We start from the raw sequence: 286,161 nt of genomic DNA, 5'->3' as shown, positions 1-286,161 counted from the left end.
GCGCAGGAGACCATGTCCAACGATGTGGCCAAGAAATTTGACAGATGCGAAGCTAGTTTCGCTCTTTGTGGGACGGATCGTTAAACCCGCCTGCTTCACGCGCTGGAAGAACAACTCAAGAGTCGTTAAATGCTCGTCCCAGCACTCCGTGGCGATGAGGATATGATCAAAGTAGTGGTAGATGTTCGAGAACCCCTCGACCACTTTTTCATAAGCCGGGTGAATAGAGCTGGTGCTGTTTTGATGCCAAAGGACATATATCGGAACTGATAAAATCCAGACGTGGAAGAAAAAGCTGTCATGTGCTTTGAATCTTCGTGCATCGGAACCGGCCAGTATCCTTTAGAGAAGTCAAACTTTGAGAAGTACCGGCTTTTTCCCAACTTTGCAAACATCAGGTCCACTCTTGGGATGGGTTCACTGTCGGGAATCAGGACCTTGTTCAGTTGTCTGAAGTCAATGCAGAGTCGCATTGTCCCGTCCTTTTTCTTTACCATCACGATGGGTGCTTGATAGGGGGACTCGGAGGGCTCAATCATGCCCCGTTGTAGCATTTCTTTTACTTCCCCCTGTACCGTTTCTTGGATGGAGAATGGTATGGGGTACTGATGGACTTGAATAGGAGTGTCGGTCGTGACTTTAAACTTGCACTCTACCAGGTGAGTCCTTCCTGGGACATCTGACAGACTTTCTTGGTATGTTTTCAGGAGTCTGGAAACTTGTGCTCCTTGATCAGCAGTCAGCTCCCTCGATATTTTCACGTCTCGATAAGTTTCGTTTGGTTGCAGCGTTGCACGCGGGAGGTCTTCTTCCTCAACATTCCCATCATGGAATGCGACTGAAGCTCGTTGAGGTGTCTGATCAACGATCGTCCTCTCTTCGTACTTTTTCAGCATGTTGGTATGGAAAAAGATGGTTCTTGTTCCAAGGTCGATAACGTAGTCAACGTTATTTCGTCTCTCTAAGACAGTGAAGGGGCCTTTCCAGGTCAGAATCAGCTTGTTGGTGTCAGATGGCAAAAGGAGCAGGACCCTGTCTCCAACAGTAAGCTGGCGCCTCCGTGTCTTCTTGTTATAATAGGTTTTCTGTGTCATCTTCGCTTTCTTGAGCTGCTCTTGGGCTATTCGGCAAGTTTCGTCTAAGCGCTTGCGAAGCTTGACCATGTAGCCGTACAAAGTCTTTGTCTCGTCGTCGATACTCTCTCCTGACCAGAGCTCTTTCAATATGGCCATGGATCCTCTGACGTATCTACCGTACAGTAGGTCAAAAGGTGCGAACCCGAGGGAGGTCTGTGGCACTTCACGATATGCAAATAACAGTGGTGCCAAGTATCTGACTCAGCTCTTGGGGCTTTCCTGACACATTCGTCGGATCATTTGTTTCAGCGTGCCGTTAAAACGTTCCACAAGGCCGTTTGCCATAGGATGATAAGGTGTGGTTGGCATATGTTTAAGCGAAAGCAACCGGCTGAACTCCCTCATGAGCCCAGACATGAACGATCTGCCGGGATCGCTAATGATTTCTCTGTTAAACCCCACACGTGAGAACATCTCTAGTAAAGCCTCGGCGACTTTCTCCGTTTCAATGCTTGGTAATCTAACCGCATCAGGGTAGCGCATCGCGAGGTCAACCATGGTGAGAACATAGCGGTTTCCCTTCTCAGATGTTGGAGATAGGGGTCCGACAATGTCGATGGCGACCCGCTGGAATGGTGTTTCGATGACTGGCATGTTGCCCAAAGGTACGCGGCCTACTAGGAGCTTTGGGACAGTTCTCTGGCAGATGTCGCACGATTTTACAAATCGAGTAACGTCTCCTTGAAATCATGGCCAGTAGAACTCCTCGAGGATTCTATCTGTCGTGCGTTTAATTCCCTGATGTCCAGTGAGAATTCTTTCGTGTTCCATTTTTAGCACAAAGTTTCGGAGATCGCTTGGAACAACGAGCTGTTCCATCTAATTTTTTTATGGCAATTTGTACCGTCGAAACAAAATTCCGTTGGTCAGTGTGAACTCAATGTCAGCTGATCTTGTAGCAACTTTGTTCCCAACCGCTTCAAAACATCTTTGGAGAGTACTGTCTTCTCTCTGCTTGGCGCTCAGCTCCGTCGAGCTGATGGCCAATGGATTCACTACCGCCACAGGGAATTGACCAGACTTTCGCAAGGCCAGCTTAGCTGCGGCCCCGGCCTGTGACTCGTTTGGCTCTAAGGCAGCCGATGAAAGGCCCGTTTCAATGAGAACTGGTTGAGTTACTGAACTGCTACCAGTGGCATACCACCTTGTTTTGTTTTTTTTGGCGGCGGGGGGGGGGGGGGGGGGTGGGGGGGGGGGAAACCAGATCCCTTCCCCCCCGGTCGCATATTTTTACTAATGATGGGCCCAACTTTTGCCGAACGTTTTTAAAGATTCGGCAATGATTCGGCAAAAATGCACTGTTACCAGACTTAACGTTAATATTTAGTTTTTTCTGACGAAGAAAGGTTAATATTTCTTTTCTTAACTTTAATACAACATGTAGTGCCTATTGACACAGTTATGACTAAATGAGCTAGGTGATATTCTACAAGATAGTATCAATGTCGCTTTTGTGTGTTTACTGGCAATTTTAGTGTTTGCTTGCAGGAAGTGGAGTGACAGGAAGGTTGGGTAGTAGCCGGCGCTGTCACGAATCACGCTGCGAGAGTTTTGATTTTGAGGCTTCATCAGCACACTCCTGCAAGCTTGATTGCATTGTTAAAATAAAAGCAATCCCTGCGTTTTTACCTTCTCAGGGAGTCACCGTTTCGTGCGCGAAAATGAATGCAATGGTTGCTTTGCCTTCACCAGAAGAGATAACAATATTGTAAATATGCCTGCTTTTCGATTTGAGTCACTTGACGTCAACCTAGCATGAGAGTATGCGTTCCATATTCACAACGTTACGTTCTTAATCTTTAAACTCTAGTTTCTGGTGTTAGGACACAAGCGGACGTTTAGGATGTTGGGGCGAGTTAGGAATGTCGGACGGCAACGTCCAGAGCATGATAGTTTTGTGTTCAGTTTTATGCAGATACATGGAAATCGCGAAATAACGCGAACTCAAAAAGAAATATTTTTTTGTTTTGGTACAAACTACTTGCGAGCTGAAAACAAGATTGTTATAATAATAATAATAATAATAATAATAATAATAGTAATAATAATAATAATGATTTTATTTGCACATACTGGAAGGGGCCCATGTGGTGGTGTGCGGGGCTAGGCAGATAGGTGAAAACTTCTACGTAGTTCAGCTACTTTACTCAAGTTACTGTAGTTTAACTACTTCTCTGGGTAGTTTAGTAACTTTGAATTACATTTCTATTTTGGTTATTAGTACTTTAACTACTTTTCCGAGTGACTGCTACTCAAATTACAAATTACGTTCGAATCTTAGTGGTTGTTTTGCCTATCAACAGAGATAAGATGTTGGAAGGTCAGCTGATATTTGCAGAGGGGGAAGCATGTGGCGCAGAAAAGGGGGGAGGAAGAGAGTAACTTGGATAGTTCAAAACCCCCCAAAATTTTAGCGAGCCCCCAGTGCAACAACACTGCTACGAAGCGCGGGGAGCGAACAGACACGACGCGAGAGGCCGAGTAACTTTGGGATTAGCGCCGAAGACTGGCGCTTCTCTGTGTCCCGAAGCTCAAGGAGACTTGAAGCATTTGAATAAGGGGCTTGTCCCCGCGTCTCCCCAATGTAGGAATTCTGGCCCACTACAGGAGGTATACACACTACATCCTCACTCAAAGGCGGTAACAAAGTGCAGCGCCCGCTCTGAAGTTCATCTGGTGCTTCTGTATAGCTTGTGCTGTCTTTCGAGACGTCATCTGGTCATTTCTCTGAGTGGAGTAATGGCGGCTATAAAATCGATACAAATAAGTACTCTATAAGTTGATTGTGTTAAATGGTTCGGCAGCGAGAATAAAGCTATTACGCTATAACGTATTAAATGCCGCCATTTCCAAAAAAAAAAAAAAAACTGATTCCTTTTTGAATTTGCTGTTCTTTCCGAAAAAAACCAATGCACCTCCGATTACCCCTAAAACAATGCATACCAGCCAATTAAAAAAACAAAACAACGTTGTATAGGAAATGAAAGGGCATTCTGAAAGAGTGTGTTAAAAATTGCTTCAACTTTACTTTGGAAGTACATTGTATTTACAGTACTTTATTCAAGTACATTGCATTCGGTCTACTTACTACTTTACTTGAAGTACATAACCTCTCATTTATCTTGCACTTCCCGGTGGTTTTTAGAAGTACTTTACGCAACACTGTAAGCAATCAAACACTGTCTGCAAAATCAAGCTCAGGCAGGGCTAAACCTCAAAGGTGAAATTATACATCCGCAGTACATCCTTGACTAAAAAAAAAGTGCACAACAATTAGGCATACAGAAGCAGAACCAGCTATTAAAGCATTTATGTGAAAACACAAGCCGCTTTATATTCGGCTAGCAAAATTTCGCTAACGCATCAAAACCTTTGTAAGTGCTTCCTTTTTATCATAGAAAAAATAAAAATAACTTCAAAAGTAATTTGCTACTTTTTTACAGTAATTAGTAATTTACTCAGTTACTTTCTATTTGAGTAATTTCTACTCTACTCAAATTACTTTTGAGGCTAATACTCAGTAACTTAATTACTTTCTTTGAGTAGTTTGTACATGTCTGCTGCCAGCTCGCTATCACACATGAAAAAACGAAACAGATAAATAAATGTACAGAATATGAAAAGGAACGACAATAAGCGAGAAAACATGTACCACATTATGACGAGGATGCCAGCAGCATCCCATACATTCTGGCAAGCTCTCGTGACTCGGCCCCATTTGACGGTTGTGGGCTGCGCACACTGATCGTAATTGTCAGTTGTCAGTCAATGTCTCAACGACCTCGTTGCATCAATGGAAAGGTCAAATGAAAATCACACTATCCACAATGCACTGCATCATTTGTCACTTGCGCAGTGGACTGCGTAAATTAATGGTCGATCTTTTGTAGTTGAGGCTGAAAATATTCAAGAGAACCACAGTCACAAAAGCTCACAAACGCAAAGTTACCGTATCGCCTACTCCACAGCTCGCCATAATTGCTGGTTGTACCAAACTGTGCGATGGTAACCGCGCGACTGCGCGGCGTCCATTTGCGATCTATGGCCCCGTCGCGTTCGTGCGCGTGCGCAGACGTTTGACAAATGTTTGCCGAATCTTTGCCGAACTTTCTTTCACAATTTCGGCATGTGCGGAACTTTGCCGAAATTGAAGTTCGTCAGATTCGGTCCATCACTAACGTTTACGGCGTGTGTGCGCGTAGGCGTTGTAAAAAGAGGGGGGGGGGGGGAGAGGATTAATTGTGTATGCACACCGGGCGCTTTGGTCACTCCTTTTACGGTGCAGGCGATAAACCCCCTAGCAACGACGCTCACGCCGGATTGGCTGCTCAGCTACGCGCGGGAACTTAAATTTCGGAATCGGAAGGCGCGTGTATCACTCGAAGCTCGTTAACCCGCGCGTTAACCCACCCCCGCTCCCGCGTTCTCGCCGCTTGGCGGCGACAGTGTGCGGCTGCTAATTACAAAAAGATTAACCCACTCCCCGTCCCCCGTACACACCGCTTTGCGCCGTCCAGCCGGCAACCCAAGCCCCGCTGTCCCCCATGCACCTCCGTAAATAGAATCCCATACGATTCAGTTCAGCGATGTTTCGTCAACAAAATTCGTTTTCTTTCAGTGTTAATCGTAAAAAAGAAATGTCGTAAATATCGCCAAATGCCTCGACAAAACAAAATGTTCAAGGAAAGAAACATAAAAGAAGTAAGCCCACACCATGGATAGAACCCGGGTCTGATACGTATGAGGCAGACATCTTACCACTAAGTTATGCTTTCACTTCTGAAATTGTAACCGCTGCCTATGTTGACGGTGGCAGCGCCTATCTCCACCAACGAGTCAATTCGGCGTGAGCACCGTTGATAGGGTTTGTATCGCCTGCGTTTTAAAAATATGCCCGCGCGGGGGTGGGGGGCGGTGTCCTTGGTATTCCTTGGGCGCCGCCGGCCAGTGTTTGCCCTGCCCAGTGGCGGCCGTTTCAGGGGGGGGGGGGTGCAAAACACATGTCTTGCCCCCCACTCTGAGAACTGGGGGGGGGGGGGGGCAAGCGCCCCCCTTGCCCCCCCCCCCCCCGGATGGTACTCCCATGACTGCCACAGTCGCTTGCCTCAGTAACTGAAGCTGTCCTCTCTCCTTGAAGAGGCGTGTCTTGCTGTCTACTTCATATAACGCTAGGATCGGAGGTATCCCGCACACCATCCACGTTTCCTCAAACGACATCATAGAGAGGATTTTCCATACAGTTCGCTGTCACCTTGCCTTGAAAATAGTGGGAATCAATGTCAACCACCACTTCTGGCAGATACAATTTTGTCCGGTCAAGCAGGAAGATAACGCGGTTTCGTCCTGTGAATTTTACGTCAGGAACCAGGGACTGCTTGACTATGACCGAGTTACACCCAGAATCTCGCAGGACGGTGACCTGATGACCCTCGAGTAGTCCTGTAGCCGTGGGCATGCCGTCTGCTTGAACGTCAGTTCCCGTTTTGTCCTCTTCAGCTTTCCCCGTAAGGCGCTCGGATGGACGACTTCCAGATCCGTAGACGTTACGATCCTTCCGACGTGTCAGAGAACCTGACGCCTGTCCACCACCGTCTGTCTTCTTCGGACAAGCCTCAGCTTTATACCCGTTCTTGCGACATTTCCAGCAGAGATTCGTCTTCTGATTGGGTCCTCTTGATTTGGCCCAACAGTCTGCTGCCCGATGGCCTTGTTTATTGCAAAGGAAGCACTGCAGTTTTCGCTTTGCACCTTGAGGATCAGACATCATAACTTGCCCTGTCGGCTTGTCAGTCTCTTCTTTCTTTTTGCCGAGGTTGACGAACCCCTGGGCCTCGAGCTAGTGGTCTGCTGCTTCTGCTAGTTTGTCGAGCCCTTGGCAGCCCCTCTCCTTCATAAAAATTGCGAGTTTCTCGTATAGTATTTGTTCAGAAATTCTTCGGAGACAATTTTGTCCCGAAGTGCGTCATAAGTGCGCTCCGTTCTTGCCCTCTCCTGCCAGTGGTCAAAATAACCTAATTGACGACCAGAAAATTGTCTCCCCGTTTCGGAGTTCTCTGGTTTCGCCTCTCTGAACTTGACACGATATCCTTCCTCAGCATATCGAAATCGTTGGAGAAGAAGAGTCTGCTTCAGTTTAGCATAGTCCATGGCATCGTCGGCAGCCATACGTCCTACTACACTTAAAGCTTCCCCTTTCAATCATAGGCTCAAGGACAAGGCCCATTTTTCCCGAGGCCATTTTTCACTTGTTGCCACTCGCTCAAAACGTTAAATGTATGCATCCAATTCATCGCTTCCTTCGTTAAAGGGGGGTATAAGTTTATGTGGACTCCGATACCCCTGCGCGACACTAGGAGTCGTACCGTCATCAGATGCATCTGGAACCCGAGTGATCGATCCTCCTTGCTGCTCTTGTAACCGCAACTTCAGTTCTAGTACAGTGCATTCTGCTTCTAAACGAGCACTCGTTTTAACTTCTACTTCTCGAGCCCTTTCTCGTTCTGTTAGACGCTCCTCTCTTTCGCGTGCGCGTTCTTCATCTATTCATTGTTTTAGCGAAACCATTGAGAAACCCAATTCTTTACCAATTACCGTTAACTTCTCAAGATCCATTCTCAACCGACACGGACACTAGTGAGGTGGAGCTCTTTAAGGTGGAAATCAAGAGTCGTCCTGTCGCGGACGCCAGAAATGTAGTGGACTATTTCACTCTCGCAGGTATGCGACGCGAAGAGAAAGGATATCGAGACCAGTTTGATAGATAGAAAGACAAATAAACTTTAGATTTCGACAGATGATACAATGATTAAAACAAAAAGTACAAGATTGAAGCGCGAATAACATAAGTACAGAAAAAAAGGAAAAAAAAGGAAACGATACTAATGGAAGTCTTACAATTCACGGATGCGGCGAGCTTCATCAGAGTTCATTTTCTCGTTGGTGGTGCAGCGGCGGAGTCCGGGTTTGGTTGTGCCATCTTGGCGGGACGAGGTCTTGTGTAAAGCTGCAAGACTTCGACGTGAGGTGGGGACCTTGCGTATAGCTGCAAGCCTTAGCCCCCGTGAGCTTGATGATCGCCCTGTCGGTCCCGAGAACGTATTTTGCTTCCTCTTCGTCTCTCGTCTCAGTCACTTTTTCCGTGAAAACTGCTCGCTCTTGTCTCTTTCTCTTCTTCATTTTCTTGCTCCCACCTTGTTGACCCCCGAAATCACCACAATCAGCTTAACCGTGTGCGACGCACCGATTATATTTACAAGGAAAGACAGAAGTTAACAACCACAAGGACATTTTCTCTCGGAACTCAGACCGGATATTCGGAGCCGGGAGAGAGGAATTAAGAACCTCTCGAATAGGCGTTTGCGAGGACGTTTCAAGCTGTGCTGCGTCAGATCGAACAGCCATGGCCCTACGATTCAGCACTGTGCGATTGTTCTTTGTGGACTATCCACGGAGGCACAAGAAGAAAGTGTATAGCGACAAGCACCTCGTACCGGTAGGGAGACTCAGCTAAGTGCGGTTGGAAAAGCTACTGGTTCCACGGAGAGTGAACGAATCAAACCTTTTATGCCAGCATTGCTACAAATACCTCCAGATTGAAACTGCTTCTCCTCACAACTTGAGTACACCAAACTCTTCTTTCTGGGACTCTAATGAAATCGTGGCTGAAGTCAGTCAAGACTTGTGTGCTGCTAGTCCGACTGTAACTCCATTGAAACCACCTAAAGCGGGAAAGCCTGCGCGGGGTTCTTTTTAGAGGTCGCTTTACTAATAATCGCCGCCTGGTCGGTATGCGTTTCGCTCGTCACCCAGGGAGTGACATAGCACAACGAGAAGACAGCGAATGGGTTTACTCTACCTCCCGGTTGCCCGTCGTCGAGAGCCGGCAGCCCGGGCCCGTCGACCCTTGTTGTCGCCCGTCGGTCAGAGCTTGCAGTCGGAGTCCGTGTCCAGGTCCGCGGATCGCCCTTCCCACGCCAGCGCTGCGTAGGCTAGCTATCCAGAGCTATCACAGCCCGAGTCTCGCAGCGGAACCACCTCGGGATCGTCATAGCCCAGGTCGGTGTGGCCAGGGCTCGCCGTTTCCACCGGTCGGTCTCCAAACCCCGCTGGTGGACCGCTCCGGGGTTCGCCATGGGCCAGGCCAGGCAACCCGGCTCCATCGTTCCTGCCCAGCTCCAGCCTCGCTCAGCACGCGCTGTCTCGCGCCAGCTCGTGACTTCTCCGCCGACCGGCTGTCACGTGCCCTCCGCCTCGTCTTGCACCCTCGGCTCCCACAAACCTTAAAAAAAGGCGCGAAGCGTATTTGAAGAAAAAATTAGCTCAAGTGAGTTCTTCGATGAGTAGAAAGCTGTCAAGTGTTTATGGCGTGTTGTGAGCACTGCGCGGAGTGGTTTGACGCATTCCGCGAAGCGCTGAAGGCATGAAGTTTCCACCAGGAACTCAAGCGATTGCACAAGCTTCTGCCAGCAAGCATCTCAATAAATAAATATTGCGTCTGGTGCTGGAAGCGACTGCCTACATTACTGATCAAACAAGAGAACCTAGGCGCAAAGTTGGTGTATGGGCAACCCCTGATTCTTACATGGGGACAAAGGCGAACGCCGAAGGCGTGAGGGTTGCACTTGAGTACGACACACCCTACGACCTCACAGTCTCTGTTCAACGCCCCAACAAAAATGACCGCATGTCCACGTGGTGAATCATGTCGATTGGGGCGAAGCTCTGGTGGTGCTGATGATACTGATTTTGTTCATAGGTAGCGCTGATGGTGCTGACTTTTTTACCCCCTCCGGAGCAGCTTGCTGAATGCGTAGACGCTGAGCCGCAGCATGCCGAGCTTATCGTTCGTTTTCATCCATGTGAGAAAGAGAATGTGTGGTATGGAACGTGGTTATATACGCATTTGAGCATTTGACCGCAGCGCCCTTTCGTCTATAAACGTTGAGCCAATGCATGCAAAGTTTAACGCGATTATGTACGCATTTGACCGCAGCGCCCTGTCCTGTATAGACGTTGAGAGGCGACATGCTAAGTTTCATCCATGACATACCCAGCTCTTGAGTTATTACCAGATCTCAGAATTGTAAACTAAGTAATGGTATTCCAGCTAAAAGTTCCTTTTCGCGTCAATTATACTTACCCCTTTTGCAAAAAAAAAATATAAAAATTTAAAAATAAAAATACATATCATAACTAACGCTCAAAATGCTTGATGGTGTGCGGCAAAGCCGCTATGACGAAGGGGTACTCGCTCCGAGTGAAGGTTTGTCATACATGATGATTGAAAACCTGAGACTGTGGTTTGAAAAACGGAACATTGTGAAGTAGAAAGAAAGAGGGACAGACAACGTCTCAAACTCAGCTAAAAACTTCATTGGCTCTACGCCTTATATACACCTCCCCCGGACTTTCTACTTCACGATTTTCCGTCTTTCAAACCACAGTCTCAGGTTTTCAATCATCATGTATAACTTACACCACCTCGCCTGCACTTTAACCGTTTCTTCAAAATTTGTCGTAGCTTTTCTCTTTTGGAGCTCATCATATGTAACTCAATGTTTTGACATCACAAGTTAGTTCGTCACTGCAAAGTGCCAAGGGGAGTTTAGAAAAATAAAAGATCGAGTTTTTTTCCCCTTTTTTTTTAATATCGACGCCCAATCTTGCCACATTATGAGAAATGAGCTGCATTTCCGCGTTAATAACAAGGAGGCAATTAAAGGTCGGCATGTTATCTTTATATATTCGTAAAGATTATTTAAAGATGCGCATTGTGATATGTTTCGTGAAGTATTATAAAAAATAGTTTATTTCCCCCCAAAATTGTGAATGTCTCTAAAACGCGTTTTTATGCCTTGTTTGACTTTTTTGTTTGCATAGAAATATTTTATTGATATTTTAATTTTTAGCGTCTGTGTAGTACATCTTTTGTAAAATGTATTAAAAATCTATGGTGTCGTGACAGCTTCGATGAGGAAATGACGATTGTGCAAAGTAGCATCCTGGAATCTTCTCAATTTCCGCGCCTCGAGCTTCTCTATTTCATATCTCAGCGAAACAAATTGTTACGGCGTTCATATATAGCCGAATGTTCCTCCAAATAACATGGGTTTCATATATATTTTTAATAAAAATATATAAATTATGACCCGGACCATCTTTGCACGAACTGACGTGGAATCATCCAGGGAAATCTTTTCATTGACATGCATGTGAAGGCCGGTGCCATTGTTCTTTCTGGTGAGAGGCTGAGTCCGCGTAAATTGAGGAAGTTACTAATTATTCGAAGTTTATGTTGAAGCTTTCTCTGAGAAATGAAGCGATTTTGATTAGTGGTCCATATGCAGACGTCATCTGCATAAAATGTAATTTTTACTCTCTCAGGGATGTTCCGTACAAGAGAAATTAGAGGCAAGTTGAAAAGTGTCAGGCTGAGGACACCACCTTGCGGGACGCAAGGTGGTGTCCTCAGGGCGTTAATCAATCAGGATTTTTTTTTGTCACGCCCACGCTGGCTTTTCAGCGACACGAGCTGCTTGAAGCTATCGCTCTACAAATTATTGTAAGTTTTCCTTCCTATAAAACACGCAGACAACCAACCACAGCGAACAATAGAAGGAATCCATCGAATGACCAAAGTACAATTAGACAAAAGAAAACAAAAAAGCAGCGATGTGCGCGATGCTAATATTTTTTTTCTTATATCTATTTTACCCAAATGATAGATACGAGCGGCATCGTGGTCCAATCACAAAAGAGGAGCTGAATATCGTTTTGACGCTAAGAACTGACTATTGGAGGATGGTACCGATCGCTCTTCTCATTGGTTCCACTAAATGAAGAAAGAGTACCAATTGCTGTTCTGAGTACACCGTATAACTAAGTCGAAGTTGAACTAGCTTCCTTTCTAGGTTCACATTCTTATATCAACTAGCAATAATGCATATCTCAGTTACCAATAGAGTCCAGGGCTGGGCAGTATCCCGATACAAATGCATCGCGATAGTATCTTTGAGATACCTTTGGGTATCTGTATCTCTGTAGCGAGATATATCTAAAAAGTGTACTTGTATCTTAGTAGAGAAGCACATTTATGATGTATGGATTGTATCGGAATACTCTGCCAGGCTTAGGCATCTCGTTACATATATCGGCTGTTTGCTATAAGCTGGAAACAACCTTCTGGAGCGAGTGACCTCAGAATATGTAACATAAACGCGACGCATTCAGGAGGGCGTTTTCCCAAATTTTAGGGAAATTAATGAAAACAAACAAAACAACAAAGAGGGTTCGAGAAGAGGTATTTTGCAACAATATCTGGATAAAGCTTGTGATGACGCGCGCACCAACACACAGCGGCTCCTGAGAGATCATTTCTCCGCTCGACTAGATCGACTCCTGAGAGCATCCGATTAGGATACCCGATTGTAATACCGTGTTATTGGCAGAACATTGCTGCACGCTTGCATCAGTTCTGCACAGTATCCATATTGGGTAACACTGGATAATAACCTGATGGCTCACCGTCGCACCGCGGATACTGCTTTATCGCCTGGTAGCCATATTCCCTCGGAATTCAATTAGATCGCGCCACCCCGAGGTAACCCTATGCACGAAGGTACGAAACGATACGGCGCAAGAGTGCACAGGGACACAACACAGAGGGACTTCACAACAGAACGGCACCAGACTACACTTCGTCTCATCCTACGATGGACTAAAGCGCGAGACACATGCGCGAAAAAGCCATGCGATCCGACGTGCGAACCGCCGGAACGACGTCCGAGGGCGAGGGTTTTCGTCGCACCGGAGCGTCGGACGGGAGCTCCGTCCGGCGCCCGCGTGCGTCCAACTTGCCAGATATCGCCGCACGCACGGTCCGATTTTCGGAAGGCCGCAGTGGCCGCAGCCAATGAGCACGGATGGCGAAGGTCATGTTGTCAAGTGACTTTCGGACCGATCGGGCGAGGAGGCGCCATGTGGTTCGGGGAAGCGGATGTGGCGGTGCGCTGTGCGTCACGCGCGGCGGGTCGTGGTTGTGAAGGAAACGGACGCCATCAAGTTTTCCCGCGCGCACAAAACGAGCTGCTGATTTCGAGCGCCAAAGCAAGCCTGCCTTCTGGGACCGATCAAGCCCGTCGAAACCCGAATATACTCCGTTTCACCTTAGGATGGACAGCAGCGGACGCTACGAGCCATTCCAATGTCATGTGTCATGTGAGCTTCGGGAGAGACGCAGCAATGCGCGCGGTACGTAGTCACGTGATTTGTACGCAGTGCTCCTTTCGCTGGGATGGCTCTAAGGTCCGCTGCGGTCCTTCGCGATTAAGTGATGTTGAGCACAAAGATAGCCTCACGGAAAATCTTCACACACGCACACTTTGATAGAATGTAATAAAAATATTACGTTTGTTTTAAAGTCAGAAAAACGAAGAAGGGCGAGGGAAGTAATTTGGTTTTCTGGGCTAGGTGGCGCGAGTTACCGCCCGTTATAAATATAGCCATTTGCATCCATCCATCCATTTGGTAGAGGGACACCCGAAACTGGGCGGAGCTGAACGGAGCGACGCAACGACGCGTCGGAAACCATGTGTCGCGAACCGTCCGGTGCGGCGATTCGGAGCAGCCATCTTCCCGACAGTTCGCACGCCGGATCGGACAGTTTTGACGCGCATGTGTCTCGCGCTTAAAGGCCAAAGCAACAGGCCGCCAGGTCCAATCACGTTCCACGCTAAACTATGACACGCGTAGCATTGATTAGGTTTGGACGAATAATGCTCCGCGTCCCAAATTGCTGCGTCATTTTTGTAGCCTCGACACTGCAAACAACAAGTACGTCGTGGCTTTCTGTGCAGTGTAAAATCGCTGAGTCACTCATTGCTTGATCCAAACCATTATCGACTCGTCCCCTCATCAGTGATCCAAGACGCGAGCACCAACACGTGCATCGAAAAGAAATACCACGCACTGTCTAAGTGGCTCGTGATTGGATCTGGCGGTTCGTAGCTTCTGCATTTAGTCCATCGAAGGGCCAGACGAAGTATACGAGGATTGCTCCTTGTCTTCGGACCTATTTTAACGAATGAAAAAGTTAGTGTTTCATCGAACCGTTCTAGATTATTTGAACTTCGAGCCTAGAACAACCCAAGACGCTACAAGCTCCCCCAGTAAAGCCATCCACTATTTTCAGTTTACCAGAGTGAACTCTGGAAATTTGGCGAATGAAAGAGTACGAAACTGCCGATCGTGAATATTAAGATAGCTTGTATGGCTTGTATGAGGAATTAATTTTTATCTTATTTTGCAGCAGGTTTTGTGCAGATAGTGCAGACGGGTCCGGATCCTTGGTCCGCACCTTGGATCACTCAGAAGCATTCAAGACAGCAGATTAGTTTTTTTTCGGAATTCGGGGTACTATTTGCGATTAGATAAAGGGTTCCAGCGAAGGGAAGGCACATGAACCCGCACCAAAGAGATAAACCCTCTCGATTGCAATCCTCCCAAACTGACTCATCGCACGTCACACCGTTCGGGGAAAATATTTATCTCGGCACGTATCCGTATCTGTATTTCGGGATACTATCTTGCCGTTTTTGAAAAAGAATATCAGGAATATCCTGTTACCTAGAACACATTTTTTTTTATAAACTGCATTTTGGTTTTAAAATACACCTGTCGCAGTATTTGCATTCTCGAATACTTTTTTTTTCTCAACTATCTCTTCCCAGCCATGCACTAGACGAATCCCGGAGAAAAGCTCACCGGAGAAAAGCTCACCGCAAAACCGGCGGATGCTGAGAAAAGCTCACCGGCCATTGAGTGTCTGCGGAGAAAAGCTCACCGATATTTTTTCTTCTTTTTATATGGAGGCTGTTGGATAATGTGTAACATATATCAATTTATAAATTCGTCAGCTTTGTAAAAAAGAAAATGTCCTTTTTGTAATAGTTGTTAAGCTTATTGGGTATATTGCTCCCAAATTAATAATTGCGGGCGAGTGGTTTTTGTGGCTTACTCTCGAGGCAACGAAAGCCTAACTAAAAACTTTATGAATAGAACAGGAAAAAGTTAAAGAAATTTAATGATGTCTGCCTTAAACCTAAAAAATCAAAGCTGTAACTGCCGAAAATTTAAAAATGCATGCGCAACAACGCGGTGCCTGAAATTCTCTTTGAAGCTTTTGTTAACCTTTGAAAACAGGATAAAACAGTCAATAGGATATCGAGGCTGCTTTCTTCCACGGACATGCACGCTTTCTAGCCGTTCGTGTTGGTGTTTTCACACGTTCCCTTTGTGTCATACTGAGTGCCCTTCTACGGTGAGCCAGCCATGACCTTCGGAACTGCGCAATGTCACCGTTGGTCTTCTGTTATGCAGCGAATAGGGCGAATTGGTAAACGTTATACATGATGAAAACCGCTCAAACGACGACGACGGTGTGAGGAAAACAAACACGACAAGCGAAGCTGTTCTCGCAACTAAAGTTTTGTTAGTGAAATTAACAGAAAGAAAACAGCATAGCCGACACTGATTACATCAACAAACACCTTCTTATCTATTAGGCACTACACAATATTTAAAGCTGAACCGGTTCACACACCGAACAAACCTCTTTATCTGACAGAGCTAGCGACGGCGCACTGTCAGCTGTCAATAAATTGTTGCCTTTTTTTATCGGTGTACGATTTTTTTATTTTATACGCTTGCGGCTTCATTAATTTATAGAATGGGTGACTACTAATTTTTGAGGAATTAGCAGATATGCCCAATGAACTTCAAGAATATTACAATAAATGAATTACGAATGCGAATTGTTTTAAAATTCCACGTTTGACGCAGAATCAAGCTAAGCTAAAAAAATATCGGTGAGCTTTTCTCCGCATCCGCTCAAAGGCCGGTGAGCTTTTCTCCGCATCTGCCGGTTTTGCAGTGAGCTTTTCTCCGGTGAGCCTATCTCCGGTGAGCTTTTCTCCGGTGAGCTTTTCTCCGTTAAGCTTTTCTCCGCCGCCCGCACTAGACATATCTCATTATGTATATCTTAACTTATAACATATATTAGGCTATTCCAACATCTGTTATAAACTAACGGTGATGAGTTATGCGGTCGAACGTTATTTTAGATATGAACTAAAAGAGTGTTAAACGATGATCCGGTAAACATCTGCACATGCCTGAAATGTGCATGCAATTCAGTGAATCATTCCAAGCATCTATTTTGTTGGGACTCAATTTTACGCCATCCTGTTCACACACACAAAAAAGAAGACTTAAGTAGTTATAAACAGTCAATACGGAAGTCATTCAATGTCCGTACGTACGCATGAAAAATGTGTTTTTGAGTCGTTTTCACGCTTAGCTCGTGAAGGGGAGTGAGCGCTGTGAAAATAGTTTCCCCAAGCGGGAGCAATGAGTGCAACTCTTTTGCTCCCGCTTGGGGAAACTATTTTGACAGCATTTTTATAGAAACTCTATAGCTCGTAAGGGGGGGGGGGGGGGGGGTGGGGGGGGGAGGGGAGGGGAGGGTGCTGAAAAATTGCTCGTACGGGACTCTGAGCCACGGGCATTCACTTGTTACCAACATGACTAAAACCACTCAGTGGAAATTAGAGCTTGTTCTATCAGTTTGCGTGTGAGCAGATGGGACAGTATGTACAGGGTCTGTCCCAAAACTTTCCGGAATGATTTTTTGTAGTCGGCAACGCCGCCTGGCAGGGCGAGGCTTCGGGCGTAGACGTTACTGGGGGATCTAAGCTTCGACGAAACTGGTCTTAGTTGACTGCGGGCAGTTGTTGAGGCAGGTCACGCTCCGCGCAGAGGTATCTACTGCACCCTCGTCGAGAAAAGAAATGGCCCAGTTTTTGGAGCGACGTTATGCAATCAAGTTTTGTGTGAAACTGGGTAAAAACGGGGCGGAGACGTTCGAAGTACTCCGGAAAGCCTACGGTGACGACGCGATGAAACAAAGCCAAACTTTTATGTGGCACAAGAGGTTCCCTGAAGGTCGGGAGCCCGTCAACGACGACCACCTCTCGGGACGCCCGTCGACATCACAAACAGACGACTCGGTGCAAAAAGTGCGTCAAGTTTTGGACAAGGACCGCCGATTAAGTGTTAGGTAATCGAAGAGGAGTGTGGAATACCCAAAACAATCGTTCGTTGGAGGATCTCCAAATAAGGAAAGTCTGCGCGAAAATGGTGCCAAAGGTCCTGACTAGTGAGATAAAGAAAGAGCGCTTGTTGAAGTGCCAGGAATTGCATGTACGCTACGAAACGAACCCAGAATTTCGGACAGAGTAATCACAGAGGACAAGACGTGGGTTTTTGAGTATGATCCCGAATCAAAGCGTCAGAGCAGCGAGTAACACACCACGGAGTCTCCTCGCCCGAAAAAAGCAGGGATAAGCAAATCGCGAATCAAGGCAATGCTCATCGTGTTTCTTTGACAGAAGAGGTATGGTTCACAGTGAATTCGTGCGACAGGGACAAACAGTCACCAAGGAGGTTTACTGTGAAGTTCTCAAACGGTTGCGCAATAAGGTTCGACGAGTTTGATAAGAAATTCGCGACAATTGGATCTTGCACCATGACAACCCGTCAAGCCACACCGCTCTCATTGTCTTCAAGTTGCTGGCCAAAATGTGTGTGGCAACGCTGCCCCAGCCGTCGTACAGCTCTGATCTGGCACCATCGGACTTTTTTTTGTTGCCAAGGATCGAAAGGACCCTGAAAGGAACTCGGCATGGGACACTGGAGACGGTAAAGGTAGCTGCGACGATCTCACTGAGGGAGGTTCCCGTTAACGGCTTCCAGGGCGCCTTCAGTGTTTGGGTGTAGTGTTGGCAACGGTGCATCGAAGCAGAGGGAGAATTCTTCGAAAAGTTGTGAAAATATTGTAAACTGATATTGAATAAATGATTTATATATAAAAAAAAAATTCCGGGAACTTTTGGGACAGACTTTGTACTCCGCCGATGGGACGGTGTGCATTGGCGTTAAGGAATGCATCACTGCTTTTTCTGCTCGAAGACTGATTGGCTCCTCTTGGGCTTCTGTCAGCGTCGGAACGTTTCTACGACTATGCCCGGAAAGTCCCAGGCATAATCGTAAAGTGACACGGTGAAAACGTTCTAGTGCGTCTATTTGAGGTTTTCGAACGTTGACGAAGGGAATATCATACAGTAGCTTGGACTGAACGAGGCCCGTGTAAAGCGTTAGTAAACCATCTGGTGGAATGCCCTGCTGGCTGTGCGCCCAAAAAGTGCGGAGTACGCCAAGTAGTTCACGGCACTGCCCCAGCAGTCTTTTCACCGCTGGCCTCCATGTCACGAGATCGTCAATAAGAAGTCCGAGATAGAGCTGGGAACCCTTTCAAGCACGCGCTTGGTGCCCGAGAAATGGCGGCCGCCAACGTTTTCTGATAGACTTTCGAAAAGGGTCTCTTGCGGATACCCAGAAATATAGATGCCGTACATTCCGAATCAACCCCGCTCTCGGGCCAGACGCCAGCCAGCTTTAGCAAACCAGAGAACACTCTCGTAACACCCGTAAAACTAGCGTTCTCCACCCGAGGAAAACAGAAAGTGCGTTGTGCAAACGCTTCCTCTCCTCCCAGTACGCCTCCGAACGCTGCTCAAGGTCACTGCCACGGTTACGACTCTGTACCTCGGCTCTTGCGCAAGCCCCGTGGCCTTCCTTTTATTTCAAAGCCCTTCCTCCGTGCTCACTTCCGGCACCCCACTTCCGAAGGTCGAATCCTGGACGGATGATGACGGCGGAGTTATAGAGAGCGTAGATTTAACAAAAGGAGCAACTCAATCCATTGAAAGAGCATTCGAAATTTAATAGCAGACGCCTTCCGCGCAGGTTATTTCCGCATGCTGGCGTTCTCGGATGGAGAGTGAGCGTCAAGTGACGAAGCTTGCAGGCGACCGACAGACGCGTTTGCCTCCTGCTCGCAGTTCGTGTTGCAAACGCGCCCCCATAAACCACGTGACCATGAGCAAGCAGTTTCAGGCACTCTCAAATCAAGGCACAATAGCCTTGGGCGGTAACCGGTAGCCGAGTGCGTTTGAGAAGAAGGACGTACTGGTTTTCAAAGCTCTGCCACTATATGTGCCGCGCGCAGGCGGAACCTGTGACATGTGCTCGCTCGCTCTTATCGGCACGCAACGTGGAGTGATTCCATGTGCGGGATATTTGGCCCGTATCGTGCTTATCGGGGACTATAGAAACGTAGAGGAGCGACGACGGAGGCCCAGATATTACTTCGTGCCGTAAGGGAGGGGTCGAAATAACGACGACGACTCAAAAAATGCTCCATCTAACCTCGTCCCGGGCGACGGCGATTGTTCTTCTCTTCGTGCTCTTGGTCGAGCCAGGTAAGTTTTGATTGGTCATCGTAAACCATGCGGCAACGAGTTCTAATTCATATCGCTAAATGTCACTCGCATGTGGTAAGAATCTGAAAAGTTATTGAACAAAAAAAAAAAAAATTAAGCTTTTTATTACTAGAACAAGAAAAAAGAAAGAATGCACTTTTTTGAGTGGGCGTCGTGAAGGTCACAGCCGTAGTCACCTGAGAGTTTAAGGGAACCGTTTGTGCGCATGCGACGCGGTGCGATGGGCCCTCCGGTATGCACTGCGCTTGTGCGAGTCTTGTGCGCTAGCGCATGCGCAGTTCGTAGCGGAGGGCTCATCGTTCCGTATCGGATGTGCAGAAACGGTTTCCTTAAACTCTATAGTGACAACTGGAGGGTGTGTGGCCCATTCCCCGAGCATTTCTTTTAACAATGATGGCGAGGAAGCAGCTCGAACATAGACGATTAACGGAGATAGGACAGACGCACACAGCCTTGTGCGTGTTACCCGTCCCTGCGTAATCGTTGCGTGTTCAAGCTGTTTCCTCAACATCAATGGCAATGTGCCAACTAGCTCAACTGAAGCCGGTAATTTCTTTGTCCCTCCTATTTCGGTGAGATTCCGTCATTTGACAGTAAAAACGTTAGGAAGAGACTTCAAAACAAAAAGCGTCAAGATAAAAAAAAAAGCCACATTTTGGGTTTTTATCGGATACTGTCTCCACGTTTGCTGCGTGATGCGTCGTTTACGCTCGGCAACTTTTGGCTCGAGTTTTACGATAAACCTTCGTGCTTGCAAAGGGTTCATACGAAGAGATCTGTGGCGCCCAATCAGCGGGCTTCCCTTAATCGCGCGAGCCAAGGAGAAAAGCTGTTGGGTGCCCTGCTTCTACCGGGTGAAACAAGGAGACGGTAGGCACTTTAAACCGACCGGAAATATCGGTTTCTTAACCTATCGCGCTACGACTTTGCGCAGCGTTGCCCACAGATGGTGCATTTTTTTCGTAAAATTTGCAAAAAGCGAACTTACCCGAGGAAAAAGTAAAGAAAGAAAAAGGCTTAGCTCCTATGGAAACGCAGCGACGCCACCGGTCTGCAATCAACACGGCGCCGTTTCGCACGGTAGACAAGAGATGGCGCAAGTGGTCGCGACGCCAACTGCCGCCAACGAACGAGCAGACGACGCCGAGAACCGGCGTTTTTAGCAGACAAGGAACTGCCGTTGCTTGTTGTTACCGCGCCTGTTTTTGTTTCTGCAACTGTCGCCGTTTGCGGAACGCGCGCCGCTTTTGATTCGAAAAGATCGTCTGCTAAAAACGCTGGCTCTCGGCGCCGTATGCTCATTCGTTGGCGGCGTTCGTTGCGCCATCTCTTGTCTAGCGTGCAAAACGGCGCCGTGTTGATTGCAGACCGGTGGCGTCGCTGCGTTTCCATAGGAGCTAAGCCTTTTTCTTTCTTTACTTTTTCCTCAGGTAAGTTCGCTCTTTGCAAATTTTACAAAAAAAAATGCACCATCTGTGGGCGACGCTGCACAAAGTCGTAGCGCGATAGGTTAAGAAACCGAATTTTCCGGTCGATTTAAAGAGCCTACCGTCTCCTTGTTTCACCCGGTATTTAGAAAATGCTTGGGTGGTAGAACGGGTGGACGGATTGTCGCCAGAGTGTAATTCCGTGCGTGATCGTGGGTGTGAGAGGTTGCTTGCCGCACTCTTTATTGGCTACACAGTTTAAAATAAAGACCAGTGATTGGCGCTTCGGGTGCGTCACTCAGCAGCATTTATACATACTCCATGGACCTCTGAGAGTGTATGTAGACCGCTGTTTAGAAAATGAGAATCGCGTTTGCCCACTCAAAACGTGGATATTGCGCATACGCAGAGAAGCAATTCGCTCTAGTGCAGCGTCTCTGGGTGTCGTGCTGACAGCGGTGCCACCGGAGCGGCGTGACGTCACAGCCGAGTGTTGGTCTATACAACTTCCAGAGGTTATCACTCTAGGGTCCCCTATTTTTGGTATGTGCCGATAAACAGCCAGAAATCAACTCCCGAGGTGATTTCCTCTGAATCGGTAAAAATCGAATAACCCCAAAATTAAGCTGTCCTCAAAAAAAAAAAAAAAAAAAAAAAAAACCGCCAGTTAAAAGTTGGGGTTACACACTGCTCACGCATCATACCAGAGACAGTCTGCAAATACGAGTCACAGCAATATCCCTGGTTCGAATGCCGCTTGCCAAGTTTTCTCCTCGAACGCATTGCCACGCGGCATTCGAAGCACGTTTGAATTTGTATGCAGAGGTATGATACGTGACCCCGGATTTAGATGCAGTGCACCGAGAATATTTTTTTGGCGTTTCGTGCGGAACCGGTCTGCACCAGCTCGAGAGACAGCCAGATTCAGTCATTTACTATTGATGAACAACATTTAACAATAATTAATGTTGTAGAGTGTTTGGTCTATGTTCAACAAAGTCATGTCATGTCAGGTGCGTTATAAATCATAATGTAATTTATGAATTATGCGGTCGCTTTAAAGTAAAAGCCCGATAAACACCGATTCCTCTCCAGCATCTAAATTAGACGCCGAATAGCAACGATTCAAAGGAGAGGAAAAAATTAACTCCGATAAATAAGCCCCGAATTCGAAGAAAAATAAATGCGGAGTACACGGAACCCCACTTGTCACTCGGGGGGAAAAGAGAGCGCCCAGTCACTGTACTGTGGTGGACACACGCCTAGCGCATGATTTTGTTTTAACACGTTTCACAGTCAAGTGGACAAAGATGGCGGCATGCACTTGGCATGCACCCCCCCCCCCCCCTTCCCCAAACCCCCGAAGCCTGTCCCGCGTTTGCTCAGCAGTCTGTAACCATAGCTGCTATTCTTGCTCGTACGTTACGTTTAAAGAATACTGTGAACTACGTGCGTGCAAAGCCTCGCAAGAAACGATTGCTTCTAGAAAGGCAACTTCGGCTCGCTGGCAATGACGTTCATTCAACTGCTTACAAGTGCCGCGTCCGTCAGCTTGTAGGATATCTATGCGAATGCCGTATACAAGATTCATGTCGGAAACATCAAGTTTTTGAAATAGAAAAAATGCTGTATTCTGCCTTTTTTTTTTTCTAGATACGGGGCGCATAAAATCTCTTTCTATAATGAGACCTGGGACAGAAATGAACTCGCCGACAAAGCGAAGAAAAAATATACACACTAAGATAATAATTTGTTTTTATTGGAAATGATACGTAAACGATGGAAAGAGAAAAGGCCTGAGAATTCACCTTTACACAGGACCCGAGACAACGCATCACGGTGAACTGGAAGCATCCCAGCAAATGACGAAACTCAGAATTCGACCACACTTCGTCTCATCCTACGATGGACGGCCAAAGCCACGGGCTGCCAGGTCCAATCACGTTCCACGCTAAACTATGACACGCGTAGCATTGATTAGGTTTGGACCAATATTGCTCCGCATCCCAAAATGCTGCGTCATTTTTATAGCGTCGACACTGCAAACAGCTGGCTTTCTTTGCAATGTAAAATCGTTGAGTCACTCATGGCTTGATCCAAACCATTATCCACCTATTCCCGTCAGTGATCCGAGACGCGAGCACCGATACGTGTATCGAAGAGAAATACCACGCATTGTCTAAGTGGCTCGTGATTGGGTCTGGCGGTTCGTAGCTTCTGCATTTAGTCCATCGTGGGGTGAGACGAAGTATAAGCAACAAGAAAATAAAATTAAAATAAAGAACCGATAAGCACGAGCATAATGAGCGTGACTTTTAACCCGCTCCATTATACGTATGCACATATAATTTTTTTCAGAACTAATCGTGTTATCAACTCTGTCATTGGCTGGCATCCTTCCATTGTTCTCCGCGATTCGCTGTTTTTGTGTTCTGAGAAAAGGTGAAATCGCGAACGTTTCGTAGAGAGCAATTCCCCCGATGTAGCCAATCGGCAACAGCCAGGCGGCGCCAGCAGCGCGAGGGCGCACGGTTATACCCTGTCTCGTTGTAACTTGGCAAAGGGTGAACGATAAGCCCCACATTTCGTGCCGAGGGCTTCGAAATGCGCGACGTATACGAGCGCAACCCTCACATATTGGAGCATGACGAAGCGAAAAGCAAGCTTCTTCGGAGTTGAGGTGCGCTCCGGTGATACGCAGTCACGTTCCGATTGGCCCGCCAGGGCCGTAGCTTCCGCTCTACTGGCACGTTACGCGATCACGGCTTCCTGGGATACCCAGTATTTCTTGCTTCAGACACTAGGCTCAGCGGCGCCACCTGAGTAAAAGCTCACGTTTGAACAATGCAGCCGCCACTCCCACTGGTACCCAATATTTCTTGCTTCTGTCGCTAGATGGCGCCAAACCAAACAGCATTGCAGGTTGCCTATTGTTTAAATTGCCACTAAATAAAGAAAAAAAAAAGTTTTCTTTTTAAACAGTCTGGTTTGGACACGCGTGTCCAGAAATGAAATTTACGCGAAAAAGAGAATTTTAGAACGATATCGACGGCAAAAGACGACATTTTGTCGGTAGTCACCTCCTTTCCACTTGTTTTCTCTCTTGGCGTTTCGGGCGCGTGGAGAAGAGGTGGATCGGCTCGGGCATCACGTTAAGGTGGAGAGAGTGTACTACCTTCTCGTTGGGGTGGAATGAGTGTATGATTATTATTCCGTGACGTCATGGACTTTGCGCGCAGGATTTAAAATAAATCTCGCGCTGTCAATATTGCTCTAAAAAATTTGTTTGTTCGGGTAAACTTTATTTCTCGGCACGCAAGTCCCAACCAAACTGTTTAACAAAAACTTTTTTTTTTTTTTTTCGTTTCAGTGATTTTTTAAAAAACGGTGCCTTCAAGTGCTCTTCTTTTTCCGGAGGAATAATAGAATGGAACGCTCTCATGTAAAAGAGCCGTTAGCTAAACTTATGTGAAGTTGTTTGACCGACATAAGATTACACAATTGGTAGCCAAGTTGATTAATTCATGCTAGTAGAATGTGTTGCATATTTTGCAGGGGTGACTACCCTGCCTGTATGCAAGTCTTACGATGTGCAAGAGTTTCTGAATGTGTTTTTGTTTTGTACCTTGTGCAAATGCTTATTCCCCCCTTCGTTGACCGAAAGGTTCGCGGTATTGTAAATAAATAAGCAATTAAAACATATGCTTTGAATGGCTACTTTAATATATCGTTCATCACTCTCCACTATTATAGGTGCTCGCGCTCAGCCAGAGTGCAGCTTTGCAACATTCAACAGGCTTTACTTGCCCGTCGTTTTGAAACTAAACTTCAAGGTGACAGGACAATCGAACACCCCTGACATACGGAAATTGGACTGCGAGTAAGTACACAGTTTTCGTGTGTGTTTTCCTATCATGTGAAACGAATTAGAGAACTCACTGAAATATATATACGCGGGTACTATTTTCACTTGGGGGAGGGGGGAGTCATCCTCGGGTCTTTACTATTTTCAAAAGATATTGACCAATTAAGATAATTGATTGCATGGAGATTCCGAACGTTACAATTATTGCTCTTTTTAGGCGCGTTGAGCATTATTTTTTGACAAAAACGTGGAATCGTTGGGTGAGGCATAATACAGAAATTCCCGGGTATCCGCTTCAAGGCCCGGAAAGAGGGCCGTGTCACGATCTTTGATTAGATTCTTTAATAGGTGAACCGACAGCTCATCAGTGTAATTTTGGGTTTTTAAAATGTTCATAGAGCCCTTATACTGAGCTATCACCATAAATAAATGATCTCAATATCCACCCGAGTGCCCCTTTGAGGGGTCGTCAGTACATCTCAGTCGAAGTAGTTCACCGTATCTGAAAATCAGTTCTACGCAAATAAAGCGAGTCGCTTAAAGACCATCGCCCGGTTGCGTTCGCAGCAACCTGAAAGAAATCACCCCGGCGGTGGAAACGTTCCTCGAAAAATGTTCTGCTGACAACAACGAATATGTGAAGGAAAAATTAACAAGCTTGCTGTTAACCAAGGAATCTTTGTGCGGCAGCGAACTGGAGGAAGGTAAGAATTTTTTGTTTGTTTTGTTTTTGTTTTCTTAAAGGGCTAGAACACTTCAGAAATAAAGTATGAAAGAGCTATTCTGCTAGGACCCTAATGTATGTGCCTGTATATCTGCTAAATTGATCTTAAAAATGGCACGATAGTTCCGTAGACAGATTGATGGATGCTCGGACACACGTCCGTGTATCCGAAAATCCAGCATGTCTGTAGTGCGGCTTCGCGAAAACTTGAATTTTTTAGACGGGCACTCAACAATACAGTTATATCATCTGTGTATAAGACATCTGGTTCGATCCTTCCTTGAATACGCGTACGTCATCTGGGACCTATACGTCCGGTATCATATAGATCAACCTGAGTGTATCCAGCGGCGTGAAGAAGATTCGTTTATCCAGAGTATCGTCACACGGAATCGGTAACAGAACTATTAAAAAATGCAGGGCTGCCAACCTTGGGTCAGCAAGAAAAATTGGAAGGTTAAAGTCTTTCTATGAACTCTAGAACGAGTATTTTAACATTACTTCGAGTAACTATATAAAGCTTTTGTGAAATAAGATCACCTAGAGTTAATAACCAGTTCGGAGTCAAGTCGTATTTTCGAAATCTTGATTAATTTTTTATTAACCCTTCCTCGTAAAAACCATCGAGGAGTGGAGTAGTTTAGAATGGCGACCTTTTTTTGGGGATTGACAATGCCGAGCAGCTTGAAAGTGTAATATTTGATATGTATGCGGAGACGTGTAGTACTCTTTTATGGTGACGACTTGAAGTGTTCTTGTTTAACCCAAATCGTACTCAAATGGTTGTATTGTGAAGTTTGTTTGTTCTATTGCTGTACACTCTTGAGACAGCCTGAAAGAGTTTTTAATGTTGTAAATAAATAAATAAACACGTCATTCGGGAGGGCTTACATGCTTGTTGTGTCGGTGGCGTCATTCACCCAACGCGCGGCGTCCGCTCGCACGCAGACTTGCCTCTCTCGGCATCTCGTGCTTCAGCTCCCTCGTCTACGTTCCGCGTTTCGAGCATGCAGTTTGCGAAGATTACGTCTACGGCATCGCTCCTTTTAATGCGAAAGCATTAACTGCCTCATGGAGCGAATCGACGTCATCAGTTTGAAGCGCGAAAACGGCACCTTAAATCATTTCTACGAGTGTAGCCTCCTCCCAGTTATGAAACCACGCGAAAAACCCACACGGCACCACATAGTCTCCCCGATCCAAAAGGAGCGAAGTAAAGCTGACGAATTTTTGACTTCGGCCCCGTAGGCTGGCGCGAGTCGATGAAGCTTCAATTGGATGGCGCGCGTCAGCTTCAACGATCGCTCACCCGATGGCTCTGCGTGTCCGCGAGGCAGCGGCTCTACCATTCCATGCCTAAGGTCAGCGCGCCGTACGCCGCAGACGAAAGAAGGGAACGAAGAGCGGCGTGCGTGCTTTCGCTATCACAACTCATAAGAAGTGCTTAGGCCTACCTCGAGCCTTTTTTTTTTTTTGTCGAAGCCTTTGACACTGCTTGTAGCTGCGATGAGAGAGAGAGAAAAACGTTATCATAGCCGCCCCAGTCCGAGCGGTGGTTTCTAGAGGGTGAGGGCTTCCGGAAAGGCTTGGCGGGTCAGGTCAGAGCTTGGGAGGGTGTTGTTAAAGCCAAGGGGTCTCGCAGATTGGAGATATGCTGCGCTAGGCGAGGCCAGAGTGCAGGGCGGAGGCCCGATGGGGGAGTGGCCCAGCTCTCCCAGGTAAAGGGCGTCTGGGTAGGGAGGACATGTGAAATGAGAAAGTGGGGAGATTGTTGGGCGCGTGGACAAGACCAGTAGGTGTGTCTCACGTCGGGATAGGCGCTGCAGACCTGACAATGTGGGTTTCCGGGGCGGTTCATAATGTGGTGGGTTATGAGGTTGCAGGGAAGTGAGAATGTCTGTGCCTGGCGAACGTAGCTACCCTCGCGCCTTGTGAGGTTAAGGGTGGGGGGGGGGGGGGGGGGAGGGTGCGGCAGGAAAGGCGGAGGGCTTTCAGGCGCTGTCGTTGAGCCTTGCGATGAGCTACACGTTCCTCTTTTGGATTGGGGTCCCGGGGCTAGGATTCACGGTTGCTCGGAGTCTCGTCTGCGCGAGCAAGGGCGTGGGCACTTTCGGTCCCTGCGATCCCTTCGTGTCCGGGGACACACTCAAGAAAGACCTGGATATAAGGGTGGACAGCCATGTAGGATGTCAGGTCGTGTTTGATGTGTGCCGGTATGGAGTTTGTTGAGAAGTCTCTGAGGGCTCCTTTACTATCGAAGCGGATAGTAACAGATTGGGTAGAGTGGGAGGGGGGCTGTAGGGGGATGGCTTCTGCTATGGACTGTGTCTCTGTCACTGTAGCTGAAGGTACATGTGCGTGGTGTCGGACTGACTCTCTTTTGGGGCCCACTGTGACGGTGGTAGAGATGCCGTCGGTGAAGGCGGCTTTCGTCTAGTAGATATCGTGCGGTGGTGTGGAAAGATGAAGTGCTCTACCTTGGAGTTTTCCGAGATCCACTGTCGGATTTATGTGTCGGGGGATGGGCTTTACTACAATGCGAGGAATCGTGTCCCACGGTGGTGGTTCTTCGGGAAGCGGAGAGAGGTGGGCAGTTGGATATCCGAGGGTGGACAGAATGGCGCGGCCTTGCTTGGACGTGGTGAGTCGGCGGTACTGCGCTCCAACGTGGGCTTCCGTTTTCTGCTCGAGGCTGTTGTGAAGAGCAGTGGCCATGATGAGGTAGTTTGGGGTATACGTGGACACGCCGAGTTCCGTGCGGAGGCATTTTCGGAAGGCGGTTTCCAGTTTTATGTATTGGGTTTTTCTGAGAGTTAAACAAAGGAGGGCATAGAAAACACGGGAATAGACTGCCGCTTTCACAATCTTGCGGAGCTCGTGTTCTTTCAGGCCGTGAGTGTGGCGGGTGATTCGGCGGAGCATGTTATAGATGAGGTGGATTTGTTTGGTGGTTGCTATTGTCCACACTGTGCTCTTCCCATCTTGCTGCCATATGAAGCCCAAAATACGGATGTGAGGCCGACGGGGGATTCGGCGGACATAGGCGTTGAGGCGGATAAGGGATCGATAGAGGTCTGTTTCTTTTTCGATTTTGATCCACAACGACGACATATTCCGATTTTTCTGGAGAGCATTCAAGAGAGATGGATCGGGCGTGGGTTGGGAAAATATCCAAGCCGTCCTGAAGGGTACGTAATTTGTCCCGGGGTTGCCGCGGGAGCACCAGATAGTAACGTCATCGGCGTAAATGGCGTGGCACCGATCAGGAGCAGATGAAAGCTTAGAGAGAAGGTTTTTCATAGTGAGGTTGAATAAAGTTGGGGATAAGATGGAGCCTTGTGGCGTGTCGCGTGAGATGGGGAAGGGGGAGATGGTTGGCCGTCGGCTCCGATGATTTGGGCGGTACGTTCGGAGAGGAAATCTTTGATATAGTTGAAGAGGCGGTTTCTGGGTTGAGTTTCTTGGAGGTTGTAGAGGATGGCGGCATGATTAACGTTATCGAAGGTCTTCTTAAGGTTGACTTCGACGATAGTGCGGAGTTGGGCAGTGCTCGGGTGTGTAGTGACATCTTCTTGAATGCGGAGGGCTACGTCTTGCGTGCAGACGTGTCTTCTAAACCCAATCAGGCTGTGCGAAAGATCGTTCCCTGTTTCGAGGTGCCAATCAAGACGGTTGAGTACCAATTTTTTCATTAATTTTCCAATACATGAGGTTGTTGAAATGGGGCGGAGGTTTGTTGGAACAGTCGTGGGTTCTCAGGGTTTAGGAAGCAGGATGACATGAGCCGTTTTCCATTCCTCTGGGAGCCGTCCAGTTACCCATACGCGGTTGATGTGTGTCAGCAATTCGTCGAGTTTAGATTCGGGAAGGTTACGGAGTATGGTATATGATATGTGATACACCCGGGTCTAGGGGCGGTGCGACGTTTCAGTTGAAGCGTGGTGAACCAGAGTTCACTGATAGAAAACTTTGATTTGATTCCAGTGTCTAAGTCTTCAGGCAGGGCGAAATGTAGTGAACGCTGGGTTTGGGGTGTGAGGAAGGGGGGTATAACGTATTGCAAATTACCTCAATGAGGGCGGAAGGTTCCAGGTGTGGGGCCAGGAGCAGTTTTTGGAGGGTGTGCCGAGGTTTGGCCTGCCCAAGGAGGGAGCGGAAAAGGTTCCAGACCATGGGGTTGTGAAGTTCGCCGTTGACATTGTTGCAAAGGTCAGGCCAATGCTGTATGGCAAGGTGGTCAGCATATTCTTCTTATTAGTAGTTGGGATCTTGTATTCGCGCTTGGAGGGTGGTGTTGTGCCTGTGGTGGCGCCAGCACTTGACCAAGGCGCGACGTTTGTCCCATAAGGAGAGGAGGTGGCTGTCGACGTGAGGCTGGTCCTCGGTGCGCGCAATCTCCTTGGTGTGTTGTTGGATCGTGGCGAGTATCGCGGTGCTCCAGGATTCTGGGGACAGGGTGTTGGTGTCGACGGTGTCGAAATCCGCTCGGGCTTTCGGCCAGTCTGTAAGCTTGGCCCGGGGATAGGTGGCGGTGGTACGACGAAGACGGGAGCTGATTTGGATGCGCAGTTCCAGGATTTGATAGTCGCTGCCAATAGAGTCCTCTGTTTTCTACCAAATCGTTCGTAGTGGTCCGCGAATCCTTGTGAGATCCGAGGTTGTGTCCGACTCTTGAGCCGTGCCTAGGCATGGGGGGCTAGACGGTTCAGTAAGGAGAGTGAAGTGATGATTGCTGGTGAAAGAGGTCAATTTTCGACCTAGCGGCACCGCGCGGTCATAGCCCCAGACAGGATGAGGGCAGTTAAAATCTCCAAGAAGAAGAACAGTGTTGCGAGCAGTTGACATGGGGAGGAGGGTTTGCAGCGGGGGGAAGGACGTTAAGGGTTGATTAGGAGTCCAGTTCGTATTGATAATGGTAACGCGATGGTCACCTATGAGAGTGGTGATGGTTACGTGTTTTGGCGGGGGGGGGGGGGGGGGTGTTGACAGTCGTAGTATCTTCTTGGGTGGTGGGGATGTTTTTTTGCGTACGCGGACGAACGTCATGGGAGGGGGGGGGGGGGTGCTTTTATCTGCAGTGCCCCGACGACGGTGGGTTATGCTCGGCTGGGCAAACATGTCGTAGCCCCGTAGGTTGAGCGCTCCACCAGTTCCTTAAATTACGAGGATGTCCGGTTGGGTGTCCGTGAGTCATATGGTTAAGGAGGAGGTCCTTTTTCTTGCGGAGTTCGCGGCAGTTCCACTGCCGGATGATTAGAGGCTGCTGCGAGCGGGGAACGTTCAGAGCCATGGAAGTATTATTAACGATGTGCAGGATTGCGGTCTTGGATCGCGAATTCACAGGTCGATTTTTTCTTGTAAAATTACAAAGCGTAGCTCTCTTTCTGTAAAAAATAAGGCCAAGAAACTTGCCAGGGTCTACGGCAGGCAGCAACGCAGACGACAGGGGTCCGGTCGCGGGGTGTGTTTGGCGTTCGTATTGATAGATGGCGCTACCTTCTTATCGCGACGGCTCGTGACCACCGTGGTTTATTAAATTGAATATAATATTTTTGAAATGTAACTTCGGTTAAAAAATAAATGCGAAAAATAAAAGCAACACCTAAAGTAAAAAAACGCGTCTGCATAACGGTGGCGCTTTTGCTGCCAACGGATTTCGTCTACTTCTCGTCTGCTATCTTTCGCTGGTCGGCTCCACCTTCAGACGCTGCTCCCGACGCCATCTATGAATACGAACGCCAAACACACCCCGTTACTGGACTTGGTTGTCGCGGTCGCTTCCCGCCGTAGGCCATGGCAAGTTTCTTGGCCCTATTTTTTACTAAAAGGGAACTACGCTTTGTAAGTTTACAAGAAAAAACCGACCTGTAAAATACACCTTTGACGAAAAGTTGAGATGGCTACGTGCAAGCGTCGATTTTTACGGTTCATTTTGGATCGAGCCTGGTGACTTGAACCACCCTCTATATTCGTAATAACGTGACGCCGTGATTCTGTCTTGCCTGGAGTTCGTAAGCCGTGGCCTTCCAGCGATGTCTACACGTAAACCTTTCTCCTTTGCCTTTCCAGCCCGCCTTTGTGCCTCTGTCTAGTTCTTCGTACGAGGCCTTGCACTCAAGCACCCGTTGTTTATTTTCTGTGATGTCTCTTTCACAACATTTTACCATGCAAATAATTTTGTTTTAGAGCGCAGGTCTTAGGCGCCTGTTTCCGGCTTGAGCGGCGTCACCGTCACCGTCGGCGTAACAGTAAGATCACGCGACCCCCCAAGTCACGTGACCCCCCCCCCCCCCGAGGTCACGTGACCCCCATGAGGGGAGGGGGAGGGAGGAGGGGTATACCCTTCCCTCCTCCTCCTCAAGAGCTGCGCTCCAATTCGGCGTTACAGAGAGTTGTAAACGAGTTTTACTTTTTTTTTCTTCTTTTTAAAGCTTTCAAGCGAACATTTTAATTTGAGACAAAAGTAATTTAAGAAGTATAGAGTAATTTTTGTCGAAATTGCTGCCTGAAAAGAATTTATTGCATTACTAAATTACCGCCCTAAAGAAGTAATTCATTACATTACTCATTACCACAAAAAGTAATTTAATTACTGTAATTTTATTACAGTATTCTCATTACTGCCATCTCTAATGTGAAACCAAACATTTCGATCGCCCTCGCTGCGTCGGCTGTCGCACCGATTGGTTTCGCACAATCGCTGCCTGTGAAACAGGCTTTACGCGCAGCTGAAACGTTTGTTCTTGCGCACGGGCACTGTTCACGGCAGGCAGCTGCAAAGAAACGCGCTCGTTTTTAAAACAACTCTTTTTTCTGCCTGTTTGTGCGTGTGGATCGTAGACCTGAACCTCTGGAGAGACTGTTTCAGTCCGAGTGTCTTCGCGGAATGCAAGAAGAACGTCGAGGAGCGGCTGGGCAAGCTCGAACAAGACGGTGCACTGCAAGACGGAGATAAATGGTGCAGGTACTCATCTTAAATGTATCTCTAAGAAAAAACGTTTTTTTTTATTAATTGTTTTATTTTTATTTTTCGACACGCATATGAAAGAGTAGCTTACACGGCGAGCAAACTTCTGACGCATTTAAACGCAAAAAAAAAAAAAAAAACTCATATCAACTGGCAAAAAAAAAATGCGCACCGAACGCACGACGACGAGGAAGCCAGACGCGAGTCGCTAATTCTTCAAAAGCACATGGGCGCATTTGGGGGCAAACGAGCGCTCGATGTGCTCAAGGAGAAGACGAAATTACCCGCCATACGTGAAATATTCGCTGGACACCACATTTGAGTGCGCTGTTCACTGCGCATTGGTCCTGCCACTAAAAGGCTGCCACGACCCGACAGTTGTGACGATGTGAAATGCACGTTGCTAAAGTACCTGAGCAACTCCACGGCAGCACCGCGCTCAGCAACCACCTCCTCAGATACGAGCGGTGAATAACATCAGCACCGACAGCTTAAAGGGCAACTCCGATCAAAACTCAAAATGAAATAAATTACTGGTATCGCTGTAGTGACAAAAAATACCACCCCAGGCAAAATATTACGTCCGGGGGAGGACACATTCTCAACTAATGCCGACAATAAAAATGCGACCCGCCGCGAGCCGCTGCTCCTTAGCGGGCGGCCAGCGGGTTGCCGATCGCTAAAGCAACATTGGGCCGTGACGTCAGTATCGTTCTCTCTTTTTCCTCCGGTCCGGACGTTCCGCGGAGTGCAACGCCCGGACCGGAGGAAAAAAAAAAAAAAAAAAAGCAATCTGAGTTGTGACATTAAGCAATGCAAGCGTGACGTTTTGTATTGCTTAATGTCACAACTCGGACTGCGTGTTTTGGTCTAAACATATGTTTCGGCATCGTCATTCGCTGAGCTGCATTCGTAAGTTGTAAGTTGCTGTAATTGGCTCTCCGAGTGTTGTGCGGGAAAGTGGACGCACGGGCTTTTTTTAGAGTGTATACTGTCATACTGTTTAGTTGTTTCTCGGGTTGCCTACCTACCGTTCTCGCAATAGACGCATACTCAGGTTAGAATTAAAACGAGGCTGTTTAAACATTGTACACATTACTCCTTAAGAGTAACTAAATACCGTTACTGGTTTCTTGGCCTTAAAAGTTACCGAAAATAAAAACTAGGTAGAGGCAACCCGTTACTTGTAACGCGTTACGTTCATGTCTGCTTCGTGCTATCTACAAGCGTGGTCTTCTAGAATGACGGCTTGCACAAACAGCTCATACAGTGCACCGCCGAATGCCCTCCGACCGTGGCTCTCAGCAAATAGTTGTGCTCCCTGAGTCTATCATTTAAACACCTCCACGTCTGTCCGTTATAGACTTTACCACGCGAGAGGGGGACCTCGTATACCACTCCGGAAACACAGCTCACAAACGGCTTTGCGTGTTTTCTGTACACTTGCTCTTTGACAACCCTTCTGCCTTGGCCCATACTCTCGAACATGTTTACTTTTTATAGTTTCGGTAATAAAACCATCAGTTGCGAGTCAGCGCCTGTCCCGTCCCCTTTGTTCCTTCCTTCGAGTCCTTGTCGTTCTGCGCTGTTTTACCTACATTATGTTTAGCTTGGGAAAGTCGTTCGCTGCAATCTACGATGGTTCGGAACCAACAAGTGTCATCTGCCGTAAGAGTTTGAAAGAGAGTGAATACTCGCAGCTTTATTGAGTACGCGCCGTCAGAGCCAACGGTACGAGCCATGTATACTACACCAACCGCCCGGTTGCTTATCAAAAGGCTTTCGGAACATAAGTGTTCTCTTTCCCGTAGAAACGAGTCGCTGAGCTACCAGTGCGCACTGAAGGCGGGTGCAGACTGTCCCACCAAAGCGGACAGGGCCAGGAGGGCCATGGAAAACTACATCAACACTCTCATGGATGTGCAGGGGTGTTTCAGGCCTACCGGTAAGCCAGGCGTCGTAGCGCGTGATATGCCGCATTGTCTTTAAGCCTGCAACCACCTTTGCGTTTGAAGGCGTTTGAGAGCGGCACGGTGTCCTTAGGGACCGAAGGGGCTGCTTGCGATAGGAAGGGCGCGATTCCGCAGCGCTTCGGTAGCGTGATACAAGACGGTATAGAACCTGGCTCCACTTTCTAAAGCGCTCCGTAAACATAAAGGAGGGTCACGTACGGTCCCGCACTTGTCAACGAGAGCGACGTTGTCAGGCGCGGAAAATTGCTTGCTGGAGAGCCGTGGGGACACAGAGAAGCAGTTTTTTCCAAGCGTGCGCCGGTTCAGGTCGGACGGATGTCGCGGAAGCCAGCGGGGTCGTCCGAGGATTCGCCATCTCGATGAACCTCGACGCTGTCGGCGGGCGCCGCCATGTTTCAGTGGCTTTCGCTTACTTCAGACCATATAAAAAAAGAAGCGCCTTCTAGTGTATTTATTATCAAGTATCCGCCATATTGGTGTTCCCGTACCGACAGTTTCGTCCGATATTTAATGGCCCCAGCAAAGTGGGAATCCCAGATCTAAGGTGTGATCACTTTCGGGCAGTCCAGTCGGAACCATACACACAGTCTTCGATAAAGACCGTTCAGTCCACTTACCTAAATGGTCCAATTCATTCCTCCCTTGAAAACTATTTCTTTTTTTGACAATTCCTTTACCAGAATCTTTCAGCCTGTCTTTCTTTTCTTTTCTTTTCCTTGCACCCAAAGTAAATAACCCTTTGAATGTACGAATACATCGTCCTCATGCCATTAAAACTGAGTTTAATGCATATTAACCTCGTTCGCATATGAAAGGTGGCAAAACCCCACCCAACGGCGGCTCCGAATGGCATGATGATAGCTAGAAGTGGTGAGCCTCAAGCGACGATAGCGCGTTCCTATTGGCTGTTTTAAAAAGTCGACAGCGTCGCAAACTCAGCTCTAGAGCTGAGTTTGAGACGCTGTCTATCCCATTTTCTTTCTACTTCACGAGTTTCCGTTTTTCAAACCACAGTCTCAGGTTTTCAATCATCATATATAGTATTAGTGGCGTGTCACATCCTGCTGGAGTGCAAATTTTCAATCTTGGATTGTATGTGGAATGTACTTGTTTCAACTGAAACTCAATCTGTTTTTGTTATGAGTTCCTATTGAAGCGTCACAGGATATTGGCCATCGAGTTTTAATTAAATTTTTAACAAATTGCATCTCGATTTTATTTTGCGATAGTGTTTCAATAGAAGTTTTGCTATTGAGTTTCAATGAAATTTGTACGGTCGAGATTAAAACAAATTTTTGCATTGGTGTACCAATAAAAAAATTTTGCAACTCCGTTAAAATAATCCTGCAGCTTGTTGGAAATTTTTACCTTTTATTTCCTTAAAGCATTTAACATAGAGGAAACAAAGTGCATGAAGGAAACCAGCACAAATATCATAAATGATTTACAACACACTAATCACACTGTTCTTGAATATTCCACCGCCTTATAAACCCCACAAAAAAATTCATAGGAACGGTGACCAATTCAGCATTTATTAAAGTTCCCAGTATACTATCTCCTCCCAGGAAGCCATTTAAATGATAAAGAGGTGTTCAGACGTTTTGGACCCCATCCTTTAATAAAAAAACAACATTGGCAATATTAATAGTCGTTCGGTGCAGCCGCAAAATCCACAAAAGCGACTCTTAGCCGGTATGTTATCGCTTCTCTGCATAGTACCATTCAGTACGAGAGGAGGCACGGTAGATGCTCGCTTGAAAAATATTTTATTGCTCCTTTTTTTTACGAAGTGACTAGTATAATAGGCTCAATGATGGGACTATTGGCGTCGCGAGCGATCAAAAGCGCCGCTGTGATCGGCTTTCCACAATCAGCCGAATGCTGACTATGACGTCAGCAAAGAACGTCTCATCGACGGAAATAAGAGTAATATAAGAACTTCAATTTTGATGCTGTTGCCAGTGTTGCTTTCAGAGCGCAGTCATTTCAAGCTTCCACCATGGTCTTTACAAACACCATCGAATTCGTTGTTCGCAAGGTAATGAGGTCACAAAAGGAAACCACAAAAGGTCGCCACCGCAACGTGCGCGATCAAAAGCGTCGCTGTGGTCGGCCTTCTACGATTGGCCGAATGGTGACTATGACGTCAGCAAAGGTTTTCTCATCGACGGAAATAAGAGGAATGTAAGAACTTCAATTTTGACGGTGTTGGCAGTGTTGCTTTGAGAGCGCTATGATTTCAGGCTTCCACCATGCTCATTACAAACACCATCGAACTTGTCGTTCACAAGGCAATGACGTCACGAAAGGTAACCAAACGAGGGCGCCACCGAAACATCTCGCCGCTAATAGTCACTGACAGAGTGAAAAAGGCATGACGTGTCTTTCAAACACCCGGCCTTCAGCACGTGCTCTATGCATTCCACCATGTTTTGACAGTGCGTGCCCGCTTGATGTGCACGAGACGTTGGATCGTTTTGGAGGGGGAGACTCAAGCTTGAGGGGAGACAAGTGAAGCTCCTCCCTGTTGTTCTCACCTTGTCAGTGACCTTAGAGTTATTATACTGAACGCTATGCTCTCAAAGGTGTCAAAACTTTTGGATTCCATTTTTTGCACAAATGATTCTGAGTAAATATGTTTATTTTGAGAGATATAACTGTACTCATGGTTATTTACAACTGTGCCATCGCTGGGTTCCTCAACAGCAAAGGGCGCAAACCAGCTGATGTCTAAATGACAAAAACTCGTTTTAATATCCAATGAGGAGACAAAGTAATGTCCGTCAATGAATGAACCTAAAGTGCATGTCCATTGACTAAGTTCAAAATAATGAATGACAAAACTCATTACACGAGGTGTGATCAAAATGTTCCGGGACTGATTTTGTAGCGTAAAAAGAGAGGGCAGCACAGTGATGCGCGCGCTGCAATCGAAGGCAGGGACCCTTTTGCGTCATATGCCAAAGGACGTCGCTTTGTGAACATTTAAAACTGTTCTCCACGAGTTTGACCACATGCACGAGTATAATGGCGATTTCTTCATAGAGAGCAAACCAAAGCGAGAGCGAACATCAATTTTACGTCAAACTCGGCAAATCTAAAACAGAAACCTCTGAAATGATTTAGAAGGGTTATGTCAAAACACGTAGAGGTGTGCGAGGTGCTTTGAGTGGTACTCGTGACTCAAGATTGGCAGAACGTCACTGAAGTCAAGGAGAGGTCGGATAAGGTCACTGTACCGCTCTTTGTCTTCCAGCGATGTTCTGTCGTTCCTGAAGCGCGAGTGCCACTTAAAACGCTTTTCTAAATTCACTGCTTTTCGACACAATTTTTCTGTATCTTTTCAGAGGTCTCTGTTTTATATTCGCCGAGTTTGACACGGAACTGATGTTCACTCTCGCTCTGGTTTCAAGTCTATGGTGAAATCGCCATTGTGCCCGTGCACGTGGTCTCAAACACTTGTGTAGCGCAGCTCTTAATGTTCACACAGCAATTGATATAAGGAGACATGAAGGTCCCTTCCCTCGACAGCTGCGCGCGATATCTAATGAGTAAACTTAAAATAATCAATCTTGATGTCTTAACAACAAAAATAATTTGCAAATGCAATGAGTGAATTCAAAATAATTGCTATGGAGTTCTTGATGATAAAAGTCGTTTGCTTATCTAATGAGTAAATTCAAATGAATAGATATTGAGCTCATAATGAGCAAACTCAATTGCATTCTTAATAACTGAAATCAGATGAATGGATATTGAGTTCAAAATGAGCAAACTCAATTGCATTCTTAATGAGCACATCCACAAGAATATATATTGAGTTCATAATGTGCAAACGCAATTGCATTTTAATAGGTAAATTCAAAATAATAGATTTTGCATTTTTAATAAAAACAACAAATTTTAATCCTAATAAGTAAATTATAAGTAATTTATATTGAGTTCTTAATGACCAAACTCAATTGCACTTCTAATGATTACATTACATATTATAGATATTGAGTTTCTCAAGAGCAAACTCAATTTCATTCCTAATAAGTAAATCCGATAGAATCGATGGTGAATTTCTTAAGATGAAACGCATTAGACGTTCAGTTTATATTGAGTATCAATTTACTTTATAGGAATGCATCAGAAGGTCAATTGAAACTCATTGATCATTTTCGTAAAGACAATGATAAAGTTACTGCATTGCGTTAAAACAGACAGAAGAACTAGCGGGGACACAAAGGGGGGCGGTGTTGGAAGCTGATATAGAAAAATCCGCCGAGGAATTGAGTTCACTTAGACGTCAGCAGCCGTCTTCGGTCCCCTCTTGTTCTTCTGTCTGGAATGTTTTACAAATTTTGCTAAACGGCATAAAAAATATCAAAACGCGTAATAAAAGAAGCGGCTTAAAAAAAAAAAAAAATTATTTTTAAGAACAGGAATTATTTTGTTTTTCACAAACTTCCAAAACAAAATCCCGCTTTTTTTTTTTTTTACAAACTTTATTATTTCTAAAAGTAGAAACTACTTTCAGTCATTTTACAGAATGAAAAAGAACCCGAAAGGTTATTTTTTAATAAACATTAGGGAAGGAGAGAAACAAACGAAAACAGAAAATTTGTGACGAGAGAGCTTCCAAGCTTTTATTGTTTTTTTACACAGTTGTTTTTTTACAGTGTACGCTTGCGAGGATAAACTGTTCCACGATTGCCACTGGGTGGTCGTGCACGAAAGAGCTAAGGAATTGCCACTTCTCCAGAGCGGTGAAGGTACGCTCGCGAAATATTGCAAGTAAGTGCACTTTTTCCCTTGTGCAACGCATCACGCTGAGCCCGAGTCCCCCTCAGCAGAATTTAAGATTGCACAATGTGTTACCTCGTCCCAATGTCGTCCATGGGAAAACACCAGATCATGGTCTTTTATAGCTACTGACGGGATCAGTAAGGAAGGGTGTGACTTCCCGGCGTTTTGCCTCCAACACAATTTCGATGCCTTCCGTGGTGCTTTGGCAGCGTGTGGACGCTCGAGGCTCAGGAAACGCCGGAGAGGGCGGGAAGCTCGAACTGGAGGATGGGGGGGGGGGGGGGGGGGGGAATAGAGGGGGGGGGGGTCGAGTTGGTTGTCTGTAATGCCCCTGAATAAAAAAGGTAGCAACGTCTTCTCCCTCGTCCTCTGACGCGCACACCTTTTGTCTTTATATTTTTCTTTTTTACACCCGCGCGTCGACTGTAGCGCCGCCTGGTTTGGTCCAAGAGAGCAGACGACCTTCCTATGCTTGAGTCAAAGGCTGAAAGACATGCAAATACATGCACACAGGCTAAAAACGCGCTGTCACAGTCTACCAGCCTCGAAGTATGTGCTCAAAGAAAGAGGATGAAAGCCGTGACGTTGCACAGTCGGCGTTATTCGATTGGCGACCTGAGCTCATAGCAGGCACTGCGCTCCGACAGCATAGGCATTCCTCTTCCTCCTCCTCCTCTGACGCGCACACCTTTCATCTTTATGTTTTGCTTTCTTACACCCGCACGTCGGCTGTAGCGCCGCCTGGTTTGGCCCAGGATAGCAGGCGGCAATCTTCAAAGGATGTCGATACTTTTCCGTATAAAGGGGCTTTAGTTGTCTGCTCTACCGGCCGCGTAGTAATGGACGGCGAGAGGGAGAAAGAGCCCGTTTCGTAAAATCGTTGAGTAATTTCGAGGGGGAGAAATGAACGGAAGCCACCAAGAGGCGATAACCGTCCTCCTCTCCCACGCTCATGACAAGATTTTCCTGGAGGACGAGGAGGGTGAACTGCTTTTCCCTGATTGGCTGATCCAAACGCGGACGCGTCCGGGCCCCGAAAGGTTTAGCAGATTCAGTTTTAAATCGTCCCCCCCCTCCGCCCCCCCCCCCCAAAAAAAAAAAAATAACAGAAAAGTGTTAACGTTGACGTCACTTCCGGGTCTCGGAAGTTCCTGCAGGACCGGATTCTGGGCTGCATTGCACCACCTTTTAAAGGGTGCTCCAAACCACGTCGCAAAACGGGTGGTTATCATTTGAGCCCGTTCTCGTTTCGACCTTCTCACTTGGCCCTTCTCAAAACAACCACTCCCAGAAAGATCTTCTCTCTTGGACCTGTCGCATTTGGTCCTTTCCCGTTTCGTCTTTCGCGTTCCAACCTTCCTCATTTGGGCCCGTTCTCGTTTCGCCCTTTTTGACCTGGCCCTTTTCAAAACAGCCATTCTCAAAAATATCTCGCTTTGAGCCGTCACACATGACCCTTTCTATACCAAAATCGTTTTTTTTAAGGTAATATTAATACATTGATATTATTTGTGTGTGTGTTTGTGTGTGTGTGCGACACTACAGGCATACTCCCTCTGCTAAGGATATTAGCAGTGCGTCGAGCTCGTCGTGAAAAGCTACTAGCTGACCATAAAACAGACCAACTATTTATCGCAGCCAGATCATATTCCGAAATGTCACGTTGTTTGAGGTCTCTATCTAGACTTGGGACGATGCCACCACTTCTATAATGCGGTGATTCTCAAACGGGGGTCCGCTAAGACGTTCTAGGGGTCCGCGAGGCCCTGTCTCATCAGTCAGGCACGGCAATATTAGTTGTCTTTCTTTACGTTGAGAAGAAACGCTCCAATTTTCGGGAGAGTACTCTCGTGTGTATGTCAATGAGATAAGTCTACTTTACACTAGCAATTAGTTATATTCATTTATTAAATCATTATTATGATAACCTATACCTTTCTATTCCCCTCACCCCAAACGGGTTCCTTCATGATCTCCGCCTTTCTACGAGGCGTCCGCGAAACATCAATGGTTGAGAACCACTGCTATTATGTATGCTATTTCTGTTCAAACAAAGTTTCCAAATTAAATGTTCATCGCTTTTTTTTTCTCGTTTGCTTAGGGGAAGGGAAGCAGACGTCAAGGTACGATTCTCAGTGCATACCTCCACACATAACATATATCTCATGGTATGTTGGGGGCCTAAGCAATAACATATATCTGGTGGTATGTTGGGGGCCCAAACAAGGTAAGGCTTATCAACAAAGCCGCGAAGGCATAACGACGTCAGAAGCATGCCGAACTAGTGCCATTCGGTCATAGCGCGAACGGGCGAAATGAGAATGGGTCCAGTTGCGAAAAACACGATTCGGATCGTATGAGAAGGTGCAAACGAGAAGGACCAAATGAGAATGGGTCGAAATGTGCAAGGTTCAAATGCGAATGGGACGTTTTGAGATACACCCCGCAAAACGGACTCGCAAAAATTAGAGAGACGGAACCCGTTTTTTTTTTTTATATATAACTTCTGCCTGCCGTTTTAACTCAGAAGCCTGCGGGAGTGCATGGACCTGGATGCCGGCAATGGAAGCGGGGGAAATTACACCCTTTGTGGGATTTTTTAGTGGCTTCGAGGAGAAGGATACAACAAAAGACAAGTGCACCCTCCCCCCCCCCCCCCCCAACCCGCTCAAGGTTTGATAGGAGGGCGACGAAGGTGGAACTAGAGTTCCTTCATGTGCGCTTCGCATAGAGTGATGCCAACTGCCCGTTTCCCTTTCTCACACCCTCTTCCACCGCCATTTTGTTCCTCTTATTGTTTCCCCGTGCGCCGGAAAGTGGCCTTTGTGTCCATCGGTAATCCCAACCGAGGGGGAAAATTCTAATCCTCCCTCCGTGGGCTTCACAACACTGCTCCGAACTAGTGAGATAATGTGTTTGTTTCCGGGAGGGTTATAAGCCCCACGGATTATCACCGAGGACCAAAATGGCTGCTGGTTTGTCGGCGAGTGGTATTACAAAGGGTGGCATCACCCTAGCAAAGCGCACATGAAGGCTCCCTAGGTGGAACCGCCTTCCCGATTGGCCGAAGGGGCTCTCCAGGGCCTTCTCCGGGTTCGGAAAACGTTCAATACTTTCAACTTTGGATCCGCAAAGCGGGAGCCGCAAAACGTCACGTTCACATGACCTTTGACGTCACTCCTCTCTCCCGGATTTCTTTGGGACCTCTTTTTCGCTCGCTTCGCGGGTTGGTCTGAACCGCTCGAAACGGGCGAAAACGGGTCCCGTAGAAATCCGGGAGAAAGAAGTGACGTTAACGGACACGGGGACGTGACGTTGTGAGGCTCCGGCTTTGCTGGTTCAAAGTTGAATATAGTGAACTTTTTCCGGCCCCGGAGAGCCCCTCGGCCAATCAGATCTACCTTCTCGCCCACCTCGCAAACATTGAAAGGGGGGGGGGGGGGGGGGCTGCGCGCTTGTGCCTTTTCAAGATCCTACAAAAGGTCAAAGACAGGCTAAAGAAGCAGTTGCGTTCCTTGTATTCTCCTCTCGAAATCACTCAGACATCCCACAAAGGGTGCCTTTTTTCCCTCTCCCGCCCGAGATGTGCGCTTTTTTTCTTTCCCGCTCAATCTTTCCGTCTCTGGCGTCCCGGTGTGCTGTCTTTTCACTCCTCAACCATACTCCCGCAGGCTTCTGGAACAAAACGGCAAACAAAAGTGAAAAAAAAACAGTGCTTTATTTATATTATATCCTGTTAAAAATTATACGTGGTTTGTTCCCCGACAAACGGCGGTCCTGTTATATTTTCATAGTGTGTACTATTTATATAATTTGTATTCTTTAAAAAGGGTTGAGCGTGAATACCATTTATTTCAAGTTGTTCCAGAAGCACAGTTCGTGGTTCTGGAAAAACTCCGTACATCCTATGGTTTACGAGCGTCGTTAACCAGAGTTAAATGTGATTGAGGGTCAGATTTCAGTGCGGTTCAGGGTGCCCATGTAAATAGAGTACACGTCACGTATTTACCTGTAGTGCTAGTTCTATAACAGTTTGCAGTGCGTGCATGTGCCATCACGATCAAGTTTCATCCGCTCATGTCCATAGGTGAACTGGGCGACAGCTGCACCGATAGCGAGCGATTTAGAGAAAAAAAAATCTTTGTATAGTCTTAGGTTTTCGATAGCCCGCATGGAGTAGAATATCAATTGTCTACCTTAAAAACCCAAACAAAACACCAAGTCCCAAAAGGTCGCACACACCATATTCTGTTTTACTTTTATCCCTTTACCATGGGAGGGCTTCCGTTCAAAACGGCAATGTTGGGTAAGTACATCTAAAAAGTACTTGAAGTAGAATACACAGTAAATGAGAGGTTATGCACTTTAAGTAAAGCAGTAAGTACATCGGGACTCGGGAGCCATGTGCTTTTAAAGTAAATTACTATAAATACAATGCACTTTTAAAGTAAAGTACAAGTACCTTTCAACACAATCTTTCATCATGCCTCTTTATTCCCCTGTACAGATTTTTTTACTGCTATGCTTTGCTTCATGGGTAATCGGGGTTGCATTTTATATTTTCGGAAATGGTGGCGAATATTGGATCAAGTAAAGTAGCCATGAGTAGTTATTTTCGGAAATGGCACCGAATTCAGAAGTTCCTCCAAGCTTTGAATTTGAAGCCGCTTGCACCCAAGGGTGTTAAACGCATTAGGAGAGAGCATGACGTCCACTCCGTAGCTTCCGCAAGCAATCCTCTCGTGGAGGAGTGTCATCTCTGAGTATGTTTATCCTCCTCGCTTGCGCTGACTTAGCAAAGGTTGGAAATGCTGCGGTAACACCACATCCAGTACAAACGGGCCGATGGGTCGTTTGGTCGCCTTTTTGGTGATAGTGGGTTATCCTCCCAGCATCACTTTAGAGTTGACAAAGCATAATTTTGTGATACAAATTTAACAGTACTAAATTTGGGGAATGTACTTTGAAGTCGGGAGTTGTATTTTCCTGAGAAAGTACGAAAAATAACACTTCCATTACGGTACAATAACATAGTTCAAGAATGTACTTCAAGTACAAGTTTTCTAATCCCTCTTGAAGTAGTACTTTAATTAAGTACAATGTAGTTAAGGGGGAAGGGTGGTAGGGTAAATGGTTCATCTTGGTTTAATTTCTGTATCTAAAGAAATACTGTCTGTTTCATTGTGAAATTTTATTTATAGAAAGAATACACCATTGGGATTAACTTTCTGTTGCTTTTCTACTTCATAAATTTTCTTTATGTTTTTAGTAACGGAGTGTCCAATCGTAAGCTGAGTTTAAGTATTTACTGTACCTTTCCTCAACAACGAAAAGTGGGATGTTCATTTAATTTGGCACATATCTTACACATGTTACTGGTTTTGAACTGAACCCAAGAAAAGTAAGTTTGAACATGCCGCATGCAAAAAGAAAAAAAAAATTGCTCTTTCTAATCATTACCATTAAAGGGGAACTTTTTTATTTAAATTTTTTTAACATTATAATAAAGTGTATTTTTAAAACATTTTAGTTCGAACTGGTGGCAAGATATTGTACTATAAGCTGTAAAAGTTTTAGTGTAATCGGATAAGTAGTTGCTTAGTAAAGGTACGACAAATTAAAAAAAAAAGACTGCAAAAATGTGATTTTGAGAAAAACGTAATTTTGTCTCCGCACAAAGGCAAATGGTCAGGGTGCGCGAAGTTCGGCTACATGTTTAAGTGGCTTGGAGTGCTCGTTCGCTCTTGCCGCTTTCTGGTTTTGTTCCTCGGACTGCACATACCTTTTTTAACCCTAAAACTTCAGAATCGATTGTTTGGTTGGTTTACCCTACCATCCCCCCTTAAAGTACTCCAACACTGTAAAATGTGGTAATTCTATTTATGCCATAATGTTTACGCTCCGATTATAACGTCTTGGGTTGCCAAAGGCATTTTAGCGCTTTTTAGACGAAGTCAAAAGAAAGAGTAACAAGACATACACGAGCGCTGACTGCAACTATTTAGTCAACATGGAAATAAGGCATATATACACGCTTCGATCCTATCAATCAGCCAACCCCAGGCCTTGCCGCCGCTCGCATGAACTGCAGCTCCTTATCGAAAAGGTCGATGGATACAATGCTGACACCCCACCCCTGCCCTTTTTATCTCGTCCGCTTCGATAATTTCCCCTAACAGTTCTATTTTTATTTTTAGCCAGTACTGAGCATGAGTAGTGTTGGTCGTTGTTCGACTCATGCTCAGTACTGGCTAAACATAAAACTAGAACTGTTAGGGAAATTATCGAAGCAGACGAGATGAAAAGGGCAGTGGTGGTGTGTGTCAGCGTTGCATCCATGGACCTTTTCGATAAGGAGGTGCAGTTCATGCGAGCGGCGGCAAGGCCTGGGGTTGGCTGATTGATAGGATCGAAGCGTGTATATATGCCTCATTTTCATGTTGATTAAAAAGTTGCAGCCAGCGCTCGTGTCTGTCTTGTCGTTCTTTCTTTTGTCCTCGTCTAAAAAGTGCTACCATGCCTTTGGTAACCAAAGACCAATACCAACTAGCCCAGCATTCAGCTTTGACAATTCTGACGCTTTGTATCTTCTTAAAAAGCATTGCGGCTTGAGGAAACTAACAAAGGAACTGCCAACAACAAATTCGAGACGTGTAAGTTCCTTACAGAGCCGGTCTCGTGTTCTTTGTATAACGTTTGCAGAGCCGCGAAGTCCGTGTCTACTTGCACGAGGAACGTGCAGATCGACCAATGCTCCGAACAGGAAAAAACATATCTACGTACCGTCGAGGATGGCTTCCGACGGAGCCTTGGTTCTCTTTGCGACGAACAGCTCCCAGCAAGTAAGTGCATGGTTTCTTTTATTTTTTTTTATTGAACAAATTTCTCGTGATCTGTTGTTCGGTCTCGATGTGGCAACCTCACTGGCTCTGGATGGATCATAAAATGCTCGAGACTGCCCTGTGTCTATCTCTTCAGATGCCACTAGGTATACCTTGGTACGACTAAAGTGCACTGGGTCCTGGTAAATTTACGCCGTTGCCTTCCATGCCTGCTATCAGGACACAATCAGATACTAACATAAGACGACCAAAACCGCGAAAGGCCAGTGTCTGTTGCCATGTCAATCACCGTTTCGGTCCTTTCAAATCTACGAGGCTTGAAAAGGGCCATTCTAAACCAGTCGTGCCAAGATCGCGATGGAGAATCACACGAATTCAAGCAAGAGAGACATGACGGAAGTCTTATTGGCACCGACATCAAAATGGCCGCACTCGCCGCCGCACTCGCCGAGCTTTAGCTTCGGCGACGTGTCGTGATCGTTCTAGCGGTAGCTCTGGTCCCGAACCATACCTCTTCCGTAAACATTTGCTGCTATAATGATTTCTAAATAACACCCCCAATCTTACGCAATAGTAAGTGCTTCGCTGGCGCTGGCCATGGGCGACGATGCGGCGGATGCCGCCATCTTTAACTCTATTAGGGCCACCGTGATTAGGGCGAACCGTGGGGAAAACCCCCATCAGTTAACTGAGATCGGCCAGCTCAGTCGAATTCAATGATAATTAGCAGCTCAATAACAGTTCGCACCGCCGTATAACTCCGGCCGATCGCGATTGAGTCAAATATCGTTGGCTTAATGACAGTTAAGAGCGCTAGTGTAACTCTTTGAGCCTTTTTGAGCTGCTTCATCCAGTTTTTGCGATACGCTATCTGGCCTCGACTGCGCCGTGTGTATCCGCTGCGCGCGTATACGCCGCGCGTATGCAGACGTCGTCCTCAACATCGCCCCAGGGGTTGGCCTTGAGGTCGTCCTAAACATCCTCTCTGACGTCGTCGAAACGTCGTCTTAACGACGTCCTTGAGTATGTCGTCGAGACTTCCTTTAGGATGATCTCAAGAACGACCTCTAGAACGACCTCCACAACAACGTCTAAGGCGACGTCGAGAACGACGTTGTCGAAGACGACGTCTGCTAGGACGTCGTCCTAGACGTTTTTTTTTTATGTCGTCTTAGAGGTCGTCCTTGAAATTGCCCTAGAAGTCGTACTACAGGTCGTTCAAGAAGTCGTCTTAACGTCGTCATCTAGGACGTCGTCCTTAAGGTCGTCATAGAAGCCGTCCTAGATGTCCTTGAGATCGGCCCTAAATGTCGTCCTAGAGGTCGTCTTTGACGTCGTCCTTTAGGACGTCGTCCCAGCAAACAGATAAACCCGCGCCGCGCATAGACGGAGTGGCAGTACGCACACATTCACATCTGCGCCCAAGCTACGAAGAAATTACCGCTTCGAGTTGAGCAAGTTGGTACATGATATATGAAGGTGATGAAATAGCATGAGTAATGAACGATTACACAGACAGTAGATTAAAGTACTACACATAGACCAAGGAATCCCTGAATTTGAAACTGGCGAGCTGCAGTCGCGCTGAGGTCAATAATTGCGCCGTAAACCACTCATAAAATAAAGTGTTTACTGAAAATTTGCGTCGTCATATTCACAGTAACCTGCGTCCTTAGTCTCGTCACGAATACTATCGCAATTAATCAACAAGCAACAATAGGGGTTTCTGCAATCAATTTTCAATGCCGCCAAGCACCGATGCCACATGTGGAGGCGGGTCGAAGATGTGCACTTGTTTCGCCGGTGTGGGTATAAAAAAATCTCGGTTCACATTTAATGGCTTTGTAAAAATCTAAATCAATCGGTCACCGCGAATTCACACCGGCTTACCCAGACTGGAGAGGTCAAGGAAAAACTGCTTATTCCAGACCAAAATAACGGCCTGGCGTTACTTTCCCAAGATTGAGTGACTTTTGGCGGCCATAGCTGAGCCCGCGGCTGCTGAGCGCATATTGACGGCGACCTTCCACAGTTATTTTCGAACATGCATTCCACACCATCAAGAATGCCGGTTTGGAAACCTATGCAATGCGCAAGTTCGCCAGCTTCTTGCACAGGAGTTGCGATGATGTCAAAATGTCGAGGTCTTATTGACTCATTGAAAATATAGTGGTTAGACCTCAAGGCTTTTATCATTGAGGCCTACCCACTATCCTTCCAATCAAAGCCAATCAGAGCCCGACGTCGTTCTGACGTCACCGCAACTCCTGCGCACGAAGCAGGCGACTTTCTCTCCGCATAAGTCTGATCTGGTCCTGAGCATGCGCTGTGAACAGCGTACACATATGTGGCGTCCGCTGGGCCTTCCTTACTTCATGAAATCGGTACCTTGGCAAGATCGACTGCATGCCGTACCGCGTACCCCAGAACCGACTTGATGCCGTCGTCGCAATGTGGGCATCCCTCTCCAGCCTATTTTCGGTTTCGCCCCCCCCCCCCCCCCCCCCGTACTTCCTCATTTGGTGTCTTTCCATGTGCTCCCAGTGTCAATCTGCCTAAACTTCTTTGTCGAATTTCTAATCCTGGTTGAACCTCTGATTTCTTGCACAGCACCCATTGCCAAAAGACAGTCCTGGTATTCTTCTGACCACTTCATATCTATTATAGTTCCATAGTGCCTTGAGTTTTATAATAGATTAATTTCTTTTCCAATTTTCATTTATATTCTCCTCGTATTCCTCTAGATATTTCCTTCCCTCATTGAGCCAGACTCACAGATATTTTTATTTTCCTACATAATCTACTACAATGTCTTATATCCTCAGGGGCTTCCTCTTTTCGTCGCTAAACATCATTACTCCAGACTTGACAGTCTAAAATTCATACCTAAGGTGTCCCCTTTTTCTCCACATATTCCAGATAGTTTCTGTAATGTATCTTGGTTATCTGCCTTGAGTACTATGTCGTCCGCCTAGATAAGTCCTGGTATTATGTGTACTACATTTCTCCCTCCTTGCACATAACACACATCAAAACCTGAGTTGCTGGCTCTAATTTTTTTTCTATATCACTGAGATATATTATGAAGAGCAGAGCTGAAAGTGGACAGCCCTGCCTGAGCCCTCCTTTTATTGCTGCAGGTTGTGTAGTTTCTGCTTTCCAAGTTATACCTATCTTATTCTCTGTGTACGCCTGCTGAAGAAACCTAACCAAACTTGCATCTAAATTATACTACTTCAGCTGACCCGAAAGTTTTTCCCGGCTCACATTATGGTACGCTCCCTTAATGTCCAAATAAGCTAACCATAAAGGAGTTTGGTTCTTCGTTGCTATTTGCGTACATTAAACGGTGACGAATAAGTTATCTTACAGTTTTCCATTTCTTCGGAATCCATTCTGGAGTTCACCCAATATTTGCATATCTGCTGCCCATTCCTCTATTCTCCGCTTTACTATCTGCATAGCTAATCTGTATAGATCTTTTTCATTTGTTTCCTCTGCTTTTTCATGTTCTTAATTTTTTTACTTAGTTTTCAATCATTGGGTACTTCTCCTCCCATAATTACATGACTAATCACACGCCGTAACTTCAATTTGCTTGTTTTTCCTAGTGTCTTAATAAGTTTCATGGGTATCTCGTCTGGGCCTCTCGCTGTTCTCGCTGGAACCTTACATTCTACCTTGTCCCACCCTTTTGTGGTCGTCTCCATTTTAACAAAATTCCGCTCCTCCTCGACGCTTCTGCTGTCAGTGCTATCCAATGTCCCCCTCTGCTCAAGCTGGAAGAAAGCCTCTTCGATTGTCGACCTAATATATTCCGGTGCTTTCTCCCCCTCTACTCTTCTCCCTTCCTGTGTGGTCAGTATGTGTTGGAAACCCCCTGTCTTTTTCCCCAGCGCTTTAATGTGCTCCCCAAACCTTTTTGCCGCATTCCTATATTTTTTTTTATCATCCACTGCACTCCTGCACTCCCAATTTCTGCCCGTATTAAAGCTGATGCCTCTCTTTTCCACTCTTGGAAGTTCTCCCACTTTGATGCTACTTCAGCTGGTAAGGCTCCCCTTTTCTTTGCCCGCCAATGCCCCCTACACTCTTAGAAATACACTCTCAAGGAAAATGGTTGTCAGAAGGTGTATTCCCTTTGTCTCGTATAATACACCCCCAAATTTCAATTCGACATACAGCACCCTACAGTCGAACAGGCGGCCCGAAATTTTAGGAGGGGCTTGATAACCGTGTGGTACAACTTATTAAAATAGCTAATGTACGTTTTACTGAACACGAAAAAAATAATCCGGGTTTTCTTGGCCTTACTGTAAAAACTCTGTGTATTCTCTATGTGGTCTTTGATACGTACTTAAGCTATTTAAAATGTTGTACAACACGGCTATCGAGCCCCTCGTAAACTTTCGGGCCCTCTGTTCGACTGTAGGGCACTGTAAGTCGAATTGAAATTCTGGGGTGTATTATATGAGACAAAGGGTGTCAGAATGCACCTTTTGACACCCTTTTTTCTTGAGAGTGTAGGAAGTTTAGGGGGTACACCCCTTGTCTTATATGTAACACCCCAAAACAACAATTCGACATTCAGTCCACCGATGTCGAATCGACAATACCAACTCTCACGAGCGGCTTGATAATCGAGCGATACAACTTATTAAAATATCTAATGTACGCATTAAAGGCCACAGTGAGACAATCAAGGTTTTTCTGACTCAGCTGCAAAACCTCAGTGTTCTTTTTAATAGTCTTTGACACACACATTAGCTATTTAGTACGTTATATCCAACAGCTATCAAGCCGCATGTGAAAGTTGGTATTGTCAGCTCGACGTCAGTGGACTGAACGTCGAAATATAGCTTTGGGGTGTTACATAAGGGGAAAAGGGGTGTACCCCCTACACCCCCAATTTCTGAGAGTGTAATTTCCTCTTGGCGCCGTAATATGGATTCTTTGACCTCCTTATCCCACCGGCATTCTGGTTTGTGTCTTCGTTTTTGCTTTCCTTTGTGTTGAATGCGATGCTTCTCTAATTCTCTTGTAAAGATTCATATTAGATCCGCATACGTCCATTCTCTTTCTCGTTGTTTCGATGCTATGTTTTCAATACTTTTAGATAATTTTTGTACTTAAGCATTACTTAGTTTCGACTTACCCACTCGTCCCTGAGCTAGTTGTTCTGGTTCGGATGTGCCAAATTTAATCTTAATTTTTTTGTGGTCATTCCTTAAGCTTTTTGTGCCTTCCTCATCTATTTCCATATTTCCTAACCTGTCATACAGTTTGAGGAGCATTTGGCAGTAGTCTATTGATGAGTGTGAGTTGTTTCGTTCCTTCATTTTTGTTGTGTTGCTGCCGACGCAGCCGAAGTGACACTCTCCAGTACCGGTGCAGAACAACCTTATCTTTATTCGTGCTTGCTCTTTTATAACCCTCGCGATAGTGGCGCCTCCACAATAGTTCCCCCCTTCAAGAAAAGAAAAATGACAGGAAAACAAATATTTCAAGATAACACAACAACGAACACTTAATATAACACAAAATCGTCCAGTCTTCAAGGCCTCGATGTCTGCCTGGCAGATCTCTGTAATCCTGATGGGGCGACAGATGACTCCGATGACGGTACCGCTCTCTCCTGTTGTTGTGCGAAGTGACTGTCGTGCAACTGGGAACGGTGTCTCGGGAACGTCTTGTGATGTCGCGTGCGGTGGCTGTGGGAGCGACCCTGGGTGCCGGTGGTGCCCTTAGTGATGATGAGGTCGCTAATGGTGCTTCAAACCATGGGGTATGGTTCAGGGCAACCTGCGGAGATGACTGGTCGTTGGACCTCACGAGCCTCCGCCGGTTCCATACCCTGCCGTCCTCGAGAAGGTTCGCGTCTTTTCCCTGGTGCTTCACCACCTTCTTGGGCGCCGAGTAGCTGATGCTACCTCTTGAAACGTGACCCGGCAGTTTGATCCGAACACTTTCCCCCGGCGTGAACCGGCTGGCCTTGGCTCCACGGCGGTTGTCCGTGTACGCCTTGGACTTTCGTTGGTATTGGGCCACCCGTTCTCGTAGCACTGCAAGACTTCTTGTCGGGTTGCTAAAGAAGTCTCCGGATGGTCCACCTACGATGTCCAACTTCGTCCTGGGGTGACGGCCGTGCAGTAGGAAGACTGGCTTCTCGCCTGTTGCTGCGTGAGGAGTACAACGATAGACGCCAAGATATTCTAGCACGGCGTCCTTCAGAGGACGCTGCTCTTGTGTACTGAGTTGCACAAAGTCTTTGAAGACACGGTTAAAACGCTCGATCTGGCCATTGCTCTGTGGATGATACACTGAGGAAAAGGTGTGCTTCACTCCACGCTCCTGCAGGAATGCTTCGAACTCGGCCGAGACGAACTGAGGCCCGTGATAACTGACCAGTTCGGTGGGGTAGCCCTCGCGGCTGAACACCGACCGTAGAAAGGCAATTATTTTCCCCGACGTCACCAGACTCGTCAGGCACACCTCCGGCCACTTGCTGAAATAGTCAATTAAAGTGACAGCATACCGACAATCGCTTGGCCCTCTGGAAAACGGTCCCACGATATCCACACCAAGTTTCTCCCACGGAGCAGACGGGAACTCGACCGGATGTAAATGAGGCACGACAGGTTTTGCTGATTTGTCGACTGCTTGACAAACACTGGAATACTTGACGGCCGGCTCAATGTGCCTGTCCATGCCAGGCCACCAATACGTGTTGCGGACACGTGTTGCGCACACGCTGTTTGGTTTTTGTAATCCCAAGACGAGCCTCGTGCGCAAGCTACACTCTCTTCGCCGTAAGAGCGGTCGGAACCACAACACGATCTCCCCTAAACAACAGGTCTTCACTCACGGAAATTTCTTCTTTCACTTGGAAGAATGGTGCCATATCTGGAGGCAACTCCTTGTTCGGTGGCCACGTGCTAGTTGTCCACGCCACCACCTGCTGCAGACGGCTGTCCTCCAGAGTCTCTTTGGCAAATTCCTGCTGCGATATACACAGCGAAATAGCGCACACAACCTCATCATCCCACAGTGTTTAGTTAGGTCCTTCCAGAGGCATCCGTGAAAGGGCGTCTGCCACAAAGTTGTCCTCTCCTTTCTTGAAAACCATGGCGGAACTGTATGCCAGCAACCGAGCGTACCACCTTGCGATCCTAAAAGGGCGCTGGCCAGTTTCCTGAGAGTTCAACAGTGTCAGCAGTGACTGATGATCTGTCTGGAGCGTAAAATGGCGACCCCACAAGAAAACACGCCAATGTTCGCACGCCCACATGCAGGCCAACGCCTCCCGTTCTCCCGCGGAGTACTTCCGCTCTTGCAATGTCAAAGTTCGGGATGCAAAAGAAATGGTCACCAGCTCTTCTCATTTCTTTTGTTGCAGAACAGCTCCAAGGCCGTACGCTGAGGCGTCGGTCGTCACGACCACGGGTAGCTGGGGGTCGAACATCTGAAGTGGCCTGCAGGAAAGCAGAGACTTCAGCCGCTGAAAACTTTCTTCCCAAACTGCTGTCCAGCAGAAGGGTTCCCCCTTGCGTAGAAGTTCTCGCAATGGTTCCGCCAACTCCGCATACCGTGGAATGAACTTCGCATAATAGCCGACCATACCCAAGAATGAACGTAGCATGGTGACATCTGTCGGTGCCGGAGCTCTCACTATAGCATCAACATGGCTTTGCATGGGCAACACCCCCCATTCACTGACGACGTGTCCTAGGAACGAGAGTTCGCGAACGTTGAAGATGCGTTTGTCGTTCAACCTCAAGCCCGCTTCGTCGATGCGGTGGAGGACTTCGTGCACATTCCTGAGGTGCTCTTCCTCCGTTTCACCAAAAACAACGATGTCGTCCAGGTAGCAGAGAACTTTCTTGCACCCCTTCAGGATTGTAGTCATTATCTTTTGGAATGTAGCAGGAGCAGAGGCCAATCCGAAGCAAACACTGGTGAAACGAAAAAGACCCTCGTGTGTGAGGAACGCCGTTAGGTCTCGGCTTTCTGGACTCAGGACGACCTGGTGGTACGCGCTGGATAAATTCATCTTCGAAAAGTACCTTGCCCCGACGAGTGCTTGAAGCAGTTCCTCCGTGTGTGGCAATGGGAAACTGTCCACCACAACAGCCTTGTTCACTTCCCTCAAATCAGCGCAAAGTCGTACCTTTCCATCCTTCTTTTTCACTGCAACGATCGGCGATACCCATTCCGAAGCGTCAATTTTCTCGATAATGCCCGCCTGTAAAAGTCGTTGGAGCTCTCTCGAGACCTGGTCTCTGACAGCAAAAGGAAGACTTCGCAACTTGGCAGACACTGGTTCAACTCCCTGACGCGTCTTCACTGTGTGAGTGAATCCCTTCGCAGTACCGAGCGTTCCGTCGAAAAGATGAGCAAATTTCCCAACCAGCTCCGGAGGCAGGCCCGAATTCACGCATGTAGTGTTGAAACACCTCAATCCCTGACCACTGATTTGGAGGGACATGCAAGCGACGGCGTCGATTCCAAGTATATTCGTGCCCCTTGGTACGACGTAGAAGCGTACGTCAGCCTTCCGCTCCCTGCAAGCGACGGCGGCCACAAAACATCCCTTCACCGCAATCTTCCGTTGCGAAAAATCAAACCACTTAGCAGCCGAGTCTTGAGTCGAAGCGAAGAAACAAAATTCTTCTGATACGCATCTTCGGAGATTATCGAAACTGCTGACCCGGTGTCGACCAAAAAGGATAACAGCGTTCTCTCGACACGGACAGAGATATAGATACCGCTTTTCGGTTTTCCTTGCACGTGAAGAATACTGAGGACGTCATCCTCGCAGCTATATGAACAAGCAACTTCTCTGACAGCGCTGCCTTCTTTACCGCGTCCGGCGATACTCTTGCAAACAGCACTGAAATGTCCGACTTTTCAGCACGCAGCGCACGCTTTGCCTCTCGCTTTACACATAGCAGAATTCGCTAGATGTCCCGACGTCCCGCAACGGTAGCACTTTTTTCCAGTAGACGATGAAGGCTCACCTTCCCGTAAACACGGTGGTCGTCCGACGTTCAGTGTAGTCTTAGCGTTCACCCTTTGCACCGCTGAAGACGATACGAGTTCCTTGGAGTAGCGGACTGCTTCTTCAACCAGACGCCCGATGACCAGCGCCCGGTCCAGCGCAAGACCAGAACCTTCCAGAAGAAGGCGTTCTCGTAGCTGCTGGCTTGAAGTCGTTGCCACCAGCTGGTCTCGGATGAACTCGTCCGCCATGGATCCAAGTTCGCAGTTCGAGGACAGGTCCCGTAGTTTGGCAACAAATGCGTCGATGGATTCCCCGGGGAGTTGTGCTCGCTGCCCGAAACGGTGTCGTGCCACGACCACATTGGCAGTCGCCGCGAAGTATGTTCTCCAAGGCCGCCAGAGCGACATCGTACTCGTCCGGTGCAGCGGGAGACTGTTTGGCTGCAGGAGGTTCACTGGGTTCCGGTACTGGAGGGAACGTCTCAGGAAGAGTATAGAGGATTCTTTGGCCCTCCACCCCGAGGCAGTGTAAAAGTAGGGCCTTCCGCCGAGCAGGTCCGTTGGCGTCGCCTCCCGTGGCCAGCAGGTAGTTGTTGAACACCCGCCGCCATTGCTTCCACGGAGCAGCAGGTTTCCCGGGAGCGGGCAGGAAGGGGGGCGGCACCGCGAGGCTCGTGGCTCTGACTTGTCACTCCGTTTATCCTCGTCGCCACTGTTGTGTTGCTGCCGACGCAGCCGAAGTGACACTCTCCAGTACCGGTGCAGAACAACCTTATCTTTATTCGTGCTTGCTCTTTTATAACCCTCGCGATAGTGGCGCCGCCACAACAATTTTCTTGTCGCATTTACTTGTGCATTAACTAACACTAAGTCCAGCGCATCACAGAATTCTTCGAATTTGACATCATGTTTCCAAAGTTGCCAGTGGAGCCTTTCAAAATCTCGAACCAAAATTCAAAAACTCAGTATTTTCAAAAATAAAAATATTGTGTTTGTGATTTGGGTTACAAGTTCAGGTGTGTCGAGTAATATGGAGAACCAACTTTTGAGGCGAATCAGTGACCATTAATACTATTTTGCCGGAGCTCCCGTTTGAACTCCTGAAACACTGTTAACTATGCTTCGTTTCACTTTACGTTCAGACGTAGCCGACGCTACGAAATGATGGCATCAATCAAACAGCGTCAAGAGCGCACCATCATGCTGTTGGCCATGATTTTGTACGTGTGCTATCATCGCTGGATCAATTATATGCAAAAAAGACCCATTGACTTGCGCTTTCTATGCTGCTTGATTTGTCCATTAGCTCGTAGCGTCGGCTACGTGTGGGCTTAAGCTGAAACAGAGTATAGTTTCAACGCACATTTAGTCTATACGTGGACTGCACGTGACATCAACGCGGCATACTGGATGCTATCCCTTGCCCTTGCCAAGAAAAACATAATCGGCAGTGTGAAATATATGCTCCAGAAGGTACGCGCTCAGCAGCAAGGTCACCAGAATGGCCGCCCATGTGACGTCAGTGCAAGCTGTGTATTATATTCGCCTCAGTCGTTCGCATCGCCTGCTTATTTGCTTCTCATGCGCTTCCGGTTAGCGAGCAGAAAGTGCGGCGGACATGGCCAAGTGAGTAGCGTGTTTTGCTCGCAACCGAAGGGACGTTTGTTCGAGTCCCACCTAAAGTTCTTCCAATGTTTCTCTAAGGCAAATGAACTACTTTAGTGAAATCAATTGAGACATGTGGCGACCTATAATTCGAATTACATGCCATGTTTTCCTCATTCCACGCGTGACGTCACGTTTCACGTGAGCGTTGTGGGTTGTTTGAAATTCCCGCGCGTTGTCATGTGGCTGTGACGTCATGACCCTATCGACCAATCAGGATTTTCGCGTCACGCCATTGACTCTGACTTTTCTGCATGCGACTCGAGCTACTTAACGCGGTGTTATAACGATTTGCCCCCTCCCGTCTTTGTTTGTCAGGCGCCGAAGTGTGGAACAAGTGCCTGAACCAGGAAGCCTTGAAGAACTGCACGTCGAAGATTCCGGATCCTCGGAAAATCGACATTAGCGATCCACACCTCCATTTCTGCAGGTGATGAGTTCGTTTATTTAAGAACTATAGTTCCACGTGAACGACCGGGTGGTACTCAGTTGGTCGAACGACGTTTTAGCGAACGCCTACTTTTCATCGAAAGACACTTTAGCTAATAGTCCGCCGCCGCGAATCGGCGTTTACGGGTGGGCCAAGTGGGTTAACATTTTTGTAATGACCCGCCGCAGACTGCCGCCGCGAAGCGGCGTGAGCACAGCGCGGGGAGGAGGGAGGGGGGTATTCGCTAAAACGTCGATTCGCTCAAATGGCGCAGTTCGCTAAAGCGTCATTCGCTCATGTGATATGTACCCGTGAACGACACACAGCAAGAACCGACACCGGGACCAACTTCCCGCATGTGAAATCTTGCAAGCAGAGATATAGCCCCGAGGGACTGAGAATGAGAAGGAGACGAGAGCGTGGAGGAGACGTCCGAACTCCGAGCTCTTATTGGAACGATTAGTGGGTAGACCTAAAGACCTTTGTCCCCACTGCCCTCGTCGAACGCGTCAGAACGCGTAATGTCGGCGTCCTGCGTTTAGCTCTCGCATTCGAACGGGTTCGACGAGTGCAGTGGTGACAAAGGCCGGGGACTTCAGCCTTTAGGTCTACCCGCTAATCCTTCCAATCAGAAATCGGCGTTCTGACGTCCCCGTGCTCTCATGTCTCCTCCTCTCTCTCAGTTTCTCAGCGCCTACCTTTGGCGGGCTCGCAATCAGTCGGTGCTCGTGATGTATAAGTGATTGCGTGCCTGTCAAAGCACGGCCAGAATGGGTGCGCGCTCACTGTCTTACGGGCTCTCCAGTGAGGCATGATAGCCCGTATGGGTTGCAAGGCGGCACTGCCACATATGTTGGCTGGAAGCGCTATTGCGTAGCCGCGGGTAGAGTTCCTGTATAGGCTCCCTACCGTAGCCAGAGTTGCGCGTGTGTTTTCCACGTGCCGCCGCGCCGCTATTCGCCGGGATCGATCACGCGAGGTGCAAAGAATTTTTCACCGTGCAGGAAAGTAGACGTTGCACGCGCCGCGGCGTTTTTTCATGCTTTTGCCTTCTTCTCCTCCTTTCCTGTTTTCCATGAGCGCGCGCCGCCGCTGTTCGTCGAATTCAGTCATGTGCCCGGCCGCAATCGACGGAGCCCGGCTCCTACACACGCGCGAGAATTACTTTCTTGCATAACTTAAGGTTTAAAGACGGTTGAACGCAAAACTGCAGCTGCCTGCAGTGCTTCACGCGGTGCTTAGCGATCCATAGTTGGGTAGGTGGTGTAAATACTCACCATAAAACTTTCCTTCCGATGTCGAGTTGCCATATGGCACACAACAGATGCCACTGATCTCCGCGAAACTGCCCCGGCTGAACGACAGGTTAGAACAGCGACGATAGATTGAGGACACTCAGGTCGCAGCACCCCCCGCGCAGGAAAGTGTGCGCGCTTTCTCCTGTTACGGAACAGACCGTATAAAAAAGAAGCGCGCGTATCCAGTACAGTTCCCCAACAAATTTAGCGGAAACTTAGTGTCACGTGACTTCACAGTGTCACGCAATGTCATAGCGTCATGTGACGTCATGGCCGCACGTGACGTCCCAGAGCCACTTGAGCACCGTCCGCTGAACATGAGCGGAAGGCAAGCCCGGTGTATTTTGAACACGGGCAGCGGGAGTGTGCGCAGAAGTGTACAGTGTAACTGTGTTGGATCACGGCAAGGAACCTTGTTCTTCCTCAACAGGGTAGACGAGGAGACGCTCAAGTGCGAACTGGCGGCGGGCTCAAACTGTCCTGCGTCAGCAGACGTGGCCAAGAAGGCCCTGTACGATATTCGCATGACCCTGTTCGACATCAAACGCTGCTCCCGACCCAAGCTCGACGGCTACGGCGGCAGCGGCTTCAGCACGACCCCCGCGGTCCTCGTCACGCTGTCTGCCCTGTGCGTCGCGCTACTTCCCACGAAGCAGACGCTGCTCCTGGATTTTAATTAGAATTCTGGTTCGAGAGGAACCAGCGATACTTAAAGCCCCCGTATATATACCAACACGCTGTTGACAAACAAGTCGACGTTTGCTAAGAACACTGGTGCTGGCACAGCGCATGCGCAGAAACCAGATGCGCGCGAATCGTTTGCGCATGCTCTATGCCTACAGCAGCGCCACCGCAGCGATGTGACGTCAGAGCTGCGTGTTGTTCAGTATAAAATGACTACCCAAAACTGACTAATTAACTTCTTCCCGATTATTAAAAACAAACACGTGTGATTCTAACTAGAAACTTGCTGAGCGTCATAGAAAATTTCTAGATCAGTCAAATTTAGGACGACTTGAAGCAAGTGGTCTAGCGCGAGAGTGCGCTAAAGTTACCACTCATGCAGCAAGCGCGAGGCCGGCGAAGTTAAAACGCGAATTATAAGAATATCACCAGCTCTCTATCGCATCGCCGCCGGCCTTGCGCCTGCGATCCAGTCATTTTACGAAATTAATTTTTGAACTAAAACTAGTCAAAAAGAGATGGGTAAATGTAAGCGTGCGAAAACAGTTTAGTGGATTATGTCCAATAAAATCGTTTTGTTTGCACAAATTAGGGTTCTGGTGTTTACTTTTATTATACTCATCATTACTGCGGGTGAAACCCCTGTCTGTTTACGTCTGTCATTATTTTTCCGCTTTACCGCATCTTAACGGCTTTCTTTGCTCTGGCTAGAGCCCATTTGTAGCAGGACCCCTGTAAACGTAGTATTGGGTTAGTTATTAAAAAAATATTTGTTGTAGTTAGTTACTTTTAGGTAAGAGTAGCGAAGCTAGCCTTGCAATTATCTCAACAAAAATGTATTCGATTACTTTTTTAAAACGGACTTCGTTCCTTCTAAGTTACTTTTCTGTAAGACTAGAAATAAAAATGTAGAAAATGTCCCCCAACCCCCGCCGACCCCCCCCCCCCCCCCCCCCCCCCCCCTTCCATATTTTATTACGAGGACGAAGGTAAAGTTTATGGAAGCTTTCATAGGGCGACCATGAAGCTCACAATGTCGGAAAACATTATTCAAAAAGTGCAAGGAATGGTTAGATTGTTCTCGTTCAATGATGTCTTAATGCTGAAGAAACTGAAAAGTGACAATAAAAGCAGCCTCGTTACTCGCGTCGTTACCTCAAAAAGAGTAAGGACCCGTTCACGACCGATTGAGACAAGACCGGTTTTTAAGCCTCTTGATGAATTACAAGGTTGCACGTTGCGGCTAAACGTTACCAAAATGGAACGAGGTTAGCATAACGCGTCACTCTTTATTTTCGTGCAACAAGCAGGGCTTGATGTTTGCTCAGATGAGATGAATACGTGGGCATCCGGTATGATTCCCAGTAGGGCTCCGGCACGCTTGTTGAGCGTAGTACATTTCAGGCATTCCTAAGGTGCGGCCGTGGGTGCGGCCAGGTTTATGAGGAGGTGCTGGAGGTTTGAGCAGCTCCAGAGAAAGTGTCGAAGACCCACCCTGGAGGCCTCGATGGGGCAGGGGGGGGGGGGGGGGGGGGGCAAGCTGGACTGGCATCACTGGGCCCCCGCTCCGCATGGGGCCAGTACTGCAGAGGTGACTCCGGAATCCGCCGGATCCGTTCGAGAAGGACCTCGTCCCACCCGGACCGGTCGGCCGGGGGGGGGGGGGGGGGGGGGGGAATGTGGGCATGCCGAAATGAATGCACGCGTGGCGACCAAGGCTCGTTCACACACTTGCAACCGAGTACGACTGAGTGAAGCAAGACCGGTTTTTAAGCCTCTAGCGACGACGTAGGACCAGATGCGCTGCTGCGGAGCGTGTCCTAAACCGTCGCAAGAGGCTTAAAAACCGGCCTCGTCTCAAACAAACCGGAGCGCCCCTAGTGGACGCCACCGGCGCCGCGCATGCGCGATGGAGTGTGGGCAAGAAGCTCGCCGTCGCTCATAAACAAACTATTGGATAGGGATGTTGTTGGCGTGGGTGTGAGTCCCCCCGCCCTTTTTCGCGTTCGAATTGTTGATTCTACGTCTTCCTGGCAATGTCTGACTACTTCAGCGGCCTCAGCGAAATTACCGAGGCTCGTTACACCGCAAAACTTCGCGTTAATAATGTGACATCCGGCGATTCATTCCGCGTGGACGCCGCAGAATGGACGCTAAAGCCTGATTCGCACGATGAGATTTTGCTCGTAAATTTCAGTCGCGACGTCACTCGGGCTGCAAAAGCGTGAACCGTAGCTGAGATGGTCGACGTCGACACTGAAAATCGCAAGCAGAATCGGACCAAGTGAATTAGGCAAAACAAGTCGATGATGGTCACTGGTAACAATGATCAACATCTCCTTGTATCTACTGTTTACATCGAGCCTGCTTACCAACCTTCACATTTAAGTCTTTTGAGGCCTGCACTTACTTCTTATCGCAAGTACCGGGCCAACATATGGTCTACGGGCCGGCGTCGTCTGAGAGAGCAGACGACAAGCAGAAACGTTTGAAAGAGCAGACGACAGTTCGAACGATCAGGCGGCCGTTTAAACTTCAAGACGCATTAAACTTAGTTCGCAGGTGGTCTGTACAACTTGAGTTTTCCGGCGTTCATCTTGGATTAAAACAAATAAATCTGAGGACCACAAGTATCCGTGAATTCAACCCGAAGTTCTTCCCGCCCAAGCAATCGTGGTCCCACGGCGTTTGGTTTTCCGTTTTCACGGCACATATCCCGTTCTCGGACGAACCGAGCACATGAAAACCTTTCTTGACTTTTTTGGTACAGTCCCAGTCGTGGCGTTTTGACGAGAATGCAGGCTTTTGTCTGGTTCTTTTGAAAACAACGCACGAATGCACGTCTCGAATGGGGACATCCGCCCACAGCCCCAGACCGGAAGTGCGCCCGACGCGCCACCACTGCGCCGTGACGTAACAGAATTGAGTTCGTGTATACTCGGCTGCAAGTGTGTAAACGAGGATTTAGACGGGCCTTATCCACGACGAGTGAGGCCCCCGGCTTTTCAGGAATAGACGCAGGATCCGGGGGGGGGGGGGGGGGGGGGGGGACTTTTAGTAAGTGCTTGGGCAGCCTGGTTGACTTTATCCTGGCGAGTGCCATGTTGATGGCCAGGAGCCGAGTGAACCCTGACTTATACGCGGGATGCACGATGACAAGTATAGATGTCATGACAGATGCGTATTTGTGATCACGTTGACTTGTGATGTCGAATCGCAGAGGCACAGTCAGTAAGGACGCGGAACCGGGTTACATTGGGCGTCCTTCTTACTGCTTGGATTACGTACCGGAATGCATATAGTTCTGCGATGAGCGAATCGTGCAGCTGTGTGGCGCACAACGTTGATGTGTTAATGGAGGGCTGACATATCCCGTCACACCAGATGACTTCAGTCAAGAGGTGTGGCGGAACCCAATAATTTTAATAAATGTGTTCTGATCTGAGGAGGGCTGACATGGACAAAGCACTGCGGTAGCGATGCCTTGTCGAAAGGTGGCCTCCGTCAGCCTAGACATCCAAAGCCGGCTCGTTTGGGCTCTCGTGCTTGTTGGTGCTAATTGCGGTGCAGTACCATGGTGCTGGGTGAGTCCCGACATACGGAAAAGAGCGAGGTGCTTGCTCGTGCAGATGGATGGTCGTATGCTTCAGCTCCTAGGCCTTCTTACATTGAGAGACCAGCTGTTCAACAGTGATCAATTGGCAATACTCGTACAGGCGCGTTGAAGCGGTATGCCGAGAGAGTCCAGTAATAGCACGAATGGCGCCACTCTAGATGATCTCAAGATACTTCTACTGAGATAAAGTGAGACTCTAAAACTGCGCTTGATGTATTGAGCGAGGCTGAAGGACACATTTAACGAGGCGTCGGGTCACCTCGGTCCTCGCAGCGCCGCAGTGTTTGAAAAAAAATTGGATGAGGTGCAAAGTGAACGCCGCCGTCCGGCGTGCCGCTTGGAGCCACTGCTTGGCTGATCCGGACTGGTCAATGAAGAGTCCCAAAATCTTGGTTCAAGGAACCACCGGAACCTGTGTTGCTTCCAACTTGAGGGGAGTCTATCGCAGTTTGTGTCTGGCTGCATTGTTGCACACATGAAGATAATGAGATTTCTAGGGGAATATCCTTAATCCAAAGGTCGTAGCATGGCTTTCAAAGATTTTCAACCCGATCTTCAAGTCATTTGGTTGCACCTCCAGGCATGCGCTGACCGAATACGTATAATGACATCATCAGCGTAGATTAAAAACCAAAGTTATTGTATATCAGTGAAAGCGCAAACAAGGGATAGGAAGTCAATATTCAATATGAGTGGTGCAAGCACCGACCCTAGAGGCACAGTTTGATGGGAATTCGTCCTGTCGTCCCATCGGTGGTGAGAGTAAAGATGAAAGCAAGGCGTTATCCTGTGGGTGTTGAAAGCATGGACAGCCTTTATGACTCAAGATTGTAGGCCGAGGGTCACCATCGCCTTCGAAATTGGGGTGCGTACGATATTATCGTAAGCCTTTGACATGTCCTAGGCTACGATAATGCGGACCAGGTGGCTATAGGGCGACAGACGTTGGGTTTCCCCTGCAAGGCGGTCGAGGCTATCTTCTGTGTCGAGATGTTTTCGGGGGCCAATTTGGTTAGGGTGATAGTGACAGTGAGACTCGAGCCACCAAGAGATACGTTTAGCCAACATTCTCTAATATATTTTGCAGATGGTTGGTGTCAGTGATATAGGCCGAAGCGCGGTGAGTCCTGTTGGTGTCTTCCCCGGTTGGGGGATCGGCATTACTAACGAGTGTTTTCATGATCAAGAAATCTCGCCATTTCCTTAGACGTTATTGATGATGGTCAGCAGGTCGGCGACTGCCCCTCCTTCCAGGTTCTTGTACACCTCGCACGGAAGACCGTCATGTTCTGTGGCGGAGCGGTGATTTGCACCTTCGATGGCACATTTGAGCTCGGCTAGGGTGAACAAAGTAGTAATGCCGGTGGTGTCTAACGTCGTTGTGTAGCCCTATTAAAACGTCCATCAGGTGCGTAATTTGGGGCACTGACTGCCAGTCAGAATGTCCCCTGGTAGAACGCACCTTGATGGGCTATCAGATGACGTTTGTCCGTGCAAGCTAAGCGGGTCTGGACCATGCTTGCGCTCACTTTCCAGTGTTGCAGGCTAATAAAACAATAATAACAAGATACAACACCTCAGTAATGCCTGTAGCCCACGCCTGTTCTATAAACCTAAACCTCTGGGACATAGCCCGGACACTGTAAGCATCCTAGCGCGAGGTTTTGACCACGAGCGCACCACTCTAATGAATGCCTCGGCTGCATGTGCACCCGCCTAATCTACTTTGCGCACAGCTTTAATATATTAATTGTACTAAACTTTTACTCACCTGTCATGAAGATTATTTTTGCATCGTAAAAGCCTCCTTTTGTTTGCGCATCCCCGGCCCAGTAAACTTCATATAATTTGCCCTCCTCGAATCGTCCGTCGAAGTCCCTAATGTATTCCACACTCACGATGAACTGCTTATTATCGAGAACGAGCTCCACTGAAACGTATATAGCGCACAGACATGATCGACAGGGTGAGCGGTTACAGCGACGACGAGTGAATCAGGAATCTACCGCGATCGAAAGCGTGGTCAGCGTGGTTTCTGATCACGGTTGTCCAAGGACCTGCTTGATTTATCTCTAACACTCGCGGTTTCGCTCATGTACCGAAACCGTTTGCTCGTGCATACCTTTTTGTTTTCCGAAGTAATATTGTTTTTTTCTTGGAAGAGACGTACGCTCGAACCATCAAACCTTATATCACCTGCCTGACCGTTCTTCTGTCTGCACGTCAAGGGTTCCTGACGTGCAGACGAGAGACATTCGATGTGCAATCAGGATCGCCACCAAGGAGTCTTGACCTTCTTGACGGCATTTCGTTGCTACCGTCTGCTACCAGAAAGCCAACAAGCGCAGCCTGACAGCCAGTCAGGCTGCGCTTATCGGCCGATCGGAGATGCTTGACGTACGTACAGCCAGGCTGTCCATTAAGAAACACCGAGAGCCAGACAGGATTTTATTGATGGATTTTTCAATCGGGTGGGTATGGGACACACGGGCTGGCGTGTCGGGGGAAAATTGCATCCGCCGTTCGAGCCGCAAGCTTGTCATCGGCAAGTCCCAGACGCTACTGGACGTTATCCGTACGGTGTGCAGCTCTCCGAGGTTGTCTCACTGTGTGATAAGTTCGCCAAAGAGCCTCCTGACGTTTCGGGTTTGTCAAGGAGGCACACCAGTCGAGATATAACGTAAACGCGAGAGTCTCTTGTCATGGCGTCGTGCCTTGGCTGCTATGTCGGTAGCCTCAGCCCAAAGCTGGTGGTCGCCCGAGTGAATGGTTGCCCCTGTGATCGCCTCGAGTCACTGTTGCCACAGGTGAAAAAGCTGAGGATCAGGTGTTGTTTGATTGAAGCTCACCGTGTTATTCGTGTGGCACTCCAACATGGTGTATTTGATGGCGGTCTGAACCGCCTCCTGATCCTGCGCAGTGATGTTAAGAAAGTAGAGAAGTTTATCCAAGTCTCTGACTTCAACTTGCTTCCGGGGCTAGTTGTATCTTTTAACGAACCATTCGGTAACAACAGGAAAGCGATTTCTTTCCCCCGTGTCGTGAGTAGTTCTCCATGCCGGGTGGCACGTCCCACACCATGAGCTGAGATCTGGTGCCTGGGATGGGTCCCCAGGCGAGTAGGGCGCGGAAAATTGAGAAGATGAAAACCACGATTGGTAAGGCGGTCGTACACTTGACTGCCACTAGCAGAGTCCTGGTTGTACACCCAGGCCGAGCAGGGGGCATCAAAGAACCCACCCGCAATGATTGAAATGCTGGTATGCAAGCTAGAAAAGGTAGTTGAGCCATCCGGAGTTATGGCGCACACTTTCCGGTTTTCGGTACGAGACCTGTAAGACACGCGTGTAGCGCGTCCAGACGTGAACACCCACCACCTCCTGGCGGGCGGTGCGCCATTTTGACAAATCTATGGCGGCGAGCACAATGTTATGCCTAACATAAATAGTCGCTTTGCCAGGCCTGGACGGCTTGAAGTTAGAGGCTGCTAAATGCCGTGAATCCGGAATGGAAGGGAAATCATAGCCACATTAGGTCGGTATACGGATAAGGTCCAGCAGATGTATTTTAAGTGGATGAGCCATGGGTTAATAACATGGTACAAAATTCTAGTGAGCTATTTTGCAAACATTTGGCGGCTACGACAATTCCACTGCAATATGTGAGGAGTTAGCAGAAGAAGGAGCTCTACTGCTGATCCGTTCAATGCTGCAGACACCTGAGGACGACGTCTGTGGAAGAGTGAATTCCAGTGATTCATCGTGTGAGAGTGTTTATAGTAATTGGACCACCGGGAGTAATTGAGTGACCGCGTCACTAGTGTTGTCATTTCGTGCAGACGAGGCTGGCTGAGTTGCCGAACGAGCCCCTTGCCTTGTGGGCAGGTGAGGGTTGACGTGCCCACTACATCCCCGTGTGTTGACGAGGAGTGACCACGGCTGAATATGGACTGTGGCGAACAGAGCACTTTAGCTGTCGCTCGCGACGAACGCTGGCGTTGTTTGGTGAGGCGCACAATCTCAGCGTATAAGGGCTGTAGTAACTCATCGTTCGTTTCGGGCCAGCAGCATTAATATTCTTCCTCCATTTTCTCCTTTCTGGCAAGGGTTTGGAATTGATTCTTTGTCAAGATCAGAGCGCCCCGTGAAGCAAATGGGGCTGGTGGTCTTGCGGCTTATTGAAGCTCCCAACTTTTGCTTGCCTAGAAATTTCGTTGAGTGGTCATTGAAGCGACATAGTCCGCATTGACAGCGTGAGCTGCTATCCGTTTCGACCAGCTCGGGATTCACAGTCTGTGCAGGGCAGAAGGCCTTCATGTCACCCTGTCAGCAGCGTTAACAGATGATCCTAGATGGCTTGTGACGGGGGGGGGGGGGGGGGGGGGCAGGATGGCCCCCAAGTGGTAGACAACCTGAGCTGTTTGCTGCTCACCTTAAATGGTTAGGAGAAATATGAGTCCCCTTTGCCTTGTCGGCGGGCCGCTGGTGTCCGGAAGTCAAATCGAACTTATCCACAAAACTAGCGCGTTGGTTACAAAAAAAAAAAAAAAAATGTAGCATAAACACATTCACATTCAGTGGATTTTAGCAATACACTTATCTCATTTTATTTGTGGTGTGTATTAATTTTCCGTAAGTATCCCATGGTTCCTCTTTAACCAGAGTTGTAACTTAAGTGCCGCAGCAGCGTCTGCTTCACTGGAAACAGCGCGACGCATAGCGCTGCCATAATGACCGAGATCGTGGAGGTCGTACTGAAGCCACCTCCGTCTTTGCCGCTGCCCTTCTCTGACCTTGACCTTCGGCGTACCGTCCGGCTTGACAACGTCCTCCGCAGTCGTTCCACTACCGTAGGAGACCTCGATCTTGGGTCGGGGGCATTCTTAAAAATCGAGATCGGTCATGCGAATATCACACATGACCTTTTTGGCCAAGTGTGCCGAGGCAGGAAAGTTCGAGCCCGCCGCCAGTTCGCACTTGAGCGTCTCCTCTTTTCACCTGTTGATGACAAAAAAAAAGAAAAAAAAAAAGCCTGGTTTCGAGCTGCACGCCGTTACACTGCCCGAGTTTTCATTTTGTAAATGTTTAAAGCCGCGCGGATTTTGGTTAAGCATTGGCCATTGGCTGGCAATTGTCTTTTGGGCAATGCCCAAAGGGTGGCCATTGAACGGCCAATGCTAGGCCGCTGGCTGATGGCCACTGGCCATTGGCCAATATCCAGAAAGATTGTCTAGCCATTGTCCAGCCAATGGCCAGCCATTGGATTGTCTGGCCGTAGTCTGGCCACTGGCCGAATGACTATTGCCAGGCATTGTCCAATGATTGGCCAATCCGTGCTGCTAGGGTTACGTACCATTAAATTCAGCGGACGGCACTCGTGTGGCATTTTGATGTAACGTGAAGCCACGACATCACGTGACAGTGTGACGGCAGGTGATAGCATGACGTCACGTGAAACAGAATTCTCGCTCAATTTAGAGGAAAAATTGCGATGTCACGTGACTACACGGCACTGGCTGTCATGACACCCGAAGGACGGTTCCCGAAGAAGAGCAGACATAAGTCACGCCTTGCATTTTCTAAACTGTCGGTGACCACAGGTACTGTATGTAGCCGGTAACCCGCATGGTACCAAAACAGCGTCCCGCCCATGGTGGCACATAGCCGCAAGGGTTGCGATCACCAATCGAAACTTATACCCCTGTCAGACGGGCTAGTTCAGTGTCACTACAAGCGAATGCACTTCGCGCTTAGTGTCATTTCTGTAGTGTGCCACACGGATCCTTCCTGAGGAACACACTTGGTTTGGAATGAGTTTGGCCAACTCACTTCGCTCGATCGAGTGCGTGGCATCAATAGGAGTGTTTCAACAGTAAAACATAACACAGAAACCAAAAACTAAGAGTAAGTTTTATTTTATAAAGAAAAAGAAATTCATGGGAGAGACGACATGTAGAAGAGTGGCATTCCAAAAAATAGTGGGGTGGACTTGGAGTTTAGGCTGATCTGAATCAAGATTAGCGCAGCGGTGAATTGATAAAAAACGACGACAAAGTCAGTCATTCATGGCTATCTTGGTTAGCAGAGAATGATAGAGCCTACTTTAGTTTCAGTGTATAACTATTCAAGACAACACGATAATTATGATCTGATTAGGCAGTGTCAGGGCCTCCTCGTAAAGTTCCGTGGAACGAATCGGAACGCCAAAGTTGGATATGCTTTGTTCTTTATCTTAATTAATGTAACGTAGTTTTAGAGCACAGCTCCTAGGCACCCGTTTCTGAGTTGAGCTGCGTCGGCGTAATCGCGCGTTGCATTAAGGACTGTTTCCTAAAATGACGTCACGAGGGTAAAATTTTCCCGCTAAATTTTGCGGTAAAAGTTTTTGCTAAGTTTGGCGGAAAGTTTTTCCGCTAAATTTAAAGGAAAAATTTTACCCGTGTGACGTCATGTGACGTCACAGGGGTAAAATTTTTCCTCTAAATTTAGTGTGACGTCACATGACGTCACACTTAAAATTTCAGACGACGTGTCATGTGACATCACAAGTCAATTCAGCGGGAAAATTTTCCGGCTAAATTTAGCGGGAAATTTAGCGAAATTTTTACGCTAAGTGGGATGGGAACAGGAGAGGGAGGATGGGAGGGTACGGAGGGGGAGCAGCTGGCATACTTTGCCCTTCGTACCCTTCCTCCCTCCTCCTCAAGAGCTGCGCTCGAATTCGGCTTTACAGTGAATTGTAAACGACTAATTTGTTTAACGTGTCTATTAAGGGCTATCGGTGGCCGAGTAGGCTGGCGCCCACCAGGTCGGAGTACGTGGAGAGAAAGCTCGCGCTGGAGAACTCAGTGACCCTGAACTCTATCCCCAGCAGTGTTGCGGAATGGGCACCCCCATTCCATTCCAATTCCATTCAGGGGAATTAGAGTTTTCGATAATTCAAATCCTTTCAATTCCCACTCCTGGAATGACTGAATCGTTCCACTCCATTCCTTTAATTCCTAAACGTAAAAATTGGCACTTGACAGCTACATTGTGTTGCCGGCATAAGCAGCATAAAGCTGACATTATCAAATGCAGAGACAATTGCAGAAAAAAAAAAAGCAAAATTCCCAAAAAAAGCACTGATTTTACTAAGCGGACCGCTGGTGGCACAAAGTGTTTATTTACAATGAACTTTAAACATAGAGAAAGCCCCTTGATATGTCGATGCTTCTTTAGGACATCGGTCTCGCGACCACGTGGCTCGCAACAAACAGCAAAACTTAAATCCACTCATTTTCTTTCCTTTTTTTAACTTTTTTGCATTTGACTTTTAAAACATACGCGGCCAGCGTGTTCGTTTGATAAGACCATAAAAATATCCAGTTCGTGCGTGGCGCAGAAATAAGCTATATTACTGTATTCTTCAAATACAGCAACACGGCTAGTACACTGCTGGAAGCGACTCCGTGCACAGCGGCAAGAGCCCATCTGCTGACAAAATGCAACCTCTGCGGCGCAGCACGAGGGACCGTATAGACCATGTCATGAAACCTGTTCTAAAAGCATAAGTTCACGCTTGCTTTACGAATCTCGATATTTCTTATCGTATTCAATTCAATTTTTGGCTGATTCGCCTGCCCCTTTCCACCCTTCGCATACTCATTCTCGTGTTTCCTCTTCAGATGGCGTATAAAGTTCGATGATATACGCCGACTGCACCGTGTATAGTTTCGTTTCACAACTTTCAGCGCGCAGCTTGTTTATTTTCTTCGCGACTAATGTCTAAAAATGTCTTCCACGATGCTATGACTCGATCTGTATTTATCTTGTCTTCTCGTACGAATTGAGATGTTCCTCTTCGCGCTGATCCAGTGGCGGTTTCAGGCAGCAGACGGCACCAACCGATTCATTCTTCTACCTCGGTGTCGGCTTTTCGCGTTGTGGCGACGGGTCGGGCAGTCAGCGTTGACAAAGCTCTTCATATCAAGATACAATTAACGGGGTATTAACGCACCGTCTGAATTGACATTCCCCGTGTTTCCTCTACACTACCGTCCAACTGACTTCTCACCGCTTCAGACAGGGTCCAGGCCAAGGAGCACGAATGCAGACCGGACAGCCGATACGCGCGAAAGCCAAAACCTCAGTGGCAGCTAGCACCCAGCTCTCCTTCTCAGTTGCCCTCACAGCAACGGTTGCGCCTCGTCTGGCGCGGGACGGTCTTTTTGCAGGTCTTGTCAGTTTGGTCACACCAAGAGCGGTGACGATAGTTTACTTCACCTTACGATGGGCCTCAACAGACAGCACGAAAACCATCGAAACCAATCCAGTGCCTTCTGAGTGTCGCGTGACCCTGCAGTCTCGCTCACGGTGCTGGATTGCCTAGGGTGACTCGTAGCGTCCGCAGCAGTCCATCGCAAGGTGAAACGAAGTATGCAGAGACTAAAGTCAAAGGAAATGAGCGGGAATCCGCTAGCTTGCTTGTAACCCCTGCCCACTAAAACATATAACAAAGAAAACAAGCATCGGAACAAAGACCAAGTAAAAGGCGGACTTACACTACAAATGCAGTATAAAAAAACAAGCCTCGGAGCAAAGTGCAAGAGGAGAAGAGGGAAGTGAATCTTGCTTTGTTTTAATGCCGAAGCAAACCCAGATTTCGTATTCAAAGGAGTGCTCACGAATGAACGTGGAAGGCAGCAGGGTTGGCTGCATGCTAAACAACGCTCCTCGAACTATAAGAAAACAATACCTGATCATCTTGCGGCGGCGCCCAAGTCAACGAGTTATCTGAGCTCTGCGAGTTATGAGTCGCTCCCGCTCCCAGATCTCAGTCTGCGCGCGCGCGTGCATTCTACAGACCGTCGCAACCACAACAAAAAAAGCATGACAAGAAGGACGATGAGGAGTTGTGCATGGCGGTTTCTTTCTTTGCCGCTCCCTTTTTTTTTTTGCTTGGTGCTTGGTTTCTTGTTTCGCTCTTGTGTAACGCCATCGAAGCCCGATGCCTGCGCGTCCGTGAAAGGCGCCACGTTACCCCCCTTTGCTCTTCGATTTGACGCTTGTTTGTAGTATTGCATTTATTCTTTTGCTTATAAGTCTGTTAGGGCTCCACGCGGGCTAGCAGTTTCCTCCTCCTTTTATTTCTGAGCAACTGACTCGTTGACTGGCTCGGTTTAACTGACCGTAAACATTAAAAAAAAAGAAAAAAAGAAGAACCGTGCCCATTCCATTCCCATTCCATTCCGGGCAAAAGGCACCTAATTCCATTCCCATTCCGTTCCACTCAACGCTGCCGCCATTCCATTCCCATTCCATTCCAAGGTCGTGAAAATGCGGAATGATTCCGGAATCATTCCAACTCCGGAGTGTCAACTCCGCAACACTGATCCCCAGCCCTGCCCGAAGAACACACTTCCAACGAAGTGAGCTCGGGGAGCACACTACGCTCGCTTCGGTAGACCGAGTGTGTAATCTCGATAGCAGTGTTCAAGGAGTAGAAATAATGGAAGAAATTAACGCCGCGTAAAATTGGTATTATTTTGCTAGGAGTAATATTAGATGCGCACTTGTTTTCTGTTGGCAAGAGAGTAGTGCATTGTAGAAAAACAAGCGGAGAATCTAGTTTCCAGCCTTGGCCCCTGCGCAACGGGCAGCGACGGCCAGGAGGCACCTGCAAGACTCCGCCAGGAATCTGAAGGTGGCAGGAGAGACGCGATAGGATTGCTTGAAATGGAACTCGCCCAAATGGCGCAAGGTGTCTTCGAATTACCGTTCGTTCCTCTGGAAAGTTCACCGTTCTCGACTGATCACGGTTAGGTTGTCGGCCACGAGGGCGGCTATGGTGAAGGCATCGCCTGCAGCTGCTGATCGATGCCACTTGAAATTCTTGCCTGTGCGTCGGCATCCAGGTCCAGCTGCCTCGCATCTGAAAAAGTTGGGCTCTCACGAAGAAATGTGCCCCAACCACGCGCTTCCACTGTCCAACATCGCGGATATCACGCTCCAGCTCGTCCTCCACACACTCGATGATGTTTCGTTATGGCGAGTGGCGAGTGGCCAGTGGGCTCACGCACACCAGCTTGGAGCACGCGGAGCGAAAGCTCGCGCTGCCGAACCCAGGAATGCTGGGTTCAATCGCTATCTTCTGCACCTCATGTTGTACCGCGAACAAGGATAGAAGCGCGAGCTCATAGCGTTGGGAGCTACTCTTGTGCCGGCTTGTGCCGCCGAGATGGGCCCTACAGCAAAGAGCTCGCGCTTGTAGCCATTCCTACGGTACACCATAAGCTTGAAACAGAGTATAGACGCTTTACACACGCGCCAAATTACAGCCGCCATTGCTGACCTTCTCTTGTCTTACCGAGATGCCGAGCAATTGAAACGCTTGTTGATGATCCTCTACAAAGGCCGATGCTTTAGAAAAGGACTCAGATGAATCTAATATGGCAATAACCTGGCTTGCTATGGTAATGATGAAGTGAAATAAACGAAATAAGAGGAAACAGAAACTGAAGGTCAGTTATGGCGGCGTCCATGCACAGCTGCTGCAAAGCGTCTTATCGTACCTGTGTGCGGACGTCAACGAGGTAGAGGGGCTTAGAGTGATAAACCGGAAGTTCCGAAGTGGCACCCCCCCGGTTGCCGCCATGTTTTACGCAAATGTGACCACTCGTCACGTGACCTCACAAGAGCCGTGACGTCGCAGGTAAGATGGCAGCGCCCAGAGCTGGCGGATGCGAGTTTGTTCGGTGAGCGGCAGCCGCGATGTGCAGCGGCTTTCCGACGATTTCGGGCTTTTTCGTGCTCGCTGACGCAGGTATATTGTGAAAATATGAAGGATTGAGACTTTATACCCTTTTTGCGCAAGATCGCTCTGGATCATATGGATATTAACACCTGTAAGACAGCATCAGCCGTATCGCCGTACCGGTGCTCGGATTCCGGGATGTATTCGAGGATCGATAGAACTTTGAGTGCTTTTAGCATGAAATTTTCGCGTTCTCTTAGCTTTGTTTGAACATTGAAATGGCTATGAATCGACGCGAAAGGTATACGTCGCGTTAGGGCCTAGGGGAAGTTGTTTCAGGCCTGCGTCACCGAATAACCATAGCAACTTTTAACGAGCAAGCTCCTGCGCCCTTTGTGCTAATCGGCGATTCTACATTCGATCGCCTTTCTTCCTTTTTTGGTGAGTGCGAAGTGCACACTCATTTTCAGCTACGAGGATGACGTTTTATTGAGTGTGGGGAGGAATAAATCGTTGCAGGCACCTGCTTCAAAGCTATTCGACTTGCAATAACAACAACTGTTTTGGTGTATGCATAGATTAACTGCACCTTTTTTCTCTTTCGTAGGATTTATTGCAGCAATACTTTTTTTTCATCAAAACTGCATTGTATTAGTCAGTCAATTATTTACTTGGTCTAATTACCTGGATAAGATGATTCATATTTGTTCATCCCTTGCCTGAAGAGCAGTCTTGTTGAAAAATGTTGACCATTCCTTTCGGTCTCTTCAATAGCCTTTTTTTGAAAAGTGTGGGTTGTCTATACTTCGTATCATTGTAACCTGGAAAAGGACAACCGCCACAGCCCCCTCGAGCCAATCAGAGAGACAGAGCGAAGGTGTGTGACAAATCTGTGCAGACAAGCACTCTGAATGACATGTTGTCATGTGCCTCTCTCCAACGTGCATATTGGCTCACCGAGACTGTAGCCTTTGCTGTTGGCCAAATTGTGATGAAACAAATTACAGTAGCTACTACTCTAATTACCCCAGGCTTTCATACTTTGGTCATTTGTTCGACAAGAATGTTACGTCCGCTATCACTGTGAACTCGGCTCAGCACCCATTGGACTCGAATGCTGCATTAGCATTTGACGTGGACTGGGGCCCATTTGTGTGCTTTACACCGAAAAAAAATGGCAACAGTTGTGTTGCTTGATGGGTTTCTACAAAGGGTCTACGTATAGGAAGTGTCCTGCTATATAACAATGCATCAACACATACGATTAAGGTATATGCTCAGAGGTGTGTTCAGGAAAAGTGGAATGAGTGCAGCCCAATGCAACAAGTCTGCCAGTCTGGTATGTCCCATCAATTAATATTGAAGGGTCAGAGATGCGAGTGTCCTCAAAAGGACCTGCGCGTGTGGTGAACACAATTCTTGGTGTATAAACTCTCAAGGCATAAAGGCAAGCGGAAATAGGTTTATCTGGTTAGTGTATCAAATGTTTACTTCCACTGCATTACATAATTATTGATTCTTAGTTAATGGTTCTAGAACGAGTTCTTTCTGCGACAGTCTCTTGTCAGGCGTTCAATCGTAATACCTGTGAACCTTGTTGTGGGATGACGCTCCAGGCACGTCGGTGTTCAGTTTGGTTGGGTAGCAACTTTAACCGACTGATGCCGTCTTGTAATCATACGTCATGTGCGCCTACTGACATCTGATGCACTGAAGCTGCAGGGCTGGCTTCTAATCCGCAAAATTTTCCTGGTAGTTTTCTGCATCAATGCAGCAAGCTCGGGCATGTATTGGTTACATGGCTGTGCCTTTTGCTGTACCGTTGACTTGATAGCTGGCAACAATGTTTGCTATCCAAGCCATTTCACTTCCATTTCGTAATGGAGATTTATTGTGCATCCCACGACCACTGCAACTTGTGCAAGTCTTGTGTGGCAAAGTGAAGTCTCGTGATGCTTGCAGTCCACTTTTGAGAGAAACCAACCATTCTATTTCTTAAGGTCACTAAGCGGCATTCTCCCTCAAAGTTGGAAATTGTGTGCTTCATGGCGTGGACACAGATAATTAGTGTCAGCAAATTATTAGGTATTGTCCTCGGGCGACAACCGACACCAGATCCACTCTCCTTGCATTGCCGCTCACCTGCTTTGTCGTGCTTACCTCCCGTCCAGATGAAGTAAATCACGAGCTTCGGGGTAATGTCGGCACCAGGGACAAAGACCGCCGAAGATAATCCTCAATCTTCCCCGAACGCTCGTCAAGACGTGGTCGAGGGTCGTTCGGCACGAACCCTTGCAAGCCAATTCCTTGGTACGGGCACTTCCAGTAGACAAGGTCGGCCTCATGCAGTGGTAGCAGAGTGGTTTTCGGTTGGCCATTCGCAGTACCTCCGTCTTCCTCGGTGTACTTTGTTCAGCGTGGACCTACACTGGTTCTTCTCGATATTGGGAATGCTTCGGCATTGGGGTATTTCGTTGAATTGGCATTGAATAGTAACAGGTAGCCGGTGGTGGTCGTTGTGACTTTGTGGCATAAGTCGCCCTCGTTTCGTCAGATGCCGCTTCGCTCGAAGAAGTCTCCAGTTGAAATGCCTGTCAAACTTCTGAAAAAATCTCGGCGATCAAGATTAAAGCCGGGCAACTGATGGCAGGAACTAGCTTCCTTATCTCCTCCCGGACACCGTTGTGAATGATGTCACGGATGCCTGGGGGGCTGACGTCGAAGTTGCAGCTGGACGACTTGAGTGTCGCGACGTTGGGGCGTTTTTAATAGTGACGTGCTCGGGCCTGCAGTGTGCATTCAATGTTGGAAGCTGCATTGATATGAACCCTTCGACTGTTGTCGGGGGGTTGCGGACAAGGCTGCTGAAGGTGTCCCTCACATGAGGAACATGGGATTCTTAGCTTCTCGTCTTCTGTAGCATCAGGGTTGGCGTGGGTGCTCGATCAGAAGCAAAACATCCTCCACGAAGGTGGTGACGCTCTCGTTGGGGCCGTGTCCTGGACAGAATCGGGAATTCGGCTCTCTCTTGTCAATGTTGGCTGATGAACATGCACTTCAGCTCGGTCTTGCAAACTTCCCACGACGTTAAGGAGGATTCGTGGTTCTCAAACCAGTGCCTCACAGTTTCTTCCACGAGAAGTATAGGTTCTGCAGGAGCTGGTTGTCCATCTACCCACTGTGGCGGGTGACACGGTCATATTGTTCAATCCAGCCCTCGACGTCTTGTGCATGTTGCGTGAAAGGGCATCGGAGTGCGAGGTGCGACGGGCATGCAAACGATGGTGGTAGCGAACGTGGTTTGCTGCGACAGGGTTGTCATTGTTGGCTTAGTCAGCTTCGGTTTTTCTGGCAAAAGACCTAATTACGTTGGTTCTTGCTGGTAGCAGCGCCTGGCTTGGATTTCAAGTTCTTCGTGGTGTATTTCCGAGTTTCGCCCTTGTGGTACTCGCTCCTCTTGCAATTTTGCTGCTGGGCTCGGGATAGGACTTGGTTCACGGCTCGCCGGGGGTTTAAGACTCGGGATAATGTGCCACCCGTGTCTTGTTATCGGGCAACTCGGCTGAGGAGCCGCCAGGGTACACACAGAGTGAAGGGCTATGGGTAAAGTGCGCAGCACCTCCACCAGAACATACAATGACAGCTGAGCATGGCCTGGAACTTTCCAGAATAGTAAATATTGATAGAAAATAGGACTGGAGCAAGCATCCGAGACAATATAACAAAACAGACAGAAAAGAGACTATCCTGACCACTAAAGAAGCTGCACTGCTTTAGTGGCATTCTGTCCGAATAAATCCTCTCCTTCGGTGTCTGGCGACTGCCGTGGACGAGCTGAACTGAAATCGATGTGAGACCACTTTTCTGGTAATGAGCCGCTGCAGACTGCCGTCGCAAAGCGGCGTGAATGGGTGGACTGGGTAGGTAACGCGCGCGATGAAATGTCCACACAGCTTGCAATTCGCGTAACGAGTGTTGAAACTTTGGTTTCGACGAAACGTGCGACAGACCAGCGGACTCAATACCAACTGCAACACCTGTGCTCAGTGAAGGTGCACGTCTACGCCAGAACAATTTAGTAGGCAGCACAGCATCACCTAAAGCACGGCACAGGAACTACCAGCTTGAAGGCAGCTCTTCGGCGCGCCGCACACTTGTGCTTCGTAAAAGAGCACGTCTACGCCGAAACAATTTGGGAAGCAGCACAGTATCACTTAGCACGGCACGGGAACTACAAGCGGCAAGGCAGCTCTGCGGTGCACCGCACAACCAAAGTGAGCCTTCGGGCATTTGAACGAAGCGACACCACGATTGCACACTGCCAAGCACGACTCACACAATTTCCGTCGCTAAACTGTAGTGTATCCATACATTGCACACGCTTTACTGCAGATCTCGAAGGTTCCGACGGTCGACGAGAGCACAGAAACGTCGCCTTAAATTTTATCCTAGCGGTATCCGAATCAATCCGAGGTGCGAGCAACGTAGGGCAGATTGTCTCTTCCGTGGCAATATCGCCGTCGGTCACCAGCGAAATGCACACCGTTCCTCCGTATTTTCACCTTGTACCTACGTCAGACACCACGCTGAACTCTGAAGTCGCTGTCGACCGGCCTCATATGACGGCTTCTGCGCCTGAAATCAACTCGCCGAGACGAATGACAACCAACAAAGCATCCGACAAGCTCCGGCCCAGCTGGGGCCAGCCGCTGCATGGGCGCTGCCATCTTTCCTGTGACGTCACGCATTTGGTTCGGTCATGTGACGAGTGGTCAAATTTGCGTACAATGGCAGCCGCCTTATGGGGGTCACTTTCGAGTGCAGACCGGAACCCCGGTTTATCGCTCTAAGCCCCTCTACCTCGTTGGCGGACGTGTATCACTGGCGTGTAATGGCTGATCGTAATGATTAAATTGGATTCACATTTGGATCAAAGCTCGTTATTTAGCGTAACAATGTGTGGTAACGTGTTTCTAATAAGACGACAAGGTTATTTATGAAAAAAATGCGCATGCACTGTAACATTTTGCGTGCCCATTGCTTACCCATCGTTATTGCCATCATTTTGGAGTGACACTAAAGGTCTGTTCACACGGTGCATCTTTTAGGCGCGCAACAGTTTCGCGACACCCAAGTTTCGCGAAATGTGCTCGTTCACACGTACCGCTTCACGTGCAACAACGATGACGTTTAGACTCGCGAAAATAGTTTGCGTGTTGACCATAAAGTGGCGCTTCAGTTCAAAGCCAACATCATCATCATCACCATTAGCCATTCAGCGTCGTGTTCTCCATCTCCCGCCACATTCTAAGAGTCAAAACGCAGGCGAGCTGGTGAACAATCATAATTAAGAAATAAAACCTTAAGACAAGGAAACAAAAAGGGACATACACACCACCGTCTTAAAACCAGCACAGCATACAGCTGTCATTTACTTCCATTTACTTAATTTACTCTTAAATTGTCATTTAGTAGTTGTTGAATTGTCATTTACTGCCATTTACTTTATTTACTGTTGAATACGTATAATTTGGATGGAGGTTGACAAAGAAGAAGTCTGTTGTGAAAGTAAATGAGAGCTATACGGTGTGCTGGTTTTGAGACGGTACTGTGTACGTCCCTTTTTGTTTCCTTGTCTCAAGGTTTTATTTCTTAATTATGACTAAAAATAGACACGAATTATCATCATCACCAATTACGTCTTCGTCCATCGCTGGAGTTTTTTCCGATATGCTACTCACTTTTTCTTCAGTGGTGCTTGACGTGCTTACGCAAGCGCCGGCAGTATCCATCGTTCGTGGTTTCGTTTTTTTTTTGTGTTTTTTTTTCGGATTTGGCTTGGCTACAACACCGACAGTGAAGTGGTCTTCTCAAACAGCTCGCTCCCCCCTCAAAGGCCACGTGAGAGCGTTTCTGAGCGGCCATTGGCGGCGCTCTCAGAATGATTGACAGGACTCGGCAAAGTTTCAGCAAAAGCTCGTTCCAGAAGCGAGGTGTGCGCGCAACTTTTTTTAGATGCGCGCGTCCATTTCGGACTCGTTCAGACGGCGCAACCGTTTCACGAAACTACGTTTCGCGACACTGGATGCGCGAGAAAAATGCATCGTGTGAACGGGCCTTAAGTTTTCCCGTGTGGCACCAACACACTTGGAGTGTGTTTCGACGGGTTGAAGTGCACTCGCTTGTAGTGACACTAAACTAGCCCGTCTGACGGGGGTATTACCTTGTCTGACCAAAACCGCGAATTGAAGAACAAGCGGCATCGCCCTAGACGAGGCTAGATGGTTCATTTTCAGCGTCGTAATGTCGACCTGCATGTATATTCTCATCACATTATCATGTTCACTAGACGCGGCACCGCGGACCTCCATGCATGGAACGGGCTGCTGCCTTTCCGCGGTGCCGCGGCTCTCCAGAGCCAAATAAATAAAGTCTAACACTAAAGACCTCTTCCCCAGGCCACGAACGAAAATGATTCTCGTGTATAAAACCACTTCTCGTTGCGTGCTGATAAGAGCAAGCGAGCACGCGGTCGTCGTGCACCCGCACCTAATAGCGCAACTTCGAAAACACGTGCGAAACGCACGTGGTTACCAACGCCAACCAAGACTGGTGTGCCTAGATTTGAGAGTGCTTCCAGCTGTTTTTTCGGGGTCACGTGGCTGATGGAGGAGCGTTTGCCACACGAGCTGCGAGCATGAGGAGGCAAAAGCGTCCGTTGTCGGGTCGGTCTGGTTCTTTGCAAGCTCCGACACTCAATCCGCACTCATCACACGACAATGCAGGCATGTGCAGAAACCCAGCGTTTTCTTTTTTGTCTTTTTTTAAGCTGCTAGGCTATTTTTGAGCTACATTTTTTTATATAACATCTTCTGTAATGGGTTTGTTGCATACTGGGCGAGGGTCGTGGAGCCAAAAAAACAACCGCATCTCCACGGGGTGAATGATCTTGATTGGGGCGAAGCTTTGGTGGTGCTTGTCTGCGTAGACGCTGAGCCGCAGCATGCCGAGCCTTTCGTTCGTTTTCATCCATGTCACGCTGCGGTCAAATGCTCAACTGCGTATATAATCACGTTCCATACCACACATTCTCTTTCTGACATGGATGAAAACGAACGAAAGGCTCGGCATGCTGCGGCTCACCGTCTACGCAGACAAGCACCACCAGAGCTTCGCCCCAATCAACATCATTCACCACGTGGAGATTCGGTTTTTTTTTTTTGCCCTACACGAGCACGGGAGCACGGGAGCACGGGAGGATACCCCTTAAGGTGTATCCACACGACGGACCGGGCCGCGGACCGATTGATCACGTGATGCGCGGCCCGCGGGTCGCCCGGCTGCAATGAGCATCCACACGGCGGACCAAAAGAGCAGACGACAGAGCAAACGGGCCGGTCTAACCCTCGGCCTCACAGCTCCGCCAAACGCATGCAGCGAGCTGCTTTGAGGCTATTTGTAACGAGCCAAGATGAAGGTTGAACGAAAGAGACGTTTGGCCGCGGTGGCCCTGGCGTTGACTATTGAGGGCAAGGAGGACTTAACTGAATAGAAAAGGGCATGTATCTATTGTCCCACACAGCGGGGAATTGCTCCACGAGCGCGAGGCAGTAAACAGTTGCATCGTCGTAACATGCCGCCATCGTCGCACAACAAAAGGTTCCTCTTTTTCGTCTTCAACAGTTGGCGCCAAAAGAACACGACTTTGGATTTGGATTCCAACTCAAACGACAAAAGTCAGCTTGTTGCCAGACTTAGCGCTTCAATTATACTAAAAACGCCGCGGTCCGCCGCCAAGGTCCGGGCGAGAAAAGCGCCTGGCATTTCTCACAAGCGCGGGCCGCGGACCGCCGACGGACCTCAAAAACAGGTGACGTAAGATCACGTGATGCGCGGTCCGCGGACCAAAACAGCAATTTGGTCCGTCGTGTGGATACACCTTAAATAGCCGATTCACACGACGGACCAAATCGCGATTTTCGTCCGCGGACCGTGTACCACGTGGCCGGCACGTCACCGATTCCTGCGATCCGCGCCTCCTCCGCGGAGGCGCGGACTGATAAAGTCGAGCGCCTTTTTCACTCGCGGACGTTTGGCGGCAGACTGACTTGGAAAGCATTTCGTCTGGCAACGGTACATGTTTTTCTTGGTATTTTGCTTCTGTGCGTTCAAAACAAAAATGGCGCGTCGTTGCGTTTTGTACGTTTGTTGGTTCACTTTGTCGTACGATTCTTGGTTCCACGCGTGAGAAAAACTCCAGAAACTTTGTCCGGCTGACGCGACGCAGGTTCCGGTGCTCCTCCGGGTTCGTGTCAAGAAGCTCCCGTCAAAACTAGTCTAGGACGCCGCGATAATTCTTGCACGTCCAATCAGGATTTCACCGAGCAAGCCCTCTCTTGTGGATGTGGTGTGCTTGAGTGTTGTGCACGAGCGCGGAGTGCGTGAAGGCATCTCCAAACGCCCCTCCGCGAGCATAGAAGTTCGTCGCGTCTACGCCGAAGCTTTCTCGGGCAGGATCATGCCTGTGTCACTGTCATGCTTTGGGTTAGTAAAGTTAGTGGCGCTTCGCGCGAAGCCTGTCCCGGTGTTTTGTTCTCGATCTGTACGTAGCAGCGGCGTACGATTCTTTATCGCGGTAGCAACCGTCGATTTCTCTCTTGGACAACGGTGCTGCTGTGCGATGTTGGAGTTTCGCGGCACTGTGGGGTGGCGAACAGGTTCGGTCCGCCCTCGTTGGCGACTGCTCGTCGTCTCCCTCGTGTGGATGCGCTTGGGAGACGGACGAACCGCGGATATGTCGTCACGTGATCAATCCGTTGGCGGATCAGTCCGTCGTGTGAATCGGCTATAATGGGGTATCCACACGAAGGAGAAATCCGCCCCTTTCCTCCGCGGAGCGGGCATCACGTGAGACGTACGTCATCCCTTTTTGACGCCTCGCGGCACGTTTTCCTCCGTGGCGGAGGCGCGGAGGCTTTGTGCTGACAGCACGAAAGCTCCGCAAGTGCACGCGGCGGAGCCGGGGACGGAGTTTCCCGGGATGTTGACGTCACGACATCCGTCCGCGGTGTTCTGCTTCGTGTGAATACCCCTTTAGCAGATGACTTTGCAGGTGACCAGCGAAGGCGAACGATGGACACAGATCAGAATCGATTTCTGTGTAAGCGATCGGCTTCGAGTTAAGTTTGAGCCGCACGTTGACCCAATCGTCCTGTCCAATCTGAATCCAGCGTTGGCCTTCGTTGTTGACGACATCTACCAGCACTACGGCTTTGTTATCTAGGAGGTGTTAGGTCCTGTAATCGCGCTCCTGGTCACCTGTTCTTTCTCGCCTTTGGTCGAGGCCACCTAGAGGCAAGACCGTAGCGCTTGGAGGAATGACGTCAGCAACGTCAGAAGTAGGAGGCAATCCTGGAAGTTGGGGTTCTCCTTAGGCTTCTTTTTTTTGGGTTTCTCCACTTTTCTAATCTTCTTTCTTTCAAGAGAATCGGCTATTCGAACCTCGTGATAGTCGTAGTACCGTATTCAAAATGTTGCGAAATGTAATTTTTAATTCACCCGTTTGGTATAAGTTTGTGTTTTATAATAAAAAGCTTGCCATATCTTTAATTTATTCTTGAGATTGGGATTGCAGGTTTGTATATTATCTACAACGAAATAAACGAAACTACCGCTTTGGCCCAAAGGCAGACTGTTGTCGCGTGGCTGCCGCCATTGGGCTCGAAAGTCGAAATCGCATGGATGTCGACATGGGATATTCAATCGTTCCCTTTTGTGTAACCATTCGATTGTTTGTGAGATTCGAGTGTCACAACAAAGAACGTCGAGGCGCTGCAGAAAAAAATGGATATGCATAAAAGTCACCGGCGAGCTTAAGCACGACTATGTCTTCGGTTATGGAATGCGCTGTCGGCTTCTAAAAGGGGTTTCCGTTATGCAGCGTTCTTGGCTTGCTCTTCGGTTAATGGCATGTGTACGTCCGCGGCTCTCGCTTCTCAGAAGTGCGCCAAAGAGCGGCGAGAAGTGCACTCAGTGAAACTAACTAGCCTCTTAGAAGAGTCCACGAATGCGAGAAATATTGCGAGACTTTCGAGTACTGTCGGTGTTTAACACAGATATTAAATCGAGCATTACGTTACTTAAAGCGATATTCGAAGGTTCAGGAAATTCCCACACACCTACCGTAGCGACTGGACCGTATAGAGGGGCCTCAACTGTATTTTTAGTAATGAAGTTAAATTATGTTTTGGCGCAATGTTGGCGCAAAATCAACGTATTTTAGTGAAATGTAGGAAGACGTAGCGCGGTAAACACCTTGGCTCAGTTCGGAGCCAATGGTGCAGCAATCACATTAGTGCGAGCGACGAGAGCGCGTTCTTGTTGGGTCTCGACAGCAGTTCACCGCGCTTCAACGCAACTGTGTGTACAAACTTATCGCGAATGCTGTTCGAAATATTCTGCAGCCGTCTGACTCAAGTAAACGCATTGTGCTCAAGCGAAAATGTGTGTATGAAGGACGGGTCAAACGGCAACCGCGACACCAGTGCCGGAGACGTTTCTTCGCTGCCTGCTAACGGTGAAGCGAACTCAACGGAGCTATCATTCTCTAAAATCTATGAAGGACTAGAAGGCTGAATCGAGTACTCCAATACTGAAGTCGTACGCTCATAAAATTCGCGAAGAGTCATGTGTTTCTCTAATTAAGGTGCCACCACACCGTGCAGGCGTTTTGCTTATTTTTTTTAGAATTTATTACTTTATATATCAAATCAAAGTGGTCTTGGCCCATACTTTAATGTCTCAATATTGCGTTTATTGTTACTTGTTAGTTTATTATTTATATTTTAACAGACATTATGCTGGATATAATATATAAAAAAGTAAAGAATTATTTTTAGAAAGAGGGCATATATTAAAATAAGATATAAAGTTAAAAAAGAACTTTCCTTGTGCCATAAAACTGAATCCCGTTAAATAATGAAACTTACGAGACGTTAAATTACGAAGTATCTTTCGATATGCATTTTCTAGAAACTAAATATTGCTAGATTGCACGGAAGGTTTAGTATTCAATAGAGAGTTGTAGAATAGGGGGCCCCAAATCTTGGGGGCCCCAACGAAATAGGGGCTCACCACTGCGCGTGCGCAGAGCCCAAACTCGGTTTGGGGTTTTGGGTTGGCGCTCGTCACCAACGCAGGATTCGGGGAAGAGCGTGGGGCCCCGAAATGCTTGGGGCCGGGTTGCGTCGGCAAACATGACGGCGCCCTTTCCGCTCGCTTCAGAGCAAATTCGTCATGGTCGCTGCAGTATTAGCAAATTTCATCTGCCAATGAAGAGTGGAACCGGCTTTCGCTTTGCGAAAGCTTTACTTTGTCTTCCTCAAGTCGCAAAGAATGAGCGGGGGGCTCGCCCTATTTTAAATATCGTCCCTGGTTCTGGCCGTTCCTAAGCCTAAAGAGACGCGGTAACCGTTGACATGGCAACGCATTGCTACTCTGTGGCTCCGGGTGGATTTCGTTCGGGGCACGTAGAGCACTGTATAGCTCCTACGGAGCAGAGTAGCGCAATCCTTTGATCTGCGTGTTTCGCCGAGAACATGGCCGACAGCACAGCCCGACGCGAGTCACGTGGTACTGAGGGTTCCAGGAGGGGACCCGCCCTATGGGAGAATACATGGAAATCGACTCAACACGACTGATTAAAAAATAAACGCCAAGTTCACACTTTTCGAAACTAGTCTGTCGTGAAGTTGGTTAAGCACTAAACACTTTATCAAAGTTTTCATAATATCGGATGCCTTTTAAAAATTTGAGAAGGCAATTTCCAAGGCAATGGCGTTTGAAGCAGACGATTTTTGTACGCAGCGGAGATGGACTTTTAGGGTTGGCCGGAGCGGGTCACGTGGACGGTGCGACGTCTCCGTGACGTCGCCGCGTCGTCTGCTGCGTGATGCCGCTCAAACAATTAAAAAAAAAAAATTACGCCCTTACATGGCACGCAACTTAGCGTAAATTATTCTAAAATGTTTCTTTATTATGTCAAAAACTATTGACGTTCCGTACATCCCCACAATATTGAAGAAACAGCGATTTTCTCACGTTCCCCATGCATTTCTGATCGGAGTTGGAAGCCCCGGGCGTTCGCCGCTATAGTTTGTTTCAGCTTATGTGCGAGCGAAGCCAACGCTACAAGCGCGAGCATGCTGCTTGTGACAGCGACTGTAGTGCACGAGCGCACGTGCGAAGCAGGAACGCTCAGAGCGTTGGGCTCGCGCTTGTAGCTTTGACTTCGCTCGTACATAACGTGAAACAAAGTATAGTCACCGAAAGGGGGCGTTCTAGATTGCGCTACTCTAGAGTGCCTTCATACACACGCGCGCTTTTGCTTGAGTGGTGACATCTCAGACATTTTCACGCCCAATCGTTTTTTTATGCATTTTGAAGTGCGCGCAATACGGTGTTACTCAGCTCGAGCGCGCAGCTTTGGCTAATGCATAGACGCCATTTTGTCGCCCAAGTCACGCACCGAGTGCGCGAGTGTGTCATGCGCTGGCACATTCAGTGCAACAATGGATGTCTTCACCCTGAGACAGACAGACATGTAGGCACCCTACGCTACTCTGCTCCGAAGGAGCTACATAGTGCTCTAGGGGCACGATACCTGCAGCTTCAATGTCGCTCCAGCTCAGATCTAAATAGAGCACCTACTCGAAGAGTATGCTCGCTCGCGTTCGTTCTCAGTTTCGGCATAGTCGAAGGCTTAAATCTTCGGCGAAAGACGGTCAAAGCGCATACGAACACCCAAAAAATCTAAGAAGGAGCGCCAAATTAGAACGGGCTACGGATTGGATTGTTTTGGCTGAATACAGCCAACAACATTTATACTGATTTTAGATTGTCTATTGTTTTAGCAGGCTTGATTGGGGTTTACTTTAAATATTATTTGTAAACAAATATAATTGGTAAGCGCATATGTTCTACGTTTTTTTTTTAATATTTGTCCCTTTTATTATTACGCTCGTTAGCCGCATTGGCGCTGCAAGCGGGAAATGTAAGCGCTCTGCGCTGCGTTGCGAAACCCATATTCTATTAGCCGTTGATAACAACCTTGTTGCTTTTGGGTTCCCCAATTTCTTAGGGGAACCCAAACTTTGGGGGCCCCTATTCTAAAACTCAATAATCTCAAACATTTCCCGTGCAGTTAAGGCAAATCACAGTTTTCATAAATCAAGCACAGATGGCGACACATGTTCGATAGCTTGATTTACATTTGCCGTCGTGTGCCGCATGGAATGCCACATGAGAGAACGGCGCTAGAGGTCTGGTCATTAGATGCCGGGACGCCCACAGTGAGCGAACCCGCTACGTTAGAACAAGCGTTAGGCTGCGGGTAAACTAGAGCTGCTTTTGCGCGCGTTCCACTGTGCATCGCTATGCTGAGGTAAAATGTACGCCATGAAAGAGATTCCGGCGGTTGCTATTCCACCATCTTCGTATCTTTCACCTCGACCAGCGGGTTGACGGCCTGCTCAAAGCCCTTGAGGAAGCTGCTTATGGCCTCACTACGCAGGTCCAACAAGATCTCGGAGGGGTTGGCCGGGTTCAACACAAGAGTGAAGAGGTGCGGCTTCATGTCTTTGACCTGTTCGTCGAACTTTTTCCAGTGCTGCCGTTGCGCCGTTGCGCAACGGCAGCACTGCCGTTGCGCACTGCCGTTGCGTGGCACTGCTGCAACGGCAGCAGTGCCACGTAGCTGCCGTTGCGGGGGTTCCGGTGCCGGAAGATGAAATGCAGCTTGTGGTCCGTGCCGTATTTGTCGGGCCTTAACATGATGGTGTATGGGGCATTTGTTGTGGAACTGACGCAGGTCTCCGTTTTCCTCCATGCCAGGAAGGACCTTCACATAGGCATTACCGCAGTCCTGGCCCTTGGGGAACCGTATAATTTAAGACAAACCCCCAAGACTGGGGGTAAAGATAAAGGACAACACAACACACAGAGACTGAAATATTGGACTCTGTGCGTTGTGTTGTCCTTCGTCTTTTCCCCATTTTGAGGTGTTTGTCGGAAATTATGTTGAATCTTCACCCAGTTCGTTTGCGCCCTAACTTTTCTTAGAACTGCACCTGGTACTGTAGCGCAAGGGGCTTGTGCTCAAACACGTAGGGATCATCCAACATGGCGGCGAGGGCGTGGTGGCGAGCCTTGGTCTTGAGCACCAGGCCCAGGTCTCCACGCAGGTGGTTCTGGGCAGCGGCCTCCACCTGTCATTTTCCATCGCACTTGGCCATGCTGTCTTCTGTGCCGTCCTTGGTTGTCTCCAACAGGACCCGTCGGTCCTTGAGAGCGTCTAGGTCGTCGAAGTGCTCCGCTATATGGGCAAACTACACGGGCTTGGAAATGTTCTACATTGCGTCTTCAACTGTCTCTCCCTTGAGGTCCTTGGCTTTCTCCCCTTCACTCAGGTGCCCAGAGGTGCAGAACCAAGTCGAACTACATCGCCTTGTCGGTCCTTCACGTCGTGCGCCTCGCTGATAGTGGTGCTGCTTCGGCACCCTAATGGTGTATTCTCACGGCGGACATGTCCCCGGACAAGTTCTTACAAAATCGGTGACATCACCTTTTTTTGCGGTTCGAAATCCGCGTGTTCAAGGCGAAAAAAGCATGCAATACTCATGTTCCCTTACAATCGAGAACCGTCATCGTGGTCATTTTCTCGTGCTCTGTAGTAAAGCACGATGGCCACCTCAACTACCACATCCACAGGGAGGCCAGGGTCAGTGCAAAGGCCTTGAAGGGCAGCTTTGCATCGCAAGGGACCTTTTACAAGTGGCAAGTGACGTAGTTATATGATCAGGTACAGCGTTGTACCATTAGTGCTCCGAACGCCTGCATGGTTCCCTCTCGGGACCGCCACTATGGCAGCTGCACCTATGATGAGGGACAAAAACAGCCGCAACATCAACCCTTCGCGCTCGTCCACAAACTCCATTTAAACCATCGTCACAATTTTATTTATTTTTTACTTAACTTGTACAATAGAAATTTATTATCTTTAGACGCGGCACCGCAGGCCTTCGCGGTATGGGCGACTTGCCTTTCCGAAGCGTCGCGGCTTTCTTGAGCTTAAATAAATATATATCAATATTCTATATGACCATGATAATGATAATGATTATTTCCAGCTCTTTTTTTTTTTTTATCGGGCGGTCCCATGGTGTCTGGGACTTGGCTTGCGGAGTTTACGTGGCCCCTTTTCTGAATCGTTAGCATTGAATTCTCTCGCCGCCTTTTGGTGTTTTCCAACCACTCCCTTGCTTTACCCTCCGTTGGCCTTCGGCGTGGCGTGAGCGCCGTTGATGGTACCGGTTGGAGTTCGGCGCACAACAAACAGTACGACATGTTTGAGCGTTTCATCTGCTTAACCAGAGACTCGACATACTGGTGATAGTAATGTATGGTTGTAGTGCCGATGGTACTCTATCTGCGTTCGTAGCGCTCCTACACGCGCCTCGGAGAGCCTGCCCAGAGTGTTGTCATAGAGGCAGATGTCGCTGAAAATTCCTTCATTCATCAATAATAAACATGCGACGTCGATTTTGACTGAGCAGTCTCTGCCCACCGAAGCGCCTTCTCTTCTCTCACCCTCGTCCGGATCTCCCGCTCCCAGTTGTCATCAGGTGTGGTAGTCACTCACAGGGGCTGCAAAAAAGCCGTATTTCCTGGAAGATGCTGCTGGTACAGCCGCATTTTCCAGGAAGTCTGCACCGCTGTTATATTCGTGTAAACAGTTTTGTCCCACCGGCTGCGATTCATGAGCGGGAGACGGCTGTCATAGGTAATCTTGCTAATTGCTTCACTGTGATCACATGGAAAAATAAAATCGCCAACTACTCTGCTCGTGATCAATTATCAAATTTTCGACGTATTGGGGGTTCTGATATAGTTTTGTGGTGTCACCCGAGGGACAATGGTCCCGGCAAAGTGGGAGTCGTAGATTTAAAATGTGATCACGTGTTGCAAGTCTATGACAAAGCCTTCACACGACGTCTTCGATAAAGACCGCTCAGTGACCTGAGTGGTCCGGTTCACTGCTTGAGGGACGAGTCTTCAGACTTCGTCTGACAATAGGAAGTATTCACTGGACGCCAAATTTGAGTGCGATGTTTAGAGCGCATGATTGATTGATTGAAACGTTTATTTGAAAGACCACGCCTCTGGCTTGTGGGCCTCGTGTGGCGTGGGGGAAAGGGAAAAGGGAGCTAGCGATGACGATGGATCAGATGTACCGTCCGATCCCGGAGGACCGGAGGTAGGAGATGAGGGATGAAAAGACGGCTGTTCTATCCGCGGGTTCTGAGGACTTCGGGTGGGCCCATTCCCATAGGGTCTTCGGTCGAAGGGAAGGTGGCAGGTTGTTGATCGCCGCCGCCCGTTCGTTTGACGTCTCTGGACAGAACCATACAAGGTGGTCACAAGTCGCGGGGACGCCGCAGTGGGGACATCTTGGGTCAGGTCCTGTGTCCTCCTGGTCTGTTGGCCTGTGGAATTTGGCAAGCCAAACGGGAGTTAGCATAGTGCGAGTTTGAAGTCTGTGCAGGGCCACTCGTTCCCATCTTGGGAGCCCTCGAGGGATCGGATGGGGGTTAGCAGGGAGGAGCGCAGCAAGTCGCGCCTTCCGGGCATTTCTTTCTTCTTTTTTGATCTCATAGAGGTCGAAGACTACTTTGCTTGAAACATCTCGTTGAACGGGCGAAGGGACCGGGCCTTGTGAGGGCTGAATACTTGCTTTTAGCAGTGCCCTCGCGGCCCCGTCCGCCCGCTCGTTCCCCGGAATGTTGGCGTGGCCAGGAATCCACGCGATGGTGATCTTCTGTTTAGCCACGGCGAGGCGAACCAGTTCCCGGATGTGCGCAACCGTAACGTTGCACGTGCTCGACTGCCCAAGTGCGCGCACTGCCTCTTGGGAGTCTGTGTATATGCGGGTTTCACTGATTTCTGGGCGTGGCATGGTCGTGGCCGTTTCCACTGCGAACAGAATCGCCAGGAGTTCTGCCATGCAGGTGCTTCGTGTACGTGAGGTAAGCTGGGTGCTCGTCTCGTTGCGAGTAGGTGAGTGCCATGCTATTGCAGTTCGGCCGCTATCGTCCCTCGCTGCATCCGTGTAGAAGACTTCTACGTGTTTGAGGAACTGCGTGATTTCCTTGTTATGAATAGCCGCTTGCGTGGCTCGTCTCTCGGGGCGATCAGGTCCTTCGTGACTTGGAAGGGGTTTGGCAGGGGTGACTGCCTCCGCGTTCCAAGGTGGAGTTGGTGTCGGCATGAGCGGGCCGTTGATGAGGTGGGCGCGACCACTGGACGTGAGTATGATTCGACCGTGAGGAGTGCGAGACAGCCGTTGAGCTTGGCTCACCCGCATCTCATCGGCGATATCACGGATAGTATTCATTTGAGCGATGCTCTCGAGTTGGTCTACCTGCGTGAAGCGGGGAAGTCCAGTGACAACTCGCATGGCTGCTCGTAACATGGTGGTGAGTGCAGCTTCTTGTTTCTTGGTGAGACGAAGATAATTAAGTCCGTACACCACCTTAGAGATCAGGATGGTACGGACGAGGCGTCGAAGGAGGTCGTCCTGTGCGCCCCATGCCTTGTTTGAGATGGCCTTGAGTAAGTTTAGGCCTTCTTTCCACTGTGACTTCACCTGCCGGAGCCATGTGATAGCGCCGCCTTTGCGGTCGAATGTGACTCCTAGAATTTTGATAGAGTCGGTCTGGGTAATAGGGACTCCATCCACCTGCAGTTGAATGTCTGTACGGGCTCTCCGGCGTCGGCCGGGAATGACCATATAAGTGGTCTTCTCCTTTGATAATTCGAGGCCTGATTGGAGGGCGAAGGTCGTGACGATGTTCAGCGCTTTCTGCATATAGAGTTGTTGGCTCTCCGCCCCACCTGCCGTCGTCCATAGGGTGACGTCGTCCGCATAGATTGTAAAGCGAATTTGCGGGACGGCTTCGAGAGCGAGAGCCAGGTCCACCATAGCGAGGTTAAAAAGAAGCGGCGACAGGACCGCCCCCTGGGGAACTCCAATGTTGTTAGTTCTCCACTGGCTTTTGGTTTGACCGATGGACACCTGAAATGTTCGGTCTTGGAGAAATGTCTTGATAAAGTTCAGGAGGCGGCCCTGAATACCTCGCCTCTTTGCTGCATTCACAACGGTGCTGTGTGGTATGGAATCGAATGCTTTGCGTAAGTCAATGGCCACAAGCGTACGCGGTTGGCTTTTGAAGAGCCGGCGCTCGTAGAGGTCGTGGTAAAGCATGAGTAGGCTGTCCTGTGTCGAGAGTTGAGAACGGAAGCCCGTTTGCATGGGATGAAAGGCCCCAGTCGACTCGAGGATCCAGGACAAACGAGCATTGACCATCCGCTCTAGAACTTTGCACAGGTTTGACGTCAAGGAGATTGGGCGAAGGTTGGCCACCATGTTGGGAGCCTTTCCAGGCTTGGGAATAGGGATCACTGTAGATCTCTTCCATTCGGAAGGTAGCTCACCCTCCTCCCAGATGGCGTTGAAGATGTCAAGAAGCTCCTTCATGGCGTCCGACGGAAGGTTCCGGAGCGCGGAGATAGTAACGAGGTCCGGGCCAGGTGCCGACTTGGCTCGCGCTGTCGCGAGAGCGTCCTGGAGCTCGGCGAGCGTGAACAAAGCGTCCGCCGGGTGTTCATTTTGTATGGGCTGCCGGACGTAGACATCTGCTGGGGGCGGCTCGGGTTGCTGCGGGAAGAAATAATCTCCCGCCTCTGCCGCGAGTTGTTCTTCGGCAATGTCGAGGCGGAGGGCCAAGTTGCTTCCGGTGTTGCAGGTTTTTGTTTTCCCGGCGAGCCCTTTATAGGCCCGCCAAAGCGCACGGTAGCCTATCCGCTCGTTAAGGGGTATTCACACGAGGGAGAAATCCCAGGGATTTCTCCCCGGCACGCGCATACCAGGACGAAAACGTCGGGCTTTGCGATGTGCAAAAGCCTCGCGTTTTCATCTCGTGATGCGCGCGTGCCGGGGAGAAATCCCCGGGATTTCTCCTCCGTGTGAATACCCCTTTAAAGGAGTCGCACAGTTTCCGCCAGTTGGTACGGCAGAGCTCGATTGTGTATTTCTTGGCCTCGGCCGTGGCGTGATTCAGGCGGATCTTGTTCTGGAGGGACCTCCTGGCTCTGTAGCGCATAAGGGCCTTTAGTCGCCTGTCCCACAAGTTGATAAGGTGCAAGTCGGGTTGCGGTGTGTCTTCTTTCACGTTGTACTCAGTGCGGGCCTCCCGTAGCGCGTGTTGGATGCGTTCCGCGAAGGGGACGCCGGCAAGGCGTGTCATGGCGGTACGGTAGCTGTCCCATTTTGTGAAAGTGACCTGTCGCCGGGACGAAGTGCGTATGAGAAGTCGTATATGAATGGGAAGGTGGTCGCTGCCCATTGGATCGGCCTGCACTTGCCACTGGACCCGTAGATTTGAAGAGGTCCAAGTTAGGTCGGGGGACGTGTCGTTTTGGTTGGAGCACTGGGCCAGCCGCGTGGGGGTGTCTGGATCGTTGCAGAGTTGAAGACCAGCTGCGACGCAGGCTTTTTTTAGATGTTTGCCGCGGGCGTTCTTGTTCGGATATCCCCACGCGGTATGTCTGGCATTGAAGTCCCCCGCAAGTATAGTACGCTTGTCCTTCTTCACCAGGTCTTTGATCCAATTGGCTTCATTTGGGCCCACGGTTGGCCTGATGTATGTGTTATGTATATCAATGGGCGTGTCCTTAATTTTGACCCTCGTGGAAACAACTTCACGGTCGTCAGAACACGCTGTCTCTGAGTTGAGTTGTGTCTGTGGGAGTGTTTTCTTTACAAGAGTGGTTACAATTCCAAAATTAGAGGTTTGTCTTTGTATACTGGGGTTTATGTAAGTGTTGTAACCCCTAATCTTAATTTTCTCTACGTTAGCTTCCTGTAGAAGAATAACGTCGGGCGTCTTGTTTTTAAGTGCAGTGAGGCGCGTTTTGAGTTCATAAAGTTTCTGTTGCAACCCACCGCAGTTCCATTGGAGGATCCATGGTTGCAGTTTGCCGCGGTGTTTGTGTTGTTTGGGTTTGTGTGAGGCACTTTGGGTGCTTGTACCTTTTTTGGGGGGACTATTGTCGGTCGTTACGAGTGCCTATGAGTCTGTGGATGGCTGTCGTGAGTTCGGCCAGTTGCTTCTCCATCCGAGCGAAGCCCGCGTATTGGAGTTGTAAGACCTGTGTCGCCATGTCCAGCCGTTGGGCCGGATACTCCGGTGATACCGTTGGTTGAGAGGCTCCCATCGTCACTGCTGCATATGACGTCCCGGCATCTTGGCTCGCCGGTCTTCCCGCCGGTGGTGGTAAAGTGGGTTTTTCTATCCCTTGCGCCGATTTTTGACCTGTTTTCTTGGCGGGGCGCCGCGGAGGAATGGCGCGCTTCGGGCACTCATTGCTGGTGGCCACGTGGGCCCCGCCACAATTTGCGCACTTCGGAATCTGCGAGCACTTCTCCATGCCATCGTGCTCAGAGCCGCAAGTTCCGCAGCGCTCCTTCTCTCGCGGGCAAACGTCCTTTTTGTGTCCAATCGCATGACAATTAAAGCATACGAGTGGTCTCGGGCGGTACTCACGTACGGGGAGGACTTCGTGCATGTAACTCACCCGTTGGGGGCGAGTTGTGCCTTCAAATGTGACAAGTATCGTGTTTCCCTTCGTCCCCAATGGGCGTGCTGCGACCAGCTTGTGAGTTCTGCACTCAATATCCTCCTGGAGTTGTTCAGGAGTAACCTCGTTGTTCTGACCGCGTAGGTACACGACTCCGCGACATTGGTTCCCGGCAAGAGCCTTTTAGGGTTGGAGCGCGTTAGTGTCCTCCCCTTGGCGGATTGCCTTGATTTTCAGAAGCTTCTCTGTGAGGAGAGGGTCCCTGGTAGTAATGGCTAGGGCATTTGCCCTCTCATTCCGATGGATGGTGTAGTCGGCGTGGGCTTGAATGCCGGCACTTTCAATGGCTTCGCGGATTTCTTTTCCGGTGAATTCACTTACTTCTTTCTTCCCGATAGAGCGAAGCACCACAGTTTGCACCGGCAACAACCTCGGCGTAGATTCGTTGGCATTTCTCATAGGCTGCGAGCTCAATTTTCTTTTCCGTGAGGAAATTCCTAGGAGCGGCCATTCTATGTCGTCGTTTGTCTCGGAGGCCGGCAACAAATTTGGTGGTGCCGAAGGTTTCGTCTGCTTCAGAGGGTGTCCTTGAAATGTGCCTTCATTGAGCGTGAGTGCGCTGGCTTGGGGAGGCCGACCGCCATCTTGTTCTGTCAAGCGTACCGGTGTGAGATGGCCGCCATCTTGCATTTCCTGGGTCGTTTGTCGAGGTTCTTCGTCGCCTTTCCCATTTGTTCTATGGGGCGACCGAGATCTTTCGTTTTTTCGTCTAAATCGTGGATCTTGCCTTGGTTCCTTCAGCGTCGGCCGGTTCGGGTTATCAACTATTTCTTGTGGTTGTGGCGTGAATCGAGCAACGAGTTGTTGCAGAGCTTCCAGGAACGCCGGTTGTCGCTCAATGACGCCGGCCAGAACTTGAAAAAGCTGACTCACCTCCGGCGTTGACAATACTTGGTGGTAGGGTAGGTTGACTTGCATGGGGAGCGGAGTGTTCTGCAGCTGTCCAGTGCCGTCTTCGGAAAACGGAGTTTCGGATAAAAGTTGATTTTCGGGAAGGTCGGTCATTTCAATGCCGGGCGTGCCCTGCATTGACTGTTGTGGCCCACCGCCTTTGTAGGGGTGGCCCAAGGCTGCGGCCAGGTCCGCAAGGGACCCGTAAGCCTACGGATCAGAAATAAAGGCCTATTGAGAAAAAGCACAGAGGAAGTCAAAATACCTTCCGTTCGTCAGAGCTCGGTCTTCTCTTAGAGCGCATGCTGGGAACGAGCTCACGTTAATAGGCTGCTAAGACCGGCAATCTTGGTGGTGCTGAATGCACGTGGCGAAAGAACTCGGGAAGCGCGCCGTCAGCACGCGCTCAGCAGTTGAGCACACAACAATGGCCGTCAGTGAATACTCCCGATGGACCGATTTCATCAGCTAGTTTGAGTACGCCAGCGCTGTTCCCATGCATCGTGGGAACTTTTTTCTTTCAGCACGCACGACAAACCCCGCTGGAGGTCTGCGCGAGTAGAGCACGAATATTGGCACGAGGCGGCATGAGCTGTCTCGTCAACTGGTGTCTGCCTCCTACGAACTGCAGTAATGGCGGCGTCGCGCATGCGTGGAACGCTTAGTGAAATCGGTATATTCCTTTTCCAGAATTAAGTGGCCGTCTCTCTTTTCTTTTTGAAACCGAAACAAAACTACAACCCACTGACTCCACAAATACATTTTCAGAATATCCCGAAAACAAAGTAAAATGAAGATGCGCCTCGTCCACAACTGGGAGATGACGAAACAAAAAAGGGTTTCCTCAGTCACAAGGTTTGATCTAAAATGGACCGTAAAAATCGGCGCCTGCACGTAGCAATCTAAACTTTTCGTGAAAGGTGTATTTCACAGGTCGTTTTTTTTTTTTTTTTCTTGTAAAATTACAAAGCGTAGCTTCCTTTCTGTCAAAAATAGGCCAACGACAGGCTGCGACGCAGACGACGAAGTCGCCTGGCGGGGAGCCTTTGGCGCTCGTACTGATAGATGGCGCTACCTCCTTATCAAGACTAGAGTTCCTGTATAGACCGTTTTATCGTGGGTAGCGCCATTTTGAGAGCGAGAGTGAAAAGGGGAAAGGACTACCGGCGCTTTCCCCCTTTCTGATTGTGTAGAAAGAGTGGAAGTCCCGGATGAGAGGCCTGGCCGGTGTTGGGCGTCTGCAGTGCCCCAACTTCGTTCGCGCTTTTTTCTACGTTTCAAACTCCCAAACTTAATTAGAGTCATGGTCTTCGATGGCGACAGTCCCCCGGTCATCGGGACACCATTGCTGGGTGATAGGGTGCACGGATAACGACAGAAAGCGTCGAATACTGTACGAGGACCTATGTAGCTTGCATGGAATCCGGCAAGGCAAGTACGGCTGGAATGTTTTTAAGCTCCATTGCTTTCCGCATGACTGGAAGTGATGAACCATTTATACATTTTTGCTTGCAATGGGCCTATTTCAACGTAGCCGCTTTTAGTTGTAATCAACAAGTTATACACGAAACGGGAAACTCAATTAACTTTGTAAACGCCCGGAGCTGCTACATATCGTCTTGCTCTGCTGTTTTTATCTTCGTGTCCCTGTTCTTATATTTCCTTGTGAATAAACGACGAAGACGCTCCAGATGTACTTTTATCGAACCGCAGAAAGCCTCGAAGCAGCCACGAAATATCTTACTATTTGATGCAATATTTTGGATACTCACCTCCAATTTCTATAGCTGGCACGTTCGCTGCCGCTGTTCCCCCCCGTCGCCACACTGGCGGATGCCATGACTCAAACAAAGAAACGTGCACACTGGGCTCGAAAACGCAGATCGCAACACACGAGACGTTCCCTGCAGCGAGTATCAACTTGCTTTGCCGGATTCCATGCAAGCTACGAGGTCCTTGGGCAGTATTCGACGCTTTCTGTCGTTATTCGTGCACCCTATGACCGAGCAATGGCGTTCCGATGACCGGGGGACTGTTGCCATCCAAGCCCGTGATTCTAATTAAGTTTGCGAGTTTAAAACAAAAAAGAAAGCGCGAACGAAGTTGGGGCACAGCAGACACCCACCACCGGCCAAGTCTCCCATCCGGGACTTTCACTCTTTCTACACAACCAGAAAGGGGGAAAGCGCCGGTACCCCTTTCCCCTTTTCTCTCTCGCTCTCAAAATGGCGCTACCCACGATAAAACGGTCTATACACCAACTCAACTCTCCTACGTCACGCCGCGGTGGTGGCGCGCCGGACGCACTTCCGGTCTGTGGCGGTGGGCAGAAGTCGCCGTGCCAGACATGCATTCCTGTGTTCCCTTGGAAGAAATGAGACAAAAAACCTGCTTTCTCGTCAAAATGCTGCGACGGGGGTTGTACCAAGAGAGTCTGGAAAGGTTTGAAGATCAATATTCATGTGTTTTTGCCCCCTCCGTTCGTCCGAGAACGTGGATAGTAGCCGTGAAAAGGGCAAACCAGACGCTGTCGAACTACGATTGCGTGCGCGGGCAACACTTTGGGGTCGCCAGATGTATTTGCTTTGTTCCAACATAAACGAGAGAAAACCGCCAAGTTGTCCGAACCACCCACGGGTTCAGTGCGTCTTCAAATTCACACGGCCGCCTGATCGTTCGAACTTTCGTCTGCTCTTTCAAACGTCTGCTTTTTGTCGTCTGCTCGTTCAAACAAAAGCGGCCCGTAGACCAAACTTTGACCCGGTGATTGCAATAAGAAGTAATTGCAGACCTCAAAAGACTTAAGTAGGCTCGGTGTAAAAAGTAGATACAAGGTGTTGATCATTGGTACCGGTGGTCATCACCGACTTGTTACGCTTGGTGGTCTGTTCCCGCTTCCGATTTTCAGTATCGACGTCGATCATCGCCGCTACCTTCTACACTTTTGTAACACGAGCGACGTCGCTACCGAAAATAGCTGGAAGAATCTCATCATGGTTTTGGCGTCCATTCTGCGGCGTTCATGCGAATGAATCGCCGCACGTCAAATTATTTAGAGAAAGTTTAGCGGCGTAACGAGCCTTGATAATTTCGCTTAAGCGATTAAAGTGGTAAGACATTGCGATGAGGACGTAGAATCGACATTCCAACGCGAAAAAGAGTAGGCAGACTCACACAGACGCCGACAACGTGACATTCGAGTGGTTTGTTGACGCGGGACGGCAGTGCTTCTTGCCCGTACCCCATTACGCATGCGTTCGAACTGTCGTCTGCTCTTTCAAACCATGCTGCTTTTTGTCGTCAGCTCGTCCAAACGACAGCGGCCCGGAAACCAAATGTTGACCCGGTAATTGCGATAAGAACTAAGTGCAGGCCTCAAAACACTTTTGAAGGTTGGTTGGGGTAAGTAGGCTAAGTGTAAACAGATACAAGAAGATGTTTATCATTACTGTTACCAGTGGCACCACCGACTTGTAATGCCCGATTCTACTTGCGGTTTTCAGTATCGACGTCCACCATCTCAGCTACGGTCCACGCTTTTGCAGTCCGAGCAATGTCGCGTCTGAGAACAGCGAGCAGAATCTCATCGTGGGAGTCAGGCTTTAGCGCCCATTCTGCGGCGTCCACGTGAAATGAATCGGCGCACGTCGCATTATTCACGCAAAGTTTTGCCTCGTTAGTTTTGCTGAAGCCGCTCAAGTAGTCAGACATTGTTAGGAGGACGTACCATCAACAATTCCAACGCGAAAAAGAGCACGGGGACTCCCACCGACGCCGACAACAACGCAATTCAATGGTTTGTTTATGGGCGACGGCGGGCTTCTTGCCCACCATCCACCGCGCATGCGCGGCGCCGTTGGCGTCCGCTAGGGGCGCTCCGGTTTGTTTGTAAACATGAGTTGGTGTATAGGCTCCCTACGGGAGCCAGAGTTGTGCGTTCATCTCCGTAGCGCCATCTTTCCTGCACGACATGTTTAATTCGGCGAATAGCAACGCCGCGCGTTCGAGGCGCGCGGCGCACTCGAAAGCAGGGGAACGTACACTGGGGCGCGTGCAACGTCTACTTTTCTGCACGGCACTTAGTCCAGCTCCTCACGTGATCGGATTTCGGCGAATAGCGGCGCGGCGGCACGTGGAAAACAGACGCGCAACTCTGGATCCCGTAGGGAGCCTATACAAGAACTCTATACTTCGTTTCACATTATCTGGGAGCGAAGCCAAAGCTAGAAGCGCGAGACCAGCGCCTTTTGCGCTTCTCCCCAGCTCGCGCGCTCGAGCAAAGTCTGAACGCATGGAGCTTTCGTGCTCGCGCTTCCAGCTTTGCCTTCGCTCGCACATAAGGTGAAACGAAGTATAATCGAGACTGCTCGCAACTAAATCTTTTTTCCTTAAACTTTCTCTCTGTCCTCTTTGGTCCTGTCTTCCCTCCCTAAGCTACCGTTCCAGATGAATACAGTTCAAGCGGCACGGCGGTCATTTCATTTTCTGCTAATAAAAAACGTTTCAATCAATCAATCTCGCAACTAAAGCCCCTTTATACGGAAAAGTATCGACATCCTTTGAAGAATGCTGCCTGCTATCTTGGGCCAAACCAGGCGGCGCTACCGTCGACACGAGGGTGTAAAAAAGCAAAACATAAAGATAAAAGGTGTGCGCGCCAGAGGAGGAGGGAGATGTTTCTACCCTCTTTTTATTCAGGGGCATTACTCGCAACAACCGTGGTTTATTAAAATGAACATAATATATATATATATATATATATATATATATATATATATATATATATATATATATATATATATATATATATATATATATATATATATATATAACGGGCATGGTGGCGGGAGGCCGAAGGCGTGGGTATAAAACTGAGAAGAAAAAAACCCTTAGTGAAAAACAGCAACAACGGACGATTTAATCTTCGACGTTTCGGCCGGAGTCCGGCCTTCGTCAGGAAGACTGACGAAGGCCGGGAAGGCCGGACTCCGGCCGAAACGTCGAAGATTAAATCGTCCGTTGTTGCTGTTTTTCACTAAGGGTTTTTTTCTTCTCAGTTTTATATATATATATAAATATAGACATATCCGGCCTTCCTGACGAAGGCCGGACTCCGGCCGAAACGTCGAAGAATAAATCGTCCGCTGTTGATGTTTTCACTAAGGGTTTTTTCTTCTCAGTTATATACCCACGCCTTCGGCCTCCCGCCACCATGCCCGTTGTATATATATACGTATATATATATATATACAGGGTGAAACAAGGAGACGGCAGGCTCTTTAAATCGACCGGAAAATTCGGTTTCCTAACCTATCGCGCTACGACTTTGTGCAGCGTTGCCCACAGATGGTGCATTTTTTTGTAAAATTTGCAAAGAGCGAACTTACCTGAGGAAAAAGTAAAGAAAGAAAAAGGCTTAGCTCATATGGAAACGCAGCGATGCCACCGGTCTGCAAACAACACTGCGCCGTTTCGCACGGGAGGCAAGAGATGGCGCAAGCGGTCGCGACGCCAACTAGGGAGGCTCAAGTGAGGGTGGGTGCAACTGCTAGATCGGCGATCACGGGACATGGACGCCATTTAATTGCTAAATTTTGCTGGGAGTCTATGGGGCAAAGAGTCATTTTCTTTCCTAACTCGGGTCATAAAAGCCCATTAAGGTGCTTGAATAATTTACACAAGGTATAAATGATTACTTTTCCATAGCCACCAGTTTTGTTGCGATAGGTTAAGTATTTTTTAACGCGAAAAATGGTAAATTCCGCCATCTTGGACGTTGCCGCTTGTCTGGCAACTTTGCTTTCTCCGCTCGACGTTTGCAATTCTCGGAGCGAGAAGGAAGCGAGAGAGGCTGCGCCAAGGCGCTCGTTGCTTGCAATGGGAGGCGAGAGGAGGAAAGGCGCATGGAGCAACAGAGTTGTAACAGAGCGGGCGCCTGCTCTCGTGCAGGCAACACTGGCGCATATCCTTTCTCGAATCCTCTCCCTCTGGCGCCGCCATTAAATTGCAAACGCTCTCCAGGTTTTGAGTTGCGCCCACCCTCACTACAGCCTCCCTAACGCCAACTGCCGCCACCGAACGAGCAGACGACGCCGAGAGCCGGCCCTTTTGCAGACAAGGAACTGCAGTTCCTTGCTGTTACCGCGCCTGTCTTTTTTGTTTCTGCGACTGTCGCCGCCTGCGGAACGCACGCCGCCTTTGAGTCGAAAGGATCGTCTGCTAAAAAGGCCTGCTCTCGGCGCCGTATGCTCGTTCGTTGGCGGCGTTTGTTGCGCCATCTCTTGTCTCCCGTGCGAAACGGCGCCGTGTTGTTTGCAGACCGGTGGCGTCGCTGCGTTTCCATAGGAGCTAAGCCTTTTTCTTTCTTTATTTTTTCCTCAGGTAAGTTCGCTCTTCGCAAATTTTACAAACAAATTGTACCATCTGTGGGCAACGCTGCACAAAGTCGTAGCGCGATAGGTTAAGAAACCGAATTTTCCGGTCGATTTAAAGAGCCTGGCGTCTCCTTGTTTCACCCTGTACATATTTTATTTTTACATTACCTTTGGTTTAAAAGTTAAGGCAGACAATAAAAGCAAAACTTAAACTAAAAAAACTAAAAACGCGTTTACGGCGTTTTTGTTGCCAACGTATTTCGTCTGCGTGTCGTTTGCTTTCTTTCGCTGGTCGGCTACAACTTCGGACGCTGCTCCCGACGCATTTTATCAATACGCGCGCCAAACGCGCCCCGCAACTCGACTTGGTCGTCTGCCTCACCGTCCTCCGTTGACCAGGGCAAGTTTCTTGGCCTCATTTTTTTACAGAGTGGGAGCTACGCTTTGTGATTTTACAAGAAAAAACCGACCTGTGAAATACACCTTTGACGAAAAGTTTGGATTGCTCCTTGCAGGCGCCGATTATTACGGTCCATTTTAGGTCGAGCCTGGTGACTTTGGACACCTTATATATGTCGTCTCCAAATGGCGCGATAATAACAACTGGCAAGAATTTTTCAAATGCCTGCTATTAAAGGGAAACTCTAAGATGTTGGAATTTGGTGCACGGAGGCTGCACAAAGTAATTTTTAAAGTTCTGCCAAATATTTTACTAGGGGAATACGGGACACTCCCCGAGAATACATTGAAAAAGACGACAACGAAGATCTGCGGAAACACGCTTGACGGCTCCAGCTGTACCGTCTTCACATCCTCGATCCCGTCAACCGAGATATCGTGTTCATGTGCTTCACGTGCTTCGCGTGCAAACAACACACACGAAGCTGACACGAATGCTTAAAACGAACAGTGCACAGCGTAAAGACTAAAGCGCCGTTCACACTCTTGCGACCGAGTACGACCGAGAGAGACCAAACCGGTTTTTAAGCCTCTTGCGATCTCTTAGGACCAGCTCCGCTCAGCGCATCCGGTCCCAAGAAATCTTTCTCGGTCGTACTCGGTTGCAAGAGTGTGAACGCGCCTTAACTCTTCAGGAGGCTAGCGATGATGCACCTTTGTATCCCAACAAAACGCGCCTTTTTCAAGGCTGGGCTTGCGCGCGGAAGAAGTCGAAGCGAAACAAACGATAAGTCAAAACATTCCTTCACTTGGCAACGGGACGGCTGGCGCAAAAGCGGTGGAAGACGGCAGAGACCGCGGCGGGGTTGTATAAGACGCACAACCCGCGCGCAACACGAGCGCCAGCGGCACGACTACGGTGAGGGCGAGAACTATTTCTGAACGAGGTCGGTGAGTAAGTGACTGAGTGATTGAGTTCGTGAATGAGTGGGATGACCGTGATGACATATGACCGTGAGTGTAGTAAGCTGCGAGTGTGACCACCATGATGACCTGTGGGTGTAATGACTTGTGAGTCTTGTATTCTGTGAGCGTGATGACTTTGGTGACCTCTGAGTGTGATTACCGTGACGATGAGGGTGAGTGAGTTTTGGTTTTGTGTTTAATCGTGATTCTGTGTGCGAGTTTTGATGAGGGAAACAGGTGGTCGTGAGTGTGAGTGAGGTCGGATCGAAGTGCCGACCTATGCGGAGCTGCGGTGCGCCAACACACTCGGCCACCGATCCCGCGATTCGATTTAGAACCTTTCAGAGGAAAAAAAGAAGACTACCTGTAGACCGAGCAAGAACATGTCCTTAAACGATCTTTTATTTACAGAAACGGGGAGAGGAAAAAAGGATGGTCCTTCGTAACGACTTGAGATCGCTGCTGCATGGCTTCGTCCTCCTGGCTGGAGGACGGTCGCATGTACGCTGAAGTAAGGCAACGCAGGCACACACTCGTTACCGGGGAAACGACGCTGAAAACATCTATATCTCTTTTTCATTCCGGGCTGGTTCTTTCGAAACGACGACCCTGGAATTATTATTTACATGATCAGTGGCAATTGGTTCTATCTTACACGTGATGAGTGTGTGTACATTATTTACACAGCGGGTGCCCCAAAAAAAGAAAACCCGCGCCTTCCGAAGCATTTGGTGTGCTTTCAACAGTCTCTCTGTGGGTCGGAAAGTTGCGACGAAGAGTACGACAGTCTCTTGCGCACAGGGTAGTTACATGAAATAATGCATTTCGGTTTTGTACGCAGTGGGTACTTAACTCTCAAGAAAATATTTTACTTCAATGCCCTCGAGGTGAGAAGCTACTGGGTCCTAGGTGAACAAGAGCGTTACACCGTGACGACTGAGTGACCACAGGTAAATTTCTTACTGCGTTTGCTTTGTACGGCACAGCGTGTCCTGTGGACTTTTTGTGGGTTCCATATATAAAAAAAAAGCTGTCGCTTGCACTTTTTATCCAGTTAGATGGAAGCTTACATTGCCCCGACTCTGGCAAAGTGCACTTATGGTTTTCAGTGTCTCCTTTTCTCAGCTGCTTTATTTTCCTCCTCAGTCTTGAAGAGGAAGAATCTACGTGGGTTATCGAGATTCTATGTCTGTAAATTTGAGATAGTAGATAAGTTTCTAATGGGATATTTGGTCTGTCAACATTCATATAAACGGGACATAGCTACAGTGTTCTCACTAATAATGTAATCAAGGTTCGAGTGAATGGCAATAACCCGCACTGCGAGAACGTCTCGGCCTTACTGAGATGCTGGCCTTCCAGTCTTTCGCAAACGGGAGCAGGTAATTTTCAGAGTGGTGCCAACACCGACGGGCCAAGCGTTAGCATAACAGAGTCGCTGCGATTAAAGACCCGTGTCGATGCATTGAAACACCAAAGCAGATCGACCTGTCACACAGAAAGTACGCACTTCCTTGCACCACGGCACAGTATGATTCATCCGGAGCTGTCTTGACACTCAGCTTGCGTGAATGAAGATTTGCGTCTTGAACTATCAAGTCAGTCACCACAGACGCCGCGTCATGTCGACAGTTGCTTTTTGGGAACGCATAACCTTTGTCACCTTGGCACGTGAGCACACAGTTTTTGTAAGCAGTGACTGCCCGTGTGGATCAACCATTCTTGAGACATGTCCGCATGCGCGATGGGCAGAACACAAAGGATTGTCTTACCCACAGGCGCGTTGATAGGCTCCAGGATTTAAAGAATAAAAGGCGTACTTTGATAACGCCTCTTTCGGGCGCACTTACCATTATATCATAGGAAGCACTGAAAGGTTGTTGTCTACATAGTTCACGCTGGTTAACTGTTCCTAAATGATTGATGCTGATGTCAGATGGCCGAGCTCTCCAGACTGTCCAAGTCGAAGGTTACCATGGGCTTCGTAACGGCAATCTCAACGTCGTACACGTCGTCAAAGGGGTCCCTCACAGGTAGTCGGCCATTGCACATCGGAATCGAAGCTCTAGCTGACGCGAAAAAGTTCGTGGGGAACTCGATGTGGCTCCTGTTCTTCAGCACGGTAGGACTGTTGTTGTTGTTGTTCTGGCTCACTTGGAGCCAGTCCTTAGATTCCCTGGGTGTCTCTGGAGACAGGAGAACGGGAAGACTGTGTCTTCTAGAGGGCGCCACCTCGCCCCGCGGAAGTCCTCCGCCAACGTTGGTGCTGGAACCGCTGGAGTCCTCGCGCAAGTAGGGCAGATCCAGGCGTAGCCTCAGATTGTGCTGCTCAATCATCTGCCGAGTCCTGCACAGGTTCTGTGTGCTCTCCTTCTTTAGGTTCTCGACCAGCGTTAGAAGCCGTTGGATCTGGTCGTCCCGGTTATGGTTCTTGTCACTGCCGCACAAGCTGTCGGCACTCGTGTCGTCCTCGTTGTGCTTGCCAGTCTTGCCTCGCCAGATGGATTTGCGATGAGACTTCTGCTGCAGAAAACAGGCGCAAAGAGAGTGAAAAGGGGTTATTTAGTCTAAAACAGTTTTCTATGAACTACCGAAACAAGCTGTTTGTTCCAAAGGAATATTGAGGCATATGCCCTTTATCCCTAGCGACTGTTCAAGATGAATTGTATAAACAATTTTAATCACGGTTTCAGATATAAAACCGAGTAACGGCAGCCATACGCAGAAAGTGAAGCAGTAACCAAAGTGTCCATCTCTTTGTAATAATTTTTGTTTTAACTAAACATAGGCCGAAAATTTTCTGCCATCCTTGACCGCTTTCTAAATGAAATGACTCATCACTGTCATCATTGAGAGCAAAAGTTGCGTGGATTGTAACAAGCCGATATCAGGAGCCTCTAAGACGTCGACTGTGTGCTGCTGCCGAACGGGCAGTATTATCAGAACAGTTGACGAATTGTAAGCTCCCTTCTTTATACCTGTCCAAAAACTGCCTTTTGTGCACTGCCATACTTGTCTACTGGGCAGTGGAAGGAGTTCTGAGCGTGCGCAGTAGCTCATTTTCACAAATTATGAAACACCGAGCATTTGAAGCCTCACAGCCCAGTACAATGTTTAGCTTGAGTGATAAGAGCTGGAAAGCTATAGACTGGTACGGTGGCGAAAAGAAGGGGATAGTTGCACGACACGCGCTTTAAAAAGGCGTCTATTCGCTTACTTTTCTGCAGAACATGCAGATAGTCAGCGGTTTCAAACATCGGTAGGATTCTAGCAGGTGACTGAGCTCAGAACGCAACTATTGGTAACGAGATGTCTTGGTGGCGCCACCTTATGAATGCTCCCCTGTGACGTAGCCTGTGGGATTCGAGCAGACGACGCGCCGAGTAATCGTACCGAATGTTTATGTTAGTTGGCATCTACGCTGGTTGATGACCGATGAATCAATAGTGAAAAAGAGTAGGAGGTTTCTGTAGGTTATTTTTGCCAAAGTACAGCGCCAATTCAAGCCACTTCAGACCAATTCTTTAACTTTCAAATGTTCAAAAACAAGCCTGGAGATTCGAATTCATCGCGTATAAGAGAGTTAACATCTCTCGGGTCACGCGCTTGTTAAGGGTCTGTGAGTGTCATTCTGTTGGAACTCTGGAGGCGCATAAAAAATCGTTTTGCCCTCGCCAGACTGCTTTCCTGTAAGATTTGCACTTGCGCGCTTTTGCATTGCACGGCACCACATACCCCTTTTGAATAGCCAGATGCCCGTCGTAGGTTTGGCACGTAAAACCCCCACCCCTTTTGAATAGAGCTGGCTACCGACGATTAAGGAACTTAAACCTAAGGAACTTGTGTGATTCGACATACAGTAGCGACCTTCGTTCGGCGCTGCGCGGACCATGTCTAATACCTCTGTCAGACGAGCACCTAAAAGGACCTTTACGCCAAATGCCTTTAGGATATTCAAATGACCTTTAAGTTCTGCTTGCCAAGCAACGCAAGTAATAGCCAATTCACACGGCAGCGTAAAGGTACCTTTAGCTTAGGTCCCTTACCTGAAAATACCTATAGTAAACGGCGTTCTTGATCACACGATAAACAAACGGAGCACTTTAAGTTGATGTCAATTGCATTTCTTCTAAACCGTGAGAGGAGCACGTGATAAACAATTATTCTGACGCGCAGTTTTTGATTATTGTGTGTGAAATATCACACTTAAAACCTAGAATTACTCGTTTGCTTTCGCGACTTTTTTGTAAATAGATATTTTTTGCTATCTTCGTTTGTGCGTTTTGTGCGCGTCGTGGCGCATGCTGTCAGCATGTGAGTACTCGGAAGGAAACAAAGATATCTGTCCTACAAAGATACTCATGAATAAGTATAGCCTTAAATCTGACAACCATGGAACGCCGGTTACCATGAGCCATTTATCCTGAGGAAGCATCAGTACACACCAATAATTGCCAAGCAGACAGGGGAAAAAAGGGGGGGGGGGGGGGGGGATAAATGCTCGTTCGACCAGTGAACTGTCGTCCTTGCACCAGATGATTACGCTCTCTCCGCACACCCTCAAGCAGAGACAACATTTATAGGGTATCGAGGCTGTATTAAAGTGTACTATAGAGGAAGGGTAGTGTGCTAAGCGAGCGCTCATGGCTGCCGCATTTCGTGTCGATGACACGAGAGGGCGGTACTAAAGCATGGGCTCTAGTAGCGCATGCTTCGCATTGGGTTCGCTGCGCTACAGGCGTCGCCGTCGTCGTCGGCGTCGTCGTTGTCGTCGTGCTCGATTCGGCATGCACTTCATTCAACATAAGCGACAGAAAACACGGGGGAAAGATCTGAACGGAAGCCAGTTCGCGCTGCCAAACCGCCGAGCCACACCTGCTCGCCCTCTGAACTCTCGGACCCTCCAGTTCATGCTACCGCAGCGCCGCTTCACAGCAATCCGTGGCGCGCATCGGCGCCTGATCTCACTACCCCTCTTCTAGTTCACTATAGCTGTAGTGCACGATTTTTGGTCTAAGTTACAAGCGGTTAGGTTAGGTAGTTCAGCTTTGCCTAGTTTAGGTCAGGTGAGGTTAGTTTAGATGGGCTTAGATTAGGTGAAGATAGCCTAGACTAGGTTAGCATAGGTTAGCTTTCTTAGGTTAGTTTAGGGGATCTTATGTTAAGTTAGATTAAGTTACCTTAGGTTAGCTTAGTTTAGCTTAGGTTAGGTTGGGCTATGTTAGCTTAGATCGGCTAAGGTTATGTTAGGTTAACTTAGCTTAGGTTTGGTTAGGATAAATTGGATTAGGTTAGGTTAGGTTAGATTCGTTTAGATAAGCTTACGCCAACGCGGGACATATATTAAACACGCGTGTGGCGCTTGGCTAGAACCCGTGTTTTCACTGATTGAACAGGAGCCGGACGCCGACGCAGAAATCGTCCGGTCTCTACCACGAATCTTGAAAATGACGCCGAAATTTCAGCACCACGGTCTTGCTGTCTGGGTTGGATGAGAGCGGGCTAAGGTAATACAACAGTTTCAATTAATTGGTCCATCGAGCCCTTCCAGCACCCCGACGGCTGTGAGCGGAGTGAGGCCGTCTACGACGTCCACCAACCTTAGAGGCGAATTCCTGCAGCAGCCTGTGTATCTCGTCCAGCCGTTGGCCGAACTTGTGCTGCGTGTTCTGGAAGCTGGTCGTGAGCCTGTTCTCCATGTTTCGGATCTGCTTGCAACGCATTGCCCGCGAGATGTAGTTGAGGATCATGGCCAGGTAGCCCAGGCCGAAGATGATCCACAGCACCACACCCGTCTTGTAGATCCACAGGTAGGGCAGGTCCTTGTTACCTGCAAGGATCGCAAGAGAGCGGCGGCGTGTGTGAACAACAACAACACCGTTCCTGGAACTTGACTAGAGACGAAATATACCTTTGATTACACTTCTGCTAAATTAAAATAGTACCACAGACACTTGCTGCGAGTGTGATGTGAGGATGCACGTTATGGCGTCTGCAGCAGTAATTGTCTCGAAGCAGAAAGCTAAAGTTACACTTCCGTTCATCAACTACTTATCTTGGTTATTTACATCTAATTTCTTTTGCTGATCAGGGTGGGGGTGAAAACGTTTTTATGATATCGACACCCCTGGGCGATAATATAGGCGCGTGCAGCGTGTCTACCTACGTTCCCAGCGTTCCCCTTGGTGTTTCGGTAATTTGGCAGAAGGTCTGTTAGACGAATGTAAACTCCCAAGTTCGTTCGCACAGATATTTTGCCAGATTTACGATAAACGCCGCGAAGAAGGCGACAAATATCATCATATTATGTTTGCGCGTGCTTGAAGCGAAGCTGACCACACATTCACTCCAAAAAGAACTAAAAGTAATTGTTCGCGTGAATCACTAGATTCAACGAACATCCTAAACCTTGTTTTACTCGAAAGTCGCGTATCTGCTGAGAAGAATGAAGAAAAAAACAACCGCATCTCCACGTGGTGAATGATGTTGATTGAGGCGAAGCTCTGGTGGTGCTTGTCTGCGTAGACGCTGAGCCGCAGCATGCCGAGCCTTTCGTTCGTTTTCATCCATGTCATGCTGCGGTCAAATGCTCAAATGCGTATATAACCACGTTCCATACCACACATTCTCTTTCTGACATGGATGAAAACGAACGAAAGCCTCGGCATGCTGCGGCTCAGCGTCTACGCAGACAAGCACCACCAGAGCTTCGCCCCAATCAACATCATTCACCACGTGGAGATTCGTTTTTTTTTTGTTGTTTTTTTTTGCCCTACACGAGCACGGGAGCAAGTGTTCACGTGCTCTTGAGCAAAAGCACGCGACGCCGGACATGGGACGGACATACGGACATGGCTAGCCCCTAAGGAGCTTCACCCCTAAAAGAAACCCAGAACTATGCTCTGTTTCATCTGAAGTCCGAGCGTAGCATAAGGCTAATTGCAATAAAAACACAAAACGCATATTCAAAAAAGTCGATGTCCCGACGCATTCTAAGTGCGTGATTGGATGAGTTGGTAAGACACGCATAGAAATACCGAAAATGCGTGAAGCTTGCCGACGCAAAGAACTGTAACTCAAAGACCGCAGGGACCGCAGGAGTTGCCGAGAGTCACTTGGGTTCTTTCACTCCCCTCGATTAAGCGTTCAAAGATTAAGTAAATTAACGAGTTTTTGGTGTTTCATTACTTATGAACTTTAGATTCCAGGGCTTCTAATATTTAAAAAAAAAAATGCGCTGAAGTCTTTTTTTTTTAATTTTCAGCTATTTTTTAGCTTTACGTCGTCATTCTACGTAATATAAAAAAAGCGCGTGGGGGATGACCCAAGCGGCCGTATCTGAGCGAAAAAGTTTGTTGCGGAACAAAAAAAAGGAAAAGAAGAAAAAAGCTAGATTTGGAGCTGGATCCTTGTGGGCACTTATAAGCATCAGGGACTTTTAGTAAACCGTTACTGCGTTCAGCGTACCGCACTGCTGGAGCCTTTCAAGCATACTGTTAAGCACCTCGCCAGAGTGATACCTTGACCGCTAGAAGAGCGCACTTCAAAGCGTGCTTCAAAGGCACCGGTAAATGTGGTACGCCGAACACAGTAACGGTTTGCTAAACTTCCTACTGTTCTCAGAGTCGGTGTGAGTTTGCGTTTAAAATTGCGTCCGGTCAAACGAGGCTTACCCCAAGAATCAGTACGTCCCCGTCCATTGCGCGTTCTGATGCTCCCATTAATCTTCGTGGTACCTTTGTGGGGCAAAACTGAATTTTTGATTCAGCAAGACGAACCCTGGGACCAAATATTAGGCGCATCCCAACTACCGCACAGACGGCACCGAAAAAACAGTCTGCACTGTGACACTGCGCATGACAAAAGCACATAAAACGTCATTCTCAGAAAGAGAGAGAGAGATTTAATAGATAACGAAATCCGATAACAATATGATGCATGCACAAAGGCGGCGGCTGAGTATAGGGTATCAATAAAACTTTGGCTGGGGCTAGTTGGTGGATATCGATTGAAATGGTAAAGGGCACGTACTGAAACGGGGCTAAAAAGACACAAGTACGACAAGGAGAAGAGCCAACTTCCAACTGATGTAATGTAACACCAAGCATCGACAAGCTCGATCCCCATCACCTATAGGCACCCCCAAGAAACAAGATAAAGGTTCCTATCACTACTCATACGCAGCCATCGAAACACAACTTCTTTGTTCAGCAGATAAAGGGATGGCTTGCTTATGCATTTGTCAGTCGGGTTTTTTATATAGAAAGATTCGATAATTTCCCTTTTCATCTTCTCATTTCCTATCTTAAGAAACCTTCTGCGGTTGTGTTCCAGCGATCTTTCATTAAACCATCGCCCGGTCTGACTGATAGAAACTTGGCCGCAACTTAAAGGAATGTCAAATACAACCTTAGTCACGTATTCGGTGTATCTTGTTACATAGTTTTTAGAGCACGAAACAAACGATTGTTTTGACATCGCGGAGCATATTTTTGAAAGTTTCTACGGGGCTGAGAACACCACATTAACCCTGTGCCTAGCAGCCATCTTTTTTTTTTCTTTTTTTTTTTATCGTGGGACACCACCTGCACCGTAATCTTGTCTGTCTTTTCACGACATTTGTCGCCGCATTTTCTGTAGGAGCCTTTCAGGCACACTTGACACTAAGCTTTTCGGGTAACCGGCACTCTTCAAGCGTGCAACCTGATGATCAAAGCTGATCGGCAGCCTATGCTGGCAACTTTTTGCTATTGCTGCATGAAGGCAGGAAGGTGGAAACCCACGATTTACAAGCTTCGAGTGAAAACTGCTGCAAGAGGGGAGGCCTTTCTTGGATCGTGGATCACAGCTCCAGCACAAATGATCCTAAGTAAGCTGCAAGTCCAGAAGCTGAATACTGCCATCATTAGGCATTTCCAAGGTGAAGTTCAGCCCCCTGACAGTGATATAAACAAATTAACAATTTCTGCTACAACATGTTCCATTTAATTCACTACATTCATTCAATTCATTAAATTCCCCCAAAATAACCAAAAAATCATCCAGGTCGCGGTAAATACTTAACCACATTCATCACGTCAAGAGCCCCCGAGCTTGTCCATAGCAGAATGATAAATTTTACTCAAAACGGGTGCCACCGAAGAACCAATACAAATCCGTTTCGTCTGTAAGTAAAACTGCTGGTTAAAAGCAACGGCCGTGGACTGCAAGCAAAATTTTAGCAGTGCCATGAAATGGTGGCAGTTAACACTCGTATAGTTCTGGAACGGCACTTAACCTGACTGTGTTATGCTCTCGCGAATAGCGGTGAGAAATCCATCATGAGGAAGCGAGTGATACATCTCTTCTACATCCACAATGAAGGTTGCTGTCGAATTCTGCAACCCTGTCTTAAAAATTTGAACAAGTTCTACGGAGCTTTGATACAATTAGAAAAATTGTCAACTAGAGGAGAAGAGCCTTACCGTGGTACAAGCCGACAAAAAGGGCGGTTTTGTTGTGATGAAGAAATACCTTTTTCAAGGACAAGGCATTAGCGGCTATTGAAAATAATTTCAAGACTGTCAAGTTTCTCCCGAAGAAACTGCTCTCAGATTACTCAAAAGCGTGAACCTTGATGGCGTAAGGCTGTTAACAAGGCAGACAGTTTTTTTTAGGTCTTTTTCACCGGCAGCCTAGCGGTCCCTTACGAGTCATTTTCTCGGAAAGGAGTGCCTGGCTGGTTCAGGTCAGCAGGTACTTACAGCGTAACCTCAGACCGTTAGTCATTGACAACCCCTTTCTGGTTCGAAGCTCGGTAGAACTTGTTCAAGTTTTGAAAAGAGGGTTGCAGAATGCGGCCACAGCCTTTTCTGTGCATGTAGATGTTTTACTCGGTTCCTCATGATGGACTTTTCACCGCTGTTCGTTAAAGCTTAACGCAGTCAGGTGAAGTGGTGTTAACTGTGACCGTTTTATGGCGCTGCTAGAATTTTACTTGGAGTTCACGGCCGTTGTTTTTAATGAACAGTTCTACGCAGAGAAGAATGGGTTTTGAATTGGTTTTTCGGCGGCACCCGTTTTCTGTGACATTCATCTTCCTGCTATGGACAAGCACATATTGGTGCCTTTTGGCGGGATGAATGTGGTCAAGATTTGTTTCTATGGGGATGATTTTTCGGTTATTTTGGGGTAATGTACAGTGACTTGTGTTGGAGCATGCCGTAGCACAAATTGTTAATTGTTTTGATAAGTGTCAGTCAGAATAAACTTTACTTGGAAAATACCTAATGAGGGCAGTATTGAGTTTCTGGATTTGCAGCCTACTTAGGATCATTTGTGCTGGAGCTATAATTCACGATCTAAGAAAGACCTCCTCTCTTTCATCAGTTCCCACACAAAGCTTGTTAAACGTGGGGTTGCATCCACCTGCCTTCACGTAGCAATTACAAAAAACTGTTAGCACAAAATTCCGATCAGCTATGACCATTCAGGTTGCACGCTTGAAGAGTGCCGGTTACCCGAAGTGCTTAGTGTCCAATATGTGTTAAAGGCTCCCACAGAAAATTAAACGAGAGGGCGGCAAAAAGTGGTCGTCAAAGGCAAACAAGATGCCGGTGCAGGTGGTTTCATATCTGCGCAAGGTGTCCCACAATTTAAGAAAAGATGGCTGCTAGGCACAGGGTCAATGCGGTGTTCTCAGCCCCGTGCAAACTTCCAAAGATAAGCTGCGCGATGTGGAAACAAAAGTTTCTTTCGTTCTCCAGAAACCATGTAACAAGATGGACCGAATGCGTGGTTAAGGTGGTATATGAGACTCCTTTCAGTTGCGGCCAAGCTTACATCGGTCAGACCGGCCAATGTGTATGAAAGAGCGCGGGAATACAAGCTTGGCGTACGCAGTAATTCGGGTGGGCATCTTCCGGAGCACAGCAAACGATGCGGATGTGAACCAATGTTCTAGCGCGAAAGATTTCTTAAGAGAGAGAATGAGAAGAGGGAGAGGAAAATAATCAAAGTTTCTGTATAAAAAAGAAAAAGCGGCTGGCAAATGCGTAAGCATGCGATCCCCTTATCTGCTGAACAAAGAAGTTGTGCTTCTTGATGGCTGCGTGTGATTAGTGATAGGAACCTTCATCTTGTTTTTTGGGAACGTCTATTGGTAATGGTGATGAACAGTTTGGCGATGTTTGGTGTTACATTAAGTCCGTTGGAAGTTGGCGCCTGTACTCGTCGTACCTGTGTCTTTTTTCGTCCTGTTTCAGTTCGCGCCTTTGAACCTTTTTATCGGGTTTCGTTATCAGAGTCATGGGAAGGATCTACAAAAAAACATTGTATTGTCACAACGCAAACTTTTTCTTTTTAGGTCTGTAGTTGTCAAGTCGAGAAAAAAGGAAGTTTTGCGCATTATTCGTGCGCTTCACGAAGTAGTTCTTAGAAGATTTGGTTATAATTATAATGCAATTAAATGCAAATGTGCAAGCGAGCTGGACAAAAATCACAAAAATAATCCCTGGAGAAGGGGAACAAGAAGGACAAAGGACAAACACAAATCTCCAAACACAGCTAGGTGACTGGTGCGCGACCGAACAAATCCGCCTGGTTGTGTTTGTTCTTCGTCCCTCTAGTTCCCCTTCTCCAGGGATAATTTTCATCATTCTTGTCCAGCTCGCTTGCACCTTTGCATTTAATTGCGTTATAATTGTAACATTAAATTGCAAGCTTCACCCTTGTTGGTGTAAGACTAGTGGCAGCTGATAAAACCCGTTTGCTCTACTGACGTCTAACCCCTGGTTAGCTCAGCTGGTAGAGCGCTCCACCTGTAATGGAGAGGTCCCGGGTTCGATACCCGGACCAGGCGGATGTTTTCTGTCGCTCACCAGTCACCTAGCTGTGTTTGGAGATATGTGTCTGTCCTTCGTCCCTCTTGCTCCCCTTCTCCAGGGATTATTTTCGTCAAGATTTGGTTGTTGCGCCTTTGGCGTTTGAAACGAGTACGTGTCGATAAAATAACGGTATAAGCTAACCCAAAATTTACCCGTATGTGTGTTAATTCCCCATATATAAAAGTGAACTCAGTAATGCTCCACAAAAAGACAAACACAGCGGTTTTTGAGGTGAAGGAGTTCGGACATGCTTTCAGCTTCGTCCTTCGTCGAGATCCCTCATACACCAACACGCGACTCTGTAGTCACGCCGCAGGGTGGCGCTACCGTCGGCACGGCGCATGCGCACACGACTCACTTCACGCGAATCTGGTTTCTGCTCACGCGCACTGCTCACACATTGGCGTGGGAAAACGCGAACTTGTTTATACACAGCGTGTTGTGGCGCCTCCAAGTGCTATAATTCAAGCGTAAGAAAAAATAAACAAGGTTTGTGTAAATAAATTAACGAACCGGGTGCAATAAAACTTTTTTTTAAAAAAGGTGTCTACATTAGGTAGTGCATTTTTCGTATTCGAATTCTATAACTGTAGGTTCCGGGTGAAAAAAAAATCTAAGCCTAAAAAACAACCTGTTTTTTTTTTTTTGTGTGTGTGTGTGTTTTATTTTGTATCAATGGGAAGGAAAATGGCAAAACCCGCTTGGTTGACGCTGCTACAGCAGCATCAACCAGACAGATGGCACAACCTAAGGCAAAAGCGTGAAAGCGTCTTCGACATGAACACTCAAAAGCATTTCTGAGGAGCAGCGTGAACCAGATGGCTTTTATCGTTGTCGACTCCCTTTGCATAAGGGAAAAAAAAAAGACCGGATATTTTTTAGGCTTAAAGTTTTTTTGTTTTTTTTTTAAACCCATATTTAATAATATTAAATGCACTTTACTTCAAGACACCTTTCCAAAAGGTTTGAATACGTAACAGTCATTGTTTTGTTTATATACAAATATTTTACGCCCATAGAGCGATCAGCAACACGTTAAGAGGGGAGCTTGGGCGAGTTGGTGAGAGTTGCTATTACTAGCAGCAGCGCGTTATAAACAAGGACAAAAGGAGAAGACACAGAGGAAGTGTCTTTTCAATAAAATTGAAAAAAAATCGATAGCAGAGAACTTTTAGACAGAAAGACAAACAGTTTTGTGTTATGTCTTCCCTTTTTCCCCTGGTTTATAACGAGTGGTCTAGCGCACACCAGCTCGGAGCACCTGAAGCGGAAGCTCGCGCTGCCGAACCCAGGGACCCTGGGTTCAATCCCCACCCCTGCCCAGATCCGCATGAGCATCGTACCGGCGTGCGATCGTGTATCACTATACTGCCTGATGCTCGTTAAAGACCCCAGGCCAGCGGTTACACGGAACTGTCCAAAATTCCCTACTACAGCTGAGACACCAGACGCGCATTGAGGCTGACTAACTCCCGGCCGTACAAACATACACACAACAATACACCACTACTAATATGATCAGATCCCCCTGTATAATGGCGGCTATTTCATTTTCCGAGTGCGTCACGGGAAAGTAGATGCACCTGATTTCTTAGAGCGTGGAGCGCGCACATCAAAGCAGTGCGCAGCAGCACGCCGTGTGCCCCGGCGAGGAGCGACACTCGTCGATCTGGAAATAGCTCGGACCTATTTTTTGGACTCCGTTCAAACCCTTTGTGTCGCTGCTCGGCTGCGCGACACGAGCGCACTTGGCACCCGTCGGCTGAAGCGCAACAAACCCCCTCCCCGAAACATTAGTCCCTCTTCGGCGTAAAAAGAAAAAGTCCAATTTGACGTTACGTGTTTAGAGGGCCCGAGTTTAGACTGCCAGGGTCCTGGCGTGCAGCATTGACACACGCTGTAGGAAAAAAAAAAAAAATGTAGCCGGTGCAGGTATACCACTGCTATGCGCTCAGAAACTGAGGGAGAGCAGGTGACTAGAGCGCGGAGGAGACGTCAGAACGCCGATCTCCGATTGGAATGATTAGTGGGTAGACCAAATCTATAGCTGTCTCTGTCTCTACTGCACTCGTCGGACGCGTTCGAATGCTTGAGCCAAACGCCGGACGCCGGCGTTGCGCATTCGAACGCGACGAGTGCGGTAAAGACAAAGGTAGCTATAGCTTTCGGTGTACCCCCTAATCCTTCCAATCAGAGCTCGGCGTCTGACGTCTCCGCCGCGCTCTAGTCACCTCCTCTCCCTCAGTTTCTCATCGCATTGACGAGCCCCCATTGCTGACCTTCTCTTGTCTTACAGAGACGCCGAACCACTGAAAAGGGTGTTTACGAGCCCCCAGAAAAGTCACTGTTGGAGAGAAGGACACAGTAGAATCTAAAATGAAAATGAACTGTTTTGCTGTGGTAACCATGAACTGAACGGAATAAAGGGAACGAAAACTGAAGGCCGGTTATGTCGCCGCTCGTGCACAGCTGCTTAAATAGCGTCTATGGGCAATATCACCTAGAACAGAAGGCCTGCGCAGGACGTTTCGTTAGTAGATCCCCGACCCGCCCCAAGCGGCAAACACCCCGAAGCTTGACGAGAGTGGGGGCCCCGCGGAGCGCGGGCGAAAAGTGATCGCAGTGCCCCTGGCGAGCTCAGAGCCTCCGCTAGCAAACGAATTCTTCGCTACGTATTGGTTTTGCCCATTTCCGTGCGAGGTGACCAATGAAAAAGTGGTGTCACGGGTATTCACTGCTTTGAATGTTAAAAAAATAGGTGCCTCCTTATAAGTGAAGGATATTTTCTTCGCGTGGGAAAGATGTTAGAGTTTTCAGTTGCAATTTTGGGACTCTCATAAAGAAAACACTGTCACCACTTACGTAAGCGAGACAAAACATGAATGTACCTTCACACTGTCTTTTGAAAATAGGGCAATGTAGAAACATTTTAGAACGTAGTTACGTTTCAACTTTACTGTTCTTATTAGTCAATTAATCAAGCAAGACATTCACATGAATGTCTTGCTTGTAACTGTTTTGTCGAATAGGCGAATAGGATGAAGAAGCAAAACTCAATTTCAAACCCCGTACGTTATTGCGATGTCAGTATGCTCTGGAAGAATTCGATTGCGCACATGCAAATCTGACGTTGAAGGAGATTTTGCAGGGTGATTTGTAGCTTTCTATCATCTGCTAAAGTTTTGTTTTATTCGCCGTTGTTCGCTACTTGTTCCACATTTCTCTTTATTTTCGTCCGAGAAGGGGACCCCATCTTTCCTGCAAAGTTCGGAAAATGTTTCCACGGTCATTTCCTCGTTACTTTTGTTTTCTTGTTTTTGTCATGCTGCAGCGGCTGGTTCGCTTGCTCTGATAATCTTAACATGTTGTTTGCACACGTTTTAATGATCACCTATTTAGGTAAGAAACTGTGACAACGCAGTCTGTAACGGATCAGCAGTAACCTCTTACGACGTAGTTCGAGTAGTAGCTAAACGCCTTTTTTCCGCTTCCCAGATGCGCTCCAAACTCGTGTGATCCCCCTGAGTGGCGTTTGAGACCGCTAAATAGACTGCTTTATCTTTTTTTATGCGCGCGTTGTTATTTAATTGTCGTTGCAGTTGCAATCAGTGGATTCCGCTTCGCAAGCGGACTGACCGTAATGAATTGTTTCAGCTGTTGGGGTGACAAAACGGGGCTCGCAAAGCGTCTGCTTACGTAGACTCCGAGTCCTTTATCGGCGTTCGCCGCCGCTCTCGTGGGTTTTCGGAGGAACTACGCCGCATTTACTGGCGGCCACAGCTGCGTGCGCGACTGCTTAGCGCTAGCTAATGACGAGCTACCACAGTTCATTTGCAACGTACATGCGACACCATCAAGATTGCCGATCTTAGCAATGTAAACTCGTTCTCAGCACGATCACTGAAGCAGGCGATGCAGTGGGCGATGGAGCAGACGATGTAGCTGACGATGGAGCTCATCCGGGCTACCTAGGGGGCGCTGCGGGGATCTACTAGTTAAAGCCCCTCGATGTGTTTGCGTTTGTCTTGCAAGTAGCGTCAAATGCGCGAGTGCACGAGGCCCATGTCTCGAGCGGCCTTAGGAAGCAAATGGCGGCGCAGCACTGAAATGAGCGGGCCTTGGAAGCGAATGGCGGCGGAGCACCCGCTCATGGCACGTGTCTCGCGCGCTTCCACAACAATGGTTGGCGGTACTTGTAAAAACGCTTTTATCAAGGGGCTTTACTACTAGTGATGACGTTTAGAGGAGGAAACGCGCAGGCCTTGTGTTCTAGGTGGTATTGCTATGGGGGTGCTTTGTACATTTAGGTTTCCATAGAGCTCGGTTTCTGTTCAGCACAAGGCCCGTCGAGTGGATTCTTTACGTCATCATCGGAAACGAGTCGACACTGTTCGGCTTGGGTTCGCGTTCAGTTAGTGCTTCACTGATTGAGTCCGAGCCGAAGACTGACGCGGCATTCGGCTACATCAGCCGACCGCTGCGTCCGAGACAAACAAGTAATTAACGTTGCTCTTGTTTTCCCCGTGGGTTTAGTTTTCCATCGAAGCTGCCAGAATTGGGAATTCAGAAAGTGAGAAAGAAAGGGAGAGAGATATAGAATATAAACGAAGGTTGTGGAGCGATTGGGTGGGGATTGAACCCAGAATCTCTGGGTTCTGCAGCGCGAGATTTCGCTTCACGTCCTCCTCTGCATATATTAGATTCGAGCCCGATGGTGCGATTCCTCACACTTGCAGACTTCAAAAAATTTTATTTTGCAATGTAGGCTCACGTTTCGTTAGCTTCATCTGTGGTTGACAGTGGTGGTGACTGGGCTCCACTGTGAACGATACTTGATCCGCGTGCAATGGCGTAGCTATGATCCGCGTGCAATGGCGTATCAACTTGTTTTTGGGTGGGGGGGGGGGGGGGGAGTGGGGCAAACCAGACCCTCCTCCCCCCACTCGCTCCCCCCTCCCTCCCCCCCCCCCCCCCCCGGAGCCGGAGGGCTGTGCCCTTGGTATCCCTTGGGCGCCGTCAGGCAGTGTTTGCCCTGCCCAGTGGCGGATGTTTCAGGGGGGGGGGGGGGGGACACATGCCTTGCCCGTGACAGGTTAAAACTAAAGAGAAGCTCTGCTTCCAAAAATAAAAAGTGATCGTTGCTTTCCGCCGGGCGTTGGCTGCGGTTGAACTGAGGTGTTATCAAAGACAAAAAGCTCGCGCTGGAGCCTTGGAGCATATATACCGCATTCTTAAAGGGATACTGAAGCGAAACTTGAAATACACCTATTATGGTTAGAAATAGGTTCAATATGATCAATGATATTCATAAATCATAATCGCGCGTTTGTATTTTGAACGGATGGCTATATTTTTCACCCTGATGGGCCCGATTGGGCGCGCGCTCAAAAATCGGCCATCGGAGAGCGCGATGCGTCTTGGGACATTGGGCGCATTCGTGACGTCACTTGTGCCGGTCGGGAAAGGCTACGGCGTGAATGTTGTGGTTACGAGCGTTGCCACTTGGTGGCGCGTCGACGATTTACGACCTGTGACAACGTGGCCGTTTGAGATGTGCAAGGGCTGCACGCACGCTGCACCGGCTGCACCACATGGGCTGCACCACGGGACCACGGCAAGTCGGCAACCACGGCAGCACTGACAAAACCAGCTCTGAGGCCGGATTCTCAAAGCGAATTCACGACGAAAAAAGTGCGTACGACAAATTTGAGAGAAAACCCGTGCTCTCGAAACGAAATTGTCGTAACCTTTGCGCAGGTTACGACAGAATCCTACGACAGCTCCGAAGCTGTCTTACGCACTTTTTACGATCAAATCAACAAGGCCGACAGCGTCGCTCAGTTACTTGGTATCGGCCACCAACGGACATTTATTTTTCTTCGTGCTCTTCTCGTGCGTCCCGACTTCAACCAGCAAGAAAAAAGGAAGGAGTACTTAAAACAGACCACGACGATCAAGAACGCAGGATCCACAAACACACGAGAAGAGCTACAACAGCCACGATTCTGCCGACCGAGCGAGCTCGGCAGAATATAGTAGGCCTAGCAGCAACATCGACTCGGCGCACCGTTGCTCCGGCGGTCCTTGGCCAAGACCGTCTGTCCATGACCGGCTGGCCTGCTGAATGGAATATGCCCGCGCGACCCTTGTGGACCCTTACCGGATGAGTAGTTTGATCCCTGAACTAAATTTCAGAGGTCAATATTTTCCCCTTGTCATCTGGATCTCCTTGTTTTCCGAGACAGCGGTGACGAACGCTGTCGTCGAAAAGGGACTCTCATTGATTCTATCTCCTTGTTTTGTGTGATATTGCCACGCTCGCCGGCGAGCGACCGCGCGCGTGACCGAGTGGTTAGCGTGCTTGACTGTCGCGCAGAAAGTCTGGGTTCGATTCCAGTCAGTGGAATGATCTTTTATTTGTTCTTTCAACATTGCGTTCTCGTGTGTTCGAGAACATTCTCGTATGATCGAGTTCCGAATGTTCCAGTCGCCGAACAATCTGGGCCGATTGTTCCAGAACCCAACGCGCGTTCATAAGGGACTCCGCCTCCTGATCTGCAGCCAGTTTCGCCCCAGCGCTCGACTCTGCTGTCTCGCCGACCTCGACGCTCGCGACGCTTTGTTATTATTTTCTATTCTCCTTTTTGTTTGCGGCACAAGTTCGCCACATTAAACGTTTATTTTTTCCTGTTTATTTATTGTCATTCTGGTCACCACCCGTGACATTTTGGTGGAGGTGCCGGGTACCGCATGCCCGTGCAGCGTTCCCCTCCAAGGGCCCGCACTCCAAGTCCGGTTCCTAGCTCGGTGAGAAGACCACTCACCGCGGAAGCTGAAACTCGGACCAGCCGCCGCACCAAGGAAGACGATCCTGACTACGGTTTACTACTGGACACGCCCAAGCCGGAGACGACGACGATGGCCAACCAGTCGCAGAACCCCGCCGCTCCTGCCGTCGTCTACCTACCCGTCGCTCCTCGGACACCGGCTCCCTTCCACGGCGAAAGCCACGAAGACATCGACGACTGGGTCCAACAGTACGAACGAGTGGCCCGTCATAACGGGTGGACACCAGAACAGTGTCTACAGAATGCTTACTTCACCTTGGAAGCAACCGCTCGGAACTGGTTCGAGAACCACGAAGCATCGATCACCTCCTGGGAGCAACTCAAAGCTGAGTTGCGAAGAACGTTCACGAACCAACAACAAAGAGAACGCGCGGAAGAGCTTCTTCAAGCGAGAATCCAAGGCCCTAACGAGAGCATCGTCAGCTTCGTGGAGGATGTCCTGCGACTCAGCAACCGCGCCGATCCTCAAGCCTCCGAAGCGAAGAAGCTGAGAATCCTGATGCGAGGCGTCAAAGAAAACATCTTCGGAGGCCTTGTGCGAGCCCCGCCTACCACAGTCGAAGGATTCATCACGGAGGCAACAAACATTGAACGTGCCCTTCAAGCACGGGCCTCCCATTACCAGCGACTTCCCGGCGTCGCGGCCCTCCCGACTTCCAGCTGCAACAGCCCGGACCTCCGCGAGATTATCCGGGACGTCGTGCGGGAGGAGATCAAGAAACTTCTACCTGCCGCCGCAAGCCCAGCTTCGCCCTCAATCGCCGAGATTGTCAGGGAAGAAGTCCAGCAAGCGCTGCAGCCTGAGGTTCCCGTCAGCACCGCTCCGGAACCACCGACATTGAGTTACGCCGCAGTGGCCCGACGGCCACCGCCTCCTCGTCGCACCTACGTCGCGCCGGCCCGACGTCAGTCTCCTGCGCCGCAGCACGACCGACGCCACGACGACCAGGTCCAGTACGCCTGCCCGGAGCCTCGCGCACCCCGCAAGACCGACGTGTGGCGAACGCCCGACCGACGCCCTCTGTGCTTCCATTGCGGGGAAGCGGACCACATCTTCCGCCGATGCCCATACCGACGACTCGGGCTACGCGGGTTCCACCCGAACGACCCGCGCCCCCGTCATGGTGAACGCCCTACTGAGATCGACGAGTACCTGCGAAGACCTCAGTCCCCCGAGCCTGCGTCCCGCCGCGAGTTCCGGTCGCCGTCACCGCGACGTCCAGCTTCGCCGATGCACCGACCACGACGTGAAAGCCTGTCCCCCCTCGCTCCTCGCCGGGGAAACTAGGCGCGGCAACCCCTGGAGGTGGAGTTGCCGAAGACGACCGACGCCAAGATCCTCCACGAACGTCGGGGGCCCCCACTCGAACGCTACCAGAGACCAAAACGACGCCGCTGCAGTGGTGTCCAATAACCTAAACGTCGTCATCGACGGCCACGACGCATCTGCACTCGTGGACACCGGAGCAGACTACTCAGTCTTGAGTGGAAGGCTCTCCCACCGCCTTCGAAAAGTCATGACGCCGTGGGATGGACCTCAAATACGAACCGCCGGAGGGCACCTCATCACACCCATCGGGAGATGCACTGCTCGCGTCGAGATCCGCGGTGAGACGTGCCCTGTGAAGTTCGTCGTTCTACAAGACTGTTCCAGAGACGTTATTCTCGGCATGGACTTTCTGTGTGAATACGGCGCCGTCATCGACCTTGGTGAGAACAGATTGACGCTGCGCAAGCCTGTTCCGTCTTCAGAGAAACCTCAAACAGCGTCAGCCGCCGTCCGAGTCGCTGCCGACCACGTGAACCTGCCGCCGCGATCAAGTGTTGTCGTACCCGTTGTGGCTGATGCAGCTACCTGCGGCGAAGTTGTTCTTGAAGGCAACCTTCAATTACTCCTAGAAAGAGGAATAGGCGTCGCAAGAGGAGTGGCTGAACTTCAGGATGGGCGCACCGTGGTCTTCGTGACAAACTTTCGACAAGAAGCGCAACACCTCACGAAAGGTTCCGCTGTAGGCCACGTCAAGGAAATTCGGAACTCCGCCGAAATCGCCGCGATTGCTGATGAATCATTCCCACCTCAGCAACACAATACGGCACCAGCGCAGCTCGACATTGACCCCAAGCTTCCAGGCCCGAAACAACGGCAGCTAAGGGAACTTCTCGCCGAATGCAGTGACTGCTTCGCGACGTCGTCGAGGGTGCGCCAAACCGCCATTGCGAAACACCGCATCGTTACCGAGGAGGACGCGCGCCCTGTGCATCGATCGCCGTACAGAGTCTCCGTTAAAGAAAGGGAGGTGATCCAGGAGCAAGTGCAAGAGATGCTGAACGACGACATAATCCAACCTTCAAGCAGTCCGTGGGCCTCTCCAGTTGTACTGGTTAAGAAGAAGGACGGAACGCTTAGGTTCTGCGTGGACTACCGACAGCTGAACGCAGTGACGAAGAAAGACGTCTATCCACTTCCCCGCATCGACGACACGTTAGACCGGCTGCGCCACTCCCGATACTTTTCATCCATGGACCTGAAGAGCGGCTACTGGCAGATCGAAGTCGACGAACGGGACCGAGAGAAGACAGCTTTCGTCACGCCAGATGGGCTGTACGAGTTCAAAGTGATGCCCTTCGGACTGTGCACGGCTCCAGCAACTTTCCAGCGTGTCATGGACACCGTACTGGCAGGACTGAAGTGGCAGAGCTGTCTCGTCTACCTCGATGACGTCGTAGTGTTTTCCAGCGACTTCGACGAGCACTTGCGACGACTCCGAGCAGTTCTCCAAGCCATACGGACCGCCGGACTCACCCTGAAGCCGTCAAAGTGTCGGTTCGCCTATGACGAACTGAAGTTCCTAGGTCACGTGGTTAGTAACGAAGGCGTTCGCCCCGATCCAGAGAAGACTCGCGCCGTCGCAGCATTTCCAGCACCGACAGACAAGAAGGCCGTGCGAAGGTTTCTTGGACTATGTGCCTACTATCGGCGCTTCATCCGGGATTTTGCAAGGATTTCCGCACCACTCACAAACCTCACAAAGGACGCCGAGAAGTTCGAATGGGCCGAGAAGCAGCAGCAGGCATTCGACGAGCTGAAGCGACGACTGCAGACTCCTCCTGTTCTAGGACATTTCGATCAAGATGCGGAAACCGAAATTCACACGGACGCAAGTAACGCTGGACTTGGCGCGGTACTGGTTCAAGTGCAAGACGGCACCGAGCGAGTTATCGCCTACGCAAGTCGGACACTGTCCAAGGCGGAGAAAAATTACTCCACGACTGAGAAAGAATGCCTCGCTGTCGTCTGGGCAATCACGAAGTTTCGTCCGTATTTGTATGGGAGCCCGTTCCGTGTAGTTTCGGACCACCACTCGCTCTGCTGGCTTGCGAACCTCAAGGACCCGTCAGGACGCCTCGCTCGATGGAGTCTACGACTACAAGAGTTCAACATGACTGTGGTCTACAAGTCAGGCCGCAAGCACAGCGACGCCGACTGCCTGTCCAGAGCCCCCGTCGAAACACCTTCCGCCAGTAGCAACGACGATGACGACGAGTGCTTCCTAGGTGCAGTAAACACCGACGACATGGCACGACGTCAAAGAGACGATCCTGAGTTGCGCGCGCTAATCGAGCCCCTCGAAGGACGAGGGGGTAGTGTCCCCCGTGTCTTCTCGAGAGCCCTGCCGACTTTCGTCCTCCGACAAGGTGTACTTTACAAGGAGAACTTCGGAGACAACAGCACACCATGGCTGCTGGTAATCCCTACCGACCTTAGAGCGGAGATCTTCCAAGCCTGCCACGACGACCCGACGTCCGGACACCTTGGTTACAGCCGTACGCTGGCCCGGATCCGTGAAAGGTATTACTGGCCCAAGCTGCCGAAGACCGTTCACTTCTACACACGGTCCTGCCACGAGTGCCAGCGACGCAAGAAACCGCCGACGAAGCCGGCAGGTCTCCTGCATCCGATCGCTCCCCCGACTGTACCGTTCCAGCAGATCGGAATGGATCTACTTGGTCCTTTCCCACCATCGACGCAAGGAAACAGATGGATCATTGTCGCCACAGATTATCTCACACGGTACGCCGAAACGAAAGCCTTTCCTGTAGGGACTGCTGTGGAAGTCGCCAAGTTCTTTATCGAGTCCATCGTCCTCCGGCACGGCGCTCCCGAAGTTTTGATCTCAGACCGTGGATCATCGTTCATGGCCCAGTTGACGCAAGAAATCCTTCGTCTCAGCCACACCAGCCATCGGCGCACAACGGCGTACCACCCGCAGACCAACGGGCTGACGGAGAGACTCAACAAGACTATCGCCGACATGATCTCCATGTATGTCGACGTAGAGCACAAGACATGGGACGAGGTGTTGCCGTACGTCACGTTTGCCTACAACACGGCCGTGCAAGAGACCACCGGGGTGACACCCTTCCAACTGGTTCATGGTCGCAAAGTAACGACAATGCTGGACGCGATGTTACCCCACGAACCGGCTGTCAACGGAAGCGACGACGCCCAGGTGGTTGCCCAACGAGCAGAAGAAGTCCGCCAGCTCGCCAGACACCGTATTCAAGCGCAACAACGTGTCGACACTGGCCGCTACAACCTTCGTCGTCGGGACGTCCACTTCCAGCCCGGAGACAGGGTGTGGGTGTGGACACCAATACGTCGCCGTGGTCTCAGTGAGAAACTCCTAAAGCGCTACTTCGGACCCTACAAAGTACTTCGTCGACTCGGGGATCTGAACTACGAGGTGATGCCCGACGGAACACGGACTTCATCACGCCGCGCTCCACGACCGGAAGTCGTCCACGTCGTGCGCCTCAAGCCGTACTACGCGCGATAAGACTGCGAACTGTGATATTGTGCACCACTTGATAGGATTGTGTTTGGCGAGCCTCCGTATGTTCCCATTTTTTTTTGTTTGTTTCGCTCTGTTTTGTTGCCTTTTACGTGGCATCGAGACGATGCCTTTTTAAAGGGGGGAGTAATGCCACGCTCGCCGGCGAGCGACCGCGCGCGTGACCGAGTGGTTAGCGTGCTTGACTGTCGCGCAGAAAGTCTGGGTTCGATTCCAGTCAGTGGAATGATCTTTTATTTGTTCTTTCAACATTGCGTTCTCGTGTGTTCGAGAACATTCTCGTATGATCGAGTTCCGAATGTTCCAGTCGCCGAACAATCTGGGCCGATTGTTCCAGAACCCAACGCGCGTTCATAAGGGACTCCGCCTCCTGATCTGCAGCCAGTTTCGCCCCAGCGCTCGACTCTGCTGTCTCGCCGACCTCGACGCTCGCGACGCTTTGTTATTATTTTCTATTCTCCTTTTTGTTTGCGGCACAAGTTCGCCACATTAAACGTTTATTTTTTCCTGTTTATTTATTGTCATTCTGGTCACCACCCGTGACAATATAGAGCTCAAATAAACGTCATACGGATTACCTTGGCAATTCGGTATGTACACTCTGTTATTAGTATGCCATTTTTATTCTGACTCGACGCTACGTCAGTGTCGAGCTATAGCAGTTCGTGGGAGCTACGCGATGTCGGTCTAACCTTTCTTTGCCGAGTGTCATGTCAGTATCGAGTTGCAATCGTAACAGATCGGTCCAGAAGCGCTTACCGAAACGCGGTCTAACAGAGCGAATCCAGCACTTCGATCAAACGCGCGTGTCCGCTCCGAGTGTGAACAGGTATTTGGCATTTGCGTGGCTCTTGCTGACACCCTCGTAGTTCAAACATATCCTTTTTAACGTCGGCTTGCAGCTCGCGACTCGCAGCAACTAATACCGGCCGTGCCAGAAGCATGCTCGGGCCGTGTCGTGCAAAGAGCCGCAACGAGACCGAGCTCACTGTGGCCAAATACGCTTTGGCTTTCTCCGCCAAGGCTTTGCAAACGCGTTCAGGCCTAGGCGAATTCTGCCGGCACGCCGTATTGCCGCAGAACGGCGCTGCTATTTTGGCACAAGTGATGTCACGAGAACTTCCCCCCATCCACCAGATATTAGTTCTCCTGTGTTTTACAGCGCAATATTTATATTTCCGAGGTGGTGCCTGTCCCTAGCCCATATTTATGCAACAAGATCGGCGCTAAAATTTCGTTTCACTACCCCTTTAAGGCCTGTTCAGACATGCAGCGGAGCGCTACAAGCAAAGCGCTGACCTCGCGCTAAGCGCGTGCTGACGGGAGCGTTCACCAGATTTGTATCGCACCGTCAAAACTCTTGCTCATGGCAGACAATAAGTATCTGACGACACGTGAGCAGCGCTACACCAGCGCTTCGCTGCATGTGTGAACCAGCCTTTAACCTGTCGCCGATTATAATTCGTAGCTATTCCGGAACTTCCACGGCCGTTAAGGAGGACATTGTGGAGCGACTTTGCGTACCGTCCGTTAGACCAGAGATACTCGAGAGTTTTAGGGAACCGTTTTGGCACATTGGATACGGTATATGGTCGGCCCTTCGGTACGAACTGCGCATGAGCTACCGCAGAAAACTCCCATATGCTCAGTTTGTACCGGAGGACCCACCGTACCTTATCGGATGTGCAAAGGCGGTTCTCTATAAAGCTCCGTATTGATGGCTGGTGGGCTTTGGGACGCACGGGAAGATGTATTGAAGACAGGATGCACAAACATGCTCCAAATTTTAAGACAGCTACTGTCGAGTATTTTGTATGCCCACGAACCCTTGATTTCCAACGAAATCATTGCCCGCAAATTCCAGCAAAAACGAGGACAGAAAAACGTTGACTCTTTTAATTCGAGAACTCTGGGGGTGATATCGCGTAAGTACCATGTCGCTGCACATAATTCTATAGAAAAATGTATATAATTCCAATGCTAATGCGCTCTCGTGAAAAAAGGTTTCGAAGCATTTTTACGTGCACAATCCGCGCCTTCCAGCGGTATTAAAAACAACCAATTAACAAAAAATACTTGTCTACATTCATTGGAGCTCTCTGATTCCTTTACTCGTTCGACCGCTAATCTGCCAGGTCATTTATTCGTACCTAATACGTTTCAGAACACACAGCGGTATGTGTCCATGCACCGTTGCCTATTAGCAAGTTCATTATAGCGTGAACCTAACACCGCCGCCATAACCGCCATGTCGAGTGCCGGCCGGTAAAGCGCGAAACACATGCACGACGAAACCGTCCGACCCGACGTGCGAACTGCCGGTATGACCTTCGGGGGCGAGGGTTTTCGTATCACCGAAGAGCGTCAAAAACCCTCGCCTCCGACCGTCGTATTGCCTGATCGGACGTCGGATCGGACGCTTTCGTTGTATATGTTTCGCGCTTAACGTACTCGTACAGTCCGGTTTTAGCACGGGTGTGATGGCGAACGGAATACGGTAACGCTACGCTAAAACTCCCTAATAACCTGTACCTTATACTGTTCGCTAACCCAGAAGTCGAAACTGTTCCATGACCCATTCACGATTTGTTTGTACGCTTTCCAGCGTGTAAGTCACAGGTACTGAGCAATTAGCCTCACTTTGTAGCTTTCTAGTTGTCAATCTATGCGTGTTGTTGGGTAGGCTTCGTACACCCTTTTTCTGCTTCCACTGCGCACTGCGCAACGGAGACGCCGCGACTCAGTATGCGCGCACCGCTAGCCTTGACTCCAGAGTTCCGAACCTTGTAGCGTGTTGCGCAGAGCGTTGCAGGACGGACTAAACAATCTACGAAAACTCCCCATTATGTTATTAGCCTAAGAAGCTGGCTGGAAAAAAAATGTCAAAAGCCTTTAAAACCGGAAAACTCTGTTTTGTTTTGTTTTCACTTCCAGTTTAGTTTTAATAGGGCAGCTGGCGGCAAAAGTTTTGGTTCGGTCCAGTTTCTATTTTAGTCGAAGGATGCGATTGTGTCGCCATTTTTTTATTCGGTGCCGGTTCGACACTCTGCCCCGAACACAAACGTTCAGGCCGAAGTCTGGTTTGGATCCTAAACAAACGTGCCGCACGTTTTCGCGGCCATACACGTGAGCTGTACAAAAAGCGTGCGACACTTACACCTGTAGCACTAAATAAGCTATTTACTTGAGTATTGACCAACGTTACTACAACCCCTCACTTGGAAAACCGCCATGGAGCCTGCTGTAAAAGAGTGGCTCCGATCCGTACTCGAGAACCGAGCTAATGGCGATCGCAACGCCGCCATTTCTCCCGCAGCGTCCACTCCGGGAACTGCACGGCTGCACGTCGAGTCGGGCAAGGGCCGGTGGCGCCATCTCGCAGGGCCACCTCGCAGTAGCTATGTAAAGCAGCTTTCATGTTTCAACTCGTCGCTAAAGGGTGGCGCTGTTCTCCTATTTAGCTCAGTCTCGGTGGACGCCAGCGGCCCTGGTTTCAATTGTGACTCTCCCAACTGAGGGTTTTAGTAACGTTGGTATTGACACTCCGTTTAGCCCCAGTTTTCTTGTGGGCGCCGCCATCTTGGTCTGTGGGCGTCGCCATCTTTGGTACACAAATCGGTAATGTGACTCTATCGGCTTTAGATAACGTGGCTAATTCGATTTACTTGCCCGTGCTGGTGCAGAAGAGTCGAGCGCGGTGCAGAGAAGTGCGGGGAAATGTACTTCCGGTAGTGTCTTGAAATAGGCTTCGCACGAATATCGAGTACGACTGTGCGCACCGAGTGCAGCTGGTGCAGGAGGTGCTCGTATGTTGAACGCAGCAACTTTGTCAGGAAACTCGTGAGATACCATGTTGCTCTGTCGCGTACCACTTCCACACCCTCCGAGGGACGAAATACCATTTCCTGTGATTCCGGATAAAGATTCGAATGCACCAAGGTGGCTGGCCTGCATCCTTTTTTCCAGGACTAGGGATGTCGCGAACTTGCTGTGGTTCAAATTCGACCAAATTCAACTTTCCTTTTCTTTTTTTTAACTTCTAACGCGAGGTTTTCGATAAAAATTCCACTGAAGTTAAACCCTTGTACGTGGGCGAAAAACATTTAAATAAAAGATTAATTTGCGCTTTCTGTCGGAGGAAAGGTGCATAATACATCTTGTGTGCATTGTTTAGTTGTTTTACATTAACAAACAAACTAAAACATTAAAACTAAATGATTTTTTTTTTCTACTGTCATAAACATGGTTTTATAATTTGTGAAACAAGAATACTGTGTACATTATTTGCGTCTCAAATTTTTCAATTGTTACGTAAACGTCGGGAAAACACTGCCCGTAAGTCGGATTTCGTCGAATTTTGCCAAAAGGTCGAAAGTTCGCAAAACCAGTCGAACCTCGGGTTTCGATTTCGTACCTCAAATTTAACAACAGTTAGCGACATCATAAATAAAGACCAGATTAATACTAGGCAATACATCTAAAAGACAACGCTTGCGCTCCCCCCCCCCCCCCCCTTCCCCTACCCCGGCAAACGTCTCACAACAGACGCGACATTAGGGCATGGCGACGCCAAGAGGACGCGTCTGAAGTTCAGCGTGTTTGTCACTTGGGACGGGGTCGGAGGTCCACTAAAGATGACGTCATTCGCGGGCCTTGGTTTTCTATGTGGTATCGGTCAGAGCCCTTGCCAATAGACCATTCCATTTAGCGCTCTCTGGGCGGCACCACTTTGCTCGACCGCAGCGCCCTCTCCACACATCCGGGAAGTTCAGCGGGTTCGGCGGGGTAAAACGAGAGAGAGGGCACGCGCCCGACTCCGCTAGCAGACGACAAACCGGGAGGTTGCCGTTCTCCATATTTGGGCTGTATCGGCGGGCTCTACCGAACATCGAACTCTCGCTCGTGGCTGCCGTTGTGAAGTGGTTCGCGTTCTTAGAATAGTTGTGGCTACTCCAAAATCAGCCTATAGCTCTGTGTTGTTCTATTTTGCTAAATGATCAACTAGCATATATTTTTTCCGTTACTTAAATAGCAGTTGAGTCAGCCGGCAGTACTACCCTCAACTACTGCTTGTATTGCGGCAGGAGAGCACGTTTTCTTTTTTATTTCAGACTTCCATTCATGGTCGCTAAAGGCCTACAGCAGTACAAACTTTTGTATAGTAAAAAAGGTACAGCAACCGGATTTACTTTTCGCCAAAGAGACCGGCCAATCTGACACAGTTTTCCCTATTTTTTTTTTATTTGCACGCAGGTAACAGCGCAATTGGACCCTGTGAGTCTTTGTATCTAGCATAATATTACACGACAACTGGCATACCAAAATCTGCGCATCTGCGCTTGAAAGTTCCAAAATTACGCGATTTTAAACAGAGTTTGCACGCCAGCCGGACGCTAGTTACAGCCCACTCGGCGGAGCGGACGACGTGCGGGGTGAGAGGGTGAGTGCATTTTTTTTCTCTTTTACCCTCTCTGCTATGACCCTAATGGAACGGTCTATAGACCAACACGCGGCCCTGACGTCACGCAGCTGCGGTGGCGCTGTCGACAGCACTGCGCATGCGCAAACGCTTCACTTCACGCGAATTCGGTTTCTGCGCACGCGCAGTGCCCACACCCGGTGTGGGCAAACGCGCGCTTGTTTGTAAACAGCGTGCCGGTCTATAGACAGCCCATTGTGGCTGCCCCCGCTAGTTTCCGCCGCTGTGGCGCTGTCCGCCGGCAGCCTCGCGCGTATCTCGGTAACAAACTGTGCGTCTAAGTTTATTTTCCCGAACCCCCATCCGCCACCGTAGAGCCATTTGTTCCCCTCTCTTTGTTGTTCTTGTGGCGTACGCTTTTCCGGGTCCGCGCTTGATGCGCGCCCAAGCGGCTCTTGGATGGATGCTTGCCCCCAGCGGTCCTGGGCTGGCTATGCGTTGAAGGAACGGGGGGCCGATTCTGGTCCCCCCGAGAGCGAGATCTAATTCGCTTCTCGAGGAGCGAGCCAAGATGGCGTTCCTAGACGCGGTTCGTCTCCTAACGCAAACAAAAAACAGGATTCCCTTTTTTTTCTTTACAAAACGTTATTTGCAGACAGAAATAACACACACAAACACTGTATGCGGAGCGCAAGTTCGTCTGCTTCCTGAACAGAGGTTGCGATGATGTCAGAACGCAGAGCTCTTATTGGCTGATTGAAAAAAAAAATAGTGGGTAGACCTCAAAGCATCTATCATTGAGGTCTACCCACTATCCTTTCAATCAAAGCAATCAGAGCTCGGTGTCACCCTGACGTCACCGTAACTCCTCCGGAAGAACCAGACGACTTGCTCTCCGCGTACGTTGTCTGCTAAAAGACAGGGGAAAAAAGTCGATCGCCTACTAAGAACAGAGCGCCGTGGCGAAGTGAGGTCGGACGCCGGCTCAAATCGTTATCTTCTGCTATTTGACGTTGGAAGCCATCGACGTCCCGCGCTTCTTTCGCAAACCTCAAGTTGTTCTGTTGCCGTACGCGAGCTCACATTGACCGGTGGGTGAAGGGGTACCAAGGACAAGCACATCAGAGGCCACGAAACCTCTCTTTCTCTCACACCATTTGTGTTTCCATAGAGATGGACAAGGAGGAAGGATTGTTTATTTACAACACGAAAAAGTCAAAGTAGGTGGAAGTCAGCGATGTGACAAAATGAGCCTGACATCAGCACATCAAACGCTATGCCCAGCGAACCATCGCATCCTTCAACTACAGGGCCTCTAAACTCGCCAAACACAAATTTGGGGCCGAAGGTGACAAAGCGATTGGCGTACCGCGACGATGACTTCGCGCTTTTTTCGCCGATGTCCAATCGGCGAGCTCCACGAACTTTCGGCTTCAACTTTGTGTACGATGAATTTAGGGCCGCTGGTCTAAACTAGGGGTGTCGCGAACCACCCTAGGCTCGATTTCGAAAGGTTTCCATATTTTCGAAGCGAACTGAGTTTCGAATGCGAAGAATTTCGATATTTTCGTATCGACCAAGGTTCAAATTCGAAAAACTCGCAACTTTCGATCACAGTAAAGTTTCGAATTCGAAAAGTTCGAAGCTTTCACGGTTTCTAAAATTTCGGGTTCGAATATTTCGAATATTGTTTTACTTGAGGTTCGATAAATCGAAGATTTCGAACTTTCCTAACTTGAAATTTGAGGTATTCGAAAATTTTGAATTTCCTGGGATCTGAAATTCAAAAAAGGTCGAAGATTTCGAAATTCTTTGGATATAAAATTGGAAAAATTCGAACGCTTCGAAGTTTTATAGACAAAGAAACATTTGAAGATTTCGAACTTCTTTCTACATAAAGTTCGAAAAGTTCGAAGGTTTCGATTCTCTTTTAACGCTAATTTCGAAAAAAAAAACTTTCAAGATTTTGAATTTCTTTTAGGTCCAAGTTTTCAAACTTAGAAGTCCGGTTTTCATGTTCCTCCACAGTTTCAGTTTCAAATAATGTTTTCACGACTCACTGCTTTTCACGAAATCAGGTTTAGAAAAGTTAGGGTGTGATATTTAGACTCCGCGAAGTTGGGTCAGACAATCAAATGAGACGACGAGTGTCCCGGATGGGCTGGAATATTTGCCAGTTCAGAATGACGTGTGACCATAGATCAGTAGTTGTGACCGCATCCCCGGGGAGGGGGGTCTTTAACGAGCATCACACGGTAGTGATTACACAAACGCACTGTTTTACGATACTCATGCAGTTCGAAACGGCCAGGGGCGGGCAGGAGGTTGAAGCCCAGAAAAAACTTGAAGTGACCTGGCAAACTACCTCCCTACCCCTTGCACGCTGGTAGTAATCCGATCGAACGCTGCCCAAGTGACGCTGGCGTATAGTAAATTAAGTTTGTAATTGTCCTGGAGGTTTATTTTCCGGGACGGAGGAAACGCCTTGGAAAAAGCACAGAAGCCGTCACAACTCGAGGTCGAGGAGGTTTTACCATACAAGTGGCGTCGGAAGAAGAAAAACGGGGAGCAGGGGGGGGGGGGGGGGGGGGGCTGCAGCTCCCCTTTCCCTTTTCCAGATTTTTCGGACTGTAAAAGAAAACAATATGGGAAAGAGGGCGTCGTCGGGCTTATTTTAATCTGAAATTATTTCTCCATAATATGTATAGCTACTGTCGCTCTTCGCTGCATAAAAGATCGCGTAGATGGTCACTCTCGTAAACTCGTTGTCAGAAGGCACTACTTGTCACATGCTTAGTGGTCAGGAAGTTCACAGCTATGTCTTTTCGACCCAAAACAACTGTGCCATAGATAAAAAAAAAAAAATAAATGCAGGGATAAAATGTTGGCGAAAAAAAAAACTATCAAGAATTAGCCAGAAGTGTCGTATTCTTGCATATTCAGAGGCTCAGAACTTCGAAACAAGTTTCTCCTAGCAAAATGCGTAGTCTAAAAGAAACGCGTCCCAAGAACGTGAAGCGAAAAAACTTTAACAATATTATATATCTTCTCCCATGAGTTAATTTATTCCTGAACGTAAAAAAAAATAAATATATTATTTTGTATTCTGCAGATGGCAATGATATGTACTGTCTGTAGTAATTATTTAAATGCGATACCTCAAACAACTTGGACGAAACAAAAACCAAGTTTAGGGCATAATTACCCGTAGATACATGTTTAAACATTTCTTCGAAACTTATTTTGAATATCAATAATCACATCTTAAGACGACACTTACCTAGGCTATACATATATCATTCTTAAAAAGTTTAACATCTCTACCATAAATAGCTTCGGCTATAGCGTGCTTCAAATATGGCACAAACGACAATCGTCAAAAAACTGTCGTCCTTCCTCGCCCCTTCGGGAATTTATTTCTTTAAAACTAAGCATGCCAGAACATTGAAATAAACGTCATTGTCTTTCGTAATGAACGCGTTACCACACGTAAATATTAGAGAGAAAAAATTACGAATGTGCCTCACTACATGAATTCAAATAAAACCGTCCGCCGGGCTTTCGAAGTTCGACGAACTTTTGATATGTCAGGATTCGAAAATTCGAAACTTTCTGAATTCTCTTGATAAATAAGTTCGGAAGTTCGAAAATTATCGAATTCCTTAGCGTAGAAAATTCGAAAGTTTGAAAAGCTTCGAATTTGTGAGTGGAAGAAGTTCGAAAGTTCGAAAATCATCGAATCTTTTGGGACTATCAAGTTCGAAAGTTCGACAGGCATCGAATTTTGCAGCGTAATAAGTTCGAAAGTTTGAAAAGGATCGAATTTTTTAGTGTCATAAGTTCGACGGTTCGAAAAGCGTCGAACTTCTTAGTTTAACAAGTTCGAAAATTCGATTTTCGTCGAATTTTACAATATAGAAAGTTCGAAAATTCGAAATCTTTCGAATCTTTCCAACCGCTTGATTCGATAGTGGAATCGAAAAAAGTTCGCGGCATGCCTAGTCTAAACATAGTTTCCACTTCGTCATATTCACCGAGTAGACCCACGAGGTTTCTCAGAATGCAGAGTGAAACGAAGCACATCACTTTCAAAAATCCGCAGCGCCTACGATTCCGCAAAGCACTCAGAGAGCTAATCGTTTCAATCTACGGAGGCAGCTCGGCGACGGGCGAGGCCAAAAATATGTCTAGGGCAAAACCAAACAAAATATCTGATGAACATGACGTGTGCACGTGAAACGTCATGCTTTCAGTGACAGTGTGGACCGTTTTCTTAGTTCCGGGCTAGGTGTGTGCGAGTTGAGGTTCGAATTGAATGTCTCAGCGTCATCTATATTTTCGATGCTCCAGCAGGCTCCGGCACTGCAAACGTTATGAATGTCACAGCGCTTTTCGTTTCCTGAACGCTTGTCTGGGTTTAGCCGGTTTTAACAAACCCACAAAGAAAACGAGCGCCGTGACGATGCACTTTTGATTGGCTCCATGCAACGTTACTAATACACTCAGTTGAGAAACTCACCCTTGAAACCAGGACCGCTCGCGCCCACCGAGACCAAACTAAACACGATAACAGCGCCACCCTTTAGCGACGAGTGAAAATATGAAAGTATTCATATTTTGTCATAATGTTCATTCATAATGTCGCAGTAGCAATATAATCTATATCGCTACTGCGAAATGGCGCTGCGAGGTGGCGCCACCGGCAATTTCGCGTCTCGACCTGAACCGATACGCGCAGTTCCCGGAGTGGCCGCTGCGGGAGAAATGGCGGCGTTGCGATCGCCATTAGTTCGGTTCTCAAGTACGGATCAAAGCCACTTTTTCAAAGCAGGTTCAATGACAGTTTCCCAACTGATTTGTTCTAGTAACGGTGGCTTCATCGGATCGCTGCGGTCGGGTTTAAACTGAAATTGAATATAGTGAAACGACGTATACTGTGTTTTACACGGGGCATGAGCGTCCGCTTTCAAGCCGGGCTTTGTCGCCGAACCCTATGCCGTTTCGGGCCGTCTCCGGCGTCGTCAGAGCGTCGCAATTTCTTCTGGCAGTCGGAACGGGGAACAATGACATTCCAGAGCCGACAATAAGGACCCCCAGTTGCCGAAATAAGCCGTGGACGAAGGCCAGGAGTTCCCGCCGTTCCTCCGGAGGCCGGCGTCAACAGCCACCGAAGACGCCCATGCGCAGCGCGGACATATTAACTGTGTTGCCTCCTCGTGAGCACTTCGACTTCGCAATTTACAGGTTCGCCACGTGCCGAGGGTGCGTTGTTCTCTTTGTGTTTTTTTTTTCCCCGATTCGGCTATTTATTTAGTCCGTGGGCACGTTGGATGAATATCGCCGCGTGCGTGGCAGGTTCAGAATAGTCACCAGTCCGTCACCGACGCAAGATGCGTTGTATACCTTTCTGTTTTAGTCTGTAGGCACAAGTTCGTCTCATTAAACATTTATATTGTAAGTTTACATTCATCTAATATTATCTATCCATGACAATCTGCAGGGTATTGCCTCTTTAGGCTAAAAATATCTTCGAAAAGGTCAAAACACACGATGACCGACTTAAAATAACTTTTTTTCTCTTAATGCGCGTTTTTAAGTTGTCATGTTCCTAATCGAAGAGAGATAATAGAATGTGTACTTTTTTTTTAGATATTTTCCTAATTGAATCTATTCGAAATCACCAAGACTGGCCCGTTGCCAGGGAGGGTCCCAAAGGCCCCCCCCCCCCCCCCCCCCGAAATCTTCCATTTTGCTGGGACCTCCTCTCCCCCTCCCCCTCATAGAGCATTCTGTCATTGGTGCCCCCCCCCCCCCCCCCCCCCTGAAACAAAATTCTGGCTACGTGCCTGGTGTAGGATAACTAATTTATTGTGACAGGCGGACATGTCTGTCATCGTCGAGATCGGCCGACGTTTAGCTCTTATGCCGAGCCCGCAGCTCTCGTAGTATTTGCGCGTAACCAGCGTACCATGTAATTATTCTGACTTCTTCGCCACTACAAGCGAAGAATTCATCGTGTGACGACCGGTGTTTGAGCGTCGGCAGCTCATGAATGATCGCGCCGAGTGTTTGACATCCGCATTCGTGCTCGGCCACATGTAGCGTGCTGAGACCAGTCGTCGCGTAACTCGGATGCCTGGATGTGGGAGGCAGTGTACTATATCAAGGCCTAACCGACGAAATTCAGACTGTAAGTAAGGTCAACGTGCGGGGCCAGAGACCTCACAAATGATAGGTTGTGAGCAGTATGGTAAACATAATTCTTCAAGAACTAAAGACGAGGAGTTTCGAAGGCGCCTGAGTTTTTATTTTTCTGCTCTACCCCCATAATCCAATGGATTTTCAAAGCAGCCGGCCCTAATTTAACACTCTAACAACGGCACGCAAGTGAGTATATTCGATGAATACAGAATACTAGGCAGGTTACCCCGGTATCCCCGGAAATGAAGCTGCCCACCTCGGCGCAGAAGACATTTGAACTACGCCGACGCCTTTGGAAACATGCTCGCCAGCAGTGAAAGTGTTCCACCAGCAGACCGCGAGTAGATGTACGGCCCTGTGGCTACACTATGAAACATCCAGAAAAGACGGATCAAGCAACTGAGATTGTGTCTTATTCAAGAACATGACCACATTTCCCAAAGGCTGCTAAGGACACTAAGCAGTCCTTCTCAAACGCGTTCGCACGGGAGGTGCAATAGCCCCACACCTTCTCCAACAACGGGAAGATACAAAAAAAAAAAATCAAAGCGAGATCCGATTTATCAAGATGCTCTCATTAACACGTGCTCTAAGCTTCTCGAACATATTGTTTCAAGGCATCTTTTAACGTTCCTCAACGATCACGATATTTTGTTTCAATATCAACATGGATTTCGTAAATGTCTTTCCACAACGACCCAACTCATCGAAACCGTGCACGATCTTTCCCAATCTATAAATAACCGTGGCCAAACGGACGTCATAGTTTTAGATTTTGCAAAAGCATTCGATAAAGTGTCTCATCCTAAATTGTTGCTTAAAATTAACGCCTTGTTTAAGAACCCCATCATTACAAACTGGTTTTGCTCGTATCTTTCATCGAGAGTTCAATTCGTTGAGTTGGGAGGCTGTGTGTCTAGACCCGCTCCAGTTGCTTCTGGAGTTCCACACGGTAGTGTGCTAGGACCGCTTTTATTTTTAATATTTATAGACGACATACACTGTGGAATATCAGTTCCAATTAAGCTGTTTGCGGATGATTGTATTTTGTACAATAAAATAGAAGCTGAACAAGATCAACTAAAACTGCAAAATGAACTCCTCAAAATCAAACATTGGTGCGACGAGTGGCAAATGGTGTTAAACCCTCGAAAATCAGTCGTTATGTCTATAACAAGAAAAAAACATATCCTAAATTATGATTACTTTATAGATGACACCAACCTACCTCGTGTAGACGAAAATAAGTACTTAGGAGTTACCTTTACAAGCGACTTAAGATGGAATACACACACGGAAAAAGTGTCCAGAAAAGCTAACCAGGCACTATGGTACCTCAGAAGAAATCTTGCAAGTGCTTCGCCAGAAATAAAAACATTAGCTTATAAAACACTGGTGAGACCTATCCTTGAATACGCAAAAGTATTGTGGGATCCATGTACAATAGCTAACTCATCGAAACTTGATAAAGTCCAGCGGCTTGCTTCCAGGTTTATCTTTAATAAATATAATCGTAACCATTCCCCCACTGAACTCTATAGACTTGCTGAACTTCCTTCTCTTGAATTAAGAACAAAGTGCGACCGCCTGAAATTTATTTTTTTGATCATTCATGGTCTAGTTAAGATAGACAAAAATAATTACATGGACGTGCGCGTCAGTGAATGTACGAGACATCGTCATAGCATGCACATCAGGGAACCATCTGTCAAAAATGATTGTTTTAAATTTAGTTTCTTTCCTAGGGCAAAAGAGGAATGGAACCAACTCCCGAATTCCGTCGTCACTATGACAAATGTCTGTGATTTTGTTAAAAATATAAAGAGTATAGTGCTTGATAATGTGCCGTGACTTTGTGTTTTGAATGTATTTCTTTTGCTTTTTTATTCCTCCGGGTGAATCACTTTTTTGAAGTGTCAGTGCATGATTGTTCTTTTACTTCTTGTATGTATTACCACTCCTGTAAAGGCCTTGTAAAGGGCCGACAGTATCAATAAATAATAATAAATAATAATAATGCCCAGATTGCGAGATAATTGCTTCTAAGCGGCCACCATTTCTTGTGGGCATGGAAGGCCTTCAAAACACATCCTGTTAAGGCCTTAGCAAGTCTGAATCTCGAAGACCAGCCTCAGGACCTCGGCTCGTGGACAAACCCATCGGGGGATTCTGAACGGAAGCATGGTGTTTTCCAATCCGTTTTCAATTAACTCAAGCTGACCGGACTTGACACCAGCCTTTTGGGAGAAGACTCTTACAAGCCACGCCGGAGGGCGACCGCTAGTTGAAGGATTTATTGAACGCTCCTACAATCTAACTCAATGAAACACTGGCCCTCAACACATTTCCTGTAAAAACGTTCTTGGGAGTGCAGCGTAGGCATCCGGCGGCTACTTGCTCCGTCGCGCAGAATGATCTGTCCTCCTAAACTGGCGACAAACTGTAACAACTGATCAGCCGCGTGGCTCAAGCCCACCCCGACGCCCCACGAAGGAAAGCGCGGCTAAAAAAAGGACAACCCGTCGTCGCGTCCGCGCTTATGCATTATACGCATGGTTCTTACTTCGACTTGACTGACGGGCAGACCGAGGTCGACCCTGGAAGCCCGGGGCTCCTTGGCCCCAGGCCTCGACCTCGAGACAGGCGGAAGCGGCCACCCGTCCGAACGCGTTCAGGTGCTGCGAGCTCAGGCCGCTGTCGGTTTTAATTTTAGTCACGCTTAATCAGTGGGGCGGTGCTGGCGGAAGACGCAACATCGGGGATCGCGTTTCCGCGGAGTCAGCGATGGCCTAGGACGCGGCGCGAGGTTGCCGAGCCGTCTTGGCCATGGCCCGAGTCCCCCGTTTGAAGGCTCAAGAGGTCCGCGCTGCCAACAAGGAAGCGATGGTGTCGTGCGCAAGTGTACACTTGAACGTTTATAGCCCGGAGATGGCGGAAAGAGGAAAACGGACTTTCGCCCCAGTGAGAAGTGCAGCCGCCATGTCACGCTGCTCAAATACATAGTACAAAAGAAACAGTGCTCGGCGCAGACATGGTGACAGAATGATGTGCGGATACGCTTCACGCATGTTTTGAAGCATGTTTTGCTGCGTACGTATGCATTCATGCTTCAAACCTGTCTGCAGACTGCCCTCTGTATGATCCACTGGCAGTGCGACTGCGACCTAGCGGTGTGTATATATTGTTGCGTCATACCATAGCCTCCTCTATATCCTCTATACTCACAAAGCCTGGCAGTTCGACTGCAGAGCCATAGAGAGCCCAGTCGTAGATTTGGAGCGCGAGGATCTGGTAGCACAGAACATCAATGAGCCATTTCTCGAGGAACATGGACGTCAGCGCACCGCCTTTGTAGCGGCGAGAACCCGAAACACGCTCGTTCGCTCGGGAGAAGTGTGTGTTCGGCGTCTCACCGCAGCGGGGCGCCAGTCACGTGGCTCTCTTTTCATCCGTTGTCTGCCACTCCACCTTTTCCATTTCGGCGGCCACTTCTCGTGGCAATCTGCCAGGCTTTGTCTGTATATAGGAGGCTATGGTAGGATGTACTAACAGTGCGGCCGCGGCTCGAAGGCTGTTTCATACCTTTCAAGGTCGTTGTGAACGCTTGTATAACCGCTTACAAAAAGAAAACTCACTGGTACACTGGCGTCACCTATCAGGGAGCCCTGAAAACGCTACGGATCTATGCATATATCCTCTTCTTTTTTTTTTTTTTTTTTTTTAATCTTTCTGCGCATCATTCTTTCGTCGTGGGCTTCGAACAAGTTTGAGAATGTTATGAGCGACATGGTTTCATAGGCGTAGGCGTTTCGTGTTAAACCCAGAAACACACCGGACGAAACTTTCATGGCGTTTTCTAACCAATGAGTCTGTATTAAATACAAAGAATTTCGTCAAGCTGTTAAACAATTTTATTGGACACAAACTAGGACTGCATTGTGGTAATTGAAAAACGCTTCGAAAATCGCGCGCCTAAATTTGAAATCTAGGGAACGACGAAACTGCATTCGCGTGCTGCATGAACCGTCCTCTCTCGTTGGTGCGACCGCCTGAACGTCTTATGCAATGTTATTGGACGCGAACTGACACAGCCTTGTGTTCACTGAAGAATACTTTCAAAATCGCGCACTCAATTAGGTTTCACGCTTGTAGGTCCACCTAACTTTACGCCTGTGGTTTCGCCGGCTTAACACCTACCTAGCTTTATTCGTTTCATCACCCGAGAACGTTAGTTTTGACATGGACTATACTGATTACATGCCCCAGCCTTTTTTTTTTTTTTTTTTTTTTTTTAGTTTTGGCACAAGTTAACTTAAACACCCTGTAGCTTTAACGAGAAGTTGCGCGTTCTGTCTGCGAACTTCACAAAATAAAAACTGCCCGTACCACAAAGATAGGGGAACTGGTGTTTCAAGCTTTAGCGGAGTTTACATTGCGCTGCGTTGTTACCATTGATCACAATAAAAACCAAGAATAACTTAATATTAGGTACATTTTTAACAAAATATTACTTAAACCTTTGTATAACATATCGGAAAATAAAGTAAGTTAGAAAGTTCTTTTTTTTTTTTTTATTAGCGCACCTCAAACTTGAAACGGAAGACAATTGTTTGAACTATACCGTTCTTTCCAGTTATGTAGCAATTTATTTATGAAAAAAAAAAGTAAGCACAGCACGTTGGTTTCCGTGCGGCATAACACAAGCTAAGGGGCCGTCTACAGAGAAGAATGTAAGAATACCCTATGGACGCTGGTCTTTCGACACCAACGACAGACTTAGCCCGTTCCTATGGACCCACTCCCTATAAATCCGGGGTCACACAGCTCACACATACAAACGACATGGCGACATGATGCCTGATTATTTCCGGATGCGCTTCAGCCATGTTTGCTTCATACATGCATCCATGCTTCGAACATGTCGGCAGACAGTGTTCGAACGAACGACATGACAGGAAAGAACACGTCAACGTGGCCAATCTGACAAGGATTGGCCACGTTGGACAGGCCAGGGGCAATATGTGCGGGCTGTCTTTTGTGTGACGTATTTGCGGCGTGATCGCGTATTAAGTGCAATAATTATATCATATCGTATCGTATATTATATCATGCATTATATCGTACCTCACAGCCCGATTCCAGTGACACCATCTTGTTTAACAAAACGTCCCGTACTGTTCGGAGTGGCCGCAGACAATAGCGAGTTTTAGTAGACCGTGTTTCCCCCTCCGCTAAGCCCCTCAGCTACCCGGAACTCTACAGCCAAGGCCATAGGCGTGTAGGCGCAGTGGCGGTTTCCTGCGTAGCGGAGGGCTAGCGGAGGGGGAAACACGGTCCACTAAAACTCCCTAATGACTCGGGGCGGCTTTATTCAGCAAGTTTTGACCGAGCGGCAAGAGAGACAGCCGTTCATCATAAACAACCTTTTTTCCCGCCTCGGCTTTCCGACAACGCTCGCGGATTTGGGATCTGAAGCCGACTGACCCAGAAAACGGAAGTCAACGCTCTGTGGTACGTATAGCGCCTCGTCAGCGACGTCTCGACCCTGATCCGACCTGTCGTCCGCGAAAGACTAAGAGTGCAAGATGAAAAGAGCCGCCGCCGCCAACCGGCGCGAACCGATAGACGCTCAGGTGAACGCTCGTAAATATGCGTCTCGAGGTCGAGTTATGGCTACCGTCTGCAGCCTCGTTTTTTTAGATGGAAAACCAAGAAATAGCGTCTTCCGCCAAGAATGTTTACGGACTCGGCCCGGTGCTCGCCAGACTTTTGGTTGCTGTTTTCGTTTTCTGGAGACCTAGCGTTTACAAATGACCCCCGAGTGTGTCTGAGCGTCTGGTGAAAACTCCCTGGAACTGTCAGCATCATCAGTCGACGCCGACTCTGCAGACAGCTTTGGCACGCGGTCCTAGCTGTCTGCTCGTCTGCAAGGAAATCACTCTCTATGGTCACTGAGAGGTTAAAAAGGCGCACTGAACCACTCTCTACGATAGTCTACGCATGAACATACTTCAATCTATGGGCTTTAGGCATAAAAAGAAAAAAAAAACATTACAGCTCTTTGTGGCCGATTTCTCTATTAGAATTGGTATCACAGGTTTATTACCTCGAAACTATTAGTGACACCAAAGGGACGAAATTAATCCCTGGAAAAGGGGAACAAGAGGGACAAAGGACAAACACAGCTAGGTGACTGGTGCGCGACCGAAAAAATCCGCTTGGTCCTGGTATCAAACCAAAACCACCACCGAAAATGGAGAGGTCCCTGGTTCAGTACCAGGACCAGGCGGATTTGTTTCGGGCGCGCACCAGCCACTAGCTGTGTTTGGAGATTTGTGTTTGACCCGCTTCTCCAGGGATTATTTTCGTCATTCCTGTCCAGCCCGCTGGCACCTTTGCATTTAACTGTATTATAATCACACCAGAGAGAGACGTTACACGAGGAAGGGCACCGTCTCTGCCCTTCTCCCCTTCCTCGTCTGATGGCGCCCTTCTGCAGATGTCGATCGTTTCATGCCGATCTTAATATAAAAATCGTCCATACACGAATGTAATGTTTGGGACTTTTTTTACGATGCCTAAAGCACATATATTAGGCCATGCCTTAAGTTGACTATCGCAGAAAGTGGTTTGTTTGTTTAGCATCTTATCGACGCTCGGCAACCAATCAGAGTGCGGCATTATCCGGTAACAAAGCCGAAGAACGAATTACGAGGCAAGTAAGCGTGAATATAATGCGGAGCGCAAGTTCGTCTGCTTCTTGCACAGGGGTTGCAATGATGTCAGAACGCCAAGCTCTTATTTGCTGATCAAAAAAGAAAATAGCGGGTTGATTTCAAGGCATCTAGCATTGACGTCTACCTACTATCTTTTGGATCAAAGCCATTCAGAGCACGGCGCCATCCTGATGTCATCAAAACTCCTCCACAAGAAGCAGACGACTTGCTCTCCGCATAACCCTGCGTCTTTTCGCTGTCAGTGACTGCACCAGCTCAACCCTCTGGCGTCACACCACTACGGTGGCGCTGCTGTCGGTTCTGCGCATGCGCAAATGTCTCATCTCTCGCCAATCTGGTCTCTGCGCGAGCCTCCTTTTATTAGGACAGACGTCCGGACTCTTTCTGTCGTTTTCTGTCTTCACATTCCACGCTTCCTTCTTGTCTTTCTCTGCATAGAATAGTTGTGAGTGGTGCTTGTTTTGTCCCTGTCATGGAGTTGTCCTCTTACGCTATTGTATACTATATGAGGTCCAGACTAACATCTTCGTCTTTCTGTTGTCGACACCAATCGATCAACGGATCGAAATAACAAAAGAGAGAGAGAGAGAGAGACGAACGAGTGGCGAACTGTAAGGGACGATGGCACCTCGCCATGCTTGTATAGCCTTTAGTGCAGCCACTTCTCTTCGACCCTGTCAAAAAGCAAAGAAAACAATATCAAAACTGTCAACGTTGTAAAGAGTTTTCTTGTGTATAAGTTTATACAGCCGGAAGTCGAGACCTTTCAGTGTTTGTGTCGTTTTTACCTGCAGTCTCGGGTTCATGTCAGTCGGAAGTTAGACAACATCAATGGGCATCGGTGTCTTGGCTATGGGTCAGAAATTTAGCCAGTACAGCACGACCGCTAGTCTGGGGCTTGTAGCGTGCACCACGAAGTTGTGACACACGACCGCACGCCGGTACGATGCTCATTCAGATGTATACGGGCAGGGGTGGGGATGGAACCCCGGGATCCCTGGTATGTGCAGCGCAGGCTTTCGCTCGCGCTTGCAGAAGCATAAGCAGTTACTCTAGCAGGGGTAGCATAGTTTCAAGCCCCTCTATCCTGGGAGAAGTGGCGCCATTCATTGTTGTGGAAATGCTCAAGACACCTTCTGTGCGCCACTTCTGGGAAGAACATGGCGTTTGAAATCTTGCTCAGTGCTGCGCTGTGCCGCCATGGTCTTGCCAAGGGCTGCGCGTTGTACCTGCCTCCTGCACCGACGCACCTTGAGCTACTTTTAAAACATAAAGGGGCTCTAGCATAGTTGGTGTAGTCCCCCCCCCCCCCCCCCCCCCCTGCGGTAGAAAACTTCCAGTCGCTTTTAAGCGTGAGCAAAGGCCGTAAAGAATGCCACTGTCCAACTCGGCAGTGCCTTAGCATAAATTATAAGCGCTCCGTACAACAACAACAACAACAAAAATATTCCATTTATATTTTAGCTCGAGGCTTATATTGAAGCGATTTTATATTGTGGATAATTATCTGGCAGTTTGATAGTTTAGACACATGTTTCAGGGACACGCACGATCAGTACGCTATACGTCTGGTCTTCGAGATCATTTATGACAAGACCATCTTTGGGTGTTGAGTGGATCCTAGAGGGTGTGTAAGATTGACAGGTCGCAATGAAGGCAGGGGGTGGACCGCTCCTGCGTTTGTTTTGCTGTTGTCATACCCGGAAGAGGTGCTGGCCTTCGCTACGAGACAGGCCGTTACCCGGCTAGGAGATGCAACGGCCTCTTCCCTTGGCATGTGTGTAGAAGATGGGGAAACCGAAGATGGCTGAGGAATAGCATGAAAATTATGTGTGTGTATTGGGGGGGGGGGGGGGGGGGGGGGTCCACTATACGAACATGAGAAATTTAGCCACTGCAATATCACTGCTAGCCTGGGGTGCTTGATGTGTGTTGTGCAGTAGTGACTCGCCGGCACAATGCTTATTCGTATCGAAACCGGCAGGGTTGAGGATCGAAATGAAGATTGAAGGTTAAAATTAGTATAGAAAGTTGGCAGAGTGATAAGCACCCTGCCAACTCCAAATTAGCAGGGCGATGTACAGTCCTCTCTCATTAATATATGGACACCTTCGTTCCCCAAGAAAAATCGTCCATAATACCGACACAAGAATGCACGGTAATGGAATGGTATTTAACCAGTCCATTACCGAAATGTGGGTCTACGTAACGGGCTAACATATGAAAGCTGCGGTCGCACTGCTTATACGTCATACAAAGGACAGTTTGCAGACGTGTTCGAAGCGTTAAGTACGAAGCAATAAACATGTTTCAACTTGCTCGAAGCGCGTCCGTAGATACTTCAGCCGTCTTGTCCACAGCGAATGCCGTGTCTTTTCGTACATGGTGTTTGCGACTTTATACGAGACTGTTGTTCGAACGGATACACAAATGCTGAGCTGAAAGTGGTACACTCGAGAGTGTGTAGAACCACGTGCATCGAAGTGTTTTTTTGTGTTTTATTTTTTTTTCCCGCGCTTCTCTGTCACGGCGCGGGTCTCCGAGGCTGACATCCGGAGGCTGCACAACAAAGGCGCCGCCGACCCTGGCGAGAGCGGCCGAAACACGTAATCGAGAGCGAGCGGCCAATTCTGGAGCTGGCCGGCTGCCAGTGGGGCATCGCGCGTCGTCGCCGCCGCCGCTGCTGCTGTGACTGCGACTCGACGGGCCGAAACCGGAGACGCCGCCGCGCGGGGTGCCCGTCTCTCCCCCGACTCATGCCGTTGCCGCGGCCGCTCAATCCACCCTTCCCGCGCGTCGATGCCGCCGACGAGACCGGGGAGACAAACTGAAAGCGTCAGGGAAACAAGGACCCTACTCCGTTTTGCCTAAAAAAGTCTGACCGCAACTGTCGCTACGCGATCCGATGGAGCTAATCAGGCAGCGCCTAATGCGGAGCGTTAAGGGTTCACACATACAGCGAAGCGCTAAGTTAGCACTACGTGAGCGCTCCAAGGAGCGCTCATGTGGCGCTTGCTGGCGCGTGACTGAGTTCTAATATAGCGCGCGATTAGCGCTCTAGTAGCGCATTGTTAGCGCTTCAATAGGGCCCTGTTAGCGCTGCAGTAATGCCTTGTTAGCGCTTTTTGTACCGCGGTGCTGTGGATTAGCGCGTGCACTGCGGTTCCGGTTCCTGTGGTTGGGTGTGCATCAGCAGCACCATGGCGGACATCTGGGATGCTGAAATAGAAATCCGACAAATGCTCTTACATACGCGATTAGAGCATATGTTTGTGGACGGCTTAACAGCAGAAAAGCCTTCTGGGTGCGCGAAATCTTTTGCCACCGAGATACCGACGAGTATACCCGGCGAACCTTGTTCCTAGGCTGATCAGCCTAGGAACAAGGTTCGCCTAGATACAGAGCTCTTTCGAAGGCGATTATTTTTAACTGCGTGTCTTTGAAACCAGGGTCACGCATATCAAATAGAAAGCGATGAGGTAGTACCCAATCAATTAGTCGCTCAGAATTCATGACTCTAGATCGCCTGCACGACCCTTTGCTGAGAGAGCGGTACGGCGCTAATGAAGCGCTAACAAGGCGCTACTGGAGCGCTAACAAGGCGCTACTGGAGCGCTAACAGGGCGCTACTAAAGCGCTAATCACGCGTTATATTAGAACGAAGTCACGCGCTAGGAAGCGCCACATGAGCGCTCCTTGGAGTTGGGTGCCTCACCTTGGAGCGCTCACGTAGCGCTAACTTAGCGCTCCGCTGTATGTGTGAACAGGCCTTTAGCGCTCCGTTGTACATGTGAACAGGCCTTCAGCCGTCTGCTTCTTGCGCAAGAGTTGCGGTTACGTCACGAAGACGCCAAGCTGTGATTGGCTCTGATCGAAGGTTAGTGGGTAGACCTCAAAACAAGCTGCCTTTAGGTATACCCCCTATCCTTCAATCAGAGCCAATCAGAGCTCGACGTCTTTCTGACGTCACGACAGCCCCTGCAAAAGAAGCAGACGAACTTGCGCCTCGCATAAGGTGTATCGTCACGGCCATCGTTGTCTTTGTTGGTTTGCTGTCACCGGCGAAGACAATCCCGCACAGTACGACTCTTTAAAACTCCTTGTTTCCCATGGCGCCTTCGGTATTGTTGCGACCTACTACTATGGTCCGTTCACCCTGAAGGCCGGTTCAGACACTTGCGTTTGAGTGCGTTTGACTGCGTTGCGTCGAGAACCGAAAGCGAATCACCGGCACATCTGTGCTTCGTATGAAGCGTGGAATCCAATTCAAGGAATCAGCTTGGCACGCGATATAAGCAGTAGGGATTTCCTGGTTTCTCGCAGCCGCAACGCAGTCAAACGCAGTCAAACGCAACTGTCTGAATTAAGGCCGGTTCAGACACTTGCGTTTAAGTGCATTTGACTGCGTTGCGTCGAGAATCGAAAGCGAGTCACCGGCACATCTGTGCTTCGTATGAAGCGTGGACTCCAATTCAAGAAATCATCTTGGCACGCGATACAAGCAGCAAGGATGTCCTGGTTTCTCGCTGCCGCAACGCAGTCAAACGCAGTCAAACGCAACTGTCTGAATCAAGCTTTAGGCTTTAAACTGACAGTGCGGTGGGAGCTGTATACGCGCTCGCCGGACCGATCTACCGACTCCCATTTCGTCACCTGACCCCGTTCCCTTGCTGCAGGTGGGTATGGGCTGGAGCCAATGACGTAGAGGGCCTTACAGCGATAAACTGGCAGCTGAAAGTGACCCACAGTCGGCCGCCGCCATGTTGCACATTGTTTTACCATTAGACACGTGACCTTATAGTTTTACGTCTAGATTTTAACGCAGTACCGCGCACAAAAAATTGCTCATTGATCTTTAATAATAGTACCGACGAGATTCGTTATCTCTCGTCGGTTTTAAGTCCAAGAAGTACTTTCACGACAAAAACTCGGGCAACTTCCGAATGCCTCCGCTAGGTGCTGTCAGCCGCGGTGCTGCGTTTTGGGTTAGAGTGCCTTCATACACACGCGCGCTTTTGCTTGAGTGGTGACATCTCAGCCATTTTTCCGCCCAATCGCTTTTTGTATGCATTTTGAAGTGCGCGCAATGTGGTGTCATTCAGCTCGAGCGCGTAGCTTTGGCTAATGCATAGACGCCATTTTACCGCCCGAGTCACGCACCGAGTGCGCGAGAGCGTCCCGCGCTGGCACATTTAGGGCAACAATGGATGTCTTCACCCTGAGACAGACAGACATGTAGGCACCCTATTTTGGGTTTTTATCGGAGCTAGACACTGATCTCTGGGGCAAACAGTATTTCATTTTTCTTTTTACTGCGATTGCGATACAAATTTCGGCCCAATTTTGCGTAAAAACCTCACGTTTTTTTCTTTTTTTTTATCTTTATGTGTTTAATGGTCGAAATTGTATAACATGGCGGCCGCTAGGCGAGGGTCACTTTTGCCTGCTGAGCGAGATACCAGTTTTTCGCATTAAGCCCCTCTATCTCGTCGGCTGCAGCGTACGTGATCACGAGACGAAAGGTAGGCGTATGATTGGTTGAACGAGCACCTATAGAAAATCACCGCACTGTCAGCTATAGTCGTGACCGGGGTATAGCATTCGCGACTCCAGCGACCAATGTAAGGTTCGCTAGTAACTGGCGAAATTCGGCTGTCTTGCACGGGTCGTGCAGTGCCATCTGCCAGCTCAACGCGCGTGCAGCGCTCGAGTTCCAGCGGGCAAGCGTTGAACTCAAAATGGGTTGCCCCTATCTTTATTCACTATATCCTTTTGAAACAGGCGGCGATGCGTTGTCGAAAGCGAGCTTCTAAAGGCTCGATTGACCTTCTTCGGGGAACCGATGAAAGAACTGCGGTGCCGATGAACATTGATAAACGCGCAAGGTCTCGTTCAGGCGGAAGCGTAGGCGGAGAGTAAGTCGTCTGGAGTTGCGGTGACGTTAGAACGAGCCGAGCTCTGATTGGTTTTCATTGGAAGGATAGTGGACAGACCTCAAGGTAGCTAGCCTCGAGGTCTACCCACTATCCCTCCATCAGAGCCAATCAGAGCTCAGCGTTCTGGCGTCACCACAACACGTGCAAAAGGAGCAGACGAACTTGCGCCCCGCATAGGGTGCGTTTAGAGCGACCCAGGCAACACGCTGAAGCGACAGTAACAACGGAGTCAGAGGAACAACCGTTCCATCGCGCCAACCGCCGAAGACGTGTAATCGCGGAAGCTACGAAGGACGAGCAGAAATCGCGAAACGACCCCCTTTGTTCGCTCCAGTGTTTTCCCACTAGGTGCCGTCCGTTTCGCTGGAGTCGCGAACAGAACGGAGACGCAGGCCCCCGTCGTATACCTCCATCCCTTCCTTACTATGTCTCGGCCACAAAGTAAAACTGACAAATGTGCTTTACGTTTACGCGGCGAGGAGCGAGTCTACCTCGAAACATGCCCTCTTCTCTGTCTTCTTCGGGGACAGCTATACCATAATAATCCGTTTCACGTTGTAATGGGACACAGCGGATCGCAAAGTATGATAACGTATCCAAGCCAATCCAGCGCTGTTAGCGCATTACGCGACCTGGTGCCCCACGCGTCGCCGCACCCCGCCGGAAGGTCACGTGACGCTCAGAAGGAGTATTGGACTGGCTCCGACGGTTCGTAGCATCCGCTGCAATCCGTCCATCTGGCAACCCTGAAACCACAGTCCCTCTGCTTTTCGTACATCGTACAAGAAACAAGGTCTTCGCTGCAGACATGACGGAAGAATTATGTGTGGGCAGGCCTCAAGCAAGTTCGGAGCCTGTGTTTGCTTAGCACACATTCTGGGTTTGAAAGCCGAAGGCTACGTCACCCGCCGGAGGCCAGTGTGCGGGGCACAGTGAGGACACAAGTGTTGCGTCAGTGTTTGGCTGAGACTTGTTCTATCACAGCATGAAGCGACCAAACTAGTGGCAGAAATGCTCATTTCAGGAAAGTGCATTCTTTTTCTCAGAAGCTCGCTAAAACCAAACATTGCGTACGACCACTCTCCCGCTGTCGTGTAGGCGATACCGATGCACACCGCTTGCACCTGCGTGATTCTCGAGTGCTTGGTCGTTGATTTATTTGCAAGCAGCGTAAAGGCGTATCAGATTCATTATCCAGTTCGCATTTTCTTTTTTTGCTTTTTGGAGCTTCACCTCATTACTTTTAAGTTTAGTCACACGATATGTTACTGTGCTTTAGCTGCCAACGCTGGCTTGCCATGTGTTCGTCATCATTAGCTTCATTCGCTCGATATTTATACTTTCGCTAAATGCTACTTACGATCACTCCCTAACTTTAATAACCGAATAAACGTTACGGGTGGAACCAGCTGAACAATGAATGAAGGAGACACAGAAAAGACAACCAATCGCTGGACTACCAACTATTTTATTAGATCGTCCTCCTCTTCTATTAAATCGTATGCGTATGCGAAGAAACGTTTCTTAGTTTTTTATATCTAGGCCACGGCACTCGCCGAAAAAAAAATCGAAACATTGGAGCATTGTTCATCCCCTCAACTCGGAGCCGGGACTATTAGCGGCGAGATGTTTCGGTGGCGCCCTTGTTTGGTTACCTTTCGTGACGTCATTTCCTTGCGAACAACAAGTTCAATGGTGTTTGTAATGAGCATTCTGGAAGCCTGAAATTATAGCGCTCTCAAAGCAACACTGGCATCACCGTCAATATTGAAGTTCTTACATTCCTCTTATTTGCGTCGATGAGAGATCCTTTGCTGACGTCATAGTCAGCATTCGGCCAATCGGGGTGGGCCGACCACAGCGACGCTTTAGATCGCTCACGTTGCCAATAGGGGAGGCTATGCCAGGACGAGCGGCCACGTGCCTATCCTATGCCACCAACGTGAATCATAGCCACGCGCTCGGCTGGCAAAGTAGAAAACGCGTGCTGAGCTCCAGTCATTGTTACAGTTCGGCTATTCTCATCGCCCCAGTGGTTGGACACGAGCCACTACCCAAGTGTCCGCCGAAGCATTTATCGTTAGGAGCCGGAGTCGAGTGCCCACGAAGTTCTTGTGTCGAATCTATAAGCCGCGCTCGACTTTCATCAGGCGGATGGTTTCGATCCCATAATTACGTCATCAACTTTTGCAAAGGCAAGACAAACTAATTGTCTATTTGTATCCTCGCAATGTCATCGCGACAAAGAAGCTTCTGAATCAGTGGCGGTCTGTGCGAGCATACCTGAGCCAGACTAGGACAAGCACGCCCCTGCAAAATAGTGAAAATTCCAACCCTATATCATTTCATGACCCCTTTAAAGGCGCCTCTAATTTATGGCGCGCACTTGAGGTGTTGATAGAGCTTCTGGAAATAAACTTTGCGTAGTGTATTATTTTATTTCCTTGCTCACCAACGAATTGGATATATCAACCAACGACAGTGCAGGACTGTCTCTTGTGGTTCATGAGAGGGCACGTACTTGTTATGCTGTTCCAGACTGTACCGTTTTGTTCCGCTGTATGACTGGAAAAAATCTTGAATTCTTTGACACGCGCCGCGCATTAACACGCCCATATGAATCACTTCCAGCCAGATCTGACGCGCACGCTTCATTACAGAAGGTCCATGTCTACGATGAGCTGTTCAGCTGTCCTAGCTGACCACCGTGATTCCCGGCGTCCAGTATATATAAAAGAGCTCTGATGGCATCTATTACACTACTTTCACCCCTGCGCGTGTTCTATAACTATACCAGTCGTCATATCGCGTCGCGGATAAAGATTCCATAGCCACCACTCATCCCATTTTATGTATGCACAGTGTTGACTCCAGCGAAATCAATTGTACGCCTCAGAAAGCTGTGACTGCAGGTTTGCTCGCCAGACTTCTCGAGTGAATCAAATATTCACAGCCTGACGGTCTAAAGACGAAGCCTTGAAAGTAGAATCGGAAGCACTTGGTGAAAATTACCAGCCTCTGCCTCCAGAAAGGCAACGCGGGTGCACAGTGTGCATGGCCATAGCCTCCAATATACTCATAAAGCCTGGCAGTTCGACGACGGAGCCCATAGGGTGCCCTATCGCAGATTTGGAGCGCGACGATCTGGTAGCACAGAGCATCAAAGAACCATTTCTCGGGGGACCTGGACGTCAGCGCGCAGCTTTTGCAGCGGCGAGGACCCGAAACACACTTGTTCGCTCGGAAGGAGTGTGTTTCGGCGTCTCGCCGCAGCGGAGCGCCAGTCACGTGGCTCTTCTCTCATCCGTTGTCTACCGCTCCACTTTTTCCATTTCGGCGGCCACTTCTCGTGACGATCTGCCAGGTTTTGTCAGTCTATAGGAGGCTATGGCATGGCATGTATCACCCCTTCCTTATGCCCCACGCGCGCGTGGAGCGTAGCAGCCAAACTGCAATGAACCACACCAGTCGGAAACAAGTTAAGAATGCATCAAAGAAACACCACCACGTTCACCACGTTTTGGCTACGGCATCGAAACGCTTCGTGGACCAGTTAGGAGAGACAGTAGCCATGACAGGTTGGTTAACGTCAGCGCGACGTTTTCAAGATGGCTGCGTCCATGATCAACAACCAATAACCGCTATAGCTGATCATCTGCGCATCGCGGACGAACAGTGGCTGGAGGTTATGAGGGCATGGGAGGAAGAAGGTTCTGGTGTATTCTTAGCTTGTACGTTATTATAGTCGGTGAAAGGTTAAGAATTCAGGGGAAACACTTTTCACTTGAACGGAGCGAACACTGGGGAGGAGGTCGCTTCCTCTCCAGCGTTCGCTCTGCTAAAGTGGAAAGGGGTAGCAAGAGCTTCCCCTAAACTCTTTACCTGCCACCGACTACATGATAAATTGTCTTTTTGAATGAGGTGTAAGAGATTGTCCGGACTGCGGTGCTCTGAAAAGGATCAAAGGATTCCAATCGCGAGTGATGTTTTGGTTCATTGTATTCGCTCTAATATCCTAGTTACACGGGCGCTCTCAACCGCCATTGAGTCAACGACAGTTGACTGAATAGCGATCGGTTGGAGTTGCACGGCGGTGCCAACTGCCATCGAGCCACTTTTTTTCGGTTTTTATTCCAAACAAAAGTTTTCGGTTTATCGCGGTGAATAATTGTAGACTCATAAACTTCTCAGTTATATTAGGTTTATTGACGAAAACCAGTATACTAACGAAAATGCAATAATTAAAAGCGTTTGTGTAAAATGTATATTGAGTACCAGGCACTGTCTTATTTGTTGCAGTCTTTGGCAGCCGACGTGACCTGTTCTGTGAGACGCACTGGTGCCTTATCGTGATCTGACATTATCGTCGTGTGCTCGCATTTGTACACACGAGAACCATGCGCTTCAGTACCACTTCGGTTGGAGAGGCAAATATCAAAATGTAGAAATTAGCAAGCATTGTACTCGGTGGGTTTTCGCCCATTTGCACGACTGCGAGAGGTGATAAATTTGCGCCGACGGCAGGAATGACAATAACACACTCGTATTTATGCCCTCCTGTAGTAGACGGAAGCTAGGGGTGTTAAACAATGCGCGGCATTTACGTACGCTCTTGATTTCACGATTAAACTCTCTTCTTTTAACTAAGCATTCAGCACAAAACCCTATCAGGTGAAAAACCCAGATTTCGTCCTGAAGACCCCTGCGCCCCCGGAGCTTTTGTTGAAAGTTGAACCGATCTTGCAGACAAGCTGAAAACTGCGAAAGGAAGTGGTCATACTGTCAGTAATGAGTAGGATTCCGTGTTTTCGGAGTTTAGTTTTCGTCAAGCTCGGAGGGTGTTTTTCTAAGTTTATTTTTTGCCGAAAATTCGGAGTTTATCGGAGTTTATTTTTGTTTCATTCTGAATTTTTCGAAATTCGGAGGTCAATTTCGCAGTGTTTGTTATAATATCCAAATGTAAACGTCGTTGTGCTGTTTTGACGCCGTGCTGTTTTGGTACGTGCTCTTCTGTCGCTGTGCCGTTTTGACGCCGTGCTGTTTTGTCGCGTGCTATTTTGACGCGTGCTGTTTTGTCGCCGTGCTGTTTTGACGCGTGCTGTTTTGACCGTGTTGTTTTGTCGCGTGCTGTTTTGTCGTGTGCTGTTCTGTCGCGTTCCCCTCTACCGTAACGTCAGGTGTCCCCCAGGAAGGATACTTGGCCTCCCTTCTGTTCCTATAATTTATATTAGAGAGTTTTAGTAGATCGTTCCCATGACTCCGATAACGATACCCGGTACTCCGCTACCGCCTCCCTTGTGCATGCATAGTATCGTTATCGGGGCTATCGGAGGTATCGGAACGATCTACTAAAACTCTCTATTAATGATCTCTACTTTAATATAGCTTCTTCTGTGCGCCTGTTCGCCGACGATTGTGTCATTTACCTACCCATTCGTTCATATCATGATCATCATACTCTCCAGGAAGACCTTGAATCTGTAGCTCATTGGTGTGAAAAATGGCAGATGACGTTAAACTTTAATAAATATAGATCCCTATCATTTTCCCGCAGTTTGCGTGCCACACCATTTGCGTAATTACCTCACTAACACTAAAAATAGCATGCTCATCTTATACCTGGGTGTTCATCTCACCTCTGACCTATCATGGACAGAATAAGGGTGGCGATGTGGGTTAGTTGGTTCATACTGACGAAAAGGCAAACAGCGCACAGCAAACGGGGACTACAGGAAGTGCAAACAGGACAAGCGCTGACTCTCAACTGAACTTTAATCACATGAAAACAAAACAAAGAAAACAGCAACCCCGTCCACGTCACAGGATACATTCACCACGTCTCCAAAAAAAAAAAAATCTGACTGTTTTTTTTTTTTTTTTTTGACACGTGGTGAATGTATCCTGTGACGTGGGCGAGGTTGCTGTTTTCTTTGTTTTGTTTTCATGTGATTAAAGTTCAGTTGAGAGTCAGCGCTTGTCCGGTTTGCACATCCTTTAGTCCCCCTTTACTGTGCGCTGTTTGCCACTATCATGGACTACTCATATAACTTCTGTTATTTCTGATACTAACCGTTCTCTCGGATATTTGCGCCGTAACCTCAAACTTGCTACACCCTCCGTAAAACGACTAACGTATGCTACTCTTGTAAGATCGAAGTTAGAATACGTCTCATCTATATAGTCTCCATGGCAGCCCTACCTCGCAAATAATCTAGAATCCCTCCGAAACGGAGCCCTTCGCTTTATTTATAACAACTACTCACCATATACCGGCATATCAGGATTACGCCGATCAGCTAACCTTCATTCACTTTCCCTTCGCCGCCGAGTTTATCACGCCTTTCTCTCCTCCCTCGAATTTTTTATCGCAATAGCCACCTCAAAGAATCACTGCTATCACCTCCCAATCGTATTTCCCCGCGTCTAGATCCCCTATGTGAATTACGTCCAATTCGATCATCAACTGTTTCTCACCAGCCTTCCACACTACCATTGGCTATCGAGGATTTTAATTCACTTCCTCACAACATTGTTTCTATTAATAATACTACTAAATTTGTTGAAGCCATTTCTTTCTCTTTATCTAACCTACCTAGCTAGCTTAGAGTGTTATAATTCTGTTTACTGTTCTATCTTTTTTTTTTTATTATTGCCATTCCCTTGTATAATGCCCAACGGGCCCTCAAGGAAAATAAATGATGTTGGCTGCAATCTACGCAGAGAGCTCGGTAAACAAAGAGGCTGAAATTAGGGTTAAACCTAAAAAGAGTGTGCGCTGTGACACTCAACATAATGCAAGCATGTAAAACGCTCAGTGTCACAGCGCATACTGTTTCTTCTCCATACATATTTTCATCCTCGTCATTTGCGGAGCTTCCTCTCGTACATTGCAGTGACTGGCTCTTTCGAGTGCTTGCAGGGGAATGAGACGTAGTAGATTTTTTTAGACTATCTACTTACGAGATCTTACGTAACAGAGAGTTTTAGTAGGTCGCTCCGATAACCCCGATAACGTTAGCCGATACTCCGCCGATGCCTTGGCACACGCATCGTATCGTTATCGGAAACATCAAAACGAACCACTAAAACTCCCCAGTAAAGGGAGACCATTATGTCGCGTGTGACGGGCCATCGCACGAGAGTTCGAGCGACGGAGGGGGCGCTCTTCGCCGATGGCTGACGATGGGAAGGGCTGCATTGGCAACGACGACACGGAGATGCGAGCTGTTCCGCCGTTGCTGACGTCAGGGCGTCGTTCCTGTTTCACGGTGCTTCCTTCGGGTCGCCTGGTGACGTAGCGCGTTGCCGACTTTTAACGGCCTCCTCTCCCGAGAGGGGGTGCGCCCTGTGACGGACGTCATCCTCCCCGCGGCCTCATTTTGCCCGGCTGTGTCACCCCGCAAACAGAAAGAGCCGTTCACAACCTCACTGGCTTTTTTTGCTTCGAAGCGCATCCATTGGAAAGGGTGAGAAAAAGAAAAGAGGGGGTCGCCGGGCTGGGATTATCCGGGCCCGGTAAAGCAAAGGGACCTTGTTCGTGCTGTGTTCAGTAAGGGTGACTTGCGCCGAAGTAATTGTGAGCTTGTTCAGCGGGGAACTGAGTCAGCCCCAGTAGGTGTCTCGTGTCCTCACTGAGAGCCACAGCAGTACCATTGCTAGCCTGAAGGTTTTTAACGTGCATCGCACAGTGGTGATTAGCGATGATCGGTCCTATACACGTTACTGGAAAAAAAATAATTGATTACAGTTACTCTCGGGTAAAAAAGAAAGTCACATGTCGGATATTAGAAGGTCGGAACCACTGTACAATGCAAGTCAATCGATAAGATATCGAACGTCGGAGCGCGGCCAACACTACGAGCCAACGAGCCAATCGAGCAGCGTCTAAAGTGCAACGTCACTGCGCGCATCACCACTTTCTGTGGGCGTTTTTGTTTTTTTTCCAGTTTGCAGCTGCCAACAGAGGGCAGTATATCGGAAGCCAGAGAAGAAGAGTTATGGCCGTTACTTAGAAAGGTTACCGTTACGTTTCTGGTTATTTCAGACTTCCGAATCGACATATCTTTTGTTGGTATTAAAAAAAAAAAATCTATTTTTGTACTGTCCGTTATTGGATTAGAATCGCCGAAATATGAACTGCTTCTTGATCCACCAATTTCGCTAAACCATCCTCGTGTCGAAGACTTGATTCGATGACGCCTCGGTACAAAACATGTCGAAACAAAAGGCGCCATTACAAAGGAGAGAGAAACATAGTAGTGTTTACGAGTAATTGTAGTACTTCCAAAAGTAACCAGATTGCACTCGCGATTACTTCGTGTATTCAAAAGATTACAAAATTACTTAGAAAATTAATCGATTACAAGCAATTTGATTACTTGTAGTGAGTGCCGCACAAGCCCGGACTGGCAATGCACGACGACATGCCGGTATACTACGCTCATTCACATCTAGACGGGAAGTGGTGGGGGTCGAATTCGGGAGGGTGCGCGGGTTCTGCAGAGCGAGCTTTCGCTCTAAGATGGCTTACTGCGTTCCCATTTTTCGCTTCGGTTCGTTGGCTTTCTTGTTGGTTGCTGCTGCGCTCTCGTTGGCTTCCCAACGAGAATAAAATTCTTGAGACTCGCCACATTGTGCATTTATTAGTCTGTCTTTGACCGTATGTCAGACTTGTGCGAATACTCGTTACCAGTAATCGAATTACTTGTACTGGATTAATTTTCTTAGTAATTTTTGAATAATTTTATTACCTTCATTATGAAGTAAACCCGAGGGTAACCTCATTACATTTGGAAGTAGTATCTTACTTGTAACTGTTACCCTGTTTCCCTCCCCTTTCTATTGGCGCCTTTTGTTTGTACAAGTTTCTCGCCTAGAAATCCTCGAACCGAGTCACCGACGGGAGAGTAGATGGTTTACCAACATGAATACACCAAGAAGATGAGTAGCTCGTGATTCGGCGACTCTGATCGAGTAATTGACAGCACGAAAAACCCGTTTTAAAACCGGCACAAAGAAAAAAAAAATGTCGCTTTGAAAATCTGAAATAATCGGAAAGGCACCGGTTACTTTTTTTCGAGTAACGGCCAAGTACTTTCCCACTCAAGTAATCGAGTAATAGAATTGAATACTTTTCGAAGAAAGTCTCTACGTGTACTCGTACACACTAGCCAACCAGGTCACGGCATTCTCCGAACGGAACGTCAAAGGACCAATCACGAAAAAAAGGAGCGGCTGGATGAACCGATGCTAATGGCTGTAGTCTTTACAACGGGCGGTAGCTTGTGCCACCTATACGGAGCGCAAGTCCGTCTGCTTCTTGCACGGGGGTTGCGATGATGTCAGAACACCGAGCTCTTATTGACTCGTTGCATCTAGCATTACTATGCTTTCAATCAAAGTCAATCAGAGCTTGGCATCGTTCTGATGTCACCGCAACTGCTGCGCAAGAAGCGGACGACTTGCTCTTCGAATAGCCTAGAAAGAAGCCAAAAGTATTATTCCTCTTCTCGCTCATTAAAGTCAATTTGCTTCCCCTCTGAATTGTTGTAACTGTAACCAAGCAGTGTGTAACATCGCCAGAAGGACCTTCGAGAGATCGGGCAAAAAAAAGAAAAAGAGACAACTAAAAACGTTACCCGCTGAACTGTGGGGTTTACTTGGTTGTCTAGCGTGAGAAAGTGTCGTTTTTGCATTTGGCGGGATTATTTAGCGGTTTTCAAGTTGTGTTATCGTGTTTTTTTTTTTTTTGCGGTCTAAAAATGTTTTTTAGTTTATATTTAGCAATCCTAAATGTCATGATTTTTGTGCTGAGTTAGAGTTATGGGGGTCCGTATTTTTGCTTACTCTCAACAAACTTGTTGGTAGCGAGAATAACGCTTGCGACACCATTAAGATGTTCTTGGTGCAAACATTGAAAGATATAGTGTTAAAACTGTCTGTGCCTTAAATTTAGCATTTGCAATATATTTCAAAATTCTATTACCACTTTTCTTTTTTTTTTTTTTTTTTAGTTGACAACATTGCGATCTGCAATTCTTCTTTTCTAGGCTAGGTGGCGCAAGCTACCGCCCATTATAGAAGGTATACATTCATCAGCATCCATTCATTCAAATACTATACGACGGGGCCAATTAAGCAGCGCCAAAAGTGCATCGTCACGGCTCTCGTCATTTTTGTGCGCATGCTCAGTACCCACGGCAGCACCAAACGCAGCGGCGTGACTTCAGAGAGTTGCGTTGGTGTGAATAGTGTTGGCTGCGCTCGTACATAACGTGAACCGTAGTATAAGAAGTTCTTAAGTTACACTCGTCCTATAGGCTGTGTAAAACTTACGATCGTTATGTTTCGTGAATACGATCTTGTCCTTGAATTTCTACGTGCACACTTCTTTTTTTTGTGGTTGTTTTGTTGTATGATGTCCTGTCGTAAATGTCGCTTCGTATCATTTTGTTTAATGTTAGGTGGAGCACAAACTTTTTGGCATCAAACGTGTTTTATTTTTGTTTGCACGTGAATATATTGATCGTTTAGGTAATGCTCGAATAAAATTAATACACTACTGAAACCGTGCGCGGAAAAACTTGATGTCTTGGCGCTATGAGGAACGAGCGTACAAATAGCGACGCATAAATATTTCATAAGGAAATGTTTGAGTGTATCGCGCACTACAAACAAAACAGGCGGGGGTAAGGAATTGTGTTCATGATAAAAAATAAGAAAATAGAAAAGTCGAAATTGAGATCGGCGGCAATAACATGATTATACTATCAGTCTACAGAGCCCCTGGGGAAGGGCCTTTAAATGCAGCTGCAACATACGATTCGAAGGAAAACCTCCGCCTCCAGCACGATATACGTTTAGTAAATCGTTCCAATACCCTTGGTAACAAAATCCAATAACCATACTAAGCACGCAAAAAGTCGTCGGCGGAATATCGGGTATAGTTATCCGAGGAACCCGAACGATCTGCTAAAACTTTGTATTGATGATATTGCTCCGCATCGGGCGCCAAAGTGTTAAGCATAGCCTCCTATATACTGACAAAGCCTGGCAGATCGCCTCGAGAGGCGGCCGCCGAAACGGAAAAGGTGGTGCGGGAGACAACGAATGAGAGGAGAGCCACGTGACTGGCGCCCCGCTGCGGCTAGACGCTGAAACACACTTCTCCCGAGCGAACAAGTGTGTTTCGGGTACTCGCCGCTGCAAAAACTGTGCGCTGACGTCCAGGTTCCCCGAGAAATGGCTTTTTGATGTTCTTTGACACCAGTTCCTCGCGCTCCAAATCAGCGACCAGGCATTCTATGGCTCCGTTGTCGAACTGCCAGGCTTTGTGAGGCTCATGTACTATTGCACACTTTACTGAAAATCTCAGCCCGAGCCTTGGCTTTGCTTTCGTTCCACTGCACTGTGTCAGATAAGACTGGTAAAAGAGTGCAACATTCGTGTGAATGCTTGTAAAAGAAAGAAAAAAAAATGAAAGCCGTTTACAAATCCCTGTAACGCCGAATTGGAGCGCAGCTCTTGAGGAGGAGTAGGGAAGGGTACTGAGGGGGGTCACATCACCTGCGGGTGGTCACGTGACCCCGGGGGGTCACGTGATCTCGGGGGGAGGGGGGGTCACGTGACCTCGGGGAGGGGGTCACGTGACCTCGGGGGTCACGTGACCCCCCCCCCCCGGTTACGCCGACGCCGACGCCGCTGGAAACGGGCCCCTAAGAGCTGCGCTCTAAAAAATACAACGTTAAAAGAAAAAGTACAACGTAGACTCTAACCAATTTCTTCAATGTGCCCGACGTTTCGAAGCCAGCTCGGCTTCGAAACGTCGGAGTTCCGCCAAAATGTTTACATTTAAAATACAACGTTACATAACATGCCACTTTGGGAGCTCAGGGGCAAGCACCGGTCTACGGATCCGCAGTTGGTAGATTCCAATCCTGGCCGAAATGCCTGCAATCTGGCGAAAATTCAATGCGAAGAGGACGCCGTGTAAACGAGCTTTCGGTTGCTCGTCAAAAGGTACCCAGGTTGGTGAAACTTATCCTCAGTCCTCCGCTGGGGCCTGCCAAGTGCCCTTCGTTGGTTTGGCACGTAAAGCAACATTACATTTGTATTCGTTACGTAACGGTCGCCACGAAGAAAAAGAAAAGATGTGCGTTACCACAAAACAAGTGTAAACCTATGTTCCGTACGACGAGGATTACGGGAGAGCACTAGGTCTCCTTATTTCTGGAACGCTTGAGCAATCGTTTCCGTACTTCACGCACCATCCGGCTCGGGTCCAGAACAAAGTTGCATCCAAATTACTTCTTTTTTTTTCTTTTTTTTTCTCTCTTGGACTAGATATGTTCGTTGAAGTCAGCGTGCGTTGCCAAAGAAGTAATTAGCGTTGGAGCGTTTCATCACCATACTATAAAAATCCCGACACATGCAACTTAAATTGAAATTTCTCGTGTTTTTGTTTTTCGTTCTTCATTTTTAAGCGTCTGGAACATTCTAGAACTAGATAGACACTCTTTTAGCTATGCAAGTGTTAAATTGTTTATTTGTGCAGTTGAAAACCGATTACTTTGTTAATTTATAAATTGATATGTGACTCCTGTATCAAGACGCGAAATTTTTGCTTTCCGTTCCTTTAATATCTGCTCCATATTGTATATTTTTACCAATGCCCGCAAAATCTCAATAGAAATTGGCAGTATTTCGACATAAATTAATTAATCCAAGCATCACGGACCGTCACACTAAGTTTATGGAACGTGGTTTAGAATGTGCTTAGGTCCAGCTGACCATTACTGAAGTTACGTAAGCCAATTTGTGATTGCATCAAAATATACGGCATGAACTGGAAACAGTCTGCAGTGAATATTTAATGCTTCACGTGGAAGACGTGATGCCGCATCGAACGTACACGATATCCGGGGGATCGGTGGCCGAGTGCGGTAAAAAAAAAGCTGAAGAGGTTCTTTAAAAAAACGAGTTAAAGGTGAATTCTAATGTATTTTTATTCCGTGAATCTGAATATCACGTTCGTTTTCCCCGAAAATGCAAATGAACGCGAGAAAATAAGAAGAACCCCCGACCAGTCGTTATGTCATAAACGGATCTTTCGGCTGCCAAGCCCCTGTCGCTCGTGTGGGCAGCGCGTACACTTGCAAGCTTGCCAGGTATTGGCGATTTTCACCACGCGTTTTTTAACCTACTTTTACGGCTTCGTGTTTTGATCGCCAGGTGCTGTGAATATCTGATTCGCTCGAGAATTCTGGCGAGCGAACCCACCGTCACAGCGTTCTGTTCTAGCCGCTTGGTGCCGTCGATTTCGCCGAAGTCGCCAATATTCCCCCGCACTGACACCAGTCGTGACGACTTTTTCTGACCTTTTTTTTTTTTTTTTTTTTGAAAATAGCAAGATTGCGGGTGCATAGCTTTGATAGACGCTGAAGTTGCGCGAGAGCGAGGATTCCGAAAAACTCCCTTTACGACATAACGCTTCGGGAAGGAGGGGCCTTCAGTGGTACTTCTAAAATGACTTCCTGCAGCCTCCGTGCACCAAATTGAAACAGAATCTCGATATTAGAGATCCTGGAGGTCAAATTAAGACGGTTTAAGTGTTTTTACTCGAATACAGAGTCGCTTCAGCTTCCCTTTAACCCGCCACAACCCGGAGCGGGTGAAGCAAAATCGTACCATAACGAATGTGCTAAAACGGTTCTCTAAAACTCGCTAATAAAGAGTTTTAGGGAACCGTTCTTGTACATATACGATACGATAGGCCCTCTGGTACGCACTGCGCATGAGGGTTCATAGTACCGTGTCTGATGTGCCGCCAAAACGGTTTCCTAAAAATATATGGACACATTGTTTTTTTTTCGTTTTTAAATCGTAACAATCGCCGATAGATCCTTTCCAAAAGAGCGCGCCATTGCATGTCCGCCTTTGTTTCGACACGTACTCTGGGCGTGTATTGGTCACGAGGGCTGCGTCAACGTTCGGCGAAAACTCGGATCCAATCGCACGTTTCGTGCCCGACAAATGGCGACCACAAATGTAGCCCGATGGACTTTTGAAAGGGTCTATCGTGCCTGTACTGCATTAAGCCCCAAAATGGCGGCGCCCTCAAGGAACACGGGGAGCGGGATGCTGATACGTTAAGCCTAGTTTATTTACCGGATCAGTGCACGCTGTATTGTCCCGTTTAGCAGAAACAGGGTCGGAGGAATGCGTCCGCTACACAGTAGCCCAATTCGTCACTTTTTTTCGCGCCATGTTCTCTCCACGGAGAAGGATGTCGTTCACGCTGGCCTTGTTCCGTATCCGGACACGTAATCCAATACCACGTAGGAAACAAGCTGCGCATGACGTCACCGTTAGCGGATGTCCGACCGTTCCCACAAGCGGCGAACACGCCGAACCTCGACGAGAGTCGCCGCAAATGCGGCAGACGCGTTCGTCTTGGCGTCGCCGCGCTCTAATGTGGCGCTCGTGATGTGTAGGTTTTTTTACACCGAAAACTCATCCGATTGTCGATTTTTATTTTGCACTAGAGGAAACGAAAAATTATGGGTGCCAAGAGGAAAGAAAGAAAACCACCACGCTAGCGTTATCGACGTAATACTTGAGATCCGCGTGGGCCCTTCATGCACACGAATGAAAAGTATACCTAAAAATGCCACGACCAGTCCAAAAAAGATCAGAATCAACGCAAACGCCGTTTGTAAGACAGCAAATTATCATATTATAGTGAGTGTCGGTTTCCTAACTTGCTGGTCGAATATACAGCCGCGCGAGGTTTCAGAAAATAGGCTTCATGCGTCGAACTTTACGACCTCTGACAGAAATCTAAAACTCGGTGAAAGGCAGCAGTATATCTTTTGACTTTTTTTTTTCACAGATGAAACACGAGGTAAAGGGTGACGATGGACTTTTGTTTTCAAAAAGACAACACCATGCGGCGGAAGCTCGAAATGCGATTGGCGTCCGCAAGGAGAGCCGCGCAGCCTCTCCTGCATACGTCAAGCAGGCGTGGTATGGTAGCGCGATTCTACTTCTGGGTGACAACCGTAGTTCGATGTCTCGCCGCAACGCGAAGTGGGTCTGCGCGGGCACAGAACCTCTCTTGACAAAGGTATACTAACCGGACGCCAACAGAGAAGTGATGTGATGCACTAAAACAGTGACGGAACCACGTTCCCATGATTGCTCGATCCGCAGCTGCTGGATCATTGTTCCATATCCGGCCTCTTCCCTTATTGCGAAATGATAGATGCCCCCCAAACGAACGGTGGCGATACCGATGGCAGTAGCGTTGGCCCTCACAGGTGCGTGATCAGAAAAAATAGTACACAAAATTGTAACTAGAGGGAACACTTCGGATCTCCTGAAAAGCAGCCGACAGTGTACGGCTCAAAGAAAAAAAAAGTTTTCTTTTACTTATTATTTGTCGCTGTTATAAACCACTTAGCAAGAAAAGTGATAAAAAAACAAAGGATCGGTTTGATATCAGTCCCCCACAATCCTTTTTTAGGAATTTCTGGCGACAAGATAGAACACAATATTATCACTTTTTTGTACGGTAAGTTGCTTCGCGTAGATCAAACCTGAACCAAGCGCAGCCGACGCTACGGGCTATTAAGGCCATCAAGCACAGTCAGACGCGTAACGTCAGGACTTTTCTAATCTTTTTGGGGTGTGTTGTTATCACTGGCTAAACTAATCAGGCTCCGTTATTGCGCCGTGATCTTGCGTTTTTAGTCTGCGCGGCTGTGTTTGTGTGCCTTCTGGTCTTTGTCTACGCACAGGCTTATCGTGAAGCAGAGTGTTGACAATCCCAATAATCCCCCTCTGCACGCCGCCATCTTTATATACCAGGCAGTCGAATGCTTTCTGAGCAGGGGCAGTAGCCCTCGTCTGCGGAACATCAGACATCGCGTATGCATATGCTGCCGAATGACTCGGCCCTTCGCGCCGGAGTGATAAGCACCGGATACGTATACGAGGTATTCACATGTCATCAATGCGAGATGTGAGTAAAGCTAAAATAAAGCAACTTATCGTGTACCGAAATTATCGGTTACGACAGTGCAATGTAAACCATATAAAACCTCGTTGTCACGTCGCGCTAAAAAAAAAAAAAAGAAATCAAAGGACACACGCACAGCTATGGCGGCCAGTAAACAGCCCCAATAGAGCCATAAGAAAAAGTCAACTGAGTTTTGCTAGATCGTTTTAATTGACACCTCCGATACCCGGTCTCAATAACGATACCCGATACTGATGCGATGCACGCGCAAGGGCGGCGGGGCGGAGTATCGGGTATTGTTATCGAAGTCATCGGAACGATCTACTAATATTGGGGACTTTTAGCAAACCGTTAGCGTGTTCCACGTACCGCACTACCTGGTGCCTTTAAAGCATGCTTATAAGCGCGCGCCCCGCGATCACGGTATCACCGGGACGCGGGCTTAAAAGCATGCTTGAAATTCTCCGGTAGTGCGGTACGCGGAATACGCTAACGGTCTGCTAAAGGTCCCTATTCGCTAATGTGTGAGCTTATCTCCATCAACGGTTCCGACCCCACGACGAAGGCGCCATCCCTTGAAGGATGAGTGCTCACCGGCGACGTAGTCCCCGAAGCCGATGGTGGCGAGTGTGACGAAGCAGTAGTAGAGTCCTTCGAGGTAGCTCCACTGCTCCATGTACATGAAGATGCCCGCCGGCAGCAGCATGAACACCACCAGCCAGGGCAGCAAGAAGGTGAGCGCGTTGGCGCACAGCGCCAGACGCGACGCCCTGTGCCGGGCCCGCTCCAGGCCGCGCACCAGGCCCCGCGAGAAGTGGTCTCCGATGCCCGCCAGCAGGATGCCCGTCATGGGCACGCCGGCCACGGCGTACAGCACGCAGAACACGCGCCCCACCGACGTCGAGGGGGCCAGGTGGCCGTATCCTGCCATGCAGACAAGAGACATTAAAGAATGTACAGAGGAATCGAAGGCCAGACCTTCAACCAGCCCATTACATGGCTTGTACCTAAGGTCATTGCAAACGAGACATTAAAGAATGTCTGGTTTGCAAACGAGACATTAAAGCAAATTTAAGCAAACGAGACATTAAAGAATGTCTCGTTTTCTAAAATAAAAAATAATAAGAATACGCTGTTCATACATCCTTCGAAAGACATGGTGTTGTCTCCAGACATGCATTCTCCAGAGAACTTCTCCAGACTGTCTTTTGCATGATGTATTAGCATTGTGACCGTGGCTCAACGTCGCGGAACAGAAGTCTTGATGCTCACCTATGGTGGTGACCACAGTGATGGCGAAGAAGAAGGAGTTGTAGAAGTTCCAGTTGGTGTGGGTGTCGTGCCCCTGCTCGTTTATGAGGTTCTTGCTGCGGGCGTCCGCCAAGCGGGACACCAGCTGTGTGATCTCGGCGCTTGTCAGGTTCGTGTGGTTCAGCGACACCAGCTTCTCTGCAAAACAAAGGGAAACGCAGTATACATGGCTTGCATCGATGTCAGAGAAGCTACCATTGTGGTGGTCTTGCTGCTGAGCGCGTACCTGTCGCAGCACATATAGTCATCACCGCATTTGTGTTTCTGTGTAAGGAAAAGTAAGAATTATCACTAACGAGGCGCAATGACCTGAGGTCAAAGCCATGTAGAGGGCCGGTTGTAGGTCTTGCCTTCGATTCCTTTGTTACAGCAGAACGCCGGCGCAGGTATTTTTTGACACACAAAACTGCAAAAGTGGTATACAAAAGTAAAAGAAAGAAGGTGTGAGTACTCAAACTTCCGCCTTCGGTAGGCGAAGTCCCGGCCTGGCACGCATCGCGTTACATGGGGGGACGCGTTCGATCGAAGTGATCGTATGTCGGGTGGTCCATTTGCGAATGGCTTTTCGGGGGATGATGTTTAGATGGAGACCACTTGACCTCCTCTCGAAATCTACGAGCATACAACACGTTTACAGCTTCTTGTTAGTGTTCTGAATGCCCCGAAAGATACTATCTGTTTGGAAGGCTTAAAGTCAAAGGGCAGGCGCTCATGTCAATGACCTGTGGGAAAGTTTCCATGTTGGCTGTGCGACACTGGGGTTAAGGGTAAGGAAAAATAGAAGTGCGAGAAGAGACTCGGAGGTCAAGGGACGCATCATCAAGCGAGTCAACGAAGCCACTGTCGAAGACCCCACGCCAGGTACAGGAAAAAATTCTAAAGTGATTGTGGGTTCGAGGCTAAAGCGACCCGCCCATAATGAGCTAAGCCAACCACAGGAGCTTCTCCACCCTGGACGGACTACACAGGGAGGCGTCGTCAACCATCGACACTCCCGATGAAACTTTTCGCACTCGCATGCCACTTTTCTTATTAGGATTTGAATTCAGTTAACCTTAGTAAATTTACCAACTTATATAGCATCCGTAACCAAAATGTGTAAAACTTGATTTTGTAGGTGTCATAGTCAGATTATCAAATTGATTTGTGCAGAGTGTATACAGTGTAACTACATTTCTGTCTACAGCAAAATTTGAATTCCCTACTTTACATTCGTCATAAATCTCCGCCTGTCTTCCTTTGTCGAACTTTCCAATATAGCGTGGGCCGGTCGCTCAGTCAATGGTCCAATTTTTAACAACGTCACACTCAGCACACTCTGGGTCTTGACGATGTTGATGAATTGGCAAAGCCGTGAGTCATTTGAATGTGCGGTTTCCATTCGCACACTCCACCGAACCATAACGTAAAGAAACTGTGCAGGAGCCATAAGTGACTACTATGTATAAAAAATATGAGAAGTCTCGTTCTGAAGAAGGATGAAACCTAATCATGATTCAAAAGCCCCAAGACTGCAGGTAACTACAGACACACACAAAACACTTTTGAGTGTGTGTGCCGTTACCTGCAGTCTCGTTTTTTTTTAATCATGTTTAATGTGCACCAGCTCGTTTGTGCCCTAACATTTATTTCAGATGAAACCTATCTGCACATGCACCCTCATGTCCACTGAATCCCGCAACACGCGGTGCGCCATGAGCTGAACACGCGTTATTTGGCATCGCTTTCAGCGCCATGACTGTTCTTCACTTTACGGTGATAGGTACAAAGATGAATTGCAGATATAATGAACTGATGAAAGGAAAGTGTTGTCAATTACTTCCGCTATTACCAGGTGATATTTCTTGCACCGCTTTTTATACATCTTATATGCGACGTATGGTTAGTCTAAATATAGGGAGGCATTTGAATGTAAATACAGAGTGCAGTTACCTTCAAAGCAATGAGGCGAAAATGATTGTCACATATATCGCTTTGAATAACATCAACAGGGGCAGGACAAGTTGTCGAGTCAGCGTCACTCATGACAAGCGGATTCATTCTTGCTTCAGCATCATAATCGTTACAACCATCTTCATCGTCATCATTATTATCATTACCGACATTGTAATTATTTTCAGCAGATGAGAAATCATTGTAAGATAAATGGGATAGTGGTAGCGGAAATGACACAGAACATCTGCATTTCAATGTTGTCTTTGTTCTTTCATTATTGCAAAGTTCGCACCACTTGTTTCGTTTCGAATGTATGATGGTGTACCACCCGTAAAGCCGGGGTCACACTGCCCATATACATCATACAAGAGACAGTCTGCAAACACGTAACAAAGGAGAGAGCTGGGCTACTTGGTAGAAATTTACTATGGTGTAAGTGTAACAGCGCGTAACAACGGAAACTAACGAAGGCTAACGAAGACGACGACTTTAATCTTTGTTGTTACGCGCTGCTACACCTACACCGTGGTAAACTGAAAACACAAGTTACCACAATATCCCTGGTTCAAATGCCGCGTGCCCAAGTTTCCCCTCAAACTCATTGACATGTGGCATTCGAAGCACGGATCTCGTGGGGACTCGCCTTCGAATCTTTATGCGCACTGTCTTTTGTATGATGTATAAGCAGCGTGACTACGGCTTTAGGCGTTTAGCTGTAAGTAAATAAATTCCTGATTGCTGCGAATTAACCACCAGACAGCATAAGGTTGGTCGGCTTTTGAAAGGCGATATTGGTTCACGCTCTCAGGCGAACAATATAGCCATTGCAGTATGACTGCCAATCTGGAGTCTTTCACATGAATCACGAGTGATAAAACGACGGCACGCCGGTACGTTCCTCATTCAGATGGGAAGGGGGGGGGGGAGGGGGAGGGTATCGAATCTGCAGGATCCCTGGGTTCTCCAGTGCGAGCTTTCTCCGAAGTGCAGTGCGTGCGCTAAAACAGCTTTGTATTACATAATCAAAGATACAAGCAAACTTGTTATCGAGATTTAGTTTACGGGTGATTTTACAGACACTTCTAGATCCAATTTTGAATAACAATAACTTATATCAGAGTATTAATTTTCTGTCCCCAAAGTGTCTATGTGTAATTTTATAAACACTTCTAGATCCAATTTAGGATAACAATAACTTCGATTAGAGTATTGAGTTTCTGTTCCCAAAGTAATAAACGCCAGCAGAAAATATTAAGAAAGAAAAAACAATATCAAGGGAACGATCTAACAAGCGCTGTGCTCATAACAAAGTTATTGTGGAAGTCCAAAACACAATCTTTGGCGTTTTCTTAAACCTAGTCTCCTGTCTGTTTTTTCTGCTCACAACCAAAGAGAGGTCCACTGGTGGCCCATGCGCTTTGGGTAACATAAATAAATGTCGTGCACTCTGGGTCAGTGTCAGCAATTTTAACCTGCAGTTAAGCCTCCAATGCCAACAGCTGTCGTGGAGGGCTCGTGGAATTCCTCGGATCCCGATTCAAAGAGCGTCGCTTCTATTCCGAGCATTCTTTTATGACTTTTTCCCGCCCGAAATAGAGTACGCCTCACGCGTTTCTCGCACAAACAACATCATAAAGTCATTCGAAAGGACCTTGATTCCAGGCCGACCAAATCTGAACTAGGGGGAACGAAATGCACAATGCGGTCACACCCAGCCAACTTCAACGACGGTACAATAAACGAAGATACGTTTACGCTCATTTATATGGACGGGTTTTTGTTCATATGCGTCTAGCTTCGCTGCATTCCAGAAACCGAATCGGTGGTTGCATCTTCAGATAACCGAGAACGGTCCGTAGCTTCTGAGCTTCGTGGGGTAAACAGACATCGCTATTCATGAACTGTTTTTTAAAGGTGAAATCTATTTAGGGCTGGGGTTTTATAAACAAACGTTCCAACAAACAAGATCGTCGCAAACACGTAGAAGGAAAGTTTTCTGCTCAGTTTAGAGGAGAAATATAAATAATTGGATAAATACAACAATTCAACTTCACTACTAAATTTATGGCGAAACGCATCCCACTAAGTTTCGCGCTCATATAAAAAAAGATAAATAAAGAAAAAAAAGCTTAACGTATTTCTTAACGTTCATCACGATTTATTGTATCTGCGGATTTTAATATTAAGATTAAGATGCATTTAATTTCTTTTTTTTTCTTCCAAAGAAGGAACAGGATGATACAAGAGGTGGAATACAGAAAAAAAAATGTTTCGTGTTTTGTAGGTTTATTATAATATACTAAACTTACTTTAGCCCAGTTAATTTTATTGAATCGCTTGGTAGCGTTCGTCTTTTTCAGTATGCCTTTTGTTAATTAGGCATTTTGAGCGAGTCCCATTTGATATTCTTCGCGTGCAAGACCCTAGGCCGGTCATTGATGGTGGCTGGCGAGTGGACTGCACTTTTATTATGTTTTAGTGACCTCTGTTTCTTGAACCAGTGGCCTTTTACCTCTGGTTCAATATCTCACCCTTTAGTTAGCTTCGTAAAGTAACATTGACCCTGCCGTACTTATGTACGGCGGGATGAATGCCGTACTTGTGTGGATACATTTATTCTTATCACAAAATGGTTAGGTGTCACATACGGTACCTAGCTGGATGTGGTACCTAACCACATCCGGTTAGGTACCAGCAACGGAAGTCGACAGGCCGACTGCCAGCCGAACGCTGAAGCAGAGCTGGTCTCCTCCCTGATTGGACAGCAGTGCTAGATGAAACTCTTCCTCCGGTACCTCCGTTCTACTCTCGGCGGGGTGTAATACAATGCGTGTTCAGACATACAGCGGCGCTCTGCTCTGTAAAAACAAGCGCGCTCCAGGCTTCCTCAAAGAAAAAGCGCGAGAGAGAACGACAGAAAAGCAGAGAAAGGAAAGCCTAGACTACTTTAGACGCGCTCTTTTTGGCGTAATGGGATGAGATAGTTCGACTGCTTGGTCCTCTTTTGCAGCGACCTTGCACCAGGGGTTTGCTCGGTGCTGTAGAGAGTCTAGATTGAACAGAGAGTCCCCATCTCAGGCCATCGAAGAACATTTGCAATTTAATGGCGGACGCCTTCTGCGGAGGTTGGTTGCGCATTCGCTGCTTAACCGCTTGGCGAGTACGAAAGCAGGCGGAGAGACCAAGACGGTTCTAGACGATCGACGCCTTTGCCACCTCCTCGCAGCACGTATTGCAAACACGGCCTATAATTCACGTGACTCCAATCGGGCAGTTGGAAACTTTCTATATTTTATGCAGAGCACAAGTTCGTCTGCTTCTTTTGCACGGGTTGTGGTGACGTCAGAACGCCGAGCTCTGATTGGTTCTGAATGAAGGATAGTGGGTAGACCTCAAGGTCTTTGAGGTCTACCTGCTATCCTTTAACGAGAGCCAATAAGAGCTCGGCGTCGTTCTGACGTCATCGCAACTCCTGCGCAAGAAGCAGACGACTTGCTCTCCGCATAGGCTATCTACTGTGCTGCCGTGTTCCAAGTGTTCTGTTTTTCGCACGATCATGTCTACTACAGCGTCTCGCACGTACTGTAGCAGGCTCTGAGAACGGGACGTTCACACTGCCACCGCAGAAGTTGGCATCCACAAGTAAAACAGCAATGGATCACTCGCGCGTTTGCTGTGCACATTAACACTGGGCTACGAGGTCATGGCCGTGCGCACGAAGCTGTCTAAGTGTGCTCCCGCGTCCTCAACCGAGCGAATGACACTCTTCAAGGTATGTTACAATCTTGCATGTCGGCATCGAATTCCTCTTCAAGTGCCGCGTGCGGCTGTGCACACGCTAATCATCGGCCGTCTACTCCTCCCGTCACACAACCCCGTCACACAACGTCTACACTAACACATCACATTCTGTGTTACCATTGCCCTTGCCACCCTATATGGCGGAAGGTCAACTTTTATTAAACAACTTCACGCAATTCGTGAGCGTTATATGAATGTAGCTCTGCTATGGTCTCCGTCATAAAACGTGTGCTTCGAAGTTTAATACTTGGTTCGTTTTACATAAGTAATTTATCCTCTAATGTATCCCCAAATGTGTCCTGTTTGCTAAAATAAAGACGGTGTCGTTTATTGAAAGATAACCAAAGGATAAAGTAAATCAACTACGCAGGATGAATTGTGCTTAAAGAGGCGATGCAACAATTTTAACTTCGAAATAATTTGCAGTTTTTAATTTTTACATTATTTATCGTACTACGATTTGCAGCCGCGGGGTGGCGCCCATGAGAACTAAGGCGTAACGCACACCCGGATACAATAAAATAAGTTGGCGAGATGCGCCAATATGTGCTCAATGTAATGCTATATTTTGTAAATTGTGTCGTTCCAACATGAGTAAATACGTCAAAAACCTCTTATCGTCGACAAAGTTGTACTAAATTCAGTTTTAGTGGCACCGAGGTAGAACGAAAAATCGATTCCTCCATTCCGTTCTGTCCCGTTGCTACTACGTGAGTCGAACTTCCTTATAAAAAAAGGCGAGTGAGGCCTCGAGCACCTCACTCCTCCTCTCCCACCCGTCAACCTATCAGTTTCGAGCCTCGCGGCCACGCTGTTATCAGGGCTTCACGAAAGACCGAACACCTGGTCAAAGAACGTTTCACGTCAAAAATCTGCCATTTGACATTGAGCATGATGTTTCACGTGCTTGCGCCAGGCTCATTGTCACAGAGGAAACTTTTATTTTAGGTTTTAGGCCGTAGATTGCTACAAATTGCTCTTTGGAAAAGTAGACGAACCAGACCCCCTTCTTTTTTTTAGGGTGCGGGGCTCGCTAACTTCTCAACATCTAAACACACACACAACAGAATTAGCTTAGTTGTTAGGAGAGCAAAGCGAGAGAGCTGTTTAGTTTGCGAACTGGTTTAATAAATCCTCGTGGAATGGAAAGAAACAAGATCGCTGTTGTTGTTGTCTCGTGTCTTCCCTTGCTCCTTATTTATGGTGAAAATGCGAATGTACTTGTTCTTCTTTTTCTTTTCTTTTACGAAAAATAGAGTAGTTCGAGCTGAAGCGCGAAGCGTGCTTCCATTCATATTTTCTTTTTCTTGTTTCTACGCGCTCACACTGTTCAAACAGTCAACGTGACGGGCGTCAGTGAGCGAATTTATTGCAAAGCAAACATACCGAAGGCCTGAGCAACCGCAGCAAGGGGACGAGCGCGGCGGAAAACCGGGCCCTCCGGTTTTCTGCCGCGCTCGTCGCCTTGCTGCGGACCGCTTGCGCATCGCCAAAGCAGAGTTCGACTCCGTGGTACACGAAGGAATCGCCCGCCGATCCGACAACCTATGGGCCTCGCCGCTTCACCTTGTCCCGAAGAAGACTGAAGGCTGGCGACCCTGCGGGGATTACCGCGCCCTCAACGCTCGCACCATTCCCCAACCCGCGATCATTACACCCGAGTGCATCAACACTACACACTCAAAATGTGACAAGAAACTTCAATACTACGGTCACCCCTAAGCTGACAGTGGGGCGAAAGTTACGCGCTAGCCGGACCAATTAACAGCGTCCATCTCCTCGTCTTAGCCCGCTCTTTGCGCGCGAGTATAGACGGAAACGTGATCACGTGGCCGAAGGTAGACGCATATGACTGGTCCAGACAGCACGTATAGCTTCCAGCGCACTGTCAGCTTAGAGGTGAACCGCGCGTAGTCTAGTGCCCCTGCCGTAATTTGAAGGTTTCACCGCCCACGATCCATCACCGTCGCAGTTTCCTGGAACTTCCGTCGTCGAAATTAAAAAAGCGTTTCGTTGGCTTTTCGTAATGTGCCGCCGGCGGCAGCACGTTCAAACAAGGGCTTCGGTGTGCGCGCGCTTCTGCAGCCAACGGGAACCAGAAATTCGGGATGTTCTGGCTGTTCTCTTTGGTTATGTGGTGTGTGCTTCTACCCCCTTAGTTGTTTACCTTTTTGCGGAAGTCTGACGGGCAGGCACACGGGATGAATTTTTTCTTTTTCTTTTTAGAGTGGTGAAAAAATAAAAATCGTGTTTATGCAGTGATTATCAATATATTCCACAAAGGCAGATACCAAAGAAAAAAATAGAAATCACTGTTTACGTTCAATAGACCTTTTGCTAAATTACCCGAGCAGCAGGGAGCATGCTGCAGGTGTAACTACACGCGCCGCAATCGCTGGCGCCTGCGGCATGCAGTAACTGTTTTATAAGTCAAAGCTGAAAACAAACAACATCCTGCACCCGCGTCCGTCAACGCCTTGTTTTGGTTATTAACTTCAAAGTTTTTACACGGGGAAGGCGAGCCCGTGCAGCGCGCAGGCCTACATTCGCAGCATTCTCGTTTATGCTTGGGGGAAGTTAGCAATAAATCTATTAAACTGAAAAAAAAAAACACTATATATATTTTTTTTTAATTGTAACAAGCGAGAAAGGCAGTTCACGAAGAACCACGGAGGAACTAGGGAAGAAAGACAACGAGAAAACGGTTCGAACCTAAAACTGCGTATCGCACTGGTACACTTGTACTCGTGCCACACGGACATGGCGAATCCCATTCAGGGCGAATCTCATTCTGGCGCCGAATGACAATATACATTTGAAGCCCGTGCTACACGTACACTTCGAATGTCATTTTGCGCCATGATGATGATAGCGCCTGCTCTCTGAAGAAAACTAAATGTAAAGTTTTTTGTAAGCTAAATACGTTTGTTCAAGGTTATCATCTCTAAAAAGTGTCTATAGGTAGTTTTAATCAAATTTTGCAGTCAATTACTTTATGTTTTTTTGTGTTTCCGCTGTAATTCATTTGTTGGTGACGCTCTAGTTGCTCTAGACGCAATAAGCCAAAGCGAAAGGAAATGGCGCCTGTGCAGTCGCGAGTGTCGGTCCTTGCACCGGAAGACGGTAAACGGGTGGGGTGCGACGGTTAATGAGCCCCCTCATTTATTTACGCGCCAAGCACCGTGCCGAGCAGCAAAAGCTCGAAGCGGAAGCTGAGGACGCTCACTCTCGCGTTCGTGGAATCGAAGAGCAGCTGCTCTCGAATTCTGTGGCTCTGGATGCTGCTTTCACTGCGCACCGCCCAGCGCACCGATCGCGTTGGCGGTACCCAAGAAACCGAAGGTGGTTTCTTGCGGCGTTTGCGGCGCTTGCGGCTCCATCGGAAGAAACTTCGAATTTTGAACAAAACGTAACAAAACCGAGAAGAAACGCGAAAAAGATGGCGACGCAGGCGAAGTGGCTGTGTCTACTGGGTTAAAGATAGCCGCTTGCAATTATGTCACAAGACGCGCTTCATATTTAGTATAAAAGAATGCATACATAAAAACAAACATAAATAAATAACTTTTAGTGCGGGTACAATTTGGTTAACGCAATCATATTGGTGTTTTTTTACTTGGGACCTGGGTTAGAGGCTACACATTTGGCCCGTGACCGAGTGCGAATGAGTTCCGCCGAACCCCTTCGGTGGCAAAGGACATTTGCAGCGAATGCCATTCGTGCAGGCCGTGTAGCACCAGTCGAATGATATTTGGGGCTAACGTCATTCGTTGTGAATGGCATTCGAGTTGCCCGTGTGGCACGGGTATTAGAATCCCAAGAGCCGTGCTCCCCGTCCCAGTGAATGGTTAAGGCTCGTTTCGTTTTGTTATTTTTTTTTTACAGCAAAAAAAAAAAAAAAAAGATTCTCAGCCTTACAATCTGTAATTATTTGTACACTGTAGACCGTGCAGCAGTTTTTTTTTAAGCAGAGTTTAATACAACAAAAATGAAAATGCAAACACTAAGTAAACATAAAATTAAAGACAACCTAAAAAAAATAGTTTCCACATTTCTTTCCGCGACTGACGATTTTATTAACGTTGCTGAAACATAGTAATTGACTCAGTGTTTTAAATGAAGAAAACAAAATGGTCGCCCTTCAAGTACCATCAGCCTTCGCTCGTGTGCACGGTCGTGCACGGAGAGTGGACAAAGTTCAAAGAGAAGGAAAAGCGTATGCGGCAGTCCGTCGCTCCCTCGCTCCGCAAAAGCAAAGCAGTCTCCGCCGCCGTGTGTATTTCCCCTCCTCGAACAAACACTGAAGAAATACGAAAAAAAAAAACGGTCGTAAATAATCGCCATAAAAAAGTGTTAAAAAATGCGATCGCGTTCGAAAATAGCCGCGAAGTTCCGAAATAGCTCGGGTGGAGTGAAGGAGGAAAGAGTGCGGGGGCGAGAGGCAGAGGCACTCCCTACGGGTGCTGCGTGTCGTGTGTGCGCTATGGCAACATCTACGATAACCAGGCCGCATTGTGCTGTAGTTTATGCGTCACCTTCCGAAGGCCAACGAGGGGAGGGCACGGCACAGATTTGGTCAGAAGTGCTGCGTCACGAAACACGAGTTCCGACCGAGTCGTGTCCAACCCAGTCTTTTATACATTCCTCGAAAAAGGTAGTCCGTTACAGTTATAACTGCACTAAGTTAAAAAAACGTTTAATTAGAGTACATGATTGCTGGAGAAAAGTAACCGTCACTATTCCCGATTCCTTCAGATTGTCAAAGCGACGGATTTTCTGCGGGTTTGAAAACTGCTGTTCATTATTGGATTCAAATCACCTAATTTTCACTCATCTTAATTCACCAATTTTGATAAACCATCCTACTCTCAGAGACTTGTTTCGAGGATTCCTTCGTAGAAAACGTGTACCAACGAAGGGAGGCATTACAAAGGGAAGTGGAAAATAGTAATAGTTCCACGTGGTTCTAGTACTTCCAAAAGAAGTCAAATTACTCTTGCGATTACTTCCTGATAAGTGTATTCCCATAGTTGCAAAAATGACTACAATAAAATTGATTACAAGTAACTTGATCACGTAGTACTGGTAGCCTACAAGTCTGTAATCCAATCCTCTCCGCGATGATTCCGGATCGACGGGTCTACAGACTTGTTCTTGAGCGCTCTTCAGGGCGTCAAAAAAAATCGTATAAATAAACCAATTGACGGAGAGCCATGAGACATTACACAAACGTGTCTTTAGGTTGTTAATTTATCATACTAAAATTATATTAATATACGGGGTGAGGCCGTAAGGACCAGCACATTTGGCACGCCCTGCTGAAATTCTATGCATGCAAGCGTCGTTTCGCAAAAAAAAAAAAAAGATTTATTATAATTTTTTTAGATCGTAGCTTAGAGGTCGTGAAACACAAAAATAGTGCAAAAAAGGCGGGCGTGCAATTTCTTTTCCCTATACCGGATGCTCGTCGTCTGGACATTGATTTGCGAGAGTTGGTCACAGGTTGTTATTGTAGATATATTTCGTTAAACGTATTAATTAGTATAGCGATTGCCTTGTTCATCGCCACTCTCCACTCATTGGTGCTTAACGTTTTTGCGTTCAGCGAGCCACCAGGGAGCGACCTCGCAAACCAGTGAACAGACGACCAACAGGCTGGTATAGGACATTGAAAATGGAGGGCAGCCGTGTTTTGCTTTATATTTATTATTTCACCACCTCTTGAGTTGAGCTTTAAAAAATACAACACTTCTCACGAAACGGCATTCTCGTGCCTATTTTCACGTATGTACCTTTGGAAATCGAATTTTGAAATGAGCGCCAAATGTGCTGCTCCTTATGGCATCACCTTGTAGGTTACAGGAAACAAAAAATGAGCATAAAAAATCTGTTTGTTTTTTTACTATACGGGAAGAAAACGACGAAAACCATTTGGGTGACGCTGTTACCCACAGATGAATCCCGGAGAAAAGCTCACCGGAGAAAAACTCACCGGTGAAAAGCTCACCGGAGAAAAGCTCACCGGAGAAAAGCTCACCGCAAAACCGGCGGATGCGGAGAAAAGCTCACAGACCATTGAGCGTATGCGGAGAAAAGCTCACCGATATTTTTTCTTCTTTTTATATGGAGGGTGTTGGATCATGCGTAATATATATCAATTTAAAATCATTAAAATTCGTCAGCTTTGTAAAAAAGAAAATATATTTTTTTTGTAATATTTGTTAAGCTTATTGGGTATATTCCTCTAAAATTAATAATTGCGGGCGAGTGTTTTCTGTGGCTTACTCTCTTGACAACGAAAGCCCCACTAAAACCTTTGTGAACTTGAAGAACAGGAAAAAGTTAAAAAAACTTAATGATGTCTGCCTAAAACCTAAAAAATCAAAGCTGTAATTTCCGAAAATTCAAAAGTGCATGCGCAACAACGCGGTGCCTGAAATTCTCTTTGGAGCTTTTGTTAACCTTTGAAAACAGGATAAAACAGTCAATAGGATATCGAGTATCGAGGCTTCTTTCTTCCGCGGACATGCACGGACATGGTGTTTTCATACGTTCCCTTTGTCTGATAGTGCCCTTCTACGGTGAGCCACCCATGACCTTCGGAGCTGCGCACTAGCCACCGTTGTTACTCGTAACCTATAGAAGTAGTCTTCTGTAAGGTAGCGAATAAGGCGAATTGGTAAACGTTATACATGATGAAAACCGTTCAAACGACGACGACGGTGTGAAGAAAACAAACACGACAGGACGAAGCTGTTCTCACAACTAAAGTTTTGTTAGTGAAATTAACAGAAAAAAAACAGCGTAGCCGACACTGATTACATCAACAAACATCTCCTTATCAATTAGGCACTATACAATATTTGGAGCTAAAACGGTTCACACACCGCTATTCATGTTAGCTCGCAAATAACAAACCTCTTTATCTGACAGAGCTAGCGACGGCGCACTGTCAGCTGTCAATAAATTGTTGCCTTTTTTTATCGGTATACGATGTTTTAAGTTTATACTTGCGGCTTCATTAATTTATAGAATGGGTGATTACTAATTTCTGAGGTATTGGTAAATATGCCCAATGAACTTCAAGAATATTACAAAAAAGAGGACATATTTTTAATGAAGTGACGAATGCGAATTTGTGTTAAATTGCCACGTTTGACGCTGAATCAAGCTAAGCTAAAAAAATACCGGTGAGCTTTTCTCCGCATCTGCCGGTTTTGCGGTGAGCTTTTCTCCGGTGAGCTTATCTCCCTTGAGCTTTTCTCCGGCGAGCTTTTTTCCGGTGATCTTTTCTCCGCCGCCCCCCACACATGGTACAACACGCGCTCATATCTGCTGGTTTGGGTTTCAGGTATTCATTTCAGAGAAGCTTTTGCATTTCTGCTTTATGTTGTGCCGTCAACCGGAAGGCTTTTTTTGCCGATTTCCTCCTTGCGCATAGACAAAGAAACCTGTTTTTTTTTTTTGTTACACTTAATTTCTTCTCCTGTGACCCACATTACTGTAAGACCCTTAATGTTCGCGAGCCCTCGATTTTCGCGAATTTTGCGAATCGAAGAATTCGCGAAATTTAAGGGCGCGCGAAAATTTCGGTCCTTAAGATTTGTAATGCAGGCGTCTGGAATTCGCGAAATTTAGTGGTCGCGATTATGTCATCTGTGACCCATTCACGAAAAATAGGGGCCGCGAAAATAAAGGGTTTTACAGTATTAAAATGTTGAGTGTGATCAATGCACCACCTAAAGACGCGTTTGCGTCAAGTTTGACGACACTCCCATCATTAGTTTATTCGTGCGAATTTTGTTTACGCCCGCATAGCGCTCGAGAACACCCTGTAGAAAATCCAGCACTGAGGCCTTGTTATCATAGGCTAGAAATGGAGGTGTGACGATTGCTCGCTTCTCAGCGGTCTCACACTTCCAAGGGTGTAGCCAGGAAGGCAAAAAGGCGTAGCGAGGGTGGGAGGGGGGAGGCAGGTGTGTTCAATGCATACGTATATTATTTATAGGGTCGGCTGAATTATCGGGGGGGGGGGGGGGGGGGGGGGAGGTTGGTACCCTATAAGTACCCCCCCTTCCCCCTCTCTACGCCGCTCTACGCTTCATGACCCACAGGTCATTATCACCAAGGTAACACATGCAAGCTGGCAGCAGACAGCACAACGGCAAAACACTTCGTTTCACCTTATTAACAGACGCAGCCGACGCTGCGAGCTGATGGGACCGATCGGACAGCCTCAAAAGGGTGCAATCATGGTGTTCTTCGTGTTTTTGTACGTGTTCTATCATGGCTGAACCAATCATAAACGGAAAAGGCCTAGTGACTTGCACTTTTGTCTCTTCTTGCTTGGTTCCATTACCTCGTATCGTCGGCTGCCTCTGGACTTAAGTTGAAACTAAATATTTTTTTTTTGTTCTTCTTTGGTGGAGGGGGGGATGTTGATTATAATTGAGGAGGCAAAATATGTAACAAAAGTATAAGGGGCTGTGTTCTTATTTACGTCTTAACAACAGCACTACAGAGTGGGATGAACTGCTGAATGTGTTCATTTTTTTTAGCATATTTTACTTTTATAGCCCTGGAGTGCCAGGTGGCACTGCTTCCGGCATACCGATTATACCGCGCTTTATATACATGAATCAGAGAACCGCTAGCACGTGTGCCTCGCTCTCTAAGCCCCACTGCGGGGCGAAAGTTCGTCTGTTTCTTTTGCGGAGGTTGTGTTGACGTTAGAAAAACGCCAAGCTCTGATTGGCTCTGATTGAATGATAGCTAATAGACCTCAAGGCTGCCTGCTTTGAGGTCGTCCCACTATCCTTCAATTAGAGCCAATCAGAGCTCGGCGTCTTTGTGACGTCACCACAACCCCTGCGAAAGAAGCAGACGAACTTGCGCTCCGCACAGCCTTCTCACCTAGAATGTGTGGGCCATGACGGCTACAGCAACTATGAAAGTGCGTAAATAATGGACACTGGGAACGAGGCCAAGAAGAAAAATGTAACGCGCGGCAATTGGCAAGCAAAAGAGGTGATCTTCCTCTTTTCTTTTTTGTCTTCCCGTGCATCTTGTGGTATCTCCGCATTGTACACCACGTCACGATAAACAGCGAAAGGCAGGACGTGGGCCACTATTCGGATAACAATGGAGGAACCGCTACCAAATGCCTTATAATGCGTTATCATTAGAACGCTCGTTTTGACGAAAACCAGGCGGTGTCTTTCGTTTGTCCGCACCGGGGAGAGAGGGAGAAGGATGGGGAGAGTGTGACGTGTGCGACGCTCTTATAGACCGTTTTACTGAAAGAGGGCGAGAGAGAAAAGGGGAAAGGGCTACCAGCGCTTTCCCTCTTTCTGATTGTGTAGAAAGAGTGGAAGTCCCGGATGAGAGGCTTCGCCGGTGTTGGGTGTCTGCTGTGCCCGAACTTCGTTCGCGCTTTCTTTTCTGTTTTAAACTCGCAAACTTAATTAGAGCCAGTGGCTTCGATGGCAACAGTCCCCCGGTCATCGGGACACCATTGCTGGGTCATAGGGTGCACGAATAAAAACAGAAAGCATAGAATACTGTCCGAGGACATATGTAGCTTGCAAGGAATCCGGCAAGGCGAGAGCGGCTGCAATGTCTTTGAGCTCCATCGCTTTCCACATGACCCCTGTCTCCGGCGGCAGTGGATTGTGTCCGTAAACCGAAAAGGCGTTTCCTCAACGCCATCCTCTCGACTTCGCTCGGAACATTTCGTGAATGGAGCGCGCACCGAACGCTGTACCGCCGATCAACATGGGGTACGCTCGCAATGTGCGTGCGAGTTTTCTCATGATAACTTCTGTTTCATCTTGTAAAAATTCGTAACTGAATTTATCTTAATAGTGACAATTTGCAGTGGTGACTGAGTCGATTTTATCATCTACAACACTTAGTTGAAGGCTCATTTCCGCCGCCGGGTGAGGCTGGAAATTGTTGAAAACGTAATTCTATTGTTTTTTTTGTTTTTTGTTTTTTCTCTTAATCGCGATCTTCTGCGCAATACCAGAGAGCCGGCAAAAGCGCTCCTTGGAGTGCCGCTGGTGGGTTGTTTCCGTTGACTAAGGCGCTTTGAGGCGCTTGATAGTCGCTGCAGGGAACGCCTCGTGTGTTGCGATCTGCGTTTTCGAGCCCAGTGTGCACGTTTCTTTGTTTGAGTCATGTCATCCGCCAGTGTGGCAACGGGGGGAAAAGCGGCAGCGAACGTGCCAGCTATAGAAATTGGAGGTGAGTACCCAAAATATTGCACCAAATAGTAAAATAATTCGTGGCTGCTTCGAGGCTTTCTGCGGTTCGATAAAAGTACATCTAGAGCGTCTTCGTCGTTCATTCACAAGGAAATATAAGAACAAGGACACGAAGATAAAAACAGCACAGAAAGACTATATGTAGCAGCTCCGGGCGTTTACAAAGTTAATTGAGGTTCCCGTTTCGTGTATCACTTGTTGATTACAACTAAAAGCGGCTACGTTGAAATAGGCCCATTGCAAGCAAAAATGTATAAATGGTTCATCGTTTTCTGTCATGCGAAAAGCAATGAAGCTTAAAAACATTCCGGCAGTACTTGCCCTGCCGGATTCCATGCAAGCTACATAGGCCCTCGGATAGTATTCGGCGCTTTCTGTCGTTATTCGTGCACCCTATCACCCAGCAATGGTGTCCCGATGACCGGGGGACTGTCGCCATCGAAGACCATGGCTCTAATTAAGTTCGGGAGTTTGAAACGTAGAAGAAAGCGCGAACGAAGTTGGGGAACTGCAGATGCCCAACACCGGCCAAGCCTCTCATCCGGGACTTCCACTTTTTCTACACAATCAGAAAGGGGGAAAGCGCCGGTAGCCCTTTCCCCTTTTCTCTCTCGCTCTCAAAATGGCGCTACCCACGATAAAACGGTCTATTGGTTCGAAGCGCTGACGTTGGCACGCGTCATCCTCTCCCTCTCTCCCCGGTGTTGACAAACTGACAGACACCGCCGGGTTTTCGTCTAAGTCGTTTTCGCCGAAGTCACGCGCACAGCTGGCGCGGAGCCAAAGAGAAGGAGCTGCGGCGCGAGGGAATGCGGGCGTGCTGCAGTTGCCGCTCTGTCGTCGCCGGTTGTTCTTCGCTTTGGGTTTTCGTAGTAGTAGCTGTAGTAGAGGTTCATTGGTGGATTCTTACAGAATACGTTAGCATGACCCTTGGGAAGCGCCACAAACGTCCTCCTTTGGGAAACACTAACACTAACCCCGTAACGAGGCCAAAAAGAGGCAGCAAAAAATAGTGGAAGCAAAAGAGAAAGCCAAGACAGAAAAGTGAAGGGGTCAGGGTTAACGTTTCCCAAGGGAGGACGTGTGCGGCGCTTCCCAAGGGTCATGCTAACGTATTCCCAAGGATCCACCAATGGATCATCCTTTTTTCTCGCAGCATTTGCACTGTTTCTTTGTTTTTGCGATGTGTTGCGATTGCAGACATAAACTTGTTTGCTGTAAAGGAAGCAAGCGCCGTGATTTTCTTATAGGTTGCGTATAGGTTTGAAATGAACAAAAGAAGCCAGCTTTCTTCAGCTTCTGGGAGACACGTCATCGACCATCAGACGATATCTTTCAGTTGTGATTGCAACGCAGGAAGAAGCAAACAATTAAAAATATAAAGGAAAGATGCCGGAAACAGCAGGAAGAGAGTGTTGAAGGGCCGAGGACATGCAAGGTTAAGTCGCACGTTTAGGCGCGGGAGACGCGGCAGGCGAAATGTTGTTGTACCGTATACTGAAAGACTGCTCCGCTATAACTGGTGTCTCCGTGAGTTCTATTTTAAGAGCCTGTTTTGCCCCAAAACGCTGAAAATACTTCCCAACATGGGTCCATCCCAGAGTTCGTTTCTCCAAGTTTAGAATCACAGCCTGTGCGCGTCCTTGTGTGTATATTTATGCTCGCCGTTCCGAATCTGTATGTGTGCTTCTGCGTAGATCTGTGCGCGGGCGTGGGGAGGACGTGCGCGAACACACGCGCCTCGAAAGTGTGTCTGGGATTTTATGCGTCTTTTTTTTTTCTCGTCGCCCTAGGTTTCTCCAAGTAAGCGGGGATATCCCTGGCGCAGAGGCCGTAATCTACGACTCGTGTTTTGATGTTTCCTTCCCTGTGACGTCACGGCTGTCTGCTCGGAGCAGCCACGACTGGTCTCTCCGCCCGCGTTGAAGTTACACCGAACCCGTGCTGAAAGATGAAGTCGGGCTGTGCTGCTGAAATTCTTGAGGTGAAGCGTCTGCGTCGGTTCCGGATGTTGCCCTTTATTGACTTCAGCTCGGCAGTGCTATGCGGAGCGAAAGTTCGTCTGCTTCTTTTGCTGGGGTTGTGGTGACGTCAGAACGCCGAACTTTGATTGGCTGGGATTGAAGGATAATGGAAATACCTCAGGGCAGCTTGCTTTCAGGTCTAACCACTATCGTTCAATCAGAGCCAATCGAAGCCCGGCGTACTGACGTCACCACAACCCCCAGCAAAAGAAGCAGACGAACTTGCGCTTTCATGGGGCCGCTAAACGAGCTCTTTGAAAGGCAATTCATTCCTTGATTTTTCTGCGGGCACCGCCATTTTCGTACTCACTGCAGACTGAAGGCAATAGACCCTTTTCAAAAGTCCGCGAAAACGACTGTTCTCCATTTCTTGCTCACATACTCTGAGCATCTATTGGACACGAGGGCTAAGTCAGCGTTCGGCGTGAGCTCGGCTCAGATAGTATTGAAAACGAGCGCCGAGTCAGCCTTCGGCGAGGACTCGGAACCAATCACGCGTTTCCTGTACAAGCAATGGCGACCGCCAAGGTTCCTTGATGCACTTTTCAAAAAGGTTCTATCGGCGATCGTTGCGATTCTAAAAGACGATTTCCTGAGCACGTTGTCAGGACGCTCAGACAAAGGCGTGTTTGCTCGGTCACTGTCTGCCTTAACATTTCAGAAGGACGGAAAAGCGGTTTCTGCGATGTCAGATGGAGCTTCAGAGAGCTAGCAACAACGATGGTCGGCAATAAGATGGCAGAAGTGTCTTTGCTTTGAAGGGCAGTATATGTAGTGGCTCTACTGGTAGTAGTAATGTCACTGGATCCTGGGGAGGTTGCGCCAAGCTCCCGGTATGATGGACATTTCGGTTCATAGAATGAGCAGTTTATCCATAACCTCTCCGGTCTTGGTGAGCCGATCCAAATTTCCGTGACAGGTTGCTCTATAAAGACATATCTCGAATACCAAGTTCTTGTTATGTACACCCGGGTGAAACAAGCGCGTATCTTCGCACCGCCAACAACATGCGGCGTCGCGGCGTTCGGTGGCACTGAAAAATAATTTCTCCGTCTTCGAATACGCAAAAAAGGGAATATAATTATAATATATATATGGAGATAAGCATGATTTATAAGTTGATTACATGCCCAGTACCAAAAACGCGTATATTGGCAAGGAATGCTTTTAGTACAATGAAGCTTCATAGCGATCTTGGCGCGACTGGTTCGTAACGTACTCTTTCGAAGCTTTGGAGATTTGAATGGACCCAAATGACGATTTCCATGGCAACTGGGACCGCTCTGCCAACCACCTTGCGATGTTTGCTCGTCTGTATGTTAGTATCGGTTTGTGCCCGGCTACCCGGCAGAGAAGGCAACGGCACCACGTTCCCAGGATTCAGGGACTTTATAGGTCACGCACGAGGAACGAGAGCTCAAGCTTCAAACATTTAGGAAACTCAGATATTCTGGCTTTCATTTGCAGTCGTGCCGATTGTTGTATAAACGGACGATGTACCGACACGCCCATTAGTGTAACCACTACCACGCGGTGCACGTCTGACCGTTCCAACTTTCGGCCGCCCAAGCAGGATCGTGCATGCCACTTTGTCGTGGCGGTGCTTTTTGAAACAAACTACGCTCCTTTTACACCGAGAAAACCTGCCACATTAAGCGAACCAGAGAAGTGCTCTAGAACACCATTCCATGTGCAAGTATTTAGAGGTCCTAGTTGACCAAAGGTGCATGCGCCACATTCAAATGCCTTATTCTCATTATCAAACTTATAAAAACGTCAAAAAGCAAAAAAAAAAAAATCGCGAATCGATACAATGTAATAATATACCAAGATAGGCAGGAGAAGCCCCATTCCTGACATAGGCGTCGAAATTCCGGTAGCTTCATGTGCGCCGGACTTGGAGAGCGGCTTCTCTGAGCTTCCATCAAATACTTAAGTATATAGAGAGAAGACATTACTCTCGGCGCATTTGCGTTAAAAAGCGCGACTATGGTGCCAAATTTCCCATGGCGGTGTAACCTCGAACTCGCATACGCATCTCGCCGCCCGCGCTCCGAGGGAGGTTGTTACCATCGGCGCACCAAGACGCCAGGGGCCGAAGTGGCGAAGCGGGACGAAGCGGGACATGGAGACCGGGACATCGACGCCTGCTGCGATTTATCAACACCGCGCCGCTGACCAATCGCAGCAGGCGGTGATGTCACGGTCCCTTGGTTCCCCTTCGTCTCGCCGGGTGGGTTTGCTTCCAGGTTCGCCGAGAGTAAGTAGCGCTATTGCCTTCCCGGCCTGCTAGCAGGACACCGAAATACACTACAAAACCGACAACCAAACCTCGCAAGGCGATTGGCTCATCGGTCTCAGCTGCCATGGTAATCGCCATTTCGGTCCATATGAATCTTCGAAAAGGTCGTTCTGAACCAGTCACACCACGACCCAAGATCGCAATGGAGCACCATATGACTTACAGTGATATTGTATTCCTTGCGTATTCTGAGAAAATGAAATTACAATGCCGCCAAGCACCGGCACCGCACGGTGGTATAGTGCGAAGATGTGCGCTTGTTTCGCCAGTGTGTGGATAACAAAATGTCGGTATTCAAGAAATGTATTTATAAAGCAATCTTTCTCTGCAGAGTTTGATGTGCTCACCAAGGGTGGAAAGGCCAAGAAGAAACATCTCATTCCGTGAGCCAAAATGTCGACCGAATAAGACGCTACTTTCCCAGGAACAAGGGATTCCACGCAGAACCGTCGAAATTAGGTTCTCTGGCAAACGATAAGTTTGATCACCCACAGGTCATGCCGATGACAACATCTAAATACCTGCCATATCAGGAGAGAGGTCCACGCGCCTTCTTTGAGGACTAGTCATCGGAACCCAGCAAGTGAGAACCTGGAGCCAGTGAGCATGCGTACCGTGGAAGTTCCTCCGGATCTCCATGATCTCGTTTCGAAGCAGGTCCTCGTTGGGTCCCTCGACGGCCATGAAAACCGCTCCGCCGATGACCACGTACACGATGAACACCACCAGGAGTGCCAGCACTTCCTTCTTGCTCATCGTGATGGCCTGTGGAATACAACAACAAGACAGTTAGAGTCCCCCTTCAAAGACACAGGACATCCGCCGATAAGAACACCGATGATCGAATCACAAAGCTTGTGATGACGTCAGAAAGACGCCGAGCTCTGAGTAACTCTGATTGAAGGACAGTGGATAGACCTCAAGGTTGCTTGCTTTGAGGTCTACCCACTATCCTTCATTGAGAACCAATCGGAGCTGGGCGTTCTGACGTCACCACAACCCCTGCAAAAGAAGCTACGAACTTGCGCTCCGTATAGTCCGTGCCCTGCGTTTCTTAGCCTGTCAGTGACTTACAGTTCTAGCGCGCACTCTAAGAAATCTGGAGTATCTGCTTTCCCGCAAAGCTCTTTGGAGAGCCCCAATTGCTGCGATCGACGAAAGAAGCTGGCTGAATGACGAGTCTAAAAATATGTTTCGACCTAAGCAAGACAGTCCTCCCTGTGACACTGAGCATGGTTGAACGTTGTGTCCGGTGTCACAGCTCAGACTGCCTTTTTAGGTCTAAACATAGTTCCAGCCTTATCATTTGATTGGTCCTCCAAATCAATAAAATCCTCGTCGACTAGACTCTCCCAGATGATTTGCGGGCTTAAGGCTGCGGTCCCACGGGAGCCATCTTGAACAAGGCGTTAGTTCAACCAATAGATGGCGACACGTACCCGTGGGGTGGCCGAAACATTGGTTAACAGTGGGATGGCTCGAGCACCATCACGTTCCCCTCGTGGCCTTGCTCGCGCCGCTGCCAGCTGTGCTCAGCTAGCTCAAGTAGCGTGGCACATCAAACGGACGTATCCGAGAATGTCAGGCTGGGTATAAATTGTTCTCTGATATAGGAAGATGCTGTCCCGGCGGTTGTAACGGGCTTTCGCAATAAATCTTACCAAGAAGGAATCAAATGTTGATTGACGTGTCAATATTCTATCAATGAAAATTTCTTCTGCAGGAATGCACGCTCAGTAGACTCAATCTTCCAAGACACCGTGGAAGCGGACGTCTAGTGAACGGCTTCGCGATTTACGGTACTTACCTCACTATTTTAATGACGACTAAAATAACGTCACGATATATTGTGTTTCATGGGATTCGGAAGATGTTGTACAGGTTGTTACATTAAAGGGGGGGGGGGGGGGGGGGGTTCCCAGAAAACAAACGCCGTTGCAATATGTTCGGAAGTACCGACACACATAATGTTGTAAGTACAGCTTAGGAGGAATATGATGAAAACCATCAGAAGAAATGGGGAGGCGTTTATTTGCAATGATGACGCTACGAATGAATGGCGTTTAGCGACGGCAAGTTATGAGCATTCGGGAATTTATAGATTCACGTGATTGCTAACTATGGACATGCGTTTTTGTCGGGAGATGGTGTTGCGGTGATGACCTGATATCGGACGACTTGTGGCAGACGAACAAGCAAGTTTCGTCTCAGCGAATGGTAAGTGTCCAGTGTCAAGCACAACACGTGGCTACCGACGTTGTCGACATTTCGAACATTTACCGCTTTCGACAAAAGTCCTGGCACCTAGGCTAACTTTCTGGAAAGACTCGAAGTCTTCCTTGAGTCTAACAGTAACTGAAGACGATCCACTATTCAATCGGTGGGTGGCGAAACGTATCCGCATCTGCGGAGTCATGGGCGATGCGTACTCTAAGTGGCTGGAAGTTTACACGATGCCTGCCACGACGTCCAAACACGTCATTGACGTTCTACGGTCTCTTTTACCTACTTTTGCCCTACCAAAAATACTTTTCTGTGATAACGCGCCAAATCTTGCTTCAAACAAAATAAACAAGTTTTTGAAGAAAAAAACCGGCATCAGGCATCACATTAGTGCACCATACCATCCTGCAACTAACGGGCATGCAAAACAGATGGTGTGCGAAACAAAAAAAAAGCCCTTTCGAAGCTTACGGAAGAAGCAGTTCAGTGAAGAATCGCCAGGTTGTTCCAACAGCACGCGACGGTCTCCTCTTACACGGTAAAAACACCCGCCGAAGAAATATTCGGTGGACGAAGAGCCACACCCCTCGATCTCATGATACTATGGCTTACAAACGAAGATCGAGAGATTCCCAGATCGGGAGTAATTGCAGTTTATTCGGTCGGACAACTCGTCTACGTAAGGAATTTCAGCGGAAGTCGGGCCTTCCATGTAAAACTTGAGTAGAAAAGGCTCTATGTTGGTTGACCAGAAGGTGTCATCTCTCTGTATACGTTGGATATCAACGTCCTTGAGTGTAAATATAACTAAATCCCAAAACTCTCTTTGTGTATTGTGTAACTGCCCTTGTATTTGATAGTAGAAGCCATGGTGGGTGATTTGGACCTTTCACACCAGGCTCCTTTTTATTATTTTTCGCCTCATACTCCTTTGCGGTTTAAGTATGCTTCAAGAATCTTTTGTAACGGGGACACTTTACGTCAATGAGGCCATTTGTTCCAAGTAATCAATCAGGGAATGCTGCTAGAAATCCGTCCCTCTTATTAACGAATAAGCCGCACTTCTGCACAGTGCAGTTTTCCTGTTCCACGCACAGTTGTAAAGTAGCATCCTCATTGATTCTACCATATCCTGTTGCGGGAGAAGAAAGTCTTTGGGTACACGATACTTGAAACAAGTATGGCACTGTACGTTGTGGTTCGACACTCACTAATGTCGTCGTCCTTATAGAGCCTCATCATTTAATCATTACCTCGTCACCTCATATTGCTCTTCATCAACAGCAAGTACAATAGGCTACGGCCATATTACAATCTAAGAATTAAAAAATTGAGTCGTTGAGTCCTTCAACAAGTTTATTATTTATATAATGTTATTACGTTACATTACCTCGAGACGATCGACGTCCATCGTCGATCTGCAAATACTTATACCTGTATATAAATTAGACGCACAAAGGGGGGGGGGGGGGGGGGTCGGTGGCCGAGTGCATGGTCTAGCGCACACCAGCTCGGAGCACTTGGAGCCAAAGCTCGCGCTGCAGAAGCCACCCCGCCCTTGCCCGTTTCGATCTGGAAGAGCATCCTACCGGCGTGTGGTCGTGTATCACTACTGCGTGGTGCACGTTAAAGACACCAGGTTTGCGGTTGTACCGCGCTGGCTAAATTGCTTATCTACAGCTGAGAGTCAGACGCCCAATGAGGCGGACTAACTTCCGGCTGTATAAACATACACACAACAATTTGCAGTTAGATGCATAATCACAAAAAGCACAGCGTGCGGCCTCTTTTCTTTGGATGCCTTTTTCTTAAACCAGCGCAAGCTCGCGCGCTCTCTCTTTTGAGACGGTTAGAACGGTCGCACATAAAACCCGCGTTTCTCCTACCTGGCCGCTTCCTCCTCATGTGCAGAGCAGGCGCAACAGCCGATCGTCATGATTCAAAAGTGCGACATCCTCAGCATTAGATTCGGTGTTAGGAAACTCATGTAATGTTGCTTCGCTTTGTCGCACACTGTTTAAAGTGGAAGACGGAAAAGCGTTTCTTGTGATTTCAGATAAAGCTTCAAATAACTGGCAACCATGATTTTAAGCCACAATATGGCCAAGTGTCGCTACTCTGACGCGTAGCTTATTTAATGACACTATTCATGCTCTTGTTAAGGAGGCTTCTAATACCCGGAAGGGCCAAGACGTAAGCCCCGTGGATTCCACAAGCCACTACCTTTTGACACCTGCCTCTTCTTCGTTGTTCCCGCTTGTGCCAGTAAATTAGCTACGGTTCAGAGTAACGACACTTGGCCATATTGTGGCTTAAAATCATGGTTGCCAGTTACCTGAAGCTTTATTTAAAATCACAGGAAACGCTTTTCCGTCCCCCACAAATGTTTAATTGCAATATTGCATCAGCTTCCTAGCACCGCATCTAATGCTGAGGAAGTCGTGCTTTTGGATCATGACGATCGGCAGTTGCGTTTGCACTAAACAGGACCCAAAATGGCGGCGCCCAAAACAATTTTGGGGAACGGAGTGCCGATACTTCAAAGCTCATTCAGCGACTCTAGGCGTGAAGTGAACTCGGGTGTATTATTTTCCTCTTCGTCTTTATTGTTTATTGATTTCGATCATATCGAATAATTACCACATTATATCACGCTACGCGTGTGTAATTATTTGTCTTAGATTTATTAACCTGACTCAGTACCTAAACCATTCATTTATCGATAGTAAATCTTCCAATATATTTTTTAAATGTGAAGGTAAAAAGACACGGCGATTGATGATGATACAGACGCCAACGCCGCCCTCGGAAATTTTTCGAACACTAGAAATCAGCACTTTGTCTGCCATCCCCCAGGTAGCGCAACAAAACACCCAAACAGTTTTTAATTGTTTTTAAAATTAGCTAAGCTCTACACCTATTATGAAACCAAAGCAAGGTCATTGTGAAAATTTAATACATCGCAATGTATGTCTATTCCAAACAATAAATGTTATTAGATGCCAATAAATCTGTTTGATGTCCAAAAAGATATGCGTCAAAAACAGGTAAGTTTGAAGGGCTCCTGGAGCGTTATGACTTTGAAAACGAAAAAAAGCCATCGTCCACCTCTTGGGCAACCATTGTAGCTCTAAATGTTATAAAATATCTTATCATAGTTTGAATATTTCGTCAGCGGCATTTGAAGTACGATGACTCAAAGCACAAAAAAGTGCTACGTTTGATATAAAATATCTCGACAAAAAATTTTTACACAACATTAAATTTTTTTCTGCATATTACCAATTATAAGCACTACATCTGTAGCTAATTTCAGTGCCCTAGCGCTTGTCAATAAAACATGTTTGTGCTGAAAAATGTCAATTTTAGGGCAATATTTGGAGGGATGAAAAAAACAAAGTAGTGCAAATACCAAAAAAGTGTATCGTTACATTTTGCTCCGACATCATCTTAGCAAAACTGCTATATTGGAACCGTGCTATCGTTAATGGATCGTTCATAAAACATGAACTAGCGGAGCAAGTGAGGGTCCGCGCCATCATATTCGCAACGCTACAAACGCGCATGAACAGTAAAATCCAACACATACATAATATCAAATGAAAGAGGATTGCATTACCTTTCGAATGACATCAATTCCACAAAATAGTATTTATAAGGAGATGAGTAATGACCTGCCAAAAAGTACCTAAACTGCCACATTCAGTGGGACCGTGGCCTTAAGTAGACGCGCCGGATTTCTTAGAGCGTGTGGTCACCGAAGGCAAAGCAGTTTGATTGTGACACCTTAACGCAGCGGAATGCACGGAAAGAAACGCACGCAACACCCCCAGCACGTTGTTTTGCCAACACTTGGTATGCAGCCTTCCTCTAGAAATCCCCAACACATGTCGTATTCACGTTACGGGATGTCTAGACTGCAGATTTGTCCGGTGTCTATGTCCCCAAAAATAATTTCTGAAAGTTTGACTACGCCGTTTAGAGCGCATGTGCAATTTTGAGCTCAGCTACGTGGGCATCGCAGAGGTGCCAACCTCTGCGATGCATCGGAGTCGTCAGACTGAATCCCAAAAGTGATGGAGGTGGAGCTATAATGCGAGTGTAATTTTTTCCCGTGTCTTTGAAAAAATATATAAACGTAGTCGATATTCTCGTAGCATCAAAAGGAAAAACTTGACGTGAGCCATCATTTCAACATTTACGACAGAGAGCCAAACCTATGCGAGAAGGTATGTAAGACGATTTCAAAATATCACATTCCGCGTCCACCACGGGGACATTGTTTTCATCAATGAGAAAGAATGTAACCTCTGTCTTGGTATTATTGTGTATGCTAAAGGTCGCAAACGTTTGAGCACAAAGCTACGAGAAATGTCCGTCTTCGCTCACGGTTACAGAACCGCGAGCAAAAACGGGCGAAGAGCGTTGTCTGCTTTTCGTCGTCTGCTTCTTTCTCCACGGACGTTGAACTGACTTAGGATTCGCGGCAAAGTTCTGAGGAACTGGGTCTGAACTCGTTCAGAACTGGGATGAATCGAAAGCGCCAATTCCTGCACTGCTGAACCACTTGAGTCAGTTCCGGCGAACCGAGCAGACCTTATGCTTCGTTTATGCAGAATAAAAAGGTATCCTTCTGAGGTGTTCCTTGTACGTAGCTTACGAGTGGCACTTGTACGATTACAAGGAACACCTCAAGAAGTGTTAGCGTGCCTTTCAATAAGGTAGGCTTAGCGTGTCGGCACCCCATTTCCCGTTTTTCTTATGGGCGCCGCCAATTTTGGTGCTTAGTGCAGAGCGGGCGCAACAGACCCTTTTGAAAAGCACATCAAGCAACATTGGCAGTCGCCATTGCTTGGACACGAAGCGTGTGATTGGGTCCGACCCCTAGCCGACTGTTGAACCAGTACTGGTGTCCAATACAAGCTCAGAGATATATGATCAAGCAACGGCGGACATGCGATGGCGCGGACTTTTGAAAACAAATTATCAACTATCGTTACGATTAAAAAAAAGAAGTGGCTTCATGAAATTTAAATTTGGTGTCAGGAAGTTCACGCGACATCGTTCTGCAACGTCGAACAGTGTTTTAACATTTCCGTATAGGACGACAAGTGGCAACATTTCTTTTCAGCACAAAAGGGGGCTGAAGCTGTCGTTACTTTATACTTATTCAGTGGATTTATATAGTTGTGCTTACTGGGCAGAACCCTACAACAGATGAGATTTGGAAGATTGGTGACATCACTCGGCGGTCGATAGCTTATCCGTGGCTACCGCGTAGGATCGGACGGCGAGCTTTTGCGGTGCTTTAACAGCGTGCACACGCTGCACCGTCAATATTGCCCGTCTGAGCGGCCTTAGAGTGCGACTTCTTTCTGAGCAGGCGTCGGGTGAAATGGTTCATAAATCACACTGGCTACGATAAGAAACGTATCCAGTGCGAAGCTTTACAAACGCAGGGTGCGTGGCTTACAACGTTCACGCCCCTTGCTTTCCGATTGGTTCTTCGGCGATCTTCGGCGAATGTTTGGCGGATCTTCGGCGAATCTTCCGCGAATCTTCGGCGAATCTTCGGCGAATCTTCAGCGATCTTTGGTGATTTTCGGCAAATGCTGCAACCTCATTGGCTGCGGTGAGTTAATAAGATTCATGGGACTCACCACACCTGCCTTTTTTTAAGCGTGTCCATGATTATAGCGTCTACCGGCCGCTTAGGTGTGTCTATTCAACGGGAAGGCGAAGGTAGGCCAGGTTTATATAGATTGACAGCCGTTGAAGCTGCAGCAGGCCTTCACGTGACCGCCGCTTTCACTGAGCGATGAACCCATAAACTTCGGTTGGAATACGGTTGCTATATGCTTGCCCGATGAAGCGGCAGGGTGCGGGAGCAAAATGCCAACGATCGAACTGGAGTGGTACGCATTGCACTCTATTCCCGCCACCCAATAATCGAGTTTGATCTGCGTATTTTTTTTTCTTCTCGAAAACCTATAGAAAATTTTTAATGGAATACCTACAGCCGGAAGCAGAGACGAAGTCCTGGTAAAACTAAACGGTATGGTTCGTTTTAATTGTAAACTTTAGGAGTTTCACGGGTATAATAGGCGAAAGTCCAAAAGGTAGGTCAAATGTTCGAATTACAAGAGGTTTTATACTATTGGCATGTAGTGACCTACTAGCAGTAATTCATATAAAATATGAATGCCGAAAGCGATTAATAACGATGCACGTGTCGAATAAGTCGTAGACTCAATTTGCATAATTCAATCGAAAACATGAAAACAAAAAAACAAATGAATGAATGAATACTCATTAAAAATATTGATTGCTCACTAAAACTGCTGCTTTGAGGATCATTGTTGTAATGAAGAGTGCAACCATAGCCTATGGTGCAACAATCTCTACCAAATTACAGCCGTTTATGACACAACTACTAAAAAAAAGAGTTCTACCTTAACATTTTGTTTTTTGAGGAATTCTTAGTTCACTTCGCATCATCTTCTCCTCCGTAAAATCCAATTATCTCCTCAAGGCCGTGTGGCCTTGAGGGTAAATAAATAGTAAATGTATAAAATGGTCAGGCAAGCTAGATACATGTCATGTTGTCGTTTTACTCATCCTCGCGTGACGCATGTTGCAGACTCCTGGTTAGAAGTCGTACTGCACTGGTTAAATTTCTACCCCCAGAGCGAGAAACCAGTGTCGCCAAACTTCAAAGAAGACCGGCCCGGCGCTGTCTAAACACTCAGCGTCTAATTTGCTCTGGTTTGCTTGCTGTGCCGTTTTTGACACCCTGCTAACTTGACGCTGTACTTTTTGGTTCCCGTGTCGTGCCGTCACGTTCTATTTTGCCTCGGGGCTATTTATATGTCGTGCTCTTTCGCACGTTGTCTTGGGAATGTGTTTTTACTGCCATTCATTTTTATAGCACTGCCTTTGCTACACCGTTTCCGCAACATCCAGCTTAGTGTACTATTTTCGGAAATCGTACGTTCGGGAGGTTCCGGTATGAAAATATGTGAATACGTGCTCAAGCGAGCGTTAGCACTTCCTCAACCAAGGAAGCAAGTCTCGCTTGCTCCATTGAGCTGCACCTAGACTCGGCTTCCCTAAAGTCCCTTTCGTGCCCGTTGTGACTTCTTTTCGGGCACCCAAGTTTGTTCTAAGCCGCTTCTTCCCTCTTTTTCCTAATGCGCGCGTGACTTGATTCTGGGAATCATCGAACACTGCTTGCCGCCAAGTTGCGCTAGTTATTTCTGAAATGATGGAATCGACAGATAGGCTCCTTTAGCGAACGGAAGATGCGTAGATAAAGAGACTGATTGATAACACGCTTATCGAACTGCCAAAAAGGAGTGGGGTAGGGGATATCTTAGGTTGTGGCGAGTCCTGGAAGACGGCCTGGAAGGGCTAAAACGGCGGCGCAACGATTTTCAGAGTTTTGTTAATTAATTGTGGGAAATGTTCTATGTCACCTAAAAAAATTTAATTGATTTTTGTTTACATGAAAGAAATAAAAAATCGGGGTATCCCTGAAACCATACGATCTTTCGACTGAGGCGGGGTAGTGACGTCAATCGGAGTCCTCCCTCTGCGATTGTCGACTTTTTCAAGGTTTGATTCGGCTGCGATAGAGCACCTCGCCCGGTTAGCATCGTTGAAGGTCAGGGCTAGCGATTCGAGACAAGGAGGCGGTTCGCCACGGGGACGATGGGGGTAGCGACGGAGATGAAATAGTTTGGTTCACTTCCGATAGATGGCACCACGGAAACTTGTGTACTTCCCATGACGTCACACCGTAGTTCCAATGAACGCCACATGCGGCTTAAAACTTGGAAAAAGGTTGTGTTTTTCTTTTCCTTTTTGAGATTACGCAGCGAAATCACAGTATTTCGGGGAGAAGGTAGCGCATTTTTACTACATTCTAGCAAAACAAACAGATTACAAAAAAAGAAAAAAAAAGAATCAAGCTGCAAATTTTTATAACGTTAAATTTTGGCACTGCCTCTTTAGGCTGGTTCACACGTTTGCGTGATAGTGTGATTGACTCCGTCGCACCAGCTTGTGACTAGTTACGACTACAGGACATACTGGAACCCTCTGTCGGGTCGCCGTGGAATACGTTCGATCTACGTATGTTTTAAGTATCATTCCTTCACCGCGGGCTTAAAATGATTCTGATAATAGTATAAGCGACCATTCATCATAGACCGCGCGTATATTCGATTTATCAGGCAATGCGAGAGTGAAACAAAGAGAGAAAAAAGGCTTCCGAAAGAATACGTTCTAATAATAGAAGAAAAAAAAAGTGATGCGGAACTTTCGGTCTATTGTGCACAGATAGGAGGTGTCTCTAGGTCTATACTTGATGAATAGCGCGCGTCTGAGGTGTGTTCATTCGTCGTGGGCGGTAACAAACGATCGCAACGTAGCCGACCTCATTCAAACGCGAATGTGCCAACCAAGCCTTTCGATGTGGGCTTCTACGCCCGTGTTATGGACACAGTCCAAGAGGCTGCAGAGGTCCATTTTTCCGGATCTGGCGCCGAGTCCTTTGGGAAGACGCCGGGCTTTTATGTCGTCGACTCGGTAGCAATCTTGTGCGCGTTACTCGAAAAAAAGTAATCGATTACAATTACATTTGCCTAAAAAAAATATAAGTATACTATTCGATTCCGTGAGAGGAAAAGTAATTTGCTTCAACTTGAAAAGAAATAGAAATTAACCGTTCCTTTTCTGATTACTTCATATTTTCAAAACGACAGATTGCTCTGTCGCGGTTTGATAATGAGTCTTTCTTTCGTACTGTTCATCACTGGATTAGAATCGCCGAATTATAAGGCACTTATTTTCTTAATACATTTATAGAGAATTTCAGGGAACCGTTTCTGCATAGTCGATAAGGTACAATGGGACCTCTGGTATGAACTGCGCGTATGAGAGTCTGCTGTGGTAGCGCATGCTCACTGCGTATAGCGGAGGGCCAACCGTACCGAATCGGATATGCAGGAACGGCTCCCTAAAATTCCATAATGTTGGTAAACCATCCTCCTGTCGGAAACTTTGTTCGAGGATTACTTGGTAGGAAACTTGTAGAAACAAAAAGGCGCCATTAGAAAAATGAAAGGGAAATGGTAATGATTCCAAGTGCTTTGAACTTGTAGCCTGCTATAAAGTGGACACGACTGACCCGTGTGGCAGCATGATGACAACTGAGGTTTATTGCCAGAAAAGGAAGGATTGAATAAAGAAGAAGGAAAGGCTCGAATAAAGAAAAAGAAAAAAGACTTGGTGCTGGCCTTGCTCGTGCCATCACGTCGCTGTCAGTGATTACTCTGTTGCTGCATCGTCACTTGCCAACACTCCTTTCCCCCTATAACAAAGACGAACAGGTGGACGCCGATCTCGACGTGACCTTCTTGTTGTTGGTTCGAGTGAATCTCGACTTTCTTGCTCAGAGGTGACGACCGGTTGTGGTTGTTGGGGTGTCGGGAACGCGGCGGCAGCATCAGTTGTCACGTCCACCTGGGGTATCCGTGCTTAGACTTCTGAGTTGCTATCGCGGGGACGAACTTGGTCGGCATGGCGGCATCGCTGACCAGCTGGCGAACTGATTTGTACCAAACGATGACCACTGGTTGTTTCTACTGTGCCGGGAAGCCACTTGTCTCCGGGAATGTGGTTCTTGAACCACACTGTCTGTCCAGGAATAAAGGGGTTAGTTATATCATCCTGAGTCTTTGGTAACGTCACGGGTAGTAGAGTGTCAATTCGTGAACGTATGGTGTAGCCCATTAATCTTTGCGATGGTGTCTTCCCGCCTTTTCCTGGCGTTGTGCGGTAGCTGTGTAAGAACCGTGCTAACCGTGTATGCATGTTGCCTTCTTTCAACTTCTTGAGACCCTCTTTCACGGTTCTCACCGCTCGCTCAGCCAAACCATTCGACTGGGGAAAATAAGGAGCCGTGCGCATGTGCTGGATGTTGTTGCGCGAACAAAAGTCCTGAAACTCAGCACTGACGAACTGAGGACCATTATCCCAAACTACGGTCCGGGGTAGTCCGAAACGGGCAAACATCGCGCGCAAGGCTTGTATGGTAGACCCCGCTGTGACCGTCTTTAATGGCGCCACCTCAATCCACTTGCTGTGCGAGTCTACGATTATGAGCAACATGTAGTCGTCTACTGGACCCGCATATCGATGTGAACCCGAGACCATTTTTCTTTTGTCTCTGGCCAAGGCTTCGGTGTCTGGGAAGGCGGTAGAGACGCTACCTTAGCGCATGTGACACACCTCCGCGCCACTTGTTCAATGTCTTCGTCTAAGCCCGGATACCACAGTAAGGTTCTCGCGACTGCTTTCATTCCCGATGTGCCTACATGGGTGTCATGTAGAAGCTACCTTGCGAGACAGAAATAAACCTATCTCGCAAGATATGCGAATTAAAAAAAAAAAAAGACTGTACTCGGCGTAAATTATTTTGCGGTGCGTTGTCAATGCTAGCGTAGCTTCCATAGTACCGAGCTCCGCACTATCTGCCGTAGGAACCGGTGGCTAATAATAATAATAATAATAATGTTTATTCAACCCTGAGGGGGCGCGACACCACAGAAATGTCATTGGTCCATTGCTGCGGTCTGTGACTTCGTCTTGCGTCTCATTCGCTAACGTTCGCTCAATAGCCCGTAAGAAATTAAAAGTGCGGGGGAAGCGTCTCCCCCCGCTTTCCCACTGGAGAGGCGACGACCCAGAGGTTGTCGCCTCTCCAGCGTTCGCTCTGCTAAAGTGGAAAGAGGTGGGAGGAGCTTCTGGTGAACTCTTGACGTATCACCGATTATAGCTTTGACGGAGTTGGAGCGCTGTGGAAGGTACGAAAGCCTCGACAACGCAGCACGAAACCGTTCAACCGCTCATTCAAGCGGATCCGCGTTCGCAAAGCGGTTGCGAACGCGGTTTTATAAAGATCCAGTACAATTGCACGCGCACTCGATGACATCAAGTGCCCGTGCAATTGTACTGGATCTTTATACAACCGCGTTCGCAACCGCTTTGCGAACGCGGGTCCGCTTCCAGTGTGAATGAGCGGTAAGGCCGAGTATACAGTGTACGAGGCCTTAGCGGTTTCAGATTTCGTGGGGGATATTCTTATCGTTTCGGAGGCCCGGAAAAAATCGGGTCAGCGCGTCCCGCGGTGACTGACACCCCACACGAACTCGGTTTCACGTAGAGCGACAATCCGTGACGACATCCATGAAGCTACTCTCGAAAACCGAAATCGAGTTTTATTTCGGTCCCCGGGCCCGTAAATTTATTCACGGCTGACCCGAATCACCGGAAGCCGGGAGGGAGGGGGTGGCATACTCTAAATTGGAGGAGACACCGAGACGGAAGCGGAAATGGTGCGTGTCGCGACGTCTGAAAACGTATATTCGTCCCGTCGGAGGATCGCGCGTCTCGTCGTTTCGGTGCACGAGCACGAGCAAGGGGGCTTCCTTGTGCAACCTCCTGGCTGGATGCGGTATGGTCGCGAGCGGGCGGAGCCCGGCAGTGGCCCCATACAAATGGGGTCGCGTCAGGTGCAAGCAGCGCTGTTTTCGAGTGTCGGGAAAGTGATGCGACATGCCGGGGCTGCGATATGCGGTGACCCGCTGGCGAAAGAGGCTTTGGCGAGGAGTGAGTGACCCCGTTTTGCGTCGTGGCACTGTATCGTAACAGATACCACACTCCCGTCAGCAAGAGAAAATAAGAAGAAAAAAAGGATAGAGAGAAGATTCATTACGAATACGATTGTGGCGTGATAAGAAAAGTCAACAGCGAAGGAATACGGACCTGGGATACAAGGGATAATAGAGCGAGAAATAGAATCGTGCAATGCGGGCGTACAGTCATCCTGGAAGCAGATGATTCGACGCAATACTGCAAGACGAAAGTCAGTTTACCAGTTCTGACTGACAGGGTGAGACTGGAAGAGCATCTCCCTCAGAAGCGCAGGTTGCTCTGCTGCGCTTTGACTGTACGCTGAAACGCACGCACGCTCAAAGCTCACCAGACGCCGAAGGGTTATACACCATTCCAACATTTACTAGTCCTCAGCCCAGCGTGCGATCTCATCAGCCAAGCACGCGCATGTTCGGCGCTTCCACCCCCTCTATACTCACAAAGCTGGCAGTTCGATGACAGAGCCATAGAGTGCCCGGTCGTAGATTTCGAGGGCGAGGATCTGGTAGAATAGAGAATCAAAAAGCCAGTTCTCGGGGAACCTGGACGTCAGCGCACGGCTTTTGCAGCGGCGAGAATCTGAAACACACTTGTTCGCTCGGGAGAAGTGTGTTTCGGCGTCTCGCCGCAGCGGGGCACCAGTGACGTGGCTCTCCTCTCTTCCGTCGACTGCTGCTCCACTTTCCCATTTCGGCGGCCGCTTCTCGTGGCGATCTGCCAGGCTTTATCGGTATATAAGAGGCTATGGCGCTTCGGAAAGCGAGCAAATCACGCGCCATACGCATGAACACTGAAAGTGAAATCGGCTACGAGCCTCTTTTTTTTTAAAGATCTATAGACTGTATGAAGCTTGCTCTAGAGTCGGAACAGCTGAAAGACCTTCTTGCCGTTCTAATAATGTCAGTCACTATAAAGGAATACATCGCGCTCAACGAAATTCCAATGGCCACGGCGCGGACAGGCTTTGCGTAGTTGGGACGGCTGAATGCGCCGAAGCCTCAGACTTTTTTATTTCTTTTCATTTGAATCACGAGTGGGGTTGTCGCCGTCAGTTGTCGTAGGCATCTCGAGCTCCCGTGACAGCCGTCTCTGCTGTCTTTTGTGAAGCCGGTGTATCAGCGCGTCGGCGTCAACCCTCTTTCTCGGCGCCACGCGACTGCGCAGCAGCGTGGACAGCGTGGTGCTCGTGCGTGCGTTCATTCGTTCCTGTCCACGCCTCCAGGAGAGGTGTTTGGCGCTGAAGGCGCACCGCCCAGTGGAAATGAGCGGAGTGGAAAGTATTCTTCCCAGCAGCACAGTTGTGAAAGCTCTTTCTCCTTAAGACTCCCACAAAAGTTGACAAGTTTTTTGTCGGGTATATATAGTTGTCCGGCATTGCGCTCCCGAAGTCCTGACCACAGACCGAGGGTCTGCCTTCATTCACGACTTAGCTCACACGTGATATCCTTTCTTTAGGTTTCACCGGCGATCGCGGGACAGCTGCACACAAAAGCGGATGCAGGTGTTTTCAGAGAAGTGGGTCAGCGAATCGAATGTTTAAAAAAACACGCCCCTTTTTCCCCGCCCTACATATTTACACACGCGGAATAGGAGGTCAGGACATCCTGAACTCGAACCCCCCCCCCCCCCCCCCCCCCTCTGAATTTCTCCACTGGTTGCACACCATCCGCAGGTTGCACACCATCCACAGACAACTACTGAAAGACTTAACAAGACGACCGCTGTCTTGATCGCAGTGTATGCATACATCGAACACAAAACGTCGGTTGAAGTGCACCCGTATGCTACTTTTGCGTACAACAGGACGGTTAACAAAACGACTAAGATGGCGCGGTTCCACCTGGCGCACAACAAGAAAGTAACTCATTTTCTCTGCGCTATGCTACCACACGAGTCAATCGGCGATGCCAACGATGATGCCCAGCTGATCTCTCAGCTCGAGAGAGAAGCTCGAGAACTGGCAAGGGTTAGAATCCAACACCAACAGCGGGTCGACACAGATCGGTACAACCTTCGTCGTCGCGACGTCCACTTCCAGCTTGGTGACAGGGTGTAAGTGTGGACACCGATACCGCGCCGCGTTCTCAGCAAGAAGTTTCCGCAACGTTACCCTGAACCCTAAAGGGTTCTTCGCCGTCTTGGAGACCTGAACTATGAGACGCGGCTCGAGGGAACTCGAGGTTGTTCACGTCGTTCGCCTCAAATCGTGCTACGGCAGATAGGAACGTGAACACTCCGTGTTGTCATACGTTTTGTTGGGGTACACTTTTGTATTACGTGTTGCACTACCTTGCTTAGCACAGTACCTTGTAGATAAGAAAGCCCAAGTGCTGAATTTGCCGGCGTCGCTAAAAGATGCCACCATATGGCCCAGATTAGACGCGACTGTGACGTCATGGTTTGGCTGGGGCTCGGGTTCTCACTGATTGGACACGAGTTGTAGCCGAACGTTGACGTAATTCTCGTGTCCAATCTGTGACCTGCGGTGGCCTGTTTTAGTGACACAGGAAATTTTGCAACTTACGCTTTCCTTATTTAGGGGGTGTTGCTTAGCCTCGGGAACATGTGCTGTAAGAGTGAAGGGTAATGCCACGCGTGTGGCTTCCTGGTTGGCCGATAGATGGCGCCGAACGTTTCCGGAAATCAGAGTAAGGAAATACCGGAGCCAGAGTATCGCCTTCGTTTTCCTATCGCCGCCAGCTCTTCATTACCGGAGAAAGGGTCATATGCGCCAAAATCAGACTTGTAAGTAACGCGTTACAAGTAACGAATTACTTGTAGTCGATTACAGTTTACTGTAGTTTTGTAACGCTTCAATTACTTCCTTTAAGGAGTAACTATCCTTGTAACTGAATTACTTGTTTGCTGTAATCGATTACAAAATTACCCATTACAATTTGTCTAATTTTTTTTTTTTAGAGGGGGGGGGGGGGGTTAGATGTGCTGGAGTCATTCAGCTCTGGGCAACGGTCAATTCTTTTTTTTTTTCGAAACCACTAAGCACGGGATCTCTAGGATTAGTAGGCCACTTCCTTATGCTTCGTTTCATGGATACTTTTATTTTTGTACACCGGAGACTACGTCCGAGTATGAAAAATGGCGTTTTATCCAGCCTCTTGTGAGTAATGTATTTAAACAGCGCTCTTTTTATTTCATTTGTATTCTCACGAGAGGAATTGGGTGTATTGGTGTCACTCACTCAGCTCTAAACATAAACGGTTAAAACTGTTTTTTTCTTTTTGAAACAACTGAGCGCGGCCTGTAATAAAAAAGTTGAATGAAAAGTAACGTGGGAAGCAATCGATTACATTAGAGTAATTTTTCGATTACTTTTTTAAAGCTGTAATTGTAATTGTAAGGTGTGACTTTTTACAGTAAAGTAATTGTAATTGTAATCGGTTACTTTTTTTCAGTAACGTATACAAGTCTAGCCAAAATACAGCGCTTGCGATGAGGCGGCCTCGCGGAGAAACAGGTTTAGGACTGGACATATTTTTCGTTCTGCATTCGTGAAATGTAGATTTTACTCTAAAACTGACGAGCAGGAAGCTTCTTGAACCTTCGGACATCGCATGCACCACTTAGACATGTAGATACTCCCTTCACCCTTACCGCTCATTCACACTGGAAGCGGATCACACTGGAAGCGGATCCAGTACAATTGCACGCGCACTCGATGACATCAAGTGCGCGTGCAATTGTACTGGATCTTTCTACAACCGCGTTCGCAACCGCTTTGCGAACGCGGATCCGCTTTTAGTGTGAGTGAGCGGTTAAAGAGACACGGCATGAGAAAAAAAAATGTTTTTTTTTAAAGGGCGTAAATGGGACATGTATTTTATACAATGCTTTTTTTTTTCAGGAAAAATATATTTACACCGTTATACGCAATTTAAATGGAGATCATGGCCCGCTCTAAGCCCCGCCCACAAGAAATCAGAGGTTCCGCCCATTACTACTGAACTAACTTGGCTGCTCGACCGAACCCGGTAACAAACGTAGTGCCAAAGCCGTATACGGCTCTGCGTAGTAGCGCCTTCCTTTCGGGACACCTGGTGCGTCTTGTCTGGAAGTCTAACACCACCTGCTAGTCATGCGAGCAGACGATCGGCAGCCTCCGACATCGCCTGTTAATGCACCACCGTCTATCGTCGTCTTCAAAGCCGTAGACGCGGACACGAAAGCTGCGCGCCGGCGTCCGTTTTCGCCCCCGTCCGTCTGCTAATCCCCCGCCGTCTAAAAACCTCTGCCACGCTCAGACGATTCGACCACGAAAGCGACGTTCTAGCGTTCCGTCATACATGAGCCACCGTCCAATACAAGCGCCTGTCAGCGTCTATCGATGTGAGGTAATAAGCGACCGAAAGGGCTAAAAACAAAATCACCAAAATAAATATGGAGCTTCCTTGTTCTTGGTAATTTTTTTTTTTTTTTTTTCACATTGCATCTGCGAGTAGTGTGGGTGAGCTCCATGACGCACAATTAAAACGCCACGTAACAATATCCTTTTTGGTAGGTCAGGTGCACTGCACAATTTTAATAACAGAAACTACCGGTTCCCGTAATTTGGAGGCGGAATGACGGAAACATACCTAGACAAACTTGACGCGAACCGAACGGCTGATTGCCTCCAATCAAGTGGCTCGCCAATTTTTACCTGTGTAGGTATCTTCTCGGTATTGAAACCATGGTCGCAATCACGACGGTTGCACACTCCACACAGGAGCGGGACCACTTTTACGGGAACAAATATATCTTTATTCAGCATTAACACTCGTAAATAAATTAATCAAGCCAGATCGATAAAAATAGTTGATCTGGGACGCTAGGCTCAGGCCAGTCCTACTACGAGAACGAGCATCCGCACAGCGGTTCCGAAGGCGCGTACTTACGGCAGTTGTTTGCTGCAAACTAGATCGGTGGAGGAGACCTTCCTCTAAACACGTCTGGGACGTCAAAACCATTCGCACTCTATTCAATTCACCTCATTTTATTTACTTCCATATAAAAAAATTGGCGATAGGGGAAGAAGAAAAAGCAGCAGAAGTGCAGCTTGACGAAGCCCCTGGCCCCTACAGGCAGTTCGGTCAGCGGGATAGAATTACATTATTTCAAACAGAAAAAGGACATTTCTGCAGCACACCGAGAAATATATTATTAGGAGGATAATATTCTACGCAGTGTATTCTTATTTAAAGTTTCGATGCAGACACCTTATTTATTGAAAAAAAATTCAATACTGTTTGAAGTGTGTGCTGAATCATCTGAAGCCCATAATTAGTTCGTGGTCATGTTACGTACTTTCAAGGATTCGGCGGATCAAGGATCAAGGTTCCTCATAAATATTGACGAGCTCAACAAATTTCGCTCATTCAGCACTCCGCCACCAGCGGCCATGTTTCAAAGCAAAGCGGGAGAAGCAATGTCAGGATACATTTGAAAACAATAATGATTTTATCTCGATTATTTCCTGCCGTAATAGTATTTCAATCAAATATTGAAATACTATTACGGCGCAGAAATACAAATATAGAACCAACTTTTTACACGTCAATCATTTCTCTAGGAAATGGGAGATGTAAGCACCTTGCAAGCACCGGGGGCTCAGCGGGCCGTTTAACGGCGTAAATATTGCTCGGAAAAACAAAAACTTAAACTTCGTGGTAATTTTGTTTTTCTTTTTTTTTTTTAATTGACGTACTCGATCTTTGTTCTTTAAGAAAAAATGTTTTCCTTGCAGCGTCCCTTTAAGTTGAGACAAAAAGCTCCGCCTTCAGCACGAGCTCGCTGGCTTCCGCGGTGCTTTGCTTGCACTTTCCTGCACGTTCACACTTGTGTTGGCAAGAGCAGAATGCTCGCGCTGAAGGCGGAGCTTCCAGTCTCACCTTAAAGGGAGACTACAACGAAATGTCAACACTTATTTTTTGGTCTATTCGTGTTCAAGGGAGCAGTATCCATCAGAAACACCCATCTCTTGTTGAAAAAGACACGAAAAGGATTTTTAAAAAGAATTAAATGATTAGCAAAGAGCACCTGGTGGATGTCGCTAACGCCTCGTTTCTAATGCCCGTCTAGGTACCTTGACAGGTAGTGACGATAACTGTCTCGTCTCGGGCCACCACCAGAGAAGAGGGAAAGGAGGAACTCCCCTTTTTCAGAGACTCTCTTTCGTGTGTCCCAGACGTCGATATTCTCCCTCTACAATATTATAGAAGATTAACCCGTCACGCAAAATTCCCACAAAATCAGCTTCGCGGTTAGTTGCGGTGGCCCGATCGCTGGCGTGCATCGACCGCTTCGGTGGCTAAAACGGCTAGGGTATCTTGACGACGTCAGCCTCGCCGCAGTTTCGCTCATCCCGAGACAAACTACGTCACGACTGCGCCGGATGTGGGGTGCTCTCCGCTGGCTGCTCTCCGAGCGCTTGCCAGAGTGGGCCGTTCGCAACAAAAAATGCAACCATCAGGCTCAAGATATATACGTGCGATTGTCATTTACGAATATTACGGATCATATTCAGCCTAGTTCTGAAAACCACGGGTATTTTTCAAATTTTCTTGAAGTATCCCTTTAAGGTGAACGGAGATAGTTGCGTTCTTTTTATAACAATAACACTGTTTCAAAGCGACCTTGTGCAAGCAGACGACACGACAACCGACGACCAAGCGCGCGCGCACGTACTTCCAACCAATGGACCCGTGAGAACCACGTGGCCTCACGCGCGATGAACCGCCGCCTCATGTCCCTCCCATGGGGCCTCCTGCAAGAGCGACGGTCGCTTCTCTGCAACATTTAGAACCAGAAATTTCAGACCGTTGCGATGCCATGCTCCGCAAACGAAAAACAAACAGTTGAAGGAGTAGTGCAACGATTTTAACGTTTAAAACATTAGCAGTGTTTTTTTCTTGTGTATCAGGGCACAATGACAAAAAACGCGTAAACTTGTACCAAATATACGATAAGGATCGCAAAGGAAAAATCGAATTTTCTGCTGATTCGCAGCCGTGTGTGGCAGTTACAGGAATTGCGCTGACAACGTCTCTGGGGGATACGTGGAAGTCAACGAAAGACAGTTTGAGTATTCTAGCGTACGCTAAAAACGACCTGCTCGGACCGATTTTACTTGTGCGTTACGTCGCCGAGTGAACGCCTAGCATGATGTTGGTTAAATTTGCCAGAGCCGTGGAATTCCTCGTGCTTATAGCACCCCAAACTCCTCAAAATAAATACTGTAAATGAAAACCTTTCTAATCATTTTATTTTAAATTAAACGAAGCCGCAGCTGCCTGGTCAAGCGCGCTCTTCTGCGGGGAGGGAGGCTACGAGTACGAGTTCGTAGTCAAATTCAAACATAGAGCCTCCGTCGTTCGCCCCCCCCCCCCCCCATCCCCCTCTCCTCCTCCTCCTTCTCCCCTGTGGAAACGGCACCTTTTATCAGTGCTATCGCGAGATCAAATCTGTGACCTACTATGGACCAACTCTATCGAGTGCGTAGTGACAACTTTGGGGATTTCTTCAAGGGCCGTTCATCCATTGGCGATGACCTGCGCGAATAGGTTTAGCGTTGAGCAGATCGCAGCGTTCACGCATATTGCGAGCGGTGAACCTTTCACTATGCACTCCTTCAGCTGCACGGCGATCTGATTCGACCGCGGTAGGTCCCGGAAAGAATGGCCGAGCTGAACACCACACAATTTCGCGTAACACTTAGCTTCGCGAACACCACGTAGCCCTTGGTGCGCCAGGCGGAGTAAACGCCATCTTGAAACAGGTAATCTCGCTGGGCCCCAGAGCTTTCGAGAGAGCTTCTCGCAAAGCCAGCCAGCCCGCAACGCGAAATACCCAGCGTTGAATGCGTACGCAATTCGCTAGTCCTTCTATTGCGTTCTGCGCATGCGCACCCCCGACCCGATCTTTGCGTACGCAAAGCCTTAGCGCACGGTCCACTAAAACTGTCTAAAACCTGTCCCCCTCCGATGCTACACTCGCCGTCAGCGCCGTGGCGAACCGTTTTTTGCGTCGATCGCTCGCCTTGATCTTCGACGATGCTAATCATTCAAAAGTCGACAATCGCGGAGGAAGCGGCTGGAACCTCTGAAGAGAACGCGAAGCCATGTGGTACCCCTGAGTTCGTCACTCGAAAGACGATAGGAGAGTTGAGAGGCACTTTGGGAACCTTCGATTTGCTTCTTTTTTTTTTTTTTCAATAAATACTACTGCGTGCAAGAAGATACGGTTTTCTCTTCTTCGTTCTATATGTGAAAAAGATTAATTCCCGCAGTTAATTGGCCAAAGTCCGAAAATCGTTGCACCGCCCCTTTAAGAAGGCGGTTCCTCCCCCACCGCACACTTTCCAAACACAACGCGCTCCAGAAGATAAAAGAAAACAGATTCTGGCACCCGGATCCGTTTTTCGGTTTGGGATTGGATCGCCCTTTACTCCAGCGGAAATGACCCGACGACATCGGGGAGAAAACTGTTCGCCAGACGGAAAGACCACCCAGCCAAGAAGTTGTTTACAACTACTACTCTTCTGGAAAAAGAGGTATACAAAAAGTAGACTTGCGACGATAGAACGGAAACGATAATCGACTGTGATTGTACCGAAGTACACGCTCACAAAAGTATTGTCTACAATCGGTGTGTGGAAACCGAACTCAAACCCGATCCGAAAACCGGAGCAAAACCGTTACTTTTTTACCGAACCGGGACAAAACCTCCAGCGATATCAAGCATTTAATGGGAAGTTTTACTAGATTGTTCCGATGACCCCAATAACGATACCCGATGCTCCGCCTCCGCCTTTGCGCATGCATCATGTCGTTATCGGGTGTCGTTCTCGGGGATATCGGAGCTCTGGGACTGACCTACTAAAGCTCTCTGAAATTGAACCCGAACCGTAAGAGAACCGTAATTTCATGTAGCGGTTACCAGTTCATTGGAAGACGGTTGTGAGTAGTAAAGCGCGAAACAAATGTACGACGAAACCATCCGGTCCGACGTCCGATCAGGCCATACGACGGTCGGAGGCGAGGGTTTTCAATGCTCTCCGGTGCTACGAAAACCCTCGCCCCCGAAGGTCATTGCGGCAGTACGCACGTCGGATCGGACGGTTTTGTCGTACATGTGTTTCGCGCTTAAGATGTGAGCCGCGCCTTAATTCTCGCTGGGTGGCGGCGCGAAGTCAATTAGGTATTCGCCACAGTAATGTCAGCGGTGCAGTCTCAACTGAGCCATGTGCAATAAAGTGGAGATTTGGGCCAGTTGGTTCATTGCAAACGAAAAACAGCACCGAAAAAAACACACGGACACAGACGGAGGGAAACAGGACAAAGCGCACTTTCAACTGAAGTTGAGTGAAAATTCCCATGTTATGTAACCACAAAAACCTTGTTAACTTTATCTGCTCAGCCCGTGTTTTTGTGGCTATATATTTTGTGAATTTTCAATAAACTTCAGTTGAGAGTGCGTCCTGTCTTGTCTCCCTCCGTCTGTATCCTTGTGTTTCTTCGGCGCTGTTTTTCGTTGGCTGTGGGCAGCATGACTTGGCGTCGAAGAGTCGGCGCATTCAATGGCGTACATACACTTCAATACTTTGCTTCCCCTTAGCGTGGACCGCAAAGGAGGCTACGGGCGACCCGAGTCAATCCCTAGCTCGAAGAGTGTCAGGTGTCCTTCCGGTTGGGCGGTGCGACGCAGGGAGAACGAAGTCACGTGACAAGCTACAAGCTATGTACTGGCGCGGTTAGCTCTTAGCTTCCTACGTGGAAGATCGTAACCTTTTAGAAAAAGAGCTCGTAAAAAGTTAATAACTGTAGCCGTGACTACCTTTTTTCTGACTGTTACTACCTTTTTACTAGCTATTTACTACCTCAAACGCGCGACAGCTTGTAGAAAAGTAACTGCAGCAGTTACTGCCTTTTCTGACCGTTACTAACTTTTTACTGGTATTTACTACCTCAAACGCCCGACAGGTAGTAACTGCAGCTGTCACTAGCTGGAAAGGTTTAGGTAGTAACCACCACACTTTACCTGGTTTTCTTTCTATAAAGCATGATCGGAATATCTTTGCAAGCGCTAAAGGATTACCAGCGTCTAAATGGCACTGTCTAATATAGCATTTTGGCGAATGAATGATCACCTAAAAGTTATTCTTTATTGTTTCTGGCATTTATGTTTTTAAGACCAGTTGAGAGAGCATTACGACCTAGAATTTTCAAAATATGAGAGAATAATCGTCGCCGTATTTGCATAATTAATTAAAATCGAATAATTAGCATAGCCTCTAAGAGGAATCACTGTCAATACTGCGTTCAAACATGATTCATCAGATTAGTAATAAAAGCTAGTTAATAGACTTTTCTTCCTTAATCTAGCGTGACTATTCTGAAGGAGCTGAATTAAGATATATAAACTATCCCGTAGGAAAATTTATAAAAAAAAAATGCGAATATAGCAGTAACCATCCAAGTCGAATTAAAAAATAGGACTGCCAAAATAGCGGTCGTGTGAACTTGGCATTCGTAGAGGAGATTGTGCAATCATGGTTTAGTGCAAACGGCGTAGTTCCGACTTTTTTATTATTAATATTTTCCCGTATTGAGCATTATCTTGTGCAAGCTACATTAACCACACTACCTGGTTCTAGGGAATATTTTCTTTTTTTAGAGTGTAAGTCTTGTGAGAGTTAGTGTCAGTTACTAGCTAAAGGTAGTGAAACATATACTAGCAGATACTAGGTTGGTTAGTAACCGTTACTAGCTTCTTGAATTAGTAACTTTACCAACTGCAGTTGCCAAGAAGGTAGTGAATGTTGTAAGAAGCAGCTACTAACTTTTAGTTATAAGGTACTACTAACTTTTATTTGAGAGTGTAAGGTGAAACGATGTGTATATCTGGCTATGCCACGAGGTTAAAGAGCTATTATTTGTGTGTCCATGTTTGTCACGTGTGTCTGTGTGTGTGCTTGTTTTCTTAATGCTAAGCAATATTTCTCAAGGAAAAAGAAAGAAAACATAAACATAAAAAAAAAGTTAACGGCTGCCGGCGTGTTTGTTTGGCGTAGCCCTGCGAGCGTGACCGACGCTTTGGCACCGATCGGCGAGACGCCAATCGCACAGAGCAGCCAAAAATCCTGGACGCTGCCTAAAGAAATTTTTTGTGTGTTTTTTAAGAGAAATTCGTCGCCCGTTCTCTTTTATCTCATTTTTTTTTAAATCATATTTAGACCTTTCTTCACTGTCATTCTCCTCTTGAACTCAGTCGTTCGAGCAAGACGCTTGGGCGTAAGGGGTGGGTATACAGTTTTCGAGTGTACAAGGCGTGCTACCGTCACGGTGTCTCTGCGCGTCACGGCTGATTGACTTCACATGTGAGTACTGCACTTTGGTGCTGTTTCTCAGCGCCTGTATGACCACTTAATTTGCATAAAACGGTGTTTGCGACAAAAAGAAGAGAGTCAAGATCACAAAACGAAATTAAGCATATATTTGTTTTGCTGTCCTCGTTTCCGCAGCACGCGTCTTCTGATGACTTTTTTTTAGAGCGCAGCTCTTAGGCGCCCGTTTCCGGCTTCAGCGGCGTCGCCGTCGCCGTCGGCGTAGCAATGAGGTCACGTGACCCCCGTGAGGTCACGTGGCCCCTGTGACGTCACGTGACCCCTGTGACGTCACGGGGGTCCCGTGATGTCACCGGGGCCACGTGACCTCACGGTTACGCCGACGGAGACGGCGGCGACGACGCCGCTCAGAGGGAGGAGTAGCAGGAAGGATGAGGAGGTGACGAGGAGGGAGGAAGGGTATACCCTCCCCTTGTACCCTTTCCTCCTCCTCCTCAAGAGCTGCGCTCTAATTCGGTGTTCCAGGAGTTGTAAACGGCTTTCACCTTTTTGTAATGCAGATGATTCCTATGTCGAACACATGTTTTTTTAACCGACTTGGAACAGTGCACTTTTCTCTTTTAAAACCGGTTGGAACTGGTTCTCATTTGGCGGAACCGGTAACCGAACCGTTATTTTGAATCCATCACCGAACCGGAACCGAAACGGACTACTTACCGATTTCACTACCAGTTTAAAGTACTATAAAACATCTCCTAGTGTTTCGCGAAGCCTAAATCCAAGCCGATAACTGAGCCAGTCGGTGAATATTTACGCTACATAATATAGTAAATACTACAAAAGCGTTCAATAACGAAGGCTTAAAAAACCGGGTTGCGTTTCAGCTGCGTTTTGCTGCAGACTACATCGAACTGCGATCTGCTTGTCCTCTTGGAAGGCTATATTCCGCTCATTTAAGCGCGATCAACCTTATAGTGGGCAACTAAGCATCAAATGTCGGCCCATTTTCATACATAGCGATGGTCGTCAAAATATTATCGGCCAACGCAAACCCCTGCGCATCGCGTGACCTCTTGTCAGCTTTTAGTTTCCTGGCACGATCTTCCGTCGCGGCAGAACTAGTTTGCCTTGCTTCTCTTTCCCTATATAGCGAGATGTTGCAGCCTCTCTTGCGGCGTCCCTTTGGCGCGTCAAGCATGGTCCTACTCGACAAGTCTTTGCTTCTCCATCTATCTTCCCTTCAGTTCTCTTTCTCGGCTCGCGAGGCATCGTGAAGACTTCGGCACATCCAGTGAGCTCCTCAGATAGCAACCGGCGTATGCGCGCGATGAAGAAAGGACAATGCCACAGCCGGATCTTTACAGAAGAGTGGTAAAGCGAAAGAAATGCCACCGCGTTTAAAAGTTCCCGGTCGTGTCCTGTGTGCGCATTATCTTCGATTCAACCCCAACGTTCTGGAACTGTCGCCCCCTGAGGACTCTTCCTCGGCAGATTTCGGCAGAACCCTGTAAAAAATGTATTTCAACCCAACGACTGCATAAATCGTAAATATTCTCCGGAAGATCTAGAAGCGGAAATAATTTGACATTAAATAATACTACGTACACAGTCGGCCGCGTATTTCTTTGTTTTATTTATCGGCACGATATAACATAAGCTCGCACTGGGTGTATGAACGAATTTCGGAAAATATTTATTATCTGCCCACCATACTAAGAAACGTAGTGCTCACGTTGACAGTAATCATATGAAACTCATAGCTCATAAAACACATCAAAATTTCACCGATATCGTTACTGCAAAGGAACGTTTCATATTGACCAGAGTCGTTCTGTGTAAAGTTGCCATTCCCACTCACACCAACGCACTGAGACGAAACAACATTTACAAAAGCTCACACTCGCATAAGAACGACAGTATCAGGCTTGTGTAACACCATTAACGTTTAGACACCCCGTCCCGCCCTGCAATGAGGCTAAACCAGAATATCTCGCAATGTTGGCCTTGCAAACACTTGGATTGCTTTGCGCTGCTTTGCGTTGCGCCGCACTCCACCATGACGCAACGTGCGGCCGGCGGTTGTAATAGCGATCCGTAATGCCTTCTCGACGTAAGCGGCACTAAAGCAGTACTCAGAACGTACATGTCTGAACCAGTCTTTAGTCATTGCCTTTGACTGCTGTTGGATCTCATGCTTCACAACACCTCTCACGACGAGTTACAGGGGCAAGCGGAAGAGTTCCATCTGCAATGCTAACACACGTGTCAGCTAGAGCCACTTAAAACAAAAAAAAAAAAACTACTTTTTTTAGTAACTACAATTCCAGCCGTCTTGTTGCTTAGACTCATTATTGCCAATTACCAAAAGTTTTATCTTGAAAAAATACCTATCAGTTTTCTGTTTTTCAGAATTGTTAAACAGTCCATGGTACTACTGTCTTGAAGTGACCGTGGTGTAAAAACTTACGAAAGAATCACACGTGTGTATAATTATTTAGTAAGTTTTTAGTCCATGATACAGCCAGCCAATGTCGCCTGAAGTTCCTCGCAGCGTATCTATAGCTTAAAAAGTCGCATTTTCTAATCGTAATGATTGCCAAATAGCGTCCGCTCTGCGCTCGACACCCAAGTTGTGGCGCCCACAACTGGTTATCTCATTTAATAGCACTAGCGTCAACCTTGTGGCGACGACATTTTTGTTTCCTTCTCCTTAAATTTTTTACCGATTCGATATTGCAGGCATACAATACACCAATCAGGCTACAGATACCATCATAATGACACCCAGAAGGCTTTCACCTTCAGTTCCCCCCCCCCCCCCCCCCCCCCATGAGCAGATAACCACTCTTTTAAACGTTTAAGCCACTCCCAGACCTACCAACCCTACAATGCTGAAAATACTACAGGGGATGCCAAAAAACACTACAATTGTGTGAAGAAATACGAAAACTGTTTCATTCTCCAAAAACTGGCTTTGGGTAAGAAAAATGCCTCAACTAGGGTACAAACAGATCATACATTGCACGAAATGTCTTATTCTTCAGAAGTAGAAGGTTGGGCCAACACTGAGGAAGTTGCAGTTTTGTTTTTCTTAAAAAGCTGTTGTCGAACACTTGTTCATGGCACTTTCCGGACTGGCTGCATCTCACAACTAACAACTGTTCAAGAGTCTTCTTTGGCATGGAGGAGCGGAACTGCCTGTGTGCCTTCTTCACTTTGCTGAAAACTCTTTCGCCTGTGCCTGGTTTAACGAAGACGTTAAAGTGCAAAGTTCTTGCTTTTTAACGTCTCCACAACGACCGCTGTGAACGGCACTTTGTGTTCGATCAAAAATGCCGTAAAAAGGCATTCTGCTCGGGTAGTGTCGTAATCCGTTGATCGACTAAAGTACCCTCTAGGCTTCTCGTTGGTTTCAACTAATTTTGCTGAGTCCTTATGCTTTTTTTTTTTTTTTTTGTATTCAGATGACACAGAATGTCCCGGCGACCAGCGTGCGAAATGTTGACATCGCAGCGAAAGACTACCAAATCCGTACCTTTCGCCCTTGCGCGACGTCTTCATAAATGGAAAGTCGGTTGAATAGCTGGGAATAAACACTTGAAAGTATTTTTTCCCCTACATCTTGTAGCAAAAATGGTTTCAAAGGAATCATAAATAAAAGTTCCACTAACACAACGCGCAACGTTCGCCACAACCAACGACGCCACAAAAAAGATTACCTAAACAGTTTTGGATTAAGATGGATGGATGGATGTTAGCGGCTATACCACCCCTTACGACACTGGAGCTACGGTACTGAAGCGGTAACTTGCGCCTCCTGGCATAAAAGTTTATGTGCCAGTGTTGCCAACCCCAACTTGTATACAAGCAAAATGCAGCTTAAACAAAAACTTTTTTTTTTTTTTTTTTTTTTTTACACAGGGTGCGGAAAATCGCACAAATATTGTTGTTAATACGATAACCGTAAGAAAGCGCTGGAAAGCGGACACTTTACGATAAAATTGTAAAACTTGGCAGGTATGCACTCCGCTTCAGCGCAATAATTTGTCATTTTGCCTCAACAACTTTATGCTTTGGCATAAACGTGCTATGTATGTCGCCTGGCTTAGACATATTTTGTCGCATAAAAAAAAGGTTTGAGCACTTACTCCCGGAGGAATTTGAAACGTGACACATGAAGAAGAAACCACCGTACATGAAGAAGAAATTGTGAACGTCTAGAGGACCTCTCTTCTTTGTCCATCTATTTCCTCTTTGGGGGCATTGTGCCAGGCTCTTTGAAATGCCTCCGCGCGTATAATTTGACCACACCCGTCTCAGCGCATACTAGATTGTTGTACTAATACGCAGTTCCAAACCTTCTCACTTCGCGCGACTGGCGCTACACCATCTGTCGCGCGCGCTATGACGTCAAACCAACAGCTGCGCTCTGTTTCCGACACTTTCTCCCGTGGCCTTGCAAGGGTGCGACCACTGATCTCTATGTCTATTTGCTGGATCGCGTTTGGCCAGCTCCGCCTATGGACGGGAATGCGGCCACGGTCGGCCATCTTTTTGGTAGAGTTATATTATCTCTAGCCATGATAGTAACATGGCGGATAGCGCAATGGCGGCAGGCTGCCACAAAATAACCGTGGATCTAGTACACTGTACCGTGGGTGATATTTCGTGCTTGATTGAAGTTGTTCGACGAAGCAGATTCTTGAAACCCGGCGTGAACGGTAGCCTCATCTTTGAGGACCCGGCCAAAGTTCTACGAAAGCGCAGCACCGGGGGAAAGCAGCGCAGCTCGCATCGAAAGCAGACTACGTACCGGCGTCTGCTTTCGATGCTTCTGTCGCTGCGACTTTCGATGCGTGCTGTGCTGCTTTTACCCGGTGCTGCGATTTCGTGAAACTTTCACTTTCAGCCTGCCACCACAACTACCACAACGCTGTCTGCCCTGGATGGGTGACGGTGGCTACAGCAGCTTACATTGGCTAGGGGTGATATAGCTCTATTAAAAAGATGGCCGCCAGTGGCCGCATTTTCGGAGCGGGCGAACGCGATCCAGCAATTGTCATAGAGATCAGTGGGTGCGACCGACACCAACACGAGCAAGCAAGTTCCGTGCAGGGTTGTCATATAAATATATAGTTTTCAAACGCCAAATTGTTGAGAAAGGTAATAAAAATAAATAAGAAAAGCAGTTCCGTTAAGGCTACACGTAGCAGAGCGTGTTGGATAAACTATAGTTCACTCAGAAAGAATAAAGCAATGAAATTGACTATGGATAGACACTCACAGTTCTTTCACGAAAGAACTGCGAGCGTTTGTCCTTCGTCCATTTCAGTATTTTATTACTTCTGCGTTAACTATCTCTCAAACCTCTCCCTTCTTTTGGAAAACTTTCTTTTCCAGTGTGGTAATGCATTAATCCGAAAGATTTTCTTTCCGGTTTGATGAAATGATTAAAGGAACGAATAAGAAACGCAGCCGCTGCGGGAAAAGCGAACAATCCTTCAACAAAGCCGCGACTGACATCTCAGAGTGTCCGTAACAGCCAGACACTTCGAAGACCTTGGCTTCTTCTTGTTCTTGGTGCTTGCCGCACGCGGTTTGAATGAGCTGTCTCGGGCGTCCTCCTTCACCCTCTCTCTCTCTCTGTGTCTCTCTTCCGAGGTGGAGGAGGAGGGAACGCAGGGAGGACAGGGGTAGCGCCACGTGGCCCGGAATAGCATCTCGCGCGTTATGTCTCGCGGTGGCCCGTGTGCCTGTGACTGTGCGAGTCTTGCTGACGAAGGCACGCCGTCTGGGACGCCGCTTGGGGGGACGCCGCGACGAGGACGACTTTAATTAGGCCGCCTCGTCTACGTGCCGCTGGTCTGGTGCTTTCTTTTTCTCTTATTTCGTGTGTGTGTGTGTTCGTGTGTTTGGGCTGGTTACTTACGGGCTCGACGAAGGTGATGCGCACCTAGTGCACCTATGTGGAGCAAAATACACGCAGGCGCGCTTGTTTCTCCCAACCTTGAAGCGCCGAACACGCGCTCGACTTGACGCCACCTGCACCTCACGATTTTGACCGCTAAAGCTCCCGTAAATGCGTAAATACACCGGGAAAGCACCCTACGGGGCTTCTGCCACCCCCCTCTCCCCTTCCCAAAATGTAGTCCACCCTATAACTCCCTGTTTTTTCTAAAAACAAAACTGTAGTGTAGTCACGCGGAACGACAAGCGGCCGACAATCGAACGCCCATTAGAAGCGCTGTCAACCAAGACGCCAGGGTACATGGTCACGAGGTCAAAGCGGCCTCGAAAACAAACTCCACACCACTCTCATCGCCCTTTGAGTAGATCATAAAGGGTCACACACCTTTCGGGAGAAATCCGGAATGGCCCCACAGACCCCTCGTGAGGTCCTGATGGGCATTCGAGACTTTTTAGGGAGCTTCAGTAGATCGTTCCGACGACTCTGATAACGATACTCGATACTCCACGACGCCTTTGCGTTTGCATCATATCGTTATTGGAACGACCTACGAAAACTCTCTATCTTCAAAAGGGACGTGTATTTTTCGGAGCGGAACCATTCAATGGGACCTCACAGCCGTTAAGTATATTATCTTGAATGAGCGCAACACGCAACTTCGACAAACTGAGTCGACGACTTCCAGCTTACACGCACAAAACACCTCCGGCCATCAGTCATACGCCTGAACGGTTTAGACAACTCCCTCTCCCTCCCCCGCCCCTCACCCCCCGCCCCCCACACACACAGACTTATGGCTTGTCACATAATTCAGATAGATTACGAGATCATTATTAGATCAAGAATTATTATTAGACCAGATAAATTAGACGTCGACAAAGCGGCGCTAACCAGCTAGCCGCCGATTAGTACCGCCTTGTCGAGCTCTAGCGCGACAGCTTTAAGCTTGGGCGTTGACCGTCGAGTTTGTACGCCTACCAATTATTTTTACTATGGAAAGAAACGAAAACTTGAGCATTTAAAATTTGCAATGATAATGTTGCCTTTCCGAGCAATAGGAAAAGCTCACACATCCGGGGATTTTTTCTCGAATAGACCCTTTTGAAAAATGCGCGCCAACCAGAAGCATGCATGCTCCAGTTACCCGAATCCGCCATTGTTTGGGCAGGTACTCCGAGCATGGATTGGACACAAGGGTGACGTCAGCGTTCGGCGAAGACTCGGATCCAATCACAAGCATCGTGCCCAAGGGTATGGCGACCGGCCACCAATGTTGCTCGATGGTGTTTCGAAAACGGTCTATATGCTTCAACCACTGTTTTCTTCTATTCGCGTTGATTTCTTTTCTTTACACGTGTTGCGGCGTTGCGTTCTGGCCCATTCAGCCCACACACACTAAAAAAACGCATGTGAGTTTGCTTTTTTTCGCAGAACACGACTGCAGCCAGTCACGACGAACGATAGAATCAACCCAAAAAACGATAAAAAACCTCATTATACAATGGGAATCAGAAAAAAATAGAAAACTCTACGTGAGCAGGAACAATAACCAAGTGAAAATTCGTCATATTCGTTGTACCTGAGCGCATCTATTTTTTTGTTTTTTGTCTAGTCGTCTTTCGAGTTCGGTCATATTTGTGGGGATCCTTTTATATTTATTCGTGATTCGCTGTGTCCGCGTTCTGCAGAAAACTAAAATAACTTTTTTATTATTAGAGGGAATGGCACTAATGAGTCCCTTCCAGGTTCCCCCTAAAGCACTTGGCTTAGCCAGTCACGCAGCCGAGGCTTAAAATATGTTTTAGACCGAAAGAAACTTCTGTCTGCGTTTTATCACTGAGCATGCTGAAAACACACATGCGTATAGTGTTATACTAAGCAGAAAGAAATTTCTTTCAGTCTAAACCATATTTGAAGATAACCGTGGATTGCAGCGATTGGCCCTTCCATCTCCACCCTGCGGGAAAGAATACGCGCTTCGGATTTCTTTTAAGACGCGCTCACGCTGCCAATGCACCATATACGAAAGTGAGTTTGTGTAGACACTGCCTGACGCGTGTTTCTTCCTTGTATATGAGCGTCCTGCCACATTGGTTACGCAAAAAGAAAAAAAGAAAACACTCTTGAGACGTGCTCGAAGCACACGCGTATCTACGAAACAAGACATATGCTTCAGACGTGTCAGCCTATACTTCTGTGATTAGAGAGTTTCAGAGAACCGTTTTTGCACATCCGATACGGTATACGATAGACTCTGCGGTACGCACTGCGCATGCGTTGCAACAGAAGACTCGCATACGCGCAGTTCGTACCGGACGGCTCGTCGTACCGTACCGGACGTGCAAAAAAAGAACTCTCTGTAACGTCTGCAGCGACCACCGTATCTTTTGAATTCGCAACTTTCACGACCCATAGGTGCCTATCAAAATGGCTGACAACGAAGACATCAGCCCGCAACTGGAAGTCATCTCCAGGGCGCAGAAGATCAAAGACAAGTGGAAGAAACACCTATGCATGAGACAGTCCCATACCCCAACCCTTCGAACCAGTAAACTAGACTTCGGTCTATTGTTGGGTTCAATAAAGTTTTCAACAACAACAACAACTGTCATCTGGATTATCGTCGTTGAACAGCGGTACGAGGCTGGGTCTGCGAGGTGTAAGTAACTCTAGTTTTGCTATATACGAGCAGTATTAGAGCCTTTATTTATTTATTTATTTATTTATTTATTCATTTACAATACCCTCAAGGCCGTGAGGCGTTAAAGAGGGGAGTGGGTAATACAATATTGATGAATCACTTCGCGAAATGCGGCGGAATCCTCGATGGCTGCGATGTCACCGGGAAGGCCATTCCAGTCCACAATTGCGTCGGGGAGAAGGGCGTTTTGATGAGCTGTGGAAAAACATCGTGGCCGGGCTATTTTTTTCGGATGATCTAGTCTAGAGGATGAATAGGTTGGCGGAGTGAGAAGAGTCTGATGTAGTAGAGGGGAATAATAGACTTTATGCAATAGGCACAGGCGAAACATTTTCCGTCGGGTAGCAAGTAAGGGAAGAGAAAGGTCAGATTTAATTCGAGTAACACTAGAAAAACGTGAGTAGTCAGATGCAATGAACCGGGCAGCACGGTTTTGGACAGCCTCAATACTGTCTGTTAGTGAAGAAAGGTGAGGGTGCCAAATGGAGGATGCATACTCTAATTTTGATCGTACTAAGGAAATGTAAAGGAGTCGCTTTAGGTTACTTGGGACAGATCTGAAGTTGCGACGGAGGTAACCTAGGCTTCGGTTAGCAGCAGACACCACTGAATTGATATGGCTGTCCCAAGAGTGGTTTTTTGTTAGAAGAACACCAATATACTTGTACGTGTCAGTTTGTTGTAGAGGAACATCATTAAGAGTAAGAGTAGAGGAAGTTTCGAAGGTGGAACGAGAGAAGCGCATGTGTTTACATTTGTTAACGTTGAGGGACATTTGCGAATTACTACACCAGTTATTAATAGAGTTAAGGTCATCTTGTAGCGCTACAGAATCAGAGGGAGATGCTATTTTACGATAAACGACACAGTCATCTGCAAACAAACACATTGATGAGGACACCTGGAGTGGAAGGTCGTTGATGTAAATAAGGAAGAGTAGGGGACCAAGGACTGTTCCTTGGGGCACACCGGATGTTACAGGGGCCAAGGCAGATGAAGAGTCGTTAGCATAAACAAACTGGCTTCGTTGCGAGAGGAAAGATTTAATCCATGATAGTACGTTGGTGTCAAGGTTTAACGATGAAAGTTTTAGTAGCAGCTGGTTATGTGGTACTTTGTCAAAAGCTTTAGCAAAATCAAGAAATACAGCATCGGTTGGTAAACCGGAGTCGAGGTTAGTAAAAAGGTCATGGGTTAAGCAAAGAAGCTGTGTTTCACAAGAGAAATTTTTACGGAAGCCGTGCTGTGCCTTGTTAAAAAAGGAAGTGGAATCGAGGTGAATGGATAGATTCTTATGGATTATGTGCTCCAGTATTTTCGAAGATACAGAAGTAAGAGAGATAGGCCTATAGTTTAAGGGAGATGATTTATTACCGCTCTTGTGGACCGGAATGACCTTTCCGATCCTCCAATCGTCAGGAACTGCCGCTGTATTCAAGGACTGCTGGAAAATTTTGGTTAAAAAAAGACTCGACGAACACACTGTGCCCTGCAGTATTTTAGAGTTGATGTTGTCGACGCCACAGGATGAAGACACTTTCATAGATTTGATAATTTTTACAATACCGTCAAAATCAACATGTATCGGATCCATATAAGGGGCGTTGTTAGCAATGGTTGGTAACAATGCTAAAGGACGTGGGATGGTGAACTGAGCAGATCGTCGTTGAACAGCGGTACGAGGCTGGGTCTGCGAGGTGTAAGTAACTCTAGTTTTGCTATATACGAGCAGTATTAGAGTTTTTCATTATGTTTTCACGCCAGGAAGGTGTAGGCAAGCCGGTTTATTAAGAGGCCAATCATCCAGGAGCTAGGGAGCGCGATTCTCACACCGCGGTACCACCATCGCTGAAAGCTGCGAATAAAAAAAAAAAAATCGGGTTGTGTGTGTGTTTATACAGCCTAGAACTTGGTCTGCCTCACAGGGGCGACGAATCTTTCAGCTGTAGATGAGAAATTTAGCCAGTGGGGTACAGCCGCTAGCCTGGGGTCTTTAATGTGCATCACGCAGTAGTGATACACGACCGCATGCCGGTACGATGCTCATCCAGATCGAAACGGGCAGGGGTGGGGATTGAGCCCAGGATCCCTGGGTTCTGCAGCGCGAGCTTTCGCTCCACGTGCTCCGAGCTGGTGTGCGCTAGACCACTCGGCCACCGATCCCCCCAAAGCTGCGAATGATGTCTACGAGCAGTGTGCCATGCGGCTTTGGTGGAGTGTTGACTGTGTACACGTGTCGGGAAAGAAACGTCGATCTCTATTACGCCGAATTACGTAGAACGTAAACGCCCAGAGTACCCTGCGGTTGGGTGCTCCCCGCACCGGATTACGTAGAACAGTGGTTCTCAACCGTCGATGTTTCGCGGACCCCTTGTGGATCGCCGGAGATTATGGAGGACCCCGTTCGTGGTGAAGGGAAAGGTAAGGTACAGGTTAATTATGATAATGATTTCATAAATGGGTATAACTCTTGGCTAGTGTAAAGTAGTCTTTTCTTACTGATATATACACGAGAAAACTCAACCAAAAATTGGAACATTTCTTCTCAAATTGAGAAAAAACAACTTTTATTGCCGGGCTTGACTGATGAGGCTGAGGTTCGCGGAGCCCTAGAATGCCTTCGCGGAGCCCAGAGGGTCCCTGGTTCCCTATTTGAGAACCACTGACGTAGGACATAAACGCCTAAGTACCGGATATGTCCCCCGCAGTCGTCTTGTGGTACCACAGGTCCGCTACCCGATGCTTTGAAAATTTTCTCCCGTTGGATCGTTACTTCAAGGCGATTTATTATGACTCGCCCTCTCCGAAGGGGCCCCCAGTGGCGCGTACGTCAAGGGCCTGTCCAAACTGTTGCCTCAGCCGCCGAAACCGAAGACAAGCAACAAAAAGAGAGAGAGAAAAAAAAGGAAGCGGGGGTGCTCTTTTTGGAAAACAAACATTGGAGCCGCGGGAGGGGGAAGGAGGAGGGGGGGGGGAGCGATCAAAGCGCGCTGTGATAACGAGCTCGAGGAAACGGTGGCAGGACTGAGCCGCCGCGTCGGGGCTGAGGGCAGCGAGAGGCCTTCAACCCCGACGTAAACGGCCATCGCCAAACTTTGGGAGAAGGAGGAGCCAGCACCGACCTGCTGTGCCCCTGCTCTTTGCAGCGTTTGTCGCCGCTCAGCTTGATTACAAGATCGTCGCATCGGGATGAATTAGACGAAATCTATGAGCGGGTAGTCTCGAAACGATTAATTAAAGCCTTAGCTTAAAGGTAAAAGCGCCAAGAGTTTATGTCAGGAGTTTAATTTAAATTAGCTTTGCTCCAACATCAAGAAGCGCAAGAATCTTAGTTTAGAAATAAAAACACACAAGGTTGACTCTTCTTTAAGAGTTGTCGTTTCCGAAAGAGGCACCAGGTGAAAAACAGTAGCATCATTTTGACAATAAAAAAAATTAATTGCTTAACAGTTGATGATCTGTATTTGGTAAGAAAAATCGAATGAAGTCCTCAGTTTCCTACGAGAGAATAGTGCCAACCAATACCAGGCCTTAGTTATTGAGATCAATCACCTCTACTATGCCATGCCTCAGAGGCGCCTTTTAGAGTGTATCGAAGCCAGCACTGACTCGTTTGGTGCCTTAACCTTCCAAAATGCCTCAGGCCTTTCTCAAATCTGTTTTCTAGAACTTCCTCACAGCTTACCTGAATTAAACCTTCGCGACTTGGAACGGAACATATATCTTAAAACAAGGGGGAATCTGCATCGGATCTTGCATAGCCCCGATTCTCAGTGATCTATTTCTCCCACACCACGACACATTACTTCAAAAGGGCCTAGACTGCTTAAAAGTGACAAAGGTGTTTTGCTACGTAGATGACTTTTTAGTACTCCTAGATATCAACGAACAAGATTTCCCGAACATTGTGCCAGCGTCCTCTCCAATTTTAAAAACATGTTTAGACCCGTTAGAGATAACACACGAGCTTCCTGAACAAGGATCTCTAAGATTTCTGTACCTTAGACGGTTTCCTTTGCTCCACCATGTATGTTGGTCATATAAACCTAGGGAAAAAAAACTCTTTAATAATGGTTCGGCTCATTCTAACTTGGTAAAAGGAAGAATAGTGAAGCATTGATAATAGACCCTTCCGAAATTCAGTCTGGCCTGTTTGATCACTATCATCATCTGTGGAACGGCATCTGTGCCAAACCAATGGCGGCCTTCTAGTGACTGATAAAGGAACACGTTGAAGAGGCTCTTAAGAGGATGATGCGAGGTCTGTACATTCGGGGGTCAGTACGACGCGACATAGGAATGGAACACAAGAGCTACGTAAGCGTTTATTTCTAATAATTCAGATTCAGTCAATCTGTGGGCAGCACACAATCGGCTTTAAAGCACTTTGGCGTATACAATTTTATTGAGGCATCTGAGTGGGCTGGAGCTTTGTTCTGAACGCAGGCTCTTTGTCACGATCGAATTGAAAGTGATCGAGATAGAACTCACACTGAACGATTCCTCGCGTGCCGTTGACTTGCAAAAGTGACGGTGCCGATACAAGTTCATTTCCGCTATTGATATGGCGAAACCTTAACTGCTTTACGAACCACCAGATGGCACTGAATTTCGGAAAGGGTCTATTGATTCAAAAACTCTATTTTCATGTGCTGACCGCATTCAGTCCAAGTGAGCTTTGCAACACAGTTATTAAGGATACAGAGAGCGGCTTAACGATCACGCCGGTTAACCTCTGTCACTGAAAGCCTCCTTAAACAAACCAAAAAAGGTGAAACGAAACCTCGCAAATCACGAGACAGAAACATAAACCAAAAGCTGGTAGTTATACCCTATATTCACAACATATCCCATAACCCCAGAGGAGATTGGTAACCGAGCAGATATTGATGTTTTCTTTTCGGGTGCCCAAAAACTCTCAGATTTATATAAAAAAAAAAGTTAACGCTACACCAAAAACCAATAAAGGCTGTACAAAAAAAGCATAACACCCCTTACATCCCTTGATCAGAAGTAGCGGTTTATTCCTTTCTCGTTTCATGTGGTAAAGTTTACGTAGGCCAAACAAAATGATGTGTCAACGACCGATTACGAGAACATAACAACAACAGCCGAGTAGCCAATTCAGGACTCCTAGGCACTCACTGCCGTGACTGCGGGTGCTCAGCCAACTTCAAAAGCTGCTCCGTAATCGGCAAGAATCATCACACACTCACAAGAGAAATCATTAAAGAAGCAAGTATCGTGAAGCAGAGTGACAATGTTAGCGGTCCTTCTATATCAATTTCCGAGAAGGAATTGTCATACCTGTACTGCACCCGATGGTAACAAGAGTGTTAAACTGAAATCGATTTAGAAGAAGACGAAATACCACGCAGAATAAGAGTTGTTTCACCTGCAGCAGAAAGAAAACAACGAAATGAGCTAACAATTCTTTTCTTTTTCTTTTTTCTTGTCAGTGTGAAGAAAGAAGACACAAATACAACCCGGAGTTGATAGTGCAACATGAGAGCTTCCTATTAGTCAGTGTGCGTGTTGTCTCAGTTTGTTAGTTATCTTTTGAGCTGTTACCTTTCAGTCGTGAATTGCCAACTCGCCCAAGCCTCCATCTTAAAAAAATAAATAAAGCCGCTCCGTTTACGAATAGAAGCTGCTCGTGTGCAAATTGTCTTCGACGGGCAACTCTGCTCCACCGCAACTGCCTTTGACTTTAGGTTAATGAAACCTCTGCCCGTTTCATCTGGATGAGCATCGTACCAGCGTGCGGTCGTGTGTCACTACTTCGTGGTGCACGTTAAAGACCCCAGGCTAGCGGTTGTACCACACTGGCTAAATTGCTCATCAACAGCTGAGACACTAGACCCCCACGGAGGCAGACTACCTTCAGGCTGAATAAACATACACATAACACTTTTTTTTTAGGTCAATTACAGCTTGGAGTTGTCATCCCTTACATTTAGGTAATGTTGTTAGAGGTACGTGCTAGTCTCTTTTCTTTTTTCTTTGCTGTGTAATGTAGTGTAATGTATTCAGCAACTTAAAACAATGTAGGGTGAAGTATTTCTGTTCCAATTTTTAGCACCGTCGAGCAATACTACTAAAAGCTGGATCAAACATTTTGCTTGGCTGCGACCAACTATGCGTTACTACGACTCTGCGTTCCACTATGACGCGTTGCGCGGACCTCGGTTACCATAGCAACCATATCGGCAGTCATGACACATCGTAAGGCTGTTGGCCAATGTCCCAAGTATATCCTTCACCCGTAACCTCTAAATGGAAAAAAAAAATGCAGTCCTGGATACTTTTTTTTATGCTCAATATCTTGACAAAGGTTACGGCCCCCGCGTGAGCACAGAACCTTGTGGTGTAGTGTGTCTTAGCAATGTGACACTAAAATACGTTGTTTTATTTTTTATTCTCCCGTATACACAAGCGGTTGCTTAGCACAGCAACGCCTTCCCATACCCCCGGTTAACACATCGCAGTCATAACTGCCATGAAGAGAGGTAAAACGAGTTGAATCTCTATAGTTGCCGTCCCTCTTTGACCTCTAATTATGATTTATAATTAACTTGTTTGCAGTAATCAGCACATTCAAATTTACTTGAGCTCATTTCATGTGCAAATGCGAGAGACCACCTGTACTGTCAAGGTTCAAGTAAACTTTTCGCCAAGCATCTATTAACCCAAGAGTTAAAAAAAAAAAAAAAAAAACAGTGACCAAACTCGCCTGCATTGGTCTCATTTTTCGCTAAGAATCTTCGCATGCGCTTTCGCTTTGTTACGAGTCTTGAGTTACTGACTCAAAGAATTAAGTTATTGGATGAAGTTTTTAAACGACAGTCTGACTTTTAAAGGCCGGTTCTCACATGCAGCGAAGCGCTGATGTAGCGCTCCTCACGTGTCGTCAGCTACTTATTGTCTGCCATGAGCAACAGTTTTGACGGTGCGATACAAAGCTGGTGAACGATGCCTTCAGCACGCGCTTAGCGCGAGGTTAGCGCTATGCTTGTAGCGCTCCGCTGCATGTGTGAACAGGCCTTAAGGCCGGTTCTCACATGCAGCGAAGCGCTGATATAGCGCTGTTCACATGTCGTCAGTTACTTATCGTCTGCCATGAGCAACAGTTTTAACAGTGCAAAACAAAGCTGGTGAACGCTCCCGTCAGCACGCGCGTAGCACGAGGTGAGCGCTACGCTTGTAGCGCTCTGCTGCATGTGTGAACTGGCCTTTAAGGCCTGTTCACACATACAGCGGAGCGCTAAGCTAGCGCTACGTGAGCGCTCCAAGGAGCGCTAATGTGGCGCTTCTAGCGCGTGACTTAGTTCTAACATAGCGCGCGATTAGCGCTTCTGTAGCGCCTTGTTAGCGCTCCAGTAGCGCTTTGTTAGCGCTCCAGTAGCGCTTTGTTAGCGCTCCAGTAGCTCCTTGTTAGCGCTTCAGTAGCGCTTCTTGTACCGCGGTGCTGCGGATTAGCGCGTGCACTGCGGTACCGGTTCCTGTGGTTGGGTGTGCATCAGCAGCACCATGGCGGACATGTGGAATGCTGAAATAGAAATGCGACAAATGCTCTTAGATACATGATTAGTGCATATGTGTGTGGACGGCTTAACGCCCAGAAGAGCCTTCTGGATGCGCGAAACCTTTCGCCATCGAGATACCGAGGGGTACCCGGCGAACCTTGTTCCCAGACTGAGGGACCAAGACGCAGAGCTCTTTCGAAGGCGATTATTTTTAAATGCGTGTCTTTGAAACCAGGGTCACGCATATCGAATAGAAAGCGATGAGGTCGTACCTAAACAATTAGTCGCTCAGAGTCCATGACTCTGGATCGCCTGCCCGACCCTTTGCTTGGAGAGCGGCTGTTTTACTTCCTCTTCTTTCAATGCCAAAAGAAAAACAACAAAGGAATCGCCGTGCACGCGCTGTTCCGCAGCAGCAAGCACGGCACAAGGAGCGTGAGGGCGCTAACAAAGCGCTTCTGTGGCGCTAACAGCGCGCTTCTGTACCGCTAACAGAGCGCTTCTGTACCGCTAACAGAGCGCTAACAAAGCGCTTCTGAAGCGCTAACAGAGCGCCACATTACGCGCTAGGAAGCGCCGCATGAGCGCTCCTTGGAGCGCTCACGTAGCGCTAACTTAGCGCTCCGCTGTATGTGTGAACCGGCCTTTGCACTAAAAAAATGAGTATTGATTTTAAATGTAATACATAAACTTTTACAAACAAAAAATGTCACGGTAAAGTAAGTGGGCTTCTTTCGATCCTAACCGGCCCTCAACTTCTGGGCTTTTCTGTTTTTAGGATTGATTCTTTTTTTTTTTTATTGTAGTGTCGAGGTTTAAGCGAACTTTTCGCCAAACATGTTTTAACCTGAGAGTTCATAAAAATCGACAATGACAACATGCATACCATGTGCAGTATAGAAAAAAAAGCACATTTAAGCCATACAAACCGAGTTTCCTTAGAACAATGCATTTCGTTCACGTCGCTTGTTTCTTTCGCTTGTGAGGTTTGCCCAATCCTCCGGTTCATTGTGGTTAACTGACCCCCGAGCTCGCCTGCATTGTTCTCACTTTTCGCCAAGATTCTTTACAGACACGTTCTTGTTGTTCCGAGTTTTGAGTTACCAACTCAAACAATTAAGTTATAGAGTAAAGGTTTTTACACATCAGTCTGGTTTTAAATTCACAATTAATGTTGTAATTTCAAGACGTAACAAATAAACTTCCACACACAAAAAAATTTTCTCGGGAAAGTAACACGGACTTCTTTCGATCCTAGCCAACCCTTACCTTCAAGGCCTTTTTTTTTTTTTTTCATGTTTGATCTTTGGTTGCCGGTTTCCCGTACACGTTTCGCTGCTTGTTCTACTTTCTCTGTTATCGATCACAGGAGCAGTCGCCACGTGTCCACAACAACCAAAGATTCCGGTGTTGCAAAAAAAAAAAAAATTCAACCGAGCTTTTTGATTATATACAGGTGGAGAGCACGCTATCCAGCTGAACAAAGAGGAATTTCGGTCTCTCATTTTCCTCTAACACTCGTGTTACACGGCCAGCTAAAAGCTATTATCCAACTACATTTAAATTAACATACGAGTTTATCTCACGCCACGAAGACTAAAACGGACATTCACGGCAAGTGGCATTTACAGTCAACAGAGCTGGTAAAGCTCTTTCGACTTCGACCGGCACGTCGGCTACTTCCGCTAGAGTGACCGCGTTGACTTTAGCAGACGGCATTTTAGAAATGGCACCGCCTTCTGGTTACTTTCAGGTGCTCCTTTCGCGTGTGCGTCTTTTCACATTCAGTGGCCAAAGCAGACACTTTATCATGCGGAAGAAGACGGCGGCGAGGGGCGAGATCAGGTGCGCAATAAGACAATAGCAACTTAACGCAGCTGGCCGATTTTCTCCACCGCCTAATATTATGACAAGCTTTACACGAAGAGCGTGCTTTTACTGTAAAACTTGAACGAAGTGTGGGTGTTTTTTTCTTTTTTACGGCAACATGGGGCTAAGCTACCTATTTGTCCAAATGTTTAATCAATTTTTTATGGCACGGTTAGACCTAATTAGACCACGTTGAGGTGAGCAAAATTGTCCAAACATACACTCTGCCCCTTTTAACCCTCCCCCCCCCCCCACACACACACACAAAACAAATTTAAAATTTTAAAGCTAGTTGCAGAGTTTTAAGTTAATTCGCTAACTAACTAACCCATTTCACCTATCTTCTAGAAACTGCCATGGTCATCCACTATAGCCCCATGTCTAAGAAAAACCTAACTACACGTTGCTTCTTTTTTTTTTTTTTATGGATGCAAAGTAATTTTTTGCATATACAAGTGGGAGCGTACGACACCTAAAGAGGACGCGCCGCCCCGCCTTGGCAGCGCTGGTTGGCGGTGCCACCAACGGCAGCGTTGTTGGCGCCCGCATCTTCCCGTGGGCGTGTGTTTCGACCTCGCTCCGGATCGAAGCCGAGGTCACACTGCCTATACATCATACAAAAGACAGTCCGCATGCAAACAGATTCGAACGCGACTCACCGCAAGATCCGTGCTTCGTACCACATGCCGGATCTCAAAGAGTCTAAACCAGAAATTTGCAACGCGACATTCGAACCAAGGACATTCGGAGCGCAAGTTCGTCTGCTTCTTGCATAGGGGTTGCGATGATGATATCAAAACGCCCAGCTCTTACTGGCTGATTGAAAGAGAAAAAAAAGTGGGTAGATTTCAAAGCATCTAGCATTGAGGCCTACCCACTATCCGTTCGATCAGAGCCAATCAGAGCTCCGCGTCCTTCTGACGTCACAGCAACTCCTGCGCGAGGAGCAGACGACCTGCTCTCCGGATTGCGATGACTCGTGTTTGCAGACTGTCTTTTTGAGTGATGCATAAGCAGTGTGACCCCGGCTTAAAGGTTGAGCACCTCGACATTTGAAAACGTATCCATGTCCGGCGTTGCCCTGTATGTTTTTTTCACGTCACGAGTTGCTCGCAGCTGGAGTTCAATCTTGTATATACTCCTGCAGCTTTGTAAGCGGCACCGACGGGTAAAACACCTCCGTGAATTTCGTCTATCTGCACTGGAAAAAAATTAATTAGGTTCTGTGTATGTTTACAAAGCCTAGAGCTTGGTCTGCCTCAACGGGCGACGAGTCTCCCCGCTGTAGATGAGAAATTTAGCCAGTGCTGTACAACCGCTAGCCTGGGGTCTTTAACGAGCATCACGCAGTAGTGATACGCGACCGCGAACTCCGGTACGATGCTCATTTTCTGCGCTGGAATATGCTTCTACGTAGCGCGTGCGTGCTCGTTGGTCTAAAAATACCTACGGAACGACAGTGACGTGTGCTGGTAATTGATAAGGTCTACACGAAAACTATTTTTCGCTTCTCTCGTTCTTAGAGTGCTCTTCGCTCGCCGGCGATTCGATTTGACGCGATGGAATTGAGATTATCGCGGCTGTTGGCGCGCCACTGCATGGAGGGGATCTGTGTTCTTTATTTCTCCGATATATATATATATATACATATATATATAAACACCGACCGTGTCCACGATCATTTTGTATGGCGCTGTGTTCATGTAAGCTAAGACGCCTATTAGAAACTGAGGCTGGCCGTTACACGCGATATCTATGCGAAATGACTCTGCTAGAAACCGCGCCGTGGCGCCACTGTCTTGTTGCACGCTTCCAATAGACTTCATCCGTCTCGTTTAGTACATCTTTCAGCGACAGTGTGTTCACGAAGTTTTACTCCCGAGCTAGAAGACTAAAAGAAGCAGCGAGACGCTAGCAAGTTCCGTTGACTGCAGGCTATTCGCCCCCTTTTTCTTTTTTTTTTTTTTTCTTTTTTTTTATTTGGCGACAAACTCAGTGGCTCCTTCTGTTCGGCAGCCCTGGCATACTTCCGGTCAGGGAATATTTTTCTAAATTTTTACGGATTATTCTTTCACCGTGAGAGTGAATTATGTGCAAGAGTAGCATAAAGCGATCATTTTCCAAAAATAGCGCCCGCAGATTTAATCACGCAAATCTGCGAAACCCGCCGTTTAGTTTTCAGCTCACGCGAGAAAGAGCGAATACAGGATGAAGCGCGAAAGCCGAGCTTGCGCTTCGCTTGTACATGTACTATGTTCCAGCTGCTCAAAAAGTCAACCCGTCTGCGTCGTACGGTTTTCTTTTCTTATTTCTTTTTTTTTTTTTTTTAATATAGTCGTTTACGAATGTGCATGATGGACGTCGAGTAGAGTACTGGTCGGGGAGATTCATGGCGCTTGTCGTGTTTCATCTGCAGCAAGCGTGTTAGAGCTTCGTATTGCAGGTGTTCTCGAAGAAAAAAAAATTGCTTTAAATTGTTTATATTTTTGTTGCGACCCGTTCAAATAAGAGAAAGCAGGACACAATAAGAGTGTGGCAAAAAAAAAGAAAAAATGTTTCTACGGGGTATTTTCGAGCGCAATGTAGGCGTAAACAATTCGTGTACATAAGCCAGTTAATAAGAGTGTCATGGAACTCCTCATAAAGGTGTTTTTAGCTAATGCGTAGATCGTATACTCAAAGTTCGTGAGTGTAGGTTTCTAGGGAAAACAAATGCGAAGAAAAAAAACTTTTTTTTTCCCTCTATGCTCGGGAGGAAAACAAAAGCAAACCGTCGGGTTGACGCTTGAAAGCTTGAAGGATTCTTAGAGATTAACGCTCTAAAGCAGATTTAGTCGATAGATCCCAGCGTTTAGCGTGTGTGGAACGATATGTGATTAGCGGCGCAAACCCGACGGTTTGCTTCTCGTTTCCTCTAGCACATAGAAAAACAATTTCTTTTCGTGTTTTCTTTTCCTTCCCAGAAACCTATGCACGTTTGCAAGAAAAGGTCCTGTGCGCTGTCATTTTGAGCGATGCTGGCGCTGCGTAACATTTCCGCCACGCTGATGGGCAGTGCCAGGGGCATGTCACTGGGGTGCGCTAGAGTCACTAAATGAGCTGCGCTTAGAGTATCGGCACTCCGTTCCCCGACATTGTTGTGGGCGCCGCCATTTTGGCTCGTATGCAGAGCAGACGCAACTGCCGATCGTCTCGATTCAAAAGTGCGACTTCCTCAGCATTAGATTCGGTGTTAGGAAGGTCATTTAATATTGCTTTGCTTTGTCGCGAACTGTTTAAACATTTGTGGAGGACAGAAAGGCGTTTCCTGTGATTTCAGATAATGCTTCAGATAACTGTCAACCATGATTTTAAGACACAATATGGCCAAGAGTTGTTACTCTGAAGCGTGGCTTATTTAGTGGCACTACGCGTGCGCGATGACAAGATGGCGGCGTTTGGTGTATCGCCGACGGCTAGCGTTAGCGACACACTGTTTCGGAACGCAAGAGGAGGTATCCACTCAGAATTTTAGCATCAAATGTTGTAGAACTTTAAGGGTTGGAGCTGACTTTATAACGATCGCAGCCATCGTGGCTTCCACGACGTGCTTTCCAGCACGTCGTGGAAGCCAGAGCTGCCGTGAGCGCAGCCATCGTTGATGCAATGGTCACGAGGCTTCTGACGCATTCTGACGAGCGCTTTGCTTCAGATATTTTTTTTCTAATTTTTCGATTTGTTTCTGGTTTAGGTGTTTCATTTAATTTTTCGTGGTCTTCCGCGGTTGAAGACAACACCTGTCTGTTTCATAATTACTTTCTTTTTTAATTCTTGATGCTCTCGGTGGTATATGCTTAAGCGAGAGGCATGTATGGTGTCAATCTACTTTTACTGACTAAAAAGAATTACCCCCAGACGAAGTCACCAAAATTTAAACCAGAAAGCTTTGGCGACATTATAAAAAAATACGGCACTTCTTTTTTTTTAATTTTCTAAAATAAATTTTCTTTTTCTTTACATAGCCCCCAAATTTGAGAAATCTTTGCATCCGTCTGCCTGTCTGTGCGTTTACTCGCAACTTTAGCGGGAAAACTGACGTGAAATGACGGCATGGCATCACGGCAAAATGGACAGTCTCGCGATTTCACGATGTCCTCCTGCTCTCCCGTGGTACCGTTGTATGTCAATTTTCCCGTTATATTTAGGGTACATATGTTCTCATCCCCCCCAAAAATGTAAACTTCGAATGTAAAGGTCGCCTCTCATCTTTATTCACGATATATGTTCCCGCCAAAAATAATATCTCTAATTGTTTTTCCAAAGGAAAGGCGGACTTGATTTCTTTAAAGAAAAAGTTCAAACGGCACAAATTTCGGAAGCTACACAAACACTATTTTTTTTTAGAATGCTAGATTTACAAGTGAGCGAAATTTGGCGTGTAGTTAGCGTAGCTTAGAATTTCAAATGCATTTATCGGCCAACAGCGTGAAATTCAGTCATCAATTTCAGTGATGGTAAAAATTAAAAAAAAAAAAAAATTACACCATGGCTTTTAGTAATTGCTTGAAAAAAAAACACACACCAATAAAAGTAATTGCCAACATGTATTTGTCCCGCCGACTCTCGGCACATTCGGTGTCAGTATAGACCAGAGTGTAAAGCAGGAAACGTCATGCCATTTAATTTTTTTAAACTAAATAACGTAAAAAAACGCAACTGCTCGAAAACGAAACCGAACCTGGACTGAGAAGGAAGAAGAAACATAGAGGAGGAGAAAGATGCCAAAAGTCACGTGGCTGTGCAACTTTTTTTCTTCTCTCAATCAACGCTTTAGCAGTTTTTTAGAAGCTACGAAAAATGGGTTATCAATACCTTTTGTCCATTTATATTGAGTGTGTGCCTTCGATGACTCAAAACTCTGATAAGCTTTGGTGGTTGTGTCTAAAACCATAGGAAATGGCATATGACTCCAGAGGAAAGAGTGAGCGAGGCTCAAACCGGCAAGTTCTCGATCGGCGGTTTTCGGGCGGAAAGAAAACGAATTTCGAGCCTCGAATTGTGTTCTGAGTAGCTGGGCTCTCATATGTCATGTACGAATAAAAATCTTGGCGAGCATACATACCCTGTCAGTGTCCCTTTAAGAGTAAAGTGGAAGCTCCTCCCAGCTCTTTCCTCTTTAGCTGAGCGAACGCTAAAGAGGAGGCGTCCTTCTCTGCAGCGTTCGCTTTGCTAAAGTGGAAAGGGGTGGGAGGAGCTTCTACTTTGTTCTTAACCTGTCACCGACTATAGGCGGTGTTGCTCAGAGACCCCCCACTGTGGGGAGAGGAGGAGGGAAGAATTCGATGAGGATGGAGAGAAGGAAACCGGTTTTCTGCCCGGCAGAAGAGGATTCTGTAAGTCGGCTTTTAAGCTGAAACGACGTAACACAACGTTTCTGTCAATAGACCATTGCATTGCATTGTATTGTGTTTTGCATTCTACGGCGCAATCTCTTTGAAAAGAGAGTCTAGATTGGACACGCCACATGCGAAATGCACAGGGCCATATAATGGGGAACCGAAGAACACGCTCCATCTCACCAGTTGGTTTTGGTGCTCGCAAAGGCCAAGGCGCGAAAGCGTAGTTCTGAAGAACCCTTCGCTCGCACAAGCACTCGCGCAGAGAAAGGCTTTCGAAAACCAGCCGCCCGCGCCCGTGCCTTTGCCGGCACTCAATGCCACACTTCACATGTGGTACCTTTAAACACAAAGAAAATAAATGTCAGCTTCAGTGCATTGGCCCACAAAGAAAAAGAAGCATCGATCGTTTTTATACGTACAGCCATAACCTCCTCCATACCGACAAAGTCTGGCAGTTCGACGACGGAGCCATAGAGTGCTCGGTCGCAGATTTAAAGCGCGAGGATCGGGTAGCACAGCATTTCTCGGGCAGCCTGTAGTCAGCGCACAGCCTTTGCGGTGGCGAGGATCCGAAACATGGTTTTCAAACCCGACGAGAAAAGAAGCGGTAGCCCGAGGAACGCGAGGAACACGAGCGGACATTCCATCACTCGGAACAAGTGTGTTTCGGCGTCTCGCCGCAGCGGGGCGCCCGTTACATGCCTCTCCTCTCATCCGTTGTCTGTCGCACTACCTTTTCATTTTCGGCGGCCGCGTCTCGTGCCGATCTGCCAGCCTTTGTCAGTATATAGAGGGGGGGGGGGGGGGGGGGGGGGGGGGTTCGACCCCCCGAACCCCACCTCTGCCTACGCCACTAACGGTGTTTCCTCGTTTTATTTCCAACTGCGAACGACGCTCCGTAGCAGACGAACCGTCCACAAACGCTATGTTCGCTCGCTTCGCGAAAGACAGATTAGATATCACTCTCGCTCCCGTGGTGACCAATATCGGACCTCTGACCTACATAGTAGAGCAGTGGTTCCCAGCCATTGATGATTCGCGGACCCCTTGTGGATCGGCGGAGATGGTGGAGAACCCCGCTCGTAATGAGAGGAAGGGAAAGTATAGGTTAATTATGATAGTGATTTAATAAATGAATAGAACTAAGTGCTAGTGTGAAGTAGACATCTCTTATTGACATACACACGAGATAGCTCACCCGAAAATTGGAACGTTTGTTCTCAATCTAAGAGAAGACAACTTTTATTGCCTGGCTTGACTGATGAGGCTGGGCTTAGCGTGCCTTCGCGGACTCCAAAGGTCTGCGGATCGTCATTTGAGAACCACTGATAGAGGCTTCTCAGCGTCCCGAGGGAATTTAAGGTGAAGGAATAGGCCCGTAGCTCTCAAGTTTTGAGCAGCGCTCCAGGCGAGCAAAATAGAACATTTGGCTCGCGTTTCGAGCATGCGTCAATACGCTTCCCCACTACAGTTTTTTTATACTCCGTTACAGGCTAGAAGAGCGAGCTCCGCGCTTTCAGTGTACATACCTGCCAAGCACGCGCGCTCGTGGAGTGCGAGCATCGTTCCGAGAGTGTCGGATTCAAAGCTGCACTTTGCGAATAAATTTTTTTTTTTTTGTACTTTGGTTGACAGTGTTTTGTTTTAACAATGTTCTGTTTTTGGATTTTTATGCTTACCTGCCTAATTACTGTTTGTCTTTGTGTGCAATTAGATGTGTGTGTGTGTGTCCACTCCCCTCTATGATGCCTTCGGGCTCTGAGGGAATGAATAAATAAATAAATAAATAAAAACCGATTCCACACCACCGAATTTATTTTTCTCTGCAAGAACAAGTGGGAATGACCGAGAATGGCCAACAGCACGAGGCCACGACGTCATGAGCGAGCCATGCATTGTGTTCCAATTTCAAACGACGCCTGCGACAACTGGATCTTCCCGCACCTGAACACGTGACTTCATGCTGCGCGCGCGTCTGGATTTGCTGCGCTGCTCTGACGCAAATCAATGAGCTCTCTTCTTTTTCTTTTTTTCCCCCGACGCACAGTTGCGCCAAGTTTTGCTTTTACGTTAGTTCTCTATAAATGGAATCTTCGGAGAAACGGCAGCCTTGCTTTGATTTACGCGAAACGATCGCAGACGCAGTTCAACGGCTATGTGTAAAAAGAAGTAAAAAAAGAAATACGTTCGCCTCAATATCATAACTCTTTCAAAATCTCTTCGAAGCCAGCAGCTGGCTAACCTCCACGCCTATATTGTGCTTCGTAACTTGTTATTGATGTCGGTAACTTTGATTATTGTATTTCTGCACGTCCCTTTCAGCTACGAATATCTCTCCTTGAAATAAAAGGGATGGTGACAGTGATAGCTGTAGTTATGTGAATGGACCTTTTTTGTTTATGACTGATTCAGCGACGAGAAAACAGTACAGAAATACGGCCAACGCCATGATGGTACGCTTTTGACGCTCTTCCATTCGACCCGCCAGGTCGTAGCGTCGACTGCGTCTTTTGAACTAAGCTGAAACGAAGAACAGGTGATGATTGGGCGAGTTGGTTGTTCATGTTTGTAATCTGCAGCGCCGCAATTCACACTAAACACGCACACCAGTAAAAATGAATCACTCAATGAGCGATCGGACGCCCGCCGTGTTTGACTGGGAAGGATTCAACCACGTTGTGTGTGGCCTCAAGATTACCGTCGACACAGACCATCGCCCTTTGATTGCTATCTCACAGAAAACGACTGGCGACATGCCTCCAAAATTGTAATATTTTTATTTTGATTCTTCTGTAGCGACTGCTGCGTTATGAGATTTAATATTAAATTTGTTCCTGGAAAACAGCACTTCCTGGCAGACATGCTATCACGGGTCAGGATCAAAAGTGATACGGAGGACGTCGAAGTGCACGCCGTAAGTGTTGTTTCATCACTCGTCAGTGACGCTACACGGAAGCGGCTGGCTACAGAAACGTGTCACAAGACGAATCTATAAAGTGTGTGCTACCGGGGGAGGGGGGGGGGGGGGGGGGGGGGGGCTATGTTTGACAAATGTTTCGTTTCTCCTAAAAAGAAACGGAAGTGACGATATCGCGTCTGATTGGCTAGAGATTCAAATGACGAAAGAGGAAACTTTCGTCATTTGAGCCTCTAACCAATCAGACGCGGTATCGTAACTTCCGTTTCTTTTTAGGAGAAACGAAACATTTGTCAAACATAGCCTCCCTGGACGTGGAATCTGGAAATCCAAATGAAGGAGAATGGAAATCGTTCGAGGGAGAGCCAAGTTAAAGGAGTCTTCTTGAAAGGCTGCAAAGTCCAGCTAGTATAAGGCGAGAAACAGTGGAATGGGTTCACCAAGGACACATGGGCGTGAACAAGTGCAAAGCGAGGCACCTTTTCTACTGGCCTGGTATAAATTCAGACGTAGAAGCGTTCGTCCGGACGTGTTCTGTTCGCAGGAGATACGCATACAGCCAACCCCACCGCCCTGTGCCAGACCCAGAGGCGTAGCCAGGAGGAGGAAAGGGGGGGGGGGGGGGGGGGGAGTTACGGGTCAAAACATTTTCCGAAATTTTATGTTTTTTTCTCTTTCCCCCTTCCCGGTTTCATCTTTTTGTTCTGCAACCCACGGGACAACATTCCGAAGCAAAACGAGTCCTGCTCCGGCTCTCCGAAGAGCTCTCGCCAAACTCTGGCCTAACGAAGCCTTTCCTCAGGCTCGCAGGTGCGAGGGGCTCAGCTCCCGACGTCACAAAAGCCGCGAAATTCTGATCTCGGCAGACGCTGGCCTCGCCTCGGCTACAGTGATCTAGAATATTATAGTTCACTGTCCCTCGGGGAATACAGGCGACCTGACCCTACCCTCTGAGGCTCAAGGACTCGACGACAATTTCGGGGAAGCGAAACATAATCCCAAAGTAGCAATAATCTAGCTCTACAAACCCTACGAGGAGAAAACAGGACGATAAAAGGACAAACAGCTTAGCGCTTTCCTTCTTTTCGTCTCGTCTTCTTTTCTCTCCAAAGTTTACTCGCCTGCACTCCTTTCGTTTCAGTAATACAGCAACCAAAACGTTAACAAACATCCCTCTTAATAAAAAAATAAAAAAATAAAGCGAGAGATAAAAGCGGCAGCATATGCACCGCAAAAGCGACTTTGGAATGATCATAGTCACTTGGTTTCAAAGCGTGCCTAGTGGACTTCTTCAATCGCTGCAGTGGGTGATGTTTATAATCTTGCGTGTAGCACGTGAGTCGTGAAAGTTTCTTTAATTGTATAGACTCTCAAAATGACTTGTATAAACGAGCCGATTTTTGAAAGAATGATACTAGACCTACAACTTCAAGCATGCCATCAACGTCTCCAACAGAATTGGCACCTTCATGCCAGGCAGCATCGTCCTGCCTAGGCGGGAGTCATGTGGTGACCAACAACATCGGTTCCTACGTCGCAAGCCTCAAACAAATCTCCCGCCTGTAGGAAGCATTCGTTTTCGTTAAAGGAACTGCCTGGAGAATATCTGGTTTGGGCACAGATCTGGGGGTGACCGCACCGCTGGCAACTTGCCTTTGCCTGGAGGCCGTGCATCCTAACGTAAAGAGCCCGCTGAACATCCTGGCCACCATGCCCGTCAGAATCGCTGAAGCGGAACGTTCGTTCTCGACACTCCGAAGACTTAAGTCATACCTGAGAGCTTCAACGTCCCAGGAGCGCTTGCTAGGGGTAGCGCTTCTGAACATTCACCGGAACGTCCAAGTCAGCCCCGAAAGTGTCCTCTCGCTTTTTTCTATCGACCGACGGCGGCTTCGACTAAATCTTTAGACCCAACAGAATGATATAATCTGGTATTTTTCTCCGTCAGTTTCCCATAAAACGACAACGAACAACAAAAAGAACCCTCATGATCCGCGCAGGAACTAAGAATGTGACGCTTTACTTTATCATTACCCCAGTGTGAATTCTAGTTTTTATGCTTAATCGTTTACGAAACTTCGTTATTCTCTGGTACCCTTCAGGGGGTTTCAATCATTGGCTGCCTGAGTGTTCCGTAGAAAAGTGTGCGCACCGAAATAATTTATGAGCCTGTTTGGACTTTTTTTTTTTCAAAGCACATACCAAATGTTTTATTGCCTGTTTTCGTTCTTCTCGTGCGTGTGTGTGTTTTATATAGACCCACGTGGCAAAAAAGGTTGAATTCTTGTCTTCTATGAAACAGGAAAATAGTAACTAAAAATGTGTTTGTGCTGTTCCTCTCACTTGGCTCTTTTTCTTCTTTTTCTGAGAGAATCTGAGGAACAAAAAAAAAGAAAAAAAAATCCTCTGAAAATATTTTCTGGCTGTGCCCCTGGCTCAGACCAGCCGCGGTACCGACTCGAAATCAACGTTTTCGAGCATGGCGGGATATCATTCTTGTTTGCATGCGACGCTCCGTCTTAATTCATAGAGGTAGGGCTTCTCAGAGGCACAATAGCGAAGACCGTCATGGAGGCAACGAATGCCATCTTTGCCAGTTATGGCATATAGATGGAGGTCTGTTCTGACGATGGTCCACAATTTGGCCGATGACAAAATGCTGTATGAAGGGGAGGGGGAGAGGAGGTTCCAGCAAAATGGAAGATTTCGGGGGGGGGGGGGGGGGAGGGCCCCATGGGCCCCTCCCCCCCGGCTACGTGCCTGTTAGGGATGCACAAATACGTATGGATATTCTTAGTATATAACGTTGTCTGTATGTTTATACAGCCGTTAGTCAGCGTCGACGGGTGACTTGTCTCTCAGCTGTATAGATGAGCAATTTAGCCAGTGCAGTACTACCACTAGCCTGAAGTCTTTAACGTGTTGCGCGACTGCACGTTGGTGCAATGCTCATCCAGATCGAAACGGGCAAGGGGTCTGGATTGAAACCAGGATCTCGGGACTCTGCAGCGCGAGGTTTCGCTCCACGTGCTCCGAGCTGGTGTGCGCTAAAGTCACTGGACCCAGCGACTTTAGTGTGCGCTGACACACTCGGCCACCGATCCCCAAATACGTATGGATGTACGTGAGCAAAATAACTAAAGGCATCTACATATTTATTGCGTATGTTCTTGTGATTACAAGATGCCAGTAAAAGGGCTATATTACCTCCTACTTCCATCGCTTTATCAGTTTTTTTCTGGCATTACTTTATATTTTATATATATTTTGTTTTTCTGTCACGCAGACGTATCCGATCTTCAGGGCGTGGAGGAGGCCACACCTCAAGAACGCGGTCTCTCATTTGTCGTGTAACAGCTGTGCATTTTAGTTTTATTGTGATTTCTAGTGACTTGAAGAGAGGAATATGAAGATACGTCCCCAGCTGCACTATAAGCACTAACAGAAAAAGAAGGGGAAAAAATAAGTTGTGGTACGTTTCCTTGCTGGGGTGTATTTCCAGACTGTTTGATCGGTTTATTGCAGCTGGCAAACTTTCTATCATCAAAAACAAGTGACGACACGTTTCTTAGAAAAAAACTTGTAGGGTTGGCAATACACGGAAGTGCTTAAGCCCATGTGACACTGCTCATTCGTCCTAAAAAAAGACGGTTAGGAAACACTGTTTGATTCATGTTTTTTTTTTCTCTTTTTTTCGTGTATGACGGTCTTTTTTACATTGGGAACATGATAGATGTGTGCTCTCATGTTCGAATCAAGCACATGTGTGAAGTAAACGTGCTCCGATCATGCTTGGGACGTGTCCGCACAACATGATTCTGTCATCGTGTCTCCAGCAAACATCCTGTCCTTTGTACGATAAGTTCGCAATGTTACTGAGGTTTTAAAGGCACGATATTTTTAATTAAAAAAGTCTATTCCATTGTGAGGAAACATTAACATTGTTATGTTGCACAACTATTACGGGCCGGGACTGACTCCACCGTGGCAGCTATAATATTTTATATAAAATATAAAGAGGTAACAATGAGGACACTTTTTTTTTTATGCACGATCTCTTTTACTTCAGAACATGAAAATAGTTTTACACGTTCAATGCTGTTTCTTTTTTTTTTTTTTTTTTCAGTGCGACGTTGGCGCAAAAATAACAGTTTATTTTAAGAACTGGCGACAGATGTTCGCGAATCCTATGTACTTCAGCCTATACACTCCTTGCATCCGCCCGATGACGAATCTAAGCGGTAAGGTATACGCTATCCCTGGGACGAAGACAGATTTGTTTTGTGTGACCTCTGAAAAGGCCCTTTCCATAACGTGGCTGCCATCAGGTAGTAGCTGCACCAATTATGCGTGTCCGCCATTATTTGGGCACGTACTCTCCCGAGTTGGACACGAGCGCTATACTCCAGCGTTCGGCGACGACTCGTATCCAATCACGGGTTTCGTGCCCAAAGATGAATAGACGGATGGAAGGGCTGTACCCTTTATAACGGGGCGGTACGTTGCGCCACCTATAGCCTAGCAACATTGGCGATCCCCACAATAAACGGCGATCGCCACTGTTGCTCGATGAAATGTTGAAGAAAAAAAAGGGGGACTTATTAACCACTAGTTTAAAATTGATTTTACATGATGTGTGCTGCATTTGATATAAATTAGGCAATTAAGTCAGCCTCCTCCTTCCCCTCATTAATCTAAGTTTAAGACATACATGATTTCCAATGGCACCGCGCGCTTGACACAGGGTGTCTTGGTGCCTAAAGACGCGGACACAGTGTTAATACACGGTCTGCAGAGATGTTGGAGGCATACATGTGTATGAGGCAAACGTGCTTGTAAGAAGGTTGAGGCCTGTTCGCAGGTAAGTTTTTCATCATGTCTGCGGCCAGCACCGTGTCTGTTTTGTACCACGTATAAGCAGTATATGTGACTGCGGTTTAACATCTCATTGAAGCCTCAACGATAATAAACATTTGAAGAGAAATGTACAAACAAAATTATGAGAAAAAAAAAAGATACCTGAAAGAACCTCTCTGAGGGAAGGCACTTGAAAGTTAGCTCGATGTCCATACTCTGCGGTTATTATTCATATTGCCGCGTGCGCGGCGGAGTTGGCAACGAACCTGGCTGCCACGCGGAGGAACGGGTTTTCCCGGTTCTTGTCAACCTCTACTCGTCTGAAAGATTCCGGCCCGCATTCTCGGCCGTCATTTTCGTTTTATTTCGTCGTTTTAAAGTCGTTTTATTTCGTCGTTGTTTAAGTTTCAGCCACAATATCGCTTCATTAGCACGTGTATTTTCGGTATCGCAACCATCCGCTATTTTTATGCGTCATAATACATGCTGACAATACGATCGCCAAGGTGGCGCAATAAGCCGCGATCCCTCTTTAAAAGTCCGCACCAACTCCTGTCCGCCATATTGCCGGATCACATACTCTGAGCATGCCCTTCGTTGGTGGTTTAGCAAGTAGAAGGAGACCCAAATTTGACTATTCACTTTATTCTTCTGAGCTGTATGCAAGTCCACCCAAGCGGACTTAAGAACAGCCCAATGATTCCTCGCGCGGCGCAGAGTAATGTAAGGTCGCCAAGATGCCTTGTGAGTTTAACAACAAGAAAAAAAAATAATCAAATCGTGAGCGTCCACGCGTGTTAAGTTTCTCAGTAACTCACCGTTCTGGGAATCATGGTGCGTGATGTGCGGCTCGGCCGTTCCTACTCCAGGCAGCGTGTGTCTATGGTGCCGCGTATCCTTTCTTGTCCGTATCCACAAGGCGCGGATGGAACGCCAAGTACGTCACTCGGAGCCGGAGGATCCGCGACACGCACGTGTGCTCGATCGAGAACGAGATGGCGGCTTCGCTTCGCGCACAGGCGCCGAAGAAGCCCACGGAGGCAGCTGCTGCTGCCAGGCGGCCCAGAGAGGCCGCTTCACATTGGCCCGTCGACGGCGCACACTTTTCTCCGCGTGAACACGACCGAGGCGATCACACACTTGGATCCCGTGGGCTGCTGGTGGCGGGTCGAAATATACTCGTATTCCGAAGACATTGTCTGTGCACTCGCGCTTCGTTTCTGGCCACGAAACGGGACAGGTCTCAAGAGGGGCGATGGACGTTCGAGGAATTGGTCTTCTGCGTTCGGTTAGATTTCTTCTGCCGATGAGCCGGACTGACCGCTAGGTTGTGCTTGATACAATACTCTTGTGTTGTTTGGCAGGTACAGTAAAGACTGGGTAGATTAAATTTTTTTTTTTCAGTGAGAACCGCATCGCAACACCATCTTGAATCTTGCTGTTCAGGAACGTATCAGGGGTCCTTACGGCGACGTCTTTATCTCAACTGCATTCGGTGGTTCATACAAAACCGGACATTCCGCTCTTGCATTGGTGCAGGAAAACTCTAGATCCGCGCCTACGTGTATACCTAAGTTTTTCAGAACGAAAACTTACAGTGCCTTCAATTGAACAGCAATGTCTCGTAGTCTCCTCGATCATCCAGTACTATTCAGAGGGAGATCAAGGCGCGCAGAGCCGCTGACCAATGCTCAGAGGTATCCGACATTTTTCTAAGATGAAAATACCCGTTCATCGCCTTAGCAGAGAGATGAGGTTCGTGACGGCAGTGTCCATGTCCCACCATGGACGGATCGGCAGTCCTTCAAGGTCACCAGAAGTACCCAGAGTGGCACAGTGGAGAACACAGGAAGGCACCAGGAAGCTCGCTACGGTTCCGGAAGATTCACGACCATCCAGGAATGCCCGATGCAGGCTGAGTATGTCCTCGTCGAGACCTCGGCGGCTCCAGCCAGAGAGATGCGGCGGGCACTCACACCCAGGAGTGACGGTCGGGCAACGGCTGGCACGGCGGCGGCGGCGAGACAGCGCGGGTCTTCCTGTACCGCTGGCAGGAGCGGCAGCGGCGCATCATCAGCGTCCGGACCCGGGTGCTGCTGCTGTCCCACGCTGGCAAATATTTTTAGAGCGCGCGAGGCGGCCCGGCGGAGTCGAGCTTCTGGCGCGGCGCGCGCTCTGCGGGCTGCACTTTCCTCCAGCTGTGTGACTCGCGGAGGGAAAAGGTGTGTGTGTGAGCTTCTGACGCGGTGGCGAGTGTGAAGAGAAAAAAAAAGAGAAAGTAGGAAGGGAGGAAAAAGAGAGAGTGCGCTTGGTTGCATGCGCGGCGCCGCCAGGGCTGCATGCTAGAGGTGCAGCTTTTGCGGTCGCCTTGCTCGGTTGGCTGCCCGGTGGCTTATGGGGAGGGTGGGCTGGTTTGACGCAGCGGCGGAACCACGAGAAACGGCCGCGGACACGGTTTTTGGCGGGTCGGAGGACCGCAAAAAAACTTTCGCAAGGGCTTTTCCCCCGAAATTTCTTGGCGCAATCGGAATACCGCGCGTCACCGGGGCGCATCGCGGGCGAAGCGAAAACGGGTCACGTGTCCATTAGGATGGAACGGTACGAGATCGTCGAGATGTACCAACAGGTAACGAAATCGTAGTGTTGGATTATGTAAGTTCTCCTGCCGGAGGCGAGCACTGCGTTAGTTTCGGCTGGGAGTCGTGTTCAGTACTCGTCTCACCTATGTGCTTCGCGTTGGCCTTGCGGTAAGAGGCGCACAAAGTCTAGTAGCACGTACAACCTTGCTGTCGATGGCTGGGTTCCCGTGAATGCGATCGTGGCGCATCGAATCTAGCACGGACCAATCATACGCACCCTGTCTTCCGATTTCTTCCTCTTCTACCCAACTACTACTAACCGAAATACTCAAATCTCGATTCGATGTGCTAGGCTCGCATCCATGCAGACGCGGTCAACGAGGTGTTAGGTGTACCCTGCTGTCACACTGGTATTACAGCTAAAACCCCTTTATTTTTTTAAAAGTAACGCAAGGTGCGTCGATGCAAGATTTACTTGCAACCTGCAGCTCTTGGGAAGATCATGGCGGCACAGCGCAGCACTGAGCTAGATTTCAGACGCCATGTTCTTCCCAGAGAGTCTCGCACGTTTCCACAACAATGAATGGAGAAACTTTTCCCAGGGTAGAAGGGCTTTAATTACAGCAAGGTCTGTATCGTGCTCCAGCTTTATGGGAAGACGCTTCTTTGATGCAAGCGTTCGAAGAAAATGTCATATCCAAATTTTAGAAGTTATTTTTACAAGCTGGGCACATCACGTTGGGAGCTGCGGTATCGAGGAAATCTAGCTAGGATTATATCTTCGAATACAAATGGCTGAAATACGAACACAAATACTGGCCATGCCGCTAGACAGAAACTCGTTCAATATAAAACAGATTAATTAGGTGTTCATCGTGAAATTACGGGTCATTATTGTTATGGTGACTCGGATCGAGTAAAGTCTTGGGCGGCAAAAAGTTGAAAGTCATGAATTTTCGCTGCGGGGGTTAGAAAATGAATGTATCGCGAGGCTAATTGATTTCCTTGGGTGGCACTTGAAAGTCATCATTTCTCGCTCCAGAGATTAGAAAATGATTGTGTCACAAGCTGGGCTAATTGGTACATAATAATAAACCGGTAAAACAGCGCTAAAGCGACGATGGAAAGAAGGAAGACGTGTACAAACACAAGGCGCTGGGCGCCTTGTGTGTATACATTTTTTCCTTGTGTTCGTCACTTTTAGCGCTATGTTACCGTTTTATTAGTATTCTGTTCACGAACTGCCAATACGTGTTAATTTACGAGGACTAGAGCCGGAACTAAAGGACGCGGCGACCCGGGCAATGAGTAAAAATAAAAGCACGAATAAAACGAGGAAACAACTAGCAAACGAAAAAGAAATATTATATAGAGAGGGAGAAAGAAGAGGTAGAGAGAAAAAGCAAAATAACACCATTTCAGTTCCTTAGAATAATTTAAAGAAACCCGCGATGGAACAGCACAGTGTGCCACAGCCGCGAGCCTTTCTCATCCGTCTTCCTGTGGTTGCAGAATCACTCGGCAAGTAACCAAAAAAGAAAACACTGCAGACTTTTTCTTTGTAGTTTGGTCTCTGAAGAAGCCTACCCAGCTTCCCCATCTTTAACTCAAAAATAGACTCGTTAATTACAAAAAAAAAACATCTTTAATGACTATAAGCTTGCGCCGTCAAAATGACAAAGTTTCTCTAATGGAACCACTTTTTTTTTTTCAATACGACCAAAGATTTACTTATGACGGCTTTTACAAAGTATCAACAATTCCCAGTATGGCTCCGCATCGACAGCTGGGCTTCGTTCATATGTGTTATGGCAGATTTATCGAAAGAATTTGCCGCCACATGAATCACCAATACCTATTTCACCAGTGAGTTTGACTACGCCACCACTGCAGCAATGCATCCAGGGAACTTTAGTCTCTCTGCACGTGCGGCAACCTCACCGGAGCTCTAAGCGTGTGGAGCACGAAACGGCTCGAATCCTCTCGGGCACTGCCAACTAGGATCGTTGGCCACGACCCTCTGCATCCTATAACTAAAGTTATGCGGAGAGCAAGTCGTCTGCTCGCGCATGAGTTGTGGTGACGTCAGAACGACGCCCATCTCTGATTGGCTCTGATTGAAGGATCGTGGGTAGGCCTCAAAGCAAGCTGCATTGAGGCCTACCCACTGTCCTTCAATCGGGGCCAATCATAGCTCGGCGTCTTTCTGACGTCACCACAACCCCTGCAAAAAGAAGCAGACGAACTTGCGCTCCGCATCTGATACAGCCGCCATATCTATAGTTGTGGCAGTGTGAGCATACGCCGAGGGCTTAGCGAGCTCGGTCTATTCGCCAGCTCTCATAATCACTAAGGATTGTCTAAATGTATAGCATTTATAGCGTTTTGGTGTCCGAACCCGCGATGCCGCCTCCATCGAGCCTGCAACACGAAGCGGGCAGCGCGGACTAAAGGCTGTTTTCACACAGCCCCGTTTTCTTAGGTTACGCTACGTTACGTTACCAAAGCTTACGTACAAGTTACCGGGAGATATTAAGCGCGCCTACCAGTCCCAAGAGATAGCCCGGCACGCAAAACTTGAGATACGAAGGTTTTGGTGACTTATACCATAAAAAAAGAAGAGGGCTATTGCTTTGCTTGCCATTCTGCTTTAGGATTTGCCGAACCCGTCTTATCGTTGTTTTTAACCCCGCAATGCATACCTTCGTGCTTTTACATAAGATGATTTTGGAGTATTTGCTACTATAAAGATTATTCTAAAAATTATTTAAATAGCTTCATTAAATTTTAGAAGTAAAAAAATGAAAGACGTTTACAAATCTCTGTATCGCAAAATTAGAGCGCAACTCTTGAGATAGGAGGAAGAGGGACGGGTACGGAGGGGAGGGCGTGCCCCTCCCTCTCCTCCGTATAATATAGATTGGTGTTGAGGTCGCATGACATCAGTTTTCCCGCTAAATCTACCGGAGAAACTGAATTTTCTAGTGGGTTACGCAACAAGAAGTAATCTGGCGTCGTTTTCCTCGCTAAATTAAGTAAGGAAACTGTTTGGGTGTTCAGGTCAGGTAGCGTAAATTTTCCCGCGAAGTCCAGCGGAAAAACTGAATTTGTTCATGGGTGACGTAACTGACGTTATACAAAGCCATGTAACGTCATTTTCCCCGTTCATTTTAGCGGGAAATTTGACGTCACGTGATCTCAACACCAGTTCAATTTCCCGCTGAATTTAGCGGGCCAGTTACGCCGACGGCGACGCCAACGCCGCGAAACCCGGAAACGGGCGCCTGAGAGCTGCGCTCTAAAAAAAAACGTAAAAGCGGCTTTCCTCGGTGTGCGCACTGCGGCAGCACGTACTATGAGTATGGTGTCTGAAACGACGAGTTTCCGATTAGTGTATTTACCGCGTCAAAACAAGTGGTCCCTCGATTTCCGCTCGATGACGTCATAAAAGTGTCACGCCGCTGTCGCCGGCAGCGATCCTGGCGGCATTCCAACAGCGGTGGTAGATGTGGCAGACGCCTGTTCCGCTCAGTGTCGCTCTCTGCAGCTCGACAGTCCACGGAAGCTTCGGCAGCCGGGAGTTGGAACGCCGCGACGACAGCGACACTCTCGTTCGCTCGTGCTTTTCGCCGAGACTTCTAAGACCAACCGCCAGGATCGCGACCTTCCGACGGCGAGACGCTCCGACTTTTGTGACGTCATTTTTGTCCCTTTGGGCCCACTTTTGATGCATGGGCGAAAGAGGGCGCTAAAATACACTAGTCGGAGACGGTTTCCAGGCACCGAAGGATTTTGCTTGTGTGCTTTGCGTACCTAAAGCGGTGCAGGAGCGACAGTGGCGAACGAAGCAAGCTGCAGAGGAGCAAGGGACGGTGCTACAAAACGAGAGCGCCAGAACCAGCAGCGACAGTAAGCAAGTTGCCATTACACAGCGACCGACCGGAAGTTCAAGCGCCAGTTCATGGGCATTCTATTCGGTGCGGTGCGGTTTCAGATGAACGTGGGCAAAGGCGTTCTAAATTTTATGCAATTATGACGCCTTAAAAAAAAAAGCCAAATATATTTTTGTTCGTTTCTTTTCTTGTTTGTTCATTTTACGCTTTTTTGGCAATTTTTGGGCATGTGATGCGCATTCGATTTTCCCGGTCAGAAGTCGCATTGTTCTGGACTCATGAATTCGCAGCTCCAGAAAAGGCGACGCCATGGTGCTGTAGCCTAATGAGTAATGAAGGAACGCCGACAGAAAAGTAGGTATTGCCATCGTCTTCTTCATTAATATTCTCACTCTACTACTTCAGACATCGACTTCTGGAGAGCTGAGGGTGCAGACGCCAAGCCAAAGCACACTCTCTTGAATCGATGAAGGCCATCACGAGTGATGAATGCGGTAAGATCACGGCTCTCAGGTAAAAGAAGGACTTGATGCTAAGCTGATGTTATATCCAGCTTGGAGTACACCTTGGCTCCTTTTAAGGCGTTCAGCAGTTTTCCGTCAGACACCTCTTCTCAAACCGTGAGCGGTAATCGACTGAGTTTTACCGCAACAGGCGAGCTTGTTTCTTCACCTTGACTTGGTGCTCTTACCCTTTTTGCAAGACTTATTTCTGCAATGAACAAGTGAGCATAGGTAGAGTCCACGATGGTTTTTAAATCGTTGGAAGTCAATGCAGAGGTCTGCACACACTGCAGGGTGCGAAGTCAGTGCGAAGTCGCAATGCAGACAGTCCATCCAGTTCCATCAGGGTTGTTCCTTGTGTCCCGACGTAAAGAACAAGTTGTGCTGGGAAAACTTTGTAGGTGACTGTTGCCAAAAAAGTTTTAGAATTGGTATGCGCCGGGGGCCTTGAGTAGTTCTGTAGCTGTACTGCAGCTGGTTGAAGTGGATGTTTAATGCAAAATTTCTTCTGGTAGATGTTGTGAGGAAGGATAGAAACTGCAGAATCAGTGTCAATGAGGAATTTGACATCTTCCTGTTTTATCTGCATTGTTAGTTTGATTCCGGCGTTGCGAATTCCTGCAACTTCCAAGATTTTCGTGACAGAAGCAGTTTATTTTCTACCTTCAAGCGAACCGAAGTTCCTGGTACTAGTGGTAGCAAAAGAAGTCCCCACCTCCATTGTTGACGCAGTGCCTCAACAAACAGAGCTGAAATGCCCCTGCTTTCTGCATTTGGTTTTGTTCCTTGCTAAACACGTAGCAGCATTTGCAAGATGATCTGCTGATCCGCAGCGGTAGCATGTTGTCTGCTATACCTGGCTGTTGAGTGAACGTCTGGTTGGAATTCGAACTTTTGAATTCAATTCTCTGGAATTTTAAAGTTTCTGCACAATCGCAGCGGTGTTCGTTGTTATCTGAACTTTTTTTTTTTTTACTGCTCCACGCTGCGGCCAATTTTAAAGATTTTTCGAGGGTGAGTGCGGGACCTTCTAGGTGGAGTAGTTCCTGAACGTGGGTCATGGAAGCTCCTTGTACCAGTTGGTCACGTATTGCTCCGTCTGATGACGAGCCAAAATTGTAAGTCTGAGAAAGCCCTCGTACTGCCCCCCCCCCCCCCCCCCCCCCCCCACCGTGAGGAATTCAATACTAGTTTCACCAGGATCTTTAAAGGGGCACTGACACATCAAAATCATATTTTTTTTATTATACGAAACGATTGAAAACGATGCCGGGACATTACCCTCAAAATTTGAAATTTGGGAATTCAGTATTTGTGGAGTAAAAAAACAATTTCCAAATGCCGAATTCGAAGTTCCCGCGCGATCGGCGCCGGTGCCTTGACGTCAAAAATTGCGGAGTCCTGAGAGTCCACTTTTTTTCACCACTCCCTGCTGTTGCCATGGCGACCCAAAGCGAGGAGGAAAGGAGCGAGCACAGGCGTTGCGGCGGGCCGGTTTTGAGCGGTGTCGCCTGTTTTCCGTTGGAGGATACAAATCCAGGAGACGGCACCACAACGAACTCCCGATTTTCAGAAAGAAGGGCCGTAGTGCGTTCGCAATTGCGTTAAAAAACATGTTTTAGGATTGCCGTGATTAAAGGTTATAGAGATGTCGCCTACAAAGCTTCTAAATTTCATGATTTTTGACGTCACCGATCAAAAGAAGCGAGGAGGCGAGAGGCGGGAAAATCAAACGCCAAAAATAAAAAGGCGCGCGCGCGCACGGGAAACTTTTTTTTCGTGATGCGGTTTTTTTTGCGTGTCTATGACTGCAACTGGCATCGTTTTAGACAGTAAAAATAAATACGACCTTTGGGGTGTCAGTGCCTCTTTAATACGCTGGCGAAACTTGCGGTGTTATGTAATAGCGTTGTAAATCGGTGCAAAGCATGCTTCCAGAGTCGCGAGAGCATCTAGGTACACTTCCATTCTCGGTGTAGAGCTTGAAGTGGATGCTACAGCGGCAGGAAGTATAACCTATGAAACATCATTGACTTGAGGCAACATGAAGAAGACTCGCTGCCCTTCACATCCTAAGGCCTGTACCAGCAATGATTTTTATTTTCGCTTCGGCGACAGAGAAGCCTCACCGACGCAGACGTGTTAATTCCCGAACATGCGCAGACAATAATGAAACATGCGCCGTCAGCGAAAAAAAAAATAAACGAGAAGGAGAGAATAGGAGAGGCACCGCTTACACAAATCTGTTGCAAAAACTGGCGCGGCTTGGCGGTCGAGATGCGAAACAAAGAAAACAGGCTTAAATGCACGCCGTTTGAGTTGGGAATAGAGAGATACTAACACGGCGGTGGATATCTCATGAAGCCTGAACCGTGAGCCAGAACAAATACATGAAAAATGAAAGCCGACCTTCCCGTTCGTACGGGGCTCTAGCCGAGAAGGCATGGGTGTCAACAATCCTTCAGTTATTTTTCACCCTTTCCTTCGCTCGAGGCAACGATGGCATTGACAGGGGCCACCCTGTGGCGTCAAAACAGACAAAGCCCGAGACTGTTTATGTGCTCGAATTAGAAACTTCTCACCTCACATTGGGGTTTGCTGCTTTTTTTTTTTCGCGTTTGTTTGTTATCAGCAAGAGCAGCTGGACTATGGCAACAGCCTTCAGTTCACTGCCATCCGTTTACTCGGAGCCAAATCGACTTCTTCCACAAGTGCAGCGTGTACGAGGAAGAGAGCCATATTGTTTCACTGCTTCCCCAGAGATGACGTTTTCATTCTCGCATCCCGATGCAAGTATACGATTATTAAAAAAACGAAAACCGGCAGACACTTAAGATTGTTTACGTGTAGGAATGCCAAAGCTTTCCTATAAGCAGCGCGCCACGTGTTCCTATCACCCACGGCGCACCGGATGTGACATCAGGCTCCCCCACTGCGCAGGCGCGACAAACCCCGCCTGCTCCACGCATTCCGTGACTATACATCTGCGTTGCTATGCTTTTCTTTGCGTTTTATTTCTGAGGCGCGTCCGCTTTGACCTTGAGCGCCCCGCCGGCTTCTGTGATGAAGCATCTGCGTTGCTGTGCTTTTCTTTGTGTTTTATTTCTGATCGCCCGTGTTTGATGACGTGCATTTAGGCGCCGCTTGGCTCAGCCAATGAGCATTTAGGTACCGTTACACTCAGTCAATGGGACTAGGTGGCTTTTTCACCTGCCGGCGGCGCGCACATTTGTGACGTGTGTAAAAAAAAGGCGAATCAGGGGCCCCGGATTTGCCCTATGGTTTTACTCAAGCCGCCCGGAACACCCCCTTCTACTGTTACAACGCTTACACACACACACACCACCCGGAACGGGTCTCCAACTGGTGTGTTTAGCGCGGACTTGTGCCTATCTCAAATACTCTACTCAAGATAGTGTATTTCAAATACTTTTTGAAGTATCTCGGTATCTTGCAAATACTTTTGACCGAGAGCATTTGATACTCTATTTTAATTACATTTCTGAGTATCTTGTACTCATTATCTGAAATACATTTTTGACATTCCGCCATTTTCCAAGTTTCTCAGTATGAAGCGGCGTGGGCATGGCACGAGCAAACGTGAACGTTGTTTTGAGCAACCAAATCCTGTTGCTAGCTCCGATAAGCTACGGTGGCTTAAACTGTGCTCGTGAAAAGATCGCTTTTGTGTCCGTTGTGACTCATATTTCAGCCCAAAATTCGTACAATGAAGGTTTACCCCTCGCCTCCTAAAAGGCGCCTTGTGTTTCCTAGAATTTCTCCCAAAAAATCCTCAAACACAAGGGGTGTTTTTAAGGAAGTAAAGATTGCCTCACTGAGGCGCAACACAGAACGGGAAACAACCCACGACAGCAATGCAGATTTCAGTGTCAAGAAAATAACAAATAGAATAAAATGAGAAGTGGACACAAAAAGAAGGCACCTCTTTTGCTTGTTGTATATTTGACCCCGCTACGCCAAAACGCTGATTTTTTTTTCTTTTTTGTCGTCAGTACGACACTTATTGGGATACGTTTTGGAGATTTGTGTGTGTCCTTTGTCCCTCTTGTTCCCCTTCTCTAGGAATTATTTTCATCATTCTTGTCCAGCTCGTTGAACCTTTGCATTTAATTGCATTATAAACTTATTGCGAATTGTGTCTGTAAGCGAACATTGATAAGCAGGGAACAGGGCAGGATGACCCCTCACAATGCCAGCAAAGCGTCCCCCAACGTTGACTGCCTTCCTGAACGCAACCTACTTGAAGAAGGCGCGGCCAGTGCTGTGGCTATTCTTTGGGCTCTCTTTGTTATGCATTCACTCATTTGCGTATTCCAAGTTCGTTTATAGTGAACTCCCCATATAGGGAATATGGAGTCTAGTTAAACAATGCGTCTAGGATGCGCCGCAGGACGGTCAGTGTGTCCTTTTTTTCCCAGAAATGTTTTGTAACATTATGAGTGATACCCTGCTCCTTATAGTTGAACTGCATAAAATAACCCAACGATGTTGTTTTTCTTTTCAATGTTGTGCTGTTGCGTGCTAATACACCATTCGGGTAAACCAGATTTGCGCAGCTGTATAATTGTCCTTGTCACTGACGTCACTACAGATTACGAAATGCGGAAGTATGTTCAAAAGTAATTTGAATACATTTCTATGTATTTGTACTCTACTCAAGACGGTTTACAGTGAAAGTAACTGGAGTAGTATTTTAAATACTTTATGAAGCATGTATTTGGTAAATTAACTTAAATACTTTTATCAAGTATTTTGTCCAACAGCCTTTAGCGTCCTATTCCGGCCACTCATCGAAACTGGTCCCAAAATGGCATCAAACGACGTCACAAAAGCCGGAGTGTCATACTGTCGGATGTCGCGCTCCTGGCGGTTGGGGGCAGAAGTCATGGAGAGAGAAAAAAAAAACGAAAGGGACGCAAGTTTCGCTGTCGTCGCGGCGTCCCCGACTCCCGGCTTTTGAAGCTTCCATGGACCGACAATCCGGAGAAGGACCGGCAACGAAGCAGGCGCCTGCCACAGCCACCAGCGTTGCTGTGACATCACCTGAACTGCGACCGGTGACAGCATGACATGTTTATGACGTCATCAGGCAGAAACCGAAACACCAGTTTTTTGTTTGTTTCTTTTTTTTTTTTTTTTGACGCGGTAAGGGCACCAGTCGGAAGCGACGTGTTTTATGCCCCGTGGGTAGGGGGCGTTGCGAATCGAGACTACGACTTACTTACGAGGTATAGCCTCTATGAGGAGGACGGAGAGAAAGGCAGAGGTGTGCTTGGGGATTCATTTGGCTACTTCTTGCTGAAGAACTGAAGAATTGCAAGGGGCTGTTCATGAGCAAAGATTTCAAAATTAAAATACGTAACCGCCCTGTTCAGGTCGGATTCCGAGATTTAATCAAACGAAACACGGATATATTTAAGTTGACCCTTTAAGGCAGGTTTTATACCTGGTCAAAAATATTTTCTATCGATCTGGAGTAAAAGCGGTGGCGCCCGAGGCCGGAAGAGTTGCCTTGTGACAACAAACTGCCCTTCGACGAGCTGCTCTATGACGAGCTCTCCTTCGCTCTGCTGAAGCGGATATAGTGGAGGGCTTTGTAGGAGGAGCCTGTTCTGCTTTTCTTGACCTGCAACAGATTCACTGCTTACGCTGTTTGGACGATACGTTTGAAGCATTATTTTTCTGGGGCTCCGTGTTTTCGGGATTTTTTTTTCGGAATATTTCTAAAGTTCTATGTTTCGGGTCAACTTCAAATAAAGCTGCAGATAAAAATTTATTTCCGTAAAGCATTTTTTAAGGAGAGCTTTTATTTTGAGTTTTTTTGCTCTATTTCCGATTTTGATAGAACTGGCTCGCGGGTCAATTTTCGCGACTCATTGGTGTATACTAAGAACACAGATTGTCGGTGTATACTGAAAACACACATGGAACTTTGGCATTGAAAATCAAAGGAACCAAGCATATCCATCTATCCGTGTTTCCTTCCTTTTTTTTCTTTTTCGGTCAAGACTTACAAAAAAAAAAAAGGGTTCCGTTACGTGCTATAGTCCCGGAAAAGAACACATGGCAAGCGCAGGTGTCGACACATTTAGCCAAGCACTTATCCCAAATTAAAGGGGCAGTGCAACGCTTTTAGTGTTGAAAGAATTGGCAGTTTGTATTTTTTATATTGTTTATCCAAGTACAAGCATAGCCTCCTCTATACGGAGAAAGCCTGGCAAGGCGCGAAAAAAGTGGCCGCCGAAAGTAGGAGAGGAGGGGCAGGGAATCGGGAGCGGAGGGAAGCTTGTCTGCTAGCGCCACACAAGAGCGAGCGGCCAAACGCAGAAACAGTGTTTTTTTTTTTTTTCCCCTTTTTTGTTTTTTTCGGAATCCCGGAAAAGAGAAACTCAACGTCAACCCTTTCCCTTCGCCGTCCCTGCGTCCGCATGTGCGCGTCTCCGCAACGGTCCCGGTCGTCGCTTTCGTTTGCGCTGGAGGTCTCTTGCCTGAAAGCGTTCGTATTCGCGACGCGCACACGCACCTTCGTTTCCCGTCGCAGTTAGCAGCAGTGCTCGCTGGAACACGCCGAACTTTCATCCTGTAGCGCTGTTACTTGTATCCTCGGCACCTGGGCGTCGAAACTACTTAGTCAAAACTGTTTGGTTCTTCCGCGGCACGACAGGATGGTCCGACGACGGCGCACTTCGCCCGCACACCGACAACTTTGCCGACGCCACCGGCATGGTGCAGTGTTGCCAGCGCCCTTTCGAATCGCCGCAGCCGTTTCTCCCGAAGTACGAAAACGACGGTGACGCAAACACGAAAATAAACGTAGTTCGGGGAGCGGCCGCTCATGACCCAAGCGCTCGCAGACTATCTCTGCCCTTTTTGCTCTGCGCTACCATATTGGTCACCGCTTCCCGCGCTCCTCCTCTCCGTTTTTCTGCGGCCGCGCGCCCTATGGCTCCGCCGTCGATGTGCCAGGATTTCTCCGTATAAAGGAGGCTATGGTACAAGTGACCGAAAACGTGTCAGCTTGCCCCAAAAAACTGCTATTCCTGTGCGTAATCGCAAAGAAATAGACTAAATATTTGCCTATCTGCAGCCGTAAGTGGTGTTTAACGGAAATGATGTGTGACGTACTCTGGGGGATGCGCGAAAGTGCACAAAAGCTGTCCCTCTGCGCTGCTACACTCGCTATCACCCCCGTGGCGAACCGTCTTTTGTGTCGATCGCTCGCCGCGACCTTCCAGGAGGCTAATCCTATAAAAGTCGATAATCGCGGAGGAAGCGGCTGGAGTCTGAAGAGAGAACCCAGGAGGAAACCACGTTATCCCCCAGAGTATGTCACTCGAAAGTCGACGAGGAGAGTTGAGAGGCACTTTGACCTTTGATATGTTTCATTTTTGTACATAAAAACTAGCGCGCGCAAGAAAATACGGGTTTCTATTCTTCGTTCCATGGGTGACAGAGATTAATTTCCACAATTAATTGGCCAAAAATTTAAAATCGTTGCACCGCCCTCTTAAGGTGAACATTCCTTTCAGGATACCTAAAGGCCCATTCACACTCTTGCGACCTCTTAGAACCGGGTGCCTAGAGACCTCTTATAACGGGAGGACACACTGGCGCCATCTATTGGGTAGCTGTGTAAACTTGGCGGTCCGGCATATTTTCTATTTCTTTCGCGGATTATCCTTTCTTTCTTGGCTCGTAAAACTTTTGTCAACGTGATAAATGAGCCTTTCTTATAGGTATTACGTACATTTGACCTCGAAGATCCCGCAAAACGTTCGCTTTTGTGAAATGCAGTTCCAGGGCCACCGCATAGATGGCGCCAGAGTGCCAGTGTGTTCCCTCGTCCTAAGAAAGTTTAATAGGTTTCAACAGGTCTCGTCTCTCTCGGTCGTACTCGGTTGCAAGAGTGTGAACGGGCCTTAACTCTGACAGTGTAATCGCCTTTATTAGGGACATGCGGCGTGACATCCTGTCTGAATTTTCCATCGACATTTAAGACCTCTACTACTCCATACCACAAGCAAACCACCTATCAATCCTCCGGACGACCATTGAAGAGCAAGGCCTCCCTGCATTTCGAAACGCAGCCGGCATAAACCTGGACAGTTTTTTTTTTAAACTGCTATGTGTCTACCTGACGGGGGCGATATTCTCGCGCCAGGACCAATCATTTGTGCAAAGAAGTGGTGTGTGTATTGGGTCCCGCGTGGCCCCATACCTCAGCGATATTTTCCTCGCGGCCTGCAGAACAACTTTTCAGGAAATCTTGAAAGATCGTAACCATTTTCAGGTACGTTGACAATTTCCTTATTCTGCGCAACACCAAGGTAGCTGACGAAAAAGACGGGTGCTGAGGAACAGTTATGCAATGATTCAAACAGAGCTGCCTGGGATTTCTACTCACCCATGAACTTCCGGTAACAATTCCATTAAGTTCTTGGACCTTGCATTGGAATTTAAGGCTAGTCGCGTAAGCTGGAGAGTGTCATACAAAGGCTTCCCTCCTTTTGGACTCCGGACACTCTGAAACCCTGAAAAGAGGGGCTGCCACAGTAGCACTTACACCCGCCCTAAAGAAGACACGTGAACACCAAGTCGAGCGAAGCTTTAAGACTCAAATCTCAAGACTAAAAGGAGCTGAATATTCGAATACGCACCTGGTAGCGATGTGTTAAAAGCCCTGCGCAACCATCAAGCAGGGTTTTGAGACACACAACAGAGACCCACAAAAAAAGACTAGAGGGACTATGGTGGTTGTGCTCTATGCTCACGAGATGGCCCATAGAATGAAAAAGGTTGCGGGACGTCAAGGCGTACAAGTGGTATGCTCCGCACTGCACAAAGCTTATTCAATGCGCCGGAAGATGAACCAGGAGCGAAGATGCAACAACGCAAACGGTTGTGGCACAGCTCACAAGTCAAACTATGCCCCTTTCGAGAAAGGTAATGTAGCACATTCCGCTGACTTGCGGCCGAGAGTATATTGGGAAAACCGGGCGATGCATTAATGATAGCAGGAGATAGCACGCTGCCTCGGTAAAAAACCTGTCAGCAGGTGGACATTTAACTACCCATTGTCGTGCTTGCCAATGTTCTGCAAGGTTCTATGACGTGAACATCCTAGCAAGAAACAAGAGAAATCTTGCACGTAAAATCCTTGAGGAACTTGCCATTGAAGAGCAAGGTGACAACTGCGTTATCTCACCTCCCCTTGCGTTGCAAGAAAAAGAAAAAAATCTTACTTCGTCGGGTAAACTTCGGCCTCGAATTTAGGAGAAGAAAGAAACCGTTCCACACATTGTAGGTTCACTGTAGCAGAGGAGGATAAAGAAAACACAGTTGTTAGTCCAGCGGCGTATGTCTCCTCTTTCTGCGTGTGTCTGTTGAGTAGCTTTTTTTCGCAGTGTGTAGGTTTATTTTCGTTAAGCTAACCACTTCCGTAAACACAAATTCCTAAGTGCGTACCTGGTCTTCCCTTTCTGAGCCATGCGACACTTCGTGTAAATAAGGGATATGACTTCGGGCTATGCACTTTGTATTTATTTTCGACCATGAGGTCATGCTTATGTCTGCTTTAGAACGGTCTTAGTCACTCAAAAAGAGGTTGATGTTTAGAAGACTGCACATGACCGTCCCTTAACCTGCTGACAGAAGCTGTCGACGAGAGAAAGGTGACACGGCTTTTCGAGTGCAGCCTGAGAGCGGACGCTGCTATGTCCCTTTCAGCGAGCTTAAAATCTAACGAGGCTTACAGAGGAACACTTTCTTAGAGCGCTTGTAAGACCAAAACACATAAATCTTTAGGAACCCTAGCACGCCATAAGTCCGCCTAAAAATAAACTCAAAAGCGTCCAACTGGATGTTGCTTCAATTTTTAGACATAGTTCACAAGGTCCCGCTTGTTGTGGCCATTGTGCCTACTTCCCATTCGCGGAGTAGCGCTCTACCACGTGGGCTTTGTGCGTTGCTGCGTTGTATACTGCGTTATTACGCATGATTCACATATATGTATATTCATCCATGTTGTTAGATTGTGTTCACAGCATCATTGGTGCAACTTGCTTCACCTAAGTGATTGTTTTTACTCTGCACCATCAACTAGTGTGTGGATTTTTTGTTAACTATGTAGCCACCCTACTAAATTTCAAATGTAACTATGCGTGGTGAAACTGAAGGGGAGGAGGAAAGGAGAGCTCGCGGAGACGTCAGAACATTATTAACGTCTGATGTTAGAACGGTGAAGCCACCTTGCTTGTCTGAAACGCACAGGTTAAGTTGTGTGCTTCTCAACTCGCACTTCGAACGCGTTTGATTGCCAAACGCCGGCGTCCAGCGTTCCGCGTTCGCGTTCGAAAGGGTTCGAACAGTGAGTAGGGACAAAGGCAGCTATCTTTAGGTCTACCCACTGATCATTCCAGTCAGAGCTCGGAGCTCTGACTTCCCCTCGAGCTCTCCTTTCCTCCTCTCCTTGAGTTTCTCCGCGTATACGGAAGCTTTACACACGGGCCAGATTACAGTCGCCATGGCTGACCTTGTCTTGTCTCACCGAGATACCGAGCCACTGAAACGAGGGTTGACGAGCCTCCACAACGGCCAATGCTGGGGCGAAAGATAGAATAGAATCTAAAATGGCAATAACCTGGCCTATGGTTATGATGAAGTGAAGTAAAGAGAATAAGAGGAAACTAAAACTGAAGGTCGTTTACGGCGGCGCCCATGTACAGCTGCTGCAAAGCGTCTATTAGCGCGGAGCAGAGCCGTATATCTGGCGCCGAGATTAGGGTGCCTACATGTCTGTCAGCAAAAGCACGCGTGTGTATGAAGGCACTCTAGCCGAGATGTTGCGCTGGCGCCCTCTTATGGTGTTTTCTTCGTTACGTCACAAGCAGGATTTGCCTTGCCGTGATGTCACGAGTTGTGCGTAGAACGTAAGGGCGCAAGTGAGCTGGTGTATATTAAACATTTTAGTGAAAAACCCGAGACTGAGGTAATGGCAGACGACGACAAGGAAGAGAAGGAGAACGTCTGAAAAAGTCACGAGTTGTATTCCTGGCTACTTTTCATCAGTTTCGAACTACAAGTGCAATGTTGTGTCTGTAAAATTACACGAATATACTGCTTACTGTAGGAAGGCGAAATCCAGTCAAGGACGACGTCTAAGATGACATCTAGGACGACCTCTAGGACGCCCTTAAAGACGACGTCTATAACGACATCTAGGACGACTCTTAGAGAACGATGCCTAGAGGAAGACGTCTAGGACGACCTCTAAGACGACGTCAATAACGACGTCTAGGATGACTTCTAGAACGGTGTTGAGAACGATGCCTAGAGGAAGACGTCTAGGACGACGTCGAAATCGACGCCTAGAGGAGGACACTTAAGGGGGCTGTGGCGTATTTGCCGTAGATGTAGACGCAGTCGCCTCACAGTCCATCGCACGAAGCACACAACGAACACAGATGAAGTCCGAAGCGCACCTTTCGCAAACGGCGCTCTGGCAGTGACATCACGCTGATGACGTATGATGACGCTTGATGACATCAGGCTGATGACGCTCGATGACGTATTTTTATGGCCATCTTTGGGGAACAACGTCGACGACGCCGACGACTCTTGTTTTACACATGCCATGACAAGTGAGGTCGTCCTAGAGGTTTACGACGACTTCTAGAACGACCGCAAGGACGACGGCAAGGACAGCGCCGTTCTTGAGAATATGTTTGAGCGGCGCGTGCCGCGCAATCGCAATTTTATGGCCATTTACTCCGAATTTTTGCTCAATAGAGCAAGTAAGGCTTTCGCCTTAAAAAGCTTGAGGTACTACCACGATCAATATAAGTGCGAACACCGCTCCGCATGCCACGCGGTACTATCAGTGCCCCCTGTCGACTTCTCTTTGAAGTACACGTGCACCTTGGTTTCGAGACGTATCGTCTCTAGCATTCGCCGCACCACTCTTCACTTCCTGGTCGTCTGCTAGCGAAAAACGGTTGGCGAAACCGCGAAACTGTTCATCAATGACAAAGAGAATTTTTCAATAGCAATGTGCGCCCGCAAAAAAAAAAAAAAAAAAATTTGCGGGCGCACATTGCCATACAGGGACACTGTAAGGCAAACACCATACAGTGCACTTACCCCATACATGTTTCGAACGGAGAAGCTTTGCTAGCAGGATCCAGACTGATTGAAATGCAAGGTTTTTTCTGGAGCAGAATGTTTGTGGAAGCTTTGAGACTACTGTGCCTGCCGCACCGGATGCTGTCGGTCTCGCCCCAGCACTCTACCCCCCTGCTACGCTGACATCAACGCATTATTCCTTTTTATTTTCGGCACAGATGCCCAGATTAAGTGTTTAGTGCAATTGTCTTTTGTGACAATATGAATGGTTGGAGTATGACACTTGGCGCGAGAGCTCCTTTCCTGAAATTGATCTTGAAAACCCCAGAATACGGGGAAGCATTCTACATATTGCTTCTTTCCTTTTGAACGTTTTATTTATTATATTAATAATTAATAATTTAAAACTAAAATTAGTGAAGTCTTTGGTGAGCTTTATAATTTAAAATCAAAGAACTAATGAAGCTAGGTCAGCTACAATGTTTTTTCTGTGGAAACGGACGCCACAAATATTCAAGTCTTTTTTTTTTTTTCTGCTTTCCGCTTTTTGTAATACTTGATTTGTGACACGCAAAAATTTCGTCGACTCATTCACAATGTCCTTGCTGAATGCCGCGACGTAAATCCCCACCAATTTCACATAAAACACGCGATGTCTGAACAAGTGGTCGGTCGGGTCGGCGGAAAGCAAACAAAAACTGAAGGTCGGTTAGGGTGGCGACTATGCACAGCTGCTGCAAGGCGCCTCTATAGACGAACGTGCTACTTAAGAACAAGCCCGCACAAGGTATGGGCACTGCGCGCGCGTAAGAGCCAGATTCGAGTGGAGTGGGGCATCTGCGCATGTGCCCTGCCGATAGCAGCGCCACCGCAGCCACGTTACGTCAGGCCCGCTCGTTGGTGTAACCCCATCTCACAAATGACTGCGCCGAGGTTCCGAAATTTACTCGAGCTTGCTCTAGGGTAAGGGTACCGTACCTCGTCGCTCGAAAACCTACCCGCGTCCAGAACTGCTAATCTTGATCATTCACCAATTTTGGTAAATCATCCTCTTGTCGAAGACTTAGTTCGAGGATTTCTTGGTGGGAAACTGGTACAAGCAATCGGGAGGCCATTACAAAGAGGAGGGGAAAATAGGCAAGGTTACAAGTAATTTTACTACTACGAAAAGTAAGCAGATTGCTCCCGCGATCAGAATTCCTAACGAATGAACTCGAATAATTTCGAAATGACTCCAAAACGTGATCGATTACGAGATTAATTTCATTACTGGTAAGGAGCATCGTCCAAGTCTGCCGCATACAACGCACAAAAGTGTTCCTCCGCCGTTCAGCGCTGCACCTATACATTACAACTCTTTCCGGATTGGCTCTCTATGCCTTCCAGTTCCGTCTCTGCCTCTCCAGGACCGAATTAAGTTGTCCTACAAAAAAACCTTGACACTGCGATTTAGTTAATGACGAGCATCTCCTCCAATCTGTTTTGCCCTTTTTTTTTGTCTCTCTCCCCTTTTTTTATTCCTTTTTTTTTTTTTAGTTGGACGAGCTGGTTAATTCTGTCTGTCCCGAGATTACTCCTTAGGGGGTCATCGCGGCGCCAAATTCCTCCGAGCCACGAGCCGCTGCGGCGAGCCAAATGAGACCCCGAACAGAAGACGTCACGTATAGGGAACTCGAGAAGGTTGTGCCGCGACTCCGTGGACAGGAGCTGCGCTCAAGGGCATCGGCCAATACCGCCTAAAAGAAGACAGGCTTAGGGCGGGTCGGGGGATACACGAATGATGACGTCACGGGCGGGCCTTGTCTTCTTCCAGGTGGCATTGCATCTGAGCGGCACGCGTCCCTCGTAGGGCCATTTCGACGGCAAGCATATTGCTTCCACGCTCGTTTTGTTCCCGGTCTCTTAGATGCGATAGCAGTTCTGAGCAAAGCCTTCGCGTAGGTACGTCTATCTGTTTCGCATAGTTTCTGCGCATGCGTACACCCGCTCCTCTGAGCCTTGCTTCCCGCTGCCGCCATTTTGACCGACATTGTCAGCTTATATCTTTGCGCGCAATTTGCCTTTTTTGTGAGCATTTGTAGTGTGTAGCATAAAACGCAATAGACCTTTCCTGAAACATGTAGTGCCCTTGGCGTCTGATTTGGGCATTTTGACGTACGGCACGTGAAATTATCCAAGAAGCGTAGACGAAGTTAACGTTGGTTCATCAGATCGTGATTTCGGAACGCAGAGAAGGCGGAAGGAAAGCAAAACGAAGTTTCTTATGACCTTCCTTTCCATCCGCTTTATTATTATTTTTTTGTGTGTGTGTGCGAATTAATGAATGGTGCTGCTACCAGGATATACGAAGTGTTCGAGGCCCGTCGTTGCAAGGTCTTCTGGGATTTTACGGAAAAGTCTATTACAACCGTTACAGCGGCACGATGCCAATGTGTTCTAACGGCTGGAGGAACGTTGGGCTTCGTTTGCAGTTCGCAGATAACCCCCCAGACAGCCCTCGTTGTTCGAAAGAAATACAATATGGCTACACAGAATGATGCGCCCAACAATTGTGATAAAATATAGTATAGCTTCTGGACGGCAAGTACAGATACCGAGGGTCTTACTATTTCATATAAATACTACGTTTATATTCATAAAGTAAGAGAGAAACGTTTGATGCGCAATAATGCTGCACCAAAAGGTTTTGGTTGGTCGTCCGAGGCCCGTCCGTGGGAAGTAGACAGTTGGATCACAAAGTTATGCGAATTGATGTTAATGCAATTAATGCAAAGGTGCCCCGAGCTGGACAAGAATACAAATATAAATCCTAGCTGTGTTCGAGCCTTGCGTTTATCCTTTGTCCTCCTTCTTTCCTCTCTCCAGAGATCATGATTGCTATGCGAATTTCTCGTAAATATGTTAAAAGACTCCGTGAACGCATACAAATATATATATATATATATATTTCTGGAATTTCCGCAGCAGTTTCTGAGCAGTTTATATAAATAAACGTTTACGCGGTGCAAGAAGGTGCAAAATGCTATCGCATTTCAACGACAAACTGCGCAACAATTTCGGCAACGGTTTTTTTGTTTGTTTTCTTACCGTCACCTCTCTTTTTTCCCCAAGTCGTCACGGTCGTTTCTCTAATGTTTTGTTTCCCCGTGTTTTCCTATTCTTCGTTCTAAAAAAATAATAAAAATATTAATAAAAAAAAGTATTCTCCCCACTATATTGAGACCCGCTGGAGTTGCTGGGAGTCTTCATTTAGCCGTCCTTCCCATTTCCCCAGGGCGGACTCGATCAAGCTAGAACCGGTTTGAACCGGACTAAACTAGCCGAGACTTAACTCCGTTCACCCCAGAGCTCGCAGCGCGACAGAAGCTACGTGCTTGCTGGACCAGTCATACCTTTTTCTTTCGTCGCGTGATCACACTTCCGCCCGTACCCGCGTACGCAGATAGCGCTGTCACGTGACGAAATTCTGGCCGTCCATTGGTCCCGCGAGAGCGTAGCTCGCACTGCACTGCCAGCTAAAGCTGGGAGAGCCCTGTCGGAGTCCGATCTGCGCGGCCGAACCGACGACCTTGGTTGCTTGCTGCCACGCAGCTTTTTGTTGGCGAGCGGGACACGTGTCTGTTTGCGCGTTGCTTTGGAGTTCGCTGCATCGCCGCCCGATCGGTCGAGAAACAAAGAACTGGCTCGTTTGATGGATATTAGTTTTCCTTCGCATGTGTTCAGTCAGGCGAATATGGTTTAAACGTGCGCGTGCGTGTCGTTGCTTGTGCGCTGTTATTGGTTGTGCACTGTCATTGCTTGTGTGCTGTCATTGCTTGTGCACTGTCATTGTTTGTGCACTGTCGTTGCTTGTGCACTCTCGTTGGTTGTGCACTGCCGATGCGTCTACACTGACGTTGCTTCTGCTGTAACATTGGTTGTGCACGGTCCCTGCTTGTACACTGTCATCGCTTGTGCACTGTAATTGCTAGTGTACTATCATTGATTATGCAATGTCATTGCTTGTGCACTATAAATGCTTGTGCACTGTCATTGCTTCTGCACTGCCATTGCTTGTGTATTGTCATTGCTTGTGCATTGTCACGCTTGTGCAGCGTAATTGTTTGTGCACTGTCATTGCTTCTGCAAACCATTGCTTGTGCACTGTTGTTGCTTCTGCACTCTCATTGCTTGTGCACTGTCACTGCCTGTGCACTGTAACTGCGTCTGTACTGTCATTGCTTCTGCATTGTCACTGCTTGAGCACAGTCATTGCGTGTGCACTGCCATTGCTTGTGCACGGCCATTGCTTCTTCACTGCCATTGCTTGCGCTCTATCATTGCTTCTTCACTGCCATTGCTTGCGCTCTATCATTGCTTCTTCACTGCCATTGCTTCTGTACTGTCATTCCTTCTGGACTGCCTGTGCAGTGTGAATGCCTGTCCACTGTCATTTCTTCGGCACTGTCATCGCTTGTGCACTGACATTGCTTGAGCACTGTAACTGCTTGTGCATTCTTACTGATTGCGCACTGTCACTGCTTCCGGGCTGTCCCCGCTTGTGCACTGTAATTGCTTGTGCACTCCCGTTGCTGCCGCACTGCCATTGCTTGTGCACTGTCATTGCTTACGCACCATCACTGCTCGTGTGTACTGTCATTGTTGTGCCCCATTATATACATACTCGCGTGCGAACTCATCGTGTAGTTTGAACACACGGCTTGCAAGTAACGTTATCGCACCACGCTGGAGGTCATTGCTGCTCTTTCTTGACAGTTGCTCCCACTAGTACGCAGCAGCACCACCAATACATTTTACAAAATACTGTCTGCAGATGGCAGAGTGTTTTAGGGAACCGTTTTTGCAAATCCGATACGGTAAGATGGGCCCTCCGGTACGGACTGCGCATGTGCGAGTCTTCTGTGGACAGCGCATGCGCAGTTCGTACCTGAGGGCCCCATCGGACCGTGTCGGATGTGCAAAACGGTTCCCTAAAACTCTTCGTTGAGGCAGACCACGTTCTAGGCTGTATAAACATACACACAACCGAAATTTGTTTTAATCTTTTTTTTTTTTTATGCACAAAGCAAACGCGCTTTGATCGCGCTTGAGGCGCTCGTGTACGCAGACCATTCCGTCCCCGTGTCTGCAACTAACACCGTGTATTTTGGTACGATGTTTGAGCACGTGTGACCGCGAATCTTAAACATTCGGAGGGCGAAATACATCGCTTCCGGGGAACGAATCCCTGGCTTGTTCAAGAAGCGTCGAGGAGGTTTGACAGTTGATCCCCGCCCATTTATTGTCGAATGTAGAATCCTGCAGGGTGGAACGGCGGATCGGTAGTGGACGACCAAATCCGTGAACGGCCGACACGGGACATTAATATTATTGTTGTTAAAGTTGTTGTTTTAGTGAGATTTCAGCAAAATTTAGAAAAATAAACAGATTGAAAAACAAACGTCACAGTGATCAGAAATTGCAGCGATCGAAGATATGACACGTTTGATCCTGAAATCGGTGCTGGCAGTGTGCGTCTCACTCACTGGCAAAAAGCAGCCCTCACCCGTCATTATCCGCTTCAAATAGAGCGGTTAGAAACCTCTGAATCTTCGGAGGGAAAAATTCTAACGAACTAAATGGTATTTACGAACAAAAAACCTAGCACCGTTGCTTCTGCGAGAATAGTAGAAAGCAGAGTTCTGGGGAAATAATACCTAGCAATTTATGCGCGTTAATAATGGTCCAGGGGGAAAAAAAAGGATTGGCTGAGATGTACGTGCAGCAAGTGCGCAGGGTTTCTCTAAATGACTCTATGGTGTAAATTGTTTACCCATGGAATGAGTGGAACATTAACACCCAGTGTGTGACACCTGATGTACAGGAGGTGTAAGAATAATCTTGACTTGTCGCAAATAAATACAGAAGGTCTACGGGAACCATTGGGACCAATTAAATATTTACCCGAAAATTAGACCTGCACCTCCGAATATATTATTTTGAACAAAAATAAACTTCGATACAATAGTGGCTGGTCATTTCACTTTGGTCGTTTTTCACTCGTTTCCATGCAGAGATGGTGTACTAGTGTTCATAATATAAAAAAAAAAAAGCTTTCCTGATTAAAGGGAAGCTACGGAGCTTCTTGGAAAAAATGAGTTAGAAGTGAATTCTAGTGTATTTTTACCCTGTGAACCCGAATACCCAAACCATTTTCTGCGTAAGTATTGTTAAACGCGAGAAAAACGCGAAAGACAGTCGCTGTCCGTGACGTCATCGACGGCTCTTTTGGCTGCTTAAGGCTAGGGGGGCGGGGCTTCAGCTCTATTTTGAAATTGCTCTTGTGGCTCTCCGGCGCGTCGCATTGAAATATAATTTTGATATCGGTTATTCTAAAGGCCAAATGAACGCAATTCAAGCGTTTTTTCTCAAATGTAGAAGTGCCCCATCTTCCCTTTAAGTAACGATGTCTCAAAAAACACGGCGGTTTTGATGGCGTATGTGTTAAATCGCGTGGGACGTCATTCTTCGCGTGCGCGTTCCGCCCTCGACGGAGTCACCCGGCTCCGCTTCACCAACAGCAACATGGTGGAACGCGGCTTACGGGAAGTGAAACAGGTGTCTCGTGAAACAGTCACCGACTAGATGAGAAGAAGCAGGGCGTCTCTTTCGAATGCCTTCGGCAGGCTTCCGTAGCCTTCCACCGTGCTTCAGCCGCGCGTGCATGCCCCAGTCCTACGAGACACCGAGGCCCGTGTCGAAGTTAGTAAGCGCGCGCCGAACGCGGAACAACCAAAACTCCCCCTTGCCGTTTTCGTCCCTGTAAAGGCCGGAGTCAAAATTGCTAACTCCTCTCGCGACTCCAGCGACCTATAGGGGGCGCCACCACCAAAAACATGGCGGCTGAGTCCAGGTCGCGTCGACTCGGCCGGGCCGCCTGAACAGGTGGCGCGTTCAATTTAACAGATTTGCTTTTGTTGAATGCCCAATTTTATAGGTATTTGAACTGAGACGGTTAAGTGTAGCCGGTGCAGATAAACTTGCAAAGCATAGTTTTGTTTTGCCGGTGTTTTTCGTTCTTTTCATGTCAAACTTTCGTTTCGGAGATTGCGCTCAAAACCGAAACTATGGGCTCCGGAGAGACGGCAATATACTAATCAGTTTTGGTCATCTAAGGAAAGCGGCGATGGCTACAGAATTGTTCCACAGAGAGTAACTTTTCAGCTAACTCGCTTGCCTCGACCATGAGACTAGAGGGGTGTCCAAACAGGACACTACAAAACGCACGACTCCGACAAATCGTGAAAATTGAAGCGGACGCGCCCGCTTCAATTTTCACGATTTGTCGGAGTCGTGCGTTTTGTAGTGTCCTGTTTGGACACCCCTTTATCTGTCCACGAAATCGAGCTTTTGCGCGTATCCGCGTTTAAGAAACAGCTCTAGTCGTCTGCTCGGTGAACAACACAGCCTGCAGGAAAATTACGAAAATTAAGCAAGCGCTTCTTGAGCCAAGGACCATCTTAACCCGCCGGCGCCCCACTAAGCAGCTGATACTCGTATTTTAATTCAGGTTTTAGTAGCAATCGAGAAGTCATTTTGACGAGCGTGTTATGTATTATATTACGTACTATTGGGGGGGGGGGGGGGGGGGGGGTCCTAATCCATAGTACGTAATAAAGCTCATATTTCAACCCATCCGGGTTGAAATATGAGCTTAGTTGACCAAGTATTAGGTGAGCTGCTGAATAAAAGTATATTTGACAGACAGAGAGATACTACTTAAACTTAGCCAAATGGTTCTATAGCCGGCAGCACGGGGACAAACTGAAGAGTCTTCATCGAAGATTCACGCAGAATCTTTCTGCATTGAACTTTGCTTCGAATCCTGAAAGGAGAAAATTAGTATTTTTTTTTTTTTTTGGGCGGTCAACCTGGCCAATGTAGACGTATATTGTTGCTGGCTTCGACTTCCTCGTAATATAAATAGAGACGTGATAGGTCAAAATGCCGTGACAGCATCTAGACTCGTCCCCCACCTTTTGAAAACAGATAATTTCTCTCATTCATTATTTGCAGCGAGCAAGTTTTCCTGAATCAAGTAATTACGAAATCAGCCTAACTCCTTCAGTGTAGTCCAGAGGCTTTTTCGGCGAAAAGCAGACAAGATGAATAGCCAACGCACCGAACGGCGTGGGTGGCTCAATCTTGAAGCTAATCGAACACAACCAAATTCCAAGAAAAGCAGCTGTCGTACCTTCCCATTCACTTTACTGCAACATTGATGTTCCCTCCAGTGAAATGCCTCGTCTGTCGTCCTCAGTCCACTGTCCTACATCCTTATAAAGAAACCACTTATCAGTTTCCAAGCAGTCGTCACTTTGAATGTCGAGACAGACAAGAAATCAAAACGTTTTTTCCGCGATTCCTCCCCATCCAAGAAATCGAAAGCACGCGACCGTGTGTTGTCGAGTAAACGGGCTTTCAAACACGTAATAGAAGAAAACAATCTACTGAGGCTTCACCACACTAATTATCACTCAGGCAAACTTAAGAAATATTCGGACCTTCGTCAAATTACATTGTTCGCCACCGCGCCGACAACACGTCTCCGCGAAAGCCACCAGAGACGCGGAGGGGCGCGGAGCGACCTGGACCGGCTGGTTCCCGGTTTCTCCGCTTGGTGGCGTCCGTTTTGCTGGAGTCGCGAAGGATAGCCCGAAGAAACTGTCCGAGGCAGGTTCCCCAGTGTGCGGGCATGTCCGAAGCACACACACACATGTGTGAAGCAGACGTGCATGGAACAGGCTTTCGCAGGTAATTCTGTCTTCGTGTCCGCAGCTAAAACACCCTGTCTTCTGTATGATGTTCGAGCAGTGTGTGCACTGCGGCTTTAGGGACCCTCTTGTCCACGCGCGCTGCTGGCTCTTTGTGGTTCGTCGTCCTTCCGTCCGACTCCCTCGAGTGCCCCGCGGGGCCGACACGCTTTCTCCGAGGACCCCGCCGACGTATACAATCGAGCGTGGCGGCGGCCGATGACACGCGGCGCCCCCCCGGGTCAGAGCTCCTCCGTCCGCCGCTGGGAGGGCGGGCAAGGGCCATAAAAGCGAAGGCCCTCTTTCCCGGCGGGCAGGGGGGGGGGGGGGGGGGGGATCCACGCGACGACGACCTGTCACGCGGAATTAGACTCACACGACCCTACGAAGGCCGCGGCACACAGGGTTACAAGCAGGGTCGTCGCCCGTCCGCCCGCGCACGCGGCGCTCGCACTCGAGATCTTGCGGGGCGACCATAATTGCTGGGCTGACAACGTGCAGGCTCACGTGCCCTCTCGCCATGGCGCGCCCTGTTCGAGGCCCGCTCTCTCCGGAGGAGAGGCCGTTGTAATAATCGTCTTGCGCGCATACGTTCGAACATCGGGAACTTTTAGTCGGCCCCAACGGGCGTCTGGGTATCTCTGCTGAAGACGGGCGATTTAGGCGTGTGCGGTGTCGCCTTCTGCTCGCTGCCATCTTTGTCTACTGGGCTGGGGAAGGCATCCTGATCATGCGCAGAAGCTCTCGTCCGCGGAATATCCGACGCACGCCCTTTGTGCGTTTGCTATCCTCGGTTAAACTAATCGCGCAACTCGTTTTCACGAGGGCACCGACCGGCGAGCGGCCTTTCGAGAACGAGGCGCCTGTAAAGGTGGTTTGCCTGCGGCATTGTGGTGAATGAGGGAAAGGTAACTTTACGGAAGGAACACTACGCGACTCTGCAGGTAGCGCGCGAGCCACGACGTGGTCGCTTTTCCGCGTTTAGCTCAGTGAGAGCATTGAACGGAATGAAACTTTACTGCTTGGGTTACTTTACTAAAAGAGGTTTACAAAACGAAGTTTATCCGCCATGCTGATAGTTGTTTTTTTTTTTTTTTTTTTAAGGGCAACAGTTAAGTGTTAAGTATAAAACAATAAAAACTGACAATCGCTTCTTCGCGCTAACAGTATCGTGCTATGTATACCTACAGCTCGGGTCAGTGCGAATTGTTAGCATAGAGAAAAACAAATATTTACGTCGGCAGTAACACTCGGTGTGTGAGCCGTGTTCCAGATCACAAAAAGAAATTAAAAATGTTCTAAAAATATTTCGACTTATTTTTTTGTTACTGAGATTTAAAATTGAAGATTTTGCGAATGAAGAATAATAATATTTTTAATTAAAAAATGAGGAATGATAGCTTCCGTGGAAGAGGACGAGGCGAGCAAGTTTGTGCGTCTGGCGAAATTAACGCTACTAGGACACTCAGTTGGGAGACTCACCGTTGAAACCTGGGCCGCTGGCGTCCACCGAGACCGAGCTAAATACGATAACAGCGCCACCCTTCAGCTACTTGTTGAAACATGAAAGTTGCCTTATATGGCTACTGCTAGAGTCACTAAATGTTCCCAGAGTACCGAAACTCCCAGGCTTGAGGTGCCAAGATGGCGGCTCAGTCTTTTTTTTTTTTTTTACTGTGGTCACCTTGAGGTTTTAGAACTCTTTTTGTAGTAACTTTTATTGGAGTTAAGTACAAAATGACAGGCGCGTCATGTTTTGTAAAATCTTCAGTTCACAAGGTTTTGCGCCATAATTAATATTGTTTTTTTATATAACCACGTCTCACCGGTGATTTCAGGTACGCATCCTAACCTCGGTAGTAATTCGCGGCGCGTCCGCTTGGGAGACGGGGGCTGGCATCCCCGAAACCCCTTTCACCTCATCTGTTTCGGCGCCAAAATGGCCGATTAAAGCCAAAATAGAACCGTCACAGCGGACGCCATCAAATGCGATACTCCCGAACCAATACAAGCAGCCATGCTGTTCCCCGAGTGGCCGCTGCGGGAGAAATGGCGGCGTTGCGATCGCCATTGGCTCGGTTCTCGAGTACAGACCGGAGTCACTTTCTGAGAGCAGGCTCTATGGCAGTTTCCCAACTGAGTTGTTCTATATTGGGCGAAACTAATTTACGGCGCAGTTACGACTCACGTGTGCTACTGGTCGTGCGCTATCCTCTTCTTCAATCCCAAGATCATAAAATTTGGACGATCTGCTTAACTTGTTATTTGACATCCGAGCACACACACACACACAAAAGAAAAAAAAATCAATGAGACTGAGGAGGATATGAAACTCGATACTTTGTGTTTGAGTAGTGACTACTGAACTCATACAACCAATCCCAATAAAAATATAACGTGTTTTTTTTTCTATGTTAGCTTATGTTATGCGGGACGCAAGTTCGTCTGCTTCTTTTGCAGGGGTTGCGGTGACGTCAGAAAGACGCCGATCTCTGATTGGTTCTGAAAGAAGGATAGTGGGTAGACTCCAAGGCAGCTTGCTTTGAAGTCTACCCACCATCCTTCCATCAGAGCCAATCAGAGCTCGGCGTTTTTCTGACGTCACGGCAACTCTTGCGCAAGAAGCAGACGACTCGCTCTCCGCATCGTTTGCCACTTATGAACTCTTTTTCAGGCATGTTTTAATTTGTTGTTCGTTTATTGATAGGACACGCTTGACCAGTGCAGCTACGATACGATGAATTTAATCAAGCATCGTCAAAAAGTGCATCGTCACGCGTGCTCGTCGTATTTGTGAGGATTGATATCCCCGGCTAGACCAGTCGCGCAGAATCGATGCGCCGCCATCCCGCGCTTTTTTTTTTTTTTTTTCTTATATGCGTGATTGGTTTAGCCGTTGATATCAACCCCACAAATACAACGAGTGTTGTGACGAAGCCCTTTTTGGTGCTGCCTTATCGTTTCCGTCGCGTTGTTGCGTCGGCTGTGGTAGGACATCAAATTGAAATCGAATCTATAGGGTGTACACCAGCGCTTCGATCCCACTTTGGAGGGTCCGCAAAAATCGGTTGCTCAACGTATCGAGCTCGGATTTACTACACAGGTGCGGCTAGGTAGTGCACGCATGGAGTTAAAATATCGACAAATAAACTTACCATCTTAAAAAAAAAAAAAAAAAAAAAAAAAAAGCTTTGGTCTATTTGCCGCGGCATTCGCAGACGACGTCATGACCGGGCTCACCCAGTAGTTAAATCTGCTGCCGACAGATGGCCGGCAGAGACGCGCGCCGGCGCAGCGGGTCGGCATAGTAAAAAGGTTTTCGAAAATCGTCTGCTAAGCTCGGCGTCGGCTCGCTCGACGCTTCCGACATCTGTCGGTGGCAAATTTAACTAGTCAAGTCCAGTCATGACGTCGTCTGCGCATGCTGCCGTAAATAGGCCAAAACATTTTTTTTTTTTTTTTTTTTACAAAAGGTATGCGCATGTATTGATATTTTAACTCCATACGTGCACCACCTATAGCCGCACCTCTGTAGCAAATCTCAGCGCGATACGTTGAGAAACCGATCTTTGCGGAACGCCGAAAGAGGTATCGAAGCGTCAGTGTACATGCTGTGCAATGAGAAGCATTCGTGCATTCTCGTGCTCGGTAAAATTTCGCGGTCACGTGCAAAGAACCGTCTCGAGAGGATCGCTTCCAGCGAGAGCGCTCTTTGTTGCGGCTTGGACAATCCCGCGAGAGAGGTATGTATCGAGTGCCGAATGAGGGGAAGGGGGCGGGTGTCGGCGTCCCGGCGCCTGGCGTATACTTAGTTCGGCGACCGACACCTCTCGAGTGCCGTCTCGACAGCTGCGCGATGGAACGTTCACCCGGGGCGCGAACCTCGCGTCGCGGACTCTTCCGGTGTTGGACGCGAGGTCCCTGACTGGAGTCGACGAGGTGCGCCGAGAATGTTGCCCCCTAGGTCAGACCTGTACGGTACTCATAAACAGGTAATCTGATTACTCGTAATCGATTACTTTTTGGAGTTATTTTTTGGTAATTTGATTACTTTTATTAGAAAGTGATCATAAGAGTAATCTGATTACTTTTGCAAGTACTAAGGTTACTTGTAACCTACTATTCTTCCCCTCCCCTTTCTAAGGGCTCCCTTTGTTGCGACAAGTTTCCTACCAAGGAATCATCGAACCAATAGAAAGTTTTAGGGAACCGCTTTTGCACATGCGATACGGTACAACGGGCCCTACGGTACGAACCGCGCATGTGCAAGCTATATGCGGGAGCACATTCGCAGTTGGTACCGGAGGGCCAATGAAACCGTATCGGAAGTGCAAAAACGGTTCCCTAAACTCTCTAATATCTCCGACTGAAGGATGGTCTACCAAAATGAGTGGATGGAGGAGATGGGCAGTTTGCATCCCGGTGATTCTAATTCAATAATGGACAGTACAAAAACAAATTTCGCACCGTCAAAATAATTTTTTCTCGTTTAAAAAATTTTAAACAATAGAAAAAGTAAGAGTTGTTTGTCCAAGCAATGGTCAATCACTTCAGTCAAGCAGTGTTGCGGAGCTCTCCGGAATTGGAATGATTCCGGGATCGTTTCACATTTTCGCGACCCCAAAATGGAATGGGAATGGAATGGCGGCAGCGCTGGAAGGAATGGAATGGGAATGGAATGGGGCTCGGTTCTTATGCGAGCCGTGTCGATTATTATCTATAAGGCCTACGAGGCTGATGACGCAGTTCGCTAGCTCATAATAAGTGGCTCTTGAAACAGTATCATTCCACTGGCGGTGAGTAACTGCTTGACTATCTCATCGGCTTGTCCTCCTTCGAGGATGAAAATGGCGCGCCCTCGGTGAAGTAACCAAAACTGAATAGTTGTACACAGAGAAGGGGTCGTTCCTGGCGTTGCGAGATACGACAAAGCGGCTGTTGTAATCATGCACGATTAGTATGTAGCTTTTAACCAGGGTTTTGAAGCGAGCCCGAACGAAAAACCGGAGTAAAACCGTCATTTTTAACTGAACCGGAACAATACAGTATACCTAAATTAAGAATTTGATATTAAACCCGAACCGGAACGGAACCGTAATTTCACGTGGCGGTCACCGGTTCATTGGAAGCGGTTTGGCGTAATAAAATGTGAGCCGCGCCTTCTTGCGGGTGTCGGCGAGAAGCTAATTAAATATTCCCGACGGTTGCGTCAGCGGCTCAGTTTTGACTAAACAAGCGTCATAGGCGACATACAGACAGCTCAATAATGGTGAAACAAATAGGCATATTTATCGTCTATGTGCATCGCGGATCGGCGTCGGCGTGCAGTCGTACACTTCTATACTTTGTTTCACATTACCATAGCTCGGAGGGAGTCACGTGTCCTTCCGGTTGTGCGGAGCGACGTGGGGAGCGCGAAGTCCTGAGACAGGAATTATGGATTGGCTCATGTAGGTCGTAACGTCCATCGCAGTAAAACGGAATATGTCTTAATACGTCGAAAGACTAACGAAATATTCGTAATGTTTCTGTGTCTGTATTTTCTTTTATTGCTGCTAAGCAGTATTACTGAAGGAAGGAGAAAGCGAACATAAACATCAAAATAAAAACAAAAGCTTGACGGCTGTCGGGGCGTTTGTTCCGCTGTGGCGAAATCTGGAGGCGCCAAGAGGCGAAGCCTCGACGAGCGCGACACTGCGGCGCCGGTCACCACTGCCCTGGATGCTGCTTGAAGAATTTTGATTTGTGTGTTTTATAGAAGCAGCAGGCCGCCCGTTGATTTGTTGTCCTTTTTTTTATTCTTCTTTTGATTGGCCTTCTTTGTCTTTCCCCTCTTCAACTAAGTCGTTCGAGTAAGTCGGTCGGGCACGCGGCTGGGGAGCTTGCCGTTTCGACCTAAATGAGCATCGTACCGGCACGGGGTCGTGTATCAGTACTGAGTCAGCCCGTAAACACCCCAGGCTAGCAGTGGTACTGTATTGGCTAAATTGCTCATTTACAGTGGGTAACAATGTCGCCATACTCTTGCAGACTAAACTCCCGCTGTGTAAACAACTAACGTTTAATTTGTTGTTGTTGTTCATAGTTTGCGAGTGCGGTGCGTACTTTCGTCACGGTGTCACTGTGCGTGCTGGCTGATTGACTTCACACGCTAGTACTGTTCTTTGGAAGTTTCCAAGCACTTGTATAACCACGTACTTTTTATAGAACGTTGTTTGCGTTAAAAATTCAAGATGGCAACACGAAATTCAGCATACATTTGTTTTGCTGTCCTCGCTTCCGCAGCACGGCTTCTGATGACCTTCTTTTTTTTTTGTTTTTTTAATGCAGATGACACCTTGTTGAACTCACCTTTTTTTGTTAACGCCTAAGAGCAGTGGATTTTTTTTTTTTTTTAAGAGCTGGTTTGAATTGGTTTGCGCTTGGTGGAATCGGTAACAGAACCGTTATTTAAAAAGCATTACTGAACCAGTAGGACCGAACCGGAACAAAATGCAAAGCTACAGAACCAAAACCTGAACAGTTATTTCAAAAGCATCACTGAACCAGTAGGACCGAACCGGAACAAAATGCAAAGCTACAGAACCACAACCTGAACAGTTATTTCATAAGCACTACTGAACCAGCAGAACGGAACCAGAACAGAATGCAAAGCTACTGAACCAGAACCCGAACCGAACTGGAATAATGACCGGTTCGACTCCCTGCTTTTAACTTAACCGATCTTCGAGTGTTTGCGTGGAACGCAAATTAGGAATTGGAATAAATATGTTAAGAAATCGCAAGAATCGTACAGCAAACGCAAAAATGTTTCCGTTCTAAGGCAGGTTCCCTGATGTGGTCCTACAGTCACTTGTGCTGGCGCCGTGCACCGATGGCACTTTGTATTGTCCCTATGTGTATTCTCCCATAAAATTCATCCCTTGTCGTGTCTTCATCTGAAAGCGCCCATTAAAGAAGGCAGTGCACGTATCATCGAGCCAATATTTTAAACTTCTGCAAAGAATATATTTGACAAAAAAATTCAGGTTAGGGATTTGAACTTCGCTATTTATGTCAGATTCTTGTATTCGGTTTTCGATATTCTCGCTCTCTGAATTCAGACCATCAGGACAGCAACGCTTATATTCAACCGAGTGCTCGCACCAAACCTCCTACTTAAGGTCGCCGAAAATAAATTCTTAAATATTTTTTTTCTGCTGCGGTAATTTTAACATTCGGCACCTCTAGTTCTTTTACACCACTCATATACCATAGTGGTTATACTAAATTGGTCTCATCGTCACCAATTGCACCAACTCACCATCACCAACTTATTTGTTGCAAAGGGCGACGCCCTGTTCAACACATCAGCAAAAAAGCAAGTGCTCGGCCGTCTCACCTGCTTTACAAGCTCTGCAGGCTGTGCATAATTCTCAGAATCAAGCTATTACATATTTTCTCGCAACGCGTCTCTCCTGGTTGCGAAGTCTTTGAAACGGTGTTGTTTTGCCCTTTTTTTTTAAGCACAAAATGCTTTTTAACGCATCCCTGCAATCCCTTTTGTTTGTCTATCCGTCCGTCCGTACGACGTCCGCCCATCTGTGCATTTCCCGCTAAATTTAGCGGGAGATTTGATGTCATGTGACCTGTCGTCCCGGGACCTACAAACCAACTTAGTTTCCCGGCTATATTTTGCAGAAAACTTCACGTTGCATGAACTATACACCAGTTCAGTTTCCCCACTAAATTCGGCGAAGAAATTAATGCCACGCAGCTTGACGTCACAGGAACCATACACTAATGTAGTGTCCCCGACAAAATTTAGCAGAAAACTGGCGTCACGTGACCAGACCTTTACTTTTTATACATTGCTGTCACGTGACCTATACTATACGAGACTGTATATAGTGTTCTAAACAAACTAGAATTGTCACTTAAATACTGCATCTCATGCATTACAGGCCTTTGAAAGTAAAGAGCTCACTGCCACTTTTTTCCCCCTTGTAACGGGGTTTTATAAATCTCACCGTTCACCAGCTTGTAGCCTGCGCTATTACTTTTATTTCAGTAAATTACTCTCTCGAGTGTTGTTCTTCATGCGCGCTACTCAGCAATGTCCGACTTGCGGAACATGTATATAAGTAAAAATGTTTAGTTTTGTCATATCTCTGCCTCAATGATAGTCTTTTTGATTTTTTTTAGATAACTGTAATTGACGAGTACGATTGTGAAAACCTGCGAGAGTCGAAAGAGCAAGGTACCAGCCAATAAAGATTATTAATGCGCGGTGCTTACTTCCAGATACCTTTCAGGGTGTTAACACGGCAAGCGAGACAGCTGCCGAGGAGGACAACGCTGCCTTACGGAAGTTGGGTTCGAGCATTTGCTTCGGCAGCGTTCAAGGCAGCGTTCAAAACAACAAAATTTGCATCAGCTCCAGAGTCATCGCGGCAACTGTGCTCAGTGCGCTGCCACCGGCTAGAGAAGCAGATAAATCAGTAACGTCACTTGCGATCGACCAATCAGACCCGCAAAAAAGAAAAAGATAAACGCGAACTTTTTTACTTCTTTTGTATTTCGGATTATTTTTTGCAGTTTTTCCCTCGACCGGTAGGCACCTTGGCGATTTGCGGTTGTACCGATTAATGTGCCGTCGCTGTCGCGTCGTCCTCAGTGAACGCAACCGACGTGAACGTACGAACCTGCGACGAGTCGTAGACCAGCGAGCGAAAATCCTAGGTTATAGGAAGAGAACAATTCGACCGACCGACACTACGGCGCGCTTTGTGGTACAGCACACGCCGGTGTCAAGCTTCCGCAGCGTTTCGTACCCATCGTCACGAAAGAGGGACGCATAAACCGCGATGGCCTCTGTTTGTAACGGGTAGCGGGGTACTCACCAGCACCTTGTAGGCGAAGGGGTCCATGAGCACGGCAGCGCCGTCCACCGACGCGGAAGAAGCGCGCGGGAGCACCAGCATCGCAGCCGAGTTTCCCGGTGTCGCACCGGAGCCTGGAAGCGAGCTCACTGACGGCTGCGGAGAGCACGCGGGAAGTGCTGTGAAGCACGCCGCTCCGGAGACGCGCGGGGGCAACCAACCGACAGGCCGCGCCGCGCGCGCGCACCTGCACCTCTCGATTTCGCTATATTTTGACGCGGTCTCCCTCTCCCTTTTCTCGCTCAGGCGCGACACCGCCTGTAGTCTGTGATAGATTGAAGGCATGTAATACACCTCAACGAAGTCTCGGCGCTGTTTTCAGGTCCGAACTTTTATCCAGGCCCTGAAAAAGCAGCATCGCATAAAGGGTCATGTGCTCAGCTCCTCAACACCTGGAGGAAAGATGACAAAAAGATAAAGCGGAGAAAAAAAAATGAAAGACGTTTACAACTCTCTGTAATACGAAACTAGAGCGCAGCTCTTGAGGAGGAGGAGGGGAAGGTAATGCCCCTCCTTCTCCTTCATGCCCTCCCCTCCTCTTCCTACTCTCCTCCTCCTCCCTGCGTCCCCATCCTATACCCTCCTCCTCCTCCTCCTCCTTGTGGGGAAATTGACGTGACGTGACCTCAACGCCAGGTCAATTCTCCGCTAAATGTAGCGGGAAATTGAATTGGTGTTGAGGTCACGTGACGTCAATATTCCGCTAAATCTAGCGGAGAAACTGAATTTGTGTGTTATTTCTAGCGGAGAAACTGAATTTCCCCGCTAAATTTTGCTGGGAATTGAATTGTTGTTGAGGTCACGTGACGTCAATTTTCCCGCTAAACTTAGCGCGGCTACGTCGACGCCGACGGCGGCGCCGATGTCGCGAAACCCGGAAACGGGCGCCTAAGAGCTGCGCTCTAAAACGCGCGGCTTACGTCTTTTTTATACTTCGGGTTGCATCTTGGTTGATGTCGCACCGTCGGAACCAGGGACCCCGAAACGGGGGGGGGGGGGGGGGGGGGGGGCTGCTGAGACCCCGTACGTTTGGCTCAAGGCCTACTAAACAATTCCTACACCCCTCCCCCTCCCCTCCGTGTTGCCGTTGTTGCTCAGCTCCGTCAAGCCCCAAGTACTTGGCTAAGGACAAGCACGTGGCTGTTTTTGTTATGGGTCGTTACTCATCAAATCACAGCACAACCTTCGTCCACGAAAGTCTAGAAAAAAAATTACGAAGTAAAGCAAAGGTAAACCGTGGACGACGCGGCACCCAAAAAAAATGGAGAAAAAAAAAAGAGCCGGTGCCTGGGGCTTGCAAAGCACAGTCAGGAGATCTCTCTTCCCCTGCTTGGTCGTTTTCCTTCGGCACTCCCATAGTGCACTCGCGGGTTGGCCATGAGGGGGAACGCGCAGCGCACTGTTTTTGTCCACCCAGCCAGCCGGCTTCTTCGTTTTGCTTCTTTTTTTGGAAGGTTGCGTTTCCCAAGAAACACGAAAATTTCTTCTAACCCTTTTCTTTTCTTGCAGCTGCGCTTTTTTTGCTGTTGTTTTGGCGGTCTGAGCAACCACAAGGGTTGTGTGATTGCTTCCGTGGGGAAAGACGAAGCGCGAGGCGGGGAGATGGTCTGCGCGAGAAGAAAGCCCTTCTTGAACGAGGGACTGCCTACGGATGTAGCTACAGATGTGGCAAGTTGAGGGAGTAAAGTACTCCAACTCCCAAGGCAAGACGAGGCCTCAGCAGGCGACACAGGTTGCCAAGGAAAAGATCGCACTGCAGTCTGTGTTGAAGCGCCGCTATCACGGTGGTCGTCAAGACATCAAAGAATCGCGGCATTCTCGCCTGTATTTCTGTGTCTGGTTTTCGAAATACCATTTGCTGCTTGGCGCGCCAGCCTGCTATGTTTAGAAGGGCACCTTATTATACAGCCAGATTGTTTTACCCCTCTTTTTTAAAGACGACCTAATAACAGGAAACATGCTGCAACAAAAAAGGGCATCGCCAGCGAATGTTTACCACCGAGGGACGACCGCGTCCGCCGGTGGTAAACGTTTTTTTTAAATTTTCACGAATGCAATGTTATAACTTTTCACAAGAAAGGAGCTGTGCCGAGAAATTTCACAGCAATGCGTCCACGATTAAAATAAACCTCCGTTGAAAATTTAAGCTTTCAACGTGGACGCGCACGATTTTCCAGCGCGTTCGACATTGACACCGTAGATCGATGTCACCGTATAGCTATCAAATTGTGTCAGCATCCCATTGCTTTGTGACAGTAATTTTGGATGGATATATATGGACACACGCTATAGGTAGTGATAATAAACCTTCTATAAAAAGTAAAATCTTGGTACTCGTTGTTTTCCAATTTTATCATTTTTCACTCTCTCTCCCCCCCCCCCCCCCCCCCCCCCCCCCCCCTATAGTGCAACCACTGGCCCCTGTCCCCCGTCCCACGTAAAATACACTTCCGGCGTCGCTGGCCAGACCGTTCTTTGACTGCCGCTGTGTTCCGTTCATTCCAAAGCTGAGATTACAGTGGGAGCTACGTGCCCGCCGGACCAATCGGCCGCCCACCTTTGATCACGTGACCCGGCTCTCTGCGCGTGGGTATGGGTGGGAGCGTGATGACGTGCGAAAGAAAGACGGTGTACAACTGGTCCGACGAGGACGTACGCTTCTACCTCAGTCTGAGCTTAGGGCCAACGGAGTACATCGGGACATGATTCAAAAACTACGAGACTGCAGGTCACCACGCACACAATTAAAAGTCTCGGGGTTTCGAATCATGTTTAACGCACCCCAGCTCGTTTGCGCCCTAACATATATTTCATACATCGGGACTCCTTTTATTCGTGATTGACGCACCAGAGAGGTGCACGATTTGCTGTTCCGGTATGTTCTGTCAATGTACCTCTATAACTTGAGAGGTGAGTTTCCGGTTAGTACGGCATTCAACGCCACGATTTGCTTGCTAAAATTCACTTTTATAAGAGGATTTTTTTTAATTTATTTTTCGGCAACATGTCCCTATTCAAGGTCGCCAAGTAAATAAACATAATTTAAAACGAAGCAGCGAAGCTCCATTGCGTCTTTGCATTAGTTGCACTACAATCATAAGATTAAAATGAAGGCCGTTCATCCTCGTTTGGGTTGGACTAGTGGCAGGTGATAATATCCGTTTGCTCTACTGACGTCTAACTCATGATTAGCTCAGTTGGTAGAGCGCTCCGCTGGAAATGGAGAGGTCCCTGGTTCGATACTAGGACCAGGCGGATTTTTTCGGTCGCGCACCACACTTAGCTGTGTTTGGAGATTGTGATTGTCCTTTGTCCCCTTTGTTCCCCTTCTCCAGGGATTATTATCATTCTTGTCCCTTTGCATTAAATGCACTATAATCATAAGCTTCAAATACAGGCCGTTCAGCCTTGTTGGTGTTAGACTGGTGGCAGCTGATAAAACCCGTTTTCTCTATTGACGTTTAACTCCTGGTTAGCTCAGTTGGTAGAGCACTTCATTGGGATGGAGAGGTCCCTGGTTCGATACTAAGACCAGGCGGATTCTTTCGGTCGCGCACCACACTTAGCAGTGTTTGGAGATTGTGATTGTCCTTTGTCCCCTTTGTTCCCCTTCTCCAGGGATTATTATCATTCTTGTCCCTTTGCATTAAATGCACTATAATCATAAGCTTCAAATACAGGCCGTTCAGCCTTGTTGGTGTTAGACTGGTGGCAGCTGATAAAACCCGTTTTCTCTATTGACGTTTAACTCCTGGTTAGCTCAGTTGGTAGAGCACTTCATTGGGATGGAGAGGTCCCTGGTTCGATACTAAGACCAGGCGGATTCTTTCGGTCGCGCACCACACTTAGCAGTGTTTGGAGATTGTGATTGTCCTTTGTCCCCTTTGTTCCCCTTCTCCAGGGATTATTATCATTCTTGTCCCTTTGCATTAAATGCACTATAATCATAAGCTTCAAATACAGGCCGTTCAGCCTTGTTGGTGTTAGACTGGTGGCAGCTGATAAAACCCGTTTTCTCTATTGACGTTTAACTCCTGGTTAGCTCAGTTGGTAGAGCACTTCATTGGGATGGAGAGGTCCCTGGTTTGATACTAAGACCAGGCGGATTCTTTCGGTCGCGCACCACACTTAGCAGTGTTTGGAGATTGTGATTGTCCTTTGTCCCCTTTGTTCCCCTTCTCCAGGGATTATTATCATTCTTGTCCCTTTGCATTAAATGCACTATAATCATAAGCTTCAAATACAGGCCGTTCAGCCTTGTTGGTGTTAGACTGGTGGCAGCTAATAAAACCCGTTTGCTCTATTGACGTTTAACTCCTGGTTAGCTCAGTTGGTAGAGCACTTCATTGGGATGGAGAGGTCCCTGGTTCGATACTAAGACCAGGC

At 47.7% G+C, this 286,161-nt stretch overlaps 2 protein-coding genes and 2 pseudogenes across 2 annotated transcripts; 1 reads left to right on the top strand and 3 right to left on the bottom strand.

Moving 5' to 3' along the window:
* Positions 1-6,342: 6,342 nt before the first annotated feature.
* Positions 6,343-7,748, bottom strand: LOC115312643 (annotated as a pseudogene).
* Positions 7,749-19,051: 11,303 nt separating this feature from the next.
* LOC8036448 lies at positions 19,052-59,459 on the top strand. The gene is made up of 9 exons (XM_040222283.3): positions 19,052-19,513; positions 24,715-24,841; positions 25,394-25,530; positions 32,391-32,514; positions 34,329-34,462; positions 39,158-39,272; positions 45,987-46,126; positions 57,110-57,221; positions 58,950-59,459. Exons 1-9 carry the CDS (start codon positions 19,447-19,449, stop codon positions 59,197-59,199), a joined length of 1,206 nt encoding a protein of 401 aa, XP_040078217.1. The 5' UTR covers positions 19,052-19,446; the 3' UTR covers positions 59,200-59,459.
* A 27,571-nt stretch (positions 59,460-87,030) lies between these two features.
* LOC120849954 lies at positions 87,031-87,964 on the bottom strand (annotated as a pseudogene).
* Positions 87,965-103,317: 15,353 nt separating this feature from the next.
* Positions 103,318-247,174, bottom strand: LOC120838237 (potassium channel subfamily K member 4). Its single transcript, XM_042287677.1, has 6 exons — positions 245,765-247,174; positions 189,066-189,216; positions 168,086-168,262; positions 167,408-167,737; positions 108,538-108,767; positions 103,318-105,460 (listed from the first exon to the last, which is right to left on the bottom strand). The coding sequence occupies exons 1-6, from the start codon at positions 245,777-245,779 to the stop codon at positions 104,870-104,872; spliced, it is 1,494 nt and encodes a 497-aa protein (XP_042143611.1). The 5' UTR covers positions 245,780-247,174; the 3' UTR covers positions 103,318-104,869.
* Positions 247,175-286,161: the final 38,987 nt, after the last annotated feature.

The sequence above is a fragment of the Ixodes scapularis genome, unplaced genomic scaffold (genome assembly GCF_016920785.2).
Source record: "Ixodes scapularis isolate PalLabHiFi unplaced genomic scaffold, ASM1692078v2 PGA_scaffold10__122_contigs__length_95168666, whole genome shotgun sequence".
NCBI lineage: Eukaryota > Metazoa > Arthropoda > Arachnida > Ixodida > Ixodidae > Ixodes > Ixodes scapularis.
The sequence above is the reverse complement of the archived record's forward strand: the minus strand, read 5'-3'. Positions and strand labels throughout refer to the sequence as shown.

Coding starts and splice junctions, on each gene's coding strand:
- LOC8036448 (XM_040222283.3), top strand. CDS start 19,447: ATGCTCCATCTAACCTCGTCCCGGGCGACGGCGATTGTTCTTCTCTTC. Junction 32,515..34,328: donor GACGGAGATAAATGGTGCAG/GTACTCATCTTA, acceptor TCTTTCCCGTAG/AAACGAGTCGCTGAGCTACC. Junction 34,463..39,157: donor GGGGTGTTTCAGGCCTACCG/GTAAGCCAGGCG, acceptor GTTTTTTTACAG/TGTACGCTTGCGAGGATAAA.
- LOC120838237 (XM_042287677.1), bottom strand. Junction 168,263..189,065: donor GATCCGGAGGAACTTCCACG/GTACGCATGCTC, acceptor TTTGTTTTGCAG/AGAAGCTGGTGTCGCTGAAC. Junction 167,738..168,085: donor CACTGTGGTCACCACCATAG/GTGAGCATCAAG, acceptor TCTGCATGGCAG/GATACGGCCACCTGGCCCCC.